Genomic DNA, 211,396 nt, shown 5'->3' on the forward strand with positions numbered 1-211,396 from the left:
AACTAAAAAGCAAGCCAATCTATCACAGTGTCACTGAGAATCACTTTGCATACATATCACTCACAGACCTTCAGCTCATTAATTCTTTAAATTTTTCAAATCACAGCATTTTGTGTCAGACCCACTGCACCTCGTGCTCCTTCCATGATTACATTTCACCAGAGGGAACTTCAGGGAAGCCCCAGAGGCACTCTCTGAAGCCCATTGCAGCTGCAACGGAGGAAGGCTACTTTGCCTTATGCTGCTTTGCACTTACAGGTGACATCACAGGAGAGGGAGGAACACAGTAGGATGGCCAAACCATCATCCTGCTGGCTCTGCTGGGCTGTTCTGAACTCCTAGCAGAGCTCCTACATCCACATCTGCATTACTTACATCTGCATTACTTACATCTGCATTATGTTCTGTTTTCTATGCAGGATAGATCTAGCTTGAGTAAGATCATATTAAATGCCATTGCAGGACCAATAGGAAAGGGGACGATAAACCTGAGAGATGATTCTTATCTCTGTGACCATCAGTGCTTATAATTACCTCTGCACCTCTGTGCCTCCCTCCATTAACCATGGCTGTGCTGTGAAGATGTGAAATCAGAGTGCCACTCTTTAGCAGCTTCTCAAATGCCACTGAGAAGGCTTACGAGGGAAACTAAAGCAACGTCAGAAGGCTGTGTACCTGTTGAATGGGGCGCATTGTTTAGAGCTGGTCAGACAACAGAACAACACTGGTGACACCTGAAGTATGAGTCTTGCTGCCTCACATTGCCAATCTGCTGATACTACTGTTAGAAGTAGAGATGAATGGCTGGGGATGAGGGAGAGGAGGAAAAATCTCAGTGCATTTTCTACTTTCCACTGAAATTCTGAACTTGTTTGAATAAGGCTCTGTTTTCACAAAACATAGACATACTTTTTTTTTTTCCCTTAAATCAGCCTGTCACTTCCCTTTCGGCACAAGCACCTGGTTATGGATTAAGCACCTGGATGCTGCAGCCAGCAGCTTCAGAGGGGCAGAAGGTTCCAGCAGTGCTTCATTCTCTCCATGGATTGGTGAAACACAAGCACAAGCTGCAAAATGCCACCCTCTGTTTGTACCCTCTGACATATTTCAAAACTAAGGGGTTCCCTGCTATCTAAAACTGACACATCTCCAATGATGTTGGCATGGGAAAAAGCACAGCCATTGTGGCAATAGCAAATTAACTGATCCGGGAATACGAGCTGGAGAGGCTGAGCCATGCTACAAAAAATAACAAATGAGCATAATAGTAAGAGCTTAGCAGAAAACTACTTGTAATATAGTAAGAGCTTAGCAGAAAACTACTTGTAATACGGAGACTTTGGTTTTCCATCAAATTGTGTCCCTGCCATGTGCTGCAACAGGCCAGTGGGATGCAATGCCAGAAGGCTCCCACCTGCAGCATCGTTGGCTGCAAATGGCTGAGCATGGAGGCGCGAGAGAGCCTGCATTACTCTGATCCAGCAGAAACCTCTCCATAAGACAGGCCTGAGTGGAAGATGTGGGTGCAGTGGCAGGTGTTGGTGCAAAGGCTGAGCTAATGAGCATGGTAGGACCTGTGCTGACAGCGTCAGACCCACTGAAGTGTAGCACTGTCACTGTCACATATGAGGTTCTGCTCCACTGCATCCTTATCAGGACCACCTTAAACATTACCCCTTTTTCTTATTTTGGCTAATGGTTCTGTTAGTTGAGATTTAAAACCCCGAGTAAAACTGCAGTGAACCACCAGAAAGCAGTTCAAACTGCTTTTTCTTCCTTTGCTTTTATATCTTTTGAGGAAGGATGCATTATCAGGTCAGCAGTGACTTTGCAGAGCACTAACACGCTAGGCAGAGCTTATTTATGTGGAAAGGATGAATGGTTCCCTACATGTTAATAGCACAACCAGTGACAAAACCTTGGCATTAATATTTAACATCCTTTGTTATGTTCATGCCCAACTGCTATCCAGAGAGGGCTGAGTCAGGAGATTGGAAGCTGCTGGGAATTGAATTAACCATTATTGGTGGAAATTCACAGAGTGGAAACTGGAAAACAGAAGAGATGTTGTTGTGCTGTATGGCAGCCCAGCAGTCAAGAGATTGTGCTTTTATGGACTGCGTGTAATGTTAAGATAGGAATTATTACAGTGGTGCACTTTAGCTTTTATCAACACCTTAACATTACAGCCTGCTCTGTATGTGTTTGTAGGTATTAATTTGGTGAGAAATGAGGGAGAAAATTTAATAGCCTAAAACCTGCATGCATCCCCTGCAAATCCACGGCTATTCACATGGGAGCAGGGCAGAAATCAGAGACAGAGCATGCTTGAAAGCACAGGCGAACACACACACACATCTCTATGTTACATTAGACAAAAATTGTCCCCAGTCCACTCTCCCTGTCCCCATTGCCATAGAGCTGATGGTCAGAGGCAGTTCCATCCCGCTCCCCCACCCCTGCAGCTGTGGCTATTAATCAGCTTTAATTGCCCATAACACTACACTCCAAGGCCTGCCTGTGTTTCCACCGCACAGCACACTTTTCATCTGGGTGACTTTCAGGAGCGCTGCGTTTTATGTGGGCAGCTAGAGGCGTAAGTAAATGTGCTGTATTATATTACAAAGACATTTTATATGGAGCTGCAACGCTAGAAAGGGAGAGACAAAGGTGGGGGTTTGTGTTTCATATTTTTCTTTTTTTTATTATTTTTATTATTTTTTTTCTTCCTGAAGGTACGCCTTCTGCGGAATGTCCTTGAGGGAAGCAGAGGGGCCTCCTTTGATGAGAGATAGAAAACAAACGCGGGAGAAGCAGCAGGCAGGGGGCGAGGGCAGCGGCACCGAGCGCCGCGAGCCAGCAGGGGGCAGCAGCAGCGCGGCCCGGCGGGCTCAGACGGCCTGCTGGCTGCAACATGGCGGCGGGGTCTGGCTGATCCCAAGAGCCCACAGCGGCTAGCTATTGCTGTATATTAACAAGCGTAATGAGGAGCCATCCATATTCCTGCCTGCCACCTGGGAGTCCCTCGGGCAGCCGCTCTGATATTTGCTCTTAAACCCCACAGCTGCTCGTTCCCCAACCCGTGTTCTTCCCTCTGGAGCCAGCTGGATGCCAGTTGCGTGTGCACATGTGCCTCGCAATGAGAATTGCATTAGCTGAGATGAGATAGACTCCTCCCTTTCACCCAGCCCCCTAGGGTGGGTTGCAAAGGAAACCCACAAACTTTTGGTTTTGTTCTTTATTGAAGCTAATGAAGAAAACAGTTTGCAAGTTCCGTGACTCATGTTTCTATCCTTCTGAGCTACAAGTGGAACTGCAGTGTCAGCCTGGCGGGTCAGCGTGTGACCACAAACAGCACTGCCAAGACACACGGGGTTTGATCCTCACAGTAGGGATGGGCACACAGGCTTGCTCAGTGCTAATAAAGATGCTTTTGTCTTGTCCAGCTGGAAGCAGGACTAGCTGAATACCCCACAAGAGGGCTGCCTCTCATGTGATTTCCAGGCTGTGCCTTCTGTATCGCGCAATCTGAAATGTTAGAGATAGGGCCCAGCCCTGCTCTGAGCTTCTGGGGCATCTGTTGGTTTGCTGCTCTCAGTGTAAGATCAGGGCATGGCCACCTGTAAGAGTCCTCAAGGAGACCAAGTAGATGCCCGACATCATGTACATGTTCTAAACATAGCTGTGGAGCACCACCATAGAATAACAGCAAAGTTTTCATGCTGAACAGTACTCCTTGTACTGTTAAGTGATGTGCAGAAGCCTAATACAGTAGCAGTCTCTGTCCATGTCCTTTTCTTTGTAGGATATGTGATAACGTCAGTGCTGTGTCAAACACATCACTAAGCCTGTGTATTTTTAGGGATCTACCCTTTCACCATGGGATGTGCAGCATACTGAGAAGTGCCACAAAACAACCAGCTGAACCAGAGTTACTCAGCACTGTAAATAAGATGCAGTTGATCACTGTGAAGGTTGAAGCTTCATTTGGTGAACGCATATATGATTCCCAGCTGATGCCTTCTCTTTCCTTTCTCCTGTGTATAGACCATGAGCATATTAACCTAGATGCTACAGCTTTTATGAATGCAGTCTGAAGTCCTCCATGGCATGACCAAGCACATGTGGCATAAGCAGATTTCATCTGGAGACACTGTAATCCCTGATATCCTCCCTGATGATGGTATTACGCTGCCCACTTCATCTCCTGGTGGAGCATTGCTTCTCCATCTTCACACAGATAAGCTCATCCAGGTCTTTCTTCCATGAAGTGAGTTTTCTTTATTATGGTTCCAGAAGACATTCAAAGGAACATGATTTTCATGTGCATGCATGCACGCAACTGAGCCAGGGAGGGATCCAAGCCTCTTTTGTCCTTGCCAGACTTGAAAGCAGCCAGACATCCTAAAGTTTTGGAGGCTGAATGGGGGAAATGGGTGCCGTGGGATTGCCAGGGCAATGCAGATTCAATTCCTAGCCTTCTTTCCAGCATTTTGCAGCCTCACCTCTGCCCAGTCTCTAACAGACTGGGAAGCAGACCATGTGCAAAATGCACCCCACTCCCTTAATCATCTCCCTACACCATATGTGTGCATCTGCCCAGATGCTTGCTGCCTAGACATTTTACTCTCAGCTCACACTATTTCCCAGTGCTGCAAACAATCAGCTGCTGTATTCCTCTGCAAGCATAGCACTTCTATGCACAAAACAGGAAAGGGGAGGGGAAAGGACAGGATCCCCATTCACACTGCTTGAAATCATTGCCTTGCAGTGTGCTGGCAGTCCTTGCAATGTGTTGTGTCTACATGTAAAACTTCTTCCTGAGTTCTTTTCTCCCCATGCTCTGAGTGCCCAAAAGTGACACAGAAGAGCTGGAAAAACCAATCAACCCTGACTAAATGGCAAACACGATCTCTTTGTTTTACTTTTTTTTAAAAGAAAAAGAGAGTTCTGACCCCCAAACTCCCTTGTGAGAGCCTGATGTGTGGTTATATCAACATATCAGGTCATTAATAGATCCCTGGTGCCTTCTGATAAATTCTCAGGTCAGGATACAGGCATCTCTAGCTGACGTGGCAATGATGGGTTCATTGCACACCTCTGCACTGACCTGCAGGCTCCAGCATGATTCCTCCAGCAGCACAAGTAAACCCAACTTGTTCTCACCCAGCATCTCAGCACTGCTTACCTTTGGGATTGCTGGGCCTCTGGATCTGGAGATGCACACTTTCCTTGGAACTCCTGCCATGCAAACAGCTGAGATACTTCCATGTCGCCTATCCCCAATTCTCATCAGAAGGAAAAATCTCATCACCATCTCTAGCAGACATGTGGTTCCAGACAGCTAGCACCCTCATCCACTTGTAGTCCAGCCTCGTCTCTGCTTTGTTTGCCTCTTTTCATGGCAACAGACAAGCTGTGGAGCTTTTCACCCACACACTTTACCTGATAACAGCCTCGAACCAGCATCTGTTTGCCTACAGGCACAACTCCTTGCTACTAGTCAGGACCTATTTCTTAGGAATTGTTGCTAAATGATGTCACTTTGGAATGAGCTCCATCAGCTGTGTCTGCACTACCTCGCCTGCCACTCCAAAACCACCGAGCCTTGCTGCTGGCTGTGTCCAGCTATGCACAGGGATAACCACAGACATCGAGGCAGCTCCCTCTAGTGCAGCAGGAGGATGTGCTCAGCTCCTTCCTGAGCATTTACATCCACAGAGCTTGAAGAGCTAAAGCTGTGCTCCCCATCCCACACGATACAGTGTTTGACTTAAAAACATGGCTATTTCACAGCTTTGCATGGAGCTATCTTGATTTCCAATTTGGACTTGGCTCTTGGCAGAACACTTAGAGCATCCTTTTAACCTTTCTCTGCTTGGTCTGATGGTCAGATATGAAAGGGTACCAAGGAGCAGCTCAAACACAACCTTTGGCTCAGTAGGCTTGGGCTGAGCCACAGGCCAGGGCTGCCTGTCCCTGGCAGGGGGATGTTTCCCCATGGAAATGTCACACATACACTGCCAGGGATAGGCAAGAGCTGCACTCATCTAGCCTGATGTGGCTTTAGCCTTCTCCGATTTACAGCAGTGCACAACAATGTATTTAAACTCCTGGATGGACAGCTGGGCTGTTGCAGCATTCCCTCATGTTGCTGTTACTGTAGTGGAGGTACAGTGATCCAAGCTACAGTGTCACTTATCTAATATCTTTTGACCTGACCGTGCTGGGTGTGGGACCCAAGACAAACACGCAGTCACACACAGACTCTCACACATACAGACACCCTTTGCAGCTTCATGGGTTTTGCTGGCTTATGAACAAGGGAACAAACAATCTGAGGGAATGCAGCTTCTCACCAGGACCCATCAGAGCGCAGAATCCCACCCAGCACCAAGGAGCCATGATTTATAATTCTGTTACTGCACTGACAGACAGAGGCAGGAAAAAAAAAAAAAAAAGAGTTTTGCCAGATTTTTCATCCCCTTGATGAAGCAGGAGTCTCAGCTTTTCAATCTACTTGTGGTTTCACCCCTCAGTTTTAAGGAGAAAAGCTTACAAGTGGGACAGGTTCGACACCTGCAAAGAGAATAAAGAAGATGCTGCAAGGGGAAAATAGACTCCTAGGCAGACTGGATCAGAAAGACCAGCAAAGGGAGAACATCTGAGTTCAACAGCTGAGGCAAAGTGCTTTTTGTGTCATGTGAACATTGAAATTCTAAATGTGAAGACTGGGACTCCCCAGAAAAAGAATTAAGCTCGGCAGGTAGCTCTGCCTCTGTCCCAGGTTAGACCATACAGACAATCCTGGTTTATCAGGGTTTTGGAAAAAAGAGGTGGGGTCATGCACACAGAAGAGCATCTCTCATCTGGGAGCACTTGCTCCAAGAAGCCTTGTGTTGGAGTCCAACCAAGCAGCCAGAAGGACAGACTGACATCCCTGTGCCCACAGCCCCAGCCCCGGGGCATGACCTGCTTTGCTTCCTGTATTGTTTGCATATCGGTCTAGAAAAGTTTCCGTTTTTGTCCTAGACGTTGCTAAAAGCAATTTCAGTTGAAAGCTAGTAATTAAGAACAATAATTAAGCGGATGCGATTTTTAAGCATTTAAGGTTGAAAAAGCTTGTATGATCCTTGAAAACGGGATTCTTTAAAGGACCGTGGTGATAAATTGTTCCCATAAATGATGAGAAATGTTTAAATCAATAAAACGTTTGTTTAGATGTCCATATGGAGGAAAGATACAGTCTGTTGCTCTTCATATTGGATTGATCCCACTGTGTTAAATTACAGCTGGCTACGGCCCTGCATCGTTTACTGCACAGCTTGACGAGCATGTAAAATATTCACACTGAGCACAAAAATTTTGTGTGTCTGATCTCTGCATTGTCCTTGTCACTTCCTCCCAGCCAGGGCCAAATTAAAGGCTGCTTAATATGGGGGGAATCTCGCCACAGCTCTCCCACAAGCCTTTAGCCACATTACCCGATATCCTCTCGGATGGCCCCGGGGAACGAGCAGCTGGGAAGCAGATGTAGGCAGCTTTCAGCACGTGACCTTGCATCTGCCTATAGCACTAGCTGTGTTTGGGATGTATCAGCTGCTCTGGCCTGGTGGCCATAAATACATAAATACAGCAGTAGTGTGGGCAGGGTCTTAAAGGAGTCGTGGCTGTTGGAAGGCTCCCAGAGGGTAGCAGCAGTTGTGGGTGGCAGGGAAGCAGCCAAGGAGCCTAAGTGGGAGTGGGAAGCTGGGTGATGCTCCCAGCCTCTCAGTGCTTTTCCTTGGTGATCCATACTGCAGAGCAGAGTGGGGTGTTCCTTGAGGATCCCATGGAGAGGACAGGGAAGAAGCTGAGCCAGTTAACAGGGGCCCTGGGTTGTTGGTGCTGCCAAATGCCAGGCTGTAGCCCCAGTGTGCTCACTTTGTCAGGCTCACTTCATGAAGTTGGGCCAGATTTCATCACATTTCTCTACACACACCTTTTGTACATGCCAAAATAGCCCCATTAGTTTAGGTATGCTACTTCCTGCTTCCTGCAGACACACTTCTACTTCCACAGCTCTCTTTTCCCTTGGGAAAAGGAGCCTGCAAACCTGGGCATTGTTGCAAGAAGCAGCAGCGGCAGGGCAGGAAGAGTAGCAGCAAAAAGCAACCTGATGTCCTAATGAGGACCAGTAGAGGCCACTGCTGTATGCTTGAAAATAACTCCAGGGCTGATGTCCCTGGCGCGATCTTTGCTGTCAAGCACTCTTTCCTCCAATGTGGGTTTTCCTCTCTTCTCCTGGTGCCACATCTTGGCTCCAGCACCCCCAGGCGTGCTGCAGACAGGGTCGGATTGCAGCAGCCCTTTCTGTTCTCTGCACAGGGTGATTTGAGTGGCTGCACAACTTATTTCCTCACCTCCAACCTCCAAACCCACCAACTGCCACCAGTAATGAGAGCTAACACATGCAGACCCCCGAGAGGCTTTGGTTCTCCAGCCCAGGTATCTTTAAGACAGTGTGGTATAGAGATTTTATATATATATATATATATTCTGGAGTCTTTCAGACATGGTAACCTCTCCTGTCTCTAGCACTTTGCCTTTGTCCCCTCTATAGACCCATGCCACCCATCCTTCCAGCTAGCTGATGGCAATTTGGGCTGACTCTTATCACAGCCTTGACAAAAAAAAAAAAAAATAATATGGATTGCGTGTTGAAATCCGTAAAAATATTTCTTCAGGCCTGTTTGTACATAGCCAGCAGTGCAGCAAGATGTGGAGTGCCTTTGATGTTTTAAATGGCTTGGGTCTATGAAAGTCAAGCTGAACTGTGCCTCGACTTTAAGGAAGCAAACAGAGAGGTGACTATGAACGCCAGTTGCTGCTTTTCAAAAAGGTGCCATTGTGGAAAAATAAGCAGGGCACCAGAAATAAAGTCAACAGTTCTTTTAAAAATAACTAAATTTCTTTAAATAACTGTAAGCGTATTTTAGAATAGCTTGAAACGTTATTTTAAGAGACAGAGGGCCTTTTTCATTATATGATGAAAGAGGACGTTAATTTTTCAGAAATCTGGCATTTTGTCAATGTCTGCCTTTGAAATTTATGAAGACAAACTCACTCCCTGTGCCTGTGTTTTATCTGCTCATTACTCCCAGTACCAGGGGAACAGAGTGCTCTCACACTGTGCTCTGATGGAGATGTTGTGCCTCGCTCTGTCTCGGTCATGATGAAATGTGGCTGAGCACATTCAGCCTGTTCCAGCCGACGTTACGCCTCTTTTTGCTCTCCAAGTGGAAATGCAGTCATCAGAGGGTGTGTACGTGTGTGGGAGATGGCTTCTCACCGAGCAGCTGGGATCCAGGCACTGGTGGGGCAGTGTTGCCACATGGAGAAGCTGCTGGACATATATATGGCCATGGCTTCAGGCCAGCTGGCAGCACTCCGCTTTGCCATCAGCCCTGTGGGACATATGGGGCCAGAACCTGAGTTGAAGGTTATGTACTTTCTGCCCTCCCTGATGGGGAAAGAAGAAGACTTCAGGCTCCTTATGAGCAGATGCAAGACCTGGTATGGAAATGTTAGGAGCCAGTGCTTCAGGCAGCAGCAAATCTGCTGGGGACTAGTAGTGCTGCCCTCTTCCCTATTTGTTTAATTCGCTGTATATCTGTTTCCACCATTAAGCAGCTGATGCTGAGTTACAATGGGAATTGCCCAGGGATGGCACGTGGTGTGCACATGCATGGAGGTAATGGCTTTACTGTGACCCAGTGGAGCTCAGAACCAAGTGAGAGCCTCAGCAAGGCTGCCGAGAAACTCAAGGGCTGCTCTTCACCTGGTAAGCATGGATTACATGCAAATGGCTGCTTGGCTTTTGGGGAGAAGTTGTTTGTACAGCAGAGCCAGACACAGCTCAGTGAGGTGTTAGATCACAGAAATCTCCGTGGGAGAAAAAAAAATAAAAAATAATTTTAAAAATGGCTATTTCACTTTTTGAGACACTGCTTGAGAGACTGTTTGAGTCTAGCTGATGAAACGCTACAAATGGGCTCTGGGGAACTAACTTCTGCTAGCAGAAGTAGGTGAGGCTATGGGGAAGCCTGATACATGGTCTAATAGATGTTAGCTTCTGTGCTCCTACAAAGCTGTAGTAAAAAGATGCATTATGTGCATCCTCCCTGTGCCAAACACAACAGCTCCCTTCCTCACTCAGCCTTTCAGCACACACTTGAGGCTGCCATATTACACAAGCCATCACCCAGCAAAGTTTCAGATCCAGCCAGCACTCTGTATAGATGGGGGAAGGTGATTAGTCTGCACCTTCGTTCTCACTTTCAGAATAATTATTACTGCTCTTTGCTACAGTGGACAGCAAAACTGTGTTACAAAGACGTATAAACACTCCATGGCTCATTAAGTTTCTGGTGCTGTCTCTTCTCCTCTCATTAAGACACACAATAAATTGTGTCCCACAGCCATGTCAGAGTGTATAGAGGGGGCTGCCAAGGCTCACCTGAAGGTAATGGGACATGACAAAAATTGCTGCCGTGCAAAGACTGTAGATATCAGCTGTTAAGAAGTGTTTGAACTTCCATCAGCTGTCTGTACAATCAATGTGTATAGGCAAGCAAATAAGCAGGAAGGTTCTGTTTGTGGCTTCTTAGTTATAAAATCGGTTTTAAAATACAGATTCTTTCAAAATAGCCTTACATATGCCCAGTAAGATGTCGTGGTCTTTTATGTGTATGTTCTTTAAATGCACAGCTGTAAACTACTGGCCCCAAACAATTTTTTTTAACACGAGGTTTCTGCACAAATTGTAGTGTTTGATTTATTCTTCTGGTGCCACAAAACTTGAGAGAATAACTCAGTTACTTTTCTCATTTTAAAAGTGCTCAAAAAAGGAATCTCCTGCCATTGCAGCAGTTACCTGACGTGACTGAGTGCTGGCACAGAGAGCTGAGCCTCCGGGTTTCACTTTCAGAACAGGTCCTTAGTTGGCAGGAGTGTCTGTGGTCTTAATAACTACAGATGTAAAGGAACTGCAAATGGTTTTATTGATATTTGGATCTGTGTGTAAATCAGCCAAACAATAGCGAAAGAGATCTTTTAGTCTGTGTACTTTCAAGGCTTTCAAGAGCTCTTCATAAGGCAATCAAATAAACAGTGTTCCCCATTTGTGAGAAGTGTCATTTCTCTATCTTCCATCAGAAACAGGGAAGGTAACACCGCACCAAGAGGCCCAATGCTTTGCAGGATGGTTTGTGATGTGCACCTTTCTTCCTATCACAGCAGAACAAAGAGTTAGGAGCATGTTGGCTTGATTCTCTCTCCGCGTAACACTAAATCCTCAGATGTGGTTTGGGGCTGAACACATACATGCATCAGTGCTCTTGCTGTGTGACAAATGAGAAAAACGAGTGCCAACATTTGGGAACGGACTATAAAAGAGAGAGACTCAAAATCAAATCAAAGGACTTTGCAGGGTATGTTACGCAAGAGAAACGTCACCCAATGCTATGTTTATGTGTGCAGCATTGACTTTTTTATATAGTCAAGGCTTCTATGGTACGAGACATTTAATCTCCTATCAAGCAATCTTCCTCAGTGAGGAGACTCTCAACTTTCTGATCTCTTGCTGCAAGCACACGAGTTTCTTTCTGCTCTTGACCACCCCAGGCAGACAGTGGGGGAAGGGTAGAGGGAAAAAAGGGAAACAGCATTTGCAGAAAGTTGCAGGTGACAGGGTCACTTCATCAGCCACAAACAAATTCTCAGGGATGGCAGCTCACCCAAAAGAGCCGCTGCCATGACCCTTTGCTCCCCAGGGCAGATGCGTCTTAAGGCACCATGAGAAAAGCAGAAGGAAGGAAGTGGGAAGGGGGTGATAGGTGGGAAAGTCATGGGAAGGGGGGAAATGTGTTTCTGGCAAAACTAATATGCATGTTGTGAAGACAAAGCCCTCATTAGTTGGAGAAATCTGCAGACTGTAATGCCATCCAGGACACCTGTCAGTGCAGGGACAGTGGGGGCTGTTTGATCCTAATCTATTTCTTGCCAGCATGGCTCAGCTCTGTCTCTGTTTGATCTACCAGAGGTTTCAATGGCTGATGCTGTGGCCCACTCTGCAGCCTGCAAGGCTGGAGATAAGTCTTCAGAAATACCCAGCTGACCTTGGAATGAGCTTTGCTTGGATTTGCTTACAGGTGGTGATCAAAAATACCGTGTGACGGCTGCTTAGTGTGAAATAGATCCCTTCCATACAAAAGCACATCAGTGTGTATTACAAAACACAACTTGCCCAGCCGGAGATGCCAGAGATGCCATACCCCATTCTTGACACTACCAATGTAATGGGCTTCTTCAGGCTGCTGAGAAGTGCTTGAGAAGCAGTCTAGTGTTACAGGAGTGCACCCAGTGAGTGCCCAAACCCCCACTGTCTCTCCTGCCATTAGGATTTGTGGCAATGCACCTCTGATTTTCTAGGCTCTATTTAAACATTCATTTACACGGCATGGTGAAGCAGCTTTGTTTTCCCCTCTTGATAACTGAAGTTATTTTGACCCGCTGCCACAAGAGATCTGCGCTTGACGACAGACCAACTGTTTGTGCTGCTGAGCAGAGAGATGTTCAATGGCCTTTTGTATTTCTTTGTGATTTGGAAGCGTGTTTAGTCAAGGAAAAGCACAGTGGATTTTTGCTGATTGCTGTGCACATCAGCATTGGTGGTGCAGAAGTGCTGGGACCATCTGGTGGGTGTACGTCATCTTGCAGAGCTGGGCTGGCTGGCAGTGGGCACAGAGCTGGTGTGCAAGCAAAAGGGGCTTCGTGCTATGGGGAGGGGAATTTCCTGGTTCCCCTGCACTGGGAATTTCATTGAAGAGAGTCTACTTTGTTCTTAGTGCATGAAGCCAACTACCACAAACTGCCACAGGTACGTGTTGTAATGCACTGCTGTTGGCAAAACAGCTGGTGGGTGGCTCATGATGGAGATTCGCGGGGCAGTGTTTTAAGCAGTTCAGGTTCATGGGTTTTGTGAATATGCCTGAAGTTGATGGTGCCTGGTGGTGTATAAAAATAGGCTGCCCAGGGAGGTGGTGGAGTCACCATCCCTGGAGGTTTTTAAAGAAAAGGGTGGATGTGGCTCTGAGAGACATGGCTGATGGGCAAGGTGGGGTTGGGTTGATGGTTGGACTAGGTGATCTTAGTGGCCTTTACCACCATAATGATTCTACGATTCTATGTTCAGAGATTTGGGTTCTCTGGCTGATGTTCCTCTGATGAAACAGAGATCCAAGGAAAGGGATCTCCCTTAGAGGAAGGAAATCTGCTCCCCGTTTGCCTGCTGAGGAAGGAATCTCTTTTTGTACTTCTTCTTCATTCAACAATCGCAACTTCATGAAAATCAGTACGAGAAGTTTGATTTAGTACTTAATGCAAGGATATAAAGGTGGGATGCGTTCACATGTTCAGATAAGCTGGAAATGTTTGCCACCACCAACATGGTATTGGTTCCCAACAGCTGGAGAACTCTCTCTCTCCCTCTGTGATTTGGGAAATCTTATCCAACCCACAGAGATAAAGAGAGATAATCTGAGCACTGGGAGCAAGAGAAAGAGCACTCAGGTCTTAGACAGAGAAGATACCATTCCACATCCATGTTATAGATACAATTTTTGCCTTTATAATCTTTACAAGGTTCAAACAAATGTCTCCAAATGCCCTAAACTTTGAGGGTTTCTTTTACTGGCTTGTACGAAAAGCAAATAGACCCATCAGCTTTGGTGGTGGTTCAAGAGAAGCCAGGGATGCCATTTGCGTTCACATCCTGGCCACACGTGGGGATGGTAATAAATAATGGGTTGCAAATGCATGTGTTGCTTTCTTGATTACTTGCTTTACTGTGGGATCTGCTGTATTGATTAATTTTAATCTACTTTGCATGTTATTTAGATCTGAAATTGAGCAGAGTGCAGGGGATGGGGAAACTGCTCTGATTTTTAGGGAGTATACTGCATTTGATTAATTTTATGGCCTGCATTGACTAAAAGCTTTTATCCTGGTCTGCTATCAATTTAAGTCTCTGTGTTTGTCATTTTTTACTCCTGGGGTCCCACATAATTCAGTTTTGTAAATTGATTTGATTGATGTTTTCTGATCCTTCAATAAAGGCTTTTGGCATAGACTGGTCTGTCTCTTGCTTTGCAAGTAACTGGACAACAACCATCGCTAGGGACAGAAATAGAATTGTATTAAATTAAAATGCATCCTGAAAAGAACAAAGTGCCCAGAGCAGGCGCCTCTAACGGTGTCCTCTGAAAAAGCACAAAGAGTAAAGCTGAAGTGCCAAAAAAAAACCTTCCTCGAGGCTCAGTGGTAACAGTTTACTGTCTGCAGGTCTCCTCTCCTCCCTGCTCTCCTGCTGCATCCCACACCTATCCCATGGGCTGTGGCATGGCTCGAGCCTTGCTGGGACACGCAGTGTCAGTTCCTGCCACAAACACAGGCAGGTGCACATTTCTGACCAGGAGAAAAAAGGCAGTGTTTACATCAGGGCTTCCGGCAACATATGTAAGAGCTGGGTGTTAGCTCAGCCCATCAGCAGGTGGAGGGGCAGATGGGGCAGTGATGAGCAGCTGAGGTCTGCATCAGGGGACAGCGAGGTGCAGAGCTCCACTTCCCACAGGAGAGCCATGGGTATTACAGACATTTCATGAATAATATACTGCAGGTCAACAATGTTTGCATTTTGCTTTGGGTGTTTTTACTGTAGTCACTCCAGGCTATCTGCTGTCCTAAGGGCAAATTCCAGAGTCTGCCTGCTGTGCCTTACTGAGGATTTTGTGTGTTGACCGAGATCTATTCTTATGGAGAAACTTCAGCAGAAGGCTGCCATCAGTCACAGGCAGTAATTTTGCAGCAGATTGTGCAGCTCATGGGGCTTTATGGATGCCATTGGCAGAGTGTGAAGAAGTAAAATGTTGGTCAACTTCTCCAGGTGTGGCTGCTGCTATCTCAGTGCCTCATTTTCTAAGCACTGGAACAAAGCCCAGCACACTGTTGTCACACACTCACCCTCTCTGTGTATCTCAGTTTGTAGCTGCTTAAACATGATGAAAACAAATCTTTAATAGCTGCTGCTTCCATCGTTACATTGAACTCTGTTTTCTATTCAGTTGCAAGGACAGCTAATTTCCAGCAAATGGAAACAATGTGCTCATATTGCTAATTCATGCCACTACACACAAATGTTCAGATTATGTTGTGCAGATCCAAATTCCATTCTCATTCACGAGTGCAGCTCACACTTAAAACTCATTCCCTAGCAAGAAGTAGGAAGCCCTGCAGCAGTTTATGACAAATTAAAAAAGAAGAACGAAAGACAAATTGATCTTTGTAGTTTTCCAATTTCTTGCTAGCATTTGAAAAGCAGACTTAGACTTATGGTGAAAGCTGGAGGAACCAGTGTCAAAGGCAATTTGCCCGCAAATGATCTGCCAGAAGGCTGGCGTCCACACCACTGCTACACAAACACCCCTTCATCTCAGGTTGTGGTTTTGTGTGGGTCCAAGAAGAATATATAAGATAAAGGATTTGGGTCTGGACAACAGTTTAAAGACAGAATTAATGATTTGAAGATGGAAGTGGAGCACTGACCACATCCTGGTGAAGGCAGGGCATTGATGAGAGCACGGCCGGGCATCTGATGCAGTGGCTGGCTGAGCTTTTCCCCATGTTGGTCCCGGGCAGGGGATGTATGAGACTCCCACATAGGGATGGGGAGCTCTGGCCTGCCTAGAGCAGCCTGGGGAGCTTAGTCCCATCCTGCAGCCTGTGGTAATTCCTCACTTAGGTCATGGCTAACAACTGGTTCTTTGGAGAAGCTCACTTGCAGGAATATTTCTGATAGGAAAAATCACGTCCTCTAAGAGCTTCCAATAGAAATGGTGATAGAGGGCAGATCCCCTACTGCAGCACATCATGCCTCTTCTTTCCAGCAGACTCCTCCAGCCCAGCCACATGAAGAGATTGCCCAGAGAGGTGAGTGCCCCATCCCTGCAGACACTGCAGGTCAGGCTGGACGGGGCTCTGAGCACCTGATCAACTGTAGGTGTCCCTGATCAGTGCAGAAGAGTTGGACCAGGTGGCCTTGAAGGGTCTCTTCCCACTCAAACGATTCTATGATTCTGTATTTGCTAACAGCAGCATTGCCATTTCCACCATTTTCCAGGGCAAGGTGTGGAAATAATTACAGAGATGTTCCTCGATCAAACTTCCACAGGCTGTGCAGTGGCAGAGGAGCAACGCGGCCTGAGGAAATACAGTGAGGGGCAGTACAGGGCGTTGGGGCTGCTTGGTTTTGTGCCAGGGACAGGAGGGCAGTGTTTGGGTGCAGCTGAGTGTGATTTCGGCTGGGCAGTGTGTGCTGGGAGAGCTTTACAAGAGCTGGAGGTGGGAATGCAAGCAATGCACCTCCGAGCAAAACAGGCCGTGAGGCTGAAGTTTGGCGCGTGGGGAGCAAGTACCCCTTAAAACAAAAACAACCCGCTGCATCCAAAGCTGCTCGCGTCCCTTCGCCCCCAGAAGCACAACGCTACCACCAATCCCGCAGAGCAGCTGAGCGCACCGCCTCGGGCCAACCGAGCAGCACAGCCGCCAGGTGTTCCCCAGGTGCCGAAACCCCTCTCTCCCAGCGTGCCTCCGAAGAAGAGGACCAACCGAGCAGCTCCACAAACTTGAGAGCGAGAACCGCAGCCCACTCACAGCTGCCGCCTCTCCGCTCGGCCCCGGCCCCGGCCCCCCGCTCTCCGCCCGCTGCTCAGGGGCGGCCCCGCTCCGCGGCGGCTCCGGGTCCGGCGCATGCGGGCTGGCGGCGGGCGCGGCGGCGGTACTCAGGTTGCAGCCGCAGCCCCCGGCCCTCCTTCCTGCCCGCCTCCCCGGGCGGAGAGCACCCGGCCCGGCCGCCTCTTTCCCCCCCCCCTCCCCTCGTCCCCTTCCCTCTCCCTTCCCTCCCGGCCCCGTTCCAGGGGCGAAGCCGCCCGCCGGGCCCCGCGGTGAGTGCTCGTCCCGTCGGAGTTTAGCGAAGGGCCGCTGTGGGGGGAAAGTTTTGGGGGGCGGCTGAAGGGGAAGGGGGGGGGGAGCTTCCCGGGGTATCTCCGGCGGAAGGGGGCTGCGGAGGAACCCCCTGCCCCTCCGCGAGGCTTCCACCCTTCTTCCTCATCTTCATTAGAGCTTTTCTCCTCGCAACTTCGCTTCCCTCTGCTTCCTTTCATTTCTTCCTCGTTCTTTGCTTTTTCTTGCCTGAGTTTGGGTCGATTTCCTCGCGCGGCGCTGCTCTCTCCGCCGCTATTGTCTGCGGTTCTTCCCGCGGCGGTACCGCGCGGCCCCGAGCTCCGGGGGTACGGACGGGGCGAGCCCGGCCCGGGACATCGGCACCGTGCACACGTCCGTGCGTCCATACACACGGATACGCACGGCGTTCCTGGAGCCCCGGGCTGGCCCCCAGCCTCCCTCCGCTTCCCCTCTATTCAAACCATTGATATGCTGATGTAGGGGCGGGCGGGGGGAACCCTCGAGCTGCGCTGACGCAACTTTGTATTCGCATTTGTTTGTTTCCTCGTTTATTTGTAGTCGAGTTTATCGCTACCGAAGGCTCAGCTTCGTGCCGGGGTCTCCCGAGCGACGCTCGCTGTTGGTTTTTCCTACCTTTGGGGCTGAAGTGTTTTGGTGCTCTGAAGTTGTTCGAAGGGTCATTGCCACCGGGCCTGGTTTGTGCCTTCGCGCTGCTGCTCGCTGATGTTCCTCTCAAATGAATTTATACCGCTTTGGAAGTGAATGTGGGAATTTCTGGCCGAGGATTGGAAAAGTTTGGACGCTTCTTAACCTGAAAATCATCAGAGTTTATTAATTATTAACTATTAATCTGCTGCCTGTGTCTGTGCTATGGAAGTCACGGAAAGGAGCTGGGGTTGGTGGGAGCAACGTTGCTGAGCTCTGAAGGGGCTCTGCCCGGTGAGCTTTGCTATCCTTGGAGCTCGGGCGTAGGAAATGTGATTTGTGAAGTTTGGAAGGGCACGCTGTGGTGGTTGTGGTTGCTCAAGGGATTGGGGTGCTGTGCTGGCAGCAGACAGCTGGGAGCCGTGCTGCTCCCTGTGGTCCCGGGCAGCCATCAGCCTTGAGGTGTTCATGGAGATATGTGATGCGGGAGAACTATGTCAGGCACGTAGAGCTCCCGAGCAGCACTCAGACAGTTGCTCTGAGCTCTGCTCTTGTGCTGCCAGTTCTGGCTCATGCAATCCCAGTTTGGTTTTAAGGGGCCAAAGGACATTATCTTGCTTTCTTGCTTTTTTTTTTCCTTCTCTTTTTTTCCCCAGGCCTCATAGCAGAGTATGGGCGCGTTAAGCAAGGTGATGATATCTGGCATGAGTTCAGACCTGTACACGTCTTGTGCATGTATGGCATGAGTGTAGCACTGCCTGTCCTCTCAGTGCTGGTCTGCCCTGGGGCTGCTGCTGGCAGGGCTCGGCTGAGGGGTTCTGCAGGGCAGACAGGTTCTGTAGGCAGCTCGATGACAGGGCTCTGTGGGGACACACTGTGCCATGGCCTGGTGTCCCAGCCTGTGGCTTGCTCTGGTGGCCAAGGGATGCTTGGCATGGCCCAAGCAATAAGGGTGAGATGTGTTCAGACAACAGAGCACGGCACAAGTACTTCTAATGTACGGAGTCCTGCCAGGTAAGTGGAGGCTTTGAATCATGGTGTGGTGGAACTGGGAGACCCAGGGTTACGCAGAACTCACCGCTAATCTCCCAGCAGGATCTGCTCCTTACTAAGCTGTGTTCTGGTCCAGGGTATGCCCCTGTGCTAAGAGAAGGATTAAGTGCAGCTGAAGGAATCTGGTTATGCTATCCAAAGCCTGAGGTAGGGCAGCGGGCAATAAATTATACCAGAGGGGAAAAATAAGCCAGTAGGCTTATTGTGGGGTGTGCTCTGCTGGTTACAAGGGCAGGGGCTGCTGTTTTGTACTTCTCTGCTGGCATAGCTTTAAACAGATCTGTTTAACAAAAGGCAATGTAAGTCACTGTGCCTGCTGCACCTATTTCTTTTCCACTCTGAATCCAGGACAGCAGCTATCAGTTTTCCTGCCCGGTGTTCGGTGGTGTTCCACTTGCCTATCAAACAATCCTAGAAGCAGTGCTGTAGCTGGTTATCTCTGCCATCTCCATGAGTGCTATTAATGCTGTTTCTATAGGGGTTCCCCCCACACGGGCAATAAATAGTCTGGAGTAAATTAAACCGTGCAGCAGATAAGTATAAAGTGCCTACATGGGTTCAGTGTTGCTGTAGTGGGGAAGGAGGGTGAAGGAGTTAGGAACTGGGGGTGAAAGGCCCCTCCTTGCTCTCACTGAATGTTCAGACACTGAAATTGTGGTGCCACAACCTGACAGCACCGCTCTTAGTGTACATGGTGATGATGGGCTGATGGTCTGTGTGGTCTTCGTGATCTTTTCCAGCCTTACTGTTTGTATGGAAAACAAAGCCATGGATGTGGCATGCTATCCTCTTTCTTTCTTTCTTACTTTTTTTAAACCTGCCTTTCTCCCTTGCAAATGACCTTTATGCAGATGAAGAGGCAGAGCACAACCCTCAGAGCTGGCTGCTTAGTTCCCTTGGTTAGTGATAAGGAAATATGTTGGCAGCACTCCGGGATAAGCTGCTATGCTGGGAACTTGGTGCTGCAGTCAGGCTGTACAGCTCTCCCTAAAAAAACGTGCATCCATGTATTTCTGTTCCGTTCCCTTTGTCACACAAGCGAGGTGACTTGTCAGTGAATGCCTCTGGTGCTTTTTGTTGGTGCGGAAGGTGTCTGGCTGCAGTGCCTGTCCCTGTTTTACAGCATGGCTGATGATGACGATGAGAGATGTTACTGAGATAAGCCTGTGAGTTAGGAGTTCAGTTGTTCCCTTTTAAAATTCCTCAAGTCTGCAGTTGACTTCTGTGCACAGTGAGGATCGATGTCCTCTGCAAAAGTAAACCCTGACATTTATATTCTTTATTTTTTTTTTTAATAGCCATTTTAGGTACACTCACATTGTTGAGCAAAGGGGTGTAATCGCAAATACTTTTAAGTAGTCAACAGTCCTAAAAAAGAATGCAGTGTGATAACTTGCTGAAAATAAACTTTAATTCTGTTGGAGCTGTACTTGACCTGTGTTATGTTGTCATGTGCTCTAACAGGATTTTTGTACGTATGTTAAAGGAGAAACCTGAAAATCAGAAGCTGGAAAATTTCTCGTGTGATTTTTGTAGTGGGTGAGAAAAAGCTGAAATCCTTTCTGGAATGACCTTGTGCTTTCCACAGCCCAAGTGCAGAGCTGCACCAGTTTGAGACCTCTCAGATACTGGGTTGGAGGAAGTCTAAGAAGAAAATACCCCTAAAAGTATGGCATGCTACATAGCTGCTCCTCGGTGGTGCTGTTTAAGATGTCCGATCACAGCCCTTGCAACTGATCCTGTTTCCTCCTGTAGCTGTGACTTCAGGTATTTTGGTGGGAGGGGAAATAAAATGGGTGATGAATTCATTTAAATGAAGGTGATGAATGCTAGTGAGACTTCTTGATGTGTATGATGTACAGTGATTATCCTGGAGAAGAGCAGGATATGTGGCATTTGACGACGATGCTCAGGACCCTGTGCTGAGAGCCTACCTGACATGCTGTGTTTCAATCCCAGCTGTGTCTCTGAGCTTTTTATCACCTGTGGCTAATTCAGATTGGAGCAGTAAGTTATGTTAAGACCTGTGACAGGCTCTGTAGCTTCATTTGAATTGTATCTGAAGTTCCTGGCAAAGTTACTTGGGAAAGTAAATCTCTTTCCCAATGTGTCTCTGCCCGCAGTGGTGTAGCTGCTGTGTAAGTCTGAGTGCAAAAGCTAATAAAACCATTGCAAACAAGTGCTTTGGCACGAAGGTCTGCCTTCAGACTCTTACACTGACTCACTCCTGCTTTTTTCAGGAGCTAACACACCTGTTGTGCATCACGCAGATGCTGGCTCTTGCAGCTCTTCCTGCTGGCAGCAAAGGGGCTGTGAGCATCCAGCATGGGCTTTAGTAAGGAAGAGAAAATGAGGAGTGGTAAGGTTTGGGTTTGCTGCAATGAATGAGAAAGTCTCGTATGGAAACCGCTTGTTTTATAGAGTCATTTTCCTCCTGAGCTTCCTTTGGGATGCTGGAGCTTTCGGTCCCATAATAGTGTTTGGACAATGGATGCTAGAATGGAGGAAGCAGGTGTTAAAGGAAGGGGGAAGTGAGCTTTTTGGGGGAAGGGATGCAGGATGGCACTGTTTGGTGGTTATACACAGTAAGGGATGGGTCGTGCACAGCACAGCATGCTTTCTAGCTGCTGGCCCCCCAGTGAAATCATAGCAAAACCAGAGCTCTCCTTCCTCGGGTGGAATTGCTCGGTGAGTCAGGCTTAGGCCATTCAACTGAAGCTGTGTGTGATGAGTCTCATTTTGTTCCATGCCATAAATCTGCACATCTGAAACTCCACATTTGGCACTCGAGGAGTGTTGTGCTTTGCTCTAAACACAAACCACCGATGAATGACTTTGGGTGACCTGGATGTAAACAGTGCCCGTAGCGCGATCTGAACTCCTCGAGTCGGTGCAGATATCGATCCTGGAGATGAAAGCAAAGTGCTGCAGTTCACATGGCTACGTAGCAAATGTTTTTGCATCCGTAGCTGAAAGACTTCCCACACGGGGAGCACCGACAGCGCTTTGCATGTCTCCGCGGGATTTGCAGCCCAGGCAGGAGCTTCCCTGGGTGAGTCCGTCAGTTTTTCCATTGCTGAGTGCTTTGCAGCCGCTCCACCCATTTTTATGATGAGTGATCATCGTCTGAGAGCACAGCCCTGCACGAGGTGGTGAGCAAACCTTCGGTTGCGTTGTTTATGTAAATGTTTGTGCTTTCTCTTCTCCTAGCAGCTGTGGTGAAGGTGGGTTGTCTTAGCTGAGGGCTGGGTAGAGAAATTAATACTAAACCCCCTTTTTATGTACTGCTGCAGAGAGAAGTTTCGTGCAACCAGCATCCATTTCACAGCTCCAGGTGACTCCTTTGCACTTCTGTGTTATGTGAGGCAAAACATTACTGTTAGCTGCAGGTTTTCCAGTATTAAGCAGTGCAGTCACCAACAGGAAAATAAATAGGTCTGTTGTGGGGTTGTGTTGTGCTGGCTTCAGTGCAAGGACCAGTGCCCCATCCAGCCCTTGTTTGATGTGGGCTCAGCTCTGTGGCCACTTCTCCCTTCTGCTGATGAATTTTAGAATGAGCTTATTGGCTGCTGCTGCCTGATGGAGAGCTCGAAGGCTGAGGGTTTGAGTCCTGGCTGGGTTAACAGTGCCCTTTTGTGTGCTGGAGTGGGCGTCTTGCTCAGCTCGTCTGGAAAGTGTTGGGGGGAGTGGTGTGATGGGGAGACAGTGGGGTGTTGTGGAATGGGGTGATGGGAAATCATCACTCGGTCAATGTTTTGTGATTAAAGCAGAGCTTTGGTCCCAGTTTTAGTGGGTTAAGTTAGAAAATGAGCCAGCTCATTGCTGGAAGGGCTCACAAGCTGGAACTGGGGAGAATAAATGTGTTTGCATGGACGTTAAGAGGATTAATTGTTTGCAAAGTAGGAAAATTGAAGTAGTACTCAAGAGGTAACTGGCTGTACGTTGGGTACGTATCGTTGTTTCTCCCACCTTCCTGTTGGACTGTATGCAATATTTGTCCATCTGCAGAATCCATCAGAGTTCCACATTTTTCTTTATCTGGGTATTTTACTCTTCAACCTTTCAGCTTGCTTATGGGCAGTAGTAGCGTAAAGCAGGTAGATGTTCTCTCTTCAGTTGGGCTATCTGCTGAAGAGGTGGGCTTCCTTCTGCAGCTGAAATGAGCTCTGTTTAAACTGCACAGTGCTCAAGACCTCCCTGGTTTTTGCTTGATCAGATTAACTAGGATTTTGGCAGGACTTTGTGCTGCTTTTTCTTAGCCAGTCGACTTGCATGTTGAGCCTCCAGTAACTTTCTTGCTTTGTAATCTCAAAGTTCAGAAGTCATCAGGCTGCTGGAGAATAAAGGGAGATCCTGTCCCAGAGGCATTGAACCTACAGAATGCCTCCACTTCAGGGTGCCAACAGCAAGTTCCAAAACGGTGGATAAATAGCAATCCCACAGTTACTGTATGACTGTGTTGTGCAAAACGAGGGTTTGAAAGGTGTGAAAATGAAGTGTTTTCAGTGAGTGTAACTTTATCAAGTGTTATGTGCTCCATGTGCAAGGCTTTTTTTCTTCCCCATAATTTGTGATATCTTTGCTAACTTTTAGTAAAGATCCAGTCTCATCAGTGCTTCTGATATTAATTAAAATACTGTTTGCATAAATAAATACCTGCATGTATTTATCCCTTGGGCTTATGATAGTGCAGTGCCAAGAGAAAACTTAGGCCTTTTGGTGGAAGTGAGCTTAAACTCTGCTTAAATCTTGTCTTCAGGAAAGCTGCAGCACTTGGTGTTTGCTTTGAAAGGGTTTCCTTTGGACTGTCATAGCTGGTGCTGGCTGTGAGCTGCTGGATAACTGGGGAATGAAGGATGAGGTTTAGGTTTGTGTCCATCCCACCCCAGGCATTGGGGTTGGGTTGATGCTGGTACTGGGCAGACCACTGTCACTGGTTCTGTTCACCTCCTACTTTCTGTCAGCTCTCTGATTTCTGTTAGAGAGTAAATCTGCCATGCCCAGCCCGGAGAGGCTCTGATGCAGCCAGGAAATCGAATAACTCCTGATCTATTCTTAATTTCTTGTGTTTCCTGTGGTTATATTGTTTGTGTTACCAGCCCTAATATTTACATACCTTTCAGTGAGCTTTTCTTTTTTTTTCTTTTCATAAGATTCTGCTTTGTTCCTATGCCTTGCAGAACAGGTTCTTCCATTTTTTTTTCTAATAACCAAACAACTTACTTTCTCAAAGGAGTGTGGGGGGGAAGAACATTAGAGGAAACACCAAAGGGAGATATCTAAGAATAGAATTGTTTTTTGCTGATGATATGCTAAGACTCATTCTAAACTTGCATCTACCCTTCCAAATGTCCTTGGGCTTTTTGAGAGCTTTGTAAAAACTCCCTGCCTATCTGATGATGTATTTGTGGGTGCTGTGTCTGAATAGCAGATACATTGACAGCTGGCATTTTAAATGCAAAGGTACTTCTGTGAAAATGCTTGTGAGAATGAAGCTGTGCTTCCCCATGTAACAGGGATGTGCCAGCCAGTGGGCTTTACAGTGCTGGTATTGAAAATCAGTGTTGGTGAATGCTGTCCTGCCGTATGGCTCTGGAAATTCTAATGCAGGTTTCCCCTATGAAGCGAGGAAGACTTCACAAAGTATTCTATCCCCCAAAGAAACACGCGTCAACCTTTTCTTGCAGCTATCGTTCTTTAGTGCCCGTTATCCCACTGCTCTTCCAGTATACATTTCCTTAAAAGAAATAAGGCTTAACGTGAGGATTTCTTTGCACGTCTTCCTGCCATGAAATAAAACCCATTAGCTCTAAGTGGCTGGACAACCTGTCTAGTTCTGCAGCGAGATCCATAAAGAGCATTAGTCTCAGATTTGCTCTGGTAGCGGAGCCCTTCTTCTCTCCATGAGGTTCCTGGTCTGTGCAGGGCTCACCAACACCACAATTGACAGGGAACATGATGCAGGGTGTATTGCATCAATATTTTGAAGCATGGAAACCCTTAAAAGCTTAAGAAAATACCAGTTTTCTTTTTTTTTTTTTTTTTTTTTTTTTTTTTTTTCTCTTGGTGCTGGGGGTTGAGGCTGTTGTTGGATGCAGCCTGAGCACAAGGCTGCTGTGTTTGAGGTGAATGAGGCAGCGTGAGGAGGAGCAGCTAATTCCAAACCTGTTAGGGCTCAGGATGGAGGGCTGGGCGAGTGCTGCAGGAGTGCAGTTATCTCTGGAAGACAAAACCTGTGACTTGTTAAGATAGAATGAAACAAGGGGAAATTGAAGAATGGTAACGTGAAAGGGTTTTGCTTTGCCCCCTCAATAAAGGCCAAGGTGAGATGCTCTCCCGCTGCTCCGTGTTTTCCTTCATTCAGCTGCTGGTGGTATGGTTATTGCTGCATGTAAAGAAATGTAAGTAACACCAAGGTAGTGAACCCGACGTTCCCAACTCCTTGGAAGCATCCTTGAATGGAAACATCTGTCCGTGAGCCCTCTGCGGTGCGCTCGCACAGCTGCACCGTTACGCTTTGCTCTGGGCAGAGCCTTACGTGCAGCCCAGCCCTAGCGAGTCTCCTTGGCTTTTGCACTTGAAACCAAGCCCTGAGCAGGAGTGGGAGGGAAGGAAACTCCATGAAGCTGCAGCAGCAAGCACTGCAAGGCAGGTGGGAAACCACCCTGCTAACGCTCGGGGCTTTTTTTTGAGCTTGAACTGGGAGAACTCAGTAAATCTTTGCTAAGTGGGCATTAAAAAAAAAAAAAGTCCAAGAAGTGAAGTAAATAATGCGGGAAATACGTAATGAATGTTTCATGATTGGGAGAGATGGTAACTGGGGCTCAGCCCTGAGCCTGCTGGAGGATGTAAGTAGTGACACAGGTGGGTTCTGTGCAACGGGAGCATTGGCAGCTTTGACTTTTCATGCAGACTTTGTGCTCCCCTTGTTGCTGGTTTCCTGTAAGCTGTCAGCAGTGCTGTCAGAGCTTTTGGAGATTTTAAAACAGGTCAAAAATCTCCCTCTTATGTTGCTTTGGTGCAAAGCAGAATTGTGTGGCTGGATTCCCTTGGGATTTGGGGTACAGGGGGTTGAATTCAAGCAACTTGCTGTGATGCGTCTATGAAATTGTTTCTGTGTGTTTTTTAAAACATCAGTGTCTTGTTTGTTGGATTTTTTTCCTTGTTGTCAGTACGTGAAATACTGTTTCTCTAAGGGAGTTCTTAGCTCTGCTCGCCAGCAAGTAATTCAGCATGCAGTGTAGCCAGTTCTGAAAGAAAAAATAAGAAAGATGGGTTATTCATAACATAAATGACATACTTGGAGTTAATTAAGATTAAAAGTGCAGTGAAGACAGGCCAGCAGGGGTTTCACTCTGCTTTGACTTAAATCCTGCATCAGAACCTGCAACCGAATTTGAGCTGCCAATTTAGCTGCAGTGTAAAATGCCTCCCTGTCTCAATTGGAGTCAGCTAATCCCAAATTTGAAGTGATTTAGGGTGGGGTGTTTTTTTCTTCTTGTCATTGGGCATATTTACAAAGAATTATTCTGATTTTTGTTTTCCCCTCTGAGTCATTTCTAACTTCACCGCGATCATTTCATAATGCAGAGGGGATTGCTTCTAATGTCTCTTCAGGATTTCCAGCACTGTAAATAATTGCTCAAGGCAAAGGTACGCTAACGTAATGTGATGAACAGGAAGTCTACAAATAGCCGCGGTGTTTTGCTGTGATTACATCTGCAGTCATGCAGGTGCTTGGTTTTACCCTGCTCGGGGAAACCAGCTCTCCAAACAGTGCCATTTGGCAGAGCACGCGAGTGGGGCGGTGGGTGGGTGTCTGAGGGAAAGTACAGCAGCAGAATTGAATTCAAGGGTTAAAAAAAACCAAGCACCACCCCCTTCTAAAAAAGAAGTGATGTGAGTGATGCTGGATGCTGTGAGAGGATACCCTGTTTTGTTGGTTTGGTTTTTTTTTGAGTTTTATGACCTTGTGTCATTGGGCTGTGAGTTTGTTTGGGAACACGCTGATGCTGGAGAGGGGATGATATGCAAACAGGACTGTTCCCCTGGGTGGTGATTATAGCCAAAAAGGTCTTGGAGTAGTTTTGGGAGAATCTTGGCTCATATTTGTTGAATTGAACTATCGAGAGGTTTGTGATGTAGAAGAAAAAGGAATGGGAAGGAAGGAAGCGGGCTGGGAGAGGTATGCACAAGATAAGTGGAGCAGCACTCAACCTATCTCTTCCAAGTCACTATTCCATGTGGGCTTGGAGGTTTGGAAGAAATTGCTCTGCATGTGAGGGGCAGAAAGTTGCAGAGCTGTGCAGAACTGTAGCGCAAGGGTTTGTAGCTGGGGAATGTGCTGATGTCTTCAGCTGACTTTGGCCTCGATGTCTTGGGAGACATAGTGGGGCATTCATGGTGTGGTATCATGTTCACTGTGTTAATGCTTAGCACTGATTCTGAGTGCTTCTCTCAGTTTGGGGCATTCATAGTACCACAGATTTGTTTCAGTTGGAAGAGATATTTAACGGTCGTTAGTCCAACCCCCATATGATGAGCAGGGACACCTACAGCTCAGGGTGCCCACAAGGAGCAAATCGTTCTTGAAGGAATGACTCTTATCAGGAGTATGACTTCTCGAGCTATTTATACAGAAATAGGGCTGCATGTTCAGAAAGGGAGAAGCATAAATATTCCAAGTGTCTTGTCAGTCCCACGGTTACCACTGTAATTATGAATGGCTCTCCCTGTGAGACACAGTGATGACTGCAGTGCTGCCCTGTTATAAATACAGCATCTTCTGTGCTGTTGTTCAAAGAGTCCTTTGGAAGCCTGATTTAATAGTTGAGCTGAGTGAATAATTCAAAAAGTTTTTATCAAGTACTTGTTTAAATTCTTAAATGAGCTCACCATAACCTTTTTATGCACCCCTCCTGCATGTGTCACACAAGTATTAGAATAATTGAGTTTTACTAGCGCAAATGTTTCTGTGAAGCAAATTTTCAGAGCTTGATGTACGACTGTTTATGGAAAGGGGAATGTTAAAATCTTGCACACCAGTGTCCGTGCCAGAAACTCTCACTTGCTTACTTAGGGAAAGGGGAGGGGATACGGGACCCTCGACTTCATTTGAGCATTCCCAGCTAAGCCCTTCGGTTAGGCTGACTGGTATGCAACTAAAAATCTGATCATGTGGCTAAGGGAACTCCAGTTGTATCTTTTTTCCAGGCCTTTCTAGAACAGTAGCAGTACTGATGTTAAAATATTTGCTTTTTTTTTTTCCTCTTTCTGGTAAGTACTGTTTCTGACTTTATTCTCTCCCCTCTTTCTATGAGAGCAAGCAGCACATTTGAGCTGTGTCTGCTTAGCATCACTGAATAGCTGAAAATGCCCATGATCCTTTTTTGAGTTGGGTCTTCTCATGGCATGAAGTCCTGCTTTTAGAGGAGAGCCTTGCTGATGGGACTTTGGGATTTTGGTTCTCTTTGACTTCTGTCTCTGATCTTTACTTAAAAACTCTTCAAGCAGGTGAAATGCGTGTTGAGAAGTGCGGGTGTTGTGCTGAGCATAGCTGCAGAACGTTGAACTTGCAGCTTTGTGAGGCAAAGCAGATTGTTGGAGTGACAAAGAAGCTTCTATTGAAATCCTCTGCTTCCTTCAGTTGCGATGTTCCAAGTGTTGAAGGTACAGAGGCTGGAAATCAGCTAGGCATTCATCTCTAGGCCTGTAAAATAGTAACAAAACATAGCTGTAGCATGATCTTCAGAAGTAGTAGCACTTGTTTTGGTTCTCAAAAAGTGCCCCCAAAAGCATGACAACAAATGGTCTTGGATGTGCAGAGGTCAGCCAGTGATGTTTCGGAGCCCAGAAAAGCTGTTCATCTTTGGGTTTCCTAAAGCTGTCACATGCACTAAGTCTTATTTTAACTGCAGCAAGGTGAGCTGCGTCCAGATAAGTGCCAGTGAGCATTGGTCTGTTGTGACTTCTTTTTTCCTATTGTGGAAGCTGTTGACTGAAGAACATTTACTCTGTGCCTTTTTGTTTCCTGGCAGTGCAGTGAGTAGCAAGGGTTCGTCAGCTCCAAATTGCTGGTGCTGGCTACTCAGACTTGAAAACAAACACAAAGGTTTGGGAGCACTTTCTTTGCTTGTTTTTAATTAATTATTTGTACAACAGGGGTTGTTTCATGACAGGAAAGACCCAACGATCTTACAAAACGTGCAGAACAAGCAGGCTCTGTCTCGTCATCCTATTACGACACTCCCACCGTAGGCAACACCCTTTGTATTGTGACAAACTTGCCATTATTAGTGGTGTAAAAGTGCACATTAAGTAATCTGAACGATTGCTTTTGTGCATTGTATATTTGTAACAGGATACTAGCCATTGCAATGCAAAGAATGAGTAAAGATAGGTAAGCAATATTGCTTCCATTTATTATGTGGGGAATACGAGACGTAGCTGCTTTTGATGAAATAAATCCCCTCTAAATCTGAGCGTTTGCCAACTAAGCTGTTGTAGTTTACGATGGAAGCTGTTGATTGCAAGAGGCAATATCTCCAATGTGAGGAGGGTGAGTGCCAGCTCTTTGCCTTGAGTGATGTGTGCAGAGATACAGGCTGGTGGCAGAACTAAAAGCAGCTGCTGTCTCCTGGTTCCCTTCTCCTGTGCTTGATTACCTTGTGCTTTATGTCTTTGCCCACATAGAAGCATAATAAACATTCCATTATTTTTGCCTGCCTTAATTTCATTTAGCATTGTCAGAGGGAAAGCTGTTAACAACTTGACATCTATTTGGAATGGATGGAGTCATGAAGAATAGCACAGTTGGTTTCTTCTAAAGCTGCATGCTGTTTTCTGCTTCGAGTGTTTTGATTCTTGTTTATTTTGCAGCTATTTTAGGGAAGAATAGTCTGGGAGAAGGGAAGGAAGGGGCAGGCTTTGCCCTTGCAACCATCATTGTTAGCCCTGACTTTTGGTAGAAGTTAGCTTCTTTAGCCTGACCTTTCAAGACTTGAGAAATGTGGTTTTGTTTGTATTTCCATCTTTTTACATTTTAAAACAATTGTAACTGTACCAGATTGTTTGAACGTTAATGGGGGGAATGGTTTTCAGTGTCCTGATGGAGTTTCCAGGCAGCTTTTCATTAGCCAAGTACTACACCAGGCTCTCAATGGCGGGGTTTGCTTGGTTAGCTTGGAGAATCTGCAAAGCAACTGTTTAAAATTGCTGACACATGCTGAATAATGTGGAAATCGCCATCCCACTCCACTGAAGTCTGAGTGCTCATGTCTGGAACACGAACAGGATCTGACCCTGAAAATTATACGTGAACTGTCTTAATCTGGAGAGCATTTCCTAGACAGTGTCTTTCCTCTGACCCTGGGTGGTTTATCTGGTTGGCCTTGGGTATTGTTTGATTTTTCTTTTTTTAATTTAACTTTTTTTAAAAGAGTGATTGAGGGGAAAAACGATCTCCTGTTCTGCCTTGTTCGTGTATTTTTGAATTATTCAACCACGTTTGCGTATTTAGGAATGCTAACTTAAAAAAAGAAAACAAAGATCTTGATTCTGATTGAGTATCAAGAGGAGCCCAGTTGGCAGCGCTGGGACCTACCGTGGGCCTGCTGTGTGCTGTGACGCTGGGGCTGATCCATATCATCGCAGGAAATACGGAGCAGCCTCAGGACTTGAAAAGTCCTGGGACTGAGTTCTGAGGTTGAGTGCACCCTCAGCATGTTTGCAGACGATGCTAAGCTGGGTGATGCCGTTGACCTGGCAGGAGGAAGGGGTGCCATCCAGAGGCACGTGGACACTTTTGAACAATGAGCCCATGTGAGCTTAATGAGGTTCGACAAGGCCAAGTGCAAGGTCCTGTGGGGGCAGTCCTTTCCAACCCAAGCTGTTCTGTGATAATTCTAGCAATAATGCTATTAATACAATGCTTACCATTAAAAAAAAAAAAACCATCATCTTCCATCTCTGTCTTGCAAACTTCTGTTGCTTTGCTTTGGAGCAACTGTAATCAGCCCGTACAGCTTCCCTTCCTTCTGCTGTGAATAAATCTGACCACCTTATCTTCTCCATCGGAAAGTCTTCCCTGTTTAACAGCCTCTCTAGGAGCACATATAAAAGGGGCTTTCACTAGCAAACAGGAAGCAAAATGAATAGAGGAACTTTTGATAATGGCCTGTCTGTCTGAGCACAGGATCAGCCCAACGAAATTGTACCAGTCTGGTGAATGATAGTGCTTCAGCTGGGGCCAGAATTATGAGTTTTTAATCTTGAAACAAGCAAAGACTTCTTCCTCTTAAACAGTCATCAGCTCCCTCTTTGATTTGGGGCCTGCAGTCATCCATCCTCAGCCAGTTTGTTTTTGTTTTTTGCTCTTGCTGAAGTCTGGTTTCATGAGTTTTAACGAGCCTTGGGTGAATTTTTGTGCAGCAGTGGTTGTGCCCTCATGCTCCTGCTGATGCTGCCAGTTACTGTCCCGTGTTTTTGAGCAGTCTGCTTTTTAGGCCCATGATAAGTTCTTGCATTTCAGCTTGGCTCATTGCTTTAGTCCTGGCTTGTCTGCTGCATAGCACTGGTTTTATTGCAGGCCGATACAATCGACGTTTGAGGAGTTGCACTGGTGTAATACTGGCAACACCAGTGGAAAATGTCCTGTTGTTTCTGATATGTTTGCTGCCTGAGGAGCATCTTTTTGTCACATGTTGTTGTCTGAAATGCAGTGTGATTCAGATTTCTTATACTAATTGAACCAGAGTTTTATCCTGCTAACTACAATGTTGCACTTTTCTGCATCGTTTCAGACCCTTTTTCTTGGATTTTAGTAGTAGAAAACCCTCAAGTGGCAGCTTTACTTAGGTAAAATGAAGCAAGACCTTTTTATGGGCCCTTTTTTTAGAATCACTTCCCCAATCTAAATTCTTCTGCGTGTTGTGTTGTAATTGAGAGCTGCCCACCAGCTGCACTGCGTGTGCTGTGGTTAAGGCTAGAAGGATGTAGTAAGCAAAAGTAGGGTAATGCCTGTAGTACGACATGAGGACCTCATTTATTAATTTAATCACATGAAGTGGACTTGATGTGCAGAATAATGAAATACAGCTTTCGTCTGCATGTTACTGCATCAGATTATCAATTTATAAAAGTTGGTTTTTCCAAGAGTTTCTCTGCTTTTTTTTTTTTTTTTTTTAATTTAAATTTTTATTTTTTTGCCTTTTTTTGGATATCTGTTTTGTTGGCATTGCTTACCATCATTTTGTTAGGAAACAAAAGCGTGTTACTTTTTCTCCATCCCTTTTTTTTCCCCTCTATTCCCTCAACAGTTCTTGGAAAGAATTTTTGACGTGGAGGACAAATCACAGAAGGCTCAAGATTTGTGTGTTTATTTATTTATTTTTGTCCCTAACACTGTGAGAAATCAAATACACCCTTTCCCCCTGCACACATCCATTCTCAAACCTCTGAAATGGTGTAGCCAAGCTGTCTGGTGACAAATGGGGTTTCTGAGGGCTGATTGCAAGCACACCTTCTTGTTTATTTCTTAATACACATGCAAACCTTGTTATTGTGCTTTTAAATACTGGAGAAAATGAGTTCTCCTCCAGCCCAGCTGTGGTGTGCTTGAAGAGAGGGACCAACAGAGCACCGCTGTGTCAAAAGGCACTGTTTTCCTTTTTGTGATGGAGGGAAGACTCTGTTGAGCCCTGGTGCAAAGCAACAAGTGTGCCTGTAGATATGCAGCGTGTCTGACATGTTAGCTGGAGTTGCTTGTGATCCTTTATGAGATCAAACAGTGACTGTAGCCATCAGAGGCGAATAGAGCACCCTAGCATTTGTGCTTGCAGCTACAGATGATGTGCTGCTCTTTATGAAGTGTCTGTGTAAGGGTTTTCTCTCCATTTTGTGCCGCAGGACCCAGGGCTGTACCCTTCCTGCCTCCCTCCCTTATGATCCCCTTCCAGGGCATGGCCAGCTTGGAAGCTGCAGGCCCCTGTCCCTTGAGATCACAGACCACAGCGGAGTGAAGTTAATGCAGTCTCAAGCCAGATCTTTGCTTCAGTCTGCTTCTCCATGGCATTTGTTCCTCTTCACACCGGTCCTGCAGGGCAGGAGAGCCGTTAGGCAGCAGCTTGAAATCCAGCGGATGAGCAGAGCCTTTTAACTTTGTGTATTAGACACATCTATGAATATGTGCAGAGCTAGCTAATAAATAACCCGGGGAAAGGTGGTTAAGAGGAAAGGACATAATTAATCCTGTCGTGCACTCGGCTTTAAAGTTGAGTCCAGAGTGGTAATGCATTATGCTAGAAAGGTAAACACTATCATTATTCAGCAACAAAATGCGCATGAGGCTGACACTGTTTTCCTCCCTTTGATTTAATAATTTTTTTCTTTGCACCAGTTTTAATATCTGAGATGTCCTTGGGTACAGTGGAAGGGAGGCCCTACTCTTTCCAAAGGGTCGTCACTCCTCTATTTTAATTCAGCGAGTGCTGCTCTGCTGACACAGACCGTGTGCTGTTCCAGAAGGCTCTGACTGTGTGTGCTGTGGTGCTCAGCTGTCATTCCTGCAGCGCAGGAGGGAATTGGTTTTATCAGGTGATCCCTTTTCAACTCCCCACACTGCTGTGTTTGACCCAGGTCAAAGTCACGTATCATACAGAAGAAGGAAAAAAAAAAAAAAAAAAAAAAAAAAAAAAAAAACCCTTCCCCCAGTGGTGGAAGAATACATGTTGCTCATAGAGGTCTTCTTATTGGAAGATCATAGAATCATTGAGGCTGGAAAAGAGCACTGAGATCACCTCATCCAACCATAAGCCCACCTCCACTGTGCCCACTTCCCATGTCGCTCAGTGCCACGTCCCCACCATTCCTGAACACCTCCAGAGATCTCTGTGTTCTGAGCTCTTTGTGTCTCCCTAACAAATTACAGCGCTCAGAACTTTTTCTTCTTCCCCTGTTCCCACCCCTGTCAGTTTAAAAGGGCCTGGTAATAAAGCAGTGTTGTAAATTATATTTCTGTGCTCCGTCAGGGTTCTTCTGATTCCAGAAAGCTTGCAAAACTCTCAGGAATGTGGAGAGGAAGGGGACTCCTTCCCTGGTATGAATCCAAAAGATATTGCATGTTGTCAGCTCGCACAAGCTCTTTTTCTTCAAAGTATGACAGATCTTTTCTTCTTTTTATTTTTTTTTTAATTATTTTTTTTTATTTTTTAGTTGTTGAGATTTTGATCAAAAATTGATCACCTGTGGTGGATGGCATGAAGCACATTGAGTAGAGGGGCTGTTGTCTGGTTGATGTGCTGTTCATTTGGCATCCAGTAGTCTTTTTATTTTGCTGAGGCAGATACAGGGTTCCCCAGCTCCTCAAGCACGACCGTGGGAGAGATGTGTTGGTTTTAGGTTTCACCACTTGAGTGATGGGGTTAGCCCAAGACAGAGATACATCTCCGGGTATGGAAATGCTCTTGGCCCAGATCTTGTCTAGCGATGTAAAGCCTGAGAAAGGACCAGGAGGTCAACTTCAGCTTCTTAAAGAATGCAGTATATGTTCATTCTGTGGCATGTTGCTGTCTTTTTTATTATTATTATTTATTATTATCCTAATTTCAAAAGGGAAAAATTTGGCTACAAGCTTGTGTTAATTAAAAAAAAAAAAAAAAAAAAGCTTTAATTGTAGCCTAATTTGCAGCCACATAATTATTGGTATCAATAACATTAAAGCATTAATGATTAGGAACTTTAAGAACCTGCCTCTTAGCACCTCTCCTCCATCTCATCTGTCTTCTTACTGCCCAGCTGGGCAATCTTATCAATCTGCAGACACTAGAATTTTTTTTTTTTTTTTTGCACAGATAGCAATAGCTATGTAACTAGTATGCATTTCTCCTAGCATTTGTTCCAGAAGTAAGCTTTCTCTGTTCCTGTCAGTTAAGTGATTGACTTTTTTGATGGTGTGTAGAAAAGTGAACCTCCGGAACAAGCTAAAATGAACAGAAGCTTGTTTCCTCTTTGCTCACATAGGCATTTATTTACTTCCCCATCTGCTTTGATTTTGAAGATTGCTCAGATTCTTCCTCTGTCTGACCCACTTGGCATAAGCTACAGAAGATTATCTTTCTTCAATAGCCAAGTTTATAGGGCTCCAGCTTATTTGTAAGTAATCCTTTGAGTTTTGAGTGCTGCCTTTCTCTTCCTTCCCCCTTCAAAAGCTGACTTACTGCCATTCATCTACAAATGGGGAAATGCTTTTGCAGCCTGTAGGTGGAGGGGAGAGTTGGCTCAGAGGCTTTGCAAGAGGACATGGAAAATGTCTGACAGAAATCAGTTTGCGTTGAAGTGCTGGGCTCTACAGTTACTAAACCTTTGACTTGTACGTGTTTGTAGATATAAATGAGTAAGAAGAGTAACAGAATGAATATATTTGTTTTGGACTTCCCTAAATAAAGGAGTGGTAAAAAACCAAAACATACGAAGGGCTCGAGGTGATCATCTTGCTGTCTTTAAAACCCTATTTCATCATTTCTTATTGCTCCAAGTGAGACCGTTGCCTGCTCTAGTCCTTTGCTTCTGCTCTGAATGAAACAAAGGGTGATTTCACATCTGCTTTTTCCTGGTAGCCTGGTATTTACCACAAGTGTAATTCTGGCTTTTGGCTGGCTTTCCTCCTTCGTCCTTCCTTAATTCTCCTTGCTTTCTAGCTTTTACACTGCTCCCAGCTATGGGGTGGTTTTTGTTTTTGTTTTGCTTTTCTTTGTTGGCCTTGATGTAGATACAGCTTTTTTCAGTGGACTGTGATGTTGTGCAGAGCTGCTTCTCTCAGCTTGAGTTTCCAAGCCTTGTGACCCATGTGTGGCCCTTCTGGCCCCTGGATAGCCAGAGGCTGCAGCCCTTTGCAGTGAGAGTTGGTCTTGCTTTGAACATGTGGGATTCCAAGCATTTCCTATTAGACATACATGTAGTATAAACAAGCTGTTTTGTTTAGTGTGAGCTTTTTATCCTGTTAGGACTAGAGATCTCTTATAAAGCAATTAATATAACTTTAAAACTAATATTTGTCGTTATTTAAATAGGCATAAATCAGGATGTTGTAGCAGAAATGCTGAGCTGTGGCCTGAAGCATTGATTGAGCACCTGGTGGGAAGGCAGGGCCAACCCAGGGAGTTCAGGTGCATGCAATGCAATGTAATGCAGCTGAGTGACCAGAATCCACCCCTTTCCAGCTCTCATTTAAGGGCTGGCAGTGGCAGGGGGGAGATCTCTCTGGAGCTCCCTGTGTGCCTGAGGCCTTCTGAAGGTAAGCAGTTTTTCTTCCTTTGTTTCTGCATCCCTAGTTGCTACGTTTGGGCTTGTACTCATTTGCTGCAGCCTAGGATTGTGCCACTCTGCTGTTATTGCTGTACTTTCCGTCACATTGTAGCATTACAATGACATGCAAAGAATATTGATGTTCCCAGCATCACAAGGACCTGATGACAGACTTCCTTGGATGTAGGTTGTGTACTTTTTTTGCTCACTTCTTTATTGAAGTTGTTCACCAATTTCATAACCTTTTGAAACTTGTGTCAGTGACGGAAGGGGTGTATGTATTGTGGTGGACACAGGTTTCAGTTTGAGTTGTAGAATACGTGTGGGAAATATAGGATGTTGGGGATGGTGGATACCATGTGGGTCTGTTGGTGCAGTACCTTTGCTGCTCTCTTTGGCTTGGTACAGGAGAGTCCAAATTGAAATATTTAAACTGGAAAGGGTTAAGCAGCAGATTGCTTGCTGCAATAAATCTTTTAGGGGGTTGGAGGATGAGACTAGTTCCAGAACTGTCATGCTGTAGAGGGGTTTCCTTGCTAGGCTGTTAGGTGTGTTAGAAAGGGAAGCAAGAAGCTCCTTTGTTTTTAAGAAATTTTCTAACTATTCCTGTAGAGGGAACAACCAAGTGATCAAGTGCCTGTCTGAATGCCAGCGCATCCAGTGCCATTGTATTGCTGGGAATCAGTGTTAACTTCATGGAAAAATGAAGCTTTGGACTTGAAAAAGGTGGATGATAACGAACATGGGGAGGGAAGGGAGGAGAATAAAGGGTAATAGGGTGACCTCTGGCTGTCTAACTTTGTTTACGAAGTAGCTAATGTTCTTCTATTATAGAAAATGTAAAATCTTACCTCCAAGGAACTTGAGTTCAGTGGGCGGAGGAGTTCATAATGTTTTCAAGGCTTGCCTTCTGCCCATGATTCATGAGTGACTTCAGTATCTTCTAAAGTTCAGGTTTGAACTTTAGTTCATCAGGCTTTTCAAAAACTACAGACGTGCAGATGGTGAGGGGCTGGGAGGGAGGGAGGAAGGGAGCCCTTGGCCTTTATGCAGTGGTAACACTTAAAACTCATATGGATACAGCTCGTATAGACATCCATTTCAACATTCCCATGAAAAGCTTATGAGTTGGCAAGATTTCAAGGGCTGAAAAAACACTCTGTATACAACATGTTTTATTAATGTTGAAGGAGTAATGTTGCTCTATTTCAACGTCTGCCACTGCATGGAATCAGTTCAACATGTAGACTTTAGCTTTTCCCCCAAATAAAGCTAAGGTGTGCCTTCACATCTGCTTTCTCCTGGTAGCCTTGTGTTAATTGGGTAGACGTACCTCCAAGCTTTGGCTAGGTTTCCTCCTCCTCCTTCCTTAATTCTCTTGTACTATGTGGAGAATTCATGATTCTTGGCCCTCAGTGTGTGCTGTGAAACGCACTCAGTGTAAGCCTTGATGTTAAGCATCACATCCCACTTACTTTCCATGATGACTTTTTGCCTCCTTTTAAGCTGTACGTGAAGGTGAATGTGAAATTGGGCAGCTGAGAAAATGGTGTAGCCTCTTAAAACTTGGCAAGTCTGGTTGGCATAATGGGGGACTTTTTTTTTAAAGAAAAAAATGTATTTTTAAGAGAAATTAGTGTTGTTAAGCACGAACTTTCAGGTGAAGTTTCTGAAGATGATTAATTTTTGCAGCAGCCATGATGCTGGGCCGATAGACAACTCCAGCACAAAATCCCAGTTTACAGTTCCCCAAATTGGTGTTGCTCTTGTAAGATGACCTCTGCATGGGGGCTGGCTGGTGAACAAGGCATGGCTGCGGGACAGCTGAAGTGGGAGCGCCTGCAGTGCACACAGCATCGGGTTGCACACTGAAAAAGGAGCCCGGATTCAAATCCTGAACACTGGCTTCTTTCAGGGCTGTGCAGTCTGCGTGCAGGGTACTGCAGGCGTTCTTTGGGACTGGGAAAGAAGTGAGGGTATGTGACTACTTGCAAGTAGTTTTTGCTTCCTTAAGTGAGATTGTTGCATCTCTTCCTTATTCTTCTGTTTTGTGGGTATTGATGCATAATTAACGAAGCAGTTGGGGCACTCTGAAAGTGCTGCAGGATTATAAAGTGTTATCACATTTATGTGTGTGTGCTCTTAAAAGTTGAGGCTTCCAACTCCCACTGTGCATCTGCTTGGATGGGCTGTGCAGGTTCTCCCTACCCTGGTTCTCTCATCTGCTCATTCCTCCTGCTTGACCAAAGCCACCAGATCTTCCTGCCATGTGTTCAGCAGTCTGTCCTTTGGAAATCAGTTTTCTTGCCTGCTTTTCCATCCCAGCCCCTTTGAAGCTAATTAGTGCTGTCTTTTCCCATTACCCTGTTGGGTTGCTTCAGTAGTGCCATAGACGTGTTGGCCTTCTTGCCCAACTGAAAACCAGCTTATTTATTATCTATCTGTTTATAAAGAAATGTTTGTTGGGTCAGAGTAAGCTGTACTTTTAAATAGTTCTACAATTAAGCCTATTCTCGAGCTATTAAGGTTGGAGAAGACCTCTAGAATCATCTAATCCAACTGTCCACCTACCACCAGTGTTGCCTGATAAACCATATCCCTGAAATGTATCACCTGCAGATGAAAACTGGGGTCTAGCATTGGGCTCTCTAGCTAGAGATGCAGAAATAACACCTGCATCATCAAAAAATGAAATCCCTTCCTTTGGTAACAGAATGGAAGCTCCCTGGGTCTGTCTGTTACCTATTGCTCCAGTATCAGTGCTCACAGCTGACGTGCTCTGAAAGAAGAAAAGCTCGTGTAACTCAGTCTGCTTTCCCTTGCTGAGCCAAGGCCTTAATTCAAGCGTGGATAAAGCCAGGAATTTGATCAGGCCTCCTAATGTTGGTCACACTTTGAACGTAGTGAAATGGAGTAGAGCCGAGTTACAGAAGAAGAGGTTTTTCTCGTGAAATTTGAAGTGTTTGGCATGCCACTGAAAATGGGCAGGAATTGTCCCTACCGAGTTCCCCGTACTCAGCTCTTTGCTTGTATTCTGAGCAGTTAAAAGGGAATAATTGTTTTTTTTTCCCTGCAGTGAAATATGTGGCACTGCTCAAATTGTGAAGTCCTGCAGGCCGAGTCCATCAGTTCATCTTAATCTGGAATATTTATGATTTAAAACAGACAGCGAGTTTCTCTTACTCCTAAATTAGGTCTTTATTCAGCTTAGTGAAGCAGGGAACATTCTGACACGCTGGGACCCTTCTGCAGGGCATTGTGTGGGTTTTCTTAAAATAAAAATGAGGGGAAGGGAAAGGAGAATAGGTCAGGTGGTGAAGTGGTTTCAGTCGCTATTAATGTTTGCCTACTGCAGCAGTAACTCATATTTCGTGGCTTTTCCCAGGGCTGGGAGAGGAAGGGAAGGAAGGAGGAAGCTGGCTGTACGGTTTTTGTTGAACTGGTGCCTGTTACAAAGCAAAATTTTTCTGCTTTGTTGCATCCAGCATCCCTGGGAATATAAAGGAAAAAATCCTATACATAGGAAAAATCTGCACAGATTGCAGTCCGTTTGTTTGTTTCAAGGACCGTAGCCCAACTAACAAACTAGTTCTGCTTAATCTGTTTTCTAATTAAGCATCTTAAAGGAATGGATTACTAGCATTTATTCAAAGCATTTGTGAATCCTGCCTGTTGCTTTCTATACTGTGCAGGTTGAAAGACTTTGCCTATGCACAGGTTGCTATTTTAAATCAATTGCATGGAAAAAAAGGAAAAGGAAAGTGATGATATTTAAGAACGATAGAGGTAGCTTACTGGTAGCCTTTCTGGTTAGCTCTTGTGCTGCAGTAACCTTCTAAGATTTGTGGTTTGGATGCTGCCAACAGCATACAGCAAATAAATTTGCTCAAGAAAGCGAATGGTCTTTGATGCACAATTGCTGCTCAGAGCCCTAGGCCTGGGAGAAGTAATAGTGTTGGAGATGGTGGTGAGGAGCACTTCCAGGTCTCTATACTTGCTGCTTTTAACATTCTAGCTATGCTTTTGGATTACATGTATATATTTTTTTAATTGTCAAGGGCATAAATCTTGTTGTCACATGCAAGAGAATGGAAAAAAAAAGCCAACACTTTCCTAAAATTTGTGATTGCACCTTTTGGAGCTGCATGGAGATGAATGTTCAGCCTAGGAGCCAGAAGCAAGCTGCAGCAGAGCTTATGAAGAATTGAATTAATGCATGGTTTACATAATATGAAAGAGAAGACCCCACTTTCTCTGACTTATGAAAGCAACTCCACTAAAATCAGAGCTGCTATTCGCATGAAGGAGAGTTTGCAGGTTGCAGCCGAATTTAGATGTATTTATGTGTGTAAGTGCAGCTCCAGAATACAGATAATGCACAATTTATTATGTCTGTTAAGCTTTCAGGTTTCCATCCAGTTTAGGAAGAATTCACTGGACTTTATCATTCTGTAAACTGAGCCTGTCAGTTCTTGAAGAGTAATGAACAGCACTGGCAGAGCTTGCAGTGCCTTTACGCAGAAACACTGCTGTGTTTTGAGTGTTTGTGGCCTGCCTAGCACAGAGCACCCAAAGGACAGCTTCAGGTACCTTGGTGTCGAATATTTAACCGACCAGAGGTGTGGCTGGTTGAACATTGCCTGTGATTCTGACTTGGTACGTGACTTCCAAAGCACAGGCATGACAGAGCACTGCTACGTGAGCGCTGGGAGGTGTTGGATGTGGAATGAGCTTGCAGCTCTGTTTTGGGGAATTGTCTTTTCAAGAGGAATTGGTTTGTGTTCCCAAAGGAGACCTCCTGTCAGCCCTTCCAGACCGGAGGGCTCAGCACCAACCTGCACAACTATCCCTTGCAGTGCTGTTGAGGATGGTGAGGTGGAGGTGGGCAAAAATGGTCATCCCTTTCACTTGAGCTGTGATGTATCCAGTGATGTTTGTTGGAGAAAGATTCGTCTTGCTGCCCCACGAGAAACATTAAATACAGCCCTGAGTACTTTCCTCCTGCAGCATTAGATCAGAAGGGGCTGGAAAATTCTCCGTCAGAAATCGGTAAGAGTTTTGTGTCTGCTTTATGGCACTTTCCTTACAATCTTTGCCACTGCTGCCTGCTGCTCTGCTTTGTGTTGCGTTGGAACAGCTTTCTTTGGGGTACACAGTGCACCTGAGAGGAAAGACACAAGGTTGTTGCACTAATTAATTGTCGAGGCTGCTGATGAGGAGTAAGCTCATGTGGCCAAAAAGAGCGATCACAGCTTGTCTTTAAGGAGAGAGAAGTTGGGTGTGAGTGCTAGCTCAGTGACAGAACCTTTCAGAAGGGAAGAAATGCAAGCTGCAGGCTCTTTGGCTTATGTGGGGGGAGAATAAAGGACTAAGGGATTTCTTTCCTGAGGTGCCATGCAGTAGGGTGAGGGATGTGATGGTGCCTCGCAGTGCAGCTGGAGAGTTCAGCTCTTCTTACCTGAGATATCATGGGTTCGCAGGGAGAAATTCTGCAGAGTAAAAACTGTTACCTCAAGTCCTGAAGAGGAATATTGCTCGGAGGCACGTCTTGGTGTTATGCTGTTGTGTGGCTCAGGTGCTCTGTGGTCAGAGGACACCTGGCTGTTATGTACATGCTTAGGTGAGTTTGGGGTGGATGGGAGCCTGTGTTACCTGATGGAAAGGACTTTTCCCCTCTCATAACGACTATTTGCTTCCTGTTTCACTGTGCAATAGAGACACACATGCTTACAATAAAAAGAAGAATGAATTTGCATTCTTCTCCGTTGCTTTTATGTGGGCCTTTTGGCTCATGACTCATTGCTTGTTAGAGTCTTCTGAGCCAAAAATGCAGCTGCATTTTTCTGTGTCACATGCTTTCTTGCCAGGTCCGGTAATAGCAACCATTGGACATGTGTAACATAACCTGCCTTACCACAACTGTGTGTGGAATCAGACTCGTGGGAAGCTCGAGATGACTTTCATAGCAAGGAAAAAGTGTTATCACACTTCCTCCTTCCCCTCATCCCTGGGCATGTGCTGCTTGTTAACACCCTGGATTCTTGTGGAAATGGTAGTAATAGTGAAGGGTATCTCTGATTTTTGTGATGGAAGATCTATTGGCAGTGACTGGATTGTGAGATCGTCTTGGGACAGCAAGGCTAGCAGTAAAAGAGAGGATTTGAATTACAGTTGGGAGGCATAGAGAAATGCTTAGTTCTGGCAAATGATGTGTTCAGCTGAGAGAGGAAATGCGAAGCAGGGACCCAACTGGATTCTCGGCATGGCTTGCGTTCCCTGCACGATGCAGATGTTTCCCAGAGCAGTTTACCAGCACGTTTTCTACATCTTCAGTTTCCCAAATGGTCTTCAGACTCCCAGCTCTTTAAGATCTTAAACTGCCATGAGAAGACTTGTCTTTCTAAAAGACGGCGAGAAGAAATAGAGCAGTCTCTTGAATTGTATTTGAAGTCATTTGGTGGGCTGGTAGTTTGGTACTTCTTGAAAACATTCTGGAGTAGGCCTATGGTAGCGATCAGCTCTGTCTGATCACAAGACAACTTTAGGCTTTGAGAAAGGACACAACTGCTGAATTGGAAATAAATATGCAGCATTGAGTTGCTCCTATGGGGTACTGAGGATGAAAGATGCTTTCAGTGTTCCCTGAAGTTGTAACAGCACTTGGAATCTAGCCCATCCCTCCCCTCTCGTGCAATATATATATACGCATGTTCTCAATGTAAAGGTTTTGAAATGCATTTCTGTACGAGTTTGTGAAAGCATTTAAAATGCTGAGAAATGACCCACACCTATTTTGGCTGTATCTGTTGTCCTGGCTCAAGAGCTGTGAGATTATATCAGCATTATATCTCTGATTTTTGTATAGGTACTTTGCAAAACAAACAAAAAACCCAACCTCTAGATTCTTCCCAATTATTTTCAATGGTTTCAGTATTTATAACAATAATAGCCTTCAAGATAGTAATGTTTATTTTTGCATATCCTCTTGCGTTATATGTTTGCTTGTTATTATTAAAATAACTTGCAAGCTTGGATTCATGGAGCTTCTGATCCTTCATGAGTATGATGCAACTGTTTGAACTTTTTGTAAGTATTTTGAATAAGCTTTTGCTGGCTTTCCTACCAGATTTCATCCTAAAGTCACTTAGGAAGCACTGAGATGCTTCTCTAAGGTAGCATAAGCACACCTGTGTGCACACAGACGCTTTGAGCCCCAAAAGAAAAAGCAAGCACATTTCCAATGCGTGTTAAAAGAGCAGATTGCTCTACTGTTAGACTATTTCTTCACCTTTCCTTGTGAGATAATCTTGCAGGGGGCTGAGCACTGGCCCTTCTAATCCAGCTGTGAGCTCATTCGCCTATTTACTGCCAGCCAGGCAGCATTATTGCTGCTGACCTCAGTGACCCACTTATTTATAAAGCAGTGCACACTTTGCTGAGCAATGTGGAAGGCTCTGAGGCCTTGGCTCTCTGGTGGGCTCGAGTGCTCATTGCTAGCAACTGATTAACGAGTACTTGGGGACAATAAGATTATTTCATTTGATGTCAGCCAGCTAAAAATTGCAGCCAATTCTACTCCCCTCGGTGCTGTTTGGCAGTGAATAGGTTTCACTCCAGGTCTCACATAGAGGGCAGGCTTTAAAACAGGTCCCTACCTGTAGAGGTATAAGTGGGGCAGTGCTGGGCAAGTTGGTTTTGCTCTGTGCTTTTGGAGTTAATGCCATCTGTGTCACAAGTTGTTAGACGTGGATACCTTCGTAAGTCCTTAAACAAATTTCTCATGATTTTGCATCAAGACCTATTGATAGGAATGAATGTCATCTGTGCATAAATCATGCTGTTTGCTTTATCGTTTACTCTCAGGTGGTAGGAGAGTGGAAGAGTCTGTGCACGGAGTGGTAGCTGAACATAACAAGGTGAATCAAGGGCAGAACAGGAGGCTTAACTTGCAATTTCCTTGTCTTTGTTGGTTTAAGTCTGACCCTCCCATTTGTTCAATGTTTTGTATTTCATTTCCTCAGTTGCTTAAGGAAAGATTGTGGCCAGGAGAGGAGCTTCAGAGGTGGGGCACACAGGATTCAAATCAAGAACCTGTGTTTTACTTCCAGCAGACGCACAAGTTATTAAAAAAGTAGGTCAGAGAAAGTAGATTCCAGTTGCAGAGGTGTGGAGGAAGCTTTCAGTCCTGGGTGGCTCCTAATTTGTTCCGTAGCCTTGAGGATGAAAAAGGAAAGTCGAACCTGAACGTTTTGGTGATGCTCGAAAGGAGCCAGATGGGTGCACTTCTGAGCAGCAAAATGGGATTTGATCTCATCCTGGAGCTCTGCATTAAGCTTTTGTTTCCAGTCACAGCGCTGTGCTCCTTTCTGCTCCCAATGCTCTCGTAGTTGAGAGGTAGAACTTTCAGAGGAAAACAGTTGCAGTTCTAGCTGTGAAAAAATTGCCAAAGACAAATTCTTTGGGGTTGTTGGTCTTCAATTTGAATTCTCCTGCAAACAGTTACAGATGGACCCAATCCCGAACTTATGGCTTGAGTGGAAAATGTGGGTGAAATTTGTCAGCCTCTGATAGAAGCAACTGAATTTACATGGTCCTCGTGCTTTCTTCTGACCCTTACATCATTTTGGAAAAGCCTGGAAACAAACAATCTCTTGGCCTGAGGTGCCAGGGAAGAAGAAGAAGCAAAGTCAGTCAGTCAGTAGATGCTAATCTCATGTAGGAACACTGGAAAAACTGTTTTTTTTCTCTTTGTGTGCCACCACCCTTTCATTCTTTCTTAATCACCTGCATACCTGCCAGCCTTTTGCCACTCATGACGTTTGCATGCAGAGATCTCTGTTGCTTGGAAGCTAATCAGCTTCTGGTTGTCCTTCTTCCACCTGAGGTTCTCAGGAGATCTCTTACTCCCGTGTCGTCGGCAAGAATTTAGGTGTAAGCAAAGAGCCCTTTCCTGCCATTCTATCTTTGTTTTCTGTTATCTGTAGAAATACGATTTCATTTTCAGGGAACACAAAAATTGAATTGGTGTCTGTATCACTGTTCTTCATGGCATGAAGTTCTGGTTTCTAGTTCTAACAGTGCTAAGGAAAAAGTGCGTGTGTGCCCTTAGACGTCACGGTGAGCATTTTAATTGAGCATATCTTGGTGCACTTTGTAAGTATAGATCAGAAAAATGATGTTTAGCAATAGATGTTATCTGCGGAGTTACGTCTAGATTGAAGTCTGCTGTTGTTCAGGGCAGGGCACCTGGAGGGGGAAAAGAAGAAACAGAAGTGAAATCGTTATCATGGAAAAAGATAACTTGAGCATCAACAAATGAGAAGCACAGAGAGTAAGGTTATTTGACCAGAGGTAAGAACAACATTAAATACGATGCTGTGGTCCCTGCCTTAAAACATTTTCCTTCAGAATAAAATCACAAAATACTGAGCAAACCGGTGACTTAAAAATAGCCAAGTGTTGTGGATCTTGACTGAGTGCCAGTGTGTGTGGTCACCCATAGGGACAGGTGTCTGTCTGAAGCAGTAATGGTTTGATGAATACTACTTTTGCTGCTGAGCTTAGTGGTGATATGGACTATCAGCCAGGTGGACTTCAGCAGTGTGTTTGGCTCTCTGTGACCAGCATTGCTGTAGTCAGTTTTGTCTCTTTTCCCTTATTGATAGCAATTAAAAACATCCTGGGTCAGACAGTGGCCATGCATAGTGCTGTAAACTGGCTATGGCCAGCTGAAACAAAACAAGGAGCAAAATCTTTACAGGTCCTTATAACTGCAGTATACTGAAAAGGCTGTATGTGCTATTGATGAGCCCCTCTCAGCTCAGGAAAACCAGTTAAATATCGTTGGTGGTTTGTTTTGTTTTACTCAAGCTAACCCTGTTTATTGTTGTGCAGGATTACGACAAGTCCTGGGGAAGGCAGGCAGTGTGCGAACAGATTAGCATCAACAACAGGAATACAGCAGAGGGGAGATCCAAACGATGTGGGGTTGTGCTTGCAGTGAGTGAATCACCACTTACACAGGTGCAGATGGGCAGATGGACACTGGAAACCCTGTGTGCACGTGGAATTGCGGGCTGTGCCTTCGTTGCGCTCGTGCTTGGGCAGCACCCACTGGGACTGCTGACACCCAGGGTATTGCACAAGCAGGCGGGTACAGGTGTACTGGCCAAAGGGTGTGTGCTGCAATTACAGTCAGCTGTAATGCTGACTTTTCCCTGCAATGCTCATTGCGTTGATCAGTGAGATCCTTTGCTGTGTAACTGCAAGAAGGAAGGGAAGTCTATTCAATGAAAACTGCTTTTGTTGTTTTAACTGAAGAAGCTTTGCTGCAGGGAGTGGCTGGGGGGAGAAATGCAGCAGCAGATGCTCAGATGGTTTTAGGTAGATTTGTTGTCAGTGATTTGGACGTGTGTTACATGGATGCTTGTTGACTTGTTTTGGAAGTCTTCTTTTGCTTCCTCCCCAGGAGCACTGGGCTGTTTCGTTGTTGAGCAAAGTCCGTGCGAAGAGCTCATGCTGTTCATTGATGTCCCTTGCTTCTCTGCTCGCAGTATGCAGAGTAGCTGTGACTTTTAAAGATCTTCCTGCAAACTTCTGCCTCTCGAGGAGGAAGGCAAAAATACAAAAGCAGTTGAAGGAGAACAGTTTCCTTGTTAGAGGAGGAGAAAAAGGTTGCATGAAAGTAAAGCAGACAGCCCACTGAAAGACTCTCCATGGCTGCACATTGTTTGCTTTCAGCCACCCAATGATATGAGCTGCCTGATCCATCCCGGCTGGAAGAGGCTCAGAGCAGTGCCCTGCGATAAGATCTGCTGGGGCAAAAATGGGTCTGTACATGAAGGAAATAAAGGACAAATGCTGTGTAGTTTTCCCAGCTCTGCTGCTGTGTGCTCAGTGGTATTTTCAGCAATGAAATGCCCACTTGCTCAAACTTCTTCCCAGGAGCTGGGATGGAGCAGACCCAGCAACAACCTGCAGCACAGGATGCGCCTGGAGGTTTCACTGTGAGTCCTCAGTGATCTATGAAGAAAAACCTCTGAGCTGTGCCTGCTTTTTGTGGCCTCACAGAGCCTTGTTCATCGCCAGCTGTACAGCCACAGCCCACGGAGCGGCTGCTGAGCCCCAAAGTGACAGCAGGGATGGCCTATGAGACAGGAAACACGTGGGAGTGAGCTCTGGAGTCTGTCAGCATTCAGTTCCTGTGCTGACTGTGGCACTTGGCTGATTTTGAAAGCCCAAACGACGCTTCTTGGCCCTGGCGCTGGCACGGTGTTTTTCATCTGACTGCTTAACAGGAATAACTAAAATGATGCTGCTGAGCTGCAGTTCGGTACCATGTTTATTGATGTAAGATGTCAATATAGCAGAAAAGCCATTTCAAGCCAAATGATTTCCCAGTTATGCTATGCTATGAATAGAGATCAATATTATCTGGAAGTATTTGAGCCTACTCAGGAAAAGAAAACCCACTCAGCTGTCTTGGGATACGTACAGTCACTTCCGTGTAAACTGCTCATGCTGTGAGTGCTGATCAAATAGCTCAATTGCCACATTTATTGTCACAGTTGATGGGTGATATCTCTGTTGATCTAGTGCTGATAACGCTTTTTTAGATAGGCCTGCAACTGGGAGCGAGATCACCCAGCAGTGCAAAAGTCACTGTGGTTGTAAAGCAGCTGGTTGGAGCTGGGCGATGCCACCTCTGTAATGTGACCTGGCCCTGGAAACAGCAGCACTTCTCTTGCTTGGACAGCCTTTGGATGCAAATATGGCACGTGACTGAGGATACAGTGGGTGTTTGCTTTGGAGCATCTCTGGGGATGGTGCTGCTGCTAGAGCAGAGTGCTTCCCATTCACCCTTCCCTTGCTGGTGCAGGGGAGGCGGGTGCATCTGGTTGACTCTGGGAAAGCATCATCCCCAGTACAACCCTGCAGCTAGCTGCCAGTGCCGAATTGCTCGAGCTGTTGTGCAACAGCCTGTAATCTGAGCGCTGGGTTGCAGATTTTTGTTGCATCATTAGACCTTCTCTTTCATTATTGGTTTAGGAACATTATACAGATCTCCTTATTTATATAATTAAGCTCTACGTAGCTCTGGTGACAGGTTGTTTTGAGCAATGAAATAACGTAATCCCACAGCGCCTGGCACACCCGGGCAGCCTGGCACTCTGAGCAGCTGCTCCATGGGCAGGGGACTCTGATTCTCTGTGGGGACACTGATGCTGGGTGGCACTCTTTGTGGTTGTGTGGGTGGGGAGGTGATGGTTGCATCCTGGGCGGGTTGCTGCGTTTTCTGGGCCCGTCTGTTCCTCTCCCAGCACTTAATATGTTTGATATGCAAACAGCCTGGCGAAGAGACCCCAGCTGCTGCATCCATGGGCTGAGCATGGGGACCTTGTTCATGGAGCCACAACTGCATGCAGCCTGGGCTTGCACTTGCTGCTTTGTACTAGCACAGCAGAAGAGCATTTCATTTGTGTTCGTTTGCCAACGCTTGTGTGCTATTGGAATCACAGAATCATAAAATGGCTTGAGTTGGAAGGGACCTTAAAGCCCACCCAGTTCCAACCCCTGCTGTGGGCTGGTTGCCCCCTACCAGCTCAGGCTGCCCAGGGCCCCATCCAACCTTGAGCTGCCTGGAGAACCTCTAGGGATGGGGCACCCATAGCTCTCTGAGTAGCTGTGCCAGGGGGCTCACTGCTCTCTCAAGAGATTTCCTCCTCACAGCTAATCTTAATCTTGCCTCTTTTAATTTAAAACCATTCGCCTCTGTGCTGTCACTATCAGACCATGTAAAAAGTCAGTCTCCATTTTTTTCATAAGCTTCCTTTAAGAAGAGGAAGGAAGTTGGTTGCAATATGTGCATGTTTCCATCCTTATCAGAAGGTTTCTAAGTACAGTAATCACTGTTTACTGTCTTCACTTTTTTTTTTCTTCTCAAGTTGGAGTACCTCACAACTGCTAATGACTTTGACTTCATTCCAGTGGCCAAGCAGTTCTTTCTCACTCCATTTCTCAACTGAAAATTGAGACAGAAACCACAATTAAGTGACAAATTGGAACAGAGAGAGAACAGGGTTGATGTCATTGCCATGATGTCACAGCCATGCTTTGATCAGGGCATTGGACGGCTGACCTTCATGAGCCAACCTCATTTATCTCAGTGTCTCATTTGCAGCAGTTCTTCCTTTTCTTGAGGTCACGCAGTGCTCTGCAGGGTGACAGGTTGTCTGCCCTGGCTGTTTCAGGGAAAAATAGAGGAGAAGCAGAAAGAACTGTACCAGAATTTGAAGACTTTGTCTGTTGGGAGTGGTTGAGTGGGCTTGGGATGTTACTGCATCTGTTTGCTTTGGTTTTTAGCTCATCGCTCCAGTACGATTCCCCAGCAGCACAGGGAATGGTGATCTTTGCTATGGTGATTTAATGAAGTGCTAAGGTCCAGCACACCTTAACACTTAATTCTAAACTCCTTGAGGTAGGTTTTGAAGTCTTCCACAGCCAGCTATGTCCTTACTCTACAAGACCATCTAGAAAACAGTAGTTGCTACTTGGGATGGATGCTGCAGCATACATCATTTTAAAGGAGATGAAATACCCATAGCGAGACCTAATTTTCCTTTTGGTCTATCAGTGAGAACTGTAATGAGGCACAAAAACACTATTATGCATTTCGTTTTTTCCCTTATAGTTTCTGTCTACAGAATGGCAATCGTGGTGTGGCATATAGTTGTGTTTTATTTATTTACTATTATTTTAAAATTCCTAGCTTTTCTTTGTGCAGGCGTCGAGTTTGATACAGCCCTCTAAACAAAATGTTGCTGTTTGGTTTTGGAGGAACCTGGTGTGTGTGGTAAATGTGATGGCTGCATTCAACCCTCTGCTGTTCTGGTAAACATTTAGTGTGATGCTGTGGTTTGTAGACCCTCTTTGCCTTTACATCTGTCCAAAATAAAGCAGATTTTAGGGAAAGGATCTTTTATTTTCACATCTGTTTTGCCCATGTGTGTCCATAGCCATAGCAAATGGTTTTGTCGCACTGAATTGCACTGCTTGGATGCTGCTGCTCCTGTCCAGCTTTGGTGGGACCTTTGGTTTTCCCTGTGGTCAGTGGGGAAGAAGTTGGTGCTGTGAAGGTGGCTTCATAGCATGTGGAATACCTTGTCCAGGCTCCCTTCCCTAAGGAATTAGGAAGCATAGCTCAGACCAACTTCCAAAAAAGGTCTTGTGAGCCAGCTTCTCCTGGAAGCCCAGTAGAGGCAGGGAAAGGACTTCCTGTAGTGTGAATATCATGATGCTTAAGTATAGGCTGTGTATTAAAAGCAACGAGGTAGCAGCACGCAGACATGGATCCAATGACTGAGCTTTCCTTGACGTCATTTGATATGTAATTATAGGGAGATTTCGTAGCATGCAACAGCCAAAACCTGGAAATACTGCAGAGGTTTGTTTGGGTGTCTTGGCTATCGAAAGATCTCAGCCATATGAAATAATCCCAAATAATCAGCATTTCATCTCCCAGACCATTACTGCCCTGTTCTTGATGCTGTTTTTTTTTGAGTTTGCTAAAGCTTCATTATGGCAATTACAAACAGATGGTGAGATAACTCATTTTATGTGTCAAAACAATCAGTTTGCAGAGGGGGGAAAAAAACCAACAAACTGTGTAGTGCTTCTCAGAAGAAGAAATTGGTTTTCTGTTCAGGGGAAAAATAAAAAACAACAACAAAAAACAAGTAGGAAGTGGTTTCTGTGTGATGGCCGTGTTTTGGGAGCTCTCTGATTGACTTGGCTCTGTAGAAGAAGCAGCTGAGCACTGGAGACCCTGGGGCCTGCATGCTTGGGTTCTGCTGAACATTCAGGAGAGCCTTGCTGGTCCCTGCCCACCTTTCAGCTCTCCATGCCCCAGCTGGCTGCTCCTAAACGTGTTTCAGATGCAGACAACTCTATCTTGCTGTGTTTACAGCCCCTGACATTGACTTCATTTATGAGTGAGTAGTGAGTACTTGTGCCGCTTGGCTCCTCTGCCTGTAAAGATGTAGATCACCCTTAAGTTATTAGGCTTATTATTTATTTTTCTTTAAGATAATTACGTATGCAACTATCCCATTCCTCAGCACTGTTTACCTTCTCTCTTTAAGAACGTAGATAGCCATAATGCTGTCCTTATCCACCAGCACATTTCATCACTCGGCATTGATGGGCAAATTCTGCATTTGCCATCTCAGTATGAAGGGAGAGGGACCACAGGAAATCAGCCCTCAGTTCTGTCCTGATAAGATCTTTTTCCTCTTTTTCATTAAATCCAAGTGGAACACATTCTGTAAAGGCGAGTCTCAAAGGGACTTTTCTTTATATTCCCATTTATGTTAAGTGAGCTCTGTGAGATGTTGTGATAACTTGCAGTGTTACTGTGGGCCCTGTTGGGCAGAAATCACTCAGAGTTATGGGTCAGAATGGAGGAGTGCTGGCAGAGGTGTAGGAGCCTTTTATAACTGATGATGTTTGCAAGTAAGTATAGAAAATAGCATGTATTTGTATGTGCTAGTTAAAACTTGAAAAGAGATTTTATCTCCAGCTATTTTCCTTCAATAAACTTTTTTCTCCCCCTATTTAATATACTTTTAAACTTTTTCCTATTGTCCTAGCCTAGAGAATTTGCTGTGGAAAGAGATTTGCTTGAACTGAGATCTCTTCCTTGTGCTGTTGCTGCCTGGCAGGGTAGGCATGGGCAAACCCCTTTGCTAGCTGCATGTCATCATCTTCCTGTAATGATGTGGAAGAGATTTTGTGTTTTCTTCCTTGTTAAGCAGTATAAACACAGCTATAGGACGTAATTGTTTTTTCTATTCTTTAAGATGTTTAAGTCTATTCTTTAAGGTGCACATAAGAGAGGCGATGTCTGTGTTTGTAAGTGCTGGGAAATTGTTTCACAGTAGAGGATGAGGAGAAACCCATATGGGGAAACCCTTCTAAAATGAGTCTACTTACACATGCAGGAGTTATCTCAATGCATTTCCATGGAAAGGAGAAACCTTTGGGCAGTTAATTCCTTTATTTGGACAGCTTTATAGAGTGTGCAGGCTTTTCACATACAGAACTAGAAATCTAAGGCTTGTTAATATTCTTTGCACCTGCTTGTGCTAAACTGAAAACTCCTCCAGAATGAACTCGGAACAGAAAGCCCCAAAAGAGTAATGTCTTATTGTGAAGCTGGTTGATTTTCTCCACTTGCTAATACTTTCCAAGTCATAAACATCCCAGTGAGTTTTGCATGTGTGCCTCCATATACACACCCTCATTCCTTAATGGGTACGATGAAAAACCTGCAGTGATTCACTGCACACTCACTGTGTATTTACCAGTGTTATCTCTGCCTGCAGTGCTTGCCAGCTTACAGGAGTAGCAGTAAAGCTTGCTGAAGCTCTGTGGTATTGAAAGCCAAGTTATCAGCCTCACAAACAAGTGAAACCGCTGCACAGTTGTACTGTATGCCTTGCAGAGAGCTGCTGATCATCACACTCTCTGATCAACATGGGATCACTACCAGGAGCCTTGGGTTAATGTTTCTTACTTAATGTAGTTAATCATCGCCTTATCAAACTGTGACCACGCTTTAACGTGCAGTCCTGAAAGCAGCTCTGCAGGAATGCTGGAGGGAAGTTCCAGTCTGTTTGCTTCGGACTGGGAGGGAGGTTTTTACTGGTTAATGAATCCAGAGGAGGTTTGTTTCCTTTGCCTGGTACTGGAGAGTTCAGGTAGTTCTTTCAGCTCAGTACTTTGCCATGGAAATGTAATTTAGAAATATGATACCAGAACAAGGAGTCATGGGCTCCTTATTTTTCCCCTCTTTTCCTTGCTGCTTTAAGAGGAACAAGAGGGTAAGTTGTTTTTTTTTTTTTTCCTTTTTCCAGTTTGAAATAGTCTGTGCTGAAGTGTATATGGAAAAAACCCTTTTCTGCCTGCAGTGTCCTATGATGCCTTGCAAAGTGCTGTCCCGGTCCCTCAGCAGGAGCCCACCAGCAGAATTAAGGGAAATTTTAGTAACAGTGCTGACAAAAAACTTTGTGTACAACTGATGTGGCAGCATTCAGGTTCTGCTGTGCCTCTGTGGGTGAATGAAGGAGGCTTGTTTTGCAATGCTCCATCTGCCAGCTTTTACCTTCTCCAGTCAATTCATGGAACACAATCATTTTTCTAGCTGCTAGCAAGCTTTGCCATTTGCCATTATTCTTGAGGTGCTTGTAATTGTGCTTTTGGGCTGTGCAGACAGTGTAGGGGCACTGTCTCTGGTAGAGCAGTGGCACGTTGTGCTTCGTTGGGTGCTGCGTGCCTACCCACAAACACTGCTGGTGTGGCAATGAAATGGTGGTCAGAGGGGCCTCAGTGACTATCATTTAGGTAATCCAATCTCTCACACAACATTTGATACACAAAATCACAACCCCTACTCTTTCTTGACTTGCCATTCAGTCCTTTTAACTGCTCTTTCCAGGTGTGCTCCATAGGGCAGGCTTAGCCCTGGGGCTGGGGCAGGAAATCTGCCTGTGGAGAAGTGCAGGTTGCCCATCAGGGTTTGGCAGAGGATTGCTGGTAGATTATGGGCTTCATCAGCCAACTCTCACTGGCCATCAATTTGTATTGGGTGCTTTTGTCTTCTTTAACGTGCCTTGTGATAATGAGGGTACCCAACTACTTTGAAGGGATTAAGATAGGTGTAAGGGGATGAATTTGCAGGATTTCATGTTCAAGGTAAGGGTAACGGATACCAACCCATCTGTGCTGTGGATGGGAACAGGGCAGGATCAAGCCCAGACCCACAGATGGGTTTCATGCTGTCCTCATATAAGCCTGGAAGCAGGCCTCTGCCCAGGGCTGCACTCAGAGGCTACTGTCTTCTGTCTGGCCACAAGGCACAGGTTGGTGGATGGCTTCCATACCCCAGGCGTGGTGGGGCGGGTGTAGGTTCTCAGGACAGGCCTTGTTGCACCCCGGTGACTCCTCCTTCTTCTCTTGCAGGAGCTGAACCTCGAGTCCTGCTCTATGCTCACTGGGGGAAGGCCTGGAAGGACATCTCGGACTGTTGGTGCTGCTTCATGCAGTTCAAGTAAGTTTGCGTGTTTTGACAGCTCTTGGGTACAAGCGAATGCTGAGGCGATGTGTTTTGGGGAATGGGTTTGCCTAGCTTACCTGCTGGATGGCAAGGGGGGGGATGAGGATATTAAAGCATTATGACAAGCAAATTTGAGGGGAAAAAAAAAAAAGAAGAAAAAAGTAGAATAGTATTGAATGGTACGAAGAGTGCTGAAGGTGCTGGTGAAGAATTACATTGGAGACTACATGTCTCACAAGTGAACTCACAACTTGATTCATACTGCAGTTGTACGTGTTCTCGCTGTTCCATTGAGTGTGCCACAGTGTCAAACAGTCCATAGCACTTAAGGCACCAGCTGCTCTTCCCTATTGTTTTAAGGCACTGTGCACCTGTCCCTGGGGGTAGACAGGTGGTTCTGGTGTTCTCAGCCTGAGGGTTTCTCCAGAAGCTGCTGGGGATGGGAGTTGGGGCACACAGGGCTCCTGCCAGGGGAGCGTGGCTCATTGTGAGCCTCTTGTGAGCCCCATGTGCTTCCTGCTCCGTCCTGCAGTGCTCCAGGTGTGTGTTCAGTGCTGCTTTTTCAGTTCCATAGCCTCTCAATGTGGTGAACCAGATCAGGGGATGGATCTGACTTGTAGATGACATGTAGCTTCTGTAGGACCATCAGGAACTGTTGTGTCTCATGCAGTTATAGTCGTTTTTTCCAAAAATACTCAGGTTGGAAAAAAACTGTTAGCCTAAAGCAAAGAAACTGTGGGAGCCTTCTTTGGAAACGGGTGCTTGCAGTGCTTGGCCTCTGTCAGAGAGTTGTTTTCTCCTCTTGTGTGTGTAACCTGTTTACCTTCTGTGGAGTCTCACATTTTCCATGGCTGTGCCCAAGAAGACTGGTGCAAAGCAGTGTGGTTAGCAGTGCTGGGCCCAAATCATTTGGCAGTGTTATAGCAACAGCTGGGTGGATCAATCATAAGCTGGTGCTGTGCTAGGGAGACAAGCATTTATTGTGATTATTTTGTTTTCCTTTTTTTTAGATGGGGTTGGTAGGGGTGTTGTACCTGTTTGCTGATTTTGAGGGGAAAAAAAATAATTGTCTTAGAATCATGGGTGAAATTATGAATGAAACCTCTATTGGGAAAGCATTCCTTCGAGGATGTGGCTGTCAGAGGGCTGGTCCCTGCATCCATCATGAGTTCAGATCATTACCTGGATGTGCTGCACATGGCTAGTGGAGGAATGCAATACATGAGTTTCTGTGTAAGACAAGTGGTTTGCTGCTTGATTTGCTACCAGATCAGGCTGTCCGGGGCCTCGTCCAGCCATAGATGGGGCATCACAGCTCTGGGCAAGCTGTTCCAGTGCCTCATCACCCTTCTGAGTAGTTTCTTAACTTCCTGTTAATTTCTGGAGCACAGGAGCATGCATTGAGCAGTGCCTGCTGGAAAGGAAGGTGCAAAGGTTTCCAGTGCCAGGGCAGTGAGTGCTGTTTACCTGGCCCTCTGGGAACCAACATCTGCACCACGACTGCTTTCAGATGTGTGTTCTCTGATGGGTCTAGGAAAAAAACTAAACTTGAGTTTAGGAGCAGCTTTCCTTATTCCTCAAAGCCTTCCCTCATTTTGGCTGCTGGTCCAGCGTTTCCCTAACTGTGCTTGTAATGATGATCCCTTCATTTCATTCATGGTTACTGCCTAATGAACTTCATGTTAATGAATTCTGTAACATTTAAAATAGCTGCATAACTTGATGAAAAACAAACAAAAAAACCCAAGAAATATCAATAATAAAGGGATGCATTTCCACTCCCCAAATTTAATCCTGTGTTATAACATAATTGTGCAGAACTGCCTGGCTGGAGAACAGCTGCGCAGCGTGGGCTCCTGGTTCTGCATAGCTGCTTGTCCCTGAGCTGGGGTAATAAATGATTTACTGGTGTGACTGCAACCTGTGGGCATTAACCCATTGGGCTCCTGAGGGGCCAGCCTGAAAGCTTGCTTTGTGAGGGCTGCTGGAAGCAATGATCTCAGGTGCAAAGCTGGATGTCTGTTTGCAAAACTTACTTTATTGCTTGTGGGCTAGTTGCCAAAGGGATTGGACGCAGGGGGTGAGGTGGTGATATTGTGTAGAATCTGTGCTCATTTGAATTTGTTTGATTTTGTTTTTAGTTTAATTTTCAGATTTCTATGTGTACTCTGTCATCTCTGCTTTAGATACTCTGTTATACTCTGTGATACTCTGTTGCTTTGGGTTTTGCTTTTTGTGATACCTTCCCTGCATGCTGTATACTTAATGTTGTGTCTTACAAACTGTAACTCTGCTTTTTTCTTTCTGGCAATGAGTACCAGAGGGCTCCATTAGTTGCTGGGAGTGGGTCAATGATGTACATTTTTCAAGACTCCCATCACGTGTATTCTAGCTACGCAGTGTATTAAAGGCTATCAGCTGAATTTTGCTCATTTGAAGAGGCACCCAGAAGGTCTGCTAAAGATTTCTGGCAGTTAATACTTGAGCCTGAGATAAATGTTTTGTGCCTACGTGAAACAGCTGCCCCAGAACCTGTTGGAGGACTTAATTTGAGTATAAACATACGTGTGCTTTTGCGTACATGCTGCACTATAATTCAAGTCGACTGTTAGTTCTTAACTTTATTAGGATGTAGCTACTTGAGCTGAAGATAGAGCCTGTGCTTTTTATTTTATTACAGCTACATGGTAGCTACTTATAAAATGCTGCTTGGGTTTTAGGACTCGGTATCTTAATTACTGTTTGCCATTAGTAAGATTTTCAAGTAGCAATTGACAAGTGAGGGCAGTGATATCTTGTTACAAGTGGATTGGTTGACAATATGTGTGTACTGTAAAACGTGAAATGAATCGCCCTGTGCTGATGACCCTTGTACATTTACAGGAGACTGGTCTTTATGATACACAAATAGATTCCGGACACAGGAAAGAGGCTTATGACAAGAGGATGAGATCAGTTTGTATAATTAGAGCTAGCTAATAATCCTTTTACTCTCTGTTGTTTCAACTTCTACAGAGTCTTTGTTTCTTGGAAGCTGGGCATGTGGAGCATATGGTGATAACCACAGCGATTTGAGTTTTGTGGGGTTTTTGTATCTAATGATGGCAGTGGAGAAACCAGGTGTGTGTTTTGGGAGTGCTTGCTGCCTTCCTCTGCTGGGCCTGGGGGATGTGGCTGCTTTGGTTTACCCCGCACGGCTTGATCCCCTTCCACAGTTTGGATGGTAAGGTGGGAGCCCCAAAAACCGCAGCCCTGCGCTGCAGGCTGGGCTCCGGCCTGTTAACAGCGTGGGTCCATTGCTGCCACCAGGAAGCCAAGCTACATTATGCAAAGCAAGTTAATCTATATCCAGAGCATTTTATTAAATCATCAGTCAATTAAATCAGTGACGCTCTGTTAGCTTTCGTTCCAGTGAGGCTCTGCATGCAGTTAAGCTGTTGCTGTAGCAACTCTTGGCCTTCTGTTGGTGGGGCCTGCTGCATGGGGAAGGCTGCAGTGCTGAGCTCTCCAACAGCATTTAACATTTAGGGCTGATTTTTCAGTTAAACTCATTCCTTCTCCATCCTTTACTGAGGAAGGAGAGTGTCATGAAGTTGCATCTCTTTCTGGTGCTGCTAAAGCTGTCTGCATGCACCTGGTTGCAGTGGGGGCTCGAAGACCTGCCAGTGGTCCTTCGGAGGCGAGGACAGCAGGGCCAGGCCGATACAAAACGTGTTTACATCTCCTCTCCATTGCTTGCAGCTAAATGAAACTCCTCTGTGTCTGTAATTGAATGGCAACATATGGTTTTGTTTGCAGACAGGACGCAGCTGGCAGGCAGCATCACCTGTGGAAATGGTGGAGGAGGGATTTTTTTTTTTTTTTTTTTTTTGTAAGGAATCAATTTAGTTACAAAACCTAACCTTCAGCAAGTTACATGAATTCAGGTGGTTGTACACAAATGTCTGGGGTTTTATGCTCAACACTTCCTCAGCTGCAATGGCACATGCTGTGCTGCCCTGCACTCATACCCTGATTGCTGCCACATGCTTGAGATGTAGCTCCTCATCTCCCCACCCCTCTCTACAGTCAGAGGCTTTTGCTAGTGGGATTGTGTACCTATGTGTTTGTGAGGTAACTTTTGAATGGGTTGCTTGCTTGATTCCTCCAGCCTCCTATTTCTGGCTAGCTAAAAAATCCTGCGTTAATATAGCTACGGAGAAAGTCATTCTGCATTTAGTATTGTAATGCCTGGAAGCATGTATGTTCATCTTCTGTCACAGAATCACAGAATGTCAGGGTGAGGTTTGTTTTAGTTGCTGCAATTGCTGCTTGATTTATACGAATTTCTCCCTGCTTACAGCTGAAGAATTGGGTCACTGGTTTATTTCTCCTGCCTAAACAGAACGCTTGTTGGTTTTGCTCTCGGTTTTACTTTTTTATTCAGTCTGCTTGCACATTAGAGGGCATTAATACATCAATTAGAAAGGTAGTTCATTTTGTGAATGGTGACTTCTGGCATCCCTTCAGAATGAATGAAAACAGTGGGGCAAATTGTGTGAACAATTCATTCCTTCTTTCACCTAATACTGAAGAGTGAGAGCAAGTCATTGCTGATCTAAACTGTGCAGGAGGATACCCAGAAAAAATACACCAGGCAAGACAATGTGAGTAAAATTAACATTGCTTGTTTCTATTTTCGGACTTAACTGCTACAATTAAAGAATAAAATACATAAACCAAAACAAGAATGGCTTTGTTTCAAATTTTAATTATCTTAAAATAAAAATGCAAGGAGACAATTGATGAGTAATACAACTTGGTAATTTATATATCACTCCCAAGAAAAGGGGAATATTCTAGTGTAGTGATTCCCATGACGTTAGGGGAGAGCAGTTAACTTGGGAAAGATGTTGCTATTCTAGTTCTTTGCATGAAGTTCAGGGCTCCAGCAGGGATCTGTCTGCATGTGGCCAGCTTGTCCCGCGCTTGCTGTTTCCTACTGCCTTTGTTTATCGTGTCTAGTTTAGAACGTGAGCGCTTTGGGGACTGAAACCCAATCCTCCTGATATTTCTGAGCACTTCATAAACTAACATTCTGTGAAAACAGAGCGTGTGGGAGTGGTGAGGACGTGGTGCTTTGTTGGGTGAGGTTCAGTGGTTGGACTGCCTGTAGTGCCAGCAAGCGCTGAGCAGATCCAAATGGGTTCAGATGAATGTGCAGAGTAATCCCTGGATTTCTTTAAACTCTTTTGCAGCTTATGGGTTGTTTGTTTAAAGGGGAGGGATCTGAGGATTGGTTGTAAGGCATTGTAATGAAGGTTACCCCATCACGTGTGTATCTATTGGTGGTAGTGTTGCAGTGCAAAGGGAAGTTTGCTGATGGCTGGCTTTCTGAAAGATAGGGTTTCTCTAATTTCTATGGGATGCATGTAGCGTGAACTACCTAGAGTGTTACCCTAAGTACTTGAAGGCATGAAGTTCAGTCCTTACAAGGTCCAGAGTCCTTATGCTAAGAACAGCTTGCATGAAGCAAATTTTGTGACATTTTGACAAAAAAAAAAAAATCCTCCTTTTGACTTTCAGCATGACAGTGCTGAGATGCAGAGCCCTTACAATTGGAAAGTCATCCTGCTTTCTCTGTATTTCTGCTTATCTTTTCAAATGCTTTCCGTGAGATCTGTAACTTCATCAGTGTGTATTTTGGCTGTCCTCTCCCTCCCGTGACCACGAGTTCTTTATGGCTGAGGCTGTTTTTGTACCGTTGGGAGTGCGTGCTTCAGGCTCAGAAAGTACAGATCATTGTTTCCGACGTCAAAAATAAAATAAGTGTTGAGATGAAGATGGGATTCAGCAGAGCTTAAACTTGAGGAATATCTAAAATGAAAGCTTACAAAAAAAAAAAAAAAGCTTAGCATGAAGCGTGAAAAGCTTGAGAACCTCAAAGACTTAAGATTGAAGTGTAAATTATCACATGGTGTGTAAGGGAGAGGAGATGGAAAAGGTGGGCTTGCATGGAGATACCAAATGGCTTCAGTGCCTCTCCTTCTTGTTCCTGCCCATCCTATTGCTTTCCTTTCTGATTGGGGGGGAAGAAAAAAGAACAAGTGTGAATGAGACACGATGGGAAAATCTCAAGGCCGTTTTGGTAGCTCTGAGCTGTGCTGTGTGCACAGGCTTGCAGTGTTATCTGTGCAGGGCCGTAGGCACGGCTTTCAGGTTTGTCCTTAAGATACACTTTGTGATACCTGTAAGAAATAAGCCAACTAATTAAGATGAAATTAAATAGCAGCTGGGAAAAGTGGATGGAGAGGATTTATTATTTAGGTATGTGGTGTTCATATCCCTTCCTGCTCCTTCTGCTTGTTTGTAACCTCTTCAGGGCAGAAACTTTGTTTGCATTGACATTTTCTACAGCGTGCGAGCTGATGGGGGCCCTGATCCTGGCTAAGGTTTCGGGAACCACAATAAAGCAAATAAATGCTCTTCTTTTCACCTCTTGTCAGATAATACAGTATCCAAAGAATTTGAATTTGTTCTCTTCCATGGCATATGTGGAATAACACAGAATTTCTCCACAAGAGGCTGTAATAACACTAACTGTATTTGTTCTTCAGCGCTTAGTGGAGCGGAAAGGTATCCTCCCCATTCTGGGAAGGCTTCAGTAGTTTTCAATTTTCCTGACTAATGCAGTTCTTTATAATGCCTGAAACCACTGTTGCTTTTAAGAGCTGGAACCTGGACTTTTATTTCACGTCCTACTTTAAAACTTGCAAACACGAGGGGATTTCACTGTGGTATCCTAAGGGGAAAAACCTAGTAGAATTCCGGAAGCATTGCAAGATGGATGTCTGGATGGCCTTAAAGCATGGCATTAAAAAAAATCTGGAAGATGCAGGCATTTCCAAGAAGGAATATGAATGTTTTCAGTACAGGCAACCACTAATGGAAGAAAAGAACTGTACATCTGGGGACATCTGAGTGTGCCCATAGGTAATTAACTGTACATGCAGGAAGACAGTATGAATTTGTGTCAGACTAATTTGTTTTGTTCACTTTCTGTAAATGCTTTGGTAAATGGGTTTGGAGGGGAGACTGTCCTTCCTTCTGTTAATAACAGGGATCTTTACTGAGTCCTACAGATAATACAGCAAACCTGTGTGATAGGCAGTTGTGGGGCTGCAAGATCCCTCAGTGGCTGTGTAGTAAGTAGTGAGGACCATCTTCTGTGTGACTGAGACATGGTAGAAATACTTCCCACCAGTTGCATTTTCGTAAGGCAATTATATGATACTTAGTTGGGCAGATGTCGATGTATGTGGAATGGTGCTGATGAAATGCTCTGATTGAGCAGTCTGAGAGGGAAATGAAGGTTTCTGCTGAAAAAGGCATTTGCAGTGGCTGCTGGATCTTGTGAAAGCGGTGCGCTCGCAGTGTATGTAGAATGAATTTGCGTTGTTTTAGCCCTGGTGAAAGCACACTTCTTGAGGAATGCAGCTGATGCTGCAATCTTTATCAGCACGTTTGCCCTCGTGGGGCCGAGCATGTTTGAGAAGTCCTGTGGTAAGCCAGTCTGTTTTGTGTGTCTTTCAGGATTTTCCTTTAATAAAAGCTCTGTTGCAGGGTGATGAGGAAACAAGTGCCAGGCTCTTGGCCAATATTTTGATTTAGAAAAGGAGAAGATAAGGTAAATATGCTGCTCTTTGAGGGATGGAGATGCTCTCGCCACTCCTGGTGCCGTGAGATGCATTTTAGTGGGTGCAGACTGCATTTTGGGTGCTGTGACCACCTGGTCTGTTGCAGACTTAACAGAACCAGCCAGGTCCTCACACTCCTATTTCCACCCATGGTGACTGCTTGCTCATAAAGCAGTGTTGCTGGCTGCCATGACAGTACCCAAAGCACAGCCTCGGTCTGTGCAAAGGTTGCAGGGCTGCTTCCCCCAGCATCGGGGAGCGTGGTGCTGAAATTCCTTTTGCTCACTTGGAAAAGTTTGGCTCTGTGCATCGCAGCTTGGGAAGCTGCCTCGAGTCAGCGTTCAGAGCAGTCGCACTGCCTGCTCCAGCACTGTGACAAGTAGCATCTGGGGACAGAGCTGAGCCCTTCCAGTTGGCAGTAACTGGCACGGTCATTTTCTTTTTGATTCTGTAGGCAGATCCTAGGTTGAGCGCGTGCAACAATTGTTTCTGATAGAATACATCAGCATGTTTCAGTGCAGGCTGCGTGTGCCCTGCCTGCAGAAAGCGAGCTGCTCTTCCTGTGAGGTTTTCTCTTGAATTTATGTCTGGGTCTCCTAAGTATACTCTTCATTTTTTCTGGCTTGACTTGATGATGGAGAAGGTGCAGTGGATGTGATTTTTCTTTCTTAGCAACACGAACTTGTAGCAGGTTGAAGGCCTTAAAGCAAGGATGGAGGTGGGGTTGTTATTTGCCCTTTCTTGTTGGCTTGGCTCTCAAAGCAGTTCATTTACTGCTGCAGACCAACTCCGTATCTCACAACAGGGCCAGGCTTTCTCTCTGTGCTTTGCTTTGTCTGATAGGGGAGGTGTGGTGCTACCTGTCCAAAAAATAGGAACTGCTTTCTGGGGAGCAGAGCAGGCATCAACTCAAAAGATGAGTTCCTCTAATCTAAGCAGTCCTCCTCTATCCTGTGAGTCCTCCTCTAATCAATACAGAAGAAAATGTTTTATAGCTTTCTATTTCTCAACACCAAATAGCCTTGCTTCCTCCCCCCCTTTTTTTTTTAATTTTACATTTAAAGCAGTCCAAATTAAATCAGGATCCTTGTGAATCTTGCTCTAATAATTACCATCACAGTCTTTTGTTTTCATTTTCTTTTCATTTTCCTAAGTTGTTTTTTTCGGAGGCTGCCTGCCTACCCACTGGCTGGAGAAGTTAACATCCAGAAACTGACTTTTAGTCCTCTGCTGATGCGAAACAGTCGTTCATACTTATCTGTCACTCTGGTTTCTTCATATGTGTTTGCCAGAGCACTTCCTAACAAGATAAAATATCTTCAGAACTTGCTTGTCTCCTTGCAAATGAAGTTTGTTTACTTTGAAAAATTGGACTGACATATATATTATGAAATATTAAATTGTTTCATTTAAGCCATTGATGTGAAGACTTCTAGGAAGATAAAAGGGGGAAAATCTTCCTGCAGGAAGTATTTCCAGATATTTTTCTTGTTTGTCAAGATCAAGCATCAAGACAGTCACACTGTCACCTTACCTCACTGCTGCTGCAATGAACTTCTCTCGCAAACAAACAAAAATCCCACACCAGCCCAGCCATGTGTTTGAACTCCTGGGCATCCCCTTTTCTTTCATGAGCAGTGTCAGTATTTTCACTTCCTTAGGTATGAAGCCTTCTTTTGGCCCCTGCAACTTGTGACCACAGTCTTTTCAACGATGCTCAACTCTCCCACAGCATAACCTCATCTTGTGGGAGTTTGGAACCAGCCCATCCTTCCTTTCCTGACCTGCATGTGTTCTTTTCTATTTCTCTCTGCTCAGCTGCTGCCAGGCATCTGCCAGGAAGGGGATGAAGCAATGCAATATGCATTTCTGTAGGGTGGCAGAGGTCAGAGTACGCAAGGCCACATGATTACTTGAATAGCAAAAATCCGAATGCTCTGTTGATAGGATGCCCTTCTACTGTTGCTGTTTTGTACACGTCTTTGACACCATCAGTGCAGTCAGACTTCTTATACTAGTTTCTACCAAAGATCTTGAAAGGAGAGTTCATAATATTGCTTGTTTTGTCTGCTTTGTTAAAGTGATCTGATTTAAAAACAAACAACAAAAAAATGTAATGGAGCCTGAGTGCAGGGTTTGCACAATGGAACCTACAGGAAAAATGGTTTGATGGTATTGGGCATGATGTACAGTGTAACACCTTCTTAATTTGGTTAAATCTGACAGTAAGCATTGTGATGGAGTGCAGGAGCTGCAATTTTTGCTGCATATGAAGGTGTGAGGAGCATTAGCAGTAGGTGTCAGGATGGCACCTTGCACAAAACTTATGAAAGCAGGGGAGGGGGCTCATAGTGGCTCAGCGCTATGGCATGGCAGCCCAAACACCAAGCATGGTGACAAGGCCCCTCCATGGCTTAGCTGGAAGGGGGTAGGCTGAAGCTGTCAGTAAAAAAGGAGACTAAAGGTCTGGCTTCGTACCCGATCCCTTCTGTCGGCAGCTCTCCTGCTTCTCAAACCTGCACCAGGAGTGGGACAATAAATCAGAATGAATCCTGCTGCTGTTTTAGCAGCACTCTGGGGTCAGGCGGATGCTTCCTGCCTGGTTGGTGAGGCTTTGGGTTGGGCTTTTTAGAAAGTGTTGACTTGATGGCTGGGTGTAGCCAACAGGAGCAGGATGGGGAGGTAGCAATGGCAGTCCTGTATCTGTAGGGCACGTTGGCCCCTGCCCCATAGCTTTGTCCCAGCAAAGCAAACGGCTGTGGTGAAGATGAGGTGCAAGCTTCCTGAGAGTATGTTTGCTTTTTTGGCATCGTGGGTAACTGCAGATGTAACTTGATTGCAAATCACAGAAGTTATTTTGTGTGGTGACAGCGGTGACAATAACATACCTGTGAACCTTGATGTGGAAGAGGTAAAGCTGTTATTTAATGACGGGGAAAGGATGACTTCAAGTGTGTTAGAATGACTTCCTTTCGTCGGAGCTGACTGCTGAGAAGCTAAAATAACTGATGAGAGTTTAGTAAAACTAATTATTTGGGAATGGGGAGGAACTCGAGGAGTAGAATTTTGTATCTTGGGGAGATACAGACCTGTCATGTTCTGTTCTCCTGAATGTTTCATATGACATTCTCTAACTTGTATCTTAGGCCAGTTGTAATGTAGCCAGTGTGGAGGTATGGCTGAATTTCAGGGATAAAGAGTAATCCTGAAAGTTTTTATAAATGCAAAAATGTAGGCACGTTGACTTTGAAGGTATATCACACAGCATCTTTTATGAGCAAAAAGAGAAGTAGTTCATATACTTGTCATGACTTGAAAAGAAATGGTGAGAAAGCGGTGCTTTGTCTTAACTCTCTTTAAACATTCTCATCTGAGACACAACTGTTTTGCTTCTCTGCAGCAATATATTTTTTTAAGTCATATCCAAGTGCTACCAGATTGCTGAGCCAGACTGCGGGACTTAATTTTGCTTCGGGAGGGAATTGCTCTGTTGCAGTGAGACTTTGTGAAAATTCAAATGCGGGATGGGCTTAAAGGGAGTTTGTCCAACTCTGGTTTAATCTCTGTAAGGTACAATAACAGCTCTCAGCTGGGTTTTGCTTCGGTTCCCCTGTTCAAGGTATGTTCAGAATACCAGAGACGTTCAGGTAGGTCGTGGGGCAGATTGGTTTTTTTTTTTTGGTTTGCACTTCTGTTGGTTTTTTTTTTTTTTAATTATCTTTTATTCTTTTTTCCTTTTCTTCCCCCCCCCCCCCCGTTTTCTGCTTTTCGTTGTGAGAGCTCAGTAGGATTGGCGTGGCAGGAGCATATCTTATGGAGGATTGCTTGCAGAGCTGCTCTTGGAGCTTACCAGCCCAAACGACAGCTTGTGTTCCTTGTCCCTTGTTTTCACCAGCAAGTAATTCTTTGTAAATCCAAAGAGGTAGGGAAAACTATCAAGTGTAACCATTTTGAGACATCCTTGCTGTTGGAGGGAACTCTTGAGGCTGAAAATAACTATGAATTGAATAAATCTAGAAGTGTTTTGGGGCGTTCATCTGTCTGTGGTGTGGGACCTTCTGCAGCAGGATGGTGTTGGGCTGGGCAGCTCAGCAGGTAGCTCAGCCACTGAGAATAACCAGTGCAAAAGCACTTTGCAGTATGAGGAGAGTGTGTGAGGGAGCACTAAAACCTGGAATCAGCTATGAGAACGTCAACTGTTTTTGGATTTCTGTCTCACTAAAGGCAAGCTGGAGGTTTTGGAAGGGAACAAAGAATGAAGAAGATCCTGTGTAGGTTGTTTCTTTGTAGAAAAGCAGAGTGATGCTTCATCTCCTTCTGAAATGGGGTTAAAGTACTTGCTGTGCAGACTGCAGTATTGCAGACATGAGCAATGACAGAGATTGAGTTTTTAATTATTTTCTCAGGAGCTTGGATTGCTTTATACATGCATTAAACAGAATCTTACAGCTTTTGCTTGTGCTGTTTGCTGCTGCAGTGGAGAAATGGGAAAGCTTATGGAAGTGAGGGAAATATATGGACAGATGTGTAATGAAGGACTGATCGTTGTCATAAGAAGCAAAGGTTGCTAGGAGGAGGGGTGGGTTTAGGGGTGTATGAATGGGAAGCCAGTTTCACTTTGGAATATCACAAGAGCCAACAGATGGGAGGCAAACATTGATTTGCTCAGTAAATTGTTTTAGAATTGCCTTTGCTTAATAACTGCATAAATGAAAAAATAGCAGATCCTTGTTGACGTGAAAGAGGGAAAATACAGAAAATAGTTTTTTACATAACTTTCTATTAGAAGCAGTAATGTAAGAATGCTAGTACCACATTGGAAATGTAACATCATGCAGCTTATGGAGAAGTACTTAACATTTTATGGAAAACAATCCTAAATTTGTCTTTTCTTTTTTGTTTCAGTGTTCTGAGGTCATGAAACTTAATCCACAGCAAGCTCCATTATATGTGAGTAAAAAGTTTCAGCAGCTCTTTCCTTTCCTCCTATTCCTGTAAAATGCTTCTCACCACCAGTGATGGAGATTCTGCTCATTTCCTCCCTGCTCCCTAAAGACATTGCTTGTATTCACTCAGTTGTACTGCCAATACACAGTGATAACCCTCAGGTGAGTTTACTGAGTCCTTCTGACTTGCAAGGACTCGGTTTGAAGGAGGTTCTGTGGCACGTGGTAATGCTGGTGTCACATAGCCACGCAGTGCAGGAGCCTCCTGCTTTTTGGTTCCTCGCTTGGTGTGTCGAGAGGCTGTAAGAAAGAATTACTGGAGTGGAGAATGGAGCATCCAATGCACAGCTCACTCTGATGATGTTTTTCTGCTCAGGGTTTTAAATGTGGCAGGGAGCGTCTGGAAGCAGTTGGGGCTGGGCTGACAGGCTCCTGCAGCAGGGCATGGACTGTGGCACCTCCTGCAAGCTCATAGCCTCCCTGGCTGCGTTAATAGGGAACAAGCTTCCTTTTGCTCTTGAATAGCAGCTTTGTTGCAGAATACGGGGACTGTCAAATTAGACCCAAATTTGTGGGCGTGGATGCATGTGTGACACTTGTGCCAAAGCTGCCAGCCAAGGCTGTAACCATTTACTTTCTACATTGCTGTGCACACAGCAGGATGGGCTGCTAAGCTGTCCTGGGTTTGTGTGCTGCAAGAGTGGAAAGCTGGGAGGAAAAATTGCTTACTAATGTAGTTCTTTGCGGGAGGAATAGGAAACTCTCACATCAGGTAAATGAGCTGTAGCTTGGAAAGCATTGTTTGTGGTAAATAGTGAACTTACTGACCTTTTAATTTCGTGGAATTTTTCAAGTTTTGTGTATGCTTCATTACCACCTGGAAGCTGTGTGCATTAGAATTCATTCTGTACTTACTGTGCTAAGTGTGGTGCTGGGAGGAAGATGAACACCATGTAGGATGATTTGACTTGAGCAAAACAGCCTTCCTGCAGTAGAATGCCATGTTGTGTTTTATTATGGAGCTCAGTTCAGACTGAAGTCTGTTAAAACACAAGCGTGCTGAACAGAGTGACTTTGAATAAACTTTTATTTAAACTTTAGGTTTGTTTAAAAAAAAACAAAAAACAAAACAGACTTATGTATAAACATGTTCTGCAGATACTACAGTAAAAATGTATGAATGGTAGAAAGCAGGATAAAATTATTCTTATGTCTGTTGGGCAGGGTATGCCTTAACAAATCAGGAGGCTTTGTTTTCCCAGTCTTATCTTCTGACTCAGTTTACTTTCCCACCATTTTGTGTAGCTTTGCATTCAATACGTATTTCAGTGGCTGATTTAGAAGTCCTCTTCCCCACGTGACTGTGAGGAGGACTTGGCTGAGGTCAAACTTTGCCCAGTGGGAAACAATGATTGTACAGCACTCAGTATTGTTTTTTTTTCTTTCAGATGGGAATAAGTTCATGGCAACATTATTTCTGCATCAGGGACTCCTTTTTCTCTCCCCTTGATGATCCCATGACCAGGTGTCTATGCAGATCAGATCCCTCTCAAAACAAACGAATCTTGGTGGCTTAAGGAAGAGGGGAAAACAAAAAGAAACTCATCAACCTTAAAAACTAGATATTTCATCTTCCTATTTCCTTTGAGTGTTGATGTTATGCAAATTTTAAAATTAGTTGCTGTGTTCCTGGAGGTGTGAATTGGTTCAGCTCATCTGAGAACTGTGTGAGGTGAGCAGAGCATAAAGGAAAATACATTTTCCTGGTATTTTTCTTTTTTCAAGGGCTGGCCTGTTAGCGGGTGAATACCAAACCTTGTTCAGAGCAGTGATAACTCTGCTTTCCTTGCATGGATTCCTCCTCCAGCTTGTTTTCAGGAAGCTGAGAGCGGTGTCCAATGAATTTCTCCATAATTACTTACAGCTCTGTGAAATAGATGACTGGAAATGGCAGGCAATACAAACACATCAGGGAATCTCTCTTCATTTGCCTACTTTCAGGAATGTTGCTTCCCCTAGGTTTTACCCTTTTATGCTTGGGGCCTTTGCAGTGCATCCTTCATACATTTTCTCTTTTAAATCAATAGGTTAGATTCAAGATTATTTATTTAATTTGAATCTTTCATGAGTTTCATCCTGAAAGCTCCATGTAAAGTGCAGACTTGGGCTAATGCACAGAAATGATGCTAAAATGCCTTAGAAAAATCTGACTGCAGCCACTTTACTGATCTACTTTTGAATGGAGAAGCTAAAAAAAAAGATGATGTCTCCAGATCTATTCCTGGAAGTCTATCAGCTTGTAGCACGTTACTCCTTATCTGATGATCAACAGATTGCCTGGACTTGTAACTTGATAATTACGAAAGACAAACTGGGAACCTGAGGTGCTGAATCTACTGGAGACCAAAATTTTGCAGGTGATAGAAAACGCAGAACTTCCACATATGCTCTAATATAGGGATGAGCTCGGTGCTGCTCCTGGTTTGTCAGCAGCATGGTCACAAGGCAGAGGAGCTGGTGCCAGGAGAGATAGGACAGCTATGCATTCCTTGATATAGCGCAGTGCAAGTTCGGCGCAGCGCGAGACACTTAACGCCAGGCCAGCAGCTACCCGAGCTGCATGGCTGTCAGCACTCAGTTGTGTTTAAATACGGTGGCTCCTTTGGCTCAGGGTTGGGTGAATTGGAAAGAAAGATATGCAAACCTTACCTCCTTTCTAAAGCTGCTTACTGGGGGACAAACCTTAGCTCTGCCTTGCTGCCAGCAGCTGGGTTCTGAAGAGCCAGGGCAGCAGAGCTGGGAAGTCCTTAATAAGGTCTGCTGTGTTCGTGCAGCTATGATGAAGGATTCACGTCTCTTTGTAAAGCAGTGGTCCTACACCTTGTCGTACAAACTTGGCTTCAATGCAGCGATAGTTTCTAGAGCTGTAATCTGCATCGCATGCAGGGCTGTAGCAAGGACCAGGATTTATTCATCTCCTGGCTTTTTCACTGGCATTGCTCGAGGTTATGAAAAGGAGCTGCTGCTTGGCTGGGATCTCTGTTTTTTGTTGCTGGTGTTCTTCTGTTGTTGTTGTTTTTTTGGGGGGTGTTTTTTTCCCTAATATGTTATTTGTATTGGTCAGACTTTATATGGAGGCTTTGGTGTGCCTGTGGATATTCTGTGGAAGAGTTGCTCTATGAACATTTTTAACATACGTGGGTTTCTTCAACTGTACTTTACTACAGGATTTGCTAATAAGTCCATGTGGCTGAGAAGTCCTGGGACAGTATTGGGGAACATCTCTATTGGTGCTCAGGTATCATGTTAAATCTGAAAGTGGCCTCACCTGTATCCCTCTTGTACTTCAGAGCTGTCCCACTGGTATAGGAGCTCTATCAAGCATGAGGGAGTGGATGTAGGACAATGTTTCAAATCTTGCTCCTGCTCTTTCTGGGCCTTTGTGCATCCAAAAACCCAAATGAAAGACTGAGATGCTCCATGTGCTGCCAGGGCTCAGGGTGGAGTGGGGAAGTTGCAGAACTCTGGCATTCATGGGATGCAGGAAGTCAGGTTTTGTTTGCTTTCAGTGGATACTTGACATGACCTCTTTCATCTTCACCCTTTTGAATAAGCTGAATATCTCCAGTAACATAAGTCAGAATTTCAACTTGAGCATTGTAGGGTACTGCCTAGCTCTTGCTGGGGTATTATTGGAATATTTAATTCATCAAGAGTATGTGGATAGGAAAAAAAGGATCAGCATTGCTCTAAGTAACAGAGGCTTACTTTTAAGTGTTTTTATTTTATTGCAATAAATTAGTGAAGTTCTCTGTTTATAAATTAAGTAGCTGAGATCAATCACTTCACTTAAATGTGACTGAGGCTAAAATCGTAGTGAGAGAAAGGAAATAGGAAAGAGCTTGGTGGAAGCAAAGTGGTGATCTTTGTATAAATGCTGTCATTAATTGGGAGTCCAGTGGGGTATCCAGCAGGAGATTTAAGTACAAATGCATCAAGGATCACAAGCCATGTCTCGCTTTCTAACCAAACTGGTAAATACAGAGTGCACACAAGTAAATGACTGCGATCAAATCAGTTGCATAATGTCCCAGTAATCTTAATTCAGAAGAGCCTTCGTGGCTTCTGATCTCAGCCTTGCTGGCTGCTAGCTCTAGGGTTATTGTAATGTTATTGACTTCTTCTTTTAAACCCATTCACATTTTCTGCCACTCTGAAGTCCATGTTGTTTTCTAGAAGTAAAACCTGAGAGTGGTAGCAGGTATAAAAATGTCAGACCAGACTGAGGTGATGTGTGGGGATGAGGTGTGAAGCAGTGTCATCTTCTGCCATCTTCTCTCTGTTACTACCAAGACTTTTACTACCAAGACTACAACTTTAGATCCACCTTTAAGACGGGTGTGTGGTTTTTTTTGCAATGATAATGATCAGTGGGTGTGAAATGGAAAAGATTAGCAGCTGGGGAAGGATGATGCATCACTGCCTTTTTTTTTTTCCTTTTTGATTAAAAGGAATGAACTTGTTCTAAATCACAGCGCTCCTTCTATGCACAGTTTGTCTAAGGTGTGCCTACGTTATTTGGGATGACAAAGCTAAATGTGTCATACCTAGTGAATGTATGGGAGGGCAAGCACTTAATTGATAAAGGCGCTCCCGTTGACTTTGGTCTTTAATCAGTCTGTGGACTGAGTCTCTTCTGTAAATTGCCACTTAGGAGCTGTGTAACCCTCAGAATTTCTTTGAGAGTTTTGATAGAGACGAGAGCTCTCAATTCCATGCCAAAATGCCGTGCAACTTAATGAAGTATGAACTTCAAAAGCTTCAGCAAGAATGCACTGACCCTCTCTTAATATAACCTGAGCTTTGGGTACAGTAGATCTCTTGTGTTAATGAATGAACTACTGTAAGTCTTCCAGTGTGTTTTGTTTTAATGTAGGTGGGAAGAAAAAGATGGTATTAATAATAGGAATATGGTTCTTTCACTTGCATATCTCACACAGATTGAGACAATTGGAGTGCACCTCGTACGCATATTCCTGAGGAAAAACAAGTGTGGTAACCTCTGATGTTTGTGTTTTAAGAGGAACCCTCTTTGGAGTAAATAATAAGGGATTACATGAGAAAAGAAGCACAACACAGAGAGCTTGAGGCTTTAGCAGCAGCGTCTGTTGAGTTGTGATTATGTCTGAGACGGTCCCAAGTACGGCTTGTGCAGTATTATCTGCTGAGTAATCAGTGGTCTTTGGATATCTCTACCAAAGACACAAAGGAAGGAATGAAATACTTTCATAGTCCTAACGCAGTAAACTGTTGCCATGAGATCACCAGCTGTGGTCTACTTTTCTACTAAAGCTGAATTTGCTTACTTAGTGTCCATCAACAGTGACAAAAGCCTCTGGGATATTAACATCTGAAATCAGTCCAGCAGAAAAAGTGGAATATGCCTTGCTTGTTTTTGATGTGGGAATTTCTCATGAAAATTACTAAGCAGAGTCTTGTCTTACTTTCTCCTGAGGTCCTTAGGCAAGAAGAGAATCGGCCTTGATGTTCAGCTCAGTTCTGCAGTGAGAGGATCTGATAAGCCTCTTGTCTTTTATTTGTTGAGTGCTTGATTTCTTCTTAATGACAAAGTAGTTTTCTGCCTCACCTTCAAAGTGTCTTTGATTTATGAATGGAAGGCCTCTGAGCGCCCTTTACAAATAAAGTATTTGCTTGTGTTCCTTGTGGAAGAACCTGCTTCTTGTTTGGTTTTAAGAACTTTAGCTGGGGCGCCAGATCAAACTTTGTTTTGAGAGTAGTACTTTGTGACTTTCCTGGTTCTTTTTCATTTTGCAGACTAAATGATATCCTTCCCAGTCTGTGCTTATCCTCATGTTTTGTTTGTTTTTGAGTTTTTGTTATATAGGTCCTTGATTTGAATTCTTTTCAAATTCTGGTGTATGTCATGAAACAAACGTCACCTCTTCTGCTGAAATGGGCACCCAGCAGTGCTTGGGGCACCTGAGTGCTGGTGGTTTGGCTCGGGTGGATTATCACAATATAATGTGATAATATCAGACAGCCTGAATCTGGGGACTTGCTCCTCTTAGATGAAGCATTCTCTGGCTTATGGGATCTACTCAGTGTAGGATTTCTTGTAAAGCGTTCATCTTATGCATGTACTTGGGAAAGCTTTGGCTGGATGAGCCAGAAGGGCCATCAGCACTGCCTTCCTTTCTTCCAGGTGCACCGTGGATTAATTTGCAGCTCAGAGGTCTCTTCTCAGCACTTCATTCCTATTAGTCAAACTAAAAATGATGGTGATTTGGGTTCCGAGTCCTCCTGCTGTAATTCTCTATTTGATCTTTGCTTCTGTGATCTTTTTTAGTGTGTATGAATGTGCTGGCGAATAACAAGTGGACCAACTTAACATCTGGAGCATTTGCTGTCTGAAGTTCTGCCCTTAAGTCAGTGTTACTTTGCACCATTACATGCAATCTTCAAATAATAAGATTTCCAGAAGAAAGATGCCAGGCCTGGCACAGGGCAAGGATGGGAAAGCAGATGAGATGATGATCACCACTCTGGCAGAGTTATCAGATTGGTTCAACCTGTTCCCAAAAACTGAGCCCCACTGCAAAAAGGCAGAAGCAGTCCTCATACTGTCACACTGAGTTTGAATTAGCAAACAAAACAAAAACCCTGGGTGAATTTATACCTCTGAGGGTCTAAATTTAGGTTTTTTTGGGTCTTGCACTAGCTGATGAGCTGGTTGGTATCTGGAATGAAGTCGAGATTGCGTTCCAACCCCTGTGGTGCTTCCTGTCCTGATAGATGGAGTGCAGGACTTGGTGTTTAAGAGGATGAAAATGCTCTTCCTCTGTGGATTGTACTTATATAGAGAATTTATGAATTTACATTACCTTTAGGACAACCAAACAAATATCCCAGCATCAAAATCCTGACACTTGTTTTGAGAACTGTTAGGCTGAAACCAGTTCTGACAGCGCAGCTATTGTCAGGGTGACTTTAAGGCCTTGAATTGACAAAGGCATGATGGGCATGATGCTTTCAAACAAGCTCTCAAATCTGCAAAAAGCCTGTTGGCTCCTGTCCTTCAGAAGGCTGTGCTGCATGCAGTGTGCTTGCAAACACTCATCCCCTGCAATCCCACATTGTTCCTAAGTGGAAAATAAACTGAACTGTGATTAATGGCTGTGTGCTGAGATCAATGCAGTGTACTGCCATCAAGTGGCAGCTCTGTTGCGGCACGTTTGCAGAACAGCTGCCTGTAGAGCTTGCCTGCGTTTGCATCTTTGTTTCAAAGGGGTTCTTTTCAGTGTTGTGAAAGTGTCATCTGCACATTGGTTGTGGATAGTGGCTGTAACTGGTTTTATTCCCCCCCCAAAGGGATGCTACTTTAAAAAGTGCCTCTATCACCACAGCGTAGCTCCAAGAGCTGCCTGCAAAATGTTTACGGAGTGAAGCAGATGCTTTGCACCTAGCAGGAAAATCAGCAGTCTGGTGTGCTCTGTGGGCTGTCTCTCTTCGAGGTGCTTGCAGCACTGTAGAGGATGCTGAAGTATAAGGAAAATGCTGTCCTCGTGCCTTTGAATGTTTGTGTTCAAATTGGATTATTAATACTTTTTTCCTATGAGACACATCAAGACTATTTGTGAAAATACTGCGGTGACAGGAGATTGTTTCAAATGATGTGTCATCACATGTGCTTTATCTCCCAGGATCACACGTACTTTATCTTCCAGGAATTGTGACTCTGTTCAGCTCTTTGATGCCAGGAGAATCGCTGGATTTCTTTCTTAGTCACCAAGCACACTCAGGCTGTCTGCTATTTCTTCCAGACTCTGTGATTTTTTGTTGTTATTGCTATGTGAGTAGTTAGCAGGGAGCACTATCAGCCCAAGCAGCTGGTAATAAATTGTGTGCTTTGTTTTGCAGTGTAGTAAGGAATAGAATAGAATAGACTTCAGAAAGAGGACAGAACAAGACATTCCTATCAATTTGGATGTGTTTTTATAGGAAATGGGTGCAGTAGTTTCCAGAGGTTGGTTCTGAGAAAAGCTCTTAATAGTAAGATCAGCCCTTGGTGGGGAATATCAGTGATACCAGAGTGGACATCTTGCTCTGCAGAAGAGCAAGTTTTTTTGTCTTGTCTTCATGTGATGGCGTTATGTGGAGACTTGCTTACAGGAGAGGTCAGTCCCCCAGTGTTAGTGCATGTGCTCCTCTATGCACGCCTCTTCCCAACACCAGAGCTGTCTGGGGCTTGCTGCAGGCAGGCTGCTCACACAGATGGTGCAGGCCACAGCAACAAGCACACAGTGTTTGAAATGAATGACCTGGCCAATGCTAACGCACTCAAATAAATGAAAATAAATCGATGTTTTCTCTACTACACTGCCAATTTCAACCACACAATATAATTATGTTCCCAGCTACGCTACTCTTCCCAGTACAGATCTCCCTGAGATTTTATTCTCTAGCATTTCAGTGATGCTTTTCTTATCCTTCCTGTATTTCTACTTAACCTTTTTCTTCTCTTTTTTGTTAATTTTGTAATTTCAGAAATGCTTATGGCTGTTTAGTTGTCTGCGCAGCACAGCTTCCTGCAGCTGCTGAACAAGAGCTGGGAATGGAAGTGCTCCAGAGCTTGTGGAGCTCTATGCTGAAGCAGTAATGCACCCAGACTGACTATTAACAGCCAGTTCTAGTAACTTCCCTGGCTCTGTGCACCTAAATAACGTGTCATAAAGATGCACCCATGAAGATAAATTATGTTGCCTTCAGCACTAACGAGATCCTCTTACTTTGATGGATTTTCTGTTGGCAGTCTGTAGAGATCTCCTTCAAGCTGCCTGTATTAATGTGTGTGTAATACCTATAATCATCTCTTGACACTCAATAAAGATTCATCACAGAGCTGATTGATTTAGAGATGCAGACATGCTCTGTCAAAGGACGTGGGTTGCTAATAATGGGCTTCTTTATGTGTGTCCAATTCTGTTGGCGTTTGTGTTGCTCGCACTGGCTCAGAGTAGGAAACCCTCTCCTTGCTGTCCCTGAGCCATTTATCTCTTTGCAGACAAACCCTGCTGCAGGATTAGGTACCTGAACTGGTGTGGGATGTTGTGTGGCTGTGAGGCTGCCTTAATAAATCAGTGCTAATGGTGCTGGCTCTGCAGACAGTCAAGGTTTGTGCTGTGTTTTCAGCACAGGTTGCACTCAGGATAGATCTGCATGAGCCAGCTTGCACCTGGAAGCAGCAATTCCAATAACATCTGTATTTACTGGTAGTTCTCAGCTCCCTCTATCCACTTAGCACTGCATAGCAGACTATTTCTTGGAGCTGTATTTATCACAGGTGTCCCTGTTTTCCTACTTATTCCTTTTACCCAAGGAGTCTTAATTAAATGGCCTTTTGACTCCGTATCCATTCTTTGTCCTGCATCAATCCATTAGCATGTTAATCTGAACTTATTTTGGGGCAAAATATTGTATAACAAAGTATTCTTCAAAGTATTGGTCTTCTTTCTCACCTTTGTGAGGAGAAAGTGCTGGGGAGAAGGAAGTTATTTTGCATATGCATGTCAGTGCTTCGGTCATGACTTTGTGGCTAATGCTGAAAGAGGAGCTGGGCTGGTTCTGTGTGGTGTTAATGAAATGTGGGAAGTGTCACCTGGAGTTCCTGTGTGGGCTGGCAGAAAAACCTGTACCATCATTGTGCTCTTTTGGTGGCCTGTGGGCAAGAAGTTGTGGGCTACCATTGTATTTTCCTAAGCGCAAGAGACCGCATGGCAAAATCTGTCTTTCCCATCAAAGAGGGGCTCAGCCTCCACCGTAGTAACCTGAAACTTTTATCTGGCAAGCCAAATAGTGCTGCTGTTAATTCAAGAGCAAAGTAAAGTTAGGTAGGTTTGCAGGTTATGATTTCTTAATTTTTAGTTTTAAACCACTGGAGTTATTCTTTGTGTCTTCCTTTGTGATCTGTTTCCTTGAAAAATAATAATGAAATCTGTCTCGTGTGCTTTTAAGATCAAGGAGTTGTAGTTGTTCACTATGAAAAAGGACCCAACCCTCCCCTAAGCTTGGCTGTTTGCCATTCTGTTTATTTCTGAAGTCTTTCCCTGGAGGTCTTATCTGCAGGAGGTTGCAACACCCCGGCAGAACGACATCCATCTTCCCTTGCACTGCTGACCCAGGTCGCTGCTGTTATCGAGGGGGATATCTCCATGTGAGGAGGGCTTGCTGGAGCTGCTCATGTTGGGGCAGTCTGCACAGCACTACCTTTGTTTCTGAAGGCTGGAGCTCTGCAGAATGGTCTGTGCTGGACACGGATTTTCTCTCGAGTGCTCTCCTGACTTGGTGAGGATTGCTAAAATTGAGAGTGTCTGTAAGGACTGCTGTTATCTCATTGTAGCACACCTCTGACCTCTTCCATTCCTTTCTATATACAAGGAAATGTATATATTTCTCAGTATATACATTGAGGAGTGTATAGAGCTCAGAGGTTGTGGGATAAATGGCCCCATCTGCAGAAGGGCTTGGGTGCATCAGGAACTGAAGTATCAGCCCTAGTCGTGTTCCCAAGAGGGAAGATGCCCTCAGAACAAAGCAAGATGCACTCATCACCACACAAAGATGATGCAGCGGGATGTTTCAAAGGTAGAATTTACCCCAGATTCCACTTATCTGCAATGAGGTGGGGGAGTTCAGCATGTGTTTGCACCAAGCCAAGGCAGCTCAGCTAAGAGGGATGCTCAAAGTCACGCAGCCGATATGGGGCACTTTGGGGTTGAAGTTTGACAGGAGCAGAAGTTTGTTGTGACTTAGTTTACTGGCAGAGGTAAGTGGTAATGGATTATAGAGCATCCATATAGTTGTGTTTTGTTGTTCTTTTTTTCTTGTGAGATGATTTCTCCTGTGTTTTTGAAAGTTATTGTGACGTTGCCTTTTCTGTCCTCCAGCTGATTTCAGAGCATTCTACAATTTCAGCTGAGGTGGAAGCATCTCACCTTTCCTTTCGACTTTGTCAGACTTATTTGTTCTCAGTCCTGAACAGTTTCCAAAGAATACATGATGTAATTGAAAAGTCAGCATTTCTTGTAAGAGCTGTTTGAATGAAGAGCACTTGGTGAGTTTGAGCCATTATTCCCATTTCGTTGATAGGAAACTCGGAGCTCAGGGATGTGAAGGGACTTGTCCCCTACAATTACAGCCTGATTCTGTGTGTTGTGTTGAGCTGCAACTGGGATAAAAGTGAGTTCATCTCCACCTGTGAATGAAAAGATAGAAGTACCAGTGAGTCTAAATTCCTTGGAGCAGAGGAAGAATCCATAGCTGTGGTTTTGCATCTGTCAACTGAGCAGCTCAGCTAGGAGCTGTTTGGAGCTTTCCAAAGGGGAAGGAAAAAAGTTCTGTTTCAAAAGCATGTTTCTCCATTTTTTTTCTTGTCATAACATAATGCAATAAGCAATGACCCAACAAAAACCTGACTCATGTTATGAACAGTGGAAACAAAACAAAACTTGCTGCATTGGCAGGTTACGCTTATTCATCTAATCCAGAACCTAATCCAGCCTCTAGAATGAAGCATCACCTTGCTGACTTCTACAACAGCTCTGGAGAAGGGAATGTATTGGAGGGAGGTTTCTTTCCTCGCATATGAATCTCTCAACTTTCTGTTCCATACAACTGCATGGGTTTTACCTGCAGGAGTAAAAAGCAGCCCGAGATGGCAGTGGTCATCAGCTGTAATTTGGTTTTTCTGTGTGGAACAAAAGTAGCTTTACTCGTCGGCAGTGTTTTCTCACTGAACGCTAAATTAAAGCTGGAGTGCTTCAGCTTTGCTATCTAACACATGCTTTGCTTCCATAAGTATTTTTAGAATTTGTGTGGGGGAAGGTCAGAGTGGGTGGTTAATGGGTTAGATAATGTACTTCAAATTCCCAGTGTGATCCAGGAGGAAAAAAAGCTATTTAGAAATCACTTGTTTCACATGCAAAAGTAGACTGTGCTGGTTTTTTTGGTAGAAACTTTAAAATCTGTTAACCCAACACAGAGATAGACTGCAAAGGGGAAATAGGGAAACGTGCCTGGAGAGTGGGTGTCCCATGGCAGAACCTCTTCTTTGTCCGGCTGAGGGCTGTGTGCATGGGCTCACAAGGGCTGTCCCTCGTGGTGCTGCTGTTCAGGGCCCTCTGTGCCAGGTTCCCTCAAAACAGACGGATTTCTAGAGACTGAAGTGGGGAAGAAAAAAAAGAAAAAAAAAAAAAAAAGATTTTAAAAGGTGCTTGTTACAAGGTAGATATTACCGCCTACCTAATAGCACAGGTGATCTTGATTCTTCTCAGTTATGGATTATCTGCTGTGCCATCGCTTGCAAGTATTGCTGTATAGCCTCCTTTGAAGGGAAATCATCCACTTATATAGATGTGGAACCCAGGTGGTGTCAGAAGAAATGATTACTCAGAGTTGCTCATACTCTGTGCACACAACCCATACGCCTTTATGGCTGTGGACTTGAAAAACAAATGCCTGGCATGGTGTGGCTGTCCCAGTGCCGCAAACAGGTGCCTTGCTGCATTCTGGTTTTGCTTCTAGGAGGTTCCACTTGTGCTGGGGCCTTTTTAGAGACAATTGCATTTCTACTGCCTTAAGGAAGCTGGCTGTTCAGAGACAAGCTGCACCAGCATCACTTTGGGCTGGGTTGTGGTGGATCGAAGCCCAGGGCCAAGTCTGGTTTTCCCAATGCGTGCATCCCCTGAGGAGGCAGCTCGTGCTCCTCCTCCCTTCCGCTTGAGAAAGGGAGTGTATTTTGAGTGCAGAGCAGCATTCATGCTCTTTGCATCATGTTACAGCTATCCAAAAAGCTTTTTCAGAGACTTTCAGATCAAAATGAAGGCGAGGGTGACCTCTTTCATGAATGGACGAAAATGGAATGTTTTCATTTCCAATAGGCTTTAAGCCAAGTAAATATTAGTCAATCCAAACTAGTTTTGAAATTAAATTATTCTTATTTGTTGGAGCATTCCAGGGAATGGCTTTGATCTGTCTGTACTTTCACCAAAGGGATATTGGCAGACTGGCCATCCAGTTCTAGCCATTGAGGATGAAAGAAGGGTTATAATAACCACCTTGTGCGGCAGTGATACTGAACAGATGACTTTTTTGGATAATATTAAATGAATAAAGGTAAACACACTTCAATTAAAATGTTTTTGGAGGCTGAATGCAATAGAGCTGTTGGAAACTCTTCTGTGAGGATCGAAGGAATTTTGGCTGCGTTTGTAACTGAGTTTCTTTAGCTCCACAAGTGTTTGAAAGAGGGAGGATTGTTCTGTGCACTGTTTCCTCTTCAAATAAATACGTTGTTTCAAAATGGCATTTGAAGATTAAATAAAAATTGGCAGCGGGTAGCGAAGTTGTTAATAACCGAGGAGAGAGATGTGTGTTGAAGGATGGCCTGCACTTTGTGTTTTGTTCCCGCTGGGATCTCTGGTCACGTACAGCAAGTTGTCCCGTGCATAGCACAGCCAAGAGCTCGTTCAGGAGACAGCTGAGAGTAAACTGAAGCACGCAGCGTTTAGGTGGCACCTTATCCATCTTGCTGCAGACGTTTGGAGACAATGTACGATTTCAGTTTAGAAAAATTAGAATATTTAGCTGACATAATTAGGATATTGGGCTTCTCTAATCAGGCTTGGACCAGGTCCTCCAGAAAGACCGGGAGAAGGGTGATGGAGAGTGTTCCTCCGTGAAGCACGGTGTAGGCACAGCTGAAAAGCTGACCGATATCAGCTGAGGAGAATTTGTTTCCCCTAGGCTTAAATGTGCACTAAGGTAAACAGAGCTAAAATAAAACATACAAACTGCGGAATAACTGTGACTAGAAGGGATTGCTGGAGGTCACCAGGTCTATCCCTCCTGCCCCAAAGCAGGGCCACCCTTAAAACTGGGCCTGACTGCTTGGCAACTTCAGACTTCTATATGAATAGTTCACACATCTTGTTAAACCTCAGCTTGGGCAGATTTCAGGTTTCTTACCTGTGTTTACACAATCAGTTGTAGTCACCATTTTATTTTGCTTCTTTTTGTCTATTTTTTTTTTTTTTTTAGATCAAGTGTTGTGCTGGCAAGTGCCTTGTTCACATGTATAGCCAGGTGTCTTCTCACGTGCACTCTCTGCAGATTTGCTTTTCCTTTATGAGAGTTGGACTGGCTGTACTTGAATTGTGAGTTAAAGAAAAGAACAATTCCCCTCAAGAGCTATGGCTTAAACAATTGGCCCCATTGATGAGTATCCTTAAACATCACCTCATTTTTAAGTCTTAAGTACCTTTTGTGTTCATGCCTTAAGGGGGGAACAGTTTGAACAAAGATGGATAGATAAAAAAAGTCCGAGCACAAAGGATTTGCAGGCTGAAACTTTAGTGTTTTTTTTTTTTTTTTAAATTGAGCATTCACTCAAAACTGGATCCATTTGCTTGCAATGGGTTATTTTGCTTTCAGCTCAGCATGTGAACTTGTCATGCTTGAGTTTAATTTCTTTCTTTTTGCACCTGTTTTTGTTTTGACACTGAACATACAGAATCTATACTTTTGCTCCGTGCTTCCTTTATCCCCAGCTGGAAGCCTGGTGTGATGTTATCATGCAATACTTTCCTGAAATGTCCATTTGGAACTCTGCAGCCTGTGGAAATGCAATCTCCTTGCTGCTTCATTTATCTTTGCGAGTTCATGATTTTGTGCATTAAAAGACTGACCCATATCTTTTAAGGCTGAAGGCTGCACTGTGCTGAAAAACCTTGTTTGTGTCCAAAGCAGTCCATGCGGTCTGACCATGGCGAGAGCTACCAGCCAGGGCAGGGGAGAGAAGAATTTAAAGTTCACTGGATGTGGAGGAAGCTCTGCTGGGGCATGAAAAGAGTTGAAGTGATGATGAAAGATGGGGGAGACTGGAAGTGGAGTGTGGGAAGCGACACTAACATGGTATGGGTGCTCGTGAAGACTTGGAAGTCTTGGATTTTTCTTCAAGGATTGTATTTGACAAAGAAGAGATTAACTGAATGATTTTAAGGAGAAGGTTTGAAGTGAATGACATGTGTCTTCCATTGGCTATGCAAATCAGAATTACATAATCGGCACAAATAATAATAAAAACAATCTTTTCCAGATTTGCAGCCTTAAGCATATGCTCAGTGTTGTGGCAGAGGGCTGGCTAATGCAGCTGCTGTGTAAAACTGGGACAACCAACTGGTTTTGATCTTAGAGGGAACTGGGGCAGAAGGTCACTTCAGCCCGTCCTTGGTGTCTCAATGCTTTGTGTATTTCAGGCAGGTAAATGGTGGGCAGTCAGATCAAGTGAACGTGCTTCACTTATTGGTATGGTGACTGCAAGTCATCCCCCTTCCCCGCTTCCCCTTTTCCATGGAAAACTGAATTTGTTGGATATGTGGTCTGTACAGACCCTGTGGTCTGTAGGGGTGCATGAACTGCAGGTGTATTTACTGTATCCTGTACCAGTTTAGCAGTGATGATGATATATGCCCTCCATCTACAAGGGTTTTGCTCTCAGGTGCTAAAATAAAGTCTCTGTGAAGTTGAGCAGGAATCAGCTATTTGTCTCATAAACCTCAGTGGCTGTGAAGCATTTGTGTCTATTGAGGGAAGAATGTATTCAATGATGGGGTTGGTCACGCTGGAACTATCATCAGCACAGTGGCTAGGGTGGCAGGGGAAAAGAATGAGGGAATTTAAACTAGTGAACACAGGTCATATTAGTTGCAACCCTGTTTTGTTGTCTTAGCTAAGTATATGTGATATGTATGTGTGTGGAGTTATCTGTATGTGTGTGCATGCCCATAAAAGACCCTGTGTGGGGTATGTGTTTATCAGACTTCAGTAAATGGCAAGATTTCCCCATGTTAAGTTGCTATTCTGAATATACTCTGGGGGTTTCTATGTGTTTCTTCCCAGAGCTGAGCTCAACTTATTTTCTAGCTGGTTGGCTGGCTATAATGCTTGATAGTCTGGCTAAGAGGCATGCTAAGGATGACTTGCATATCTGAAAATCAGGATGGGCCCCAAGTCATTTGAAAGGAGTGCATGAACAGAAAGCAGCAGCCTGAGAGTGCAGTTTTATTTAATGCAGTTCTTGGATATGTAAACTTAATGACTTTTTTTTTTGTTCTTCTTTCCAGGGCGACTCTGTTATTACAGTGCAGCTGACTGAGGAAGATAAGGTTGAAGATGATGTAGTTTTCTACTTGATCTTCACTGGGTCAACTGTCCAGCACTGCACGAGCACTAGGAAGATTAATCCTGGGAGTCTGGAGACAATTTCTCCTGGTAAATAGTTGCTCTTCTTTGCATACCACTGTATCAGCCTATGAAATCTGCTTCTTTCAAGTGGATTTAAATGTAATTCTGTTTTGGTCAACTTTTTTCTCATTTGCACATTCACTGAGTATAGAATGTATGGTTTGGATGACCACTTCAGCAGTTTAAAAATCTCTTGCTTGACTTTGCTAGAATGGTATGATTTTCAGTTTGTAGATATTAATGTTTGATGAAGTTCTGTTGTGGAAAACATGAAGTTATATTAATACATAGTAAAAAGCTTTCAAATGTTGAGCAGGATACTGGAGGATACATTTGCAATGTTAAAGATGCTAGTGTCCAAATGGTGTATGGCCTGGTAAGTTCCAGTTCCTCTTAGGATCTGCTTAATTAGTGTGATGAGGTCCGTTGCTGTAGTCCTTGTGAAACACAGCCCTTCTCTCTGAAGTCTTGTTGTGCAGTTCAGAACAAACACAGCGTTCTCTGAAACCCTTGCAGAAGGGAGGAAACGCGGTGCTCAGTGCCATCCCTCCAGCAGAGCTCAGACAGAGTGGCTTTTCACATTTAAAGCACGCCACTCTCGTTTAGCCTTTGTGCAATTAAAACAAATCGGCACGGAGTTTTCTTTGGTGACTTCAGGCCCGTGGGAATGAGCACATTCTAGGCTGTGGTCCCTACAATTAACCTTCCCTTCTGACTTCTTGCTGTGCAACACATTGGTACTAGTGTGAGAAAAACGTCTGACGTTTCCTCTATATACAGTACAGCTTATGGAACTGAGTGTATTGTTTTATTATTGTTATTTGTCTGTCTAGTGATTTGTTGTAAGAGATGTGCATGAAGTACGATTAGGACTAAGGACTTAGCTAATGAAATACACCATTCCCTCCTGGTGATTAGTGGCTGAGAGTTGGCCACCTCATTTGCTCATTTCCGCTCCTTTCTGTGCTGTTGGAGCTGTTTTCTACTCGGGATGAGAAGCCTTTTTACAGTGGCTGATTCCTGTGCAATCAATTAGCTCAGCGTCTGTTTTCTCACAGAAGGGGAGAGGCGGTGACTCGCAGCCCGCGTGTGCATGGGGCGCGCAGGGGCTGTGACAGCGTGGTGTGACCTCATCTCCCTCCTGGGACCCAGCGGCCAAATTGCCAAGAAAGGATCTGAAAGGATGCTGTGTTTGCCTTCAGGAACCGGAATACTTGATGGGATTTCCGGGCAGCAGTAATGCTTTCCTACAGCATTTGCCTGAGCATCCTCAGTGCCATGGCTTGGCTGGTGGCCATGGCTTGTCCCCAGCTCCATGGCTCTGCTTCCCCTGTCCTGCTGGCCCCAAGATTCACTGAGTCACTGGGGAGGGCTCCCTGGGTTGCTCTTGCTGCCATTAGTTGTAACAAGTGGGAAATCTGACTCTGCTTCTGATTCAGAGGGAAAGGAGGTAATTGCTTTCGATTGTTCCTTTATTTATAATGGGAATTTATATTTTTTGGTTTAGTTGCGTGATGATTTTGTTTCTTGGTTATTCCATAAGGATGATTGTTATCCCGTGATGCAGCTTAGATCAGACCAACATTGAAAAGGGGCTTCAGGAAGAGGGAGGCCCACGTGTACTAGAAGAATGGCTGAGAGTGAGGGTGACTTCTTAAATGCAGCCATTTGTGTAACAGCCCCTCCTGTGTTTGTACCTCATTTTGGAGAAATTATCTGCAGGGGAAAAAAAGACTTCAGTGAAGAAGATGCTGGGGAGAAGCAAAGTGAGAGGAGGAAATCATGCTATCCTGCTGACACAGACGGGCTTGTCCAGTGTTACTGCAGCACTGAGTTTAATACAAGCATGACTTATTTCAGCCCAGCTCTTCCTCCTCCTCCTTCTCCTTCCTGATCCCTGCAGTCAATCTGTAATCGTGTGTTTACATCGTATATTCGGCCAGTTGCCTGGGAGATGCTGTGGTGACTCACGGCTGGCGTTATTTGACCTCTGAGCAGGATTAGCCATGAACAGGAGGCGGTGTGTGGGAGACCAGCCCTGTTTAAACACCCCAGCCCAGGCAGGCAGCGAGTGCTGTGCCAGCAAGTTCTGCAGACAGCTTGCAGCCAGAACCTTGACCTTCTTTCGTCTGGGAGCATCTTTCCTTTACCTTGGCACTCTGTTGCACATCCCTGGGAGCACAGCAGCTGCTGGAGGCTCTGGTGGATGCAGGGAGGGCTGATTTGTTATAAATACTCCAAGCCCTCCACCAGACTTGCCCTCCACCTCCTCTGCTTCCCTTCGTAGCCCATGGCTCTTTCTTCATCCTCTTCTTGTGTCCTCATGGCTTCATGCAGTTCAAAGTCTTCATCTGTGGTTGCAGGGGGAGCTGTAATTCTGTTAGAGCTAATTTTAAAACAAAAGGCTGATGTTTTTTTTTTTTTTTTCTTTGTTAGTTGTTTTGGTGATGTGTAGGGGTGTAAGAAACAGAAAGGGAAATAATTTAATTACATTTGCTGCCAAAATTGAGTGTTTTTAGCAAAACTTTCAAATGAAATCACATTAAAAAAAAAAAAGAAAGTAAGGTCATTTCAGATGAGAAATTACAGAAAATGGAATGGAGATGTAAACTGTTTGGAATACCTTCTGGATTCCCATGTGTGAAAATTCTGCGTATCCTGAAACACTTTATCTAATTAAGCATACAACTGCAGTTGAATGACTGCTGTATTTTATATAGTTACCAGAACAGTCTGCCTCTTCCTTATCTCATCTTTATCATTAGCTTTGAACGGCACTGTTAGCTATATCTCTTCAGTGTTGAAGTGGAAGCTTTTTATTTCATAATAAAAGAAGGGGTAAAGGGGTATCTGACTGTAAATTTGTGGGAGCAGCTTTTTGTTAGAAAAGATTTTCAACTGCAACATTAGATTTTGCATTCTGTTTTGTCGTGTACTCTCTATCAGTTGTAACTCCGCAGCTGCTGGTGTGTCCCTGGCACTGATGCTCACAGGATGGTGCTGTGCAACTTCGCACACTCAGTGTCTTGATAATTAATAAATTATACAAATTCCTTATACATTATACATTCCTTATAAAGGAAGGAGAATGGGCTTTCAGGTTCCCATGGCTTATGTCATGAATCTATGTAGTGGCTATGCCTTCTCTATACAGCATTCGTTAGAGCATAATAAAATGTTGGCATGTTGCATGCAGATTTGGTTGCCTTTAGGCAATTTTAACTTAAGTGTAAAGCTGTTTTTTTTTTTCCTCCATGGTGGTGTAAAATACATTAGTTCCCTCTACAGATTCATCTCCCTAACATTTTAGATTAGAAACTTCTCTTCTGTGAGGAGCAGACATTTGAAGCTGTAAGCATATTTGATTTAAAGATGCAAGAGGATATGAATGAGAGGAAAAGAAAACAACAGCCAGTGTTGAAGCACTGCCACTTTGTCCACCATGCCAAACAGCATCTGGCTGCCAGTCCTGCTGTACCTTCTTTTATGCAACTTGGCTAGCCAGAAACTTCTCTTGCTGGAATCACAGCCTGGTGCCCCATGCCTACGCAGAGAATAGGGCTTACAGCCTGATCTGAATGTCAGCCAGTGTCTTGAACCTTGTCTGTGTAGATTTCAAGTGAAATGAGGAGGCCCTGGGGGGGAAAATACTGATGTCCATTATATTTTTAATGTAGAGAAAGATTCACAGCGGAGAATCTGTTGTTCCTGAATGAAATAAGAGTAACCACTCTGTTGTCAGTGCAAATGATGGGTCCTGGATGACCTGTAGGGAAGGATCTGTTATTTTACAGGAGGTTAAGCTTGCTTGCAGACTGACAGCTGCGTGTACTATAGAGCTTGAAGTGAAAGCATCTTGAATTCTGGTAGCCAGGTGCATATGTACCAGGGAGTCTTTTGGACAGGAAAAGACTATGAAAGTGATACAAAGGAAAGGAAAAAAGTGCTCAGAATGCATACGGTAAAATTGTGAATCACACTATAGGAAAAAGGGAGGCAGCAATGAGACCCCAGAGATTTCAGGGATGTAGGATGTATCCTGGTTTGCAGCCTTGTTTACGTGATCAACAGCATTTACCAGCCCCTAGTAGGAAAGTTGGAAGCAGCCTAGGATTGTTAATCCTTTGCTAGGCTGCAGTGCTAGAAGTCTTCTGTTGGTTATGGGAAAAAAAACTGTGCATCTAATGATCTTTTTAGCTTCAGTGCCTTGAGAAAGTTACCTGAATATGTAGGTAAGTGTTGATTCAGAAATCATGCAAAGGATGAGTAATAACTGTGGATTTGTACTTGCTCTGAAGGATGGGATGGGTGATTATCCTGCCCCCACATTTGTCCATATTACAAATTTAGGAGAAATAATTTCCCCTTATAAGAAACAGATTCTCAACTGATCTGTCATAACTGTCAGAATAAACTCCTGAGTTTCAAGAATTAGGCAGTGATTCTTTTGTAGGCTTCCAATACCTCTTGTGCTAGCCTAGGACAGATCAGGTTGCATCATCCCACTAAGCTTCTGTTTGCCTCGATGAAAAATAACAAAAAGATTTGTTTGCTACTACTTTATTGTGATGATTGAGATGTTTCAATTTCCAGATGATCTAATCTAAATTTTCTGTAATTAAAGAAATTTTCCTCTCCACCAGAGATACTTCATAGTTCTGTGGAACAATTTAAAACATTCCCTTGTCAGATAGTTCCAGTGTTAAGGTCCATCTGTGTGGCAGGCAGAGATCATAGAATCACTGAAGTTAAGGAAGAGCACTGGGATCATCCAGTCCAACCTTCAGCCCATGCTTGTGGCCTCCATAGAATCCCAAGGTTGGAAAAGACCTAAAAATCATCCAGTCCAACCATTCACCTCTTTCCAGTAGCTCCCACTAAACCATGTCCCTCAACACAACATCCAGCCTTTCCTTGAACACCCACTATCCTTTTCCACCACCTTCCTGAGCTGCCTGTTCCAATGCATTGCTACTCTTTCTGAGAATATTTTTTTTTGTAATAACCAAGCAGAAAATTGTGTGTTGTTGTGTGTTTCTCTAGTTTGATTATCATTGGTGGTTAAAGCATAGCCACTGGCTTTGCAGAACTAAGAAAATACCAATGGTCTAAGCGGGGAAGGATGTAGAAAGTGATACCACCTCTGCTGCTGTGGCTAAGCAGTTTTTTTTGCTTCTGAAATTACATAGTTTGAAGCTAGTTTGTGTCTGTTTATGTTAAGAGAAACCCGTCCTGCTTACTGTCAGTCATAAACTGAGCATTTCAATAAGTCCTTATTAGCGTAGCAACTGAGCCTGTCGTAATCTTTAATGTATTTTTCTTCCCAACATCTCTGCAGGGTAGGGAGGGTAGAGTGGAGGCACTGACTGGCTGACCGGATGGTACGTGGTGGTACAGAAAGTTTGTCAAAACAGGGAAGTGAAACTTGAATACAAGGCAGCAGCCTCATCTCCTGCCTCTGCTTCTGAAGCAGTTTTTCCCCCACTGAAAACAAAAATAAATCAAGCCTGAAATTGTGATCTGGGAAACAAAACAATAAAAAAGGAACGACCTCATCCCTGTTCACATGAGTCAAAAGCCCCAACTGCAGTGTGTAGCAGAGCTTGAGATCAGCAAGCTGTTGGGCAGATTTGGGGAGAACTTTGCCAGCTGTGTTTGGAGGAGCTCACAGTGCTGTGTGTTGTGTGCAGTGTGCATCATGCAATGGCTGCTCCATTGGGCACCATGCGGCTTTGTGCTTAAATAGCAGGTACCTGGGAAGGAGAGCAACAGGAAGGACAACTAAAACGGTTGGAAGGTCTAGAGGGTGGGATGTGCGAGGAGCTGCTGAAGTCCCTTGGTTTGTTCAGCCTGAAGCACAGCAGGCTGAGGGAAGGCCTCATGGCAGCCTGCAGCTCCTGGTGGCCGCCTATGGCTTCCTCACAGAGCTGATCTCCTCTCTCTGGTGACAGTGAGAGGACTTAAGGGAATGGCATGGAGCTGTGTCAGAGGATGGTCAGACTGGATATCAGGAAAAGGCTCTTCACTACAGGGCATGGCCCTGAGCTGCCAGAGCTCAAGGTGCGTTTGTTCCGAATTCCTGTAGTCCTTCGCTTTGTTTCATTCCTCCTTCCTTTCTCCTAGTTGAGAGGATGAAGTAAAATTAATTTCAGCTAGCTTGGAAATATCTTCATTTCAAACTTCTGTTTTACTGTGAAATCCTTTACATGTGTTCCTGCTTTATTCTCTTCTTCCACAGACTGTTTTCCCTTAGGAAACAACTTTTCATAGAAAAAGCTATACTTCATGAATTGCAATCTTCGTACTGGGAGACCAAAAGGGTAAACAAGTTGCATAACAAGTGATCTCTTGGCAATGCTAGTTGTGGATTTTAAAATACTCTTAATTATGGAACAAAACCCCCCTAAAATAGAACAGAACAGCATAGCCAAGAAGACTTTTTGCAGTCCATTCTCTTTAGTGTACTTAATTGCTCTAGGCAGTGCTATCAAAAGGAAGTGATGCTACTTCTAGATGACCTCAGTGACAGGAAAAAATGACTGAATTTGTATTGAAGATATTTATGAGGTAATGTGTGGGGTCTTGTGCTTCTACCGATTGATATATGACCTTTGCAGCGTAAAGGACCTAAAACAATCCTTCTACAATTGTACAGGATTTGTAATGAAAAACAAAGGCTTCTGTCCATCACTTTTACTGGCCTGTGTATTTCGTAAGGTCACTTATGTTGCAAGAGTAAATAGAGCAACTGTACATCAGACGTGTCGAGCATGGGCTCTAGTTTTCAGAACCAGAATTTGGGATTTCTGAAGGAGAGAGCTTTTCTCAAGTGGCCATAGGAGATCCCTTGACTTGCCTTTCTACAAGCCACCAGATGGCAACATCTGTTGGATGCAGACTGAAAATACTCTGGGAGATTCACAGCATTCGCTGTCTGGCTTTCCTGTCCTGTTTAGACCTCCATATGAGATCTCTTTATACAGACCCACCAGGATAACTCAGAGGACGCAGTTAGCACAGGAGTCACCAACCAGGCAAACCTAAACATGTGCTTCCAGCAGTGCTTTAAATAGCTGCCCAGGCTGGGGGGCCATTGTCTGATATCTCAAATGTTAATTCTGAAAATAGGTGGCTTGGACAGGATTTCCACTTTCAGAGGAGTAGGAAATGAAATCATGTTTTGGTAAAAGCTCTGCTTCAGAGCAACGATGTTTTGTCTCCATGTGTGCCTTGTTTGATGATAAAAAGTCTGTTCAGAGTCCTGCTGCCACCCTTTTAAACACACCCCAGGTCAGTAAAATGGATACTACTTGGATGGCCAAGCCTAAGACCATACATTAACTTGTCTATAAAGTCCTTGCAGCTGAGCATCTCCACCTTTTGCAGTGTTATTTTGCAAATGTTGTTGTGTAGAAGAGGCAGTGCTATCATACCAGTGCATCTCATCTCATCAGGGTTGAGTACAGAGAGGCCAGAGCTTCGTGTTCCTTGTTTTTTGTTGTTGTGTATTGCCCAAAGCAAGTTCCAGTAAGTGGCCTAGTAAGGAATTCGGTAATTGAAGACTTGTTGTCTTGCTTTAAACAATTTTTAAAGCGTGGGTTTGTGAAACTGGGGAATTCACTTTATCGTGGCAGAAGCAACTGCTGCACCCATCTCTGTGCAGACTGGAAAGTTTTATAATTTCTGTATTTTTCCTGCAATATGTTGGCAGATCCTAGAACAGCTCCTAAGTATTGAGTTGCTTCTAAATCTGAAATAATTGAGGACCAGGAGAAATGAGGTAAAATTCAATACAAGAAGAATGAAGGGGTGGATTATTTGACTTTTGTAACAGTTAAGCTAGCATAGAAATGATGGAATTTCATACTGTGGCAAAAAAAAAAATGTACGAAGAAGAGAGCAGTGTGGATGCCAGCAAACAGCCTGAGACGTTAGCAAACAGCAATGGTAGAAACACTGTTACGTTTGTTGGAGAAGTTAAATTCAAGTTGGAATATTGCTGGATGGTAATAGTGTGGCAGTGTTCAGAATGTTACCATTTGCTTTGGATTGCTTGTTTGGCCAGATGTCCCGATTTCTGGAGGAGAGTGAAGGCAATCCGCAGAGATGTAACGCAGCATCGCAAACCCATTTGAGCTCTAAAAGGCCTAGATTTCTCCTGCCCTCTGTGGGTGCAGCCATGTGTGTAATTTATTCGGTCCCCCATGTTTTGAACCTTCTGAAATACAAACGTTACAGGTAGGCTATAAGTAAGCTGATGGTTCCTCCTGATGCACCCGGGTTTTTTACGTTTTTAGTAAGTCTGCAGAGCTTTGTTCTGCTTCAGGGAGGTGCACAGCAGTTAATGGCCATGTGCTGTGGTGCTCGTGGTTCTGTACAAGCTGTTTGTAGGCTGGGTGATGGATGCTGCACACCAGCACCATGCACAGGTCCATCCTTCATCCTGCTAAGGGTAAACTCCATTGTCTGCCTGCTGGAGCAGAAAGGAGACCATTCAGAGCAATAGCATCTGTTCCAACCTTGCCCTGAGTTCTTTGTGATCCTGGGCAAGTTCCTTAACCTCATGCAAACAGCTTTGGGCTCGCTCTGTGGATGATAACCATTTATCTCCCAAGGGTGCCAGAAAGCTGAGCGCACTTTTCCTAACACTGCTTAATGTGCTCTGGGAAAAGGGCTGCTGAAGTTCAACTGTTATCCCAGGGTAGGAAGCAGGTCTTTGATGTGGAGAGCAGCCTTGCTGCACTGGCTGTTCCTGCAGAAGGTCCTGTGTGTGCTCGGATGTTTGAGCTCTTTGCTGGTGACGTCCCTGTGGCTCTTTCAAAGCAGGGGGCAGAGACCTCTTGAGCAATCTTTTACTATTTGCCACGCTTGTTACTTAATTGCTCCTCCTGTGTTTGAACTCTTTGCCAAAGTCAGAACCTGTCCCAGACTCTTAACCCCCAGTTTGACATCTCATCAGATGTAGGGAAGGAGAACATTAAAGCCTTGTGAGGGGTTGCCCTTTGGAATAACATTCCCAAGGGTTTAGCAGGATGCTTGTTTGATCCTGTCAGATGTCCATGGATTGGCGGCTCAGGCACCTCTTTTTCAAGGCTGCATTAGATGCTAGTGGGGCTTTCAGGAGAACCATGTCTGGCTGAGATTCAGGACTTGATCTGGTGGTCACCTCTGCTTGTGTTGCATCTGTGCTTCTGTGGCTTTACTTAAATGCACTGCAAGGCTGGAGTCCCACACGTGTTCAGTGCAAGCGGATCACAGCTCGTCTAGTCCGATGTGCTGGTTGAAGGCAACTACGTTGCTCTACTGAAGTTTGTGTTGTTGTCATAATGGAGCAGCTTTCTTCTTGAAGAAGTGACTGAAGTGACTGTCCTGCAGTGTTTCTCTGACTGCGAGCAGGCTGTGCTTGTCTGCAGCTTCACTCCTGAAACTCAGCTGCCTTTCTGGCAGAGTAGCTGTTTTCTAGGTTGCTTTGCAGATGGGATTCTTATGGGAATAGAGAGAAAATAGCTTAAAAAAAAAGTAAAAATCAAAGGTTTAGCTTTTCTCATGTGATTAAGCAATCTTTCAATCTTATTAAAAAAAAAAAAAGCCACCAAAAAACAAAAAAAAACAGCTTTGCATTTTAGTAAACTTCCACTTCTTTGCATGGGGAAGAGCCAAGTTCAGAGTTCTCGAGTCAGCTTTCGCAGGATGGCTCTGCACACTGTGTGCGGCTCAGGGCTTTGGTAGAGGTTTTAAAAAATGTTAGTATGTCTTCTTAGCTCCTTGTTCTGATATCTTTAGAAGGAGCAAAGCAATAAGTTATATGGGGAAGGTTGTAAAGGTCTACACTGAAGAGGAGTTCCCCCGAAATTGTGCCTTCTCCTTTGGATATTTGAGGCTGCCTCAGTGAGGATGGAGGTAATTTGTGATGTACTTCCTCAGGGCCGCTGCCAGTCCCATCAGATGGTGATGAATTAAACTCTGAATGCACGTGTGATTTTTCCAAGTCCTTGCTGCTTTAGAAAGAGCATCTTGTGCTTTCCTCCAAGTTAGACTTCTCCATAGCTTCCAAAGAGCCCCCAAAGGTCTTCCCGCCCTTATTCTTTGTTGTAATGTCAGTGTTAGTGTGTCTGTTCCTTCAGCTTTCACATCATTTTCCTTTGATATGTTTCCAGCTGCGCTTGCTCTCCTTAGGAAGTCACACAGCCTCATCTCTGACAATTTTGGTGTTACCCACAGTGTCCGAATAGCAGTTTTGACCTCTCAATTAACTTCAGGATTGCCTCTTTCAGCAGACAAACCTGTACAGCTGCCAAAAGCCTCAGAACAGATCTGGAAGGTTGGCTGAATGGCCGCAGGGATTAGGGACGTATTTTCCTTTTGTGAGCGAAATCAACAGCAAAGAGCCTCGACACAAGAAGGAAACTTTCCCACTGACCACAAATAGGGGCTTAAAGAGAATTTTCGAGCCTTTAAAAATAAATCGTCATTTTGTATTTAATTAAGTAGGGTTCCATGAATGTGGTTAGATGCTGAGGTCATGTGCAAAAAGAAGCTTTTCCAGTAATTAGTGCAGGGTCCGTGCTGTTCTGGCAAAAACAGCACTGACGTCAGGCTGACACTGGAACAAGGAGCTGTGCTGCACAGTGAACTTGAAACACGAACCTTATTATTGAAGGGGCATGTCTGACAACTGCCAGCACTGGCTGCTTTGGGCCCTAATTAAATAAATGTATCAAAGTTCTACCATTTTTATTTGGTAAATATGGACAGAAGCCATTTTGGGTTTTTATTTAGCAGAAGCTTAGTTTTGTGTTTCAGGCTGTGCTCTACCAGCTCTTGCTGCTTTGTAGGTCTGTGTGTTAGGTGATGTTGCGGTGGTTGCTGTGTAAGCCAAGTGCTGTGCCAGCTTTTGGAGCAGGAACTTTTCCTCTCTCAGGTTCTACTTTCTGGTGAGTTCCCGAGTGGAGATGGTAAGAAAAAGTTTGTCTGACCCTATAATCTGGCTGATTGGGTCGTAACTCCCATGGGTGCATTAGCAAAATCGTTACCAAGTGCTCTTGAATTTACTTGTAGCTGATCCAAAATAGGCTGGTCAGAGTAGAGCTGCTTAGATATTTCTGGCTCTATATTGTACCAAACAGAAGGATTACACATCTTTAAAAATCTACAAAAAATACTTTTTTTCTCTTCAAACACACTGAGGTCCCAAGATAGCTTTTAATTTAGAGTTGTGACTCTTGATAACTTGTATTTGTCTGATTTAATATAAGGAATGTGTATGTCAAAAATGCTGCTCAGTTGTGGCTTTCTTCAGCACTCGACTGTTCTCTTCTACAATTTCCCTTGGTTTTCTTTGCAGGCCATGACTGCTGTGAGACAGTGAAGGTGGCACTTTGTGCCTCTAAGGAAGGTCGCCCTGTTCTGGTGGTGGCAGAAGAGAGCTTCAAGTTCATCCAGGATGAAGCCTACGATGCAGCCCAGTTTCTGGCTACCTACGCAGGGAACCAGCAGGCACTAAACTTCACCCGTTTCTTGGACCAGTCGAGACCACCTGCTGCTGATGTGGACATTTTGGATGAGAAAGTGGCTTTGGCATTTCGACACCTGAAATTGCCTGCAGAATGGAACGTGCTGGGAACGGATCAGTCCCTCAACGGTGAGAAGCATGGGGATGTGTGTGAGGTGTGGGTGGGGAGAGGGGTTAAAAGCCTTCTGCTCTGGGAGCCATCCGCTTGTCTTTCAAAATGTTCATTGGTCTTAGTGCACAGAAATGGGACAGGCTGTATACCAACGTGTCATACTGTGTCTGTGTCCTACACTTTGCATTTCAGCCACTTTGAAATACAGGTCACCCATGTTTTCTTTATCTTCTGTTATAAAATAGGACGCAGTGTGGTAAGTGGTCAGTGTTGCAACACGTGCAGATAGGGGTTTTTTGTCTGTGCAGTGTTATGCATGCATCAGTATCACATTTCTTTGATTTCCTGAAAAAGATGGGTCTGTGGAGGAAGCCTGATGCTTTGGCCTTGTGCCACAGCCTTGGTGTGTTTGCTAAACACTGGTTTTATAGCACAGGTGCAAAGGAACTGTAATGTGCGTAAAACGCATTTGATTTCTCTTGGAGAAGCTGGCAGGCTGCCTAAGGGCAGCATGTTTGATGCCAAAGCACCCCGAGGATTAGTCCAGCATCCCTGCCTGTACAGCTGTCTGTGAACACAGACCCTCCCTAAAATGAGCCCAGATAATTTTGCAAATAAAACAGAATAAAAGTGGGAAAGCCTGGCTAACACGAGCCCTTAACCATAGCAGAGAGTGCTACTGAGAGCTTATAAATAGAGGTTAGTGCTGGCCCAAAACCTCTAGTAAAAGCAGCAGAGCCAACACGTTCAAGATGCTGTGACATGGCTGTAGCCTTGGAGTTCTGTCATAGGGAAGTTTTAAGGAAGCATACTGGTGCACTCTGGGGCTAATTCCAGTGTTGCCATAAATTTCTAAGGTATTCTGGCAAATAGTTTCACATGAGGAATGTGGCTGTGAGGCATTCCCTATCTGTTATGGGATATACCAGCCTAAACACTGCAACGGGAATGAGTTGTTCAGCACAGCGGCTGCAGTTCTGCTTGCCCTGATGGGGTTTTCTGCAGGATTTTTCCTGCTTTAATTGTCACTGCCTCAGTGACTGCTTTTGTAAACATGAATGCACGGGCAGGCAGTCAAAGCAGCATTAGCAGAGGTTCAGTGATGTGATCGTATTTAGTGGTTTCTGGATAGAAATTCAGATGCTGTTGTCTGTTTACTGGGAGATAAACACTTGGTATCTTTTCCCTCTCCATGGAAGGCACTGATGTTTCTTTTTGCATTTTAGAAAGCTGTGATAATGCAGGAATTTCTGCTTTACTGAAGTGGTAAAAATACTGTAATTGGCACAGTGCTCTTTATTAATGAAAATTTCAATTGAAGCACTGGATTGTTACTGATTTTGCAGGAAGGCTCAGATCTAGTTTCTTTTTTTTTTTTTTTTTTTTTTTTTTTTTTTTTTTCTTTTTGTCTTCGGTTCCTCTTTGGAAAAATCAGAAGTTAGGGAAGGGATTTGCTTATGGATTTGCCATACGATTTGCTCGGCATACACTTCTGTGCTTGAAAATCACTGTGGTATAGGCTGTGGCATTCAGCAGCAGTAAATGCAACCTTCATCTAAGAGTGCTGGTCTAATAAAATGTTCTCTCGCAGTAAGTTTTTTCACATGTAACTGAATAAGGGCAATCTGTTGATGGCTTGGTCTGTTTTTCATCTCCTGGTTGGCTTTTGGTCTGGAGGCAGATATATCTGGTAGTTCTTTTTCAGTAAGCTGATTATACACAGGGACTTTAGGGGAATTTTTGTGATTGTGACAAGAAAGATTTGTATATATAAGCATCCTTCTGGTCACGTAACTCTGTTTTGGGAGAACAAGGTTGGAGAGATGTCTCTGATTCATGATGGAGAGCTACATTAGGAAAACAGCCCCTCTGTAGTGGTGGTGCTTGTGCATTAATCTGGGTTGGGAAAGTGGGAAAATCATTGCACAGATTGAAACTGGGGGAGCATGAGAGCAATTATGCACATGTTCTGGTCAGTGCCCCTCTAGTGGGACCGCCCAGCCTTCATTGCATCACTACCTATGAACAGTTATCTCAGTTCATATTTCCCGTTTCGCTAAATGTCACTGCCATATACTTCAAATAACCTTCTTGAAGGAGAAAATGCTATAGAAATGAGAACAAAAGAAAATGTCAGATCCTTTCTTGAAAGACTTTCACGCTGCTTCTAAGCTGACATTTCTCTTTGGGCTCTTGTGAGTTGGAAACAAAACGCTGCTGTTTAGCAAAACCTCTGAAAGTCAGAGCGAGCGGAGAGCCTCAGCCAGCAATCTGGGCACAGAAGTGCTGTTATGAGGTGGGCATTGCTGTGAAGCATGTTTGAAAGAAGATATGACTAAGGGCTCCAGTCTAGAGATAGGCGTGAAGTGGCTGCGGTTCTGCAGCAAGAGCTTGGATGGTGGCTCCAGGGTGCAGGCTTGTGAGGGGGGGCTGGCTCTGCACAGGCCTCTCCTTTCCTTTGCCCATTCCCAACTCTTCCTGCAGAAGACAAGGAGTTAATTGCTGTCACGCTCCAAAGGACAGGGAAGATGCTGCCATAACACTGAGTAAGTAAAAGTGCAGCATTGTTGTGGTCCAAAGCTATGTAAGAACTATGTGCTTGCTTATGTTTTGGTTGCCAAACCAGGGTCTTCATTCTTCAAGAGTTTGCCATTGCTCTAGATTAAAGGCGTGGTGCATTTATACATCCAAATTGTTAAGAATGCATTGCTTCAGCTGTGGGCTAGAAATACCTCTAACATTATTTAAAACAGCCAGAGGACATTTGTAAGCATTCCAGTGAAACACCTTTCTTTTTTTTTTCCCCATAACCTATTTAAGCTAGCTGTTGCAATTCAGCAAGAGAAGTTTCCTCAGGTTCAGTAATCCCAGTAGTATTTCACACTATACTTTCTTTGCATTTCTGTCTTTTTATCTCTTTAGACATCATTTTCATTTGAACAAATTGAAAATAAACTCAGTGTGTATTCCTGTATAGATCATCAGTGTATTTCCAATCCCAGTATGTTTGTGTACAGTATTCTCATCTGCTGGTCCAGAAGGCAAAAACTTCTTAGTGCTTAAAAAGAAACTGTCCCAAAATAAAATGCATTGAGCAGGATTGATTAATCTGATCCATATGGTAATATTATTGCAGCTGTTTGGTTAACATTGCTCAAAACCAGTATTTATTAATTGATTTTACTCTGGTACAGCAAAAAAGTCTGAAATAATCTGTGATCACAGGCTTTAGTTCTTCACCTAAACCCTGTTGAAAAAAGTGGATTCATTTGGATCTCATCAAGCTCTGTTTGAGCCTGCTGTGCCAAATTTAGCATCAAACTCTCTTTTTGTACGACTTGGGCTTTGATGAGAAGCTTTGTGTTCAGCAGCCAATGGTGTGGAGTGTGGTACCCAGCCTGGGCCTGCCAGCATCTGTAATGCTTGTGTGATGGGGGGCAGTGGCTGCACATGGGGAGCCCCTGGCAAGAAAAGCTAGTTCAGAAAACAGAATCTTCTTCTCTGAAACTGTTGGTCAGTGGTCTCACCTCAGAGTTCTTGTTTGCTTTTACATGGAAAGGTGAAATTCTTTACTCCTGTTTCTTTGCCCTTCTGGTGCGATCATCGAAGCATTTGAGTCTGAAGGGACTCTTAGAGGTCGTCTGGTCCCACTCCCTGCAGTGAACAGGGACACCTACAGCTGATCATGACTAGGCTTTAATTAGTTTCTGAGTAACAGCTTCTTTATGGATAACTTTCCCCAATAAAATACATATATGTATAAAGCCTGTTCTCAAGCTTTCCTCACATCAGCTGCTGTCAGGGAGGTACTCAGATTCAGGGCATTTTCAGCAGCACTCTGTTCCCGTGCAGAGTGAGCTGACCCAAATTGCCTTCCCAGTCTCTACCACTTATTTTCCTCCTTCTCCGTGAACCCACCTGCTTGATTGAGGTACAGCCTCCTATTTGCTATTTGAAGAAGCCTCCAGAGAAGCCTTTAATCCATATTTTAGAGAAAAAGGCTCCAGGATGTCTTGCAGTAACTTTTCAGTAGATACCTGTTTATCCACACACAAAAAATGTTTCACAGGGAATATGAAGCTGTTGTGCCAGTTATGCAGGTCAGGTCATGGAACTTTGGGTGAGGGGGTACCACATCCCACCTGGTGCTTCATCTTGGTTGGAAAAGACCTTCAGGATCATCAAGTCCACCACGCACAGTGCTGTGCAGAAGCATGTGCTTGTGTTGCAGGGCTTTGCATGGACACGTGCAGGTTGAAGGCTTTGCATTCCAAGTCCAGAGTTCATCTAAACCACCTTGGGCATAGATGTCTCAGCCCTCTCCATGCATGCTGCTGCTGTCCCAGGGCAGCTGGGTGAGCTGTGCTGTGCTCTTACCTGCCGTGTTCTGTCCTTCCTGGGCTTTGCCCTTAATTATCAACTCATGTGAATGAACTCAGATGGCATCCCAAGTTTATTTCAGACTATCTGTAATTAAGGATGACTTTTGTTACCATGGTGTTGCAAACACAGCATTACTTTCAGGTGCTGTGTTATCATGTCTGTCTTAATTACTGCAAGTGCACTGTAACTTTCTAAAGAACGTAGTTGTTAGTGCTGTTAAGCGTAGGGTTATTTACTGTTCCCTGTGACATTCAGAGGGCTGTTGTTGAAATTGAACAGATGGGTTATACTTTATATCTAGAAATCAAAATTTAATATGTATTCTGAGGATTTATGCAACATAAATGCAGGACTGTAATTTTCTATTTTAAATGATTAAGCAGAAAATAAACTAACTAGAAAACCAGAGCAGAATATTTGGAGGTATGAGTAATAATTATGGCTTGTTTGTGCTGCAGTAGGGAGAAAAAGATGACAAAAAAAATAAGGGAGTACCTAAGGTATGGAAAGCTTAGAGAACTTAATCCTTGAGTTATCTATCAGTAGTGAACAGACAGCTTTCAAAACTTCTTTTGGGAAACAGTCTGTTCAGTTTGCTCATCAAAATAAGTGGTGAAATCCAGACTGGTTCCGGTTTTGGTGGTGTGAGCTTTTCAGGTTGGTGCTTTCAGAGTGCAGTGATGATCAGCCATGAGAGCAAGTGATTCCCCATGAGAACATTGGGAAAATCTGTCCCTTTGATGAGCTGCAAGATAGCATCGACTGCAGGCGGATAACCAGAATGCCATCTTAGCAGATAAAACACTTAGCAGCTCCCAGGCCTTAGGAATGCAGTTACTGACGTCTTGAAGACGTCTTGAATATGTGCAGCTTCCCAGAAGCACTGAATAGCAAACATCCATATGCAATAATGCTTCTTGAGAAATAAAGCTCTGTGAGCTCAGTGGGGAGGAGGTGGTGGGGAAGAAGTTGCCTTGGCCCAGTCTGAAATAGTTGGGAGTTGCGTTTAATAACGGTGTGTGGAACCCAGAAGGATTGCAGTGTTCAATGCAGTGGACCACATCAGTAGAGATCAGAAAGATCTCAAGAGGATACTGAAAACAGAAACAGAATGTCTGAAGAGAGCAGTAGCAGCAACAAAAAAGCCTTACTAGGAAAAAAAAACAACAAACTTTCAGGACTGACTACAATGAAATTAGGAGCTACCTTTTTTTCTTCACTGGAGCACGTTAAAGGGAGGTGGCTGATGGTATTTTCCAGACATAAAGCTTTAATCTGTTCATCTCCTGCACTCCGTTTATAGTTTCTACTTAAATGCTTTCAGGATAATAGTTACCAGTTTTCTTTTTCCCTGAGTCTGGTGTTCTTTCCTATCTGCTTCTCACCTTTCTCTCTGCCCTCTGATAAAGGCTTGTACAGTATAAATGGGCATGATCTTCTCTGAGCAAGCAGCACAAAGTAGTCTGTTCAGCTACAGTACTTGATAAGATGAAAAAAAATATTTTCCTTCCCTGAATTTAATGCACTCTGCATTGCAAAATAGGAAGCAGAAAATGTTCAGCCGGTGTCTGTGGCTGAGAAACCGTTGGCATTAAGGTGCTTCTGTTCCCTTAGGTGTTAATGGGAGTAGGGACACGAAGATCCTTTAGTGTGCTTTGAAAAAGTCTTGTTTATAAGATTTAAAAAGAATTACCCACATTTTTTATTAACTGAACTCATAACTCCAACTTCTGTGTCTCCACCTTGCCCTTCCTTTAGTACCATTGCCTTCTTGAGTGCCAGGTGGCAGCTTGTTTTGGGGTTTTGCTCAAGGGTTGATCTGAGCACTGAGAACCCTTTCAGCCATAAACAAGATTTGATGGTAGCCCTTAGAATTTGCTTACAATACGTGGTTTTGGGTGAGAAACAAGGGGAAGTCACTATCAGGGGAAGAGTAGCAAGAGATACTTTGAGCTGTTCCAATGCGTGGCTTTCTCTTCTTTACTGAGCTGTCTCAAGGTATGGAGGGTAAACTGAGCCGTTCAGCATGGATTTCTCTAAATAAATAAGAAGCAAATTTTAAAAAGAAATACAGAGGTTAGTTGATTTTTCTTTCTTTCTTTTCTTTTTTTCTCTTTTATTTAATCAGGATTACAATGCAAGTTGTTACTTTTTGTGTGCTCTCAGATGTGTCATACCCAAACCTTTTTTTTTTTTCTTTTTTTTCTTCTGTGCTTTTTTATTTAGTGCTAAAAGCACCTTAAGCCTTAATCATTTACAGTTAGCAAAGTACTTTTGATATTCTTCTATGGAAATTTTGACCTTAGCTACTCAGATAAATTGTTCATGTGTCACAGCTGAAAAAAAGAAAAAGAAAAAAAATTAAAATAATACATCTGAAGTCTTCTGTTTTGCCAGCTGGATTAGAGTGCCCTGCCATTATGGGACAATAATCATATGTTTCAACTCTTGCCTATTACTAGGAAACAAGAAAGGAACAAAAACAACTTTGGTCTTTCCAGTATCGTGTGTCTTGTGTTTCCACATTTTTCCTAATTACAAGAACCTTTTTTACAGGACAGCCATTTTAAGATGAGGAGCTCATGCGTGATGTGGTAGGAGAAGGAGCTCTGCCTACTGCTGGTTAAAGCTTCTGTTGTTCTTCCATAGCTGTGAAAGGAATTTTGCACCATGACAAGACGTTGTAATCATCGACTGAATTTCCAGCATCCCACGCTACAAGCCTCAGACCTTCAGAGCTGGGATGGCTGTAGGCATGCTGCCCATCCTCCCTCCATCTCCATCATGCAGCACTTCCATACTCAATGCACACCTGCTCTTGGCTTGTTCTGAGCAACGCTGTGCACCAGCGGATGTATTTCTCCTTGTATATTAGTAGTGAATCCAGTCCACAGATGGCACACTCCTTTTCACCATAGCTGTGTGAGTTTTAAACACTCCATAACCCTCTAAAGCCATTGCCCAGGGCTCTGCAGTTGTTGTGTGTGCAGCACTTTGTCTCTTTGCTGCCATCATCCATACCCATCTGTTAGGATGGCCTGGAGCCAGTCTGTATGTCAGGCAGATCCTTTCCAATGGACCTGGAGAATGAGTCTGTGTTTAATATGCTCAGGATGGCAAGGCTCCATGTCTTGCATTCATCTTCTGTGCACTTCGTGGTTGTGCAGAGGCACAGGGGCAGTGCTGAGTTCAGGTCAGTTGCATGTGTAACCACCTCCATCCACCTGTATTCACTAATTTGATAGTAGTTAAGATTGTTTTTAAAAAGTGGAGAAGAAAAGACAGGATTTTCAAAAAGTGCATTCAAATGAGCAGATCAAATCACTTGAACGTTTGGGACAAGTAGGAGAAGCAATTCCTCTATGGAAATACATGTAGGGACAGGTACCCAGGTGGATCAGGGGATGCATGGTTGCAGGCACCTTTCCAAACTTGCAGTTGGTTTGTGTTTTTATTGGAGAACCAAGAGCTGGTAAGCAGAAGATGCTGCTCCCTAATTGTGCAGCTCTCAGCTAAAGGAGGAAGAGGTGTTTTGATCCAGGAATCCATGCTTATGCTTTTCAGGTCTGCCCTGGTGCAAGGCTGTTTGTTTCAGTTAGGAAGATGATGTTCCCTTTCAACAAGGCAGCTGGAGTGGGAGATGATCCTTGCTGCACCAGATGTGGTCAGACCAGTGCAACATGTTCTTTATTTGGACAGCAGTCATTTGCTCCAACAGAAGTGTTGTGGTGCTTCCTAAATCCGTGGCAGGAAGAGTTGTACTGTTTTAATTATGCTAGCTGATTATACTGCCAGTTTATTAGTGCAGTTATTGTAGGAGCTCTGTGCAAGTACAAGTTCACAGGGTAAAACTTGGGCCATATGCTTTCGCTAAGTCCAGTCCTGTATCCACACTTTCTCCCTTCTGCAGCCTCGTCAGTAGTTTTTCCCTTTTGTTGTGTTATTTTTCATTATACCTTAGGCCCAAAGCTGACAGTCTTTGATTAACCACCTTGTTGGGTTGTTTATTTCTGAAGCATGACACGCTGTTGCACTCCATACCAAAATCCTTGTTGTTACACTCCCATAGGCTGAGAATTTGTCTGTGAGTAAGACCAGCTATTTCCTTTTTCTCTGGTCAGCTGGAACCTCCATTCAGACATACTCCTGTGTTCAAGATAACATGATTTTGCTTGAGAGTAATAAAAGGATGTTAGGGAGGAAGGATTGGTTTGAAGCCCAGAGATCCTATGTGGAGTCATATGGAAGAGAGACAGTACCAGGGAGCCGTAGTTCTTGAATACAGATCAGTTCTTCAGGAGCTGATCCAGAAAGTGGGAAAAGCCTGTGTGTCAGGCAGGGATAACTCCCTCTTGTTGCATTGTTTTTCACTGAAGGCCTTAATGATGTCCCTTGAGAAAGCAGGCAAGAAAACAGCACACTGCAGAAGCGATTTCTCTTGGGGTGTGCTTCTTGGGGAAAAAATAATTAAATCTTACAGGCATTATGCACTTGCATTTTTTAAATTTACTATGTAGATTTGGCTGGCAACCAAATTAATAACCCAATAAATCACCGCTACAATATTAAAGGTATTAAACTATTGGCATGGTTTACTCAGCTGGTGCGTTTCTGTTGTTTTTGCTGCTGCCAGTCAATACTGAAATCCTTTGTTAATTAAAAGAACAAATTTGTATTTCTTGCAGTTTTTTAACCCAAATGCTTTCTCCCTCCCTGCAGAAGCAGCACGCTTTGATCTGCAAATGCTGTATTTCAGCGGTGCATCTGGAGCCCATTTCTGGTGGAAGTTCTCGGGCTGCAGCTTTTAGAGTAGGGGGGATACTTTTCTGAGATGAAAGCTTAGGCTCAAGAGTGACTTTTACTGAATTAGAAAGTCATGGTTATTAAACATAAAAAGCAGCAGAGGAGATTACTAGTTTATAAATGTTGCTACTCTGAATTACAGTGCTACTGCAGAAAGCTGAGAAAAGCTGGGCTAAGGCACAGTCAAGCCAGGAAATCAAAAACCTCATTTTTATGTCCATATGAGAGGCTAAAACTGTTCTCTTTCATAACTGCTCTGCATTTGTTCTTCTGTTGTAATTGATTTTTTTCATGCCTTGGGACAAATCAGTGTTCCGTTAAATAACATAACTCTCAGATTCCTAAAAGCTGGTCCTGGCCGTGGGACTAAAAAAGGCTTGGACGTACAGAGAAATGTACACCCCTGAAGATGCCAAGAGCTGTAGGGAAGCCCTGCAGCTCAGTGGCTGTCATGGCTGTCCACAGAGCCCTTCTTTTCACTTTGACTTCTGTGCTCTTGCAGTCTGACCCCGAGATGTCCCGAGCACATTCAGTCCCACTGGAGCCAGTCCCTCGCTTTCATGCAGCGGTGTCTCCTGGATTTCGCAGCCAGCTTGTGCAGAGCGTGTTTTTCCAGGTGCTGCAGTGTTTAGGTTCCTTGGCTTTTTGGCTGTCAGCACCTCTAGTTCCATGCCAGCCATTGTGCTGCACTTGGCATGCGTGTGGCTTGTCTCCAGTAACAAGGATGTGGGGGAATGGCATTCACCTAAGCGGCAGCCTACAAATTCATATTTCTTTTTCTTTCCTTATTCCCAGAGAACATCCCTCGGGAGACACTGATGCACTTTGCAGTGAGGCAGGGCCTGCTGAGGCTGACGTGGTTTCTGCTCCAGCAGCCAGGAGGAAGAGGAGCTCTCAGCATCCACAACCGCGACGGCGCGACGCCCGTGAGCTTGGCCTTGGAGAGGGGCTACCAGAAGTTGCATCAGCTTCTGACCGAGTAAGGATGACTTCATGGTTCCTCTGCTTGTTTTTCCTTTATCATGCTTCCCTTTGCTTTATCCCTGAAGAGTGTCTAATTGGGGAGTATTGGTTGGAGGTGGATGGTTGGACTAGATGATCTTAGAGGTGCCTTCCCCCGTAGTGATTCCAAAAGCTAAACTCTACTCTTGAAGAAAATTTTTTTGTGGTTTTACTTTTACCTTTATTGCTAAAAACAATGGGAGAATGACTTTAGTATTCAAAGTAAGTGCAGTAATACTGTTGGGTTCTCCTTTTCTGTTCTGTTCACGTTGTTCTGTTTCCAGCTGTGCCTTGCAACCTAACGTGAGTCATAATATCAGCTAATTAAGCAAACCTTGTACAAACACAAGTGAAAAATCTTGTCTTCGAACAAGTACAGCTGTTGAAAGGAGTGCAGCTTGCAGGCTGGTGACTGTGACTGTCACATTTGTACTTCATTGATCTACAGGTTTTTTGGTTAGATGAAATGGTAACAATTCTGTTGAACTAAAGCAGTGTCTTGTAGAGAACAGATATCTGCTGGTATAAGTCAGAATTTAAGTAAAAATTAAGGCAAGTATTTGCAGCAGAAACCGTTCTGTTCTACGAGGGTGATGAGAAGCAGCCAGATCTTGCCAACTGCAGCAAGTAACTTGTTGCATGAGCCCTCACTGCAGAGTTTGACAGAAGAACTTCAGAAGATGCAAAGTTATTTTTGAATAGCAAACGTTTGGCTTGCTGGCTTTAAAAGCTGCAGCTAATAAAGACAAAGAGCTTTAAATAAGTTCTGGGGCGGGAGGGCTGTTTGTGAAAGTTTTGGTCTGTATGTCTGCTGTTCTGATGCCCAGTTCTCTTAAGCTTTGTTATTAACTTTGTTTTCCTGATGGGAATTTTCAAATGCTTAGACTTTATATTCAGTGACCCAATGTCATGTTTAGGACTCTTCTGTGTTGTCCATGCTCTCACGCAACGTTTCTTTATGCTACACATTGTAAATTATTCTGTTTTCTATAGTTGTTGGACAGGATGTTAGAGGCAGCAAAAAGTAAATTTGGTTGCTCATGTGCTTGCATTTAAGTTTCATCTGAGGCAGTGAAGCCAACCACATAGCAGGTAGGGTGAAGGAGAAGGGGAGGGGTGAGGTAGGAGCTGTGCTCTGTCTGTCCTTTTCTTCACCGCTGTTGGCTGGGATCAATACAGAGATGGTGGCAGTGTTTTTCTTTTTCCCACGTGAGTTCAACAGCAGTCATAATGTGAAAATACTCAACGGTCTCGCAGGCTGCTTTGTAAAACTGGAATAAGCAAATTCATCCTGAAACTGCAGCCAAGAGCTCCAAGGTGAGACTAATGATGTTGACAGAATTTGCATACTATCACAAAGTCTAAATTGACCAAAACTTGATTATAAAGCTCACAGCAAACACTGTGATCTGAATGAGCGGAGTCGGTAATTTTAAAAGATGTGGCAAGTTAGCAGAGCTGTTACAACTGCTGTTCATGTATTTCACAAGCAATTCCAATGCAGTCCTTTCTTGGTGGGAAAATAAGCAAAAGCACTTGGTTATGTGGCATTGCCCTCTGCTAATCACTGGGACAGCTGCTGTTGGTGTCATCTAAGGAATTTCTCTGGTGACCTTTGCAGTACATCTTTGAACACGAGATACTGTAGCACCCTTTTTAGTTCTTTTTAGTGCATCTTAAAACCATGTAGGTGAGTTAAGCAGAATTATGGCTAGTTTTCCTCTTGGGTGGAAATACCATGCCTAACCATCTGACAGGTGTGCTATGTATCTTGTTGCTCCAAAAAGCTTCCAGTAGATGGTGGATGCAATGAAGGTGGCCTGTTTCCATAGCAGAAGTTTCGTTATGCTTGGTGCTTTCTGCAGTTGCAGGGGATCAGTGCCTGAAAATCCATACTGGGGAGAGAAATAGTGAGTTTCAGAATAGGGAAAAGCAGCCAAACTCCATGACAAGAGTGTATATTATTTATGTGCTGTCAAAACACAATGGATACTGTGCAACCTCTTTTCTGCACTCTGCTTATGCACAGGCTGTGTAAACCATGCACACACATTTGGCACACAGTGTGTACCACTCAGCAAAATACGGAGCAGCAACGCATGTTAGTGAGAGCTTGTACAAAGGAGCCATTATTTTTACAAGTAATTAAGCTCCACTTTGCAAAATAAATGAATGCAGCATGTTTTGTGTTGCATTATCCTTGGGGGGATTTTATTGTTCGCTTTGGTTTCTAATTTGTAGGACCCTGCATTTCACAACTCTTCTCTTCGTCAGTGTGGGGAAGGGGTGAAGTTCTGCTGTAATTAAGGCAGAATCATTAAAAAACAGACAGAAAACCTCTGTTGATGCAGTTTTGTCTGGGTTCAGCTGCAGTGTAAATATTTTTCTCAAAAACTAATGACGCTGGTGACATTTGGAATTTCTGTTTGTCAGATGAGCTTTCTCTTTTCAGCTCTTAAGTTCGTTTTAAGGATGCAAGATGCCTTCCATTGCAGAGCTGCAAGTCTGGAAGCTTCTTTTACTGTAGGCTGGAGCTTGTGGTGTGCATCCTCTGGCAGAAGGGATGCACCCAGAGCTGCTGGCGGGGTTGGATGCACCTGATCTCCCATAGAAAAGCCTTGGGAAGCAGGCAGCATGAGCTCTCTCTGAGTTTCAACAGTTCCCCAGTGCGGGAGAAGTGAATTGAAAAATGAAGGCTCCTTTGTTGAAGCCTGCTGCTTCCTCATGTTTAAATTGGGCAATGCTGGCTGCAGGGCGTTGGCAGCTCTGCTGTGCTGTGCAAAGACTGGGCTCCAAGGAGGCAGCAGGGCTGTAACCAGGGCAGGGTGAGTAACTTGGCCTCTGCAACAGGACGGCTGCGTTTTGCAGTAGTTGATGTTTTTTAATATGGTTCAGTGTAGTAACATAATCTGCCTGCCAGCTCCATGTTCTTCAGTGTAAGTCAGGCAAGTAAAATGGCTCCAAGAAATAGCTTGTGTTCTGAATTTCGGAGTCGGAGTGCTGTTCTGTAAAACATACTCTCATTTTGTAACCTGATTTCATTTCTGCAGAGCAAAGTTCCGTCCAGCAGCCCAAAAGGATCTTTTGATCTCTTTTTTCTTTCAGTGAAGCCGAATGTGTGGTGTTACTTTGCAGGCTGAGAGTGAGGGTAAGAGAAAAGTAATGTCTGTAAGAAAAACTCCTGCATTTTCCAGTCAGTGCATAGGGGAAGATACAGAGCACAAGTCTCTTGTGCTTCTTGCATTTACTTTGCTTTTCTGTTTTCTCTGCTGGCCTCTTATTACCATGAAGCACTTCTGTGTGTCTCTGTGAGTCAAACCTTTGGGTAGCAGCGTGGTGTCCCAGAATGTGAAGCCATAAACCAGTATTAGTGCAGATTTCCAAAGTTAAACTGACCTAGATTTAATTAACACACATAAGGAACAGCTTGCTGGTAACAGAAGTTTATTGTGAACATTTTGCAATGTTTGATAATCACTTGCTATTGTTCTGATTTTGTGTAAGTGGTGATGTCTGTGCTGTAATCTCCGTGGTGCCTCTCAGATGAGGAAGGGTTTTCAGTCACTTTACTTTTGTAATTGAGTGTTCTTTGCTGCTTTTCTGGGCCAGGGCTGCAAGAGGATTTGTCTGGTGTCTCATTTCTTTACACACCAGTTCAGCAAGTCCATTAAGCGTGTTTGATTTCAGAAATCTCCAGTTTGTCTTCGGCTGTGTGTGGTGCAGGTGCATTCTGAAATCACAGGGTTTTTGGGCTGGGAACATCACCGACTGCAGTGAGTTTGGTGCCAGGCTGTGGCAGTGTGTTACAGTGTGCTGACCTGGTCCTCTCTGCACCCTTTCCCAAACTGTGAGCTGAGTGGCAGCGCTCTGAGTCTCCTCTATGTTATTTCTTTCTCTGTGGTTCCCTGTGCAAGAAGCAGGAGGCAGCTGGGGACACGCAGGTGTCCTGCGGGTTGTGCAGCATCGCCTGCCCATTGCTTTGCTCTACTTTGCATTTGTGCTAACCAGAATCGGCAGCTGAAGAATTTACTGAAGTAATGCTGATGGATCTCCTGTTTTTTCCTTCTGTTCTTCCATACAAAACCAAGCAATAAACCTTTTAATTGCCATTTAAAGGGATGTTCAGAGAAAATAAAAGGCAAAGATGGAGGATCTGATGAGAGATCTGTGTGTTAAGATGCTGCTGCTTGGGTACAGAAGCATGGGAGTAGTAGTGATCCAACAGGCATCTAGTTTCAGGTGCTTTATTGATGAACTTCCAGTTGATTTTTTTGCAACAGAGTTGTTTAATTGCTAGTTCATCCTGGCAAAAAGGATGCTGAGATGCTGTGGCTTTTCTCTGGTCATGGCATTACAGCAGGGGAACAGACAGCAGCAGAGACAGTGTGATGGAGCAAGAGGCATTCTTGCTTTCCACCTTCCATTTACTCACTCGTTGCACGCACTAGCTTTTGCTCTTTTCCTGGAGTGCTCCAAAATCCGTACTGAGATCTTCCTTTGTAGGTAAAGCTAGGAAGGTGAAACAAATGCAAAAATGGATGTAACAACAGGCAGCTATTCCTGTGGAATGTGCACTGTAGAGTTTGGTAAATATATTTGATGAGGCCTGAGAAATGTTTGGGTTTTAGAGTTCACACCCTCTGATGTAGAAAATATATTGCATTTGTTAAGATAACTGGACTTGTCCTGGGATTGCAAGTCTGTAAATAACTGTTGAGGGAACAAGCCAGCTTTCTTCTCTGGTATGATTTCCTATTGTATAGTGTGTTGATTGTTGGGCTGAGAAGTTAGCGTTAAATATCTTGAATTCAGTTGTTGAATATTTAATTGATATTGGAGGGCTAATCATGCAGTCCTGAACTCAGTTCAGCATGCAAACCCTCTGCTGTTCACATTTGCGTGGAGCACCGTAAGTGGTTACTCATCGTTTCTGCAGCGATGAACTGTTTCCTTCAACATCAAAAGCATTCCAGTTAGTGAGAAGATTTGCTTTATATGAGAAATACTTGGTTTTTTTTTTTCTTCTTTTCTCCTGTTTTCCAATAGCTTTTGGTACATTCACCTGAGGTATAAACACTGTCTTTAAATCATTTTCCTGTGTATGAGCAGTCCATTTGTGTTAACCCGTTCTACCATGTGTTAGTTGCGTGTGTTTTTTGAGTCTTCCTGTATGATACATACTGATATTCCAAAAAACGGGGAGGGATATGGAAGTGCTGCTGTGCACTTGTGCTGTGTATGCCATTAAAGACAGTGGGGCTGTCGACAAAGAGCTGCTCAGACCCATACAAGGCCTGCGTTACCCAACATTCTGCAACAGCATTGATTTACTGTCTTATCTGTTTCCATTTACTTTGCAGTGGGACAAAACAAAACAAAACAAAAAACAACTGTTAAAAGGATATGAAGGGAACACACAGTCAAAAAGGACACACTGAGTGCTTTCAGGAGTAATAGCATTTCCACTAAGCATTAATTGTAATTAGTAATGAGCAGTTGTTGGCATTATCAGTAGCTGGTTGTTGCTGGCTGCCTGCAGTTTTGTTTGAAGAACAAGGAGATACTTTGGAGCCCCACACCCCTGTGTGTGATGAGCTTAGGAAACTGCCTTTTGTTTGTTATGGTTTTCTGGAGTCTTGCTCTGACATTCTGGTGACTGTGATAAATCTGGGTGTGGATTTTCATTGGAGGGGCTGTTAGCTTGATGTATGTAAGTTGTTAGTGTTAGGGACATGTTGTGCAACAGCCACCAAAGCCCAGCTTCCTGTCCCAGTAGGCACCGTTCCTTGTTTATCCCGGACCACAGTCAGCCTATCTGTCTGATCTCGTATTTTCAGTGAGTTATTAAAGTAACAGCCATAAATCAAAATTTGAATAGGAATGTAAGATATGTAACACTAAAATCCAGTGTAGGTTTTATTTGTCTTAGGGAAAAGAACATCTAAATTCTAGCATTTCCTAGCTTTTTGCCATAACCATAGCCCTTTTTTTAAATTATTTTTTAATTGTGATTTTCTTTATCACATGAATCTGACGCTTTCAGAACCACCCTGCAGCTGTGGCTAAGGTCACAGTAGGATCCTAAGAGCCAGCAGTGCTGCTGGGTTTGCTTTGTCCCAGCCAAGGTCTGGCTGAGAAATGTGAAGGGATTTCCCCAGGAAACAGCACCTTGACTTCCTGCACCGCCTTCCGCCTGTGGGATCCCCCTTCCTAGTGTGAGGCTCTGCTTAACCCACTGAGATTGTTTGGATCATTTGTCCAATCTCTTCCTCAGCCCTTCCTCTCCCCTTTGGATAAATCCTATTATCTGTGTACGGGAAGGCGCTTCTTTTGGAGCCCTGACGGAGCCGAATTTCAAACCACTCCAACTGATGACTGCTTCTAAAACTTTGAAGGGCTTTTCCTCCAGTCAGAGCGCATTTGTTATTCTCCCCCTCTCGCTTATCTTCCCTCTTTTTATAAATATCTTGCCTGTATCTGCAGGAAGCTGGGAGCTGCACTGGGTCGTTGCAGCCGTTCCTCTGCTGCTTTCCTCCCCTCCTTGGCTGGGGGCCATCCTATCAGCTTCACTACAAGACCAGAATAGATCTGCACACAAATACGGCGCTCTGCTCCTCCTTCACCGGGGATGGCACTTGCTTGTGAAAGTCTAAAAAATAGTATTGCTTGTAGTTTCTCATGTGTCGGATGTGCCGGTGATGCTGTGGTTTGAGTCATGGCCTGAGAGCATTTTGGAGGTGGTGAGGGGTTGAGTTTGCTCCTCCGCTCGCTGTGTTTGGGGTCAACATCCTTCCTTGAGCCCCGTTTCCATGGGTGAAAGGCCGCTGGTAAGTCTTTCTCCACGCAAGCACTGTTCTTTCATGAAGGCAGCCATTTCCTTTCTGTGCAACAGAAAATGGGCTTGAAGCAGCGGAGAGTGGGGCTGGAGATTCCCGCCAGGTTTTCTCAGTGGGACACGGCTCAGCGCCGCGGACTGTGCTGGAGGTGAAGGCATTCATATGACTACTGTGGACTTCGTTGGTCAGTCCTTCACTTTTGTGCCAAGGGAGATGCTTCCATCAGTGAAAGTTTGGCTTAAAGTTGGTAGAAGGGAAACTTTCTGTTCAGTGCTGTCTCCCAAGTATTTCTGTTGAAAGGGCAGAAAGAATTGACCCAGGATGGTCAGAACCTGTAAGCCTTGCTTCCCCTGTTGCAGGCAAACTGTGGTTAAGACTTTTGCTGAATGAAAGCAGATTTTCAGGCTACTTAAATGCTGGAGTTTCTATCTATGTCTGTTAATAAATCTTCAGTAAGTATTTGCGTTTTTGTTTTTATCTCCTAGTAGTTCGCCTTGGGTATGTACTCCTGTACAATTACAACCACCGCAGAAATTGCTAATCTGTACAAAATGAGTGCTTTTCATAATTAGGGAGCAGTAAAAGTAGGTCTAAATCCTGTTTTCGGAAAGAATGTATGTTTTTGTAATTTCTCAATAGAAGGTAGGGCTTGCAGTGAGCCAGAAAGGAGACACACAAATGGTTAAGCTCAACACAGGGGCAAAGGAGCAGGAGGGCATTCTCATGTGATCTACGTCCTCTTGAAAGTGATTGTCTGAGCTACAGAAATAGCAGTGTGCAAACAAGTTGACACTTGTGAGCACTCATTTGTCCTCTTTGCTGCAGTACGTCAGTGCCTGGATGTGTCTGTATGAAAGGGATGACTTGGAGGAGTTGGTGGATTGAGCCATCTTAATTATGTACAACATGGGTGACTGCTCCTAAAAATGAGAGCTCTGTTATCTGGTTGGTTGTGATGTGAGAAAGATCTATTCCAAAAGGCTTATAAGCCCCTTTGTAGACTGCAGTGCAGATTTACAACTAATATGGAAAGGAAGTGCTGTCTTGAATCAGCAGCAATCACCGCTGCTCACAAATGATCTGCCTGACCTGCAGAAGATGGAGGTGGCAGATTGCAGCAGCGGTAGCAGTGGTGGGATGCGCTCATCATGTTGCAGGGCGCCGTGCTCTCCTGCAATCCCACTCCAGGTATTGAAGCCTTTGAGGGTTCTCTGAGGCTGCAGCTCTGCAGGCTGCTCTGTGGGTGCCTGTTTGCTTGTAAGTATACTTGAAGCTGATGAGAAAGTGGAGAAGGCTGTTGTGTTCTGGAAGCCTGCTGGTGGCGGCTTCATGAATGGGTGAATATGGTTTTTTGTGATGACTGCTTCATCGTGCTTTGATAGTAGGCCCTGAGCACAGTGATTTCTTATACATGGCAGCTGAAAAGAAAAATAGTCCATACAGAAATGTCTGTGTTTCCTTGATAAAGGAAGGTCATTTCTGTAGCCTCTTTGTGCTTGTGATGTCTTGGTCGACTTCAGTGCCTCAGTGATTGGATTTGTACTAACAACCGCAAAAAACTGTACGCTTCCTCCTGCTTCTCTATAGAAATATTGATTCTGTTTAAATCAAGAGTAATTCTGCAGAAGTCAATTGAGTTACGTTGTGGAGAAGGGTGGAAGGCATAGTTTTGCTTTGTCTGAATTTGCTTTGTGTCCTGATTTTACCCGAAATGACTCACAGGGAGGGGTTGGATCACTGCACTGGGGCACTGTGGAGGCAGCTGTTAGCCCTCCGTTGGCTGTGGCTCTCAGTTGGCCTCATGATCATTCAAACTGATCTTTGCTACCCTGAGCCAGTTCTGATGCAAAATGGAAGTTCTGGACCTGAAGCTTTAGGTGAGCACCTTGGTAAGGTGAATGCTTCCACATGCCCTTATTGTGCCCGTGTTGTCTCTGTACAGCTTGGTGGCAGCAGCCACACGAGGTGGTACAGCATTGGGTTGCAAACTTGTTCACAGTCAGGGTTTGAGATGACTAGGTAGAAATTTCTACTGACACGAAATAACTGCTGAGTTATTTTTTCAATCTGAAATCTATAACAGCACCCTTTTATCCTCTTTTCCTTTGATAAAAACAACGTCTGTGTTATTACTGCAGAAGGTTGGCTGTCTCATAAAAGAGAGAATGACTTGCATAGAAGCGTTTTCACAGGGCAAGCAAAATTCATTTCAGGAGTGACAAAACTGCTACAAGCTGATGGCTGTTGGGTTTTTGTGCAGAGGCGTGCTGGTTTCAGTGTAGAAGTTGTAGTATCTGTATCACAGAATTGTCACTCCCTCTGACTTGTCCCACTGCGGTCTGTCTCTCGGGTATCTATTGTTCCACAGCAGCTACTCTGGTGATCTACACCTGCAATAGGTTCTGTTTAAAAAGCAATTGTACCCCTTGTTGCTAGTTGCTCATGCTCTTCCAGTCTAGGGGAAAACAGCAGGTCTCTCTACTGTAGAAAGGCTGTGAAATAGAGCTGGTGGCTGGAGTTAGCTGTAAGTCACCTTCATTTCCAGGATGGAGACGTGTGTGCGTGCGTGTTCAGCCGTCTGGCCCTGGAGCCTATGCTCTGCTTCACTTGGGCCATTGATTAGATGACTGTCCAGCGTGAAGAACAGCGTGCGTGTCCTGCAACGCAGCATTCCTTCTCACTCGCAGGTTAACCCGCACTGCTTTTATTTCAGAGAGGAAGCCACGGAGCCCGACTCGTGGAGTACCCTGTCTCACACTGTGCACACTGGGGACTACTGCGTCAAGCACCACCAGCAGCTCGATGTTTACACGCTAACAGCTGAAACCAAGGAAGGGACAAAAGCCAGCCTGGAGAGTGACATACGGCAGCTTCAGATGCACATGCAAAGCCACCAGCACATGGTAAGGAAATCCTTGTGGTGACTGAACGAAGGAGAAGTGTGTGTTTGCAGCAGCCTGGTACCTGGGAGGGATGTCCATGCATAGGAACCATTTGGGTGCATGTTTAGTAGTTAGTCTTGACAGAAACCTACCTTTTTCTCTTTTGTTTCCTGCCTTTACCTTTGTTTGGGGCATCCTTAGCACAAGAACACATAAGAAGGGCAGAGAGGAGTGTCAAGTTGCATTAGATGTGCTCTGGAGGGTCTTGGGGTCAGTAGGGGTTAGCACAGTAGATATGTCTTTGTCCAGGCAAGAAAGGGTCAGAGAGAAGAGTGAAGGGAAAGCCTTTGGGATGCTGATGGAGAAAACAGTGGTTTTCTTTGTGCCTGTGGGACTCAGGGGTCAAGCCAACCCCAGCCATGCAGTGTGCGTACCCACAGGCCTGTCCTTGCTGGGGCCCATGGTGGTTTGGTGACAGGAGCAGCGCTGACACGAGGCAGGGACTTTGGACATTTCCCCTCAGTGCCTGATAATCAGTGCCCAAGGGACTCATTCAGGAGAGGAAGATGAAGCAGCGAGACGCTTCTGTGCGATTTCTCAGAACCGCTCTGCATGTAGCATGACTGCCACTGTTTAATCACCCACAGATCTGCTGCTGGGGGGGGGTGTGGAGTTTAAATAACACTGCTCCTGGGGGTTTCTGTTCCCTTAACAAGCAAGGAGAGAACCGTTGTCTGCAGGAAAATGGGGTCCAAAGCTGTTGGCCACCCAAGCCGTCAGCACCCTTCTCTGAGTGGGTGGTGTTAATTACTCCCGACCTGAGCAGGAACTGGTGGTACAGCAGAACTTACCACGAAGTCTCTTCCCTGTGCTTCTCCTTTCCATCAAATAACACTGTACACGGCCAGCATATCGAGCTTGTTTCATGTTTGCTGGAGCGAATGCCAGACGTGTACATGTCTGACAATGAAATCACAAAAGGCTATGTTTAGACTTTTTCTTTCCAGCGCTGTTTCACTTCACATCTAATCTGATTTGGATTTGGAATGCAGCCCTGTAATTATTTCATTTAGGTTCATTTAGGGTCAGTTAGAAGCCAGTTGGCTTCCTTTGGAGACGGCTGTATTTTTCAGTCTGCTGGCAGAGCGACTTTGCCATGATGGTGCTGGGGCTGCTTTGGACCCTCCTGTTGAAATCCGTGCTCGTTCCAGAGCAAGTGTCCTGTTGTCTGCATCCATCCATCCATCCTGACCGGAGGCCAGCAGCACGGTGTTAGATGGAGATGGCAGCTTTGCAAGTCCATGCTGCCTGCCTCCTGGACTCACCTGCCTTAGGCTGCCTCAGAAGACACAAGCTGTGCCATGGCTGGCAGCATCATCAGCTGTGTGGGAGCGAGGTGAAGGGGTTATTTTAAATAGGAGAGCCATCACAGACACCAGAATTAGGTTTAGTGGTCTGTGATTCAGTGAGTTGGTGGCAGTGGTCACAGTTGCAAACCTCAGATTGTGGAAAAAATAGCAAACACAATATCCTGAGGGCAGCGGAGATCGTTGCCACTGCCTGTATATGCAAAAAATAAAGAAGTTTGAAATAGATTCATTAGAGTGCTGAATTTCTAGAGAGCTGCAGGCAGTCCTATCCTGCTGACTGAGAAAGCAGTGTGCCCTCTGAAAGCATGCAGTGAAAGCCCAGAGCTTGCCTTCAGAGCTGCTTCCTACAGAAAACCAAGGAAGCTCTGTGGGGTCTCCTCTGAAGGGCTGGGCTTGCTCATTATTTTAACAAATCATTTTTTTCTGGTTCCTGAACACTAGAATACAGCAGAGAGGAGAATAAAAAGATGATATTAAAGTAGAGATGGCTCTTTTTAAGTAAAGATTTGATTGTATCTAGCTATAAAGCATAGTGAATGCTGGACAAAGCGGACATGCTTGAAAGGAAATGCAGATTAGACAGGAACTGAGTACTTAGCTACTGTTCCACAATATTGCACATATTAATTTTAATAGGATGTTGTCATTTTCAAATTTTCGTTTCCACTTAGGAAATATATTTCAGATATTTAATTATGCATGCATTTCTTAGGAGGGATTAGATGATTACTTTGGTCCTAGAAATAGGAGACGAGTGGCTGTGAAAAGACATTGACAGCCGACTGCCTTGTCTGAAGTGGTGTTTCTACAGGAGAGGGAAACAGGGCAACACTGATCAGAACTGGGGAGGTGCCGTTGGGCAGGGATCTGAAGTTGTTCTCAAGCAATGTTTGCTCGGCCCTTTGGGACCATTATTTGGTAGATTGAATTCTGCTGTTTGCTGATCTTGGATTGAAGTGCACTGAAGAAATAAGTGTACAGCTACTTCAAAAGCAGTGACAAAAATGACAGAACCAAACTCTTTGCAGATGGTGTAGCAAGGAGTTAGAGGGACAAATTTCAGCTCTGGGTATTTTGGACATGCTGCTAGGAAGAAGGAAGGTGGGGTGGCACTGAAGGAGGTTATTCAGGGAGATGCTTGTTCCTCCATCGTTGGAGGCTTTTGGAATTTGGCATGCCAGAGTCATGCCTGATCTGACGGAGCACTGCTGATAGAGGCCAACTTCAGAGGGGAGGTTGCACAACCTCCAGATGCTTCTTCCAGCCAATGTTTCTGTTATTCTAATGATTTTAGTATTACTGCATAGCAAATCAATATGTGATGTTTGTGGTTCTGCCCTAGGGGTCGCAAGCGTCATGCAGGTGTACAGCAGGAGCCACATAAAACAGGTGTTTGTTAAGATATAGGTCTTATTCATGTTGAATACAGTGTAAGAGTGTGACAGAGCAAAATAATCAAAATTTTCTTTTTGCTTTTTAACAGAGTTCAAGGAAGCGGACGAAGATTGTACTGGGAGCCTCTGGAAATAGCTGTGGCAATGGAGCTGAGCCAGTTGGTCACTCAACTGCTTCATCTCAAAGCCTAGGAGGAATGCCAGAAGAAGGAAGGAAGGAAAGTCCATCTGATGTCCTTCACCTTGACAGTGGGCAGCTCTCAGACCAAGCCCACCAGGAGGACGAGTGCCCCAGTAGGTCACTGATAACTGGTGCTATTGATGCACCAAACGGCTCGCTGAGTCTGGGGGTGGTGGAGAGCCCAGAGTGCTCCTGTGAAAGCAAAAATACGGTGACGTTGTGTAAAAAGGAAGAGGAGGGGCCAGCCTCTGCTCAGAGCTCCGGGACTGTATCTGATGAGAACGGCTGCACAGTCAGCCCGTGTGCAGGCGTCAACGGTGCTGTAAATCTCCCATCCTGTGGAAATACAAATGAGGAAGCTGGAATGACATCTGCTGGAGTTGTTTTGGATCAAGCCGGGTTGTGCAGTAAAGATAGCACCCATCAGGAAGTGGGTGCTGCTGAGGAGTGTGCAGCTGAAAGTACTGTTGCTGTGGTTGAAACTGCCGGTGAAGCCCCAGCTTCCCGAGAGGGCGTGGATGTGGCCATGGGCCAGACCGAGTGCAGGAACTGTGCTGGGGCAGCTGACAGGGCGCCGGGCCAGCAGCAGGTAGAGGATGGGATGGCTGAGACCCCTGCAACGAGGACTGAGGATCCAGGAGAACTATTGCCAGCTGAGGAAGAACCCGCAAGTGTTGCTCAGCCCTTGCTTGATGGCTTTAATGGCACTGAATGTGCAGGTGGGGAGGATGCAAATGTGGGAGTGGTACCGGAGTGTGACAGTACAAATGCAAATGTTGACATTGATGTCTCTGTTGGTCTTTGCAAGAGTGGCGATAATGATAAGACTGGAGTGTCAGGCACTGATCTGGTAAACAATGGAGTTTTGGAAAGCAAAGGTGGTGCCTGTGTCAAGGAAAGGCCAAGAGTCACTGCGAGCACCAGGGCACCGCTGCCTTCAGTGAATGGAGTGAAGGTACCTGTGTGTGTGCCAGTGTTTCCTGATGCGGAAAGCCAAGACAGCAGGGAGAGTGTGGAACCTGAAGGGCAGGTGAAAGTGGGTAGCACAAATGGCAAATCCAGCTCACCCTCCCTGGAAGACAGCGTGGAAACTGATGGCCTTGATGCTAGAGCTGAAAATGGCAATATTGGTGGAACTAAACAAAGCAGTGAAAAACCCACACATTGCCAGGGGAGCGGTGACATTGCTGAGTGTATAGGCAAAGCTGTGGAGGGCAGTGGAGCCCACAGCAAGGCGCCAGTGGGAACTGATACCAGCAGCAGCAGAGAGGGAGGAAGCATAGATTCTGCAGACAGAGCTCAGGAAGTTGCTAGCTGCTGCCCTCCTGTTGATCAAACTACTGTTCATGATGAAACAGGGGACAAGTTAAAGCTGGATGGCACTCAGGGGAGTGTGCAGGAGCCCAGATTGCTCCCTCTGGAGGATGCGAGCACATTCTCAGCAGGGAAGGAGCCTTCGGAAGCTGAAGAGAGAACAGAAATTGCTTCAGGGCAAGGGATGCCCCATCCTGATGCAGGGGACCTGGCTTCAGGTCGGACAGGAGATGCTATAGTGGCACCTCCTGGAGAGGAGGCACCCCTGTGCAGTAGTGACCCTGTTTTACCTCCGTGTTCCAAGGGCACAGACTGTACAGAGGATAATTTTGTAGGCACACCCTTTGTAATTCGTAATGAAGAATCTAAACAAAAGCAGGAAGTGGCAGCAGGATCGGCTGAGCTGGCCCCTCCGCACAGCCAGGAGCGTGGCGGGGTGGCCGGCGTGCTGGAGGACTATGCGGGGGCCCCAGGCCCTCCTAAGCAAAGCCTACAGCCTCATGCTGAAGGAGAAGACACAGCCAAAGCTGAGAGGGAGGTCTCCAACAGCAGCCAGGAGCAGGTTTTGTCGGAGAATCTGCTTGCCACAGTTGTGAAATCCTCTGTCGGCAGTGCAGAGAGGCCCGCAGCCAGCAGTGATGCGGGTGCTGGGCTGGAGGAGCTGGGCCCCAACCAGGCTGGGACAGCAGGAGCAGGAGATAGCATCATGCAAGGAACTGGGCCAGCAGCAGGGAGTAACCCTTGTCTGGATGCCGGGCTGCCCCAGGAGCGTGGTCCAAACCTGCAACATGTCTCCCCGCGCAGCAGCACCCCCGAATTGAAGGATGCTTTGGCAATGGAAGCCCCAAGCCTTGCTTTTGAGGCTGAGGAAGCGTTGCAGATAGCAGCGGTAACCTCCATCACAGGGTATGAGGAAGAGCAGGGGGAGATGGAAAGTGTCCTTCCCAGAGCCACGCTGCAGCCTATTGCGGAGGAGCCCACGTGTGACAGTGACTCCAGCAGTGACACCATGGGTCCGGGCGGTGATGGCGATTCTGCTCCCACTTCGACAGCAGCACAGGGGTTGGTCACAGCACAGCCTGAGGGTAAGCAAAGCCAAGGCATATCGGAGCCAACCCCTTCACCCTGCTCCTCTGGCTTCAATGCTGTTGAGTCACCCGAGCATGTGGGAGTAAAGAGTTCAGTTTCGGCAGATGATGGCTCTTCTCTGGATAAAGTTCCTAAAATGGTAAAAAGTTTTGATGCCGTAGTTTTTGCAGCTGAGACCCCTTCATCTCCTGGCTTACCAGCTGAAGGAAAAGTGGGGCCTGAGCCCCAGCCTGCAGTGGATGTGGCAGCTGGCCTTAACGGAGAGGCAGATTTAAGATCCTCTGCCAGAAAGGACGTCAGCCAGGCCATTCGCGGAACCAAGCCTGCCACAGGTATGGAAAATCACTTCCTTTAATGCTGCGTAGCTTTCCTTTGTTGGTTTGCCTCTAGCATCACATCAGCAAAGGAAGGGAAGTGAGTGCAAGGGGCTGCTGTGCAGGGGAAGTGTAGGTGTCTGGAGTTTGCTTTTTTTTTTTTTTTTTTTTTTTTTTTTTTCCTCCTCCTCATCTGAGAGAGAAAACTGAAGCTACAGTTTAACTTGGGGTTGAACTTTAAACTTGGAGTTGAAAAGGATGGCACTTGGCTGGCACTTGAGGCCTGGAAAGGACATCATGTCATATGAAGCTGTGCAGAAGGGTTTCCAGCACATACATCCCTTCTGGGGAAGGGATGAATGGGAGAGATATTTAGACTCCCGTATTTTCATGCTGTGCTCTTGGGCCTTGAGGTTTGTTTGCTTAGTGCTAATTTGAGCTATTCCTTCACTTTTCCCCCTGTAGTTTTACTAGCATGAAATCAGAAGATTGAGCAGCGCTGCCTTGCATTTTCTTTCCTTTACTGAAACAGCTGCTGGTGTCCTTCTGAACTGTGCAAAGCCACTTCCTAATTGGTGGCATTAGGTCATTTAAAGAGAGGGCCAGCCCTGCCCCCTCTGCCTTTTCCTGTCTGCGAGGCTTTTGTCGGGCTGAACAGCCGGGTGTTTCCCAGTGCACTTCAGCAGGGTGGGAATGCAGCGAGGAGTCAGCGCCTGACTGCTGGGATCTGCTGGGAGGGAGCGGTGTGATGGTGGGGAGCACAGCCTCTGTGGGCACAGCTCAGACCTGCTTTTGTGCTGCATGAGCCGATAGAAAACCGCCTCAGGTAACGCCAAGAGATGGGGAACAAGTGGATGAATTGCAGGAGGGAGAAAGGAGCTTGTCACTGCAGCCTGGAGTTAAACTGTAGGTGAATTCAGTGCAGCTGGGCTTCCCTTTGCATCCCACCTGTTCCAGCAGCTGTTGGATGCAAGTGGCTGAACTTTCTCAGTTGCTGTTTTTTTCTTTGCTATGAGATAATTATACAGTGCATTCTCTTTCCCAGCACTGAATAAGCAAGCAAGCAGACAATAAGATAGAAATGATTTAAAAGCAAATCTGCTATGATATAAATCATGCAGTTCTAAAGTTCTAAGGTATTTCACTGACGTGATGCTGGGAGCTTTTCCTTAGTCTGAATACAGGAGAGACGGGTGGCATAGGCAGAATAACTGGGGGTGGGGGAAAGGTTTGGTTTATGGGGGGTCTCTGTTAGTAATGTTTTTTTCTTCGAGTTCTTTGAGCATTAGGAAGTTGACTTGTCAAGAGAGAATCAGTAAACGTTACTCAGGAGTTCACTAGTAAATACTTAGGATGGCGTCAAGGTGCATTAGACAGCTGCTTGCAGAAGGAAATTTGTTTTTGTGCTCTGGCAGTTTGAAGTTTCAATAGGATGGGAGTGGCTGTAAGGCAACACCTGGGAGTGTTAATGTGGGGAGCTGCTTGGATTGTGCCTCCTTACAGCTCAGATCTCTCTCTGGTTGGGTTCTTGGAGGCATGAGGCTGTGTAGAGGAGTTTTTAAAGGAGAAGGGACTCAAAAGCCCTATAGGACAGTAACTGAAGCAGAAAAAATATTAGTTGGAGACGTCAGAGGGGTGTTTGCTGGTGTTGCATGCATCACTCGTGTTGATGCCTGCTCTGTGTGTGTGTTTTGTGTCCTTGGTCTGTCAGGGCTCCGTGTGAATTCCTCTCTGCTGTGTCAGTCCTGCGGAGTTTTCCCCGCAGTCTGGGGCTGTGTGGAGCATTTTGTGAGTCGCTGGTGTGCTCAGAATGAATCAAATCTTGTCTCAATAGGCTACAATAGAGCCTTCTCATAGGAAGTGTAGGTCATGAGGCCATTTCTCAGAAACGCGTGTGGTCAGAGGCTTATTGTCATGCTAATTTATCAGAGACTCAATCAGCTGGTACTGCTGCTGCCATGACTCCAAATCAAAAATTGGATTTTTAATTTTTTTAGTTTGTATTTGTAATTATATAGGGCTGTGCTGACAAATGCCTCCAAGCTGATGCAGCTTCTTGACAGCAGGCGACTCCGGTGAAGTCAAGCTGTGTAGCTGGGGTCTGGTGCCTTATAGCCATTAACAAATACTGTAATTGTTACTGCTGAGGCCTCTTCTGGGAGAGATTTCCTGGATGTTCTTGCTATGGATCTTGAAAACAAACACTCATTGCGAGGTAGAAGTGTATCACCTTATATTTCACCTTATGGTTCCATGAATGAGTGCTTGCTACAGGCTCCTTTCCCTTGTAGAGTAGCAGGATGAACTGGTAAGAAATGACACTGATTATGTGTGTGATAAGGTGCTCTGTGCCCCCAGAAGCCTCTTATAATATTATAATGCTAGGTTCTGCTTTGGGGTTCTAGCTGTTCAGGTGCAAGTGGAGGAGTGCAAAAGAATTGAGCTGAAATGCTAACTGATGGCCTCACAAGGAACAGAATTCTTGCCACTACGTTCAGGACAGCGCAGTGCCACAGACACTGCTTGGGTTGTCCATGATCAGGGAGGGAAGTGTAATTAGTGTTTGTCCGGTGGGGAAGCGGAAACTCAGTAGCTTGTTCGGTTGTATGGAGGACATGTTGTCAGGATATGCTTCTCCTCACCATGGCATTGCTGTGACCCCAAGCTGTTCTCCCCATGACTATGATTTCTGCTTCTCTAATAAACGGGACTCTCAGAAACTTGTGTCATTTCTGAGAGTCTATCTGTAGCAGTACTCAAACTCACTGCGATGAAATTATGCCAACTTGAGTTTGTCAGTAGTGCCTTGCAAATATTCCTAAGACACCAGAGTCAAAAGCAGATGGAAAGCCAATCGGCAGCAGTGGTCACAGCAGCTTTCCAGTGGCCGTGGATCAAACCTCTTGCAAAATTGCTTCCTCAAATGAGAAGAAGTCACTGGAAATGTGCATCTCCCTTCAGGTGTTGATGTTCATTGGTTGTTTTTCGTAGAAGTCAGAAAGGGAATGGGATTCGGGCAGGGTTTTTAGCCCTAACGCATGGGTGGCTTTGCCAAATCATTGCACTGCTCTTCAGCCTGGGCTGCATGGCCATGGCACTGCCACAGACATAAATGAGTCTGTTGGACACACTGCTTTGCAGACAGGAATCCTGTCATTGAAATGTTTTTGGTTTTATGTTCATTCTTTGTGTTCACGTGTGTTGTGAGAGGTGTTGGCTTGGGGGAAAGAGGTTTTTACAGCTTTGATGTTAATGCCAGGGAAAGGTACACAGAAGGGAAGGAACCCTTGGGGAGTGGTGACTGATGAAAGCTTTTGTAGTTTTGCTGGGCAAAGAAAGCAGCTGGGATGGTGTTTGTACCACAGTGCTGGTGAAGAGTGGGAATCAGCTGGGACTTGGTGAACCCCACCAGACAAGGCTTTGCCCTCCTGGTCCCCCATCCTAACCACCATCTTTAAGGCAGGGCTGAATTTCTGAAGCTTGCGATTTATCAGCACTGAAAATAGCACTGAAAATATCAATGGAGAAGGCAAGGCTCATTTCTTGCAATCTCTTCAGGCTATGGTAAGAGCAAAAACAGCAAAAAAAACTTCAGTTCTTTTACTGGAGGGATGGGAGCCAAGTGAATACATGGAGAAAGACACGTGGATGTGCTCAGCCTCACCTAGAGCCTCCCAGGACTGCTCGGCGTGCTTCTCCCCATGCTTGTGCTCTTCTCAGTGTTTCCTTCAGCTCAGACACGACAGTTGTTAAAACTAATAACAAACAAGCAGCAAAGTCAGGAATGAAACCAGATGTTGGGAGTGAGATGGACTTGTTGAAGGGGTTTGGGTTTTTTGTTGTTGGTTCTTTTTTTCTTTTTCTTTTTTTTTTTGTGAGGCTGGTTTGAATAAGCAGAAGAATCTCAGCAGTGCTGAAAGGAGTTTGTTTTAAATTGCCTGTGCAAACCCTCTGTTTTCACAGGGAAGTTGAAAATGAAAACTGAAGATGAGGTGGATTTTATGAAGGACCCCAGAGAGAGCGCAGCGCGCGAGGAAGCGGTGAGTGTCATTTGTGCATTTTCACCTTCTGTTTTTTATGTGCCTTTTAAAGAAATGCTGCAGGTGGTCAGCAAAGCTCTGGTTTCCTTCTGCAGCCTTTGCAGGGCTGAACATCGTCAGTCGTGGTCACGTTTTGTTTCAGCCTTTTAAAAATAGCATGGGCTTTTTTAGCTCTTGTGTACTTAGCACGCTTTGGGTGAAGCCACACGGAGAGGTTGTTCCAGTCTGAGGAGTGCAGATTGGCCCCAAAGGTTCCTCATGAGGCAGTGCTGGATGAACAGAGTTACATTCTGAATAGAAGATACACAAAGAGGAGGGAAAGCCCTGGATTCTTCAGATAGGGGAAATGACAGCAAAAGGTTGTGTTGGAGATCCAAAATGAGTTGTGTCCTTTTCGCCGTTTCCCCTGGCCCCTCTGCTTTGCAATAATAATATAAATACTGGGCTTGAAAGGAATGTGATTTTGGTTTAAAAAGCCCCTAATGTGTGTTCTGCTTTACCAAGAGCTGAGTTTTTGCTCTCACCTTTCTTAGCTGTGTGCGCATTTGTTCCTACGTTTTATACGTAGCTTCTTGTTCCTGAAGAAAAGTATTTTGTAAATGCTGAATTGCTCCAAGCCTGTGTTCTTGCATGTTGCTGCTGAGCAGCTGTGTTTGTGTGTCAGCCTGCAATGATGAAGCTGTTAAAAAGAAAAAAAAGCACTGCAAAGATGAGTTAACACTGCAGGGTGGAGCACCAAAAACTTTGCTCATCCCACAGTAAAGCTCTTTAGGCAGCAGCACAGTCTTGCCAAAGCATGTAATAAAATCAGGTTTATTTTGTTTTTAACAAGTGAAGGCTTTATTTCTGTAGCTGTTTGCTCAACGACTTAGCCAGGGACTAGAACTAATGGCTTTTCGAGGTAACATTTGTGTGTCTGATATTCATTAATGGGATGCGTGAGGGTAAAGACGCAGATGTTGTTTTACTGACCCTTTATTAGAGATATCGTGACTAATACTCACGTACCTGGTAGTACTTTATGGCATATTTAGAAAGTGCAAATTAGAACCCGGGAATGCTCCCCGCATTTCATCTCAAGCCTCCGAAACAAGAAGGAAAAGGGAAGAAACACAGAGTCTGGCTTCCATTTTGCATGTTTGACAGGCAATGGGGATTTTTTGTGCGTTCTTTCTTCTCTTCTTCTCCACCCCTCCCGCCCCATCAAACACCTCTTTAGAAATCTGGCTTTTCTGGTGCAGGAATGGGAGTGTCAGGAGAATGGAAAGTTTGCTGCAGGACTGACACTGTTTCCTGTTGCTAAGTTCGACAGAAACAAAATAACAACTGCACTATATTAAGGCTGCTTGAAAAAAAAAAAAAAAAAGAAAGAAAATGGGTGGAAGGCTTATAAATAGAGCTTAATTCACACATGTAGGTTGAGCAGGGAGTGGAGCAGTGAAAGCAGGCGTGAAAGGCGCTTCTCCTGCCCCGTCCTGCCTCTGCTTTATTTAGTGCTGACTCTTTTGTAGCCAGAAGTCTTTCAGGTGCTCATTGCCTTCTCATTACCGGGCCATTTTGTGGTTAGTAAAAGTGGTTTTCTGGACGTGTTGCAAATAGAAACGCTGCTTGCAGCTGCAGGTATTCAACAGCCTTCCCCCTGCTTGCAGGAACTTGGGATAAGTTGCTGGGAAGTGTGTTAACCCTTGGATTGTGAGGGAGAGTTTTGCACCATGTTGTTTGCGAGGCGATGTGGACAGCTGTTTGTACACAGGGGCTGTTAAAAGCTATCGGCATCTAACAGGTGAAACTTTGTATATTGGAATCAGGCTGAATAACAAGAAGATAAAACATAATGGAAAAGAAGAGGGAAAATTCGTTCTTGTGTGTTGGTTTCTGGAAGCGTAGCATTGTCTGGGTTCTTGGTGCCAAGAAGCGTGCTCCAGTATTACAAGTATAAGATACACATGCTTTCCCTGCAGTCTGTTCAGAAGGCTTTGCTTGAGAGAGCTTCTTGTGCATGTCATGGAAAAGCTGCAGCTGAAAACTGTTTAGGAAAATAATGGTTTGTAGGGTTGTAAACATTGAAAAGGAAATAATGGAAAAATATTTTTTTTCCAATTAAAACGGGCTTTTAAAGTGTCTGTTTCTCCAGAATGTTTTCTCAGCGGCTGTATTTATTCAGCTATAGAAACTGTACCACGAATTTCCACGTTCCCTTTGTGCTGGATGGGAGGTGCAGTCAAACCCCAGCGCTCCTCACCGGGAGGCTCTGCTGGAGCTCAGGGGGGCTGGGAGCAGCTTGATGGGATCTATTAAAATCAGACTTTAGCATTTTGTACACTGAATGACTTCAGAACCTTAACTTTTAAGGGGAAAGCTGATTTGGCTTTTTGTATGCTGCGATATCAGAAGTAATTGGGAATTGGATCCTGGTGGCTGCAGTGGTATGAAAGTAAAGCGAGGTGGGATGAGATTTACCCCGCTGTCCTTTTCTTCTTGTGCTGCTCACTGAAATCAGTTTTAATTCATTCATCACTGAATCTTTGTCTTCATGCAGCTGCATGGATAATGTTGCACTTTGGGGTTCATCTGGGTTCCTTTTCCTTTGTCTGAGCCTGTGGCTGACAAACTGTAGCTGGAAGAGCACAAAAACACAATTAACTGGGGAATGGTTCTCTCTTGTATTGATTCCATTACACGGATCCTATTAACTTTAATGTTTCCTACCTTCACCACATGAGTTAGTTTTGAAATGAACATCTGTATTTTCAGAGGTTGCAGCTGACCAGATAAACACGTCCTTGCAAAATGTTTTTGTGCGGCACAAAGCTTGTTCTGCACTCCCAGATCTCTGCTCATCCAAGTACTGCTGTAATAGAGCAGCTTTCTGGGGAGAGCTTGCAATATTTCAGTCATGGTTTGGAAGAGTGAAATGTGTTTATAAAGCTTTCAGATGACATCAGGTTGGGAGGGGTTGCAAGCACTGGAGAGAGCAGGGTTAGAGTTCAAAGTGACCTTGAACAACCAGAGGGTAATCCAGATAAGAGATGAAGAAAGATACAAAGTGTGCAGAGAAGAAATCAAAGTACTCGCTTTACTAAGTCAGGATTGCTGGAGAGTGATGAATAGAAAATGACCAAGGATTTTTAGAGGGCTGCAAATGAAGTGTGGACTATCAGTGAGATGCTATTGCAAAAGAGACGGATCCTGTTTTGGGCTTCTGCAAAGAATGTCATCCTAAGACACAGGAGGTGACTTACTCATGTGCGGTGCTTTGCAGGCCTCATCATTGTCATCCAGTCCAGTTTTGTGTCTTGCTCCAGGGAAGACGCAGAGGTTCTGGAAAGTGTCCAGAAAGAAGATTGAGAAACGTGAGAAGAGTTTGAAAGAACTCACTTTGTTCGGTGTAACTAAAAGAAAACTGTTGTGCAATCTAACAGACTTCCAACGTGTAAGCTCCTTTCCATGGCAGCTTAATTTACTGATTTGCTAATTTGCCAAAATTATTGAGGCTAGATATTGGGAAAACTTCCTGTTATCATCGTGAAACTGTTGCAAGATCACGTAGGGAGGATAAAAACCTCTTCGGGAAGTGGTTATGGATAAGACAGATGACCTTCATTGAGGCAGAGCCCAGGTCCATTGTTGTCCTTTCGTTTTGATTTGTAGGACCTTAGGTTTTGTGGGAAATTTTATAATTTTTTCCCTTTCTTTCATGCAAGGGTCCTGTATGCTTCACCTGCATGCACTGGAGGTAGGAAGAGGGCAAGGGATGGACTGGGTGGCAAAGGACTTGTAGGTGACAGACTTGTGCAGTGGGGTAGGTATAAGGATGGACATTAAGCATGGTGGATCCCGAGGTCTGGCTTTCCCCTCGCTGTAGTCTTACTTATCCCTCATCCCTGGTGTCAGCAGAGAAGTGAGGACAATCATGGCCAAGGTGTTGTATGGGATCACCCCCTCTAGTAGCTGCTGCTCGGAGAGGAGGAGTGCTGGAGTCATGCAGTAGAGAGATGCTGAAAAATGGTGAAACTTGTCATTTAATTTCTGCAGATCTGCTTAGGATTTATTCACCAAAATTCAGGTTGCCTGTGCGCACTGAAGCCAATTTGCTTTGTGTGCATTTGTACGTCTGCCTATATTGATGCATCTGTCCATACCATGTGATGGTTTGCAGCTGCATGATTGCAAGCTCCTGTGTCCCAAAGGCTGTGCAGAACAGCACAGGAAGGCTCCCAACAGCACAGGAAGGCTCCCAACAGCATGGGGGAACTGCAGACCGAGTGACTGGAGTGCTGGAAACAAATCAAAGCAGAGTGCCATGGTGGAAAGTGCAGCTCTAACAATAGGCTGTGGCCTAGCCTGCCTCTTCAACATCACTTGTGTAATTCTCTCTTTGTAAATATTGTACTGTAACTAGAGTAAACATGGGGAGAAAAAAAACAAACACAAAACAACAGCAAACCAGCCAAAAAGGAGCCTGCCCAGAGCCTGGCATTAGTGCTAGGTGGTGACACAAATGCATTGGTCAGGGCTTTGGGCTGGCCATCTGCAGGGCCCTTTCTCACACCCACTGGCATCCTATGCGTGTCCCTGAGGGCTCAAGAGGGCTGGGAGGAATTTCTATCAGATGCTTACTCCTGTGTTTGTTCATTGCTTTGCAGAGTAGCCCACCTGGTGCTGTGGGCTGCTTCTGGTGGGACACTCTGTGCATTGCTGCATAAGCTGTTGACACTATAGCATGTGTTATGTAAAGTTAGGAAAAAAAAGCAATTCAAACAAGCCTGGGATTGCTGTTGGCCTTTACTATTGCTTGTGGTTTGAAATCTGCAGCGGGAAGGCTTTTGTGCAACTACAGTGGCTGTGATTTTGTCCTTTACTTAATTTCACTAAGAACTGCAGTTCTAATTCCTTTTTGTCCTGAGTTCTGCTAATCCTCAGCTCAGGGCAGCCCTTTCCAAGTTCAGGCACAGGATTCACGGATGGTAGTGAGAGAAGCAGGAAGGCAGACAAGTGAAATCTGCAACTGGATGCAAAGATGCTGCTTGCAGCCAGCAGGATGGGGCAGATGAATGGGGCTCCTTTGTGAGCCACGTGGAGGTGGTGACTTATTTCATATCCCCTACACCTTCCCCTTCAGTCACTGCAGTCTCCTTTACTTCCCAAGTTTGAAAAACACAGAGCTAAATGATTTCTCCCATAGAAAATCCTGATTCTGGAGTATTCATTTTTTTTAATGCAGCCATGAAAGTATGGGTACATATATTAATGGATGTATGAGAGTCTGTGGCAAAGCAGTGTTGGCAGTGAGTGTTGTACCTTGAGGAGAAAAATACCACTCTGTTTTCAAATGGTTCAATCTCCTGTATCACATGGATTCTTTTATTTGTGTTCGAAATCCCTTGAAGTTTTGTGGTGTAACTGTTGTATGGTAGACATGGTTACCACACACTAAATTCCTAGACTAAATATAGAGGAAATTAAGATGATAACATGGGAGACCAAACATGGACTGCATTATTATGACAAATGGGTGTTCTGGTGCATCGCATCACTGAGTTTTTCCCCTTCTCAGCACACCTACCCTGCTCCATGCTGCCGTTTTGGAAGTTTGAAGTTGGAGCCCTGTGATGTAGAGAAGCCTCCTTTGAGCTGGAACCATTTTCATGGAAAAGAGACTCCTTCCAACTCTTAGCTCTGATGGAAGAGCCATAGGTGTGATGCGGGGTTTAAAAGATGAGGCTAATCAAATTGAAACTATAGGAATGACAGTTCTGGCTTTCAGGAATGAAAAGAGTTATTTTTTTGAGTAAATACTTCAGGAAAGATGAGCTCTCTGTTGCTTGAAGTTTCCATCAAGAACTGGATGTTCTATGGAGTGATAAGCTGCAGCTCTGAATGATCTACTGGAGAAATGCTGAGTTACACTGAGTTACCTGGGGGTTTGGATGGGCTGCATGTTTGCATGCTGTCTCCTGTCTTAGAAGATGAACCCAGCAGCATGATCAGAGAGCACTCACTGGGACACAGATGAAGGACTGCAGGCCCCAGTTTCCAGGCATGGCATTTTTGACATGGTCTTCCAGCAAAGATGAAAAGAATGGTGTGAAGAAGAAGAAAAGGGTAAAGAACAAATAAGAGAGGATTGTATTCAAAGCTAGAGCGCTGATCAGAAAGAATACTTCTTCTGTTTCAGTATTTCCACTCACGCACTGTGAATTGTTATGAAAACATATTTGGCATTTTACCCAGTGCTGTTAAGACTCTCTCCATGGAAACATGAAGCAGAAGGCATTTCGCCTTGCAGTAGATGCACAGATTCCCCTTTCTGTTATCATTTTCGGTCCTTTTTTCCCCACCCTTTTTAGGTGGGTCAATCTTCCCTTGTGTTCTTTTCAAGCAGAGGTGGAAATCCCAGATTCTTTTCCTCCAGCATCTCTACTGCTACTGCTTGGGATCATGTGTACATCTTGTGAGGCCCCAGATGACTCGACTGTGTCACAGGCTGCTGTTAGAACCCCAGATGAAATAAAAGCCTCAGTGATACAAAATGTTTGTCTTTCCATGCAGCGTCCTTCCTCATATTGAGCAGCTTCACTGCTTTCAGGGTTTGTCAGTTTTCCTGCTGATTTCTGCCTCATCTATAAGCGTGTACTCTGGTGCAGAGCAGCAGTGCAGTAAAATTTGGCCTTGTGTTAATGGTGGAGTTTTCAGCTTGGAACTGCAAGGTGACAAATGTTGCAGTAGATCAGAATATCTTAGGTCTATACAGAGGTGCTGGTAACAAAGCCTATGACACCTGCAATGAAAGGCCTTCACTGGCATGGAAAGGATTGGGTTTGGGGTTTGGACTTTGTCTTTGGGAAAAGAAAAAAAACACAACATGGAGGCTGTAACAGGCATGCAGCAGAGCTTGCAGTGCTTTAATAAAATAAGCTTTATCAGCTATATTGGAATTAGTGGGCAGGAGCAAATTTTAAACCAGGCTTTCTTTTCAACTTAGTCTCTTCCAGCCAACAAAGTTCTTGTCCTTCATCTTCCTGTTCTGCTTTGCTTATGGATTACATTTATAGCTATATAAGCATGTATTTGATGCAACCAACTTTTTGATTTTCTCTTAAGCAGTAGTTAGCTTAGCTACTCCCTCCCTGCTTGCATACTGTGTTTTTAGTGCCAGCAATGTACTCGATAAAACTGAAGGCAGTAGCTGTGCCCAGGAGGATAGTCCAGAAGATAGGACCAATATTTCTGGGTTATCTTGTTTGCTTTCTCTTCTGTCTGTGCAGTTAAAGTTGCAGTGATTGTTACCAGCTTGTGTTCAACCTGAGTTAACACTGCTGTTATTTCGGATCTGGAAAGGACAGGTGATTGGTTTGTGATTGTGTCAGCCTACTTAGACAATGCTTCTCCCAGGATTTATACCCTAATACCACTGCAGTCACAACAATAGCAGTTTCACTTTATTTATGCACTTAGTTACGTGGAGGCACATTCTGTGAACAGAAAGCACAGCACCTTTGTCAAATCAGCGTGCCTCCCTGTCCTGAAGCATTTGCATCTTCTGTGCTGCTATGGGAGCAGCAACACTGTTTTGCAGGTACCGTGGCACTAAGTCTGCCCACCTCATTGACAACCGAGCACGTTCTTCCTTCCTGTACATGGGCTTTCCAGCTGGTGAGATAAGAGCAGGAACGTGAAGCCTTGCCCTCCCTAACTCATTAGTCTGAGCCCTGGTAATGAGTCTGCCTAGCATCAAGTGACATGTTTTTGTTCTGTCTGAGACTGTGCTTACCTCCATAAATCACGAGAAGATCATAATCCTGACTTACTTGACTCTGAACTTTTGCTTAGTTTCTTAACACAGCTGGATGCGCTGAATGCCCAAAAGTGCTTAGGAGGGCTATTGTTTCCAAAGTACACATTTTCAAAGTCTGGAGGTGCACTTCTCATGTTGGTTTCAATCTGAGCTCTTGTTCTTGGGAATTTAGAAATCTTTTCTGCCCTTCCAAAATGTTACCTAGCAGAATGCAGTACTCTTACCAAAGACATGGACAAGACTGGGTTGATAAAGTCTCCTGAAATAACATATGTGTTTCTTGGTATTTAGTTTCACAATATAGATATTAAGGGGGGAGGAGGAAGAGATAGGTATTAAACTCTTCTACTGTAACAGGGGGAGGAAGTGCATTCTTACCTGCTTGCCCAGAGGGAGGTGGCCATGTATGTGAGGAGTGAGTAAAAAGCATCCAGGCATCTTTTTGAGCCTTTTAAGAGAATAAGAACTTGCACAGTTTTCAAATATTCTCACCTCTGGATACCAGAAAGGAGCTGTTGACTGTAAAGGCTGGGGTCCCATGGTATGAAAAAGGGAAGAGATAAGAGAATGACAGAGAACAAGAAACTGCAGCCTGTGTTTTGATTTGATGGGCAGTGCTGTAGCCTACAGCTGAATAAAGTCTCAGCAGTAATGTCCCAAGACCATACTCACATCACAGTGACTTTGGCTTTAGGGCATTTTGCAGCTTCTGATTTTAATCACTTTTTGGGGAGACTGTTGAGAGAAACCTCTAAAAGTTCATTTGTTAATAGCAAGTAGATATTTGAGGGACTGTGTTTGATTTGCTTGTCAAGGCTTGTTTATGACTTGTTTGCTATCTCTGAGGAAGCTGAGGTTTACTTCTTGTGCTGTAAATGATGCAAAAGGCACCCAGAACAGTGTACATGAATCCTCTGTCTTTGTTATAAATCTAAGTATATAGACTAAATAAATAACTTCTTTCTGGGCTTGAAATCCTCACAGCGCACCAGACAACCAAAATTTGCGTTTTGGAGTAGATCCTAGGATTCTTTAAAGCTGAAAGATCTCCTCTGCTCGAGAACCTGGGGCTCTTCCTGCTTTAGATAAGCGATGGTTATTTAAACTGGCTTTTCTTCTGCCCGGCCTCTTGGGCAGGGGTTGGCACAATTCAGTCAATACCCACTGGGATGTAGGAGTGTATGGCAGCAGAATGTGACGTTTTAAAGGTAAGGTTAAACAAGTACTCTCTTATAAGAGCAAGGGGAAACATCTGTGCTCTCGGGATTGCCTTTCTCAGCTCTAGTAGGAAACTCTAGTAGGAAACTCGGTACACTAAGAAATGATTTTTAGAGCAACTCAAATGCTTTTTAAGTTATTTCCTTCTCTTTCCAGAAAACGGAATTTGATATAGAAGCGTACTGTTTTGAATACCAGTTTAAAAATAGGATATTTTGGTTTAGTTTAGATATTTTTTTTTAGGTAGGCATTAGTCTCCCAAGGAAAGTACATTCTGTTTCTCTGCATGTCTTCTTATGAGCATTGCGTGTTCCCTGACTGGTAAGTAATGCTGTCTGGCACACAGAATACGTTTTGGCAGGTTGGCTCTTAAAATATGTGTTATCCTTTTACGGAGGACATTGGCTGAGGTCTGGATCCCATACTGAAAGAGCAGGAGGGAGACAGGAAAGATCTGGGGTTAACTGTTAACGCTGCTAGAAATGGAGGAGCAGCCAAAGAGACGGGCAGCAGGGCGTGCTGCAGTGAGGTTTGCTTGCTGGTACGGGACAGCAAGCATCCACAGCAGTGAAGGTGTCAGACCAGTGTTTAGGTGAGTGAGTGAAATTATGCGAGTCTGGGAGCTGTTTCCTTAATCTGAGGGTGATGACCAGGATCAGATCTGATCATCTTTCTAACTTGGAGGCATTCTGACTATTTTTCCCTGACCTCGCACAGAGGAGAGGGAGAACAGGACACTGATTGCAGCCATTGCGCAGACAAAATCAGGGAAGGAGCCCAAATAACATTTTCTTCCAGCCTTACCAAATCTCCTAGCCAAAGAAAGCATGAAATAACAACAGCTCTCAAGAAAGGCTAAATCGTTTGCCTGTACCAACAGATGTTTCTGTAAGCCACTGATTTTTAGGTTGTCCCAGCTTAAATACAGTACAGAGTGAAAAGGGTCTAAAAGGGTAAAATGGATTTAGAAGAGTTTTCTGTACTTAAGAGAACTTTGTAAGCTGTTGGTGAAGCTGTAAACAAAGCTACACTATGATATATAATGTATTCTAGTTTAGGTTGTGTTATTTTGCTTGTTACTGGCTGCCTGGGTTAACAAAAGAAAATATTTTTCTTTCAGTAGCGTTCAGATCTTTTTGCTGGGTATTTTTTCTTATGTGTCTGCATTAAATAAGCCCATTTAACAAAACATGATCCTCTTATAAACATGGAATAATGACAGTATCCCACATATGGCTTTCATTAATTTTTGCATGTTCTGAAGTTGCCTTTTTTTCTCCTGAAGGCTGACTTCAGAAACAGAGATTAATGCTACATAATGGCCAAAAGGACTAGCTGAGCAGTCAGCAATTCTAACTTGGGATAGGAGGAGCTTCTCGTTAAGGTTATTTAACCTTTTCATGTTAGAAAGGGTATTTTTTCTGTGCAGAACTGTGCTGAATAATCCGCCCTCATCCCATTTGTGATTACTGGTTTGCATTGATTGGACAGGCATCAGCTGATTATTTGCAAGCTTTCTTGCTTCTGAGTCCTGTAAACATTTTGGATTTTAGCCTGCCGAGAATTGTGGGACATCTCTCCCTTTTCTTCCCAAGACAGCAAACCCAACCCCTTCCTTGCATTCAATGGGAGGAGTTTCAGGTGATCTTTTACCCTGGAGCAATCTTCCCTGTTATCTGCAGCTCCAAACCTTGGCAGCTCCTGAGATAGCCGGGCAGTAGACATCCAGATATGTGGAATGCTGTTGTTTGACATTTTTGGCCCCACTTATCATTGTCCATTGGGTTAGGTTTATGGATTAGGTTTTGGGTTTGGGATCCATTATTCCACTCAGGAATTATACCTGCAACAACAAACACTGCTGCAAAGGCATCTTTGCAAAGCAGATAGGAGAGATGCAGGGTATGTTAGTTTATAACCCAAGAAATAAATATTATAGCATTTTTTTGTGAATGATGTCAGTAGTTGAGAAAATTCCGCTCTAATGGCTATGATTCAACATACCTAGCTGTTAATTAAACTTATGTTTTATGTCCTGAAATGAGGTTACAGAGGAACACATGCAGAGTGTAGCAGTGCTTATGGCAGTGTCTGAACAGAGCAGAGAAAGCTTTCGTTCATGAGCCTGGTGAATCCCATCTTTAGACAAGAGAGGTAAAAGTGGTGCAAAATTTAGTAAAACAGGTTTATTTCACATGATTAACATTCTTTCCTTGGCTCTCGTGCTGTTAATACATGTTTGTTTAATATTCTTTACAGAGAATTACCAGGGAAACAGATGAAACAGTGAGCAAATTAGTACTCCTGTGGTCCTAAAGCAGACCTCCCAGGCAGGAGTTGGAACCCAAATGCCTCCTCTCGACCTTTGTGTTGGATTTTGTTTCAAGTTTCCAAACACATGGGGAGAGGGTATGGAAATATTGGTTGGGCGTAAGTGTAGGCTGGAGGGTGTGCTGGTGTGCCTGTTATTGCTGTGGGGAGAGGGTCCTGGCCATGGGCAGAGCATCTTGCTTACCAGGTGGGTTGGAGCTGCTCCTTCCCACAAAGCAAACGGAGCCACTAGAGGGGCAAAACAAATCCCACAGTGTCCTCTAGCCCCTGCCTGCAACAGCAGCCAAGTGAAAAACTGACCTGGAAATATGGTGGGTGCCTTTATATCAAGCACTGCTTTCCCTTCCAGATTGTGGATTGTCAAGTTACAAGACAGAAGAAAAGAGAACTTTTTCCTTTTTGACAGAGTGCCCGGCCGGGACAGTACAGGGTTCGTGTGGGTTTCCTAGGGTGGCTGAATCCCAGCAACTTCAATTAAAAGGAAAAAAGAAAAAGGGAGGGAAGCTGAATCATTTTCTGGCATGATTTGTTCATTTGAATGACCTTCACTACTTCTCAATTGGAGTACAGTGGAGGCATGAAAGAATGGTAAAACTTGAATAATTTCCTCAGCTAAAGATGTGTCACTTTTATATTGTCTGTTAATTTTACTCCCTGGTGCTGTACGTCACTCATTTTGGGCTTTATCCGCCAATTCATCTATGCAATCTGCTATCCTGTCCCTGTTTTTAGCTCTCTTTTGCTAGAAGCATCCCGAGACCTATCCTTGACCGGATCTCGTTAGGGTGAGGCTCAGGCAGTGCTGCCTGCCCCTGTGCCATGCCTGCAGCACTGGGTACTGAGCTGTTATGTGGGAAGACAGTGTTTTCTGCACTCTGCAAATGCAAGGCTGTCTGCTTTCCCACACAAAACTCATCCTAACCTTCCACTGCAAGGCTTTACTCCTTCTGGAATGTGTAATTATGATATAAAGGAGCATAGGGTTTTTTGTGTGTCAGTCCATATCAAAGGTTTATCCCAGTGATGTCAAAATATGCTTTTTTTTTTGTTATGCATTGTACACAATTGAAAAATTCCTTTTCAATTTGTCAGCTTTATAGGTAATGAAACATCCCCATCTTTTGTGTATTTGAGACAAATTAACTCCCCTACAGAATGAGTTACTGGCCATTGCTTGCTTGGGTACCACGTGGATTGCACAGCCCTTGTAGTATTTAGGGGATGTTATGTACCAATTTCAAGTGACTCTGTAATACTTACAATAGCTTGAAAACCTCTATAAATACAATTCCCTACTTTAAATCTGTTTATTTACACCATTATCTTTCCAGATCCCAGAGGCTGGGATCACCAGAACCTGCATTGCTCCCAGAGCTACTAAAATGGTCAATAATCACATGCCACGTGGGGATCAAATCCTGGTTTATCCCTGCCACACATTCTCATTTGGAGAGAGTTTGGCAATGGTCCAGTCCATGTGCTGGGCTACTAGGATGGCAGCAAAGATAATTTCTCATTGTGAGAATATACAATTTGCACATTGGAAACGAAAAACATGAAGTGAAATTGAAGCTAACACCATCTGACATTGTCCAAGCTCCTACAGCACTTCAGCCAGCCAGCCACCTCCATTTGCAGTTATTTTTGGTAAAGGCAGAACTGTATGTTGCAGACTGATGTAAGATCAGCTGAGAGGTTGCTAATCTCGTGTGTGGGAAGTGTTTTTCCTGTAACCATTTGGGAGCAATAAGATGGGCAGTTTGCTTCCTCTGAAAGGATGTTCAGGCATGCTCCATGGCAGACAAAAGCCTCGGCATTTTTCTGAAGGTTATTTGCACAATGGAAATTCCTGAGAAATGTACAGCAAGCCTCTGAGAAATGCTAGAAAAGTGAAGGTCAGGAAATGGCTGAAGGTCTCTCAAGGTGTTTTTGTGTTTTCTCAAACCATGCGCTCCGTGTATGCATGTGTCTGACAGCTTTCCAAGTCCTCCTCGTTCCTTCTTCGTGGCTCTTCAGCTGTTTATTAGGCAGCTATGTCTCTGAGCTGGAACGCGGGCTGTAGCTGTACGAAGCTTTGTTTGGATGCAGGATTCGGCTCAGTTGTGTCTCCCAAAGCACAGGGTGGCTCTGCAAGGAGATGTCCTTCTCCAGACCTTGGAGTGAAGATCTGAATGATTTAAACGGGCGTATAGGAGAGTTGGGGATGCCCAGGCTGGAAACTCAGATTTGTTTTGGTGCTGCAGAAGATTTGCTCCATGGATTAAATTGGGCTACAGCAGCACAGTGCTTGTCATGGACAGGATCCATGTGACAGACTGTGGGGGACCATCCTCACCCCTCTCCCTGCCACCTCTTTCTTTTGGATTCATAGGGGAATCCAGCGTCATGGCCATCCTTTTGGGGCTGCCCACTTAAGAGGATGCTGCTCAGCTGGGCACCGGTGGGTCTTGCCATCCATAGGGGTACACCCTAGCCCAAAATATGATGCAGGTGGACAGGCTGGGCTGGAAGGGGTCAATCTCAACCCTCTTCTGTGTCTTGCAATCCTCTTGCAAGAATGAGAAATGCTTTCTTTCACTTAATCTTTACTGAGGAGTGCAGCATGGGTGTCTGCTGGTGTTCAGCCCCTGCCTTTTCACCTCCAAACCCTGTGCTGGAGCATTTGCCTGGTCTGTGCTCTGCAGTGCTGACCTGCCTCCCAGACATGCAGGATGTGCCTTCCCATCCAGATTGGACGCACTCCTCTTACAGGCTTTACAGTATTAGAGTGCAGATTTCCTTTGCCTTATTTAGTTTTGGGGAATAAAAAGGAGGCTATTTTGTCTCTCCTGGCAAGGCCAGAAATGTAGAATTTTTAAATCACTTTCCAAAAAACTGATTTCTTTGAAGAAAAGAGCAGTTTGAATTGTAATTATTCTCTTTTGCTGTCTGACAAATTTATTACCTCCTGCATCTAGTGCCCAATAGTGGGTTTTGACTTGCTTAAGAGGGAGAATTCTTTCATGTGCGGCTCCGTTAGTTCCTATCAGAGCCACGGTTTAAAATGTTAATGCTCCTCAGTATTTCTGCAGATTGCATCATTTTCAGTGTTTCATAACTATATGGCAAACGTAATTTAAAACAGATAACAATAGTGCTGTCTGTTTTAGAATAACCATGATTTCCTTGTCATTAAGAGATCTGTTAGCGGGGAGAGGAGGAGAAGTTTTATCTGGATGAGTTACAGATCATATGGTGCAACTGAGCGCTTGCTTTTTCTTTTTTTTTTTTTTTCCTTCCCTTGAAATTCACAACACTGGACTTTGGTTTGGATATGAAACGATTGGATAGTTTCAAACTCCTGTCTGCACCGAGCAGCTCAGTGCTTCCAGATGGTTTCAATAAGCATCCCAGAAGTGTCGCATCAGCAGCCGATGGCCTGGGCTGCGCGCGTCTCCTCTCCATTTTGAGTCACTTGAAGGAAGGGAGAGCAAAAGACAGAATTGTTCACTTGATGGAGTTGTTTTCTTTTCATCCTTATCCTCTGATTGTCTTTGCATTTTGTTTCTGAGCCTAAATGCAGCGTCATGTTTAAATGTGCACGTGGCATTCAGAGACTTGCTTTAAACAGATGGGCAGAAGGGGCTGGAAGCCTTTGTTGTGCTCTGGCTGGGCTGAGCCTGCATTCTACATCTCCTCTGCGTGCCTTTGTGTCCGTAGGGCTGCGTGCAGGGCAGGATTTCTACCCTGAAACAATGCAGCAAAAGCCCCACCTAACATGGGAAGGGAGTGATGGCCTCCCAAGTGAGAGTACGTCTGGCCCATTATCTGCTGTTTGTTTATATTATGATGTGGGGGTTTTGTGTGCTTTTTCTTTTCCTCCCCCCAGCAGTCCAAGATGGGTGGAAATTAAGATGAGATGAACTTCGGGTGCTTGCAGTCGTCACTGGCCTCCTGATCTTGGCTGTGAGTCAGGAACATAACCACAGAAAAAAACTCTCGGAACAAATTAGGGATTTGGAAGCTTAAAGTTGAGAAGAGAGGAGAGAGGCAGGGATTTTTCTTACAGGTTTATTTGTTTTCTGTTGATCATTTCACTTCGTGGCTGAAAGCATAGAGCATCCAAGTGGATCAGTTGGCATTAGCTTCCTGATCCTCGCTAGATCAAAGCATGGTACTTATGGAGGATGGCAGGTCTTCCTGAGTCACAGACACAAGTCTTGGGAGTCACCTCGCCAGCCCTTTCAACCTGCCTGCAATGTGCACCTGAAGTTTCTGCTCCTGCTGTCCCATGGCAACGTGCATTGGGTTACCTGTGGCTTTCAACCATACAAAGTTGCTCCTACCTTAGAAAAACTGTCCTCCTCTTCTTTCTGCTGTGAAGGTTGCACATCTCCCAGTGCATCTCTCCACCTCCTTTGGCCAGAGACATTTCTCATTTCTCCTTACCTTTGGGAAGGGTGAGTGAGTGTGTGCAGCCACAAACGACGTGGAGGTGGTGCAGCTACAGGGCTGACCTATCTCACATCTCCTGAAATATGCGCTGTGCACTCAGTAGTAATGCTCAGTGGCAATCCCCCAGTTGTCAGAGAGGTCCTGTGGTTAAAGGTGATGTGCATTAAAGTGAAGCACAGAGCTGTGAAGTTGTCCCTTGGGTGAATCTTGACCAGTGGAGGAGAAGCCTTACATGCCAGCAGCTATCAACAGAATGATGTGAAAACAAAAACTGCTGTATTGGTTAAAAAATATGGGTGCTACATAACAAAGAGTAGAGCATCATTAAGACATGGTGACTGCTGCAGATTCCTTTACCTGACCTGAATTCACACGCTTTGTTTATAGGTTCCTATCCTGTAAATTTAGATTTGAGGAAATCCCAGCCTTTTATGGTAGCATTCGAGGGGCTGGAATGCTGTCACAGCCATTTCTGATTCCTCATCTTGATGAGCACGTGATTGCTGGGATTCATTACATGTAGAGAAAACCAGTGACTCCAGAAAGTCCCCAGAGCACTACCACATTCTGTGTGTGTCCTAATACTGAAAGCAGAAGCTTTGTTTGTTACTGGGAAGAACAGAGTCATTGGCTGAGCTCTCGTGCTGGGGATGTTGGAGCAGGGGAGACCTAAAAGGAGATCCTTCCAGTTGGCTGTGGGCTGGGGAGATGAAGCTTTGGGTTGTGAGGGCGAGCCTGCAGCCTCGTGAGAGCGGGGTGGGATGCCTTGCAGTGACTAGGTAAGAGCCACATGCCGGGAGGAGGTGACACGCTGTGTCCCTGCGCTGCTTCAGCATGGAGGTCTTCCTCACATCTGTGCCCAGTGCTGAGCCTGGTCACTGCACTGCCAAGCACTGAGGTAACGATGGCCCTCAGCTGGGGCGTCATTATCATCCAGCATCATTTCCTGCTGGATCCAGAGGGCAAGTAGGCTTTTGCATGATCTGACTGTACAGACTGGGGGTGTCACACCCAGCGTAGCCCAAAACAATGCCTAGCATTTCTGCAAACTCCCATTTTTCATTATTTTACCGAAGAGGTGTGTGTGTGAGTCAGTTCCTGTGCAACTCATGGGCAGGCTTCAGTTTGGATGCACAGAAGAGCAGATAGCACTAGAAAGTGAGGACCTCCAGCACGGTGGGATCTCTGGATTTAGGTCTCCTTTGGAAGAGTTTTCTTGCATTCGTGTGCTGCAAACTCATTCTGATCTGCAGTGGAAGCATCCATCAGCTGTTGCTTAGGATGGCTTTTTGAGATCTGCAATTAAATGTTGGTTTGGTAGCACTGGTTCCAACATCCGCGTCTCCTGCTTTGCACCAGAAGTTTAACAATCCCTCTGTTTCCAGCTTTCTCTCCAAACCAAAGCAGCAAGTTTCCTCAATGCAAACTCCTGCACTCGGATCCAATCCCCTCCTTTCCCTTTTTCTTCTCTTTTTCTCTCTCTCTCTCTATTTTTTTTTAAACCTCCCCCGTTCCCTTTTGAATCCGTGAATGAGAGAATGTCTAAAGTCAGGGAAGGATGGAAACATTTTCTCCTTCGTGAGGTCAGGGTGGGGTGGAAAGTGGAGGGGGCTGCGAGGGGCCAGTTTGAAAACAGGAAACCATGTGGCAGCATGCATGCAGGGCCCAGCTGATGTGAATGAGCTATTGAGAGGGGAGAGATTTGCTGCCTAGCCCAGCGTTAGAAAAACTGAGAAACCCTGTGTTTGCCTTTTTTTTTTTTTTTTTCCTCAAAGAAAAAAAGCTCTGCTTCTCAGTTAGAATAAACGAGATAAACTTGTATTTTTCTGAGTACGAGTTACTGAAATCTTTTGCTTCCTTTTTTTTCTTTTTTTTTTTTTTTTCGGGTGCACTGATTACATCGTAAGTTTCCATCCCCATTTTGGAGAAGCGCTGCGCCTGAATTTGTCTGTCTGTCTGTCATCAACCTCTGCCCCAGGACAGAGGGAAACACAGCCGTCCTTCCTTTCCTCACCTCTCCCAAAATGCGTCCCTTCACTTCTCCATCTTTGTATCGGGCAAACAGGCTGAGAGCTTGAAGCAGGAGGTGCAAGGAGCTGCCGATGGAAAGCTGCTGCTTTTTCCTCCTCCACTCCCCTCTCTTTTTTTTTTTCTTCTTTTTTTCTTTTTTTTCCTTTCTTTCTGAGGAGATGAATCATGCTCCCACAACTGTAAAGACATTTTCAAAGCTGAGAACGCTGGTGGTGCAGTACTAAAAAGGCAAGTAGGGCCGTCCCAGCTCAGGCCAGGAGGGAGTGGCTTTATTTCATTATTTTCTTTCCTTTCGCCCTGTGCTGTCATTAGAAATTTAAACTTAACGCAAAACCGAGCCCTCCTGCCTGCTCGGCTGAACGGCAGACAGACTCAAAAGGAAGAAAACACTTTTTTTGGTTGTTTCTTTCAAATCTTTGTGTGCTGAAAGAAAACTCACATTGGTGACAGTACTTACTTTGGATACAGTGATCGACTTTTTTTTTTTTTCTCCTTTTTTTTTTTTCCTTCTGAATCAGACACGTCGTGGCTGAGCCTTCCTCTGCTTTTCTCCCTTGGAGCATCAGGGTTCCTATCGCATCTGTCTGGCTTTTGTTCTCTATCAGAATTTTTATTCTGATGCTTTTTGGATATCAAAGTTGTCTGGAAAACTTCTTATTATTCGTATTCATATAACGGGAAGGCTGATACCATTCTTAGCAGCTACAAAAGAAGTAATAATCATATGTATAAAGCTCTCTCGATATACCTTCTGTTTTCTATAAGTTCCTGTGTTTGTATAAGCAAATCTGTTCCAAGAAGACTTTATCAACCGGTCGCAGCTCTGGGATTTTCTTTTTCCTGTTGAGAGGCTCGGAGCGGCGGGGACTTCTCTGAGCACGCGTGCGTGTGGCCAGGAGCGCAGCAGGCACGCTGGGGTTCATGGTGGGCTCTGCTCCCTGCACTGTGCCTCTGCTCGCGGCCCTCGGGACAAAATGTACGAACGGCACAAGAGGCGGTACAGCCTGTGCGACATCTCCAAGGTGGACAGGACTGTAGATGTGGTGTTGTTAAAGGTATGGTGGTTGTTTACGTTGCTTATCCTGCTCCTTCTCTCGGGTGCTGCAGGTTGGGGTTCAGGAGGAGCTTGCGCCCTTCAGCATGCAGACGGGTTGCAGTCGTGAGCGTGAAGTGGTTTGCTGTTATCTCAGAATTATCCATCGTAGCATGCAAACACACTTCCAGAGAACCATTCTGGCCATCTTCCCCCCGGTCTTTTCTCCCCATTAAACACTCCTGTTGTATTTTGCAAACCTCACAAGTCACAGGTGGTTTTTCTGTGCCTTTCTGTCAAGGATTTTCATTCCCAGTGTTCATTTTTGGAGTGAAATGTGGCCCCCCACCCCTTTCCCCAAAGATATATCCTGCTGAAGAAGGCATGGTGGATCCTCCCTTGCCTCTGTTTTTTGTTTATATTTGAAAGGTGTCGTTCTTATTGTTTGGGTGTGAATTTTGTCAGAAGATTGGTCAGAGCAAGAGCCGGCAGCAGCTCTTGGCTACTTGTCCCAGCGTTCCTTCGCTAATCTAAAATTAGCAAGCGCTCCACCAAATGGCACAGTGGCAGTCTGGGAATGTCTTCTCCCTAACAGCTTTTTGGAGCTTCAGCAGTTTCCTGGCAAAGTGGATGGAAATCGGAAAGCAGCCAGAGAGACTGCAAAACACAGCTTGCCTCTGATATCTTAACTCCTGAACGAGCGTTTCTTTCTGCCTCTCTTCTTCTCTGTGTCCTTTTCTTAGCAGAGGCAGTGGCTTTCTGCACCACCATGGGGCTTCTTTTGCACGGGTTTTGCTGCATGCCCGTTTTCAGGGCTGGTACAAAGTCTGAAGAGATAAATATTTTTATCTTCAGTGATCCTGGCTCTAATTCACATGCACTAGAATGGATCTAACACTTCTTAGGTTAATTAGCATCATTTAGGTATGAAAGTTGTTTTTCTTTTTCACTTCAATTGAATGAATCATTTGGTATTTTGTTTTTTTGTTTGTTTTTTTTGTGTGTGACACCAAGCAGAAATAACTACAACTAACTTTCTGTATCGACTCGATCCTGTTGAGTAATGTTTGAACCTTTATCTTAATGTCTGAATCCCGTGGGATTCAATCTCCAGATAAACCTTATGAGTCACTGAGAGCTGTAGACATACTGTGCACACACTACTTGTGTCAAATCACTGCTTAATGAGACTGGGATAAGGGGTACCCCCTGACAACTTTGGTTGCAATATAAAAAAGACAGTCTTTTTCTCCATGAAGAGTATCTGGATGCCTTGGTTGAAATGTAATTCACTATAATTATCTGACTTCAGTATTTCTGATGTCATTAGTTCCCTAAATTAGTTTTTGTTCAGCAAAGCTTAGATTTTATAACAAAGTATGGCTCTTGTTAGTTCCCACTAGTATTTTCCTAATTGAGTTTCAAAACTGTGGGTTATGATGTCTGTTCCTGCAAATGACTCAGTGTCCATACATGTGTGCATGTGTGCACGCATTGCTGCTCTGAACATCGGCTGTAAATAGTGCAGATGTTTAAAATAGAGGGTGCTAGTGACAGCTATGTTACAAGCAGCTTAATCTTGTTATTTAGTCATTCTTATGTTTTAGCTGGTTTCTATAGCATAACCAGTAGATTAAATTAAATTTTGATGATCCAGGGATCTAAGCCAGCATTAGACTGCGTCAGTGGCAGATCATCTCTTGACGTTAATGGGACCTGGATCAGACCCTTAACGAGAGAGCTATTTGGGATTTGGTTTTGGTTTTTTTTTGGTTGGTTTTGTTTTAAATTAAAATACTTATCTAGGTCACCATATTTCAGTGTGTAGGCTTTTCTTAAGTGTCAAACATTGAATAACAAATAAATATCCTTACAGCAAAACCAAATAGAGTCTCCATTTACAGTGTTTGGTTGGAATGAAATTGGGACAAGATACCTGCTAAGTGCCTGGCACCTTTCAGTTTGGCCTACTGATCAGCTTGTGCAAGCTGTCTTTTCTTTGGGTGGTAGGTGAATACGTCTTTTCTTCATTTGAAGATGAGGAACTCAGTCATAATGACATAGGAAAGAAAAACAGCTGATGGGGAAGGCAACTGGAACAAGCTGTGAACAAAGAATGTCTTTTGTCATTTTGGCTGCTGTGTGTTTATAGATGGTATTTTCGTAGAGCCACAGAATCATTTGAGTTGGAAGGGACCCTTGAAGGCCAGCTGGTCTGACTCCCCTGCAATAAGCAGGGACACCTACAGCTGATCAGGTGCTCAGGGCCCCATCCAGCCTGATACAGTTGCAAAAGAATTTTGGATCCAACCAACTATTTTGCAATGCATGTGCCTTCTTAAGGATTGCTATGTTGGGGCTAAAATTTTCCATGTTTAGATTGTGCCTGAAAAAGTGGTTTGTAAAGTTACAAAAAAAACCTCAGCAATTTTGAGGGCTGATGCACACAGTTATTTTTTGCTTTAAGATATGTTCCTCTTCCTCCCCACACATGAGCACAAGAGGCAGTGGGTAAATCCATGTCTTAGCTTGCTGTTGAGGGTAGAATTTCATCTTTACTGTAGCTCTTTTTGCTGCTTCAGGAATGCAAACATGATGTTCTTGGTTATTGACCACAGTGGTTTGCCACTGTACAGAAAGCCCTAGTTGATGCAGAAATGGCATAACAATTTGACATCATCTTTCCTTCTGAGATCGCATTGCAGCAGATGAAGAAGGTGTGCGTTGGGTGGGATATCTGCTTGCTGAATGGTTAATTGAGCCCGGTCAGCTCCAGGCAGGGTAAAGCAGTTTGCACTGCGTTATTCCTAGGCCCAAAATGGGAAGTCTCAATGGGCCCGTGTGTGAGTTGGCAGCTGTATCCCATGTGGTGCCTGCCACCACAAATAGAGCTGTCTGGGGACAGAATACAGATACCACCAGAGCTGGCACCTTGCAAGTACACGCAGTTAGAGAAGTGTCCAAGTCTGGATGACAAGACTGTTCTTTGCAGTTAGGGAATAAGAAATTGGCTTGTTTTGAGAACGGGAGACTGAGCAGTCACAACTGGAAATGTGTTGTTTTTTTTCATTTTTTTTCGTTGATCCTGTCTACATTAAAGCTCTGTAGATGAATGCTCAAGCTCTTACTGGTAAGCAGAATGTCTTAAATAGGGAAAAAAGTTTTCAGTTAGCTGCCCTTTGGATAAACAGTTCTCACTGAGCTGCACCGTCTTCTTTCCCGCTTTGGGGTCTGGGGCTGAGGGAAGCACTGTCCTGTGTCATTGAGCTTTGTGGCCCTAAAGCAAATCTAAACTTTGATCCTGAAAACAGTATCTACCCACAGTGATTTTGTTCCTGAAGGGTTCAATAGTAAGAGGTGCATGTATTACGATGCGGAGAACTTGATTTGTTCATGCCTCGTGTAGAACTAGAACAGGGAGGATAGCTTAAATGAAATGGAAGGGTTGTCACGCAAACATTTATGTGCCCAAGGTTAATTGCTCCCATTTTTAGTCAGAACTTGTTATTTTTTATGTAAAGCCATTGTTCTTGTATTCAAAGCTTAATTAAAGGTTGTTATTAACAGGGCTCTAATTCTGCTACTGGCGGAAGATCCCCCAGTGCCAAGGGCAGAAAATGTTCTTGGGCAAGATGCTCACTTTCCCATTTGGGACATTGCCAGGAAGAAAAGTGTACTCTAGGAATTCAGCATTGCTGTTACACCGCAAAGTGCTAATTTATTCAGCCATTTAATATGTGCTGTGGTTGTAGGAGCCTCTTCCTTTAGTGTGGTTCTTTTCAGCACTGTGTGCTTGTTGCTGTGAGCAAGGACCTCCATGAAAAATTGTTGTACCAGTACTGGCGTTCAATAGAGGTAGAAGATTTGATGTAGTGTATTGACTATACTAGATGATAAGTAGATAATGGGAAAGTGTTGTCACTTTGTCCTTTTTGAGATACATTGGAGGATGGTCTCTGTGTCCTTCATGCACACTGTAAAACCTTCCAGTAAGCTCAAGGCAAGAAAATACACAGGGAGGTACAATATCTATCTATCTAAAACTGTAAGTAAATTGGTATGTCCCAATGCTATCTGGGAAGGTGATTATCAAAGCATTGCTTTGAATTTTTGCTCTTGAGCTTTGTGCAGGTGCAATTTGTTTGTATCAGTGGCTGCTGAAGGAGGATGGTGGAAATGCTTTTCCAGGTGCCCCATCCCTCACACTGCTCTTCCAAGAGTTTTGCAGGATCTTAAAAGGTGTTTGATTGTTTTTTTTTTTTTTGGAAGGGGATGAATTAACTTTAATTCATAGTTCAGGAATTAAAAGGCAACAACCAGATTATTCTGTTACCAACGAGACTGTAAAGTTAGAAGTTTGTTAGAAGAAACATTGAAAAGAGTATCCTACAGGAATTTTTTTGAGTTCCTAAAAAGTTAAAATTTGCATTAATGCTTTTGAGACAGTTTTATCATTTCTGATTATGACACAGATTAGTCATAATTGCAATTAAAGAAATAAGTTTAATTTTTGCTTTTCTAATTCTTCTATAGGTTATTCAAATCTTTCCTAATGTCCATTACTGCTCAGTATGGTGCACAAGTACTTAATGATGCACCAAGCAAGCTCAAATTACTCTATTAAATATTTTCCTTTATGCTAGATTGGAAGCTGGAAAAAAAAAAAAAAAGAAAAAAAAAAAAGGAGAGAGAAATGGAAACATAAAATTAGGACGAAGTTAAAACAATGTGGAAAGAAGATGAATCTCTAGAGATTTGCTAGGAAACGAAAGCTAAAATCGTGTTCCTTCTGCTCAGGGATGTTTGGTGCTGATTTATACTGGTAACTGTGATGGTGACAAGTGCAAACTTTCAAAGCAGCAGAAGATTTCCTGAGAGGTCAGTGTGTTCCTGTTGTGAAATGGAAGCGCTGTCAGAAGAGTTTAGATGAAACCAGAGGGAGAAAGAAAAGGGCTTTGCTACGGTTATCACCCCATCTAAATCTTCTGAGTTACAGGAAGGCCTGGCAGGTTTGGGAAGCTCCAGTGCCTGCCTTGGAAGGGGAGCTCTCATATGGGGGCAGTCCCTTGTAGGAGGCTGTGAAGGGCATGACAGCTGGTCCCCAAAAGCCAGCGCAGCAGAAGTGAGGAGAGGCAACTTTGAAACGTCATCTGAGGAGGAGGAACAGATTCTGGTGGGCAGACTCTGAGAGGTCTGGAAAGGGTTAGAGAACTCCCCCAGACAGATGGGTGTGTGGGGGAAAGGAAGGAAGAGCCGAGGGAGATGCTGAATAGGAAGTAAAGGGAATAGAGGCTGGCGGCCACTAATAGCTCCCACATGATGGAGAACATCGCGGCCTGTTTGGCTCGCAGATTGTCTAGTGCTGTCCTTTTCTTATGCAGAGAGGCTTCTGTACTAAGTCACGTCGAGTTTCAAATTAAACGTCTGCAGGAAAATGTCTCTGAGATTCAGGAAATACAGGCGTGCGTGCCCAGAATGAGCAGCACAACTGTCTGCTGCCTGCAGCCCCAGCTGCTGTCCTGAAGCCCTCTTTGGACATTCGGTCTGCTGGCATTTCACAGGCACACAGAAAATCCTCCGGGATTCACTTTTTGGTGCCTGGGGACATGCTCCCATGATTCATTCAGAGTCTGAGCTGCAGATAAACACAGTCAGGCTTCGGCATGGAAAAATAACTGGTTCTCTCCTGGCATGCTTTCAAATGCAGCATATTGAAGCTCTGTTCCCAGGGACTGTTTCTTATTGCCTTCTGCCATCTGATCAGCGTGTCCTCTCTGCTCGTACCGCGGCGATGTGGGATGCCCAGCAGCAATAGGCTGTAATCAGTGTGGGCATAGTGGAAAGCAAGGGGTTTTTTTATTGTCTTCTGTGGCCGTCAGCCTGAGGTCCTGTTGTCAAGCTCCTCTTGTGGCTGAACAAGGGCTAAGGGAAATAGGGAGGAATAGTTTTGTTATGTATGAGATGCATGTGTCTGCAAAATTCCAAAGCAACCTCATTTCTGATTATCTCAGGCTAATACATCCCCCTACCCTGCTGATCAAGTGCTTTTATGATGGCATTTTCCCTGCAGCCCATGCTATCTGCACCCTCAGTTCAGCTGCTGAGGAGGGAAAGCAGTACTCAGTGTTCTGCAGTGTATGATGGGTTTTATGTTTTCAGTTTCTGTGGACCACCCAGTTTCCTGAGAGCTGCAGTAAACCTCCTTCAAATCCTGTCTGGTCTCTTTTTGGCATAGGGAACGCTTATGTATAGTAGTGGTTTCCTTTGTTAGTGTTTTGCTGGTGATTACTATTATTCCTGAATTTGGGCTGCTGAGATAAATACTTCATAATGCTTCATTTTGTGCACAACCATGTATGTTTGAAAAAACACCTTAAACTTCAGTGTTACTTTCTCATTACTGCTTTTTCTAGAAAAAAAGAAAAAGCAGACATTTTCAATACTTGGCAAAGGATAGAGCTGGCTGGGTAATGGGAAAAATATTCAAATCTTTTTTGAAAAAATGCCAATGTCTATAATGCATTTTCAGGGAATGACTCAACTGGTTCTATTAAAGGAAAAAATATAACGTTAATTCAGCCTAATTTAATGTGTTCTACCGCAGTCAACTGGTTATAAACAGTCTTGAATCTTCTAATTCTTTGCTTGCTTTCTGATAATTACTGAATAGAGTGCTGCATTATCATTTTCCAGCAGTGCATGTTAATATAAACCAAGAGCAGTTTCCATTAATTTGATGGAGCAACATCGGTGTAAGAGTAAGAAGAATGAGACACAGTGTCTTCTGGAAAGAGTAATGTGCAAACCATTCAGAAGGAGGCAGGATTTGATTTCATATCAAGATGGATCGTTCCTTCATTGTGTGGACTTGAGCAAATTTGCATTTGTCCTCCCATGTATGTTCAGGCTCAATGTCTAGATGTGCCTTTAATTATATGTACTCCAAAGTAGGCTGTGCTCTGGCTCAAGAGAAAAGAATATTAATCTGATGTTTATTGACTTTACGGCTCTTCTAAGACTGAAAAATATGTATAGACTCTGTGGTGAAGTTTAATTGCTGAGGTTAGATACCTCTGAGCCTTGTGAACAGGCTGGTTCTTCCACTGAAACAATCAGAAAGGTGACCCACTGTCTATGCAACATTTAAAGCTAAATGTCTTTGTCACTTGGGAAAATAAGAATCCTGCTTTTTGTTATTTGCTTTAAAAAAAATCTTTTCTCGAGCTTCAGACTGCCTTTCCACTGCCTCTTTCACTCTGCACCCTTTGTTAACGTGTCTGTGACTATCTGCTGACGAAGGTGCTCTGCTGAAGCCCATGTGTGTGTGCAACTGGTGAAATGGTGTGGAGCAGCAGACAAGAGAGAAGATGGGTATGCATGTGTGTGCAAATGCATATGTTTAAAGCAGCAGTGCAGGAAAGGACTTGAGATGTGTATGCATAGGAGGGTCTGATGGGGATCTTGTATTAACGTATATATGAGGATTCAAGGAGCAGAGGCAGGGAGCAATTAATGGGAAGAAAACCAGGCTGTGGAATACCTGGAAGCAGGGAGGGATGCCCAGGGCTCTGCACCTTGAGCCCTCACTCTGGTAGAGCATGAGGCCTTTGGCTCTCCTGGGAAGCTCATTTTTCTCCTCTCAGACCTTCCTGAGCATGAGCTGCTGGTTGGGAAGATCATGGCATCCTCTCTGCTGGAGGATTTTATAGGCGTGTTGTATGAAGGCCTCTCAGATTGTAGCCAAGCTTGACTTAGAGCAGCACAAAGGGACTAAGTGATCTGTCAAGGGCCCTTCCAACCACATTTTGTCATCGCAGAAGTATGGAGGGGGACAAAACTTGATCAAGAAATATGTAGTGCAGAAAGCAGCTGACAGGTCTTGGGGGAGTGCTGGCTTTGCTGAGAGCTCAATGGAGGCCCTGGAGGGAGACTCTCCATTGCAGAGCAGTGGGTGCAGGCCAGGCTGGGACAGCAAATCTGTGCTCATCAGCTCATGAGAAGAGGAGGAGGAAGGTGGGTTCTTAGAGCAGTGAGCCCCATCAGGAGTAGAAGGGTCCTGGGATAAGGGATTAGTCTGGTGAAGAGGTGCAGGATGAGTAAGGAAATTTGGTGACAGGTTAGAGGCAAAAAAGCAAAAATTCTGTCTGTCAGAGAAGAGGGAAAGGAAAGCCAAAGAGAGGGTAGGAGAAGCATTTGTCATGTGAAGTAAGACAAGTCATCCGTTTGAGCAACTATTTAGCTAGAACATGTGAGACCCTGTGTGTTGAAGCAAGTGAGGAGCAGCCAGGCGGGAGGGGAAACAACTTCTGGGTTTGATCTCAATGGGATTTGTGTTTGGAAAACGCGTTCATCTAGGAAGAGCAGCCAAACTGCTGAAGACGAGAGAGTGAAGGGGTTTGCAGACCAGTTATAGACAAAAGCAGTGAGAAACATGTGTTGGGTGAGCCAAGGGCCATGGATAATCCAGCAGAGTTCAGGGTCGAGAAGTTGGACTAAAGAACCGAAGTGAGGAAGAGTAAAACACAGGAAGAAGGCTGAGCATAGATCAGTCATCCCTACTGAAAGACTGGAAGTTACAGACAGGATGAGGAGCAGTGTGAAATGATAAGGCTGATGTTGAAATAAAGCATGTGATGTTTCAGTGTTAAATGGGATTTTCTAACACAGTCATCGCTGCAGTTAATGCAAACGTGTGAAGTCAGATGTACAAAGTGCTTCTGGTTCTTACCATGACTTGGACACTTGTGTAGCCCTCATTTCTACATTATCAGAGTTCCCTGCCATCTTTAAGGTAATTACACTTGGAGCAGTACAGGTAGTAAGAAATTACTATTCTTTAGACAGTGAACTGAGAAAGTAGGGGAGTACCTTGCCTGCAGTCCCACTACAAATGGAAGTGAGAGCTGAAGCCAGGTCTCTTGAGTTCTCCACTAGTAGCTTAAACTCTGGCTCATCCTTTCTCCGAACTCCTGCCTTGAGCGGGAGCCACTTCTCCCTCATACTTTCCACAGAGAAACACAGTTTTTGGCATATCGTAGTGCTTTCTTTAGCGATACTGAAGAAAATAATGGTAAATTACTTTTGCAATTATTATTATTATTATTATTATTATTATTATTATTATGGAATTAAGCCATAACTACATATCCACTGGTCGATGCAGAGTTAAGTTGCAGAAGAGGCTAATGGGGATGATAGCAAAAGCAGCCTTTTTTTTTTTTTTTTAAATTTGCTGTTGCATTTTCTTTCAGATAAACCGTGAAAGCTGGTGCTCACTGGAGCCATGTCCTGACTCTTCGCTGCTGGAGCGCAAGCGGACAGGAGAGTCTCCAGGTAAGCTGTGGGTTCTTGACCAGCATGCATTCGGTAGAGCATCCCTCTTGTTCTCCTTGCTGCTTTCCTCAACTTTTCTTTCCTTTTTTTTTTTTTTTTTTTTTTTTTTTTTGTCATCCTAACCTCAATGGAAAAAAATATATAAGCTAAAGAAAATGTGTAACGAGTCTATAATGAGTCATTGTTAGTACAGAGTGAGCTGAGTGGTGTGTCGCCTTCTTAACTGTGCACTTGAAATGTTTCAGTATTTCAGTTTTCTACCAGATTTTAGACGTGCGATGGAGAAAACAGACGTGTTCTCTAGTCAAAATGATAATATAATAAAAGGAAAAAAACCCAAAAATTCTCATAATCCATATTCAGATGAAGATTAGCGGCTTCATGGGGTTTTTTGCTTATTTATTTATTTTTTTCTTCAAAGTTCCCATGATTTCCAGACTTCAGGAAACAGAAAGGCAGTTCAGAGCCATCGTTCCCACACCCTGCCCACAGTCCTGCATGCTGGCGGGTGCTCTGTCTCTTCCACAGGGACAGAAAATCTTGTCTGGCAAGTTTCAAAGAGGGCTTCGTGTCCAAGATAGGAAAAAAAAGCATTTCCTCTCATTGAATCATGCGCGTTCAAAACAAATACAGTAATTTACCAGAGCTCTGTGTAGAGACTTTGCTTGGACTTTTCATTGAGTACTTGTTTTACTGGCAATATGTGTAGAAATCTCACCTGAGTCTCCTTCAATTCATCTGAGATGCTTGAAAGAAAAACGAGGATTGAATCACTATTGAATTGAAATTCAAACCCCATTCTTTTCAGAGCATGGGCTAGGAAGTGACATTTTGGGTGACTGACCTGAAGGGCTTATTCTAGCTAGAAGTCCTAGCTCCCATTGAAGTGAAATAAGCCCTTCTTCTCTTTTATCTTTTTTCCCTCCTCCTCTCCTCCTCTCTAAATAATAATAAAAAAACTAAAAAAATGCTGTGACTTGCAGGTTAGGATAGTCATGATCAGTGAATAGCTATTTTGCTAGTGTTTTACAAGAGAGCCTGCAGTATTATCACGCTGCTTCTTTACTAATTATTTCCCTGCATCCCTTGAGTCTATGTGTGATGCTTTTATGCTTTGAACTTTTTGTGCTCCATTTGGCTGCAAAATTGCATGTGCTCTTCTACTTGATGAGTTTATAATCATGCAGACATATGGGTCAATATTAGTTATATACTTGTTATCTGATACAATATTATGCTATAGAAATATATGTAGTATACAATCAGTTATATCTGCAGACATAAATTAATAATTACAGTAGTACATGTCTGTAACACATTGAGGCAAGGTTGAAGATGACAAGGGAAATGTGCTTTTGTCTGACTGCAGCAGCAGGAAGAGCTCAGGCTCTGCAAGTGCTGGCATTCCAGAAATGGTGTAATGACTGCTCACATGTAATGTGAAAGTACACAACTTGAAAGGGAATTACAACTTTTTCACCTACTGAATAGTCCTGCAGTTGTAAGGAGACAGTCCTCAAATCTTGGAGGAAAACTTCAGGAATTGTAGCTTCTCGTTTTCTGCCCATGCTTTGGAGCTGCATTGCAGCTACTTAGCTATCAGTGTGGAATAAGAGGGCTCAGCCCCACATTGGAGGCTGTGAGGCTTTGGAAAATGTACGTAAAGGAGTTATTTGGAAATTTTCATCCTAGGGCTTTTTACTGTGTAGCTTTTTTCTTCTGTATTATGTGGAGAAGTGTGTTGCCATCATGTCTGTGGAGTTGCATGCAGTAAGGATAAATGGATAAGTGCAGTAATGCAATAAATGAGGTGTGTGCAGTGTGATGGGGGCTGGTCCACATACCCCAGTGCTGTGACAGCGCTGCCAGCAGGGTTCGGGGGGTCATGGGTGGGAGCAACTGAGAGACAGAGGTCAGCATTGTGCAATGTGTGCATGGTTCAAAACAGCAGGGCGAGCCCAACAAACTGAGAAAAGGAGGGGGGGGGAACTCATATATCCTCCTGAAACAGCCAAGGTGAGGTAAGAGTCAGGACTTGGAGATGCGCAGATGAGGGGAGATGAGGGGAGATGTGGGGTCCCCCCCACCTCCCTCTGCTCCTCCTTGCCTTCCCAGCCCTCTTCCACCCCTCACTGTCACTCGCTGGCTCCTGCCGGGCCTCTCACTGCTGCTGTGATTTATCGGCTGGGTGAGGTATCCGTTCGGTGGTGCATCTGGACCGGCCCTGCTCATTTTCCACTGGAACGTGGCTCGAGCTCCTTTGTTTTTCAGTCTGGGCTTGGACAAGCTCTGCCATCTGCCAGCTGGCCAGCAGGCCGCATCCTGGCCCTCTCTCTTACAGCCACTCCGTCTCAACTTTGCTTTTCCCTTCTTTATTTCTTTTTTCTTTTTTTTTTTTTCCCTTTCTCTCCCCTCTCCCTTATCCCCCTCGATTATGGAAAAGCAGTTCAGATTTTCCAGGTTTACTGAACAGGGAAAAGGCTGAGGGAACACTTGCTCCTTCTCCAACAAGTGCTTTTCCAGTTCTCCCTGGTGTGGAAACTCCTCAGAAGGGTGATGGGGTTTCCAGCCAGCTTCACCATCCCCATGGCCCCGGGGCAGCACCTTTGCCTCCATCCCTTCCACAGGGAAGGGAAAAAAAAGTGGCTTCGAGCTACCCAACCCAAATCTGTATTCCCTGTGTTGATGTGTGAGCCTGCCACAGCCAAGGATGGAGTTTATTGGCTATTATTTAAGAGCCAACAAGTGTTTTATTGCCTGGCTCCTCTGAAGGAAGCTGAAGTGTTTTGGAGGCATCTTGTTTAGGTACAGTAGGTTGAAAAATAACACTTTTTTTTTTTTTTCTCATAAATACTAATAATCAGCAAGTATTCTTAACTGGGAGAAAAGAATGTTCAGTTCATGCCAAAATTGTCATTGATACCTCTGCTTGCAGGCTGAAAAAAAGTGAAATGATATATTGGCATTATGGATGCAGGCACATAGCCCTTAAGGTTTTTGGAAGGAATGGGCTTTCTCAACGGCTGGGGTGCATTTCTGTGCTGCTCATCACTCCACTACAAACAGCTGGAAGTATTTGAAATGGAAGGAAGAGATGCGATATGCTTAGATTTAAATGTCAGCAATTACGAAAGCTTGTGAAATTGAAATAAGTGCCCAATTTTTGAATCTTTAAAAAGTAAAACTTGTCATAGAAGACTTACTGTTACTTTTCCAGTGGGAAATATAGGAGAAGCAATCAAGTAATGGACTGATGAGCATTTCAAAAGCACCTTGGCATTTAAATGTTAGAGGAAATTAATTGTTTTTAATTGAGAAAGTTAATATTGTTGACTTAGATACTTACTGAATATAAATCTAATTTGGCAGTCACTGCGGTCAATAGGAAAAATAATACCCTGTTATGCTCAGTGTGAGGTACTGACATGTAGCCTATCACTTTATTTGTATGCTCATGTCTGTTTAATGCAGAGTTGTTTGTGCAATGTACTCCAGTGGTGCATTCCTAGCCTTCAAAAAAATGAGTTTTTAACTCTTGAATAAATTAATAAAAATTTGTCGTCCCTTTTTTAAGAGGTGAATTCAATTTATAAACCTGTGCTTGCTGTTGGTTTAAACTCTTGAATTGACTGAGCGTCTGTGAGTTGGAGGTTTGAATGCTACAGAAAGCATCAGACCATAACTTTTTCTGCTTTGCTCCCACAGAGTGTGAGAACTTCTTGGAGGATGGGCTGAGCAGCGTCTGTGCCTCATCACAGGGTGTCCTTAAAAGAGAGTCTGGCAGCGAGTCTGACTTCTTCTCCTTGCCTGGTGATGGGATGGAAGATCTTGTCTTTGGGAAGGTAGGAAAATCTGATTGGGATGCGGGTAAAAAAAGTTTCAAGACCTGATTCTATAAATTCATACTGCAACCTTCTTGTTTTGGTTTTGCTGGTGAGTTAGAGACCTGGAAGGGATGGACCTGGAATGGCGTAGATGGGAAGGAGCTGGTCCCCTCTTCAGATGCAGCAGTTCGAGGGGTGCATTTATGTACACTGTGCAACCCCCTGATGTTGAAGAGATGAAAGCAATTGTGACTGCACAAAAGTAAATCAGACATTAAATAGTTGAAAAAGCGGATTTTCTTGTAAGGTCATTAATGACTGCACAGATGATATGGAAGCCATCTTTAACTAACAGAACAGAGCGCTTTCCCCAGCAAACATAACCTCTGTACTGACACATTCAGAATCATATACTGCAATTCTCAGAAGAGCTGGTGTTCTTCTTTAAATTCAGTGTGACTCCCTTAATAGGAAGGAAACACTCATTCCAAATAGTTAAGGCCAATTCCAGGGAATAGCTTTGTTTCCAGGGCAACATACCTCTAATGCCTTTTTGCGTGCAAGCCGAAGGAAAATGTTTTCAAGTTTGTTTAAAATCAACAACAGAAGTCATTACTAACCTTAGTCATCTCTGTGCCCTTTGTGTTGCTCATGGATGAGAAAAGGAGGGAGGAGTGGGTGAAACCTGAGATACAGAACCAATCTCCTGAGCAGAGCATGCCTCACTTCAGCACTGCCATTCTGCCATCTGCGTTGAGGCTGCCCAAAGATATTCAGGGGACAGTTGGCTTTTGCCTTTTGAAAACCATCTTGCAATTGACACTTTTGTGCTTCTTGCCATAAGTAGATGGTGAGAAAGCACACAGGAGGTGGTGCAGAATGGACACAAGCCTCCATTGATCAGCCACCTTGTTGGTCACAATCTGCTTTGGTTCTGCATAGCTTTAAGCAGCTCAAACCTACCTCCTCAAGTAGATGCTGTTCTTGCTCTGATAAGCTAAATTTTTAGAGCAGGTTTCACACTTGCTTGCAGAGAAATATATTTAATGAAACAAAATTCTGTTTGGTTAAATCAAATCAGATGATGGTGAATATTTTCCAGCAGGACGGGAAACACCACAGTCTGGGCTAAGTGATCTCATGTGCTATAAATGAACAGTAAAGTCATTCTTAACGCATGTGGCAGGGCACACAGCTCGCCAGCCTCACCCTTTCCCATCTTATTCTCAGAGCTGGGGGACCCTGGATTCTGAGAATGTAAAGCTGTTTGGCAGAGCAGAAGACTGTCCTCAATTTGCTTGTGTAGAACGAATTACAACAGCAGACTTTGTCATTTGAGCCTCATTTAATGGTTGTGTGGGGATGCGTGGGAGAATAGTGCTGTGAGAACACAGTGCATTTTATAACGTACAGAGCTTTAGCTTTTTCCCTTCCTTTTATGTGGAAAGTTTGCTTCTCCAAATGTATGAAGTAAAAATTAAGGATAGGTAGGGCAAAGTAATGGCAGTGCCACAGGGAAAAGAAAGTTGGTGGGGAAGTGGGTCTTCAATTGTCGATAAAGAAAGGGTAGGATGAGGGAATTTTCTTTGTAGAAAAGGAAACCTCTTCTTAATTTGGCAGCCCATGCCTTGTTCTCATCATTCGGTGGATTGCAGGCTTCGTCAGAAATGGATAAAGTTCAAAAGGTTTATAAGTTTAGTTTAGGAAGTCATTCAAAGCTAATCACAGCCCCAGACAGTTGGTTTATTTGTCCCTGCTTTGCTGACTAACTCAATTCCCCATCTCTTTTCTCCAAATTTGTTTGAATACCTTTTCTAAAGTTACAGTTATTTACATTAGGACTCAGTGGGTGTTGTGGGCTTGTTCCTTGGGTCAGCCTTTCTTCTAGGCTACTGAGTGGAAATGCCAGTGGAAATGCCAAGTTTTAAGTATTTTTTATAACTATTACCATTATTGTTGGATTCAATCTTTTTTTCCTGGAAGATACTGTAAGATGTACTTATTGATTTTACTCAATTTGTTATAACTATATTAAGTACTGCAATTTGCTTATTTAATTGAGAAGTTCTATCTCAAACCTTTCAGTATCATTAGTGTTATTATTCTGTGTATCAATACTAGTTATCACTAGTGTTATTATTGGTGCTATTCTAGTTTTCCCTTTTTATGCTTTTTTTTAAGGGATTTTCTCTTTGCATGGAGCACCAGTTGATCTTTTATCTATAAGAGTTTTGTCTTTTTTTTTATTGTACAAGCCACTCCTCTCTTAGCTGCTAAATACATTAAAGGAATGTTGAAGGAATGAGCTACTGTCTGTCCAGGGTCTTTGGGACGCTTCTATAAAGATAAGTTGAAATCCATGTATTTTTAAGCCCTGGTTCTGTCCCCAGACCATGAAAAATTAGGGTCTGTGGAGTCATGAAACCTGCAGGTGCTTTGGAGTGTCCCTGATGTGAGCTGTGGGCTCTCATTGCCGCCTCCTCACTGTCTCCTTTTCTCTCTCGGAGTGACGCATGCTGAGCTGCATAGCATCAACTCCAGGATTGAGACAGCTGTAGCATTAGAACCCGACTTGTTGTTTTTTTTTCAGACCAAATAGGCCGTTGCAGAAATCCAAAAATCATGTCCAACATGAGGTCTCAGTTATTTATTTATTTGTTTGACGTCAGTGCTTCATTCCCACGTCCTCGTCATCTTCCTCTTCCTTCTCGATCTCTACCCAGCCGTCTGGGCAGACTTTGCAACACTCTCCTTCTTGGATGATTAATGCTGCATGAGGTCATTTCTCACAATCATCTGGCAACGTCCTGGGGTGTAGCCCCTTCGCTTTGCTCATCTTAACTTTTAACCTGCCACTGAAATTCAGTGTTACTTGGAACTCTCTCAAGGCACCCCTTGGGGAATGGTTCACCTGCAAGGGACTTGGGAAGTTGGGGACCTGCAGCTCATTGTCAGAGAAAGGAGTTGAAGCTTAATGTTTAGTTTCTGCCTCTGTTTTGAGTTGGTCAAGGAAGTACACAAATCCATACATCTCTTTTTGCATTTATTTTCCTGGAGCTATTGTTTCTCTCTCTAAAGCAGAAAACAAGCCCTCAGAACTTAAAGCTTGAAGAAAAAGGCTTGCAGTGGGGGAAAGCTGCTCCCCTCCAAATTGTAAACACAATGGTAAATAATTTCTAGGATGCCACTACCAAGGTTAACTTTGGGCATCCTGGAGCCACTGGTAAATCTGAATTTAAAAATATTCTGCTCAACTATGTATCAAGCCAACCAAACAATTTGACTCCCTTCATATAGTGCTATGTCAAATAAAGCTCAGCGTGCCAAGGTCTTATTTGTTTTCTTTTTGTTGTTTTTGTTAAAACACCGTAACAGCATCAATGCCTTTGTCACGTGGAAGATCAGAGAACAGACTGAGTTCATCTCTCAATGTTTTGCTTGTTGTCATCAAGAAAATAATAAGAAAGAACATTTCAATTCTTGGGACTTCTGATAGATTAAGGGTTTTAGTTGAAGTTCTCTTCAACTAAACTAAACAGACCATCCTACTGATCTCTCTCATCCCTACCCAGGAAGGACATATGTTCTTTTCCAAATAACTCTCTTTTCAGGTTTTACCTCTTGTTTGTTTTTTGCTTTTTTTTTTTTAACTTGTTTCTCACTAAGTACTGTTTGACAGCAAGGAATGTGTCCAGTAGCATATCTGCAAACACATCGATTTTATTGTCATAATTACAGGTTGAATGCATTGAGGTGCAATGCAGCAAGCCTAACTTGAGGAAAGTTAATATTTCTTTAATGCTTTGTTATTCTTTTAGGAAAAGAATTAGAGAACCATTTCCATTCTGCAAACAGGGTGCTTTCTGACTCAAATAGGATTAAACAGCAATGCCTGTTTACTGACACATGGCCAGTTAGCTAATGTTTGGCAGAGCTGACTACAATACAATGTTCCCTAGGTGCCTGCCACACTTGGCATTTTCCAGACAGAGTCCTGGTCCTTCATATTCACTATTTTCATTTGTTTCAAAAAACAGAACAGAAGACATTGTTTAAGTGAAGACAGAACAGGTTTTATAGTAACTGCTTGGGCTACAGGTTCAAGGAAAGTGTTTATTGTGCTCTGTACTCTATTGGATGCTCAAGGTAAAACTCAAACTGGACAAATATATTGTGCAGTTTCAATCCTCTTTCTGAGCTGTGAGAGAAATCCTAAATCTTCCTTGCTAGAGAAGCAGTTTTTGTCCTGCATTTTCAAATGGAACAGTATTATTTTTCATCCAGGAAATAAAAAATCTTTTTACTCTGGGGCAAAGATATCCTTCTATGTTTTAATGTTCTGCAATATTTTCACCAAATTTGCATCCACGTTTAATGTTTCCAAACTGTCCCATCACTCCACTGCACAGCTGGCATCTTGTCATCCCTCCTGCTGTGCCGCCCTGATGTCTTAACAGTATTTTCTGTGTCTCGGGAAGGCAAAGCAGGCTGTTCTCTCTACTGCAGGAGTGTTATCCACACAATGACTGCTTAAATTTGTCTGGATTTAAGCTAAGCTCTCATCCTGGATCAAACAAATATCAGATAATCTTGAACAATGCCAAACTTGATCAAAAACTTTGCAGGGTATGCCTTTCCATTTGCTCTTGCTTTAACCTATACTTCCTATTTAAATATGTGTCAAATCCAATGATTTAAATTTATGGTAAATTTACTATAATTTACATAAATTCGTGGCTAATGTTTGATGTTCTTTACCAATGTAATGTATGCCTCTGTTCTTAGTGGTCATTTAATGTTTAGTGGTGAAAGCAGGCATTGTGCTGTGCATGCTGTGTTCCTCTTTTTTTTTTAATGGTAGAGAGGGGGAGAGTGGTGTGACAGCATTTACTGACACCACCTTAGGAACGTTATTGTCTACCTGTTAAACTGAAATAAGAATAAGAAATAGCCAAAAATGAAATAGGGCTTCCCTTTACATTGTGAAATGTTGGGTCAGCATGCTTTATGAACACTGCACTGTGTTTTTATTCAGTTTAGCAGGAAACTTTTACTTTATGCTGTATGCCCATGAGAAAGCAGTGCCTGGAGCATCTAACCATGCTGGGCTTGATGGGAGATGAGGATGCTGCTCATCTTCTCCCACGTGGCTCGTGGTGCCCATTGCCCTTCACAGAACAGGATGTTGTGTTCTGCCAAATAGGCTGCAGCTCCTCGAATGCTCAGCTTCTGCTGACAGCCCATCCTGCTATTTGAGGACAATTAGCTGCTGTGGCTTTGGTGAATAGTCCATTATATACGATCTGACAACTCATTTCTGCCTATTATTATTTCAAATGATACAGTGCAGGGCTCTGCAGGAGAATAAATTGAAACTTCCCACGTCAGTCTCTTGAGGCAAACACCATTTCAGACTGAAGGTGATGTCAGATACATGCTTGTGTTTTTGCCCTAGCCACGGGGAACACAGAATAATCATAGGCTCTTTCTAGGCTGTATTGTCAGCATGTGGCCTTTTGCCAAAGAGAACCAGTTTGGGTTCCACTTACTGCTTTTGGAGCAAAGTAAACCAAAAATTGCAGTATGAATGGAGGCCTGTAATAAAGTGTGGCTGATCCCATAGAACAGTATTTTTCAATTACAGTTGGGTTTGAAGAAATACTGCAAACCCTGGCATTAACTTTTTGCTTAATGGAAAGTAGCGGGGGTTGAAGAATTAAGTTTTTATTTTTGTGTCTGTTTCCTACAACTAAATAATTGTTCCTTTTTCACCACACGATGCAGCACAACGATGTGTTGTTGCCTTCAAGCTCTCAAGGCTAAAAGCTACAGACTGGCCCCTTGTCACCCAGGAGAGACTGGCATTGGTCATGGGGAGCCATGATGATCCAGTTTCATCTCTCTCCATCATTAACACCTGGGACATCTTTGGCAGTATAGGAAGTATAGGTTTGTGCCCCTGTGGCTGATAATAGGTTCGGCGAGAGCAGGAGTTGCTGTGCGATAACACAGAGATAAAGACTCATCTTTCTTTTTCTTCCCTGCAGCAGCCTGAAGAGGAACAGTCTGCAGGAGATGTCACCAGCTCCAGCTCCTCTGCTGATGACACCGTGTCCTTGGAGAGGAACTCATCCCTGGGTAGCGACACGTCCCTGCCCTTCCCACCCGCGGTGAGCTTTGCACAGCCCAAGGACAGGCGCAGCCTGGATGGGAGCTGCACGAGCATGGTGGCTGTGGAGGGAGGAGAGGGTGAACTCGCTGGCTTGGGAGAGAAGGAAGAGGAGCTGGACAGTATCACAGACGTGCCTGCTCCTTCCTCCGTCTCAAGAAACTCCATGCGGCCGCTGTCACCTTTCCGACGCCACAGCTGGGGGCCAGGGAAGAATGCCACCAATGAAACAGAAATCAATCAGAGGAGGTGAGTAGAGAGCTGCCCTGATTTGCTTTGCAGCCAGTCACATGGGCTTATCTGAGCTTTGGACTCAGCGTAATGAAACAGAAAATTGAGGACGCTCCTCGAAACGTTTTTACCTCTGAAGAGTGAAAACAGCCTCCTAACATATATATATATATCTTTTATATATATATATATATATATATATATCTTTTATTAACTTTCAGGTTGAAAATTCTTAATACCTGTAGAACACTCTCGGTTTCCATAGGACAGAAGGAATACCTCAAAGTTTATTAGAGCAAATGCAAATCAAAGAATCATAGAATCTTTTGAGTTAAAAGGGTCTCATCATTTAGTCCAACTGCCCTGCAATGAACGGGGATGCCTACAGCTGGTCAGGTGCTCAGAGCCCTGTTCAGCCTGACATTGAGTCTTTCCAAGGACAGGACAACCTCTGCCAGTGCCTCAGCACATTGACTGTAAACAAAAAAACAACTTCCTTAAATCCTGTCTAAATCTCCCCTCCTCTGGTTTGAAACCATTTTCCATTCTCCTATCACAACAGACCTTCAGTCTGTCCCTTTCCTTCTTATAGCCTCTCTCTAGATACCCTGGGACAGATCTTAAATTTGAAACATCACCACCTCTTTCTGTAAGAAGAGTTCTGTTAAAGGAGTAACTGGAGTGTTAAATCTCATTGACTATATGAAGAGATAGAATGGGCTCTAAGGTTTAAGAAGAGGTATGTAGTGGAGAGTTGTGTGGTCCCTTTTGGACTCCTGGTACATTCTCAAGGAATTGGTTCTACTTGATTCTCTCATGGATGGTAAGTCCCATCAAACACATCACCATGCCTCCAGGAAAGATAATTCCTTTTCCCTTTTGTTCTTCAGTCCTCTATCTCAGTGGGGGAAAAAGACTAAGATGCAGACTAAGAACATAATTGTATTTCAGTCATCACCATGCCCTGTGCTGCTGGCACTGTTTGGGCTGCAGGGTGATCAAAACCATGCTGAAACTAGGGGAAGCATGGCCGTGGAGTTTTATGTATTTTAATGCAGAGCAGGAATCATGGCACTGCACCCAGGCTGCCTGTCCCAGCTGAGCGTTGCTGTCTAGGTGGGCAGCAGGCTTTTAAAATACACAGAGCAACACAGGATGAACAATTTTTTATTTTAATTATTATTTGCTTACTGCTCCCACCTTTTTTTGGCTTCATTCTTCATTCCCAGGTAATATTTCAATGGATTGGGCAATACTGATACTTTAAAGCTACAGAAGAGTCAGTGTTAGGTATACATGCAGGGTTATGGCAGCATGAGTCCATAAGCTCACAAGCTCATTTAGAAAGATTTGTTTTTCAGTGCAGGACCTGTTATGTAAGGATTTGTGATGGTAATAAACTGCATAGCTGGCAGTTACTGCTAATGCTTAACAGATGGGGTTAAATTCTTCTCCATCAGAGTTCAGAGGCTGTTTCTGATATGGGAAAATACACTCATTGTAAATGTAAGACAATTTCAGTAAAGGAACAGTAATTATTCTCATATGTTCCTAGATGCAGCTGCCACTACGTAAGGATATCTGTCACATAGGTCAATTAGAAAAGAAAAACTGGAAGACCTTTGCTGATAACTTGATTCCCATTTGGTTTTATGTTTTCGTTTGGAAGGAATTTGAATTACTTGTTTTTATTTTGCTTTTTTTCTTTTATCTTTGGTTGTTTTTTTTTTTCCATACATGGCTGTAGCGATGCTGAGGTTCTGGTTGCTTGGTGAGCAAAAAGAAATACTAAGAAAGTAGAGCCCAAACAAGTGGCTTCCAGACAAGGCAGTTAAATTTGGAGTGTGTGCTTTCCTTCACGTATGGTGGATACTTTTCCACTTAAAGAGTGGAAAGCCTTCACTGTAATTTGACTTCTGCAAACCTTTGAAATGAAACTATGTGAAGCATGAACATTCACTAAGGTTAAAACCTGTGCTGCCCCATCCCACCCCTTGTTTGAGTAGCTTGCACTCACTAGTATCAGATGAGCTAAAAAAAGAGGGAGTTGCCACCAGACCCAGTCATGGAGCACAGCTGTGCTGCACAGAGAAACACTGGCAACCAAGCAGCAGGAGATGCCTTCTGGGTCCATCCCCCAGTCCCACCAAAAACAGTCCTGTTTCCAGCACAGAGCCTGTTAGGGTGGGATGCAAGGAGCCTACATACAAAGAAATCCATCTTTTGTAGGATTTGGTCTTTTTCACTATTACGTTTTCTGTTTGCAAGTGAGATGAGTGTAGAAAATTATTCACAGAGAAGATTAGGAAAAAATTAATCATCTTAAGTAAACTATGAAAACATGCTTATTTCCCCTCTGCACCCCCTCTGTTTGTGGATAATCCCTGCGTCTACATTTTGCTATTGAAAACACAAAGGAAGCGAACAAGGCTTCCACAAAAGGATGTTCATCCTTCAGTAATTCCTGACATTCATAGCGGATTTGAAATGCCTGTCTTTCAACAATAATGCAGTGTTTTTCACTTTGGTGTCTGAGGAAAGAAATGCCTGCATTTTTTACTGATGGATGAAGTGCTGCAAAACTGGAGCTCTTGTTAACCATGGCTGTTAACAGCTTCTATAGAGTGGTTTGCCCTTACCTAAACTTAAACCTGACCCATCATGGGCAGCAGTTAAGTTGAACATGGTCAATACTTGCTAAACAGATTACCTGTAATTGAAAAATGAGATTCAAGAGGGTTGAAAGAGTCTCATTGCTTTCTGCAGTACTTCTTTTTGTGTTTTCTCTGTACTTCCATTCCCTCTGTAGGTTGTCTGTCTGGTAGCATTCCTTCGGCTGTCATTTGTTCATTTTATTCCATCCAAGTGTCTGACCACTGTCCATGATTCATTTTCAGTTCAATGCGAGTTCTGGGGGATGGTATAAAGAAGCCTCCCATTCATAGAAGAAGGTACAAAGCCAGCTAACATGACTAACCATTTTGTGTTTAAATGTCTACTAACTCCATATGTCACCTTAATGAACCCGGAGTTCCCACCTCTCCAAGAGCTGTGCTAGAGTACCGTGTCCCGCTTGCCTGCTTTCCCTCTCCAACCTAACCCTGAGCACAAGCTCAAGCCACTTTCTCCAGAGCTTGGAGCAGTCTTAGACATAGACTTTGGCGTGTGTCAGATTGGGATTTATGACAATAACCATTTACCTGCAAGCAGGGGCATAACTTGTTCCTAGAGCACGAGAGCTGTGCACCAGGACTTGCAGGAGGGGCATTGCTGAGGAGATGCACCGAAACAACCTCAGAGTCATGGGTTGCTCTGCAGGTCTGCAGCTGGTTAAATTACATGCTGTTCTTTAAAACAACCTCCCGGACAAATAGAAAGTGGTTTTTTTCTTTGCTTCCATGGGTTTTCTAGTTTTCTTCTGCATAGCAAACTTTCAGTTCCGCATCCATACATACTTTCACTCATGCAACCTTTCAGCTGCCCATTAACATATGAAACAGGCCGCTTCGTTTCTGACTCAGCACTTGTGTGGACTGTCCATATTTATACATCTTCAGGTTCCAGAAAAAGAGATGTTTCACCACTCCCCTTCAGCACTTTGGCCTTTTCTGATCTTCCTCCCCACCCCCTGCAGCCATTCCTCCTGCAGCAGGTTAACCGAGGACCTCCCATGACACAGCTGTGGTTACCTGACGTGCGTGTGAGACGTGTGTTTAAACAGACTACCAAATTTCCACATGTGGGAGAAATGTGAGGAGGGCCTCACCGTGCATCAGCATAAATGAAGCCTCTTGAGCAGTGCTGTGCAGGTCAGGAGAGGGCTCTGACAGGAAAGGCACAAGAAAGAACGTGCTTTTTTACTTCTAAGAAGCCGCTTTATTTGCATGACGCTGCTCTGGAGGAAGCAAGCACTCATCTTCTCAGTTTATGCAAATGAACACCTCTTTAGCAGTCACTATTAATACAGTTACAGCTCCCACAGAGGAGACCTTGAGTCATAATATTCTGAAACTTTGAACTTAAAGAAAATGTCTCAAACAGGCAACCCAAAATGTTTAGTCAAATCTGATAATGTCCTGATGTTCTTTCATAAGCATTCTCTGTCCTTCTTTTCTGGCTTCCCAACCGTTTTGCTGTTATCCCCTCTAACGCCAGTTGCAGAGCGGCAGCCTGAAATTTAATTTCAGCAGATCTCACACAAGGCTGCTTTCTGTAATTGCACTCCTCTTCCCCAAGTCTTGTTCTGTGAAGGCTTTTTGCATGCTATGCAATGATCTTGTGCAGTTTGATGGTGTTGCCAGCAGATTGTGGGTGGTTCATCAGCAAGATTATAATTCTGGAAGACGCTGCTTTCCAGAACCCTTGCCAAAAGATCTTTATTCTTCTCTGAGATCTTGCACCACTTTCTGGCTTCCTCTATTGTGCATGCACAGCTCCTGTCCCTCCTCTCTTCTGTCTTCCTTCCCTGCAGCTGTAGCATTAGAGATTGTCACTGTACCGCGGCATCATTCAGAAATAGAGGCATCTTTTAAATCTGGTGTAAATGTACACATCTTTATGGAGTAAAGTAGTCTGTTCAATTTGTAAGCAACCACGAGCTTCTGACTTCTGCAAACAAGTCAGTGAGAGGAAGTCAACCTGAGCACAGCTCCAAGGGTCCTCTTAGCCCAGCAGTCTTGTGGCCACAAACAGGTGACTTGGGAGAGCAAGAAAAGGAAAAGCACTGATGATATTTTCCTTGAGACACTTGCTCAGCCTTCAGCTAGTTTCCTCTGGGTGGGTTTTACTGACCCAGCTCAGGGTTGAACATAGGTCTGAAAGTGCAGACTGAGGTTGATGGTGCAAAGGGGTTTGAGGGGTTTACTGTGAACACGAGGATGTGTTTCTTTTAAGTATTTAGCCACATCCCTCATTTATACCTTCCTCTGCCACATGGTGTAGTTGAATAATGAAATATTGATGTATGATGGGAGGGTCTTCATAAGGAGTGCTTATGGTATTGAGCCGAGAGCTTCTTAGGTAAGCACCTAGAGCTTTGGGTTGCAAAGCACAGGTACTTCAGATGTATCTTCCCCAGTTAACGTCCTTAATAAAGCAAGTAGCAATTATCTGAATTCCAACACTGAATATCAACCATAAATACTTCTGAAATGTTTCCAGTGTTGTACTGTGCGTGGGAGCAGTGCAAGAACTTGACATGCAACGGATGCAGTCAGTGACTTTAAACACTTCTTTGTGACATCTGAGGTTCCTGACGTTTCACAAACCGTGACCCAGGGACGCTCAGACTTGTGCTGCTCATGCTGTAGGCTCCTGGCTTGGATCAGAGCATGCTCTGGCCACATCCTCTCCATGCATGGCCCACAGGGGAGGGCTGGGAGCAGGACTGGTGCAGCACTGCTTGGCAGATCTATGCTGATGCAAAATTTCCTTCAGACTTACGTTTCCTGGACAGCCTTTCTGGTATTTAGAGGTCTTTTATATGCCATAGCTGACAAGAAGATTGATTTCTCTGTATTTGCAAAACCTGCAATTGGCCCATGAGATCGCAGAGAAAAAATAACAAAAGCGGTATTTAAAATGACAACCAAAATATTTGCATTCTGCATTTGCATTGCTTATGTCTTTCCTGGTGCAACTTGGGATTCTTTGGGGGTATGGGATTTGAAAGGCTTTCTAGTCAAAGCACTCCTTGAAGGACCCTGATTTGAATGAATCCCAAGTTAGCAGCAAGACGAGCTTGTTTTTCCTTCCAGCCTCTTTCACTGACTTGCTGTGCAGCTTTTAAGAATGTAACTCCCCTTTCTTATTTTTCCCAAGTGTAGCCTGAAGTTATTAATTCTTGTGTGGAGGAGACCTTGCGTGATTAAATATTTGTAAGGGGCTCTTTTTCTGATTGTAGGAGACAGGTACCAGAAAATACTAATCATTACTAACACAATGGCTGTGTGATTACTTATGCAAAAATGACTTTGCTGTGTCTCAGCCCTGTGTTCCCAAAAGCATCTCTCCCCACCAGGAACAGTTTCTGTTGTACACTGGCAGGGTGGGATGGGTGTGAGGGAAGCACGGGCTGCCCCGCTACCTGTTTGGTGTGTTCTCACAGCCGGAATCATACGTTAGTGACTGTTATTTCTGAGGGCTTTTTTTGTGTGCGTCTGTTTGTTTTCATTTTATTCAGAAATGAGAGTATTTTAACACTCCCCTGTGCCGTAACAAGCCAATAATCACAGCCCTTTTCCTTTCTTTGCCTCTTTCAATGTTCCTAGTTTGAGCTGGTGTCCCTCTGGTGTGCAGTTCGCTGCCATGGGTCCTGACTTTAATTGTAGAAGGTATGGTATAAATAAATGTGCTGCAGCAGCAATCGAGTGCCGCAAACTGTGTTGTCAGCTTGTCGTACATTGCCTTCTCCTCTGCTGCTATGGCTGAAGTGTGCACGTGTCTGTTTGCTTCGTCTGCTTTTTCAGCCATGAGCTGTGGTTATGGGTGTCCCAAACTGGGGTACGGGTGAAGGCAGTGGCTGCTTTTTGTTGGCTTTGGGTGTCCAAGAACTGCGCTTTTGGTCCGAACTGCTCTGCTCCGCGATTATGTTAAGGTGTGTTTTTCTGCACGTTGGTAACTATGGCAACCATAGAACACACACTGTGTTGTGGACACATCTCTTGAGGAGTTCAGTTGACAGCTCGTTTGCTCCCTGTGTGCTGAAAGCCTCCTTCGATGAGGCTGATCGCTTTCTGTGACAACAGTCCAGCAGTCACAGATGGACGTTTCCCAGGTGCTCAGGACTCGCTCCTTCAGGAGAAGTCTTCAAAGTTGGAACTAATGCTCGCAGGTCAGATCTCTACCTGATGCCATGCTTTCACATAACTGGAAGCCACCCTCACGGAGTTTACAGCCTGTTTTTCTCTGGCATTTCTTGCTGGGCGTGGGTAGAGCTATTGACACTCTTTCTAAAGGCTAGATGTTGGGAAAGAAGTTAATCTGTCCTTCAAGTTACAAAATTAATTCTGTTTCATCTACGTACTAACAATTACAGAATGGTATTACTAAATGATAGCTATTTTATGGCAGTTTTGAACAGAGTTCTTTGTGTTACAACAAACTGCATTTTTTCTGTACTCTGTAATATTGTTATTGTTATCTTGGGATAGAAGAAAAAATGTTCCTGGGCCCTAAATAATTGGTGAGAAAGGGACTCATTTCTCTTTGCAGGTGTTTTAGAATGAGCTTTACGGTGCCTGCTATTGATACGCGTTGTTGAATCAAAATCTTTCTAAAGCAGATTGAATTGTAAATGCCTCATCCAGCCTTCTTTCTCATTAATCAACATAAAAAAAATCTTAAAAAATTCAATAGGTCTTCTTCCTCAAGGCTTGTAGCATTTTTGGCTTTGAAGTTGCGTATTTATCAATATGGCTCTAAATGAATGCAGAAAATGAATCATTGCTATGCGAATCTACCTGAATTTTTAGCTCCTCTGGTTGTTCAACTAATCTGTGCAATCCATTGTGTGTTTTCCCTTTCATACATTGGTGCTAGTTGTTTGTTGCCTGCTTTGAAGTCAGTAAATTGTGTTTCTTGCAACTATTTTTTTGTGGGTCGACAGAAATTGCTTTAAAAAGTAATCAACCTTTATGTTACTTGCTCATTTGGTGTTATTCTGTATGCTAAGCTGGAGTACATACCTAGGGGTTGTCTTGCTTCTCACCAACAGGATTTGTGCACGTGAGGTCGAGCATTAGTCATGGAGGTGTGAATCTGCAAAACGTGCATATTAACCCCATATGGCAGTGGGCTTTTCAGTTTTGGCATGAGGTGCACAAGGATTAGGGGCAGAATATGAGGGCTAAGAAAGAGCGGATGGAAGTAGTCACATTTTAAAAGGAAATTGTTTTGTGCAGATGAAAAGAGTGTATTAGCTTTATTTTCTGTAGAGGTCACCTGTCTATCAGCAGGTGCTGTCTCTACAGAGGTTGGCCAGATCTTTTATAGCTACCATGCTCTGCACACCAAAGGTTGGTGTTTTGAATATCACTGAGTGATTGTGTCTGGCTCCATTGGTCAGAGCTAGCTTCATCAGCAAGTGATAAAGCAACACTGAGTGGCTGATGAGGAGAAAAATACAGGAATTAAAGGAAAAACAGCTTTGGCAGAAAGATGTTGTTGGTACCAAAGCTCTGTGCAGTGGCAAGTGCTTAGTGGGACTCAGAAGATACGTCTGCAAAGATGAACACTGCATGCAGCCCAGTGCTGATTTTGTGGGAGGGCAGTGGTCCAGGACAGGTAGTGTTGTGCTGTACGTCTTGTGTCACACGAGGTGCTGCTGTTTCTTCTGATTATAGCGTAAATGTAAATATCTCCCCTGATATCTGCACTTGTTTGTTGAGAGTAATGTGCTGAGGGATAGCATCAGCATAGCTCTGAGTGGTTCAGCTAGTGACTGCATTCTGATTTACACTTGAAAGTACTATGAGCTGTATGACACCCGTTGCTGAGAGCTCCTCAGGATCTAACCTGCGTGGTTTCTCTTCAGTTACAGCCTAGAAGGCCTTGCTGGAGACTCTGGTGAGAACAAGAAGCCCTCTGCAAACATGGAGGCTGCTTCTCTGAGCTCCAAAGACCTTCCACGGAGCACACTCACCAGCAACCAGTGCGGCTCCCTGGTTTTGCTCACTGAAGAACTTGAGCAAGGGGAAATCAGAGACTATGATCACCAGGTAAACCTGCCCAACCATTACTGCATTTCTTGGAAAGTCTGCATCTACATTTTAAAATTTCCTTTTTCAAGGTGGCATTGAAGGCTTCTACCCTGTATGTGTGATGTAATTAGCCTTCTATTTTAACACTGAGAAATTGCCACTGTGTTCAGATGTGCTGCTTGGATTCTTGAAGCAGTACAGTTGATAGATGATGTCCTAGTGGACAGAAATAAACCTTGTAGTAATTTGTCTGTTAACATTTTAAGGTTAGCCAAAGTTTGTGTGCTTCTTTTCTTTCGCAGACACAACTAGAATCAGAAGGCACATTATAAGCAACAGTTTAGCAAAATTTTAATTGCATGTTAATTGCATTTAGTGTGATCTCTGGAGCAGAAGTCTGTGATATTAAGGATAGATGGGCCAAAACATTGTGAGAGTCTCTGATTATTTTTATTAAATAAGCAATTATGCTCTTAAATACTTTAAATACCCTTTATTTCAGAGCTTGGTGTTTCAGCCATGGTTCATTCTGGGAACCTGCCAGAATCATTAGTCAGCCCACCTTCTCTACCTCGTGGAGTCACTGCTGTCTATCAAGGGCAGTAAATGAGTCTTGCAAGTTCTGACCAGTGAGAACTGGTGTGTGAAGGCTCTTATGCCTTCTCTTGTGTTGAGGAATGGCATTTTGGAGAAGTACAGCTAAGCGTCAGGTTTGTTACAGCGAGGAGCCAGAATCACAGCAGTAATTTCTGTGGCTTGAGAACATCCACCTTGCAATAGCTCACAAGAAAAGTTAGCAGCTAGTTTCTATTCCAGAAGTAGTTAGTTGCCTTCTACATAAAAGAAAATGTTGCATTTTAACAACTTGATGCTGCTTGCATTTTTGGTTCTTGCATTTTTCACCTGTGCCTTACACTGGGATTGTTTGAATTCCCACTGTTTGAAAGCATGAATTTCAGAAATTTGATAGTTTTTATTTTTTTCTGTTCTGCAGATCCATCAAGCACCACACCCACAAGGATTCAATTTCTGCACTTCCTCCGTTTCGTCTTCACTGACCAAATCTGTGTCTTTAATGTCAATTAGTAAACCATCTCTGGACAGTGAGTAACACGATTCCCATCTCCTTCTCTCTTTTCCCATGTGTTATATATACCTACCTTCCCAAGGCACAATTTACTAGCACTTGCTTTTCCATTTTATGTGAAATATGTATTTCACTGCAGAATGAAATTGTGGGTGGAAAGCCAGAACTCGTTCAGTTTAGATCCTTATTTTGTTATTCCCAATATATCCCTGCTGTTTCTAGTTATGTTGTTTTCATTTGCTTCTTTCATAATTACACTACTGCTATGAAAACTGTGATGTATTATAAAAAAAAAAAAAAAAAAAAAAAAAAATTTTTTTTTTTTTTACTATTTAAGATTTGCTGTTTTTGGTGTTGAGGTAAATTCCTTTTGGGATGTTGTTTTCCTACTTTTGATTTTTTTAAAAGGTGCTATGTGTCGTGGTCTCCTGGGGGGAGTTTGGTGCTATTTCTTTTGTTGAGACAATGACTTGGGGGCAGATGGGTGCCATTTATTAAATCTCAATCCTGAAGAAAATTGTAAATGTTGATTAGGGGAAGTTTTTCAATTTAGGTTAGCCTGATTGAAGCAATAGAAAGCACTTAATTTTGCAGCTTCACTGAATTGATTCTTTCAGCTGAAAAAGTCACTCGGAAGGCTCCAGCTGGATGTGCTTAGGAAGGGCCATGTTACACATGCTTTCATTTTATTAACTGCCAGCCAGAAAATGTGTTGACTTTTTACATCACATCTTGTCAATCGGTGATGATTCCTGATCTTTTCCTCTTTATTAGCGTGCTTTTTCCTTGAAGCTGTGCCATACACGTCTTGTTCCTGTTGCACGCAATTAGAAGTGCAGGGCAGCAGCCTGGCCCAGGGCTCATGTGCTGTGATTAGCACAACCCTGCTTCCCCAACAAAACCAAACCACCACTTTTTTTTCTTTTTTTTTTTTTTTTTTTGTGGTCAGTTGGCCAAGCATCTTCCCATGCAGTCAGCAGATGGGCAAGGGGTTTACATGATGGCTGTACGCCCTCAGATGAGGCATTCAGATGCATTTTGGTGCTGTGCAGCTGAGGTTAATAAGTTGTTAACTCGAATGGAAACATCAGGTGCAGATGGAGCTGTGTGGAGGAACCACAAATTCTGCAAAGCTGGGCATGGAAAGGTGCTTCAAAGAAAGGCATTTCATTCATCTGTTGGAAGAAGCTCACAGAGATTGTGTTTGTAGGAGACATTTCTAACTTCTTTACAATCATTCTTCCATGATTAATAAGCATGTGGCTTAACAGATGTGGCCCCAGCAACGGTAACCAAAACACTGGCAAATCCATCCCATGAAAAGGCCAGCTCCTGCTCCATGCTGTGGCTCGTCTTCTTTCCTTCTGGTGCTGGAGGCTTTCATGATTTTTTAAAAGCAACCGATTTATTGCCGTTGCACACAGTTGCTAACCAAACACTGTAAGTAACTTGACCAACTCCCAGAAAATGCACACTCGGAGGCTGAGAGGACCCAGCAGGCTGATGCTGTTCTCCCTCTTGCTTGACGCTTTCCTTCAAACTCAGAGAAGAGGGGTGTGATGACAGTGGAGGGTTCACAGAGTGATTGAGGTTGGAGTGGAAACTCTGAATGCCACCTGGTCTGGACATCTAGGGAAGGTTGCCCAGGACCATGCCCAGGATTTGTGCCACTGCCTTGGAATAGGAGAAATTGCCACCTTGCCCCTCTTTTCTGTCAAATCAGCCACATTAAAATTGTCATTGAGGCCTAAGTTGGTGGTAGACCAACTTAGTTGATGGTCCCACATTCCCTCTTTATTGTCAGCCTAGCCATTATGGTCTCACTGAGGTAGAAGGAAAAGAAGATACGAGATGCCTAGAGGGACTGTAGAAGAAATAGCAGGGTTAGTCTTCTGCTTCAGGTTACACGTCTGTGAGTTTTGGATGGTGGTATTAAAAATGACTGATGCTTGTGTGCTTCAATTTTTCAATAGTCAGCTTGCAGCACCTCAGGAGAGCCTCATTTTTATAGCAAGTTGGTTTCTGAAAATTGCTGTTCTGAGGTGGCTGAAGTGAGCATCCAGAAGGATTACTCAACTTGACAAAGTCTCTTCCCAACTCTGATACTTTCCTAACTTGGGAAACTTCAGTAGATTACTTTTTCAGTCACTCTGAAAGAGGAATAAAGTTACTGAGAGCTGTGAGTGCATGTTTGGCAGCTTAGTGTTTTTCATGAGAAGTTCTGGGAGTCTCAATTCTTGTCACCTTCCTTTGAAATTCATGTTATTGCACAAGAATGCCTTTGAACTATGCAGAATAAATCCTTCATTTCACGCAGGTGTATCTAGGAAAATGTAATTATCTACATTTCTACATTCCACTTGCATCATTTTATGGTAGATGCTTTTTAAAAAGGAATTCCCAACCCCTGCAAATATGTTTGAGCGATAAGGGCAGCAACATGTTTTTCAGAAGAGCTTCAAAAATTAAATCCAGTCAAGTAAACAGATGGAGGACTTTCTGTTACTGTTCCCATATACTGCTCGAAGTATTGAGGCAGAAGCAGTTTCCAACACTGAGTTTCTAACCCACGCTCCATCTGATGTCTCAGATGTTCCAAGAGTTGCTGTGGCCATTCACAACTGTTAGTTTTTTAGCATTTTATGGGGGGAGGTCACAAGAGCTGTTGGCTGGAGCGCTCGGAAGACTGCTTTCAGCTTTGGAATAGCAAATTTCCAGTATGGAGCATTGTTATAAAGCCAGGAACTGCTATAAATAAAAGCACTCAAATGGGAGTTGAATTGAACTGTGCTGGAGGAGGTTGTTCTATTTGCGGTAAAGTATTATTGTTCATCTTGACTTTTAGTCTAAATAGACAGTAGACTGCAGAAGAAAGAAAGCATGGTGTTGCCTGGTCGTGTTCTTCAGATCTTGGATACCAGATGAACTCCTCTGAGAGGCAGCCTAAACAAAATAAATGTCTGAGTCTTTTCAGAAGTTCTTCACTTTAAATGCCTTTCACTGGGTTCCAGTTTAGAATTGCTCTGCTTCATTTGAAGAAGTGTGCACTTAAGTTGAAGAAGCACGTACGTAATTTGAGTCAAACCCTTTTGGTCAATGGCATTTATGACTAATGGCTGAAGGAAATTTTCAGGGGAGTTAGCTTTGCATTGATTGCATTGCATGGATATTCTTTGGATAATATTTTCATCTTCTGAATTCAGTTTTGGCGTATGATATCAGCAGCGCAAAGAATTCTTACTGTTTTATTGTTTTAAATTCTTATTTTCATTGGCTGAATAATATTATTGGCTGAAAGGCCCTTCCCCTTCACTTGCATGACCAGAGGACAGATGCCCTCATAGTGTTGAAGTGATGGATATTCAGCAGCCTGGTGCTTGTCAGATCACAGCACAGAGGTTTCCACCTGTGATCGTATGATGGGAAGTTTTAGGAAGTACAGCTCTGTTATCTCCATGAGAAGTGGTGTAGCAGTATCAGTGAAAAGAGATGCCAGCTGGCTCCTACATCCCTTTTCAGAGAAACCTGTACTTACAAAGAATTTTTGTAAGGCTGATGCTGTGCTCTGCTCTTAATTTTTTTTTTTTTAACAGGAATTGCAGTAAACCATCCTAATTTACTAAGTTTTCAGGCATGGCCATAAACAAATAGCAGCAATTCCTTGAGAGTGTGCATAGCAATAGAAAAATGTAACTTCAGAAACTGAAATAAGCAGAAGGCAGAGAGTATTTGAAAAAATGCATTTGAACTCATTTGTGTTATCCTTCTGATGATGAGAGATCTGGTGTTGCAGATTGATTGCCGAGTTTAGCTCTGTATTTGGTAGACTCCTAGGCTGGGGCTGGGCAGGATGCAGAGGGGCTTATCTCGAGTTTAGGCATTTTCTTTTAAACAAGATAATGAGTTTTACAAGAAGACAGTAGAAGAGGTGGTTGTTTTTTCTGTTTTGTGATGGAGAAAAAGGTAATGGATACTTTGGGCTCTTAGTTTTAAAGCTGAAAGCTTTGAAGGACGTAACATTACCAGAATGTTGTGTTTTTTAAGAAATGGAAACAGGGAGTTCTCCAGGTAGATGAAGTTGACTTTTCAGATAAAGTATCCTTGCTATATTTGACAGCTGCGGGGTGTCATTTAACTGCAGAACGCATCATAAAACTGGTATCTTGTGTTGTTTTAGTTTGATTCCCTTACAATTATTTCAGAGAGGCAGATAACCTTTGTCCATTATGAGTTCCTGTAAATGTATGCCAGCAAAATGTAAGGAAAGCCTTGAACGTTGCCTTGTGCATGCAGTAAGACCTGCATCCCCTGAAACCTGCACCCTCTGCAGTTCGCGCATTCTCAATTCTTAGTTTCTTGTGCCTCTTCTGAAGCCAGATGCTTTGCAGACATTTCCTTTGCTTTGTTTCTAGTTTGCTTTGGCTGCTTTCCTCTCCTTTTTATTATTAAATACATTTTCAAGCATGCTCTAATGTCTGCTGTTAACCCACTTCTCAGCCCAGGGCCGGACTCGACCATCGAGACGAATCTCCTTCTCCTTCAGCATCTCTCCACTCATTCCTAAGTCTAAAACTCTCTTTTCTATTGGCTCTTCTTCCAGTGATGAGGAGGAGGAGTTGGATAGTAAGTAATCGTTTTCTGTGCATTGCAGCCATTATGGGTCTAAACAAAGGGAAATCTGTTTTTCTGCTTCAGACTTTGAAGTTTCACTTTGCAAACATTAAACTAACCTTTCTGTCGCATGATATCTAACAGCATTATTTTAGTCCTGTATCTGAATGCTAACTAATGGCAGAATAACAGGTTTATAATCCATAGAGTCTTGTACACCAGCAGTGCTGAATCTCGTCCAGTTAATTTTGGTCTGTATCCATTTGGTGAATGTTATCACCACTCACTTTAACTGGCAGTGTTGTCATTACCTTTTTATAAAAAACAAAGTACTTGTCTTGAGATTGTTGCAGCACATGGAATTAAGAGGAGGAACAGAGCCTCTGTATGTGAGAAATGACTACATTGCTTGATGGGAACAGGAAAAGAGAGAAGCCCTGATACTAAATTCAGAAAATTTTGGTTACAGCTCCATGGTTGCCCTACTGAGTACAATGCAATCCAAACACCTAACATCATCAAGGTGTTTGTGTTAGGTCCTGATTTTAAAACTGGAATAATTTTGTCAGGAAGCTGTGTAGTGCCATGCGTGGTAGTTTTTCTTCCTGCTGCAAAACTTCTTTGTTCAAAGTAAATCCAACTGAGGCAGAAGCTTAAATTAGTCATTTACCCTCCTCCTCCTTTTCCTCTTTTGTTTTTTCTTAAGTAGACATAACAAAAATATTGAAGGTGCTTCCTCTTTCTTAAACGTGTTTTGTATTATTAGACTACTGAAATAAACTAGAACGGATAACACTCTATCTATAGAGGTAATTCAGAACTGGCTTCATCAGCTGGTTCTAATACGAGCTTCCATCCTTTGTATGCACAGTGGGAGAGGAGAAATTCCTTTCCAGTCCAACAGATTTTGGTCAGTTTTTGAACCTGAGACCACTCAGTTTTTTTAACCCTATCCACTCCAAATACCTGCTGCATGTGTACAAGTTTTCCTCCTTTCCATTCCCAACCTTCACTGTGGATTTGTCCCTTGCTATAAGCTCTTCCTGGGTATCATACCACCCATGTCATTATTTAAGCTCTCTCCTCTCCTTTTGCTCTGTGCTGTCTTTAACAAAACTCACGATTCGTGGTCCTCACAAAGGCAGGGGTGCTATGGCAAAAAAAAAAAATAATGAAAAATTTAGACTTTTTGATGTATTTCTTTTTGAGCATCCAAACACTGAAGTAATTCCTGGCAGTTGGGTGAGGGTACAGCAATTTTTGAGGGTATTTCTATTAGCCAGTATTTATCTTTGCTTCCTTACTTGTGCTCTGTTACTGACAGCTATTTGAAGTAAGGTCATACATTTTCTCCCACAAAAATGTTGCTTCCTTCACATGTGTTATTCTGTCATATTTGAGAGTAGTGTTGTGACTTTATATAAAGGTTGGTTTAGCTACAGCTAACTCAACATCCCCGTGGCAAATGGACGTTTTTCATGTAAAAATCCCAGATATCTATTTCTTTCTTCACATCTTCAAGGTTCACAGAGGATGGATATGTTGATCTCATCACGTATATAAAACATGGTTTTCAGATGGCTGGACAAGCCAGACTGCATTTGAGAAAATGTTTAATCGTTGTGATGAAGCCTTTGGATTTCTTGGCCCAGAGAAGTTGAATTGCTGCCTGCACTGAGGGTTCACAGTATGCTAGTCTTATTGCTGCTTTCTGCATAATGGACCTTGAGTGATTATTTCAGTTCCAGCCACCATGTGAAGTAATTTTGAATGGTGAAGTTAAAAGATGTTTAGATAAATACACCACAGTTTGGCTGCTGACACAGCAATGGACATACATAGCGATTCTGACCTTTAAAAAAGAAAAAGCACCTCTTCTGTGGGCCATGAAATCTGTTTTAGCATTTCAGTTTTATAGCTGGCCATGACAGGAAATGCTTGTGCTCAATCTGGGAGCGTGTCCTTTTTTATGCTCATCTTCATGGGCTGTATAACCCACAGCAGAATATTGATTTTATGATGCTAAATTGTAACCTAAAACTTGGACTGTGAAATCATAAACAGGCCATCACCTTGTTTTTTTGTCTGGATACGTTTTGCCCGTCAAGAGTCTCCCATTTGTAAGACAAAATACTACTGCAGTAAAAGATAAATAGAACGTAATTGAAGTTCCCACGCAATGTACTTTCTCAAGGTGCTGAAAAACAGTCATGAATATCAAATCTTTATAGCTCTTGATTCAGTGTTCCTCTGCATTTGTTACGTTAACTGCAAAGGAACAGAAAGATTTGTGAAATAGTGAATCCAGTCCAATCGAGTAAGCTGTTATAAAAAGGAAAGAGTGAGGAGTGGACCCATGCAAAAGAAAAGCAGAGCTGGAACAAAACCCAGAGTCTCCGGGGGTCTCACCAAGGATGGAGGCTGGGAATTACTTCTGTGATCTTAGGAGACAATTAGGCAGTAGGTAGTATCAAAAAAACCCTCTATAATCAGGAAATGGAAGTGGAGACTTCATTCAGTATGCGTTATGGTATTAATCAGATTTTTTTGGATAGCTCATTAGTTAGAGGGAAGATTTTGCAGGTGAGATCCCAAGAGATCTCCAAGCAGGGATTAGGTTATGCAGTGCTTTAGTTCACACAAATAAAGAAGCGACACTCCTGTCTCAACCAGTGCTGATACAATCAGCAATTAAGAAAACGTGTGGTTTAGACTCACAAGGCATAATGTTGTATGCACAGTTTTCCCTAGTGCACTTTTGGATACAGGACGATCTTTGTCTCTTCATTGAGGTGCCTTTTTGTGTGCATCAGTAGCATTAATGTGTTAACAGAATTTGAAGTCAAAAGGCTGGCTTTCTTACATGCGTATGCAGAAGCCCAGCAAGATGCAAGTGGTCCTTGCAGTGAGCTGGGGGCTTTTGGAGTCCTGACAACCAGAGGGTCTTTTCTCCCCTCTAGATCATTTCATCACCATTTTTCAGTATTCTTCCACGTTTCTGGTAAATGGTATCAGCTACCTGACCTGCCTTGCAAGCGTTGTGCAAGCAGCTTTCTTGTGATGTACAGAGACGACGTGTCAGTGGCAGAGCTTCAGCAGCCTGTCACACATCAGCCTTCATCCAGCACAGTGCTGTGGGGCTGAGCTCTGTCCTGGCAATGCACTGAGGAAAATGGAATAAGGCTTCCCTTGTTTCCTTTATTCTTTATAAAGCATTTCAGGATTTTGTTGGGAAAATGAACTATAATTTTATCAGGGAGAAGAGTTTCGTACGTGAAACCTAGCTGTGTTGCACAATGGATTCTTTCTAGTGATGTGTCAATGAAAGTATTGTGGCAGAATGATTTGCTTTCATACCTATTGTGATTACCCTGGCAGTTCTGTATCAGATACTCTGATTTACTAGCCAAGTTAACAGGTACACATCATTTGCTTAAAAGCTGAAGAATGATAAAAAATACTAAGCAATCTTTCACCTCAGCTTCTAATCTGAGATCATCTAAGGGTAAGGGGAACAGACTTGATCCTGAGCACATGAAATCTGTTCTCTCACTCACTTCTGATAAACATTTCCCTCTCCTCTTTGACTGTCCAAACATGGAAACTGTTTTTAAATCAGTGAGCTAAGACTGCAGCCTAACACTGCCTTCACCTGCCATCTCTCCTCTCTTCCAGGTACTCAGGCATTTGGTGGCCCCGCGGGTTCCTTGGTTCAGAGGTACGGTGTTTTGGGATTCCCCAGTTCTTTTGGCTCACCTGTGATTGGAATACCAGAAGTCTTCCTAGCAAAACGTCAAGTGTGTTAATCAGCCCCTTGGCATATTTTAGGCAATACAGTGTGAAAATTGGTTTAGGTCTTAGCTCTAACAAGGCTTTATTCGTAGATTAATCCATCAGACTGTTATTTAACCCAATGAGTTTAACCTGAGTTGTATTTAATGCTAGAAGTAGTAGTTTTTCCTCCCTTTATCAAGTCTGTCTGTATTTCTTTAAAGATCTTTGGTTTTTTTATGTTCCTTTGCATCCTTGCAAACTGTACAGAGGTGATCTCTGCAATGGGTGTAATTCCTTAATCTTCTGTAGAAACTGAGGAGGTCATAAGCTGGTACATGCAAAGGCAGGCAGAAAAAATATGACATCCAGAATATGTGTAACTGAATCTAAATAACCATTGCACTTTATTTTCTGTTGGTATTCTCATCTCTCTGGGGTGGCTTTACAGACGGTGTGGTTTCTGTTACAGACAGCCTTTTCACAGGGGTCATTATGCACCGTGCTCTGGAAGGAGATCTCCCTTTAAAAGATGTCCATCCCTTCTGCCTGCCCAAAGCCTGAAATAGGCTGCACGCTGACAATTAAATGCCAAGGCTGATGTTTCTGTGCACGAAGGGACAGGCAGACTTTTCCTCTAAGCAGGCAGATGCTGAGCAGGTTATTTGTTATTTGGCTGTTGAAGCAGCAGAGGGTGCTGTGGCACGCTTTGAGGATAGAGATTGCTTGAAAAAGGATTTCCTTGGAACATGTGGCAAACTGCTTGATTGGCATTTTGCCTTTATTGCCTTCATGTGTGTAACACATTAATCCATGCCCCTGCAGAATAACAAATGCATTTGTCCTTTAAAAATGTACCACATTTGCATTTTAAAAAGTACCTATCCTCTTCATATGTGCTTTGGGAGAAAAAATGGAAAATAAAACCCTGCTTCTTTCTTTTTTGATTTTAGCATATCTGAAGAGAGCAGCAGTGTCCCCTCTATTAAAAGTGGAACAAAAGTCAGTCGTACCTTCAGCTACCTCAGGAATAAAATGTCCAGCAGCAAGAAGAGCAAGGTAAGTGCTTTTTGTAATTTATATAGCCACGAGAGACCTATAGGCAGCAAAGATCAATTATGTATTTCAGTGTGTTTCCATAGTGTGGTATTTATGTCTTTACCCGACTTTATTTTTCCTTTTGCAAGGGGAGGATTTTCTGTATGGTCCTTGAGAAGAGCAGTGTGGGAAATTTTAGCAGCCCCAAATTAAAATGCATCCAAGGCAAAGGTTTCCTGTGCAATGTTTTGGCCTCTTTTTCCCTGCTGAATTGTTTTTCATTTTAGAGAATAGATTGCATTCTAGCATGAGTTATGGTTTTGCAGTGATTGATGGGTCTAATTTTTACAGGGCCTGAGAGGCATTTAGTAAAACGAAGACAGGAGCTGTAAAAAGCTGGCTACCAAAGGTTTATATCATGTTTCCCCTTTTTTCCTACCTTTGTCACAAAGTTTCTACACACTGCTCAGTTGCTCAGACCATGACCTTGAGAGATGGCTATTGCTTATATTTTCCTCCATTTCTGGAGGAAGTGGGTCGAGTTTGCTGGAGGTTAACCACTTTCTCAGCACAGTCAAATTTCCTGGGAACAGAACTGGTTATAGAAGTAATTACATTAATGCTGAGTGCTTCACAAAAACAGACTACTTTTCCTTTAGATTGTCCCCTGAAGATGAATATACGTTTGGTTTTTTTTGTTGTTTTCTGTTGCTTGGATCTTTTTCTCTTTAATCTCATCCCTATTTACCATGTCTGACAGATAGAAGCTATCTTAGCTCCTTAGCTCACAGCATGCAGTCTGCGTTGTGTGCTTAACTGATGCCTAACTACTGTATTGATAAATCCTATTGGAAGGCCCCTGAAACACGTAACTACATCTTCAGATGGGAGTTGGAACAGCAAACAGGAAACAAGTTGTGGCATGATGCACAGTGCCTATCATGTAGTTATGGGGGAGGGTTGCAGCCTGTCTGATTCATTTAGCATTTCCCAGTGCAGGCACTTCGTCTGTCACCCTGTGCTCCTGTGATATAGGTGGGTTTGTGCTGTATAGTGGCATGGTGCACATTTAAATGCTCACTTTTGGAAGATTGCATCACCATTGCAATGAGGTATCAGCTGTAATGACCTCAGTGTCCATAATGTGCAGTTCCTCTTTAAGGATCTGTCTTTGAAGATGCAAACTGTAGCTAATGACAGCTCCAGGCTGCTGCTGAAGAGCTTTAAGACAGTGCTGTTCTCTGCTGTGCAGTGCAGCATCCAAAAAAAATGCTCAGAAATGCCAGTGCAATACACCAGTGAGAAGCTGTGGCTCATGTTGCACAGACTGTGCACGAGACTGGAAATTCATTCACTGGTTCTTGCAGTTTGGGTCTACCATCTCCAAGTCAAGAACTAAATGTAAACAACAGGTTTTGTTGGGACAAGTAAGAATATATGACAGATATTTGCTGTGTCTTTCTGAGAATCATGGGATCACTAAGGACAAGAAAAGACCACAGAGATCACCTAGTCCAACCATCAACCTGTTCTTAAATAAGTGTAATCTGTTTGAGTTCACTGAGTTCATGATTGTGTTCGAAACTATCAATAAAACTAGAATTACTCCAAACTGCCAACCATCACTCATACACTCAAAATTGCAGTCCATAGCAGTTCTGATGTTTTGGCTAACGAGAAAGCCATGATATCCACATTACAATTTCTCTTCTGCTTTTAGTGAGATGTTTGTGCTACGTGCATCTTAGGACTTCAGCAGAACATTTAAATAATTCAACGTAAGACTTCTTGGGAACGCTGAATTCTCAAACCTTGGGGCTGATTAAAACCTGCAAGATTTAAAAAGAAAAACAGCAAACCTTGAAAGAGGAAGTTGAACAGGAAGAGTTGGTTTCTGCTGCTGTCTGGGCTGTCAGCAGGGAGAGGGAGAATGCAAGTTCTTTCCAACTAGGTTTTGCTTTTCTCCAAACCTGGCTCCAGAAATGCATAGTTTTCTAAGACTAACCGTAAAATAAAGCACTTTGGGGAATACTGGTGGCAGTGGCTCTTCTTGAAAATGAGTTTTGGGGAAGTTCTGTAAAAAAAGGACGTTTGGAGTATTAACTGTGGTGAGGACGCTGGTATACGTCTGTGTGTATTTACCCGTATGCTGAATGTTACGTAGGGATTAGTCAGTGAATCTCTTGCAATCAGCAGCACGCACTGCTTCACGCTTTTAAAGTCTGCAATCCTCTGCGTCCCCGTCAGTTAGCAGAACTCATTCTTCTTCCTTTTTGGCAGAGAGTTTCTGGGAAATGACGACATAAAGGTTAGCATGAGTAATTTCTCCTTGACTTGTGTGGTTCGTGGGCAGCGTTGTACCAGCGCTTGGTTTTATAGCAGGGACTGTGAATGCTTGGAAGGACCCATGGGGCAGGAGGAGTGCAAATATAGGGAACCTTCAGCGGTACTTTGTGTACTGAAGTACAGCGTTGCAACACTGAGGTGTGTTCACTTTTACTTTTTATATATCCCAGACATCACAGAGGAGTTCTGTTGGACCAATTTATCTGCGTTTTAAAAGCAAGGCCCCCGGCTGACTTGCAACCTCAATAATTAACCCCATCCTTTCCTGCCCATAGTTAATTTTTTTTCAGCAGTGGGAGGTAGAGCAGAGCAGGGTGAAAGCAAAGTAGCTCAGATCATCTTCGAGGAAGTCAGCAGAAGTCGGCCCGCCCTTCTCCCCTTTTTGCTCAACCCTTTGCTGGCTGCCACCATGGGCTAGCTCTGCTGGGAGCCCTACTGCCCCGGGGGCAGAATGTCCATCAAAAGGCATCGGTTTTCGGAGGTGCCCCTCGTCACAGTGAAGCTGGTAGGACTTAAGAACTGGGAGGTAAGAATTTGGTGGTTATTTTGTAGTGGGGCTGGCTGCTGCATTGTACCAGCCATTATTTGGGGCCATCAAACTCTAAGGGTCTTTGCCTGCAGTATCTGTTAGTGTGTGCTTGTATAGCATTTCAGTACCCACAGATGCACCCTCAGATTCACCATAAAGCGGAGCTTTAAATTGCGGTGGCAGCACTGATGGAGCAGAACAGTGCTTTTATTAGCACAGTCCTGTTTGAAAACAAGTAACTGTCGGAGCAAAAACAAAAAATAATCTCATTTTGAGACACGATTTCAGCATTATCACTCCATCCGTGTGCAGAGCTTGCTGTTTGCTCCTTCAAGGCAGTGCACCATTTCCTGTTTCTCACCAAGTAGTTTAGCTTAAATTCAAATAATTCTTACAGTGATTTTATGAAGAATATTATTCCAGACTGCAGAATTGCTTGGCTTTCCAGTAAGCATTGGGCACATTTGAAGCATAGGATGGTGGATCTCTTTTCAGCATTGTGAGTGGAAACAAGGTGTGCCTGGAGCATTGTGTGATTCTCTGTCCTGGGGCTTCACAAATCCTGGCAGTAGTGCACGTCTCTGGCAGTCCTTTTGGTGCCATCACCAAGAGTTTAGCTGCAGTTTTAATTCTTGAATGAGGCTGGACTTGATGGGAGGTAGGCAGGTGGGCCGTTGGATAACGTGGGATGGTGGTGAGATGGTGATAGCTCAAGGAGGCAGAGATGTCTACAAAGCATATTCTTTCTTGCAGGTTTCCCCTTCAGGCAGTTATTTCATCCTTCAATGCAAAAAAAAAAAAAAAAAAAAAAAAAAAAGAAAGAAAGCTTTTTTGCAGTATAAAGTTTGGGATCAGTAAATAGCATTTGTGTCCGTGAGGCTTTGCAGGAAGAAACTGGGCTGTGCTGGGAGAGGGCAGCCTTTATGCTCGGTTACTGATTATTTAAGCATCAAAGGCACAAAAGTTTCCCTCCTGGTGGCTGCAGAGCTCGATATCTCTTTTAACTGCTTCTTGGCAGTTGCTCATACAGAGCGCTCTGCAGCTCTCCAATATTTAGGTTCCTCTTGTGGAATATTTACGTGTGGCATATAAGTAACAAAATGCAAAGTTAAGCTCACAGAAGCATTTGTCAGTTTCAGGTTGGCCTTCTCTTAGAGATGCCATAGAATGTTCATTAGTAGTTGAAATACAGATTTGGAGATGAATAGCAAGAACAACATTTTACGTATAGAAATGTGAGGAGTCACTATAATTCAAATGTTGAGTTTTTCTATGGAGTTTCCTACAAAAATTAGATGACAGGCTGTGTTTGGGAGATCTCTAAATCCATGAAATGTCTCAGGGGACATTTCTCACACTTAGTAGTTAGCAAGCTTCTGTCTCAGGTAGAGATAGACAAAAAACTACTGAAAATCAGAGAAGCTGCCTGTGCTTAACATCTTTCCAGCGACAGTTGGGCAGAGGGTGGAACTTTGGCTTCCTGAAGGGATAATCTTTTTTCAGTGTTGCTGTTGCTCCTCAGTCTTTATGTAATGCCGTATTTTGAGATGAAAGATCATTGGCTTTGTTTGTTTTGGGTTGTGTGAAGCTCTTGAAAAAAGCTGTCCCTGCTGGTAAGGAGGAAAAAGGAGGGATAATCTGGCAGTGGTGCTGTGCTGTTGTCATAGAAGGGGTTGCTTTCTCATGACACGTACAGTGCAAAGCAAGCGTCTTAGAACTAGCCTTAAAAATTATTTGTAAGTTGGACATGCATTGTACATGGCATACGTACAATGTGGTATTTAATAAAGCTTATTGAAAGTTCTGAAGGCCTCAGTTAGAGCCCAAATGGAGGAAAAAAGGTAAGTCATTAACCCAAGCAAATGTAAGAAGGCAAAGGTGGGCAAACACAGCTGCCTTCAGAGCAGACTCAGTTTCATTTCCTTGAATGAGATTCCCGTCCAGAGGGCTCTACAAATCAGTAATATGTAAATCTATTTCTGTGGGGCCCTGGGTGTGTTTTCTTTCTGCTGGGGAGCTGTGTAGGCCACTGTTACGGTGTGCACCGATCGATATCGTCATCGTGCTGAAGGCAAACACTGAAGAATTTGTAACTGGAGGATAGACCTCTGCAAAGTAACAAGGCTTTCATTCTTTTTCTTGTGGCAGGAAAAAGAGAAAGATAAAGAGAAGACTAAAGAGAAGGACAAAGATTCCAAGGAAAAGGAAAAAGATAAGAAGATGTTAAATGGACATCTCTTCACTGCAACCTCCGTTGTAGCCCAAGCAATCTGTTACCACTGTATGAAACCTTTCAATAAGGATTCGTACTACTGTGCAAGTAAGTTTTGTTTTCCTTTCTGTTTTTATTGTGCATTGAATCTGAATTGGGAAACATGAACCCAGTGCTGTACTGTTGCCATGTTTAAGCAATGGTGAGGTGGGGCAGGAAGGAGTCTTTGGGGGTGGGAATTCATGTGGTAATGACTTATGGAAGCTGTGCAGAAGTGAATCACAGCCACATGGAGTTGTCCTGCAGCCTCCTGCCTAGCTCCTGCATGGCAGCATCCTCTGCTTTGCGGGATGTGTCAGTGGGCTGGAGAACTTGGGTTGCTTCAGCTGTGTGTTTTGGGTTGGGGCTGAGGTGCTCTGTTAAAACTGATGCTGTACAGAGAAAGCTATCTTGGATCAGAGCTGCTGTTTCCAGTGGATGTCCCACCCATCAGTGTTATATTGCTGTGTGTACTTGAGTAATCTGAAACACTGCTTCAGTGAGCCCTTAGTGAAAGCATAATATAAAAAGGAAATGCTAGCATTTTTCTCCATTTTTATGTAATGCCAATCAATCACCAATCATGTGACGTGTGAAATACTTGTAAGATAGTGTAGGCAGTACAGCAACTGCATCTTTTATTAGTACAATCCTGTTTGAAAACAAGTAACTGTCGGAGCAAAAACAAACGCAGCAAAAAAGAAATGGGGTTTCTATGAGCTTGGTCATTTTTTCCTCATTTCTCATATGGTTTCTCAGGCCTATAACTGATCAGGTCAGTGGCATTTGTGTGGTCACAACCAGAATGTAACCAGTTGATTTGGTGACTCAGAACTGCAGAATATGTTCTCACTGCAGCTCAAGACTGTCACTTCTTCACTATTAGTAATATATCGTCTCTGTCTGCCTAGAGATGAGAGGCAAATCCTGTACCAGCATTGCTGTCAGGCTGGGGCAAAAGGCTCTGCCTCTATTTGTTCACACTGATCATGCATAAAACATCTTAAGTAGGAAGGGGAAGGAGCAGCTAGCTGAATCTCCAGAGGCAATTTGAAGCTTCCTGAAAGGGAAGAGATTTCATCAAACTTGTTTGCGTGAGCAATGCTCTGTGTCTACCTGATGAGAGATGGAAAGCAGCATCAATTACAGGCTTTCAGATGCATCCTTCCCCTTTCCTCACTCTACGTTTTTAACTCTACTTTAAGTCACTTAGAAGATGTATCACAATTTATCTTTTATATCCGAGTGAGTTAAAATAATCCAACAACGCCATGTTTTAGTAGAGACATCATATCATCATTTTCCAAGTTTAAATAGAAAATTATTGCATTTTTTTCTGCGTTGCCCAGAAGATGACTGTCACAAGGAAGGTTTGGTCAGAGCTGACTGTTACTCTGTACATCTGAGCGTGGTGTGTTGTCACACCACATCCTAAAATAAACTCCTCGGTGCCTTGAAAATAGCAGATAACCAGCAGCAGAGGCTCCCTCGCTTGCATGCCATTTTGTAGTACATTTCTTTTCAGCAGCAGTGACAGTGCTGCACTGCTATCATTGCTGTTGTCTCACCTGTAGGTGACTTAATGTTTTTCCAAGGATTGACTCATTGTTAGTCAACATCTGAACCTTTCAGTGGCACCCCCTCTTCACGAACAGCCAATGCTGAATGACTTAATGTGTTCTGCAATGAAAGGGAAATAATTTTTTTAATTGGTCTGTGTGTTGTTTTTTATTTTTTATAATTACTGATGCAGCAAAGAGGCTTTTGGGGTTTTAATTATTAATACCACTGATAGTAAAGAGCTGGAAGAACTTCCTGTCTGCTGAAAGGTTGAGTTAGCTGGGGGAGTAAAGTCCAGATTTTTCATCAGAAGCGTGCTGTGACAACTGCAAAATGCTTTGCTCCTAAGTAGGATGCTGTAAGGTGCAGACTTCATGTTCTCAAGGCTTTTGAGTTTGAATTTAAGGGCTCTGAATTGTCTCCCTGCCTCTTTTTGTTTGATTTCGGTGTTAAATACCAGCAGTGAGTTCTGTTCCTCTTCTTTGTTTCATCTTAACAGTGATATTGCTTGTGGGTTTTTGCAAGAGCCATGTATGTTTCTGTCTGTCGTATACACAGGAAGTTGTGGGACATTGACTAGAACAGCAACATCCTAAGCCTTGCTCTTACCTTTCACAAAATATCAGAAGAATTACTGGCTTTTATGAAGTAGCCCTAAATTTAAGAAATTCTAGCAGTGTGAGAATATTTTATAAGTCCACTCCTGGATATTTTTTCCTTTAATTTTATGTTTCTTTTAGAAATAATTCAGAGCTGTACACTTGCAATGTAATTTACACTTAAAACAGTCCATGGGCTGTGTTAGCATGTTTTCACAAATTTATAGAAACCACAGATGTAAAGAGTGGTGCTCAGGGCATTGAATGTCGTGGTCTCAGCTCAAAGCAGTGACTTCAGTGCAGTTTTCAGTCCCTGCCCTGCAGTTGCTGTCACCTGGCTGAAGCTCCTGTTTCTTTTTCTGTTCATGTTATCGTACAGAACTCAGATCCTGCACTGCAGATCTAGGCTTGCTATATCTGGATTTAGGAAAATTAATTTCCCTGATTTTCCCTGCCTTTTGCCATCCCACTGACGTGGTCTTGATAAGAGCAGTCTTTGTATTTGCAGAGAACACGTTGGCACTACCATTGGTTTCTGTTTGTCTCCTGTTTTTGCTTTCCCCCTTACTTTTCTTTCAGAGGAATAACTCTTATCTGTTTTCTTCTGACAGACTGCAATGCAATTGTTCACAAAGGCTGTAAGGAGAGCTTTGCTTCCTGTGCAAAGGTGAAAATGAAGGTTAGTGGTATCATCTACTTTACTGCATTATAAGAAGGAACTGTAAATGATTCAGTCTGCAGATATACACCATCTGAGGGTGGTCTGCAGTGAGGAGCAAAGACAGCAGCAGACCTGGGGAGGAAGTGATGCATGAAGAAACTGTGAGGGTATCCAAAATCTGAAACTAGATATTCCCAGAGCAAACAGCATCCTTCCTGTGCACCTGTAATATGATCAGTGCATATGATTAAAGAAAGCTTCTCACTGACAAAACTTGAGGTTTACCCAACACCTGTAAATGCAGCATCTCTTCATTTTTGAGTACTACATCCTTTTATGCAGCATCACATGCATATACATAATGCATGATGAGAAATGTATTAAATATGTATGCTGTTTATATGAGGGATATGCAGAATCTGGGCAAATGTGAGAAGCCTCTTCTGCAGCATGACTCCCCAAGCCAGTTATTGCTGGTACCATTACAAGCTAAGAACGCCTCCTCTGTTGTTCCCTTCAGTTGCCAGCCCTTTTTCTTTCCATTTTACTGTTTACTTTACTGTTTATTTTGCCCATTTCATACATGGCAACAACAGTAGTTGCTGACCATTTTATACTATACGTATTGGAGAACTGCTCTGTTCTGAGAGGATTCATTGAAGACGTGCTTTTTAATTGTAGTTATGTGGCACGGCCCCATGGGAGAAAGGAGGAAAAATTAAAGTGAATCTCCTTTTTCTTTCAGCCACAGAGAGGAATGCTGCAGGCACATGATACCTCTTCATTACCCACAGTGACCATGAGAAACAAAGGTAAAGTTTCCTTTTTCTCCCTTTTGGTGATGGTCTCTGTGTGCTGTTCCTGTTGTGACTGATTAAGCAGATAGAGCAGGGATGAGTGCATCTTCTCTGCGTGGTAAGCACTATTTGAGACCTAAGAAGTTAAGCGAAAGCTGCACAGATGGTTTAGTGCTATGCTTTGAGGTAGTAAAAGTAAGAAGTTAAATTCTGAATAGGAGCAACACTGACAAAGTTTGTACAGCTGCCCTGAGGTGTATGCTGTGCTGCTGAGCTACCCAGAGGGACAGGTGGCAAAGAACTGGAATGAAATAGCCCACATGAGTTTTGGAGCATCGTAATTAGATAAGCTCAGTTAGTGGTAGCTTGTTAGATCACTGTGCAGTATCATGCTGTATCATATAGTCACACCCACTGTGGTTTTCATCATGAAATTCAGAGGAAAGGCTCTAGGAACCATAAATACATCTGAAGAAAGGAAAATGTAGAGTTAAGATGAAAGGATTTGTCACGGATAGGTGATAGTATGAGAAAGGGTTTAGTGTTACTCTGTAGTATATACGAATGGAAGAACCTATCAGAAGATGCGACCAGAAGCAGGAGGATGGCTATAACCACAGGATCTCCTTGCCCAGAGAAATTAAAGCCAACACAGTAGATTGCTACATGTGATTGATTATTTATTGAATAACATTACATTTGGTTTCCCAAGTGTATGTTTTTGGACTTGGAGATTCCAGCCAAATCTGTTAGATATAGTGCAGTCATTTCAGCAAAAGGGTCAATGTTCTTTCCTGCCTGAAATACAGCAGTGCTTACTTTGTTGAGAAGATCTTAATCACTGCTTTTCTGCTCAGAAACACTGCTGGACTTAAAGCAGTCACAGTAAAGATCACAATTAACAAGCTGGTTGGCTTTCTTATTGCACAGTAGAAATAAATTAAGCATGTTAGGTCTAAGGACGATGAAGTCTCACAGGTAGATCTGATCACTGATGCTGTATATGCATGATGGCTAAATTTTGTTTAAAAGCATTTGAGCATCCGGAACTCAAGTTTACTATCTAGGACAAATTCTAGATTGTCTTGGGCAGAGCACGGGAGCTTTGCTTTAACCAGGTCCTGCTTCAATAGCACAGGAGTGCCAAGGGAGAGGCGGAAGGCTCAGGCTTCCCTGTAGTGTCTAACAGCTGCAGATCTTCCAGTGGCAACTCTAGAGCAAAAAGGAAGGGAATTTTAGAACCTGCTGTCTTTAAGACTCCATCATTGCAGCTAAGAACACAGTTGCAGGAGCTGACTTTTGTCTGGTGCTTCCCTTCCAGGCTCACAGCCCAAGGAGCGCCCTCGCTCCGCGATACTCGCTCCCGATGAGAACACCGTCACCTCCATCTTCAACAACAGGAGATCACAGCAGCCCACGGCGCTGTCAAAGAGTGTCTCAATACAGAACATTGCAGGGTAAGGGTTGTGCCTGGGGTGCATGGGGATTATCTGCTGTGAGCGTGGAGAAGTTCAGATTGCATTAAAAATAAGCTTCTGTCGTGTGATCTGTGTCAAAAATACAAAAGAGGATCGCAACACCAGAAGTGCCCATATTATATATGATACTACCAGCTGTCTTCTGCACAGTCAGACTGTCTGGGTTAGGTTTAATCGTGGCGTGAGTTGAGAAGTGTCTGAGCTGGCCTGGTGATATTAAGGACCACTTCACACAGATGCTCTGGGATCCAGGAAGCCAACTGGCCTTGGGGTTGGAACTGTGCGATCACATATTTTTTGCAGCTCAGGCATAGTATTTATTTTTTGTGTCCATAGTGGTGGGGTGGATGCACAGAGCTGCAGTCTTCACAACGTTTTAGGAATGTGCTATGCATATTAACTACGGAAAGTCACAGAAGAAAATAAAATATATGGTTCCTATCCTAGCTGCACACTGAGTAATTCTACAAACAGAGTGATAGCATAGATTGGGGCATTCTGAACAATTGGCATGCCCTGGTTATTCATGGTGAAACTTATTTCAGTCCATTTTTTGGATCTTGCTCAGAGCAAGTGGTGCAGACTCCTAGGTAGCCTTTTGTACTGCATTTTTTCATGGTTTGCTCCAATAACAATGAGGATGGGAAGTGACAGTGTAAAATGGAAAGCGATGAAAAACCGTTACCCAAGCCATAAAACCTGAGGTGTGATTCTGTAGAGAAGAAGCGCTGTCATTTAGAGCTGCAGGTCTGGTTGTAAACAATATCCTGTCTTCTGTTCTTTTTCAGGGTTGGGAATGATGACAGCTTAATACACACTTGGAAATTTCTGTCACAGTCCACAGACTCTTTACATAAAATTAGCCGGGTGAATGAATCCACTGAATCATTAGTTGATGAAGGTAAGACATCCCATGGCACTTACAGCAGGAGGAAGGTCTGCGCTGCTTTCCGAAAATAGAAAATCCAGTTTGACATTTCAACTTGAGTTTTTCTTTTTAATGGACAATTAAAGTGCATTTAATGTAAAGTTACTGTGATAACTTTAAAAAAAAAAAGGTACCACACAGTAATTTCTTATTGAATTGTGGGAAAACATTTAGAAGCTTTCAGTTACAGTTGAGTTACTTGGAATTGAGCTTGAAGGCAAACATTTCCACTTTCGTTTTGTTCCTCTGGCCTGTTCATACAGCCACATACAGAACATGCCTTTTTATACTGGTATGAGGCTTTTTGTTGTGGGGACAGAGAAGATTTGCCATTTGCAATGCCATGTTGCATTGATGGATGTAATGCCTGTAGTGTTCGGCAGCAGTACCTGCAGCAGTTCACATCTGTGTTGCTTTGTGAAGGTGCAGACATGAATGAAGGGCAGCTGATGGGAGACCTGGAACTAGATTCCAAGCAGCTGGAGGCAGAGTCCTGGAGCCAAGCAGTGGACAGCCTGTTCCTACAGCAGCAAAACAAGGATGTTGTCAAACGGCAAGACGTAATTTATGGTGAGACGTGCATGGATGTTCATTGTTCACTTGTTTTAGGTGGTTTCTTGATATATCCACATGCCTGTATGTAAGAAACCTTATGTCACTGAATAGGAACTGGATTCCTCAGTAGCCAAAGTGTCATTCTTGAAATTCTTAGAAACAATGTGTACTTTGAAAGCTTTGTCTTTCTGCCTTTCACTTACCTGGAAGCCATAAAAAATAAATAGAGAACACCTCTTCTTTTTGGCTGCTGATGATGTTTAAATTCAGTTACAGCACAGCAGCTAGGTAGCAAGTCCTCTGCTCCCTGATACAAAATCCATCCTGCATGACAGAAATTAATAATAATGAGTTTGACAGTGAAATGCAGGAAGAAGTAACAGTACTCAAGGTTCACACCTGCTTGTGGCTCTTTATTTTGACTCCTCTGCCCCAAATTTCTGCCACAAGCAAAGACGTTAGTTGATATTTTAAACACCTGATGTGGGATTTTCTGAAAACAGTTAGAGAAGCCCGATTAGCTTGCTTGGAAGAGCTTCCTAATGACAGTTTTTCATCGTACTGTGCACCCAAGTTCTCTACCATGACCTTGTCTTAATCCTATGCAGAGCTCATGCAGACAGAAATGCATCATGTCCGCACCCTGAAGATAATGAACGACGTATACAGTGCAGGGATGTTACAGGAGCTGCAGTACGATCAGCAAGTTGTGGACAAGATCTTTCCCTGCCTGGAGAACTTGCTGCACATACACAGTCAGTTCTTCCAGCGGATTCTGGAAAGGAAGAAGGAGTCATTGGCAGACAAAAGTGAAAAGAACTTTGTTATCAAGAGGATCGGTGACATCCTGGTGAATCAGGTAAGCTGTGGATAATAATTGCACTTCTGAAAGCGTAGCTGGAAGCCAAGTGCTCCTGAGTTCTCACTCCTCCCTGCCTCCTGTTTATATGTGTTAGGCAGCTGTACCTGATGGCACCTGTAGACGCAGACAAAAATCTCTACCTCTGTTTTTTAAGCACTTTTTGCTCTTTCGGAGGAAGGTGTAATGATGAAAATTCATTTTGTTTATATTGTGGGAGAGAGAAGCATTTGCTAACAGAGGCACCACATGGTTTGACCCGTGGCCAGCAGGGCAGGCAGTAGCCGGCAATGAAATGTGTGCAGCATGTTTCTTGGCTGATGTACAGAGAAGATATTTAACTTAGGGTGGGTTCTTGTACTTTTCTTTATCTGTGTTTTGTCCCATTCTCCTTTTTTCTAACTTGCTCTCTTTTGGCTTGTAAACTCTGTTGAGGTGCAGTCCCAGATTTTGTGCTAAGTGTGAATGCAGTGAATTCACAGACTCTGCTCGTTACTTTCTAGAGATTTAATTTCTTGGCTTAGGGAACTTTGTACTAATTTGTTTTCATAAAACTCTTCCGAAAGACTGACAGGAGCTGTTGGGATGTTACACCAGGAGCTCAGTGGAGGTTGGATCTTTAATCTCTTGTCTTGCAGTTCTCCGGAGAGAACGCTGAGAGAATGAAGAAGACATACGGCAAATTCTGCGGGCACCACAATGAGGCAGTAAATTACTTTAAAGATCTGCACTCAAAGGACAAACGTTTCCAGGCTTTTGTCAAGGTAGGACCTGGTGGAAGAGAAACAGTCAATGGGGAAAAAAAATATTTCCTTCCTGTGCTCCATTGAGTGTTTTGTTACAAATTGAAATTTTCATCTTTGTTTCTTAGAAAAAAATGAGTTCCTCCTTGGTGAGACGTCTTGGGATTTCTGAATGTATCTTGTTGGTAACGCAGAGAATCACAAAGTACCCAGTTCTTTTACAGAGGATACTGCAGTACACCACAGGTAGGGGCCAGTTCTTTCCTAAGCATGGATTTGCTCATCCAGTGTGCGTTTCCAGGACCCTTTTTTTCATTGATTTTCTTAGAATTGCAGTCTAATCCAATCACTGTGTCACCCTGATATAATGGGGTAACCAGATTTCTTCTCTCTGTTTAGTGTTAGTTGACCAGGTGCCTTGATTTCACTGACATAGTCTATCTCTAGCTAATTACAGAGCCAGCACGCTCAGATTCCAGAGTCTTCCAGCTTAGTTTTTTTATAACAGCTGAAATATGTGGTTAGTTTGCTCGTTTCATATCTACTGTCTTAAAGTATATTGGAACAGCTCCCAGCCTCAGCTGTATATGTGAAAGGTTTTGTGAAGCTCTCCTTAGGAGGGAAAGATGCAACCTGTTGTGAAAATATTAAACAGTTATAATGCAGGAATCTGAGAGGGGGAAGGGGAAGGAAGCAAAGGGAAAACAGAGATGTCCACGAGGATAAAGTGAGATGGAAATCTTTCTCTTTCTGTTCAAAGAAAATGAAGTGGAACATGAAGACTTGACTCAGTCATTAAACCTTGTTAAAGATGTGATTGCTGCAGTCAATAGCAAAGTCAGTAACTATGAAAAGAAAATGCGCCTTGATGAGATTTACAACCGGACAGACAGCAAGTCCATCATGAGGATGAAAAGTGGTCAGATGTTTGCAAGAGAGGACTTGAAACACCGGAAGCTCATCCGAGACGGGCCTGTGTCACTGAAAAATGCAGCCGGACGGCTGAAAGGTAATGCTTCCCTCTCCAGGCACAGGATTGCTCCTCAGATTGGTATCTCCAGTACTTCTTATTCTGCCCTGAGAGCCTTTGACAGCAATTTCAAATCGGGTATGATTGATTTTGACGTTTTGGAAACAGGAAGTTTATGTTTGTTTTCCAAGCTCCCAAATTTATTAATGACTTCATAAGGTGGATCAAGAAAGTTATGCTGCTGTTGTGAAATACTGTGATAAGCACAGGCTGCATTTGTATTTGTAAGTCACAGAAATGCCTACTTCTATAGGGCAAGTTCCCAGCAAAAGCAGGTCCTATAGATCCCAGTAGGTGAGCAGCTGGTTCTGATCCTTTGGCTATTTTGTGGTACTTTAGATGGAACAGAGAGAAATCTGGGAAGAACTTTTTCTTGCTTTTTTTCAGCATTTCCCCTCTTGCAGAGTGCACAGAACATATGGTGATAGGGAAGAATGGAGTCTGATGCTGATTCCTGCAGGCCTCCTAGGGCTTTGAGTTCATTTTGCAGCTTTGATTAAAATTTGGTGGCTCTTTTATCCAAAACAGATCCTGTCTGCCTAAAGCAGAATGGAAGGAATTACCGTGGGATGATTTCACTTTTTGGTTTGCTTCCTGTCTGTCACAAGATTTCCCAAGTACATAGTACAAAAACTCTTTGTACTGAGGGATATGGGTGGGGTATTATACTTGGTACTTACTGTGCAGCTTTATGCTATGTCATTAGGAGACTTGGAAGGCTGTACATGTACTTTGGGAAATGTCTGTATTCTGATTTAAAATCTTCTCAATTGCTTGATGCTGTGCTTCCTTCTCCCAAGAAATAAAGGTCCTGCATCTCAAGCTGGGCTCTGTTAGCTCCCCTCAGAGTTACCCGGGGTTTTATTTGTCTGTGAGCAGTGCTAGTGGTGCCTCCTGAAGTCACTGTTTCCTGGAAAGAAACTGCAGCTGACAAATGTTGCTGTTGCACAATAATTTACACTCCCCAAACTACTCTTTGAAAAAGACATAAAGCCCCCAACTTCCTGTGCCGATACGTTGCTCGTGGGCTGGAATATTGACTGCTTGAGAAAACAATTCTGTTCTGTGTCTCCAGTTCTTGCTGCTATGCCATGTCCTACCTGTGGGCAATTCGTGGCTGGAAAGCAGCCCTCCCACCCAGGGGTGTTCCCAGGGCAGCTCTGCACTACATGGCCCTTCCAGCATCTAACCAGGAGTTGATCCCAGACCAGCCCTTGTGCTTCGCCAGTGTTATTAAAAGATAAAACTGCTTAGGAGTGTGCTGCGTGGTTATTCAGCACATATTTGTATATTTTTCCTTTTGCAGAAGTCCAGGCTATTCTCCTCTCTGACATGCTCGTATTCCTTCAGGAGAAGGACCAGAAATATGTCTTTGCCTCACTGGTAAGGTTTCAATCTTTTCTTCTCCTTTGCTTTTCTGTGTGAGGGTCCCTTGGCGTGTGTTATGCAGTAAAGCCAGCTGCTGCCTGCTAAACAACTTCATTTTCCTGCTTAGAACATTTCTGTTTGTTGGGCAAGCTCTGTTTTTTCAATTGGAAAACATGTCATTGTTCCACACCTCCCCCTGGTGATTTCTGCAGTGCCTTGGCGCTGCTGATAATTGGCCTTTAAAATCCTCCCGCCACTCCACACACGTTCTCCTTTTCATTTTGTGCAAGCTGAAGCCATGAGCTGGGGGGAAGGGGAGTAATGGGATAAGGCAAACGTTGTGAAAACAAACCTTAGCAGAAGATGATGTTCTCATATATTATGAAATGCTATGATGGGGTAGGGAACACCACTGCAGTAAATTCAGCAGAGCAGCGTACAGATAAATGTCAGAAGAATGCAGTTGTTATGCACCAAACCAAAACTGTCACTCTTGAATGCAGTCTCCTAAAGGTTGAGGCACACTGATCTTTACAGAAAGAGGTCGTCTGGGAGCTGACTAGGTCTGTTAAGACTGTACCTTGCAGACACCGTTTAGAGTGGCTAAGCCTCGTGTCCTTTTGGCCCTTGAAATATTTTGGAAGTTGATAATCTGTTATTCCAGTTCCACTGGGGCTCTACACAGAGGGAGCTGATTTGCACAGAAGTGCTGCTAGTGATTCCTGCCAAGTCACCCAAGTGTAGCATCCTGGAAAGTGCACAAAGGCACCCACACAGCAGCAATGGGGTATTTTAACCCAGGCAGGCTGTTTACACAGAGACTGTAGCACACAGTGAGCACCCTCTTACCTACAAGTCTTGTCCATCGCAGGAGTCCACTGTGAGCTTCTGAGAACAGGCAGGTTTTTGTGAGATGTGAAAATAAAGTGTTACTCTATCCTAGGGTGAGACTGTGAAGGTAATATGTGTGAAGCAGCTGCTAGCAAGCTTCACTGCATTTAAGGGACTGTAATATTAATGACAGATTCAAGAGTGTGGGCAGGAGGAGATGAGATCAAAGGTCTTCTGGGGATAGAGCAAAAATATGGTAGTTTTCAAAACCCCAAACTCCGTTTTAAATTACTTCCTTGTTGAAATGGACCGAAGTGAAATTGGTCTTCTTACAGGAATAATGGAAGAAAGCAAACCCTTCTCTGTTTTGTGACCCCAGCAAAATGCTTATTTTAATTAGCCAACAGCTTCAAAAAATATTTATTTTTTAAATACTGCCTGAGTGTGTTGGTTGCACTGGTAGTGGGCCGTTTAGAATGCTAGTTTGTTGTGAGGTAATTTGGCCTCTCCTCGGCCGTTTCTTTCCAACTGAAGGACCAGAAATCCACGGTGATCTCTCTGAAGAAGCTCATCGTAAGGGAAGTGGCTCATGAAGAGAAGGGTTTGTTCCTGATCAGCATGGGTGTGAAAGATCCCGAAATGGTGGAAGTGCATGCCAGCTCCAAAGAAGAGCGCAACGGCTGGATGCAGATCATTCAAGACACAATAAGTACCATGTAAGCTACCAAGCTGCTCTGGAAGGGTGAGTGGTGCACATGATCACGTTCTGATGGTTACTGAGACGTGTCTCTTTCATGCAGGGATAAGGATGAGGATGAAGGAGTCCCTTGTGAGTCTGAATTTGAAAAGAAATTGTCAGACACAAGAATCAGAGCGCTGAAAGGTAAGGAACTGCCAAGGACAGAGCTTGAAAAAAGTTTTCAGGAGTTTACAGCAATTGTTGCAGTGGGTTTTGTTGGCCCTTTCCCATGTGCACAGTTGAAGTTTTTCAGGGGAATGAGGGTCCTGCATCCAGCAAATGGTTGCAGTCCTTGTTTGCACCTCACCTTGTTTACAGCTCAGTGCTTTGTGCATGCTGCATGCAGTTGCTGTGCAAGATTGCAAGGGGCAGAGCTGTGTCACCGCGTTCCACTAGATGGGGCCAGTATCTCAGGAATAGCTCTCCTTCCTTCCCAAAGCTTTTGTTTTCAATCTTCATTCCTGTTTTCTGCTCACCCCCACAGAACAACTTCAGCAGAAGGATAAACAGATCCTCCTCTTGCTGGAGGAAAAGGCCAAAATCTTCAGTGACCTGGCAGACTCCTCTATGCAAGAGGACATGCCGGGCTCCAGACTGCTCTTCAGAGCCAACACTGAAGAAGCACCAAAAGGAGAAGCCATTATGAAAACTGCAATAAATGAAGGTGAGCAAGTCAGCGTGGCACTAAACAGCGCTCTCACCTTCAGTGAATCCCTTGGTTCTCAAGCACGGTGTTTACAGGGGCAACCTATTTGTTCCCAGTGAATGAATAACAGCATAGATAAACAGGTACTGCTACTCATGGTGTGTCAGGGACAGATAGTGAGGATCAGGAAAGGAAGCAGATATTGATGGCTGTTGAAAGAAGGCACAAAAGAAGTCTCAGCACAGAGAACAACCCTGTGTTGAATCTGAGGTCAGGGACAGCCCAAGATTTCATCCTTGTCTGAAATACAGACCATGCTGTCTTTCACCGTGCCTTGGACTCAGCAAGGTTTGGGGGGACTCCAATTCCTGCAGGTATTCAGGGTGTCTGCAAGGAGCAAGTGATCTGCTGGCAAATGCGAGGTTGAATGAAAACTCACACAACTTTTCAGTCTGTGTTTTGGAAAGAGTGAAAATTATTAAATGCTGTTGTGAGTTTTTGCAAGGGAGACACATACTGTTGTGTCACTGTAGAAACATTTCTTTTTTTAGTATAGAGAAACACATGAAGATAGAGGTGGAAATAGCTCAGAAGCCTGAGGTGGTCTGTAACAGACAGATTGCTGATTTTATCTTCCCAGTGGAACTGCTGCAAGAGCTGGTGAACAGGAACCTGGGCAGCACCCTTATGCAGCAACTCAGCAGTGCTGCCATTGACGAAGAGGGAGGAGTTGGCCCCATCTCTCTTCCTAAAAGGGCAGAAACTTTTGGAGGGTTCGACAGTCACCAGATGAATGCCTCCAAGGGTAAGTAGTGACGTGCTCCCATAGCAGCATTTGTTAATGATATTTCATGTCATCCTGTCCTGTTCCTTCTAAAGGACTTGAGCAGATGGTCTGTTTAGATTACTCTTCTGCAATGCTAGTAGGTAGATTAAATGTCAGATTAGGAAAAAAGGTACAGGTGAAATAGTAGCTGAGAACTTGTGGCTATGTGAGGATTGAACTTTTCGCTCCCGTCTCACTATTTTCTCTCTAAATCATCTTTCCTGCTTTACTTACATGCTACACACAAACATTTGGCTTCATTAAAAGTACCTTCTTCGTGTTCTTCTGCCCGCAGTTCTGTTCTTCATCCTTCAGTTGCCTTCCAGCAGGAGACCAGTGCTGTTGCCTTTGCGAATGATGATGGCACTGCTGTGCCAAGCACCTTCCTCTGTCTGTGCTCCCTGTGCATTTGATTTCCACACACAACTGCGTGTGTTATTCCTGCAATTTAATCTCTCTCAAGCAAATGACTGAATATTCATTTCGGCTACAGAGTTGGCATCTTCCCAATGCTCTCTTTCTTTCCCCTAGTCATCAGAAACTTCCCTGTCCTCAAATTCTTTTCTCTGTGGTCTCTCTCATGCTCCCAGTACAGCCAGTTTTGCTGCGCTAGTGTCTGTCTCAGCGTTGGGATGTTGGACCCCGTCTGACCTTCTGCATTAAAGGAGCAGTGTTAGCTGCAGACAGTCAGACATGAGAACTATGTAGAGATTTTCCCGGCTATTGGAAAGCTGCAAAGCTCTCAACAGGCCTTGTCATCATCGTGACAAATATATTCATGCTGAGGGCTGGAGGGGGTTGGTTGTTCGGGGCTGGGCCTCTTTCTGTTGTAGTGATGAATGAATGGCACAACCTCAGGCTGTTCATTGCCCAGCACTCTCCCCCCTCCTTGCTTTCTGTTGCTTGTTTTTTGTTTGATTTTTTTTTTTTTTTTTTAATATTTTTTCCCCTAGAAACACCATCTTTTGAATTAGATTGTAGTTCAATAGTTAGAGGATCTTGGGAGATGTTAGGAAAATAAAGCATGGGCTGTTTATTCAGCTGTGGAAGGCCCCACGATGAGTTGCAGCAAAAAAAAAGGTCTGTTAGGAGGGTGAGGGTCAGTCTTAAGTAGCAAAGTCTGCCTCAGAAAGGTAGTGAGAAAATGGGTCTGTGATGGCTGCAGCCCTCCTGGCCCCATGAGTCAGTTCAGTGCTTGGGAACAGTGATAGGAGCCATGCAGGGAGAAGCTAGACAGAGATGTCCAGTATCCCTTTGAAGATAGAGGTTTCTGATGACTAAGACTACTGAGGAATTGTTAACATAAAATCACACAGCAGTATTGCACAGCAGTCTAACCCAGCTGTAAATTACATTTGGACAGAGAGGCACTGAAACTGTGCCTGCAATAATACACTCTGAGATGATATTGCTGTTTTTCTCCATCTGCTTTTGTTCTGCCTCATGACTTGTTAGCAAATGTAAATGTGGGTGGGTTTTTTGGTGGTTTTTTTTTTTGCAGAAAGCACTTTGGGGGCTAGACAGAGCACAAGGGAAAGGTGTATGTTGAATTTATCAGAACACTGTTTGAAACCAAAGTCAGCCTTTGTCTGAATTCACACAGTGAGTGCATGAAGAAAGCAAACACATCTGGTTGAAGTGCAGAGAGCTCTGTGGCCCTTCATGTGATACATCCCAGCTGTCTGTATGAAATCTCAGATACTGGCAAGTTCATCTGTGGCTTAAAACGTTGAATAACCAGTGTCAATGCTGGCTTCTTGCTTTAGGTGGAACAAAGGATGAAGGCGACGATGCTCAGGACCTACGGAGAACAGAGTCAGATGGTGTTTTAAAGAAGGTATTGCACAATTTATCTATGGGGCTGCTCTGAGTTCAAGAAGATGACAATTCAAGTCTTGAAAAAGGCCTGAATTTGTTGGCAAGGAGCTGTATCCTAATAATATAAAATCAAATTGGAAGTATGGAGTCCAAAACACTGCTGCAGTTAAAATCCTGACTTGAGAAGCATTTAAAATCAATGGTATTCCTTTATGGCAGAGGCTGTGCCATCTGTCTGCAGAACAGCTGGAGTGTTTAATTTTGCATCATTATTAAAATGACAGGGTCACACGGAGCCTTGCACCTATTCTTCCTGGGGATCGATTCATCACATAACTCCAAATGATACCTAATTAATGTGTGATTTGATGCCATTCTAACTCACCTGAAAACATACATGAATCGTCCCAGAATCGAACGTGGAGGGGAGGGGGGTTAATGCATCTGTCATTAGTTCAGCTTCACAACACGTTTGTTACGATTTCTCATTTGTCCTCATATTAAGTGTGATCTTTTCACAGGCTGGAAATGCTAGCCTGATGTTCATACTGAAAAGAAACAGCGAGGTAAGAATCGATTCTGTTGCTGTTTTCTTCGTTTAAGTGATAAGTGAATTTGTCTCAATAGGTGATAATGTAAAAGAAAAGACATTACTTTAGCTGGAGCACACATGGGCTTTTAAATACATTCAGCTGAACCCACTGTGTCGTTTATTTGTTTAACCTTGGATGTTCAGACAGGGAATTTGCTAATTGTCATCTGCTTGCCAGCGGGATGATATGTGCTGATTATAGGCATCAGGGGTTAATTACCACTAGGATGTGCAGGACTGTATTTATTGTGCATCTGCAGACAGAGGGAGTTTAATTTTATGTTGCAGGTGCAGTGATTTGGGGCAATTAGATTTCTATTCTTCCTTTGATACACATTCATAACTCCAATTAGCATTAAAGTCAGAATGAGAAGCTGTTCTCTTAACACTGGCTATAGCACCAATATTGCAAACACCACTGTGTTTTCCTCTTATTCTGTGTTTTTTTTCTTCTTCAATAGGTGGATAACTGAGATTCAGAGAATTTTTTAGCTGGGCTAAACATATGTTTTGGGCTAGAGCATCACTCCAAAGTGTCTTGCTCTTGGCTACGTGGCAGTGCACCAAGTGTTTGCATGTACCTGTTTTCTGGGATCCTTCCTTAGTATACTTGCTATATTTCTGTGTCTGCTGCTCTACAGTTTTCCTGTAAAACGATTTGTGTGGGTCTGCCAGGGTGAAAGAGGGCTGTGTACCAGGGAATGATAGAACTGTTGCAGGTGATGAGTGAGAAAAACAGAAGGTACAGAGGGGCAGCCATGCGGGTTGGACTCACCAGTGGGTCACAGTGGAAAAGGAAGTTGCTTTATTACTTCCCTAGCACCACATGATGTCTAATAACAGTGCTTTTGTTTTCTTGCAGCAGGTCCTTCAAAGTGTTACCAGCCTCTGTAAGCTGCTCAATGCTCTGCAGGTATGTTGCCCTCTCATTCTGGTTCCATACGCTGCTTGCCCAAACCATGGAATGAGCTCACCCAGGAGCCTTCTCCTCTCTAGGCTGAACAAGACCAGCTCCTTCAGTCTGCTCCAACCCTCTGAGCATCTTCATGGCTTCTTCTAAACCCGCTCTGGCAGCTCCACACCTTTCTTGTGTTGTGTGCCCTAGGCCTGGACACAGTCCAGAAGCCCTTCCTCTTCCCCACTCCTGCATGGCCCAATACCCTGCAGCAGATTTGTGTTCAGCCTCTTGGCACAGCAACAGTAATCAGCTGCTGCCTGGCACGCTGCTTCCATTTGGGAAGCTGCAGGTGGATGTTTAGACCTCGACCGGCAGAGCTGCCATTACGGCATCCTCAGCTGAATGCTAAACATGGTAGAAAAAGTTGCAGTTTGGTGGTGCCCTGATTGCTCGGATGTGGAGCTGCTCCTCCTGGAGTGGGCCCTACAGTGATGTCTCCCTCCTTCCCTCCCAGGGCGTTGTCCTACAGCAGGACACCTACATCGAGGGCCAGAAGCTGGCCTTGAGTGAGAGGGCCCTGTCCCGAGGCTTCTTCCGCCCAGCCTCGCTGCTGGAGCAGGAGAAGCAGCGCAACCTGGAGAAGCAGCGCCAGGAACTCGCCAACCTGAAGAAGCAACAGGCTCAGCACCAGGAGGAGAAGAAGAGGGCAGAGAAGGAGTGTGAAGCACGGGAGAAGAAGCTGGCGGAGCTGGAAATCCAACTGGCCAAGAGGGAGGAGGAGATCCAGAAAGGGTGGCAGGAGCTGGAGTGCAGGCGGGATGAGCTGCGGCAGTTGAAAGCCTCCTACCAGCTTGAAATGGAGAAACTTCTCAGTAAGCAGAAGCAGCTGGATAAGGAGTGGGAGCAGCTCAAGAAGGACATGGAGCGACAACCTCAAATGTGGTTGGAGCATGATGACAACCAGGTAAATGCTAGCAGCAGGCAGGCTCTCACAAGGAGCTGTGCTCTGCTGGGAGCTCCCAGTCGGCTGCCTGCCCTGAGGCACCAACTGCCTGGCTTTAGCCCAGCCCGGGGTATGCAGGGCCTGAGCTTAAAGCTGGCTCTTTCCTTACACCTCAAAAGCCATTGAAGCATTGCTGCTGAGCTCTTCCTGCTTCCTTGTGCCTCTGTTTGGCAGAGGCATGTGGGGAGGATGTGCTGGAATGTCTGAAGTGTTGCCTTCTACATTCACTCCACATGGGTTTGGCTTTGTAGCGCATTGAGGCAGCTGAGGATTTGTTCTCAGGAACAGCCCAAATGTTGCTGCTTACTTTGACATAGAGTGGCCCTGTGAATGTCTTTCTGTTTGCAGACTGTGGGCTTAAGTCTGCCTCCACAAGCATTATCTAGCAGAGACAAGTGTTGTCCCTGTCCTAAAGAGGCCAGACATCTGCAGTCCAGACGTGGTCCAAAGGGCACTTGCACTGGTGTGAGAAGCTTCTGGTGTAGGACTGTCCAGAGCTCAAAAGCACAGATCTTGTTCTGTGCTGTGCATTTTTTAGCATGCTGGGGAGAGCATGCATCAGTTTGCAAAACATGGGCTGAGTTTGAACCTTAAGCCAGATGTTGAACGTTTGTTTGTTTATAACTCCCTGATTTTGAATGCAATTTGCTTAGAGCTGTAACAAAATTAGCTTGTAAATGCTGGATTGCGGAACTGAAATTATTTTGGGTGCCTGAATGGACTAATTGAGGAGCTCAGCAGTAAACTCTGTAAAGCAAATCACCCAGGGAGTGCTTGCTCCTTCCCAGCCCAGCCCTGGTCAGGCCAGGAGCACACAGCACAGCTTCCTCAGCATCCATGGGGCACGGGTGCTATGGGAGAGGCTGAGAGGTAAAGTAACTGAAGGCTCAGGATCAAGGGAAGGAAGCTCCTTCTCATGCAGGCATCTCACTGACAGTTCAGAGCTATTAATAGAGGGCTCGGCGAGGCTTTGTTGAGCTGTTGTTTTGATCTTCCCTTTGAATGCGAGGGCTCAATTATACCCTGAGACAGACCTTAAGAAAAATCAGGGGAAATGTTTTGCTTTCATCTTTCTCTTGGGAAGGCTTCCTTTGCCACATGCCTGGCCGGTGCTGCATGCTGCCCGGAGAGGCACGCTCCTCTTGGCCTGCTGCCACTGTCTGTGTGCACTAACAGCTCTGGGTGAGTCGTGGTATCGAGATCTTAGAGAATGTTTGCCCTTGGTTTGTTGATTTTACATGTGGGAGTAGAAGATACTGGAGCGGTACTCTGTATGCGTCGCCTGTCTTACACAGAAAGGGCTTTGCCTGCATGGCTGTGCTTTGTAGCTGCTGAATGAGTGGTGGTCTCTGTGAGTGGTCTTGGAAACATCTTTTCTCTCTCCACATTCTCCACTACCCTCTTCTGTGCACCAGTGAAACTTATTTCTTTTCTTTTATAGGTGTCAAATCGACATGAGAAACTTGCCAGGGTTTGCTCCCAGTCCAGCCTCGAAGGCACCTCCGTGCAGAAGAGCCCCTCATTTCCTAAGCAAGGGCACTCTGATGCAGAACTGTCTGTCTCCCCCAAAAGGAACAATCTTTCAAGGACACACAAAGAGAAAAGCACTTCCCATTTGCTTAGCACAACAAACCTGACTAACAAGGCAGCTGAGGAGCAGCCCCAGATGCCTACTCGCCTCTTCAGTTTATCCAAACCAAAGGAAAAGAAGGAAAAGAAGAAGAAGGGCAGGGGACATCGCTCCCAGGAATCTGGTGAGTGTCAGGAGGTCGCAGATGTGTTTTTAGGGTCAATAAGCTGGAATTCCCTTTCAGCCAGTGAACCTGTGGAAGCTATTTGGCCTTGAACGGAGATGGTAACAGAGAAGGACAGAGAAGATCAGGTCTGATGAGTGAAATTCCCAGCTTCAGCTGACCTCCTCTACAGCCGCTGGGGTTGTCAGAGGGACATGTTGCCTCTCTTCTCCTTCCCTTCCATGTCCTATTCTGAGCAGCTTCCACAAGCTGGCTTCTCTCTGTGTTTTTCAGCTTGCTCTCCCTCAGAAGGGATGCTTTCATGCTTTCAGAGCCTGCATGGAATCTTCCGGTCTGCCTCGAGACCCTCCGGCAGCACTGCTGACATTTATAGTTCTGTTCTAGTTTGTAAGCAATCCCTCCAACCCTTCCCATGCACTCTCCCTTCCCCCAAGCTGGTCTGCCTTGTCTATTGATCTAAAAACTAAATGTGGCTTTTTTTTTACTTCTCCCCTCCCCCGTGTTTCATCCCCATAGCACTCTGTTCTGCACTTCAGACTCTTGCCCATACACAAGTTGATCTCAGGCTTTCAGGTGACCAGCTGATACATCTTAATTCATTCATGTTTTCCAGCTCATGTCCAGGAAATTCAGCAGTTTTCCCAATGGCTGTAATTTCCTGTAGCTCACTGGGAACTCAACATCTTTCAAGGTCCCCAGAGGATTGGGCAGAGAAACAGGGTTTCCACGTGTCTGAAGGGAGTCCCGCTCTGCTTGCTATATTGCTGTATCCCCGTAGTGATTCCCACTTGTTTCTTTTCTCCTCAGATTCTCATTCATCAGAAGCACCTCCAGAGGGTGAGGAGATCTTCTGCTGAGTGGGGACGGCTCCGTCGGTCACTCTCAGCTTTCATACAGCGGACATCTCCCTGCCCGACCCACAGCACAGTGCTGGTGCCTGCACCTGCACCTGACAAGCATCTGGAGGTTTTCATTAAAACGTTCTGCAAGTTTATAAAGTGGTGGGAAAGAGCCTCTTTCCTTGGGTTTGCGTGAGTTGTCACCGCAGAGGCTTCCCACACAGCAAGTGGTACCATCTCCCTGTGCAAACCTGGATTCAGGTCGGTTGGGACGGATGTTTGCAGTCTGTGGTACTGCTAAGGGATGAGAGAACATAGCCTTAAGGGGTCTGTGCCTTCATGTTCCCCTTTTCTGGGGAAGGTAACCAAAACCAAGCATTCAGAAAAAGATTAGGACTCTACAAATGGTGCGTACACACTGGCATATATAGATATACTGTACATACCCATCTCTGTATCTATGTATCCTCTGGGATATGCTTAGGTCTGTACAGCCAAGCTTAGCTCGGCCCGTGGGGATAGGTGATGCCTTTCAGGGAGCATTTGGATATCAAATATCTTGTCCTACTGCCCCAGCTGTAACGCCACTGACCCGCACGCCCCTTGGTGCTCATGGTGTGGATGCTGGCTTTCAGCAAGGCACTGCACACCGGGGAAGAGTAATGGTGTTCAAAAGAAAAAAATACAGGAAACAAATAGAATTGAAGCTCTCCAAAGAGATTTATGGGGGGTGGAGGAATTACATGTCAAACTGTTTCCAGAATCAAGCAGAACTTGGAGTATATTTAAAGTGATGCAGAAAATTGAAACTGGGAGGTTTGGAAGGCAACCCTAGGAAGCCAGGACAGAAGGTCATCAAGTAGGAAGAACGCTAAGCAGCTTTTCTTTAAGCACTCTCTTGGAGCTACAGCTCACTCCTTCCCGTAAAGATTTGTGTTGCCAGGATCTATTTCTCCAGTTGTTTGACATCCCTTCAGGCAAGCCTGATGGCGTATGGGAAAGGTGGCTGGAAATCTGCTTTGAGGGACATTGGTTCTGTTATTTGTGCTTTCTTTCCTCCACTCTATGTTACTGCTAGGCTTCTCTTCCTCTGGACTTTGTCAGCTTCTCCAGCTTGTTTCTAAGGCAGAAACACCAGCAGTTTCATAGCACATCAGTGAGATAGGTCAGAGCAGAGAGAACTCTGAGGAGGCAGCTCTTCAGACCCATGCCTCTGCAGCATTGTGCTCTTGTTTCTGGGCAGAAAAATGTATTCACGTGGACAGAACCACTGTGCAGCAGATCCAAAAGCTGGCATGCCAGGTGCACGTCCTTTACTGTGTGAGCACATCTGTGTCACCCTCAGCAGAAGGGGAAGGTTTGAGGACAGCTCTCGATGCAGTATCATAGTCATTTCAGCTGGAAAAGACCTCTAGCATCATCAAGCTCAATTGTTCACCTAGCACTGCCAAGTCTGCCTCTAAAGAAGCACGTGCCGACAGTGAGGTGTTTATACAGCTGTGGAGTACAGCAGGGAAGAGCAATGCAGCAAGCCACTTCTGTTCCTTGCACGATTGTTCCAAACCCTCTGAGATCAATTGGCTGAGTGGATCTGTGAATAGTGATAGGACGTTATCAGCTCCAAAATAACTCAAGGGTTTGCTCCGAGTTGGAGGCTGCTGAGTGCATTTCCTTTCCTACCAGTTTTGCTTTAATGAAAAAAAACCAAAACCACACAACACCACAGTTCTTTAGTTGCACTGTTGTTTGATTTAGCTTCACCCAAGCTAGGAACACACAGCAGTTTTCAGAGTTGGGTGCTGATGCAGATCGGCAGCGCTGCAGGTGAGGGGGATGCTCTGATGGTCTGTGCAGGAGCCCTAAGAGCCACCTGCTTGCTATTGAAGCTCTCTGAACTGCTAAGATAAAATTAAAAAAAAAAAAAAAAAAAAAAGGAAGAAAGGAAAAGGGTTGAGATTTTATTTTTATTTTGCTTTTTTTTTTAATGTTATTTGGTGCTCATTCTTAATTGCAAGCGGGGCTTGCAAAATTATTTATCTTTCTGTTTATTTGAAAGAGGTTTTTTTTTCTTAAAGAAGTTTACTTGGTTGTATTTTTTTATTTTGCTTTTGTTTTGGGGATTTGGGGGTGGTTTGGTTTTTTTCTTCCCTTTTTCTTTTTTTTTTTTTTTTGCTCCCTGTTTTGTTTTTATTTTCTTACCAAAAGATTGGTAAACCCAACGTTCTGATTCCCTGGTTCCTACCCAACTGGGGGGTGGGCAGTGCTGTGCCCAGAGCTGCATGATTTCAATTGAGAGCTTTCTGTAAGGCAGAGCATCTTCAGGCCAGAAAGGTCTGGGAAGAGAATTGGTGACTTCAGACAAGAGTCCTGTCTGCTCTCTTCTTGGGTTAAATATTTTCCTTGGGTTTTCTCATGCTTCTCGGAGGCAAAGGGAGAGCAAAACACCACAGGGTCCTGCAGTGCTGTGAGGGCCTGGGTGGATCTGGGCAGCTCCTCTTGGCTGGAAGTGTTGGTGTTGTCTTCTCAACAAGAAAAGCACCCACAGAGCAGGTTGGCTTCTGCTCCACTGTTTGCATGGCTGGGAAAACACATGTGCCAAGCTGAAGTTTTTGGAAACCAAACCAGTGCCTGGCTCATTTAGTGTTGTATAAACAGAGATCGGGTCCTCGATGTTTCTGAGCATTCCCTCGAGTCTGTAATGGCCTTTGCCAGTCTGAGCTTTTCTTCTCATCCCTGTGTCTTTTCCCCAGCAGTGCTTGAAGTCACAAAGCAGGGGAGTGTCCTGTAGCTCTGAGAAGGGCCTCAGTAGGGAGACCCAGAGCAGCAGGGCTGAGTCTGCCTGGTTTCAGTCCCTCTTCTGACCTGTGCAACCCAAAATGAGCACCCAAGGCCTCGCAGAAAATAGTGTTTGCTTCATGATTTCTAAAGGCCCATTTGTCAAAGATGCTGTGGGTTTGAATCAGAACTATCCTGAAGGGAAATACTGCACATCAAAGCTGTTTGTGTCTGACATCGCAGAGGGCAGAGCTTTGTCACTGGAGGATGTACATTGCTACATGACTCACTTTATTTGGATTGAAGCCTTTACTCCCACACAGCTTCTTCCTTCTGTTACCTATCAGAAGGTGAGGACTTGTTTTTACCTCTTCAGCCTTTGGTTTTTTTCCCACTCAGGTTTTCTTTGGAAATGCCTGGCGTAGGTTCTCAGAGTCTGATTCCTGCTCTGATCCCTGCAGGTTGCTTAATGTTGTCTGCTAGACTACAGTCCCAGTTTTACAGCACCTTTTCCCAACCTTAAAATCATGTTTGCTTCAGATCCAGGCCTGGCACCCATCCTGCAGGTGCTGAGGTGTCTTTCCTCCAACCCAACCTGATGCCAGGTCTGGTTCCCAGAGCCTCGATCCCACTCAGAGAGCCAAACCTCCTCATCCCATGAGGCATTCCTGGGGCATAGAACAGTTCTGGCACTGTCTCAGATGAAGTACAAAGGTGGTCATTATCAGCTGGGAGCACCAGGAGACTCCGGGAGCAGGGAGCAGCTGTAGGCGTAGGACTTGGTGCAGGTGTGTGGGGTTTGCCTTAGTTTCTCTTAAATGATGTGATCATCTCAGCATGTGACTTTCTCTCAGTGTGATGCCTTAAAGCACTTTAAATGGAACTGGTCGTGTCACTTTTCAGTTTGGTTAAGTGGAGACAATCAGCTGTGTAATTGCTTTCCCCTCGGCATGCCCAGCACAGCCCAAGCTGCACAGCAGTGTTACCAGCACCGGCCTGCCCTTGTTTTGGGGGGGGGGA

The 211,396-nt window shown here is 44.1% G+C and overlaps 1 protein-coding gene across 7 annotated transcripts; it reads left to right on the forward strand.

The window, feature by feature from the left end:
• The first annotated feature begins 16,959 nt into the window (after positions 1–16,959).
• AKAP13 (A-kinase anchoring protein 13) lies at positions 16,960–209,534 on the forward strand. Of its 7 annotated transcripts, XM_042824009.1 has the most exons (40): positions 16,960–17,039; positions 54,076–54,163; positions 66,751–66,795; positions 82,991–83,138; positions 94,456–94,752; positions 104,717–104,900; positions 114,473–114,662; positions 117,495–119,985; positions 120,151–120,321; positions 124,267–124,343; positions 152,440–152,521; positions 156,227–156,363; positions 162,393–162,763; positions 165,643–165,696; positions 169,015–169,077; positions 171,279–171,462; positions 172,439–172,547; positions 180,818–180,860; positions 181,867–181,972; positions 186,975–187,146; positions 189,848–189,915; positions 190,643–190,709; positions 192,016–192,151; positions 192,961–193,073; positions 193,524–193,670; positions 194,264–194,514; positions 195,153–195,278; positions 195,386–195,503; positions 196,018–196,266; positions 197,594–197,670; positions 199,021–199,202; positions 199,287–199,369; positions 199,710–199,889; positions 200,512–200,676; positions 202,464–202,534; positions 203,037–203,081; positions 203,970–204,020; positions 204,520–204,969; positions 206,450–206,762; positions 207,570–209,534. In XM_042824009.1, the coding sequence occupies exons 3-40, from the start codon at positions 66,763–66,765 to the stop codon at positions 207,617–207,619; spliced, it is 7,854 nt and encodes a 2,617-aa protein (XP_042679943.1). In that variant the 5' UTR covers positions 16,960–17,039; positions 54,076–54,163; positions 66,751–66,762; the 3' UTR covers positions 207,620–209,534. The 7 variants fall into 7 exon arrangements, with proteins under 7 accessions (XP_042679943.1, XP_042679938.1, XP_042679939.1 ...); XM_042824004.1 differs by having other exon boundaries at positions 117,495–120,321; XM_042824005.1 differs by having other exon boundaries at positions 117,495–120,321; positions 203,973–204,020.
• The last annotated feature ends 1,862 nt before the right edge of the window (positions 209,535–211,396 follow it).

The sequence above is a fragment of the Centrocercus urophasianus genome, unplaced genomic scaffold, assembly GCF_019232065.1.
Source record: "Centrocercus urophasianus isolate 14NV4802_14NV808 unplaced genomic scaffold, USGS_Curo_1.0 seq_23, whole genome shotgun sequence".
Taxonomy (NCBI): Eukaryota; Metazoa; Chordata; class Aves; order Galliformes; family Phasianidae; genus Centrocercus; species Centrocercus urophasianus.

Coding starts and splice junctions, on each gene's coding strand:
- AKAP13 (XM_042824004.1), top strand. CDS start 66,763: ATGAAACTTAATCCACAGCAAGCTCCATTATAT. Junction 180,861..181,866: donor GCGGGTTCCTTGGTTCAGAG/GTACGGTGTTTT, acceptor TTTTGATTTTAG/CATATCTGAAGAGAGCAGCA. Junction 194,515..195,152: donor GTGACATCCTGGTGAATCAG/GTAAGCTGTGGA, acceptor CTTGTCTTGCAG/TTCTCCGGAGAGAACGCTGA.